General features: G+C 36.5%; 52 protein-coding genes and 1 long non-coding RNA gene across 70 annotated transcripts in view; 29 read left to right on the forward strand and 24 right to left on the reverse strand.

The window, feature by feature from the left end:
• The window catches only part of LOC17890137, a 7,776-nt gene extending 4,197 nt beyond the window's left edge, over positions 1-3,579 (reverse strand). Inside the window, exons 1-2 of the mRNA XM_006294616.2 lie at positions 2,898-3,579; positions 2,191-2,463 (exon numbers count right to left, since the gene is read on the reverse strand). Of these exons, the coding sequence (XP_006294678.2) occupies positions 2,191-2,463; positions 2,898-3,491 (867 nt within the window). The 5' untranslated portion in view covers positions 3,492-3,579. The remainder of the gene's footprint in view (positions 1-2,190; positions 2,464-2,897) is intronic.
• The window catches only part of LOC17889495 (thioredoxin-like protein CXXS2), a 9,646-nt gene extending 5,759 nt beyond the window's left edge, over positions 1-3,887 (reverse strand). Inside the window, exon 1 of the mRNA XM_006293363.2 lies at positions 3,574-3,887. The gene's annotated coding sequence lies outside the window, so the exon portion shown is untranslated. The remainder of the gene's footprint in view (positions 1-3,573) is intronic.
• A 5,050-nt stretch (positions 3,888-8,937) lies between these two features.
• Positions 8,938-11,767, forward strand: LOC17890079 (autophagy-related protein 18c). The gene is made up of 5 exons (XM_006295922.2): positions 8,938-9,085; positions 9,571-10,466; positions 10,776-11,025; positions 11,150-11,273; positions 11,415-11,767. The coding sequence occupies exons 2-5, from the start codon at positions 9,708-9,710 to the stop codon at positions 11,506-11,508; spliced, it is 1,227 nt and encodes a 408-aa protein (XP_006295984.1). The 5' UTR covers positions 8,938-9,085; positions 9,571-9,707; the 3' UTR covers positions 11,509-11,767.
• LOC17890357 lies at positions 11,738-13,242 on the reverse strand. Its single transcript, XM_006295970.2, has 2 exons — positions 12,616-13,242; positions 11,738-12,397 (listed from the first exon to the last, which is right to left on the reverse strand). Exons 1-2 carry the CDS (start codon positions 13,220-13,222, stop codon positions 11,898-11,900), a joined length of 1,107 nt encoding a protein of 368 aa, XP_006296032.2. The 5' UTR covers positions 13,223-13,242; the 3' UTR covers positions 11,738-11,897.
• A 195-nt stretch (positions 13,243-13,437) lies between these two features.
• Positions 13,438-17,317, reverse strand: LOC17888845 (stomatal closure-related actin-binding protein 2). Of its 2 annotated transcripts, none has more exons than XM_006293930.2 (13): positions 17,126-17,317; positions 16,243-16,559; positions 16,008-16,136; positions 15,803-15,895; positions 15,521-15,667; positions 15,367-15,435; positions 15,142-15,225; positions 14,874-15,054; positions 14,594-14,710; positions 14,456-14,514; positions 14,214-14,345; positions 13,956-14,105; positions 13,438-13,808 (listed from the first exon to the last, which is right to left on the reverse strand). In XM_006293930.2, exons 1-13 carry the CDS (start codon positions 17,184-17,186, stop codon positions 13,782-13,784), a joined length of 1,566 nt encoding a protein of 521 aa, XP_006293992.2. In that variant the 5' UTR covers positions 17,187-17,317; the 3' UTR covers positions 13,438-13,781. The 2 variants fall into 2 exon arrangements, with proteins under 2 accessions (XP_006293992.2, XP_006293991.2); XM_006293929.2 differs by lacking the exon at positions 17,126-17,317 and adding an exon at positions 16,966-17,115.
• Positions 17,318-19,602: 2,285 nt separating this feature from the next.
• Positions 19,603-21,935, forward strand: LOC17888736 (probable E3 ubiquitin-protein ligase RHC1A). Of its 2 annotated transcripts, XM_023784467.1 has the most exons (3): positions 19,603-19,787; positions 20,420-20,467; positions 20,587-21,935. In XM_023784467.1, exon 3 carries the CDS (start codon positions 20,704-20,706, stop codon positions 21,685-21,687), a length of 984 nt encoding a protein of 327 aa, XP_023640235.1. In that variant the 5' UTR covers positions 19,603-19,787; positions 20,420-20,467; positions 20,587-20,703; the 3' UTR covers positions 21,688-21,935. The 2 variants fall into 2 exon arrangements, with proteins under 2 accessions (XP_023640235.1, XP_006294585.1); XM_006294523.2 differs by lacking the exon at positions 20,420-20,467 and having other exon boundaries at positions 19,604-19,787.
• Positions 21,936-22,147: 212 nt separating this feature from the next.
• LOC17887931 (4-alpha-glucanotransferase DPE2) lies at positions 22,148-28,105 on the forward strand. 2 transcript variants are annotated; one of them, XM_006293571.2, is made up of 23 exons: positions 22,148-22,255; positions 22,474-22,839; positions 22,987-23,104; positions 23,212-23,267; positions 23,372-23,499; positions 23,587-23,713; positions 23,797-23,993; positions 24,297-24,375; positions 24,463-24,501; positions 24,695-24,814; positions 24,915-25,016; positions 25,125-25,208; positions 25,312-25,554; positions 25,631-25,756; positions 25,878-25,952; positions 26,083-26,154; positions 26,300-26,419; positions 26,548-26,645; positions 26,836-26,995; positions 27,087-27,185; positions 27,299-27,496; positions 27,592-27,685; positions 27,774-28,105. In XM_006293571.2, exons 2-23 carry the CDS (start codon positions 22,477-22,479, stop codon positions 27,941-27,943), a joined length of 2,868 nt encoding a protein of 955 aa, XP_006293633.1. In that variant the 5' UTR covers positions 22,148-22,255; positions 22,474-22,476; the 3' UTR covers positions 27,944-28,105. The 2 variants fall into 2 exon arrangements, with proteins under 2 accessions (XP_006293633.1, XP_023640638.1); XM_023784870.1 differs by lacking the exon at positions 22,148-22,255 and having other exon boundaries at positions 22,315-22,839.
• Positions 28,106-28,205: 100 nt separating this feature from the next.
• LOC17889922 (phosphatidylinositol 4-kinase gamma 1) lies at positions 28,206-30,634 on the forward strand. Its single transcript, XM_006295913.2, has 2 exons — positions 28,206-28,490; positions 28,598-30,634. The coding sequence occupies exon 2, from the start codon at positions 28,798-28,800 to the stop codon at positions 30,460-30,462; it is 1,665 nt and encodes a 554-aa protein (XP_006295975.1). The 5' UTR covers positions 28,206-28,490; positions 28,598-28,797; the 3' UTR covers positions 30,463-30,634.
• Positions 30,635-30,763: 129 nt separating this feature from the next.
• On the reverse strand, positions 30,764-34,393 carry LOC17888120 (protein kinase and PP2C-like domain-containing protein). Its single transcript, XM_023784872.1, has 12 exons — positions 34,165-34,393; positions 33,960-34,077; positions 33,716-33,882; positions 33,515-33,582; positions 33,175-33,398; positions 32,966-33,017; positions 32,158-32,701; positions 31,961-32,027; positions 31,666-31,885; positions 31,461-31,565; positions 31,267-31,362; positions 30,764-31,178 (listed from the first exon to the last, which is right to left on the reverse strand). Exons 1-12 carry the CDS (start codon positions 34,370-34,372, stop codon positions 30,984-30,986), a joined length of 2,064 nt encoding a protein of 687 aa, XP_023640640.1. The 5' UTR covers positions 34,373-34,393; the 3' UTR covers positions 30,764-30,983.
• A 184-nt stretch (positions 34,394-34,577) lies between these two features.
• On the forward strand, positions 34,578-35,297 carry LOC17888836 (cysteine proteinase inhibitor 3). Its single transcript, XM_006295174.2, has 2 exons — positions 34,578-34,826; positions 34,918-35,297. Exons 1-2 carry the CDS (start codon positions 34,632-34,634, stop codon positions 35,098-35,100), a joined length of 378 nt encoding a protein of 125 aa, XP_006295236.1. The 5' UTR covers positions 34,578-34,631; the 3' UTR covers positions 35,101-35,297.
• A 92-nt stretch (positions 35,298-35,389) lies between these two features.
• On the reverse strand, positions 35,390-38,006 carry LOC17887658 (cytochrome P450 98A3). Its single transcript, XM_006293986.2, has 3 exons — positions 37,431-38,006; positions 36,228-36,625; positions 35,390-36,145 (listed from the first exon to the last, which is right to left on the reverse strand). Exons 1-3 carry the CDS (start codon positions 37,912-37,914, stop codon positions 35,501-35,503), a joined length of 1,527 nt encoding a protein of 508 aa, XP_006294048.1. The 5' UTR covers positions 37,915-38,006; the 3' UTR covers positions 35,390-35,500.
• Positions 38,007-41,634: 3,628 nt separating this feature from the next.
• On the reverse strand, positions 41,635-44,252 carry LOC17888547 (WAT1-related protein At2g40900). Its single transcript, XM_006294297.2, has 7 exons — positions 43,885-44,252; positions 43,706-43,768; positions 43,496-43,612; positions 43,078-43,303; positions 42,580-42,738; positions 42,337-42,488; positions 41,635-42,237 (listed from the first exon to the last, which is right to left on the reverse strand). Exons 1-7 carry the CDS (start codon positions 44,070-44,072, stop codon positions 41,961-41,963), a joined length of 1,182 nt encoding a protein of 393 aa, XP_006294359.1. The 5' UTR covers positions 44,073-44,252; the 3' UTR covers positions 41,635-41,960.
• Positions 44,253-49,438: 5,186 nt separating this feature from the next.
• On the reverse strand, positions 49,439-50,906 carry LOC111831201 (F-box/LRR-repeat protein At2g40920-like). Its single transcript, XM_023785043.1, has 2 exons — positions 50,805-50,906; positions 49,439-50,653 (listed from the first exon to the last, which is right to left on the reverse strand). The coding sequence occupies exons 1-2, from the start codon at positions 50,904-50,906 to the stop codon at positions 49,439-49,441; spliced, it is 1,317 nt and encodes a 438-aa protein (XP_023640811.1).
• A 624-nt stretch (positions 50,907-51,530) lies between these two features.
• On the reverse strand, positions 51,531-57,885 carry LOC17890412 (ubiquitin carboxyl-terminal hydrolase 5). Its single transcript, XM_006296248.2, has 14 exons — positions 57,445-57,885; positions 56,800-57,054; positions 56,336-56,480; positions 56,173-56,232; positions 55,967-56,062; positions 55,166-55,555; positions 54,718-54,858; positions 54,470-54,640; positions 53,692-53,949; positions 53,464-53,612; positions 52,654-53,214; positions 52,153-52,426; positions 51,908-52,067; positions 51,531-51,822 (listed from the first exon to the last, which is right to left on the reverse strand). The coding sequence occupies exons 1-13, from the start codon at positions 57,582-57,584 to the stop codon at positions 51,933-51,935; spliced, it is 2,775 nt and encodes a 924-aa protein (XP_006296310.1). The 5' UTR covers positions 57,585-57,885; the 3' UTR covers positions 51,531-51,822; positions 51,908-51,932.
• A 435-nt stretch (positions 57,886-58,320) lies between these two features.
• Positions 58,321-59,898, forward strand: LOC17890034 (protein PLANT CADMIUM RESISTANCE 10). Of its 2 annotated transcripts, XM_023783706.1 has the most exons (4): positions 58,321-58,429; positions 58,641-58,898; positions 59,297-59,523; positions 59,614-59,898. In XM_023783706.1, the coding sequence occupies exons 2-4, from the start codon at positions 58,709-58,711 to the stop codon at positions 59,776-59,778; spliced, it is 582 nt and encodes a 193-aa protein (XP_023639474.1). In that variant the 5' UTR covers positions 58,321-58,429; positions 58,641-58,708; the 3' UTR covers positions 59,779-59,898. The 2 variants fall into 2 exon arrangements, with proteins under 2 accessions (XP_023639474.1, XP_023639475.1); XM_023783707.1 differs by lacking the exon at positions 58,321-58,429 and having other exon boundaries at positions 58,771-58,957.
• A 108-nt stretch (positions 59,899-60,006) lies between these two features.
• On the reverse strand, positions 60,007-62,913 carry LOC17890545 (ethylene response sensor 1). Its single transcript, XM_006295993.2, has 6 exons — positions 62,698-62,913; positions 61,536-62,469; positions 61,069-61,437; positions 60,722-60,988; positions 60,516-60,643; positions 60,007-60,425 (listed from the first exon to the last, which is right to left on the reverse strand). Exons 2-6 carry the CDS (start codon positions 62,439-62,441, stop codon positions 60,254-60,256), a joined length of 1,842 nt encoding a protein of 613 aa, XP_006296055.1. The 5' UTR covers positions 62,442-62,469; positions 62,698-62,913; the 3' UTR covers positions 60,007-60,253.
• A 231-nt stretch (positions 62,914-63,144) lies between these two features.
• LOC111830967 lies at positions 63,145-63,844 on the forward strand. The gene is made up of 2 exons (XR_002834230.1): positions 63,145-63,254; positions 63,445-63,844. It is a non-coding gene; the product is annotated as an uncharacterized LOC111830967 (long non-coding RNA).
• LOC17888312 (bZIP transcription factor 17) lies at positions 63,816-66,724 on the reverse strand. Its single transcript, XM_006293700.2, has 2 exons — positions 64,785-66,724; positions 63,816-64,452 (listed from the first exon to the last, which is right to left on the reverse strand). Exons 1-2 carry the CDS (start codon positions 66,526-66,528, stop codon positions 64,019-64,021), a joined length of 2,178 nt encoding a protein of 725 aa, XP_006293762.1. The 5' UTR covers positions 66,529-66,724; the 3' UTR covers positions 63,816-64,018.
• Positions 66,725-69,252: 2,528 nt separating this feature from the next.
• On the forward strand, positions 69,253-71,386 carry LOC17890245. The gene is made up of 4 exons (XM_006294435.2): positions 69,253-69,581; positions 70,024-70,636; positions 70,732-71,014; positions 71,200-71,386. The coding sequence occupies exons 1-4, from the start codon at positions 69,470-69,472 to the stop codon at positions 71,248-71,250; spliced, it is 1,059 nt and encodes a 352-aa protein (XP_006294497.1). The 5' UTR covers positions 69,253-69,469; the 3' UTR covers positions 71,251-71,386.
• Positions 71,387-71,484: 98 nt separating this feature from the next.
• On the reverse strand, positions 71,485-72,602 carry LOC17888587 (transcription factor MYBC1). Its single transcript, XM_006295677.2, has one exon. The coding sequence runs from the start codon at positions 72,570-72,572 to the stop codon at positions 71,667-71,669; it is 906 nt and encodes a 301-aa protein (XP_006295739.2). The 5' UTR covers positions 72,573-72,602; the 3' UTR covers positions 71,485-71,666.
• An 8,447-nt stretch (positions 72,603-81,049) lies between these two features.
• Positions 81,050-84,183, forward strand: LOC17888513. Its single transcript, XM_006293721.2, has 2 exons — positions 81,050-81,193; positions 81,659-84,183. The coding sequence occupies exons 1-2, from the start codon at positions 81,187-81,189 to the stop codon at positions 83,740-83,742; spliced, it is 2,091 nt and encodes a 696-aa protein (XP_006293783.1). The 5' UTR covers positions 81,050-81,186; the 3' UTR covers positions 83,743-84,183.
• A 183-nt stretch (positions 84,184-84,366) lies between these two features.
• Positions 84,367-86,549, reverse strand: LOC17889849 (probable protein S-acyltransferase 2). Its single transcript, XM_006296197.2, has 5 exons — positions 86,081-86,549; positions 85,712-85,891; positions 85,327-85,632; positions 85,006-85,230; positions 84,367-84,891 (listed from the first exon to the last, which is right to left on the reverse strand). The coding sequence occupies exons 1-5, from the start codon at positions 86,198-86,200 to the stop codon at positions 84,478-84,480; spliced, it is 1,245 nt and encodes a 414-aa protein (XP_006296259.2). The 5' UTR covers positions 86,201-86,549; the 3' UTR covers positions 84,367-84,477.
• Positions 86,550-89,545: 2,996 nt separating this feature from the next.
• LOC17887659 (chaperone protein dnaJ 72) lies at positions 89,546-91,397 on the forward strand. 3 transcript variants are annotated; one of them, XM_023784118.1, is made up of 4 exons: positions 89,546-90,156; positions 90,279-90,348; positions 90,721-90,805; positions 91,147-91,397. In XM_023784118.1, exons 1-3 carry the CDS (start codon positions 89,738-89,740, stop codon positions 90,781-90,783), a joined length of 552 nt encoding a protein of 183 aa, XP_023639886.1. In that variant the 5' UTR covers positions 89,546-89,737; the 3' UTR covers positions 90,784-90,805; positions 91,147-91,397. The 3 variants fall into 3 exon arrangements, with proteins under 3 accessions (XP_023639886.1, XP_023639887.1, XP_023639885.1); XM_023784119.1 differs by having other exon boundaries at positions 91,163-91,397; XM_023784117.1 differs by having other exon boundaries at positions 90,721-91,378.
• An 82-nt stretch (positions 91,398-91,479) lies between these two features.
• On the reverse strand, positions 91,480-92,793 carry LOC17889728 (calmodulin-binding protein 25). Its single transcript, XM_006295607.2, has one exon. It carries the CDS (start codon positions 92,430-92,432, stop codon positions 91,728-91,730), a length of 705 nt encoding a protein of 234 aa, XP_006295669.1. The 5' UTR covers positions 92,433-92,793; the 3' UTR covers positions 91,480-91,727.
• A 2,363-nt stretch (positions 92,794-95,156) lies between these two features.
• On the forward strand, positions 95,157-98,758 carry LOC17887809 (polyglutamine-binding protein 1). Of its 2 annotated transcripts, none has more exons than XM_023784080.1 (12): positions 95,157-95,413; positions 95,517-95,551; positions 95,698-95,779; positions 95,879-95,960; positions 96,039-96,226; positions 96,374-96,448; positions 96,651-96,801; positions 97,127-97,346; positions 97,469-97,561; positions 97,918-98,037; positions 98,224-98,275; positions 98,403-98,758. In XM_023784080.1, the coding sequence occupies exons 1-12, from the start codon at positions 95,270-95,272 to the stop codon at positions 98,556-98,558; spliced, it is 1,398 nt and encodes a 465-aa protein (XP_023639848.1). In that variant the 5' UTR covers positions 95,157-95,269; the 3' UTR covers positions 98,559-98,758. The 2 variants fall into 2 exon arrangements, with proteins under 2 accessions (XP_023639848.1, XP_006294166.1); XM_006294104.2 differs by having other exon boundaries at positions 95,159-95,413; positions 97,921-98,037.
• Positions 98,759-99,050: 292 nt separating this feature from the next.
• Positions 99,051-100,862, forward strand: LOC17890500 (uncharacterized methyltransferase At2g41040, chloroplastic). Of its 2 annotated transcripts, none has more exons than XM_023784401.1 (7): positions 99,051-99,381; positions 99,477-99,589; positions 99,691-99,831; positions 99,916-99,997; positions 100,070-100,378; positions 100,461-100,565; positions 100,643-100,862. In XM_023784401.1, exons 1-7 carry the CDS (start codon positions 99,187-99,189, stop codon positions 100,769-100,771), a joined length of 1,074 nt encoding a protein of 357 aa, XP_023640169.1. In that variant the 5' UTR covers positions 99,051-99,186; the 3' UTR covers positions 100,772-100,862. The 2 variants fall into 2 exon arrangements, with proteins under 2 accessions (XP_023640169.1, XP_006293382.1); XM_006293320.2 differs by having other exon boundaries at positions 99,052-99,381; positions 99,480-99,589.
• An 81-nt stretch (positions 100,863-100,943) lies between these two features.
• Positions 100,944-104,164, reverse strand: LOC17888131. Its single transcript, XM_023784400.1, has 13 exons — positions 103,918-104,164; positions 103,201-103,365; positions 103,043-103,085; positions 102,930-102,956; positions 102,756-102,845; positions 102,509-102,669; positions 102,229-102,391; positions 102,021-102,143; positions 101,776-101,895; positions 101,648-101,668; positions 101,495-101,553; positions 101,311-101,401; positions 100,944-101,227 (listed from the first exon to the last, which is right to left on the reverse strand). The coding sequence occupies exons 2-13, from the start codon at positions 103,359-103,361 to the stop codon at positions 101,144-101,146; spliced, it is 1,143 nt and encodes a 380-aa protein (XP_023640168.1). The 5' UTR covers positions 103,362-103,365; positions 103,918-104,164; the 3' UTR covers positions 100,944-101,143.
• Positions 104,165-104,931: 767 nt separating this feature from the next.
• On the forward strand, positions 104,932-108,385 carry LOC17888877 (UBP1-associated protein 2B). 7 transcript variants are annotated; one of them, XR_002834464.1, is made up of 3 exons: positions 104,932-106,445; positions 107,176-107,614; positions 107,765-108,385. XR_002834464.1 is itself a non-coding variant. In XM_006294155.2 (2 exons), the coding sequence occupies exon 1, from the start codon at positions 105,085-105,087 to the stop codon at positions 106,429-106,431; it is 1,347 nt and encodes a 448-aa protein (XP_006294217.1). In that variant the 5' UTR covers positions 104,932-105,084; the 3' UTR covers positions 106,432-106,445; positions 107,176-108,385. The 7 variants fall into 7 exon arrangements, 3 of the variants coding, with proteins under 3 accessions (XP_006294217.1, XP_023641018.1, XP_023641019.1); XR_002834465.1 differs by having other exon boundaries at positions 107,925-108,385; XR_002834466.1 differs by having other exon boundaries at positions 107,966-108,385.
• A 312-nt stretch (positions 108,386-108,697) lies between these two features.
• On the forward strand, positions 108,698-110,262 carry LOC17888615 (ABSCISIC ACID-INSENSITIVE 5-like protein 3). Its single transcript, XM_006294780.2, has 3 exons — positions 108,698-109,771; positions 109,846-109,917; positions 110,002-110,262. Exons 1-3 carry the CDS (start codon positions 109,151-109,153, stop codon positions 110,080-110,082), a joined length of 774 nt encoding a protein of 257 aa, XP_006294842.1. The 5' UTR covers positions 108,698-109,150; the 3' UTR covers positions 110,083-110,262.
• Positions 110,263-111,535: 1,273 nt separating this feature from the next.
• On the forward strand, positions 111,536-112,752 carry LOC17889506 (calmodulin-A). The gene is made up of 3 exons (XM_006294874.2): positions 111,536-111,680; positions 111,816-112,076; positions 112,314-112,752. The coding sequence occupies exons 1-3, from the start codon at positions 111,605-111,607 to the stop codon at positions 112,583-112,585; spliced, it is 609 nt and encodes a 202-aa protein (XP_006294936.2). The 5' UTR covers positions 111,536-111,604; the 3' UTR covers positions 112,586-112,752.
• Positions 112,753-112,952: 200 nt separating this feature from the next.
• On the forward strand, positions 112,953-116,105 carry LOC17887819 (pentatricopeptide repeat-containing protein At2g41080). Its single transcript, XM_023785248.1, has 2 exons — positions 112,953-115,478; positions 115,694-116,105. Exon 1 carries the CDS (start codon positions 113,035-113,037, stop codon positions 114,985-114,987), a length of 1,953 nt encoding a protein of 650 aa, XP_023641016.1. The 5' UTR covers positions 112,953-113,034; the 3' UTR covers positions 114,988-115,478; positions 115,694-116,105.
• Positions 116,106-116,718: 613 nt separating this feature from the next.
• Positions 116,719-117,866, forward strand: LOC17888455 (calmodulin-5). The gene is made up of 2 exons (XM_023785252.1): positions 116,719-116,861; positions 117,293-117,866. The coding sequence occupies exons 1-2, from the start codon at positions 116,786-116,788 to the stop codon at positions 117,664-117,666; spliced, it is 450 nt and encodes a 149-aa protein (XP_023641020.1). The 5' UTR covers positions 116,719-116,785; the 3' UTR covers positions 117,667-117,866.
• A 37-nt stretch (positions 117,867-117,903) lies between these two features.
• LOC17887919 lies at positions 117,904-119,092 on the reverse strand. Its single transcript, XM_006295589.2, has 3 exons — positions 118,554-119,092; positions 118,320-118,467; positions 117,904-118,230 (listed from the first exon to the last, which is right to left on the reverse strand). The coding sequence occupies exons 1-3, from the start codon at positions 118,941-118,943 to the stop codon at positions 117,983-117,985; spliced, it is 786 nt and encodes a 261-aa protein (XP_006295651.1). The 5' UTR covers positions 118,944-119,092; the 3' UTR covers positions 117,904-117,982.
• Positions 119,093-120,124: 1,032 nt separating this feature from the next.
• Positions 120,125-121,759, forward strand: LOC17889371 (transcription factor bHLH106). The gene is made up of 2 exons (XM_006294789.2): positions 120,125-120,471; positions 121,041-121,759. Exons 1-2 carry the CDS (start codon positions 120,178-120,180, stop codon positions 121,509-121,511), a joined length of 765 nt encoding a protein of 254 aa, XP_006294851.1. The 5' UTR covers positions 120,125-120,177; the 3' UTR covers positions 121,512-121,759.
• A 4,945-nt stretch (positions 121,760-126,704) lies between these two features.
• Positions 126,705-130,583, forward strand: LOC17890057 (CDPK-related kinase 1). The gene is made up of 11 exons (XM_006293839.2): positions 126,705-127,571; positions 128,101-128,231; positions 128,313-128,354; positions 128,440-128,548; positions 128,763-128,841; positions 128,936-129,232; positions 129,338-129,450; positions 129,551-129,658; positions 129,749-129,811; positions 129,895-130,062; positions 130,186-130,583. The coding sequence occupies exons 1-11, from the start codon at positions 127,089-127,091 to the stop codon at positions 130,321-130,323; spliced, it is 1,731 nt and encodes a 576-aa protein (XP_006293901.1). The 5' UTR covers positions 126,705-127,088; the 3' UTR covers positions 130,324-130,583.
• Positions 130,584-130,702: 119 nt separating this feature from the next.
• LOC17887585 lies at positions 130,703-133,438 on the forward strand. Of its 2 annotated transcripts, XM_023785231.1 has the most exons (6): positions 131,231-131,676; positions 131,852-131,944; positions 132,035-132,268; positions 132,397-132,499; positions 132,636-132,865; positions 132,945-133,438. In XM_023785231.1, exons 1-6 carry the CDS (start codon positions 131,351-131,353, stop codon positions 133,171-133,173), a joined length of 1,215 nt encoding a protein of 404 aa, XP_023640999.1. In that variant the 5' UTR covers positions 131,231-131,350; the 3' UTR covers positions 133,174-133,438. The 2 variants fall into 2 exon arrangements, with proteins under 2 accessions (XP_023641000.1, XP_023640999.1); XM_023785232.1 differs by lacking the exon at positions 132,945-133,438 and having other exon boundaries at positions 130,703-131,676; positions 132,622-132,710.
• An 83-nt stretch (positions 133,439-133,521) lies between these two features.
• Positions 133,522-136,241, reverse strand: LOC17889022 (rhomboid-like protein 18). The gene is made up of 8 exons (XM_006294670.2): positions 136,011-136,241; positions 135,806-135,906; positions 135,232-135,372; positions 135,046-135,112; positions 134,518-134,669; positions 134,328-134,429; positions 134,111-134,218; positions 133,522-134,007 (listed from the first exon to the last, which is right to left on the reverse strand). The coding sequence occupies exons 1-8, from the start codon at positions 136,033-136,035 to the stop codon at positions 133,840-133,842; spliced, it is 864 nt and encodes a 287-aa protein (XP_006294732.1). The 5' UTR covers positions 136,036-136,241; the 3' UTR covers positions 133,522-133,839.
• Positions 136,242-137,230: 989 nt separating this feature from the next.
• On the reverse strand, positions 137,231-139,219 carry LOC17888108 (F-box protein At2g41170). Its single transcript, XM_006294378.2, has 5 exons — positions 138,309-139,219; positions 138,117-138,196; positions 137,843-138,015; positions 137,677-137,748; positions 137,231-137,582 (listed from the first exon to the last, which is right to left on the reverse strand). The coding sequence occupies exons 1-5, from the start codon at positions 138,915-138,917 to the stop codon at positions 137,395-137,397; spliced, it is 1,122 nt and encodes a 373-aa protein (XP_006294440.1). The 5' UTR covers positions 138,918-139,219; the 3' UTR covers positions 137,231-137,394.
• Positions 139,220-143,222: 4,003 nt separating this feature from the next.
• Positions 143,223-144,011, forward strand: LOC17889793 (sigma factor binding protein 2, chloroplastic). Its single transcript, XM_006295133.2, has one exon. The coding sequence runs from the start codon at positions 143,354-143,356 to the stop codon at positions 143,783-143,785; it is 432 nt and encodes a 143-aa protein (XP_006295195.1). The 5' UTR covers positions 143,223-143,353; the 3' UTR covers positions 143,786-144,011.
• A 3,264-nt stretch (positions 144,012-147,275) lies between these two features.
• On the reverse strand, positions 147,276-150,362 carry LOC17889587 (amino acid transporter AVT1A). Its single transcript, XM_006293902.2, has 11 exons — positions 149,920-150,362; positions 149,509-149,771; positions 149,215-149,429; positions 149,075-149,098; positions 148,788-148,968; positions 148,479-148,698; positions 148,254-148,389; positions 147,997-148,162; positions 147,843-147,886; positions 147,655-147,717; positions 147,276-147,533 (listed from the first exon to the last, which is right to left on the reverse strand). Exons 1-11 carry the CDS (start codon positions 150,126-150,128, stop codon positions 147,438-147,440), a joined length of 1,617 nt encoding a protein of 538 aa, XP_006293964.1. The 5' UTR covers positions 150,129-150,362; the 3' UTR covers positions 147,276-147,437.
• A 1,120-nt stretch (positions 150,363-151,482) lies between these two features.
• LOC17890023 lies at positions 151,483-153,342 on the forward strand. The gene is made up of 4 exons (XM_023784535.1): positions 151,483-151,544; positions 151,725-151,863; positions 152,172-152,244; positions 152,976-153,342. Exons 1-4 carry the CDS (start codon positions 151,523-151,525, stop codon positions 153,225-153,227), a joined length of 486 nt encoding a protein of 161 aa, XP_023640303.1. The 5' UTR covers positions 151,483-151,522; the 3' UTR covers positions 153,228-153,342.
• A 163-nt stretch (positions 153,343-153,505) lies between these two features.
• On the forward strand, positions 153,506-157,208 carry LOC17889947 (phosphatidylinositol 4-phosphate 5-kinase 5). Its single transcript, XM_006295586.2, has 8 exons — positions 153,506-155,180; positions 155,299-155,466; positions 155,556-155,721; positions 155,827-155,943; positions 156,031-156,224; positions 156,305-156,435; positions 156,525-156,597; positions 156,687-157,208. Exons 1-8 carry the CDS (start codon positions 154,000-154,002, stop codon positions 156,973-156,975), a joined length of 2,319 nt encoding a protein of 772 aa, XP_006295648.1. The 5' UTR covers positions 153,506-153,999; the 3' UTR covers positions 156,976-157,208.
• A 973-nt stretch (positions 157,209-158,181) lies between these two features.
• Positions 158,182-169,332, forward strand: LOC17889161 (ferredoxin-dependent glutamate synthase 2, chloroplastic). 3 transcript variants are annotated; one of them, XM_006293496.2, is made up of 33 exons: positions 158,182-158,783; positions 159,013-159,325; positions 159,449-159,891; positions 159,977-160,108; positions 160,426-160,524; positions 160,598-160,668; positions 160,989-161,085; positions 161,509-161,601; positions 161,697-161,842; positions 162,098-162,257; positions 162,395-162,505; positions 162,600-162,815; positions 163,313-163,470; positions 163,719-163,848; positions 164,039-164,097; positions 164,180-164,285; positions 164,744-164,840; positions 165,131-165,246; positions 165,328-165,525; positions 165,615-165,725; positions 165,882-166,121; positions 166,195-166,293; positions 166,600-166,695; positions 166,824-167,021; positions 167,108-167,182; positions 167,259-167,384; positions 167,484-167,582; positions 167,788-167,930; positions 168,018-168,111; positions 168,189-168,427; positions 168,533-168,611; positions 168,697-168,780; positions 168,868-169,332. In XM_006293496.2, exons 1-33 carry the CDS (start codon positions 158,502-158,504, stop codon positions 169,045-169,047), a joined length of 4,890 nt encoding a protein of 1,629 aa, XP_006293558.1. In that variant the 5' UTR covers positions 158,182-158,501; the 3' UTR covers positions 169,048-169,332. The 3 variants fall into 3 exon arrangements, with proteins under 3 accessions (XP_006293558.1, XP_023640961.1, XP_023640962.1); XM_023785193.1 differs by lacking the exon at positions 158,182-158,783 and having other exon boundaries at positions 159,227-159,325; positions 159,449-159,564; positions 159,630-159,891; XM_023785194.1 differs by lacking the exons at positions 158,182-158,783; positions 159,013-159,325; positions 159,449-159,891; ... (1 more) ...; positions 160,426-160,524; positions 160,598-160,668 and adding an exon at positions 160,679-160,901.
• Positions 169,333-176,433: 7,101 nt separating this feature from the next.
• LOC111831127 (protein ORGAN SIZE RELATED 1) lies at positions 176,434-177,150 on the reverse strand. Its single transcript, XM_023784688.1, has one exon. It carries the CDS (start codon positions 177,041-177,043, stop codon positions 176,771-176,773), a length of 273 nt encoding a protein of 90 aa, XP_023640456.1. The 5' UTR covers positions 177,044-177,150; the 3' UTR covers positions 176,434-176,770.
• Positions 177,151-179,544: 2,394 nt separating this feature from the next.
• On the reverse strand, positions 179,545-180,671 carry LOC17890054 (transcription factor bHLH100). The gene is made up of 2 exons (XM_006294828.2): positions 180,337-180,671; positions 179,545-180,023 (listed from the first exon to the last, which is right to left on the reverse strand). Exons 1-2 carry the CDS (start codon positions 180,616-180,618, stop codon positions 179,577-179,579), a joined length of 729 nt encoding a protein of 242 aa, XP_006294890.1. The 5' UTR covers positions 180,619-180,671; the 3' UTR covers positions 179,545-179,576.
• A 1,356-nt stretch (positions 180,672-182,027) lies between these two features.
• On the reverse strand, positions 182,028-183,775 carry LOC17888538 (haloacid dehalogenase-like hydrolase domain-containing protein 3). The gene is made up of 6 exons (XM_006294613.2): positions 183,462-183,775; positions 183,090-183,196; positions 182,883-182,991; positions 182,628-182,789; positions 182,350-182,523; positions 182,028-182,256 (listed from the first exon to the last, which is right to left on the reverse strand). Exons 1-6 carry the CDS (start codon positions 183,747-183,749, stop codon positions 182,227-182,229), a joined length of 870 nt encoding a protein of 289 aa, XP_006294675.2. The 5' UTR covers positions 183,750-183,775; the 3' UTR covers positions 182,028-182,226.
• A 4,228-nt stretch (positions 183,776-188,003) lies between these two features.
• Positions 188,004-188,872, forward strand: LOC17887718 (late embryogenesis abundant protein M17). The gene is made up of 2 exons (XM_023784650.1): positions 188,004-188,169; positions 188,280-188,872. Exons 1-2 carry the CDS (start codon positions 188,079-188,081, stop codon positions 188,870-188,872), a joined length of 684 nt encoding a protein of 227 aa, XP_023640418.1. The 5' UTR covers positions 188,004-188,078.
• Positions 188,873-189,237: 365 nt separating this feature from the next.
• On the reverse strand, positions 189,238-191,624 carry LOC17890354 (protein STRICTOSIDINE SYNTHASE-LIKE 2). The gene is made up of 3 exons (XM_006294374.2): positions 191,281-191,624; positions 189,997-190,251; positions 189,238-189,886 (listed from the first exon to the last, which is right to left on the reverse strand). The coding sequence occupies exons 1-3, from the start codon at positions 191,556-191,558 to the stop codon at positions 189,292-189,294; spliced, it is 1,128 nt and encodes a 375-aa protein (XP_006294436.1). The 5' UTR covers positions 191,559-191,624; the 3' UTR covers positions 189,238-189,291.
• A 9,496-nt stretch (positions 191,625-201,120) lies between these two features.
• Positions 201,121-202,992, forward strand: LOC17890318 (two-component response regulator ARR8). Its single transcript, XM_006294888.2, has 5 exons — positions 201,121-201,549; positions 201,661-201,761; positions 201,861-201,938; positions 202,203-202,273; positions 202,473-202,992. Exons 1-5 carry the CDS (start codon positions 201,447-201,449, stop codon positions 202,795-202,797), a joined length of 678 nt encoding a protein of 225 aa, XP_006294950.1. The 5' UTR covers positions 201,121-201,446; the 3' UTR covers positions 202,798-202,992.
• A 2,422-nt stretch (positions 202,993-205,414) lies between these two features.
• LOC111831184 lies at positions 205,415-206,205 on the forward strand. The gene has a single exon (XM_023784976.1). It carries the CDS (start codon positions 205,491-205,493, stop codon positions 205,635-205,637), a length of 147 nt encoding a protein of 48 aa, XP_023640744.1. The 5' UTR covers positions 205,415-205,490; the 3' UTR covers positions 205,638-206,205.
• A 1,000-nt stretch (positions 206,206-207,205) lies between these two features.
• LOC17888790 (uncharacterized protein At5g39865) lies at positions 207,206-209,075 on the forward strand. The gene has a single exon (XM_006294226.2). The coding sequence runs from the start codon at positions 207,647-207,649 to the stop codon at positions 208,898-208,900; it is 1,254 nt and encodes a 417-aa protein (XP_006294288.1). The 5' UTR covers positions 207,206-207,646; the 3' UTR covers positions 208,901-209,075.
• Positions 209,076-211,513: 2,438 nt separating this feature from the next.
• Positions 211,514-213,250, forward strand: LOC17888954 (DNA-directed RNA polymerases IV and V subunit 5B). Its single transcript, XM_006295796.2, has 5 exons — positions 211,514-211,765; positions 212,208-212,384; positions 212,491-212,604; positions 212,717-212,838; positions 213,161-213,250. The coding sequence occupies exons 1-5, from the start codon at positions 211,526-211,528 to the stop codon at positions 213,180-213,182; spliced, it is 675 nt and encodes a 224-aa protein (XP_006295858.2). The 5' UTR covers positions 211,514-211,525; the 3' UTR covers positions 213,183-213,250.
• LOC17889616 lies at positions 212,845-213,549 on the reverse strand. Its single transcript, XM_023784745.1, has one exon. The coding sequence runs from the start codon at positions 213,279-213,281 to the stop codon at positions 213,045-213,047; it is 237 nt and encodes a 78-aa protein (XP_023640513.1). The 5' UTR covers positions 213,282-213,549; the 3' UTR covers positions 212,845-213,044.
• Positions 213,550-214,421: the final 872 nt, after the last annotated feature.

The raw sequence follows: 214,421 nt of genomic DNA on the forward strand, positions 1-214,421 counted from the left end.
ATCTCTCTGACTATCATTGTTCCCTTACTCAAATTTCTACTCCCAATTCTTCACCACCAGCAAAAATTTTCACAACTCCCTATCCTATTTCCTCTTACCTTTCTTATTCAAACATAAACCCTACCTACCAAGGTTATATTCTTGCAGTTTCCTTAGAAACAGAACCAAAAACTTTTCACCAAGCTATAGCATCTGTTCAGTGGCAAAAGGCTATGAATGTGGAGTTGGATTCTATGGAATCGAATCGGACTTTTAGTATTGTTTCTTTGCCACCTGGTAAGAATGTAGTAGGATGCAAGTGGGTTTATACTATTAAGTATAATGCTGATGGCACAATAGAAAGATATAAGGCTAGACTAGTTGCAAAAGGTTATACTCAACAAGAAGGGGTAGATTACTTTGAGACATTCTCTCCTGTTGCTAAACTGGCTAGTGTCAAGCTTATTCTAGGTTGTGCAGCTAAGAAGAATTGGAGTCTCTCGCAAATGGATATCACTAGTGCTTTTCTGCACAGTGATCTTGACGAAGAGATTTACATGAGTTTACCTCTTGGATACACCTCAGCTGATGGCAATCTTCCTCCAAATCCGGTGTGCAGACTACATAAGTCAATATATGGACTTAAACAGGCGTCAAGACAGTGGTACAAGTGTTTATCTAAAGCACTACTGGATGATGGTTTTGTTCAATCTTATGCAGACAACACACTCTTCACAAAGCTGAGAGGTACTTCCTTCATTGCATTATTAGTATATGTAGATGATATACTAATAGTGAGCAACAATGATGCTGCTGTTCACTCTGTAAAGACAACACTTGGGAATGTTTTCAAAACAAAAGATTTGGGTACAGCAAAGTTTTTCCTTGTCTTAGAAATAGCAAGAAGTGCAGCTGGTATCTCAGTTTGTCAGAGAAAGTATTGCCTGGACTTGTTAGCTGATACAGGTTTGTTGGGATGTAAACCGAAACCTGTACCAATGGATCCAACAGAACCATTGAATAAGGAAACAGGCACCCTATTACCTGATCTAACTCCTTATCGGGAATTGGTTGGTAGGTTACAGTATCTCTGCATCACTAGGCCTGACATAACATTTGCAGTGAATAGGTTGAGTCAATTCATGTCATGTGCTACTGATGTTCACTTGCATGCAGTTTATAACATTCTCAAGTATCTGAAGAACAGTCCGGGTCAAGGCTTATTCTTCTCTGCAACTTCAGATTTGAGTTTGAATGGGTTCGCAGATGCTGACTGGGGCACATGTAAAGACTCAAGAAGGTCAGTTTCTGGTATGTGCATCTTTCTTGGTTCTTCTTTGATATCATGGAAATCAAAGAAGCAGGATGTGGTCAGCTCAAGTAGTACAGAAGCTGAGTATAGAAGTATGGCACAAACCACAAAGGAGTTGTTATGGTTCAATCAGATGCTGAAGGATCTTTATATCACTCAAGATTCACCAGTCAAGCTTTATTGTGACAACAAGTCAGCTGTATACATTGCCACAAACCCAGTTTTCCATGAAAGAACAAAGCATGTGGAAATTGACTGTCATACGACAAGGGATCAGATCAAGAATGGGTTCTTGAAGCTCTTCCATGTGTCTTCTAGCAATCAACTGGCGGATATACTCACCAAACCATTACAGCCGGGTCCTTTTCATAATCTACTTGGTCGTATGTCGATTTCAAACCTTTATACTCCTAAAGATCGTTCGGTTTGAGGGGGGTATATTAACATATAATGTTTATATTGTATACTTAGAATAGGATAAGGTTTCCTTTAGCTTATTCCTACTCTTAATATACATGTACATATAAATACTCTTGTACAGTCTTATGATTCATTAATGAGAATTCTATTATTTCATATCAAAGTGTTAATAGCGCTACCATCACAGTTTCTAAACCACACATTTTGACAATCTGATACGTAAAAACCTATGAATTTTGCAATTTTTCTTTCCAATTGACACAAATAGAGAGATTCATTAAAACACTCTCCGCTTGCAACCGGATGTTCAACTAACCTTAGATTTTCCACATCCAAAAAAATCTACCAAGAGATCCTTATGAACTGATCCCTCACTAACCGCTATCTTGCCAATTCATAACAGCTCTACATTCAGTCCTAAGCTAGATACAGCGGAGCTATTGAGTTAACGAGGAAGTGTGGAGTTGAGAAAGTGAAACCTGGCCTTTCTTCTTCTTAACTTCAACGCTAACAAGGCCCTTTCTCTCAGAACCCTGAACGGGGAATAGGAGAAAGCAGCGCTTGCTCCTTATTGTCGGCTTAAATTTCTTAAATGTTATGCCACCACCTGACATCACATAAGCTCGTAAATCTGATCCTGACAGAGGAGCACCCATAACTTCTAGAATTTCAGCTGCCGTATTGATCTTCCTCATGGTCATTCTATAAACTTTATCGGGATTAATTGTGAACCTTGAGCGGAGGTATAATCCCTATTATTATAAAGATGCAGATAGCTGTGATCAAGTGATTTATATATGATAGAGAAGAAGGTGAGTATAACAGAAACAAAACCATATCATATAGCAGTTTTTGCACTCTATAAACAATATCATTCTATAAGTCACTAAAATACATCATGCAGAATCACCTGTACTTCTTTAAAGGAACATCAGTTAACAAGCAGAATGTACCTATACTCTAGTCGTGGTGAAATCAAACCAATATAATTGGAAGCTCCAAATCCATTCACTATCAACCAATCAACCCAACAGGGAACTTCCTAAATTTCATTCAATCACAACAACTTCATGGCACTGACGTTGGCAAAACAAATTCAATCACCGTAAAAGCACTAAGAATTGGAGCAACCCATCAAGATTAAAGCACAATTATGCGCGAGAAGCACAGAAAGACCGAAACTTACAGAAAATGCTACAATGGCTGAGGAGAGTGCTAGAAATCCATACTTGGCCATGCCCTCTGAGAGGCCAACAAATGTACTAGCAATTCCAAACATAATCCTCCAAAGGAAAATACATACAAAAACTCCGCCAGCACCAAACACGAAAAGACTATTCTTTTTCCAAAACGCATCAATGTGCAACCCTATAGCCTCACGGTATCTAGCAAAAGTAGAACTAACAGCTTTAACAGGCTTGTCAACGACCTTCCTCGCAAAATTCCCATCAACCTTCCGGAATCCATTGCTCTTAGTGGAGGCCAATCTAAACGCCGATGAAAAACTCAAATTCACACGAGGCAAACCCAAAGCCTGCAGCTTTGGATTGAGCTTAGGAGAGGACAGAATCTGAGATAAACCCACGTTCGTATAAGTGGGTTTCGAGGATAAGCTGTGGAAGCTAAATCTAGGCTGAAGCTGAGAAACACCATTCGAGGGAATAGCTGGAGAAGGTAATGCCGATGGGTTTGAGCGGGTAATGGTGGTGACAGGGTTGACCCGAGAGTAATGCAATCGAATAAACCCCTGAATTACTTTAAAATCCGATGCTTTCACCATCTTATACTACCCTTTTAGATCGAACGTACGAATACAAAACAAATATGCTAACTTGGAGTAATCGCGCCTGATTCAAAATTACCTCCACTCAAAACCACCGATCAAGCAATTCAATGAAAGTAAAAGAATACAAATTGGGATGGAGGAGATCAATCCCTTGAAGAAAGCCAACGTCTTCCCATTTGCCAAAGCTTGCTGAGCTCGTAACAGCGATTTTTGTTTTACTGTTCTTGACGTCAATGACAATGGTGATCGAATTGAAGAAAGATCGGGTCGACCCGCGCTAGATTCGGTTCGGGTCGGGTCGGGTCGAATAGTTATCGGGTCTTTTCTTGAACGAAGGAACAAGCATAACAACACAAACGGGGGCCACAGATGAAGAAGTTCAAAACTCCATGACCACTGTTCTGGTCGGTTCGCAGATGACAGGTTGGCCAATGGGTGAAATTGTCATTTTCTATTTTTTTATTTATTTGTGTTGTGAATTGGTTTTTTACACTCGACAAGAGTGGGGTGACCAAAGGACTAGGAAATAATTCTATCTCAATTGGGACAATCTAAATAGCACACCCACTTATATATATCTTTTGGTTGAACGAAGATAATGATATTTACTCACTCGTGTATCTTATTTTACCTACATGCATGTGTCTAGTTTATATGTGTGTCTCAGTGTGTGTGTATATTGTTTATATCAAAATATATGAAATTTATGCCTATATTTTCTTTAATTCTTATAATGTAGGGCATTAGTGAATTGATTTAGACATTATGTACATGTGTAGAAAAAAGCTAATCTGAAGTGATGGATATGCTTCTTCTTTTTTTTTAATCAAAGGTAGCCAGCAAAAAGCTTGTTTGTAAAGTATCAAACCATACACACTATTTTTCATTTTTGTTTGTTATGGCGTAATAATTAACTTGTGATAGTAAACTGATTCGACCATTAGCTATTACCAATGTAAATATTATGTAAACTGATTTTTTCAATGTAAGAGAAATAATGACTATTGATAATACATTTTGCGATGCCCACAACGTGTAATAATGTTCTAAGGAAAATAGAAAGTTGTTTGAATTTTAAAGTCTCATATTCAAGAAGTATATACTCCCATAATGAAGATGTAAAACATTTGATTCATTATATTCCCCAAAAAAAAATCAATAATTGAACTGCAAATTGCTATGTTCGTTTATCTTTTTTTTCACTCGAGGGAATTATACACAATAATTGATACTTGTGTTCACGAGTTTGAGAGATTCTTGAATGCATAAAGACAATGATACTACTTATTTTTCGGGACCAATTATATTATACCTAATCATCCTCAGTCTCCAATAATATTATTTATAGCTACTACTATGTCATCTCCCATCCACTCGTTAATCTAAGCTTTTTAAAAAAGATAAGAAACAAGTATATATAAATAAAAGACTAAATTAGATAAAAACATTATATATCTAAATTCTCAAGCTCTTCCACCTCTCATAAAATGTGATCCAAAAGAAAAGAAACCTTAAAAAAGCTGGCTGATGAACTTCTTGATAGCTCTCTCCCATCACAAATCAATTCTAATCATCCCCCCAAAAAAAACCCTGAAACACAACACAAAATTACACAAGTCACCATCTCTCTCTCTCTCTCTCTTTCTCTCTCTAATGTATGAAAGATATGGTGAGATATGAAGAAACAGTTAGCTTTCCCTGACTCCCATGAAGACAACGACCCAACATCACCACCATCATCATCATTCATCATTCATCATTCATCATCATAATCGTCATCTCTTTTTGGTTGTCCCTTCTTTGAACCATCCAATTGATAATAGCTAGTCGCTAGTTGCAACATCCACCTACTTCCCATTTTTCTATAAGTTACAGTCTCCACTTATACTTTCAGCGTTTTAGGGTTGAGAAGATTTCAAAAAGAAGAGCTAGCTAGCTAGGGTTTTCAGACAGCTCAGAAATCTGAGTGTGAAACTTCAAGAACCATGTAAGGGTTTAATTTCTCTTGTCTATTATCACATCTACAATCAGTTTTGACTTGCTTGAGATCTAATCTCTCAACCACAATAACAGATAAGATTTCTCAGTTCTCTGATTTTAGGGTTTTTTCTCCTTGTCTTGTGATAATTTCTTATCATTTTGTGGCTTGCTTCATTCAGATCTTAATTAGTTATCTCTCTTTCCCCTGTCCACAAAAAGATTATGCTTTACACATCTCTACTTTTGTAGGGTTTTCCCTCTTGTCTAATTCTGAGGCATGTATATGCAATTTCTCTGATTTTGGGATTCAATCTCTTGCGCAAAACCTCTAGAAACTGAGATCTCATGAAAAAATCCTGAATATCTCTTGGTCCGAAGCTTGTATTGTTTAAGTGATTAGGTTTGTTTAGTCTTTCAATATCTTTTTTGGTTTGTTTAGTCTTTCTACATATCATCTTATTTTATTTTCTCATGATTTGCAATGACTATGGTGGAATCTTTACATACATGATTTGCACCTGTCTGATTAATTTAGGTATGTGTTTACTCAAGTAGCTATTATTAATGTTGTTATTAATATGGGTACTGTTCATCTGCACAGGGGCTTACATCACTCGCAAACCAATTAATTTCAATTTTTTTAAGAAGAAAAAAACATAAATAATGTTTTTATGATTTCAATGTTTTGATGAACAGTTCGTCCTTTGTCTCTCTCTCTTGGTAGCCTCTTCTTGATAAGACCCATCAGTGGTCTTTTACTTCTACAGTAAAGCTTGCTTCTTTATGATAAATCACACTCGGCTTCCAAACCCTTGTAAGTTTTAGTTCGTATATACTAAATATACATATATAGATATATTAATACCTGCTAAATTAGTCGACATTCTAATTCACTACTGATGCATATATATATATAAGTACATGCAATGACATTTCAAAGTAAATGTTCACATAAGTACATAGGAAGTTGTCTTGGTCACATTTGTCTTGTTGTTACGTTGATGGCCCATTATATATAAAAGCAATAAGTGCATGTGTTTGAAACTATATCCCATGCCTATGTAACCTTCTGTAGAATCAACTGAACACAACTTACTTTAAATAAGTGTGGCCCTTCATTGTTTCAAAAGTGTATAATATTATATGAATGGAGATCAAACTAAAACAGATAGATACAGAAGGAGATTCTTTCAGTCCAGTCATGGATAGACAAAGAAGAGGGTAGAAATATCTGCCGACTCATCCATCCAAACACTCGTGGTAGAAAAAAGATAGATTTTAAACCGCAGTGACTGTGTGAATGATGCGGGAGATATTTTTGATCCTTCTTTATCTGTGTTTGGACTGAAGGGAGCTCCTTCTTTTTCTACAATTTTTCTCATCATGATCTCTGTTATTATATATAGATTTGCATCTAGACACGTATTGATTCCAACTGATTTTGGATTTGCTTTTTTTTTCTACGCCGTTGAGACATATATATCTCAAATGAATCCAAAGATCGTATATGAACATATGCTTCAGGACTTGAGCCGTGTCCACGTGCTTGAGATCAGTCTAGCCACTAATCACTAGGGTTGCAGTAAAGGTAAATTTATAGTCATATTTAAAACTTAAAAAGTAAAAGCATTTTTTTGAACGATATGTATATCCACTCTTAGGCAGATCTTAATTGTGTTTAGACAATGAAGTAACATGTCTACAATATACTTTTCCTCCCCATATTATTTGATGGCTTAACTAAGAGGTATAATATATATAGTATCTTAATTTGTATCGTACTATTGTATGCCTCATTCGTATTTTGCAAAATATAAGTATGATTTTTGTACTTGTTAATTGTTATTTTTGTATATTACCGATGTTTGGAAATGGGGCCATGCATGGTTCACCACTTTTACATAGTCCTTAATTTGATTAGAAAACGATATATTTACATTTTGAAATTAATATTTTGTTGTGTGTTTCTTTCAAAGTGTTCACGTTTTGTAATTATATACAGTACTGGACTACAGATTTCTTGAGTTTTTAATTTATCTGAACAGTACGTACGCATAGAACCGATTATGCCAAAATATATTAGAGTAATTATGTGGATATCGGTCGAGTCGTTACATCATATAATATATATATTATTAAATCCGATAGTAGAATATAAAATTTGCAACCATTTGGATTTATATTATTATAACTAAGCAATCATAGAAAAAAAAAAGTATCGACCCGTGCGTGATCTCAAAGGTATATTTTGTGTGGTACATGTATTTGCCTGCAATAATGCAGATATATATGGAAACGTAGCAAGTGGATATATATGGAAAAAATTATTATCATGTGATCAAAGTACTAATTAGTACTATATTAAATAGGAAAAGCATACAATACATTATTTGTTCGAAGTAATAAAAAAATAAACAATATAAATGAACTAGGGTTTATAAATTATCTTAGGTCAGGCCGGTGGTTACCGACAAAATGTTTCATCTTTTTACGTACAATGGTTTTCACTTTCCCTATAAATTTCCTGAAACCCATCACGTTTCTGCATGTAATTTTCCCAAATTCTTGGTGAGTGGTCTCCGAAAAGTACTAGCTAGTTATTATCCTTGTAAGAAGTTTATATATGTTTTTCAGATAATTTATCACAATATAAACTTTACAAACTATATTGCAATATACATATGAAGTTAATATGCGAATTTTGAGAGAAAGTAGAAATAGAAACATAAATAGACAATGAACTAAAACATTAAGTAAAGATTAGGGGGTTCATTAGCGACAATGAAAATAAGAATACAAGACAAATAATTCTAACTGATGATACCATGAAAACACAAGCTGTACTGTACTTGAAAAAGTCGAGGTTTGTCAACAAGTTGCTAATTTAGTAATTAGTAAATTTGCAACTATATAAAAAACATATAACATAAACAATCCAAGAGATAATAGTAGTAATGTACTATATATAGTTACTAAATGAGATCAATTTCAACTTTAATTCAAAACAGAATCAAGTGATAATTGGTCCAATGTCTCCTTCTCTCGGAGACTGTGGTTTTTTATCTTTCTTTAAGTTATGTTGTCCACATTGAACAAAGTGAGCGAGTGTTATTGGGGCTCTCACTAATCTCATAGCCAAATCACTTTTTTCCAAATATGGATCGGTTTGTCTCCAAAGTGAATATTCCATTTTTGGTATTCCTATATTTACCTAGTTACTATTCGAAAAACGGCACGACGCCTTCATCACCCAAATGAAAACGACACGAGTTTTGTTTTTGTAAAATACGGCTGTAGACACGTGAACTTTAGAGGATGGTAAAACTGAAGAAAGCCAATAGCTGGCGGCCCACTTGGACAATAAATTTAGCCCATTATTGTTTTTTTTTGTTGTTGTTTGTTAACCGACTAAATAAATAAATCCCAAAAAAAAAAAACCGGAGAATTGAATTTGGAGAAAGATAAACTTACCGGTATAGAGGAAAAATCAGCTGCAGAGCTCTGGAGCGTGTTCGTCGCTGAGATTGAAGCTTGGAGATTCAATAAGCAAAAATATTTCATCGTAGATCTCGTGTTACTACTCGTCGCGTTGATTCGTTTTGCGATTGGTGAGGATTCGTCTCTCTCTCCTTTTTGCTAATGTTTTGATTCAAGGATCGCGTATGTGTTTTTATTTATCCTACTTTCAGTTTTGCTGTTAATTGTTTGATCTGGATATGAGCTCGTATGCGGTAGTGTTTGTGAATGTTGATGTATTGTGTACGAATTTCGAATTCACTTTTTTTTTTTTTAGGAGTAAGCACTGCAAAATAGAATTTCCAGGTTAATGTGGTGCGATCATGGTGGAATCATCACTTTATAGCTCCTACATGAGCTGCTTTTTGGAGCTCTTATTATGATATAGTTGACTATAGCGAATGTGAACATGGCAGGCTATCAAATTATGTGAAAACAATTTGATGATCCTATTGATTATGTGTTATAAGTATGCCTGAATCTTTCGTTGCTGCATTGTATTTGCTATGGTTTTGGTTTGGATAATTGGAGCTATGTATTAGCGTTACTTAAAAATTTTACATTTACCATCTTTCAGGTCCAGTCGTTCGTTTTCCTGGGATTGATCAGTCTTAAGCTTTTCTGCTGGGTGTATCTTGATCTTGCAGGGGTAACCTCTGCTTAGCTTTCGTGGTTATTGGTTTTGGTATAAAATAGCTCAACTGCTCGGAAAAAATGAGTTCAACTGTTTCAAATTCCCAAGGAATCCTGCAACCAGGTGGTTATGGTAGCCATGACCCTCGCACTAACAGCACTTCTGGCTCTTTTGGGGTTCCAGAATCAGAATCTAATGAAAACGAGGAAGCTGGTTTGGTCTCTGTGTCTTGGAACCAGGATTCCAGTTGTTTTGCTGCTGGAACAAGTCATGGTTTCCGTATATATAACTGTGAACCTTTCAAGGAAACTTTCAGGCGTGAGCTGAAGAATGGGGGGTTTAAAATTGTAGAGATGCTTTTCCGAAGCAATATATTGGCGCTTGTTGGTGGTGGACCTAACTCTCAGTACCCTTCAAACAAAGTTCTAATTTGGGATGATCATCAGAGCCGTTGCATAAGTGAGTTTTCATTTAGGTCTGAAATTCGCTCAGTGAAACTAAGAAGGGATCGGATTGTTGTTGTTCTTGAACATAAGATATATGTTTACAATTTTATGGACCTAAGACTTCTTCATCAGATTGAAACTCAAGCAAATCCAAGAGGATTATGTTGCCTTTCTCATCATTCTAATACATCTGTGCTGGCTTGCCCTGGTCTTCATCGAGGAGAGATTCGAGTTGAACATTTTGGGCTTAACATGGTGCAAATCATAAATGCTCATGATTCCAGTATTGCGTGCATGACCTTGACATTGGATGGTTTGTTGCTCGCAACTGCCAGTACAAAGGGCACACTGATTAGAATCTTCAATACCATGGACGGAACTCGTTTGCAAGAGGTGAGTATGAATACTCATTTCTCCTTTCTGAATGCATTGACTTATATATCATATTGATCACTACATCATTTGTTTTGCAATCTCATAGATCAAGAGAACAGTGTCAAAATCAGATGGTGAACAAATACCTTTTCTGACTTATGAGTTACTGACAAACCTGCTTTATGGCTTTTTTTTGTTTAAAAGTTTGCATAAGTGAAGCCCCATTCCTCTGTTAATGAAACTGGTTAATAGAATTTAATTACAAAGCAGATGTCACTTTGATGCTCGTTACTAATGCATGCACAATCCAATGCTGCTTCTTTACAGGTACGAAGAGGAGTGGACAGAGCAGATATCTATAGTATTGCACTTTCACCAAATGTGCAATGGCTGGCAGTATCAAGCGACAAGGGGACTGTTCACATTTTCTCTCTTAGAGTTAGGGTAGTTGGGGAGGATTCTTATTCCACTGAAAATAATGCTCTCCTGACACAACAAACTTATTCTAATTCTCTGCAAGGCCTTGTTTCTCCAACGACTGGTACCAATCCTGGTTCGTCATTGTCGTTTATGAGAGGTAAGCAAAAATTGAATATCTCTCCCGTTCATATAGAGTTTGGAGGACTAGTTTTTGGACTGCTACTGTAAAACCTTACAATTCATTCCCTCCTTCTTACCTAACATGTAGACTCTTGTTGCAGGTGTTCTGCCAAAGTATTTCAGCTCGGAATGGTCATATGCACAGTTCCATGTATCAGAAGTCACACAATTCTTCGCAGCATTTGGCAGTCACAACACGGTTGCTATTATCGGAATGGATGGAAGGTATAATAACCCATTCTGATGTCTCTGAGAATATATCAAATTTGCTGTTCTCTCACCACCACCAATTCACTAGTTGTGCATACATGAAAATCACCCTCAGATCTCTGCTTAGTGCTCACTCGTGTTTTCATGGGCTCGCAGTTTCTACAGATGCAGCTTTGATCCGGTGAACGGGGGAGAGATGGGACAGCTAGAATACTTCCACTTTCTAAAGACGGATAACCGCACAGAATAAGTCAGATTCATACTCCCGTCACTCCTCTAAGCCTCTGTACATAATCATGTCTATGTAAATAGATTTAGTGAGAGTGCATAATATTGCATTCTTGCATATTGCTATTTCGAGTGAAGGACCTGCATATTGATTGGGACGATGTACATATCTACATAGCAAGATTCATCCGCAACAGTTTGATTCTAAACACTGTTATGTATATTTTCTAATAACATCACACAAAGAGTAATAACAACGGAAAAAAAACAGTTTCATTGAATTCCTGGGAAACCAAAGGCCTCCAAATTTATATGTTTCATGGATCTGAGATCTCATCATATCATATACGAACAATCTACAGTGTTTTAGGTAATCTCACAATGCAGCCATTGAAACAAACAGTTTCTGCATCAAAATGGAGGATCGATGGAAATGGAACCACTTGGGTGAGGTAAGGTCGAAGGTATGTCCAATCCTGACATATACCCGCCCCCATACAAACTTGCACCAGCTCCAACTACTGCACCAGCTCCCAATCCTGCAGCAAACCCTGGCCCAGGCCTTGCATATCCTCTTCCTGCTCCACCTGGTGCACCTCCAGATGATGACGATGATGGTATGTTAGTAACATTCTCTGATTTTGGGATGTATGTTGGCATGTACCCTGAGTTCATTGGTGGTGGTGGCTGCATTGGTGGAGGATAGTAAGGTTGTTGCATTTGTGGGTTGGTGTTGTTCATAGGAGGGTTAGGCATTGATGAGTACTGGCTATATGGTGGATCTGAGAATGGGTTCGAATTGTTTGGCTGGTTCAATGGAGCAAATGGTTGCTGCGATGAACCAGCCATGTAATCTTGTCCTGAAGTGTTGTAATCGGAGTTGTTCGAGAGCATGACTCCTCCAAAATCCCCTGCGCAATAGAACAGAAGAAACATCCATGAGTTCTCTTTTCCAGACAAACCCATCTTGAAACGTTAAGACTTAAGACAGAAAATGGGATCTTCGGGATACCAACTACCAAGTGTCAGGTTCTACAAGAATTTGAGTTACAGCAAACAAAACCAAAGAAGTACAAAACAAAAGCAGATTGATTGATTCCACTACAGTATTATGATTAGGAGACATTACCTGTAAAAACCCCAAAGTCTTCTTGCTCTGCAGATATACGGATGGAAACATCAATAAAACCTTGAGGCTTGCTCGAGTTCTGCTTCCTGAGCTGATAGCTTCCAGTTTCTTCAATTACAGCTTTCGAAGACCCCTGTTGTTGCTTATACTTGGTCAGAAACTCCTTCAGGGAAACAGTAGCAGAGCCATGAAGCCTCTTCCTCAAGAATAAGGGCTCTCTGCTATAAACCTCGACGTGCAAAACCGACTTGGAATCTTGAATCGCGGAGTCATCGAGTAAAGTAGCAAACTTTGTTCTCCAAACAGGATTGTCTGATCTCGAAGCATCGATTGCAGTGCAGTACTTGTCTTCTGGATTAAGCCACCCAACAGCGTACCACTGATGTTTCAGTAGAGAGGATCCGATTCCGATTCCCACACGGAGCCCTCGAGCTGATATCAAACAGATTTCAACGAGCATTTTCCCCATTGATTTTGGATTCGGACTTACGACAGAAACAAAAGTTTGGAACTTTGAATCTTGTTTTGACGATGGACTGAAGTGTGAAACAGAGAGAGCAAAAGAGAAACAAAAAAACTTCGGACAACTATGGTCGGAAATGATCATCTTTCTTCTATATGTTAAAAGTTTGGCTTTGCTTAAAGTATCAATTCTTTTTTTCTAGGACCAAAAAGTATCCATAATTTATGTCCAAAACACCATACAAGTTTCTTTCTATTGACATTTGGATAATTCTGCATCGTCAGATAATGCAAAGTTAAATACATGAGATATCCCAATTTTATTAAAAGAATTTATCCCTCAAGTTTATTAACAGTAAATTAAGAATGAAAAGTAGATTGTAGTACTGAATGAAACACTGTTCTGTTATTACATACAAACAAATCTTGGATTAACAATCTCATCACACTCCAAAAAAAAAAAAAAAAAAAAAAATCTAAGTGGCAAAAAGCTGGGACCAAACAAAACTAAACCAATCAAACAAACAAACCAAAAAAATCAAATCAGAAAGAAAGCCAACCACCACAATCATAGTGATCATGCCAATAACACAAAATTGTGTTTTCTGCCTAAAACTATGCAGCAACACTGTGTTTCTTCTTTCAACCACACGGACGGACACATAGCAGTCGATGTTGACCAAGGTTAATTCTTTCATTTTCCATCAATCATCTGGTCCAACCAGAGTGACCTGCAGGGTGTGAAATTGATTCAAAATGGTTGCCTCACACCAGAACTATCTAATGGAGTAACTTCATTTTAAAAGGGAAACGCAAAACAAGAGAAGACAGAACCGGTAAACGAAAAATGGATTATTATTCTGGGAAGTTTTACTCACATTGCAATCATCTGCGTATTTACGGGCAAGAACAATGGCTACATTACGTTCTTGCTCTGACTCGAAAGTTAGCAAGAAAGTTGAGCCCTTTCTTAGTTGCCAGAACAATGCCTTTGCAGGAGCATTAGCATTGCCTCTCACTCCACAGAGCTGAAATGTTACCAAACCATTTAAACTTGAAAGGAAGAAACTTCAATAAAGCTAACAGGAAGAGCAAAGGGAGTGAATAAAGCAACACTATCACAGGCTCTAGATTACCTGCATGGATGTTGAATATATTTCTCTGGCCTTTGTGATCCATCCTCGGGACAGCTTTATCCTCGCCTTTCCAACAGTAAATACATGGGATCTTGATGCATGGTCTTGTCCATTCATCTGTGATATAACCACCTGAGGAGAAGTTCAAGATGTCTAGATATATTAGAGCAAGAACTAATTAAGAACTGTTTCATGCAATATTATATATTCTTCCATGTAGAAAAGGAAAGTTGTAAACATACAGTGAATTCACTGTTAGATTTGCGCAGGAGTGATTCAACGCGTGACTGCAAGCCAGAAGCTGTAGATATTGTCATTCAATTAGCCATTCGTAATACTTCATTTCTTAATAATAGCAAACTAGTTCTCGTAACACCAACCAGTATTAATTGGACCATCGGTTGTAACTGTGAATTTCTGGCCGTTTGAAAGAATATCTGCTTGTATTACTCGCCCGACATCGAATGGTTCTGGAGCATACACCGACCAATTGGCACCTGAGATTTGAAAAATGTGAACAGTTCAAGCTAAAAGCTATAAGTTACTACAACGGACCCTCATAAATACCAAACTTGATAATACATGATAAGAATTCGCCAAATATGTGAATGAATCTTTAATATTTAACTATTTACATAGCAAAGAGAGAATGCCAAGTACCAGATATAGCTTCTCTTCGACTAGACTCAGATGCTGCACGGTACCACTGGATTGAACATTTGGAAATATCTACACCATTGTCTGGGGAGGCACGGATTCTTAGGCATGAGCCAAGACTTTGTGCACCATCCAGAACATATGGACAAGACTTGGACCCCTCGGCTCTCTTGATTATTGCTATCTATCAACATTTTTTGGTTTTTTTAGAGAAAAACAGGTTTGTTGATAATAAAGAAATAACAAGAAGTATGCAACACACAAAATATACCTCTCTTTGAATTTTCACGGAATATGCAGACTTCTCTCGGATTTGACTCTTTAAATCATAAAGCTCATGTTGCATACCGAGAACCTACATTATAAAGCATTCAGTTTATATCTTAAGATGTCGCCCATCAAAATCATGAAGTAATTTGAACATTTGGATTCTATAGTCAGAAAGATGACTAATAAATAATAGACATTTATTTAGAGCAGAGAAATGGAGTTGAACCTTGGTTGGTTTATGCATCTGTTTGATTCGTCTAGCCTCCTGAACCTCCTCAACCAATTTCTCCACATTCTGTGAGACAGATCATAAGTTTGATTCAGAACCGTTCTCCTTCTATGCCAAAACAGAACATATGTAAAGGATTACTGATACATACCGGTCCCTGATCTCGGGAAGCTTTAGAACAAAGCTCTTGTTCTTGAAATGTTCCTCCAAGTCTCATCACAAGAGCCCGTGCACTATCTATTTCAGCACAAGCAAATGACTTTTCTTGGTTTACTAACTTCTTTGCATCTTCTGAAGCCTGAAAACACAATGCTTACTTTGAGTGTTAAAGGAAGTGACCAAGCTAGAAGAGACTTGAGTCCACAAATGTCTAGCAATATTTTTAGATGTATGTTTATGAAAAGCAAAAAAAGTACAACGCAGTGGAACAGACCTTCTTGAGGAAGCTTGCCAGTTTCTTCACTTCAAACTTATCTTGTATTAACTCACCTTCATTCTGAGTTAACTTTACGGCTAGTGCCTCAACCTGCAAGACACATACAAAATATATTTACACCCTTCACAGTTGATTCAAGTCCCCAAAGAAGTGGATACGGTAGCAAGACAGTGCAAACAAACTGTAGGTAACAGAAGCTAACCATGGAGATAGCTTTTTCCACTTCTTCCCTGTTACGCCCATCCATTCGACCTCTCACGGTTTCTAAAGCATCCCTAAGTTTCTTTAGCATAACATGTCCTTCCAAAGAAGTCACCTCATTCAACTTTGCCTAAACATTCCACCAAAGAAGCAGAATATGTTAATCATCTGGTATTCTGTTTTTTTTTTAGACCATTCATCTAAAGACTAAAAACACAGACACATAGAGTGGACACCTCGTCAACTAATTTAGAAGCTGCAGCTAGATTCTTGTCGAATTTGCAAGCGAGGTCACGAACTGAAAGCTGCTTGTGCTGATCTGACAAATCTCCGGTCTCCTTATCAACTACATCTTTCACAGATGGAGCTTTTTGATCTTCCTCAGGTTCATCAACAATCTGATCGTCAGGTCCTAGCTTGTATGATGGGAAATGATTAGAAGCAAAGCTCACATCTGCTGAAATCGGTTCAACAAATGCTTCTTCTTCAGAGTTCACAACTCTCTTTTCTTCAGTCTTTTTGGGATATAGTTTAGTCATTGTCACGATCTTGTCTGCTTACAAAAAGAACAAAGAACAATTAAACTAACATGTCTTCTTATAATCATCAATTCTGAAAACCAAGCATTCTCGTGACTGCAACTATTGATTTTTTTGTTTTGTCTTTTTATTTCTTATTATTAAAAGAAACGTTCAAGAAATCACTGTTAAACCCAGCAAATGCTTGCAGCCAAGAAAAAAATCTATAAATGGAACTTGCACTAATCTTAAACTAGATGATAACTTAATTTCAGATCAATTTTAGCTCAATGGATTATAAAAAGATGCAAGAACCATGAACAGATGATAGAAAATAATTTGTCATATTAGATTAGAGATGCAAGAATGATCTAACTCATGCAAAATGCAAAACAAGAATCGATACTACAAACATTGTTTCAAAAAAACACTTGTTCTTACATAAGCCAGCCACAGAAACAGAGAGAAAGAAGAAAGAAAAACAGAGAAGTGTCTTTAAGTAGTAAGTCTTGAAAGTTTTGTGAAAAAAGCGTCAAGATAGAAGCAACGCTCCAAAGATGCAGAAGTAAAGAGAGGGGGAGAGAGAGACACAGACACAGACCTCTGGTCTTCTGATTCTTTAGTCTCTCTTCCCAAAAACAGCTAGCTTGACTGATCATCATTTCTCTTCTCTTTTCTCTTTCTTTCTTTCACGCCATCATCATCGTTAAAGAGAAGAAGAAGAAGAAATAAAAAAGAAAAGAAACGTTTTATAATTCGACACAGTCTGGTCCGCCTCTTGTTTGCTGGAAAGTGACGACGCGCGCTCTCTCTCTTTAAAACACTACGCGCCGTGGTTTAATTGTGTTTGTTGGATGTAATTATGATTCTTTAACGACCATTTCGTTTTAGTCCCCACTTTGTATAAAAGGTTTAAGCAAAGAATAATTTTGTTTTCTTTTCGTGTTTATCTAAAACTAATTATCCTCAATCTTTCATAACCCATCTCTTTCATTTTATTTTTTAAAAATACTGATCATGAATTCATGATTCATTATGTCCTTTTTCTCTTGTTTATGACAATAAACCTTTAATCCCACCACTTTTGTCTCTTAATATTATATTTAAGCTAGTGTAATAGCCACCAATTTTGATAGCCGTTTAAGGAAAAGCCTTCCATTTACATTTTGAAGAAAATAATAATGTTATGAATACTGAATAGACATATAAAAATATATTTGCTGATGACAATAAAATTAAGAATAATATATTCAATTATTGAATTATTGACCAAATAATTTACTACGTTGATTTTTATTTTTTTTTGGATATATGATTTACATGATATATATTCGACTATGGTTGGTAAACATAGACAAAATGCTAGATACCAAATATAGTATTATTATTATTTTTGGATTGAAGGTAGCACAATTATTGATAAAGGGAATTGGAATTATAGAACATGCATGTATTGTATTGATTCTATAATTATCATTCTTACATTTTCTTATCCATGGAATCTATCACTTGGTAGGTTGAGAAAAAGAGACTTTAAATAATTGTTTTTATGATAGGAAAAAAGGTAACCCCTTTATGTTTGATTTAAATGGATAGTTGCAACGTACCAAACTTTCTTTTGTAATCTTTATAATCAAAATCAATGTATTGTCCAAGTGTGTGCATAAAGATGATGGGGTCGAAGTAGTTGTTGACTCCAACGGTTCATTTATATTTTGATCATTCCAAAAAATTTGTATAGCAAATGAAATGATTCGTGCCAGTACGTAGGTTACGATGAATACTATATGCATCATATACCAAAATCCACATCATGCATGCAGAATCATATATATATATATATATATATATAGTTTGATCATCAATAAGTTTACAGATGGTACCAAAAAAGGTCTATCAAATTAACTATTGCTTTATATATAAAACTGTCAATCTCAGTTGAAAAGAAAATGAAATCAAATTTGATAAACGACATATTAGTTCTGTCAAGTATGTAATCAAGATATATAATATCAAATCATAATCATATGTATGATAAACGCAGCTGCCATGTTATATATAAAAAATATACTCTTTGAAATTTAAATCCACTGAAGTTAGACTAACAATAGTATAATACATGGTCTCTTATGTGGAACTGGAAGAAAACAAAAACCAATCTGCATATACGTATATACACAACCACAGACGACCAAAATGATAAGCAAAGTCTATTTTATTTAACTTAGTAATATAAACGCACGTAGCCAACTCTGTAAAAGCCATTTTCGTTCGTGCCCTGCTGTTCTCATGACTAGTAAAATTGAAGAAATTTAGGAAAGATGTATGGGTTTGAGAGAGAGTAGCGGAGTCGTGATATATAAATTTGATAATACAGTTGGTGGAATCTTTGTCTTGAAATGCCAACGTCTCAGTTGAAAGGTCAGAACACAACTACATGATGTTTTCACCAAAAAGAGAAACTATCAATCAATGTGATTGTGGTGAACGTGAAGGGGAGTACTTCTTCTACTCTGTAGTTTAAAGTCGTTGTCTGATACAGTTTTACATTAACCGTTCTCCATCTCTCGTTACCTCTCTTTTTTTTTTTTTTTTTTTTTTAATTTTATAGTTTAATACTACGATTTATACAATACGTGTTTATGTATAACTGAAATGAAAATAACGTTTACGAATGAGTCCAATCCATGAGACAAACTGAACAACATGAGCTGTTTCTTTTTGGTTTTTTGTTATATAAAGCCATTTCACCATTACCAATTCTAAACATGTATCTACTTCCTTGATCGTAATCTAATTTGGATTCACGTTGTATGAAATGCTCTTATCCTTTACCAAAAGCCTAAAGTTATCAAGGCCTATCATTGTCCAACATAAGGCAGATCATCTCATGCTTCTACCTCCTAACAGGCCACATCTGAAATGAGTCCTATATTTTGTCCGAAAAAGTTATAATAAGCCCAAGGCCCATAATATTTGTAACTGATAAAAACTGAGCAAGACTTTTGGGTTGACTAAAAAAAAGACTCAAATACATTAGTCGATAACACGTGGCATAGTGCGAGCTCGCAGAGAGAGACTGTGAAAGTAACACGGAGATAGAGAGAGAGAGAGAGAGAGAGAGAGAGAGAGAGAGAGAGAGAGAGATTCTTCTAGAGTCGGAGTAGTAGTGGTTGTTGTTACTCTTGTAGTACGTCTTCTTCCCCCAAATCCTCATCGCTAGGGTTCCTTTCTCCTTTAGATCCATAATTCTTAATGACGAGGTATTCTTCTTTCTTTCAGCTCGACGTTTAACCAAACTTATCCATGTCTTTTAGTCTGCATCTTAGGTTTTGTTTTCCCTGATATTATTATTTTTCTCGTTTATGTGTTGGATCACTACTGCGTTGAATCAATTCTCTTTTTTTGCTTTTAATTATGCCTTCAATTTCGTCTTGCTTAGCTTAGCTCTGCTTTATGAAGCCTTTTGGCCCTTTTCTTTAGTGATTTTCAATATTTGATATTGTCTTTTCGTCTTTAACTTGATAGTTATGATGAGCATCTGAAAATTCCGACTTTATTCTTTCTCTCATTCGAGAAAATAGTCTTAGTTAGAAATTGTAGCTACGACGAGATGACTGAATCATCTAGACTCGCTGACTTCATATTATTTGGTCTTAGCTTTTTTGGGGTTGCCCTATATTGTCTATAAGCATATTCCGTCAAAGTTTATAACTTTGTGTGTTAATTAGCTCCTGGAGTTTTTTAGTGCCTAACCATTAGTGATTAAGTTATATGTATTATAACTACTAGTATAAGCTCTAGCTTTGATGAGAGTTTGAAGATTCAAACCTAGGCTATATATTGTTGAAGCAAACACTTCAATTTCATCTCTGGATTTTGGTATTCTTTACAGGTGGAAGTTGCAACCTATGTTGTAGAGTTTTCTACTCTATTTACTGAAGTATGACCTTTAATTAAATCTTGTAATGTGCATTTAGCGCGATTTTTCCTGTAGTCTTTGGCTTTCCTAATTGGAAAGACTGTAAATAAGTGATTATCAACTTATACTTTCTTTTGCAGGATTATGACTGAGACCTGGCAAATAAGCTAAAGCTTTTTCTAAGGGCTTCAGGAGAGGATTGCATTTTTGTGGTATTGTTTGAGCTCACAGAAGGATAGAAGAGTGAGAAGCTAAGGATGTCAAGCAGTCGAAATACCCACTGGTGTCACAGATGCCAGCGTGCTGTCCGGCTTCATGGCCAAGAGCCTGTATGTTCTTATTGTGGAGGAGGATTTGTTGAAGAACTTGATATGGCTCAAACCAGCCCATTTGATATGTTTAGAGCTCACAGGGATGTTGTAGAACGTGATCCAACTTTTGATCTCATGGATGCGTTTTCTGCCTTTATGAGGAACCGCTTAGCCGAAAGAAACCATGACAGAGAAATCAGAGGAAGAACCATCAGTTCAGGTCCTGAGAACTTTCCTGGCCTGGCTCCTTTATTGATCTTTGGTGGTCAGGTCCCTTATAGACTATCTGGAGACAATGCAGTGGAAGCCCTCTTCAATGGCGGCTCACCTGGCATTGGCATCACACGTGGTAACACTGGTGACTACTTCTTTGGTCCCGGTCTTGAAGAATTGTTCGAGCAGCTTTCAGCTGGCACTACTCGCCGAGGTCCACCACCAGCACCTAGATCATCAATAGATGCATTGCCAACCATCAAGATCGCGCAGAGGCATCTTAGGTCGTCAGACTCAAATTGTCCTGTTTGCAAAGACGAATTTGAATTGGGATCAGAAGCAAAACAGATGCCATGTAACCACATCTATCATTCTGACTGCATCGTCCCGTGGCTGGTTCAGCACAATTCATGCCCGGTCTGTCGCCAAGAGCTACCATCAGCTAGAGGACCTTCAAGCAGTCAAAACAGAACCACCACAAGAAACTACAGAAATAGTAGTAGTAATAGCTCTAGTAGCAGTCGTGAGAACGGCAACGAAAGAAGGAATCCATTCTCTTCCTTGTGGCCATTTCGTTCATCGGGTTCAAGCTCGAGCTCCACTCAAAACCGTGGAGGCACAAGAAACTCGGACACAACCGATGAGAACCATAACTACCATCAACAGCAACATCAACAATCATATATGGGATACAGTGGATGGCCTTTCGATTACTAAAAGTGAGAGCTAAAAACAAATCTTTTGGTCTCACTTTGACCTCTCTCAACTTACACTATGCTTATGTTTCTGCGTCTTCCTTGTGCTTCCCTCTCTCACCCCCTCACTCTCTTTTATCAATATAAATAATGGAAAACTGTAATTGTAGATTTTCAGTGTCTGTAAAACAAATTCATCGTTTTCTATATGCTTTGTTAAATACTGTATGTCACTTTAGTTTGGTTGAAGTAGATTTTTCTTTTAGTAGATCGATAAATAAATGAAGGAAAATGTCTGGACACTCTTGCGCGATCTATCTCGTGATCTTCTTGTTGCCTCTTCTTAGTCACTATTAAAAATAATAAGAAAAAGAGAAGAGGGAGGCTCGTGCTTCGATAAACTAACGGTGCAGAGTGATTGAACGAAAGCAAAAAAATATCTTCCAGAAAAAGACTTTTTTGATTGCGTATAATGAATACACCAAACTGAAATCATTAGTTCCCATATATAGTACAGTACTTTTAGTTTCACCTCACTCTCGACTCTCGAGACTCGTGTGTAGATTCACTTACGGTTTGAACAAGCAAAGGTGATCATCAGTTTCCAATTTCTTTACTTCACTACCTCTCTCTTCCGTGCTTTTCGATTTACTCTAATGGCTTGCGTGCTACTGATTTGTTGATTTTCTACTTTTAATTTGTGCTTCTTGAGTTACTCTCCGTCGGCCAAGTTAGTGGATTATGTGATTGTGATTTGGGTTTTGCTAAAGTTTTGATTTTTCTTCTTCTTTTTGCTGTTGTTGTTTAGAGAATGATGAATCTGGGATCGCTCTCGTTGAGCACTAGCAAGTCGAGTAAACCTATGGTTAGCCTTAGCTTCTCGATACCGTATTTCACTCACTGGGGAGAGAGCCTGCTGGTCTGTGGCTCGGCTCCTGGACTTGGTTCAGGGAATGTGAAGAAAGGTTTGCTGCTAAAGCCATCCCAGCAGGATGATCAGCTCATCTGGAGTGGCTCTGTCTCGGTTCCACCTGGGTTTAGCTGTGACTATTGTTACTACGTGGTGGATGACTCGAAAAATGTGCTAAGGTCGGAGTTTGGGATGAAGAGGAAACTCGTGGTGCCTGAGACATTGACTGGTGGAGAGTCTGTTCAGCTTCGTGACCTCTGGCAGGTTTGGGTTTTATGCCATTTCTCGAGCGGATTATACAAGTTTTGTGATCTGATTTTTAGGGAAATTTGAAAATGCTTTGTTGGCTGTTATGATTGTTTCTTGTTGCTTATCATTTTTCCTTGAGATGTTCTGTTCCTATAATTTCAGACTGGGGATCAAGCTCTTCCATTTAGAAGCGCCTTTAAAGATGTTATATTCCACCACAATTTCGAAGTGAAAGTAGAAAAACCTCTAGGGGTCTTTGAGAATAAGTCGGATCAAGATGGTACTATTTTCTTTTTGAATCTATCACACCATTGTCTCTGAGATTCTCTAGTTTGTGATCGATCTCTTGGCTAACTTTTGGGGTCTTTGACTTTACCATGTATATAGATTCAGTTGTTGTTCAATTCAAAATCTGTTGTCCAGATATTAAAGAGGGAACATTGGTAAGCCTTTCTCGAAGATCTTAAGGTTTTTCTTATTGTCATGTTTGAGTCTGATGTATAGTCTGGTAACCATAATTTTTTGTCCTTGATTGTGGTATGTACAGGTATATGTTCTAGGCACCCCAGCAAAGTTGGGGAAATGGAAAGTTGAAAATGGACTTAGACTCAACTATGTCGATGATTCCATATGGGAAGCAGACTGCTTGATCCCTAAAGCAGACTTTCCTATCAAATATCCTTTCTTTATTCTCTTTCAGATGAATTTGTTGTTCACTTTTGATATACTTTCTTCGTGCTGAGTTCTTAACTGTTATTTCACATATAGATACTGTAAAGTGCAGAAGGAAGGTAACATAGGTTTTGAATCTGGTGGGAATCGGGAGTTGTCTCTTCACTCCATCGGTAGTAAACAGGAATACATTGTCATGTCAGATGGGTTGTTTCGAGTAAGTAACAGAGAGAAGCTATGAACTACCTCCTGACGTGACACAATCAGTGTTGTCTTTAAAGTATTTAATTTTACGTGTAGGCAATGCCATGGAGGGGTGCTGGTGTTGCAGTTCCTATGTTTTCTGTTAGGTCAGAAGATGATGTTGGTGTGGGGGAATTTCTCGATCTGAAGTTGCTGGTTGACTGGGCTGTAGATTCCGGGTTGCATCTAGTACAACTTTTACCAGTAAATGACACATCCGTGCATAAGATGTGGTGGGACTCGTATCCCTACAGGTATGATTACTGCATCTATGTTAGTTTTGCACAAGTTCAATAAAGGGTTGGTGCTGTCACTCACTTATCAGATGGAACAAATATTCCAGAAGTTCTGTTCTTATTCTCTCTTGACTACTGTAGTTATGAATAAAAATGTTCCAGAAGTTCATTTTTTGCTTAATTTGTTTTTTGGGACCTTGTGTTCCCTATATTTGGTTGATCATTAGTGTCTGAGCGTGAGCCTCTGGTGAAGATCAATTTTGAACTGTTTGATTCATTCTTTTTGTTCTTTCATCTTTCGGATTTTTCCTTCTCTTGCAGCTCGTTGTCTGTGTTTGCATTGCATCCATTATATCTTAGAGTACAGGCTCTCTCTGAATTTTTGCCAGAAGGTATCAAGGTAAGTTAGTATACTTAATGTAGCCTGGGCGAACCAGTCTCTTAAGAAATAAATTAGCTGATCTTTTTCGTTTCCTTTCACTTTCAGGAAGAAATTCAGAAGGCAAAGAAGCAACTGGACAAGATGGTAATCAGTCCCTTGTTAGACCTTTCATAGTTTTTCAGTCTTTTTTACTCGAGACTCTTGTATTCTTGAAAAAGATAGCACCAGAGAAAGTGAATATGGTATTTTTAAACAGTTGTGTTTGTATCAGCATTTGTTAGTTTGTCACTGTCAGAGTACGTGTGTAATTTGATCTTTCAAAGATTATTACTTGTAGGATGTTGATTATGAGGCTACCATGGAAACTAAGCTCTCAATTGCCAAGAAGATCTTTGACCTAGAGAAAGACCAGACGTTGAACTCAAGCTCTTTCCAGAAATTCTTCTCGGAGAACGAGGTATGCTTCAGTCTGATTTTGTCTTACGCCTGTATACTTATGCCTTCAAAGGCTCGCTTAAGCTTTTCATTTGGCTTACTGAGTTTTCTACCTTGGAAAGGGATGGTTAAAACCATATGCGGCTTTCTGCTTTCTCCGTGACTTTTTTGAGACGTCAGATCATAGTCAATGGGGGACTTTTTCTGACTACTCAGAAGACAAGGTATTATCTTTTTCAAGTTTAGTGATTGAATTACTTCAAGCTTTCCGATGTATATCATCTAGATAGTTTCAGTAATTTCTCACATCTCCAAATACCATAATGCTACAGCTTGAAAAATTGATATCCAAGGAAAGCTTGCACTATAACACCATATGCTTCCACTACTACATTCAGTACCATTTACACGTACAAGTGAGTGTGTTCTGTATTTCATCAACTTCTATTCCATTTTTGTAAGTGAAGTCGGTTTGTGGATGTTTCATCTAAAAGTGTGTGATTGTTCCATTTTCAAAAGTTGTCAGAAGCAGCAGAGTATGCAAGGAAGAGAGGTGTCGTGCTGAAAGGAGACCTACCTATTGGTGTTGACAGAAACAGTGTTGATACGTGGGTTTACAGGAATCTATTTCGCATGAATACGTCAACTGGAGCACCCCCAGACTATTTTGACAAAAATGGTCAAAACTGGGGGTTTCCTACTTATAACTGGGAGGAAATGTCAAAAGACAACTATGCTTGGTGGCGTGCTCGCCTAACACAGGTTTGCATTAGTGTCATTACCAATTACTGCCTTCTGAAGATCTGGAGGCTAACAATATTTCATACTTGCTTTGCAGATGGGAAAATATTTCACAGCGTATAGGATTGATCATATATTAGGATTCTTCAGAATCTGGGAGCTTCCAGCTCATGCTATGACTGGTTTGGTGGGGAAGTTCCGTCCATCTATTCCGTTAAGTCAGGTACACAAGCCACATGCTTGTTCAAAAAAAACTTGGCTCTGAGATTTACTTTTAAAAAGCTTATGGCTGCAAATGAATGAATTTAAAGCTAAAAGAAATGATAAAACTGCTTCTGGTGCAGGAAGAGTTGGAAAAGGAGGGCATATGGGATTTTGACCGATTAACCAATCCCTATGTGCAGAAGAAGTTTCTTGAGGTTAGTTTTTTATTACACTTGTTATGATCTGCTTTCTACGCAGCTTAGCAAGTTGTAAGTTTTCAAGTTACAGCCATTACCTCATAATATATCCGTACCTTTCTGTTGATTAATGTCATTGGTCCTTCAGGAGAAATTTGGAGATTTTTGGCCTTTTATTGCGTCAAACTTTCTAAATGAAACTCAGAAGGATTTGTATGAGGTCAGTAAATTCCTCATCTGGAGTTCGTTTTCCTTTGGAGAACCACATTATATATTCCATAACCCTTTGGAAAACCAAGTCTTATCTTCCTTCTGTCAAAACGTTTTGGTAACTTTCCTGTTTGTTTCCTTTCGTTCTACTCTAGTTCAAGGAAGACTGCAACACAGAGAAGAAGATTGCAGCAAAGCTGAAGTCATTAGCTGAGAAGTCTTTGTTGCTAGAAAATGAGGACAAAGTTCGTCGTGATGTCTTTGACATTTTACGGGTAAACTTGCATCTTAAGCGCTTCTAGATTTCTTTTCCTTGTTCACCACAAAGTGACTCTGTCCAATATATGCCTTTCTCGAGCCAACTGTTCGCTATTGTTTATTTCTGTTGAATTTGTGTTCCTAGAATGTTGTTCTGATCAAAGATCCAGAAGATGCAAGAAAATTCTATCCTCGCTTTAATCTTGAGGATACTTCAAGCTTCCAGGATTTGGATGATCACAGGTATTTCCAAAACCTTTTGCCAAACATGGTAGTATACTGCCTAAATCAAGAAGTCTCTCTTGTTTCTTTGATTTTATACTGCTCATGAACATTTAGTCATTTACACAGATCCTCTTTTGCTCTTATATCGTGCTGTATTTTTCTACTTTTCATTAATCGGGGAAAATCTGACTAGGGTTTTCTGAAACAGCAAAAATGTTCTGAAGAGACTATACTATGACTACTATTTCCAACGCCAAGAGGATCTATGGAGGAAAAATGCTTTGAAAACCTTGCCTGCTCTGTTAAATTCATCTAACATGCTGGCCTGTGGGGAGGACCTGGGTCTCATTCCATCTTGTGTGCATCCTGTATGTGTGCTCTGTTTTCCTTGCTCTTGGTTCATCTAACTTCTTTTTACAACTTGTGTAGAAGCATACGCTAAAATTAATAGTTACTCAGGTTATGCAAGAACTGGGGTTGGTTGGCCTTCGGATCCAGCGCATGCCGAGTGAGTCCGATGTGAAGTTTGGGATTCCATCTAATTATGGTTATATGACGGTTAGATATATTTTACTCAGAGTCCTGTCTTCACTTATATAGCTTCCTCCCATTCATTGCCTGAAAAATATGTATGGTTAGTGATCCATGGCATTATGTCTTTCATAATTCAGGTGTGTGCCCCATCATGCCATGACTGCTCTACGCTCCGGGCTTGGTGGGAAGAGGACGAAGAGAGAAGACAACATTACTTCAAGGAAGTGATTGGTGTAGATGAAATCCCTCCAAGTCAGTGTGTTCCAGAGATAACTCATTTCGTTCTGAGGCAACATGTTGAAGCTCCATCAATGTGGGCTATTTTCCCTCTTCAGGTAATCATCACCAGTCTGATTTCTCAAATTTATTAGAACTTTTTATCAGGCACAATAACGATTTGTGGTTTTTGTTTTTCCCCTGGCACAATTAGGATATGATGGCTCTGAAAGAGGATTATACTAATCGTCCTGCAACAGAGGAGACGATCAATGATCCAACGAACCCTAAACATTACTGGAGATACCGTAAGTAGTACTAACATAGAAACCCTCCAAACTATTACAGTCCCTTGTAGCTTAAATTGAGATGCGAACTGTTTTGTGGTGCATATAGGCGTACACGTGACGTTGGACTCACTAATGAAGGACACAGACCTGAAATCAACGATTAAGAACCTTGTTTCGAGCAGTGGAAGATCTGTTCCTGCTAATGCTGCTGGTGAAGAAAACAGCAAGAACCAAGGAGAAGTTATAGGCAATGGTTCAACAAAGCCAAACCCATGAAGCACCAATAAGTATTATGAGTTCCTATCTGGTTCCACACCACAAATGTTGTTTATTAGCTATTAATGTTGTTTACAAGCTCTCAACTTTATTGTCCATATGACATCAAACTCTGTATTTGTTGTTCCTGTCCAAAATAAAATCCGTAATTTTCGTTACAAACGCCATAGCTTAGGCCTTAGAACGTAGCGTTTTAAGTTTCTTTTGTTTGTGGATTATTTTTAGCAAATTAGCAAAACTCTTAATTTTGTCCTCAACCGAAAATCGCGGGAAAATCAGAAACGTAGAAGAAAGAAGAGAGACATTTATAGCAAAAATAATACAAATAGATTTAGAGGAAAAGGGTGGGAAGAAAGAGAAAAAAAGGAAACAAGAAAAAGAAAAAAAAAAAGGAAAGGAGAAAGAAGTATCGTTCGAAAGAGGGGAGTCTCAGGAAAAAAAGGACAGAATTTTTTTCCGGTGACAGTGTCGGTGTCTCTCTGACGCTCCTCTCTGTTTTTCAATCTTTCTCCGTCTCTATACCTGAATGCCTTCATCCGTATTCAGGGTTCGTCCGTTTGATTCTTCTGCAAGCTATCTTCTCTTCTTAGATGATTCTTTAATAAATAAAAGACTTCCATGTGAACCATCTTCTTTCTTATTTCTGTTTTGCAGAATTTTGCGGCGATTCATGGTTGGAGGAGCGAATACTTAAAGGGCACAATGGATTCAACCGAAGCAAAGGACACACCATCTTGTGGCTGTATATAGATCCAAGTTGATTTGTAGGTTTTTGAATACAAAAAAAAAAACAAATTTTTTTTATTTAGAGTTTGTGTAAATATAAAATAGGAGTGCCAAAAGTTTGATTTGGCATGAATTGCTTGGCTACGACCATAATCATCACCTGCAAGCCCACATTGATCCCGGATATGGCCGTGGCTATTGATCCTTTCAGTGACCAGTTTCCTTACTTCAACCGATCCTCTCAAAGGTGCAGACTTCAATCCCTAACCAACCTTGACTTCAACTTCCTCGCGCAATCCTTTAATCATTCGGTTGAAGATGACAACATCCATCGGAGTGTTTCCTCTCCTTGCTTCTCTATAGCTGCGTCTGCTAATATGGAGGAAGATCTCAAAGCAACCACGGCTCCACGGATTGAGATTCTTGGTGGACAGAGAGTACCCATGGTTCGTGCCCTTGTGGCTGAGGTGACTATGGCTATGGTTTCTGGAGCTCAGCCTTTGCTTTTACCAAGTGGCATGGGAGGTGCTTATCTCTTGCAAACTGGAAAAGGACATAACATTGCTGTGGCTAAACCGGTTGATGAAGAGCCTTTGGCCTTTAACAATCCTAAAAAGTCTGGAAATTTGATGCTCGGGCAACCGGGAATGAAACATTCAATTCCTGTTGGTGAAACGGGTATCCGAGAATTAGCTGCTTACCTTTTGGATTACCAAGGCTTCTCTGGTGTTCCACCAACAGCTTTGGTTAGTATCTCACATGTCCCATTTCATGTCAGTGACGCCTTCTCTTTCTCCTCCATGCCCTATAAGGTCGCTTCCTTGCAGCGATTTGTGGGTCATGATTATGATGCGGGAGAATTGGGTCCAGGAAGCTTCACGGTTACCTCGGTTCATAGGATTGGAATACTTGATGTAAGAGTCCTGAACCTTGACAGACATGCTGGAAATATGCTAGTGAAGAGATGTGACAAAAAAGAGTGTTATAATCGACTTGGGACCGCTGAGCTTGTGCCTATTGATCATGGTCTCTGCCTCCCTGAATTCCTAGATGATCCTTACTTTGAGTGGCTAAACTGGCCTCAAGCTTTGGTTCCATTTACTGCTGATGAGCTGCAGTACATATCCAATCTAGACCCTTTCAAAGATGCAGAACTTCTAAGAACTGAACTACACTCTTTGCCAGAATCTGCCATAAGGGTCCTTATCGTCTGCACGGTTTTCTTAAAACACGCTGCGGCTGCAGGGCTCTGTCTCGCAGAGATAGGCGAGAAGATGACTAGAGATTTCTCCAGGGGTGAAGAGAGTTTCAGTCTTTTAGAGACCCTCTGCACCAAAGCGAAAGCAAGTGTTCTTGGCAAGACTGGCAAAGTCAGCGACGATAGTTACGAAGGAATTGAAGTGAACACGGAGCTAGAGTGTGGAATGTTTATGTTTGATGGTGGAGATACCCCATGTGAAGCGGAGATTTCAGAGGTATTTCATGTATCTAAACCACCTTTGGTCCCAAGAGGGCCACGTGCAAACACCATTCCTACCAGTGTAACTGCTTCGATGTTGTCTTCACAAAACCAGTGGACTACTCATCATGAGAAAAGTGCAAAAGAAAAGAAGAGAGGAGGCAAGCAAGAAAATTGCAACGTGAGGAGCAAGATCCCACCGATTTGTGCAAACCTTGATGATTCAAAAGGTGTTTCTTTCGTGGATATGACAACAGTTGAATGGGATATGTTCCTGGAGAGCTTCAAAACACTTTTGCAAGACACACTGAGCAAAGGGTCCATGCTAAGATAAAGATCCCCCTGCGGAAGTTGAGGCAATCAATAAATAGAAGACAGGCAAACGACAACCAAAGAGATAAAATCTCATAAGGTTAACTTTCCGGTGTTTATATATAGGTACAAGTGTGCATTACTGCCAAGATGACCATAGTGCAAGCTGTAGGCTAACTATTAATACCTTAGAAAGCATATGGATTATGAGACGAGCAGAGTAAGCCGTCCACTCCAATACTTCTTATTTTTCTTCTTTCTGACCCCCTACTGTATCATGTTATTCTGAAACATTAAGTACCATATATTTTTATACAAAAAAATAATCATTATAATGTAACTGATGTAATCAGGAGTATATACACTCAAGTTAAGTTTCCTTGTAGTTTTACATGTTCTATGTACTTTCTGGTTGAGTGCAAATATAATACTGTGGGGCAATAACATAAGCTTCAGTGCCGAATGTGGAATTTTGTTAACATAGAGGAATTAATTATATGTAAAGAAATTGCATGTTGAATAATGCTATGCAAGAATTGGCTACTAGTAGATCCTTTCAGCTGTAGACACTGGCCGTAGAAAGATTACAATGACTGTGATGTTATCGGCACTACCACGTGCTGCAGCCTCGGTTGCTAGTCTCTTTGAACACATTGAAGGTTCTTTTACAGTATCCCTGATTATACCAATAACTTCCTCATCGTTCAAAACATCCCAGAGCCCGTCGCTCGCCATTACCTAACACATTTAACCTATTATTTTTCTCAACCGTCTAATAGAACAGCCAAAGTTTCACATATATAACACGAAAGTAAGATACAATTACCAAGAACTCATCATCAGCTGATAGAACTGTCTCACTAATCTCTGGTTCTGCTGTTACAGCTGGCTTCAGGTCATCATCTCCTATCGACCGGGTAACCTATTACAAAGCAGAAATAATTGACTTTCAAAAAATAGACCAACATCATGTTCCTCTAAGGTCAGCTATCCTTTAAGGAATTCTAATAACGACCAAACCTGAAGGCCAGCAGGAGCAACTCTCCATGTGTCAACCAACCATTCAATATGCCCACCTTCCCGAATCACACGATTCCTTTCATCAATACAGGTTGCAAGATGTGCCTGAGTACCATTGCAGAAGTTGATTTACGCAGGAGGTGGTAAAGAGGACATTAATAGAATATAAACTTAGCACACTTTCAGTATGGTCGTCTTATCTCACCTTACTCAGAGCAAAAGGGTGGCCCGCGCGGCATAAAATTGCCCTGGAGTCACCAACATTCGCAACAAAAAGCTTATTCTCTACTAGGAGAGAGGCTATAGCAGTACAACCAGGATGCCAGTCTTTCTGACTCACCCTTTTTGATTCCCGATGGGAATCAAGTTCTTGTCTGAAAGCTAAATCTGTCTTAACAAATGCTTGTGACAATGCCTCGCCAGCGCTGAAAATGAGACATACCAATGGATTTAGATAAAACCATGCTGAAGATTAGGGAAAGCTTGAGCTGAGCATTAACCTTGTGGAACATAGGCTTTGAACTAGTCCTGGCAAAACTTGAGCAGAAAATTCAGCAGCTGCGGCACCTGCATGTCGAACAGGATGCTATTTTATATACCATATGATGGATAACTAACGGATCTGGAGTAAAAAGAGAGAGGGCACACAAAAGTTTTGATTTCAATATTTCCTCGGTTAAAATGGCAGTTGGTATACCTCTGTGACCATCAAAGATGGCAAATAAATGGATGTTTTCCTCACTACACATGTGAGGCATGAGGAAGTGTGTATCTTCCATGGATTCTCTTCTTCCACATGTTGCAAAAGCCCCACAAGAAATAATAGGTACATATCTTGAAGGGTCATCTGTTGAACTAGACCATAATTTCACATCAAAGACATGGAAAACAGACGATTTCTTGGATAAACACTCCCCTTGACTAGACCAATTAATGGTCTCTCTGTAATCTCCAGAAGTTTTAGTGGTGTCCCCATCTGTATCACTCTGGGAATTAAAGAAATTCTCACTGAGATGACCTTGCTTTCCTCTCTCTTGTTCCCAAATTGATTCTAGCTCCAAAACCACATTGTCCAAAGAAGGTCGCTTAGAAGGATCCGCTTCCCAACACTTTTGTATCAAAGACAATAAACTCTTTGGGGCGTGCAATCCACTTTCAGCAAGAGCAGGTCGGAGACCAGAAGACACAATGGCAGCTGTAAGTTGCTGTTCTGTGTAATTCATCTCTAAAACAGTGTGAGCCTGCCATCCAGGTTTTCACAGGGTACATTATGTGTTACGAATGAAAAGAACAGGAATGCATTTATATGTCCTTGAAGTATACATCTAAATTTAATTGACTATATGACCCTCAGAATTGCGCTCACCAAGTCTAAGCTATATAGAATAGTAAAATGAATGCAACTCAGGAGCCTGATATACAAAAATAAAGACAGTAGATCGTATATAAAGGGTTCTGGCAGAGATGGTCATGTCAGAATGCAAAATGAGGAAAGACATTTTTACCTGAGCTTCTGCGCGAAGATCAGTATATGGAACAACTCCAGTTAAAAGCTCACTGCAATGTAAGATGGAATAACAATTCATAACCAAAGAAATCTTACAGGAAAGAAAGGCAAACATACTCCAAACAAATTAAAATATACGAAGGAGATATGAATGTAAGAAAAGACTAGGAAGAAACTTGACAATTTCTACACAGAGATCATCCTTACTTGATCAAAATCCCAAAGCTATAAATATCTGATTTCTCAGTATACATCTCTTTCCTTAGTATTTCAGGGGCCATGTAAATAAGTGTTCCGACCATGTTCTTTTTGTGGAATCCACCAGTTGGCTTTCCAGACGATCTCCAGTTCTGCAGATTAACTTCGAGCAAATTCTTCTTGTATTCTGCTAAACCAAAGTCAGCCAGATATGGAGAAAACCTCTCGTCAAGCTGCATCAATAATGCTCAGTTAAGCTTCACACAAAATCTCAGAGAAGAAGTACCTATTCTAATGGAAAAATCACATAAGAAGATAGGTAATCTAGATGATAGAAGAAGAGCATTACAAGAATATTTGCTGGTTTCACATCTCTATGAACAATTCCGTTGTTGTGAAGATATTGCAATGCCTTAGCTGAAAAAGCAGAAACCTCCAGAATCATATAATAAAATTAAGTATCCATTGAAAGATCCATCACAAGAAATCGTCAAAGTCAGACATTAGTGGCCAAAAAGAACGTTCCTTTGAGACAAGTAGAGTCATATACCCAAGTGAAGCGTGATCATTAACACTTGATCAATACTCGGTGACCACTCCTCGACGTGTAACTTGTCAGCTAAGGTCCCTGACTCGTAGAACTCGAAGAAAAACATGTAATTGGGAGGCTTCGCGTGAGCTGCCACTAGCTTAGCCACACCCGGATGATCTAGATTGCTTTACCAAATCCAAAAAATCAACATTTTGCAAATGTATTCAGTTAAGAAATTTAAAATGTAACAAGAGATAGAGACCATAAGAGCTGCAAATTCCTGTGGAACTTGTCGAGGTCATCGGAAGTAGACAATATAGGCTTCTTCGCTGCTACTTTGCGTCCGTCGAGAATCGCTTCGTAAACCACACTCTCTGATCCTGAAGAGTTCTCCAGAGAAATCGAATTCAATCGAAAGAAGTGAACAAGAAAGAGAGAAAAAGTTTGGGGAAGAGACGAAACAGTACCTTTAGCGATGGGGGAGAGAAGAGTGAACGAGGAGGAAGAGAGATGAAGAGGAATAGATGCACTGCTGCAACATCCTCTGATGCACGTGTTTGGCATAACAACTTCCATCGCCATTTTTTCCACCGGAGGAACAGAGAAGCCGATCGAGTGATGCCGACGACGAGATCCCCAATTTCGCAGTTTCAACTTTAACCTCGTAGAATGCATACCGTTTTCATGTGTTTGAAACGCTCTCAAATAAATGTAATCCCCACGTTTCCTGCCGTTTTTAGTTATTTCTCATCTCTTTGACTTTTAACTTTTTCATTTAACGAAGGGAACGCTCAGCCGCTCAAGTTAAGACACGTGTAATTGGTTCCTTGACTTGTCACTTTCATACCTTAAGCGCCAAGACACGTAAAGATACCGACAAGGCCAAAATTTGTGAATCTGAATTGGTAAGAATCATAACAAGTTTCCCTTAAATATGAATTCAAAGGCGTTATGGATCGTTACCCTTCTTCTCTGTGGCACAATTCAATTAGCGATTTGCAGATCAGAAGAGAAAAGAACAGCAGAAACGATGAAGCTAGGTGGTGTTCATGATTTCCGAGGAAATCAGAACAGTGGAGAGATCGAGAGTCTTGCTCGATTTGCCATTCAAGAGCATAATAAACAACAGGTTTTGTTGAATCCTCTGTTTCGATCTGATTATGGATCCTATGAATCTTTGTCTGATTTGTTTTTTGTGTTTTTTTTCCGGACAAGTACAGAACAAGATTCTTGAGTTCAAGAAGATTGTAAAAGCAAGAGAGCAGGTAGTTGCAGGAACGATGTACCACTTAACCCTAGAAGCAAAAGAAGGTGATCAGATGAAGAATTTCGAAGCCAAAGTGTGGGTGAAGCCATGGATGAACTTCAAACAGTTGCAAGAGTTTAAGGAAACCTCTTCTTGAAATTCACTTGTTCAAAGGTAAAAAAAAAAACAAACGACTGATGCATATTATGATTACAAATGCTATGAAAATAATTATAGTCTGAGATAACTTGATTACAAATGTGTGTGTGTGTCTGATATGCTATAGGCAAAACCTGAAGTTAATGTAATCAAGAAACTTGTTCGTATGTCCTACAAATTTCTTTCCTGGTTCTTCCTATATTTCCCATAAAAAAAACATCCAGTCGATTCAAAATTGTAAACCTAGTGAAAGAAGAAGATGGTTTTTTTGCTTATACTTGAAACAATTGACGCAACCAATCTTCACCAAAAGTTTTCGATGGTACACCAGAAAGAAATATGTCTACAAAAACAATCAAGAGCAGCAGCAACAAATTAAAGATAGATCAGAGAGATCTTTACATATAGTAAGGCACGCGTTTGTACAGGTCCGAAGGCAACCGTGGCGTTGCAACCGCTTGAACAGGGGTACGCATGTAAGTAACGAGTCCGGGGTTTTCGGACATATCAATCTCTTCCGGTTTAGTCCCTTGAGGCGGTGTCCAAACAAAATGGTGAAGCAAATGACTCATCATCGAAGTCACCAAGTTGATACCAAGTTGTGCACCGGGACAAACCCGTCGTCCTGCTCCAAACGGAAGCAGCCTAAAGTCATGTCCCTTCATGTCAACATCTTCTTCCAAGAATCTCTCTGGTCTAAACTCCAATGGATCTTTCCATACGGCGGGGTCTCTAGCCACCGCCCAAACATTCACATGGACGTTTGATCCTTTGGGAATGTCGTAGCCTCCGATCTTGACGTCTGCGTTGCTACGGTGAGGGAGCATTAGAGGCGTCGGAGGGTGCAGCCTGAATGACTCTTTCACCACACATTGCAAGTAAGGTAAGCGGGAGAAATCTTGCTCAGTTAAGATCCGATCAAGTCCAACCACTCGGTCAAACTCTTCTTGCACCTTTTGTTGCACTTCCGGATTCTTGATCATTTCAGCCATCCCCCATTCAGCTGTAATCGCTGTCGTGTCCATCCCTGCCGTGATCATATCCTGCGAACACACACCATTTACCAAACGTGAGTCACAAGAAATCCAAGGGTCTAAAATGGTTATTGCGAACACTAAAACGCACCCAAAGAAGGCCAATGATAGTATCATCACTAAGATCATACTGATCTTTCAAAGTAAGCAACGCGTCAACGAAATGCTGTTTCGTTCCGCTAGACTTTTCACGGGCCAAAGTGTGCTCCTCCATGATTGCTCGCGTGAGGCGGTCGCGACGAGCACCATGCTCAGCAAACGACTTCTCATCGGCCGGACACAACCACCGGAGCCACTCGATGTGTTCAGCTATCGACAGTGAAGCACCTATCTTCAGACCGTTGGATACTATGGCCTTGAACTCAAGCCCTTGCTCGTCCACCACACCTTCCGCGTCCATAAAACGCTTCCCAAATGCTAGTCGCGTTATGTTGTTGAACGCAACCGCTCCTAAGTACTTCCTCAGCTGTAAACCTTTTGTTCTGTTTTCTGAGAATAATAAAGTCAGAATTATTAAGTCAAAAACATTATGGTAGTTGGACTATATATATATTTTGTTTTTGTTCACCATTTGGATTAATTAACATAAACTTTTATTGAGTGAGCTAAATAATCATAAATCTTTAAAAAAAAATTGCAAATATTATACACCAAATTTATGCTAATCTCCTAACAAACATGTATTTAAAAATAAGAAAATCATCACACTGTTTTCTTTCTCTAAATAACATGCTCTCAGCCTATTGGTAGTATGGGTATGAATTTTCGTTAAATTCTTTTCTTTAGTTCACTCATTCAATACCCCCACCTAGTTTTAGAATGGGTTATGACTTTGTCGAACAAAAACATTAATTTGACGTTGAAAGAGGACATAAACATGTTTGTCAAATCTTAGTATATGTACTGTGCAATCTACTAGATTAATAAATGTCTGACGCTAAAGAAGAAGAGTAAAGAGTAAAGGCAACGCGTGGCTTGTCTTGCCTTAATTTGAACTAAAAGACAAATCTAGCAGCATCAACCTCTCTCTCTCTTTTTTTCTCTCTTTGATATCAAATCTCGTTGTTTCCAAAGAACAAAAATTACGATTTTGAGTAAAATTTTATTCTTACCGATTTTGAATAAAATCGAATCTTCTTAGCCAGAGCATTTGGACGGACACAAGTCGTATTCAAAATACCCTTCTATTCTTTACCTCTTTTGAGATACTTTTTATGGATAAACTTCTAATGGCAGATAATGTTTTCATGTATATAAAAAAATTGACCTGAAAAAAGAAAAGAACGATACGTACCAGGAAGGTTATAGTCATTGAAGACTGATTCGACCATGGCGGTGACTTCATCTTCACGGATAGGTCTGAGAGACTCGAGTCGTTTAGGTGTGAAGAGCTCAAGAGTGCAAACTTTTCTCACCTTGACGTAGTGAGGACCGTAATCCGCCCATATAAGATCCTGACCGCCGCGGCTGAATGATTCCGTGGATCTGTTCCGGTGCCGGTCGGCGAGTTTCTGGTCTTGCTCTTTCAAGACTTCTTTCGCTAGCTCCGCACTAGATACAACGACGTTTAAAATCGAACCGATCCAGACCGATATGATTGGTCCATATGATTGAGCCCACTCGTAGTAACATCTGAACCGGACCGGTTTTATGTCGTAGAGGTTACCGAAGATCGGCTTGGGGCGTGGACCGGGTGGTAACTTGAATCTCAGCCGTTGGATCAGCTTGTAAGCTACGACGGCGACGATTGCCGCTGCCGCTATCAGAAACCACGACATGGACTTTATATTATTATTATTGTTTTTTCTTATAAAATGATGAACTCGATTATTTTAAGGCAAAACCAAAAAAAAAAAAAAAAGTAATGTAAAAATCGAATTCACTTGTAGAATTCTAGATAGGAGGAGTGGTCGAGACTTTGATTTATATTAGGGAGGGGGTTGGTGAACCAACCTTTTTCCTTTTTTCCTTTTTAAAAAATAATAATATAAGTTATATAACATATATAATTTATACGTATATAGCAAACAATTACTTTTGGATAATATTATTGATGATGAAGTAGGGGGAAGTTGGTGGACAAAGTTATCAAACAATCACTTTGGATTTAACTTTAATTAAAATTGCTAAAACTTAATTACGTGTATAACTAAATTTAATTTGAGGTTTTGACTGATTATAATACACCCTCGAGGAAATTTAAAAATCATTACTTTGTATTTCACTGTGGTTTAGTTACTTTGGCAGTTGAGGTAAAAAAAAAACACATTTACTAGAGCTGGATTTGTTTTCAAAAAGCTTTTCCTTTACATAGATTTAGGTGAATAGTGCATATACAAATATATTGCTGTGTTTTTTAATAAATCTTCCCTAAATTTGATTATAGTTGATTATATATTTCTGTAATTTTCAATTACTCTCTCTTTTTCTATCCTTTTTCATCTTGGTAAATTATTTATTCTTTTTCCCCTATTTTGTTTTTGTTACTCTATTTATATTATAACATTGCACATACCCTGGATTTATTTGTTAGGGTGTTAAACTAAAATAGTCTTATGAGAAGTTGTTTGCTTTTTTTACAAATCCATATACACAATGTGAAAGGTTATAGAGCAGTTTTTTTTCGTTTAATGTTAAGCATTACCAGGGGCGGACCCACAGCCAAGATGGTGGGGGCAGCTGCCACCAGCAAAAAAAAAAAATATTAAAAAATCATTAAATATTATTAGAAAACAAAATCTGTCCCCACCAAAAAAACTACTTTTCATCTTTTTTCTTGGAAAGTCCATTAATCCATGTACCAAAAAATATATATTAATATATAAATTAAAGACTTACTAATCTATACCTAACTTTTTGTTATTTTCTTCTTCTTTAGTCATTTGGTTTTTTTGTGTGACAACAAATCAACAACTATCAATTTGTGAGTTTATTTTCCTGCTCTTTTTACAATCGTTTCTATTATATAGGCATTATTTTTTAGTCAATTAATTTTATTTAATCAGTTCAAACTTATAACTATGTTTCCTGGAAAACATTATATAGGTTTTTATGTTATACATGACTATATTAGTTTTTGCAGTGATAATTGTTTATATGTTTATTCTATGGTTAAGCTTTTATGGAAGTTTGTTACATAATTCAAAAATTTTAAATTAATAAATTTTAAAATATAAGTCTATAAATTCAAAATTTTCTAAATTTTTAATTCATAACATGTTTTTTTGTTTTTAATTATTTGAATCTGTCACAAATGAAAATGTGGTAAAAAGGTTTCAATTGTTAAATGAGCGTCTGAGTGGTTTTGTAATATGTTTTAAAGTTTTTACATGACAATTTTATGTCTTTTATAATTTAGTATTTGATAGTATTTTTACTATATTTTTGCCCCCATTGAACAAATTTTCTAGATCCGCCCGTGAGCATTACTGTATTAGTGTTCAAATTTCAAACTAAGAAACGCTGCTTTTAAGAAAATACGGAATTTGATATATATATATGTTGACAATAACGTAAATTAATTTGCAATTTCACTATTAAAAGTGAAGAGCATTCAAATTATGTTTTGAATTATCACATATCTTCATTTCTTAAACTATATCAAAGACTAGATCACTATTCACATTGTATTAATTATCTCCACCAGTCCACCACTATTAGTTTATTATCTTTCCTATAATCTTCATTTCTTCCATCCGCTACTAATAAAATGCTTATTATATGATAATTATTTGAGTACGTGTTGGAACGATGACTTGCGCCAATTCACAAAACTTTGGTTCGCATGCAGTGAAACCGATAACGTAAAGTAAAAGATAATTATACAAACACATATAAGTTGCAACGTCAAAAATAAAAATGTTATTAATTCTACTTCTTTTTTTTTGAACAAACTGTTAATTCTACTACACTGTACGTATATGCATCCGATCGATGGTAATAACCAATAAATTTTAATTATAGTCTCATGGACTTAATTTGGAGGACATGCATGCTAGCTCAGCACTTGCAGGAGACTCTTTCCAGTTTACGTTCATCAGTAGGGAAGTGCAAATATATACAATGGTTGATGCTCTTGCAAAAAAGGGCTAGAATCAAGAATTGAGAACTTGACTATTTATTTTGGACTTGTTGAAAGGTTGTAGTCTCTATATATATAATGTACTTTATCTTCTTTTTTTCTAATACAAAATTTGGCTGATTAAAATTGTTGGTCTCAAACGTTACGAGAGAGCGAGTGGAGAAGGTGTGGGAGGGTATAGTTTTGGGGTTGGTGAGAGAAACACGTCACCCTTTTTCATCGGCTACCACATGAAATAGAGAAGATGGTTGGTGCCGTAAGTGTGTGGTCGGAGACCACGTACACATTGCTGCTTCGTGCGATATAGATGATTTTTAAAAATTTTATTTGAGACTCGCTTATTAATAGAAGTGACTTCAATTTAAGACTTTTTAGTAACTAAGACAAATATTTACGTATTAAGGAATTTTTAGTTCAATATGTATCATGTCGGTTTGAGATAATATAATAGACTATTAAAGAATCATTCAGTTGTTAAGAAAAGAAAGAAAAAAAATAGTTAAGAGTCTTGTAAAGAGATAGGAGATGAAGAGAGTTGGTATTGTATTGTAATTTGTATGTTATAGGGTTAGTGGGACCAAACGGGTTGGTGGGTGTGTTTGGTGAGATGTAAATTTTTATTCAATTTATGTGATTTTATTTATGTGTTATAGGTGAGAGAGTTCAATGATTCAGTATTTGGTTCAATAAAAGATGTATGTAGGTGTTATTATTTCTAACTAAGGTAGATGAATTATACTGTAAATCTTCTTTTTTGTTCCTATTTTCTTTGGGTTATAAATGGCCGGCCAAACCTCTCCCAATTTAATAGTTTATATATAAGTAAACTGAAAATGTATGTTTTTGTTTTGAGCAGAATGGAATTTTTTTACATATTCGGAACCCCCAAGCTTACTAATTTTACTATTAAAGGTTGGTACCAAATATATATGATGGAAAGACGAGGAAGTTTATTAAGACTTTTCTATCTCTCATTACATTCAACGAAGATGAAGAACGAGAGAGTTCTTAATTCTACTCGATCTTAGTTAGACCAAGACATCAAACCAAGATGCTACTTTGCAGAATCTAACTTAACCTGCATAGTCTACCGGTAGCACACATATCATACATTTGAAAACTCCATTTATACGTCTTGATGAACCTTTATTCTCAACTAGTTATATTTCTTCAATATGACGGATACTGGATAGAGGCTCAATTAGTGGGCTCTGGGCCAAGAATAGTTTTTAAGCAGTATAGTAGGCCTTACCTCGTTGTAGAATCACCCATCGGTAGAAGTTGAACTGTTTTGTTACGATATCTATTATTTATCTACACTGTGTCTATGTTACTTACAGACTTAGCAGTGCGTAGTGAGTGGTTGTTTATTCGACCCATTATTATATAAAATAGAAATACTATTACTCATGTGAAAAAGAAACACTATCTGTATAACAAAAAAAAAGAAAAAACAGAGAATGTGCATTCCCCATTGTCTTTTGTATGTAAGAAGAAGCTGTGGTGTTTTCACACGGGGTTAATACACATAATAGCTTAGTCAACGATCAAAATCGATGTTACAGTGAATCCTTGGTTACAGTATAAGAAACCCAAAACTATTAGATAAAAAAAAAAAAAAAAGTATAGAAAACTATTGAAGCAGGGGATATGAATTCAAACTTACTAGTATAAAAAAAAAACAAGTTACTCTTTCTTTCTCCCCCTATTTTTGCCTCTAAAAAAAAAAAAAAACCCATCTAATCAGGTCGTGAAACGTTTATCCACATTTTCACTACAAAAAACCAACACGACCACTCCGGGAACCGGCTCCGCCGCAACTTTTCCGGTTTCTACATCCTCCTCATCAGCTTCGTCTATTTTCGGCATTATCGTTAGACCATTATTGCCACTACAACACTTGACGGCTTCTAAGACATTATGATCTTCCTGATGGTGTGTTTCTTCGCCGTCATCATCGACATGTTTGCCCCATAACACGGCGTATACTCCCACCGTCAAAACAACCACTCCAATAATCCTGAATAAAAAAATACCGGTTTAGTTAATGAACAAAACATGACAAAAGCCAAGACTAAACCGAGTATGTATCATAATAAACCGGTTGTTGTTAACGTACCCTCCAAGGTAAATTCCTTGGCCGAGAACGAAGAAGCTCATGATGGAGACAATGACGACGACGAGAGGGTTAAAAGCAGTGACAAATACCGGTCCTTTTCGCTGCATCATAAGTCCTTGAACGTAGTAAGCTATGCTCGACGACATTATTCCCTGTAATCGTTACCAAATCACCCTATAAGTATCAGTATTTTGTAATATAATCTGTGTTGTATGCAAAAGTGGCATGAAATTAAGGACGGACCGCATAGGCTGAAGCGAGAAGGTTCATGTCAAAACCGATGTTCAAAGCAGAAGGATTGTGTTCCATTATGAAGGTCAAGGCTAAAGACTGTAACGTTCCCATGAAACACACCATTGTTGATAACGAGAGATGGGCTGAGTATTGCTTCAAAGTCGCAGCCTAACATAAATATAACGTCAGTCTAATTCGTTAGATCAAAATTTTTAGCTATGAAAAAAAAAAGTCACACAAAAAGTGAATTTTTCGAATCATGTTCAGTTTTACTGTTAAGCATATTTTTATAACTATTAACTATTTCAGATACAGTTAACCTAATCAATTAAATATATATATATATAACATGAAAATTTAAAATCCTTTTATACCTACAATAATTTAAAACGTTTTTATTTTTAATACTTGGGCGTTTATAATAATACATCTATAATCTAATGCATGCACAATAAAATTTTATTTTAAGACTGGATCAGTAATTGGTATATATTAATATATATATACCTGAAGAACGAAGAACGAAGCCCATGAGAGGGAGGCGATTAGTAGGAAGACGGCGGCCTTAAGATAGTCAGTCGTGGGCGGCGAAGAGACGGTGGTGAGGTGAGATCGGAAGATATTGATGAAAGGACCTTTGTAGAATATCATCAATATGGATCCAACGACTGTCACTAAAGTACCCATCACTTTTACTAGGCATCTTACTTTCCTCATCTCCACTTTCTCCATTCTTTAAAATAAAATATGTACATTCAAAACATATATCAGTATCTCATAAATTTTATGACATCGTCATGCACTAATTGCACTATACATTACTTTTGATTTGGTGCATATCCACGTACCAAAATATAATATTATAAACATTTGTTTAATTTCTTTGGTTAAACTTAAATAATAAAAACGTTGCTTTTGTATGTACCTGAAGATAGTGGCAAGGATGATGGTAAGCGCAGGCACGATGTTGCTCACGGCGGAGGAAAACGTAGGTGAAGTGAGTTTCAGACCGATGTAGTATAAGTTTTGATCAATCACTGGCCTGTTAGAATCAAACCCTTCTATGTTAGCTAGCCTTGAATATAATTGAAACAAAATCTCTAGATGTCATCAATGGTCCAACTAAACTACTAACCCGAGAAGAGCAAGAAGAAATATTCGCATGAATATTGGAAACGTCATTTTTGACCTCACTTTCCTGCAAAAATCGCCAATTCATAGTGTATATATTACTAAAACGCTAAAAATAATAATGAAAAAAATTATTGTTTTAGAGAATCGATATCTCTAGGAAAAAAAATTGCATGTATGTACCTTTCGGAGAGAAGAGCAAAGGGTGCGATAGCGGCAGTGGCAAAAGCGTTGCGGTATGCAACAAGAACGTAATGGCTCATACCACGGTCAAGGACGGCTTTAGTTACTAAGTTCATACCTGCGTATCCGAACTGAAGGCAGACCATTGCAAAGTAAGGTTTAGCTGATTCTGACATCCTTAGTCCCATCTCAAATATTTTTTTGTTTTTGTTTTTGATTTTGGGACAAACAAAAAAAAAATCAAAAGTTTTGGAGTTATTGTAGGTTTTGATGATTAGAAAAGAATTGTGAAATTAGTGTTTGTATATGTATAAGAGAAATGTGTTAGGAATAGAGAGGAGAGAAACACTTAAGAGAATGTGCTTTTTCCTAAGAACCAAGTGGTGAGAGGTTCTTTGTATTTATAGCATATTATTCGGATTTGTTCAGTGTTTTTTGCTTTCTTCCTTTGTATTTCTTTTTTTTCTTTTCTTTTTTTTTCCTAAATTTTTAAAGTGACGTTAGCGTTAATTATTCAGGTTTGATTCGGCATAACAATTGGTTGTCATGAATTCATTATCTTAAAGTAAGTGGATAAAACATTCTACATGTATATTATATTCGGTTTATATGACATCGTGAAACCAATCATATTAGGTTAAATAAAACTTGTGGCTACTAAAAAAACTTGATGAAAAGTGTGATTAAGTAGGTAACTAATTTCACCTCATTTCCTAGCAATGAAAACGATCAAAACTAGCTTCTTGTTGTAATCTATGAATGGGAGAAATAGGGAATAATGTTATGGAATTTGTACTGAACTATAAAAAGTTTGTAGAACATTTAATCTCTATCCAGTTTTATTAGGTCGGATCTGGAAAAACTAGAGTCATATCGAATTTGTCGTTTTTTAATATGTGACCAAACCCATCAGAGTCAGAAAAAAAATTCCGTTTGTTTTCTTGTATCTTAACGGCGGACTTGTCTATAAACCCACAAAGAGTGAACTAGCCTATTGCAACACACACTCAATCATGAAAGGAGTTAGGAAGTTTTTTTTTTTTTTTTGGGTTAGAAATTAATTAAGAGAAGTCTGGAAACTACAAGAAGATATTTACGATTCTGAGTCTATATGGGTAGGTTGTGATATACATATGTGGTCTACGTCTCATGACTCTCCTCATCATCATAGTAGCATATTTTTTTGGTTAATGTATAGTAGAAATTTGACAACTCGACCGACCAACCACTGAAAAAGAAAAAAAAAAGGATTTAACTCATGGTCATGGCAATGAGAAAATGGGGTTATATACGTATGGAATGTGACGCATGTCCACTTCTAATCCTAATAATTCCTACTCAGCTTAAGACTCATGGTCACAAATCATCCAGATCTTAAATCAATGAAAGAAACATAAGTGGACAGATTGAGTCCCACGTCCTCGCAGCAACAGTTAAACAATTTGGGTTCAATCCTACGTACCTTGGGACCCCATATCTCAAAAACTAACATTATAAGTTGAAATATTCAAGGTGGACAAATTGACAAAAAAAAAAAAAAAAAAAAAAATATCAAGGTGGACAAAATATGTGTTACATGTCTTGTCTATTATCGATTTCAATCTCCACCAAAAAAAAAAAAAAAACAGATATTTAGACCTACTTAACAAATATAGAGTTATATATATATATATGTGGTTAAAGTGAATCAGAAATTTACCATGGAAAAAAAAAATGAACCAGAACATGTATATTAGAACTAGAAAATCTTGGAATTTCTGTTTTGGGCGCTTCATATACCTTTCAATTGTTCTATCCAAAAAACTTAGACCAACATTATAGGGGTATCTTAGAATTTTGCAAAGAAAAGATTTAATATAAGATCTTTCTTTTGTAAAATTGTGGTATCTTAGCATTTTAAGATACCACCAATGGTGCCCTTACTATGTTACACAAGAAAATTCATAATATAAAAGAAAAATGTCTTCTAACAGAGAAGAAATTATGTTGATTTATGAAAAACAATGTAGTGGTTAAAATTTTCAAATGTCTTCTTCACTGTCTCTTTTTTGTTTCGATAAAGTTTTCGAAGAATTGTGACACTCTCTCTTTGTTATATGTATCTTTCAGATATATCTCTAGCGGGAATAATTGAATATTAAAAGTTCCAAATAAATCATCTAAAAATCATTTTCTCCGTTTGAAGTCGGCTCATTTTACAAACAATAACTCGTTATAATCGGAAAAGGACATGCAATGCTACATATATATAAAGAGAGTTACGTGTATATAATCTAGTTTCTAGCAATTATTTCTCTTATTTCAATGACAATGAATAAATAAATACAATAAAATCAAATGTGCACGATTAACACAGACACAGTTTCGATGGTTTGTCTTTGTGTGACTGTGTCATCAAATGCGTTACGGATTAATTAAGTTTGAGAATTCGTGTGATTTGCGTACTACTGATTAAACAAATTAAATCACAAAATTAGATGGTTTTGTCTCATCATTAGTTTATGTCACTGTTATACATGTACGTATATTAATTAAAACGTTTTGGAAATTTAAGTAGTTATTATTGTGTCCTTATAAGAAAAGTAATTATACGATATAACATATACTTATTCCTTTTTAATTGATTAAATTTACCAACTCTTACTAAAAAAAAAATGTAGTCCAACAAAGTCAGAGTGCATGTTGTATATATGTCTTGCACATAAATCTAGCTATACATATTTGCGTAGATGTCAATCTGCATATAATTGCTTATCCGAAATGTAAACCACATAATATACTAAAATAAAATGGGTGAAGAAAAGCTCACCACATAACTCATTGGATTCTTTTGTTTGATTAATAAAACCCTAGATATTGCATCCTTTATGTCTCAAAATGCTTCACTTATGTTTTTTATAATATATAGTTGGGCATCCATTATCTTTTGTAGAATATGCATTAATGTCACTTTAAGAGACAATAGTGGCTACTTTACCTAGTTGGGGAAGGTTTGTGTAGAAATTCGTATCTTAAAAGTTTTAATTTGATGAATTAGATAGATAGATTCATTTGTATTTTATTAGGTCGCATGTCTTTATTGATATGCATGGTTAGAGCATAGAGCAATTATATGCAATTATTCATGTTAAACTAATCAGAAAAGGTTTAATGATTCTATCGGTAACACATATATCTCACAATATTTATTGTTTTTATTTGAAGTTTCTACTATACTATCCATCATGCTACTAGTTAAAAATTCGATACACTTATCCAAATAGAGGAGATGTCTCACTTGTATTCCATAATCTTTAGTGTGTATTTTTTTTGGTCAACTTTGTTTTAATAAGAATAATATGCAGAATTCTAATTCGTGTTACGTTGACAAGAAAAAATAATTTGAGATGTAAAAGAAAGAATTCTAATTTACTAAATCTTAACAGTACTAATGGAATGCTTTTGAAAAAAAAAAGAAGATTAAAATAGCATTACAAATTCTTACACTTTCATGTAGAATTTTTAGTTAATTTTTATCACCAATAACTTTTTTTTTTTTTTTACCAATACTTATTTATGCCAGACTATGATCGATCTTTTTTGTTTTTCACCAGTTAATTAGTGATGTTTACATACACCTGCATACTAATATTATAGTTATGTGGCTAAAAAAAATTAGCATATCCTTTCGTGTAAAACTTTAAAGTTAAATAAAAATCAAAATAGATGAAAAAAGGTGCACTTTGTGTGTGTCATGGTGAGTATGGATGTGTGGATTCCACGTAAATCATAGTCCTAGTGTCAGAGACGTACAGGTGTCAACACATTACGATAGAGTTACCGAATCGAATATTTTACGTCTCTGCGCGCGATTGGGAAATATATGCTTACACAAAAATCCTTCTGACAAAATCTGGCATATGTATCTCACTTTTCATTATTTGCGTAAAAAAATTACAACATTCGTAAATCTAATTAAATCACTTTTAAGTTTTCAATATTATTCACACATTTCTACCAAACTAGAATCGATGCGACGAGGTGAACCATGCACCGTGTCGGACGTCTTATCTCCACATACATTTCTATCTAAAATTCTTATACTGTAACCAATTTTTTTTTTTTTGGACAGCAATTCTTATAACCAGTTTACCATAGCGTTTTCCTTTTGATCTTGACTCAGTGCTCGTTTAAATTACTACATTACTAGCTCATGCTCATATATATACTCAAATAATAGGATATGTACGTACGTAGGATTTCTTATACTATTATAATTGTACATGATACATATATAGCTCGATTGTAGATTTCGGGACTCAATTGATTTGTGTATTAGTATAAGAGATATTTTTTAAAAAAAGTAAAGTATAAGAGATATCTAGTTTAATTTATAATTTAAAATGTTTGGACTAGAAATATGAATACAAAACTTGTGTGTCTATATATGTACAGACATTATAAGTAGCCGACATATATGAATTAAACTCGAAGATTATAAATGTTTGAGGGGGTGCTCGTTTTTTTATATATAAAAAAGAAAAATATATGAAAGCAACGCATGATTGTGATTAGAGAAAAAAATAGAGAAAGTGGGTGAGGGTCAAAAGTGTGGGTGCGTATTTGGGTACCAAAGAGTAATGGGGAAAAAAAGAGGGCAACAAATCAAAATGGTCATCTAATCACCCTCCAGCAATTTCATTTCCACACACAAACTTTTTGGGTCATCCCCAAAGTTCATGTCTTTCTTTCATCTTTTTTCATTTTGTTATCTTTTCATGAAAATGGCATTTGAGCAATTTGCTATCATCTCAACTTTTTAATTTCTTTCCTATTATATAGCTTTAACAAGAATGCTGCTGCATATTATTATTATTATTATTATTATTATTTTAAAAGCATATAGATGTACAAAATAGCCCAAAGGTACTAGTTTTCTATATATATTTTTGCTAAATTGCAAATATCATATAGATGAAGAGTTGGTTTTACAACCTATTACATTGAATTCTTGGCAAAAAAAAAAAAAAGGGGAAACAAGAAGACAATAGAGCAGCTAAGATAAACAGAGCTAGTTCAACCACATACTCATAAGCCTTTTGAAACGCTTCTTGAGTTGTCTTGCAGTGATGGAGTTCTTTATCTCCCGGTCTATGGTTTTGAAGAATGAAGATCACTGAGGGGAGAAGACTGATTTGGTTATTCATTAGGTTATTTCTCGTATCCTATATTCCTACGTGTCTTTAACTAGCTAAATGAGTTCTGAAGTGAGTATGGATATGTTAGTTTAGGGGACGGAGCACGTTGGGCTGTTAATGAAAGAGAATGTATATAACGTTTAATTTTTTTTTTGCTAATTCCAAACTTCTACACACAAAAAAAAAGACTATCCTCTCCAATATGCGACTGCTTGAAACAAAGCATTTAAGTAGGAGACCAATAATATCAAGAGCATGTTATATAGTTTATTTTAAAGTAATTAGAAATATCAATAAAGTACTTAATTGTATTCTTAATAAGCTAGACAAACAAAACACACAAAAAAATTAAAAAAAAAAATTCAAAAGAGTCTTGGTCAAGTTTCCAAGTAAATGAAGCCCTCACTATCACCCATATAATTCAAGTCAAGATAGCATTCTTCTCTATCAAGCCACATGCGTGGTACTCCTTTGATTTCAACCTTTCTCAAGTCATTGCTTTCCAAGTCGTAATACAGAATGTAGAATCGGGAATGCATCTTCCACGGTGCCAAGATTACCTTGCCGTCTTGAGTTGTACCCCTTACGATCAATCCAATGTCTTCGACTAAATGCCTTTGACATGGCTGCAAAACCATAGTCTTCTTCGACCATTCATTCTTCCCAACGTCTTCCAAAACCCATAAATCCGATGAACCCTCGTCTTTAAGGTAAGTGTGATGGAAAATTGCTATCTTCCCACCATACTCTATAAGATCAGCCCTCATCGTAACTGCAGACACAGCCTCATCATCGGCCATCTCCCTAGGTACTGGGATGATAGTAAACTTTTCAGACCTAATGTCGAAACTCACAACCACACAATGATAATTATCAGGCCAAGCCATATAACGTACTACTGATCCACTGGTAGACCGTCCTAGCGGGGAAGGGGCATGATGACGATAGTTTTCCAGTGTAACAACCTTTCTCCACGAACTTCCAGATTCTAGTGCGAAGACCCAGTGCTCTGACTTCAGATTACCCAAACATGGCTTTCGCGCGCATACCCCAACAGTGCAGACTAGTTTGTACTGACCACTAACAGGGTCGTGTCCTATATAATACTGGGTATGACGCTTCTTTTGACCTTGTTCAGCTACAATGTCTGATTTTACCTTGGGTAATGTCAAGAGTTGTTTGGTGCTGGGGTTATAGATACACACCTTGTCACCACGGGAGAAACACATCAAGCCATGAACTACGTTCAAGAATAAGCCTCCCATCCCTGGGATGCTCAACTCTTGCTCGACAACCACAAAACAAGCTGTGTTGTCTGGAATTGGTGATGATGTTGATAGAAGTACACGGTCCTCGCTTGCGCCATCCACTAAGCACATGTACAGGCGTGGTTGTCTTCGTCTGACCGTAGTAAACAAACGTTTGCAAAAATATCGACAAAATATGAGGGATGACCACTGCTTTGAGACGCACTTGAACCTCATCAGGAACTTTGTTGGCAATTTCATAAGAATCTCGATCACGAGATCAATGTTGTCACGAATTTCGGCTGGAAACAATGCTAATGAGTTCACTCCTTCTCCATCCTTTATCTTCAACAGAGAAGTTAAAAATTCAAACTCAAAAACAAGTACATACAAGTATACAATACAAACTAAACCGACCCATATATTGAGACAAAAAAAAGACCAAAGCTACGATTTGCATAAATTAAACGTGCGTATTAAGGAAGCGTATTCATACCTGAATCTGATCGAAATCTCTGAGAGAGACGACCTGGGGAATGATCTGACACTCCTCCTGCTCTGACTTCGCTTGTTTTAGATCCACCCTTCTTCTCTGCATCTCTTTTAGCTCTTCTGCACAAATTTCCAAAAATAAAACTAACTTTTAACTCCAAAAATCGATATTAGGGCTTTGAAGGAGAAACCTAATTTTGATATATATATATATCAACTCTTGAGTCTTAAATTAAAAAATGAGATACAAAATAAAAGTAAAAAAAGGAAAAGGAAATAATAATAATACTCCGTATTAACTATTAACACAATCCGATATATACGGGACGCTGCATCCCCTGCTGCATATCATACCTATCGACATTTGCAAAACATTATGATCATAATAATCATATATATGGTCCATATAAAAAAAAAAAAAAAGGAAAAAAAAAGACCAGCGGTTTTGCGTGTTAATCTTCCTTGGACCACTAGTTGGAACACAAAGACCAGTTTTTGTGTTCTTCCTTGCCCAAATACTCTGACCTTAGGATGAATATACCTACGGTGTGAATGGAAATTGGAGTCGTGATGATGACAACAGCGACTGATGGAGGGGTTAAGAAGAATTCAAATCGTTATTGCCATCCATTTACAATTACTGATGCAACAACGTTTACTTAGCCGCATTCAGTTTTTTATTTGTCGAACCTGTTGTTATAAATCTGTAGCTAGATTTTATAATACAAGATTAGGGGCAACAAAATCTGTCTTAATTTAAAAGCATGTCAGTGTGACAATAATACACCGAGTCTGATGAGTAAGTATCAGTGACAATAACAGAACTGGTTTATGCCAAATACATCTATACAGAAACCGAGAGAAAGAGAGAGAGAGAGAGAGACAAGAAGAGACAAGATTCATCCCTGTTAATTAAACTACTCAGTACCCAACTTCCACCAATTTACAATAGATCTAACCCTAATTGTCACTCTTTATGGGTTCCAAGTTGCCGACACCTGCCTAGAGATTACTATTGGAACCTGCAAGTCCACACAAAGTTTCAGAGATCTAACTAAAGTTGTTTTTTTCAGAGATAAAACAAAACAAAAAACTGATATTTGTTACCTCGGTGATTGTTGTTTTCTGTAGACTATTTCATTTTGCCGCCTGCATCAGACTTCCTCCTGTAAAAGAGCACATAAGCAGCACCTGACTTCACATCATCTTCGTTTATATGTGATATATGGCTGTCATCGAAGTTATACCACCTATTGTCGTCCAAAAGCTGCAGACCATATTCAATCATTTAACAAGAAGTAAGAAACTCATAAGTGGAAACAGATTGATAAAGTTAAGTTGTTTGAACTGACCTTGATATGTGCAGTGTAGTGTCCGCTGCCCATACCACCATAATGGTTGGTCAAGGCATAGAGCTCATACAGTTGTGGTTGAGATAGGTTTTTGTTGGCTACATACTTTGTTAAATCTAAGTCATGAATCGGAAAGTTAACAAATGTTTCCAACTTGTGCTTCATGGATCTGCTGTATGAGAATCTCTTCAGATGTATGACTAAAACCTCAGGAAGCCTCCACAGATCAAGCTTTTTGCTTGCCTGCCTTCTTTCATTGCATTGTGGACAGAACCTACATAAGAAGAATAAAGAAAATGATACCATTCATTGATTTAGCAACTAACTATAAGATAGAGGCTAAAATCTAACTGCAGGAATACAGTGTGTCCAACTTCGATCTGAAGTAACACTAGCAATTTCTTCATTCATCATCTTTCAGTAGTGCGTAGTCCAACATTAACCACAAACCAGTAAAAATGAATCTACCACAAAAAAGGATAAGGAGAAAATACTGCTTACCACATTTCGTCAGGCACTAAAGGCTCTTCGCGTAGAAACGCTTCCAAACATGCGTATAAAGAAAGAGGTTCTGAACGAGCCTTCTTCGTAGCAGGTCCATATCTGAGTACTTCGGGCAAACTCTCCAGGCAAGTTATATCATACATATTAGAGAGTTCTGGTGTCCAATCTAAATATATAGTTACCGTAGCTGATGAGGTTAATTTAATTGCATCTGCTTCATCGTCTGGCAGATTTATTGTTTTACTGTTTTCATCAATGAGTTGCAGGGATAATTTAGAAGCACCCAATTCGGAGGAGTTGCTTTTCTTAGCTTTTTTCAGTCCACCAACTTTATCATCTTCCTCAGAATTATTAAATCGAGCAGACCTTCTCTCAGGGATGCTAGAATCAGAATTTCCTTTTTTGCCTACAGATTCTTCCCTCCGAAAAGGTGAAAGCATATTCTGGACGATGCACAAGATTTTTCCTTTGGTGAGCGAATCTCCTCGTGAAGCTGATGAGAGAAGAGGCGTTCCACAGGGTTTCAACTGTACTGTACTTTCACGTTCCCCAGCTTTCCTGAAACATGGTAGAATAAGATGATAAAGAAGAGAGCAAACAGATGATAAAATATGATCTTTCCTCAGCTCAGAATTCATCAAGCATTCAAAAATTGGTCAGAGATCAAAGGATAAAGAAGTAAGGCCACAAGAAAGTTAGAAGTTGTCAGAAAGGACGTCCAAAGATATCGAGTACAGAAGAGGAACTTGTAATCTCAAAGTAATCCCCAGAATTAGTTCATACAATATAGACTGAGATATAACTTACAGATCTCTACGGCGGAGTACTAATCTAAGCAAAGTTGTATTTTCTGAAGATTTCAAGACTTTGTATGCAGCAAGGTGATCATCGTCTTTGATAGTGGACAATGGAATTAAAGGGTCTTCAAACAATCTATGGATAAAATTATTCCGAATCTGCCAAAAACATATAAAACTTAGTTAAGCTAAAGCCAAAATCCTGAATCTTACTAAAAAGGCACTTGAAACCACAAACCTCTGCAAGCTTCAGCTCTTCATTTTGCTTAAAGGAACAAGCACTTGTTATTGCCTGAGTCAAGTCTCTGCAACGTCCCTGCTTTGAAACATTGACAGTGACTGTGGAAGGTAAGAGAGTTTTATCACAAGAAAAAACTGTGACTGTTATTGCTCGTGTTGTGTTGAACTGAAGCGGCAAAGACAGGTACATGAAGGGATCAAATGTTACAGAAACTTTGTTGCAGATTGGACAAACCAATGTTGACTTATATTGCCCCTGTAAGGTGAGACACAAAATAGAAGAATTGAGTTTCGCACATTACTTAAAAACTGAAACTAAACCAAAAATAACAATATACCCTGGGTCTAAATACAAGCTAAATATCAATTACAAATCGAGTGAATGCCATAGAAAAGCTGATATATGATGGATGGTATTATTACTCACAACCGAGATTAGCATAAAATCTCAACAGTAAATTCAATATGCACAGAGAGACAATTGATGTACCCATTTAAACACAGCGTCTCTGTGAGAAGTATTTTTTACTAGGACAACCTAACTCTTTTGATATAAATTACTTTCTACAGAGCCACTAAAAAGCAGAAGGGACTGGAATTTGAGTGACTCATAGTGTCTATTATTGGAGTGATATAAATCAGATTCCAAGACGTTATAGAGTCAAACTAAATGCAAGCCTAATCCATAATACTATGATCAATTTTAATGCACAATATCATAGAGATGCGTTTATACACAGAAAAGCGTTAGATTTTCTAAAAGATGTACATCTGACCTGGCAAACATCAACGATTATTGAGTCATTACGAGCAATATGATTAGCCCAAAACTCATCAGCAACTTCTTCATCACGGCGCCCATCTGCGTCTCGAGAATTTATATATGGTTTATGCTTAACACGATTTAGATCCTCATGGAGACCATCTAGCAGAAACGCTAAAAGCTCCTGTAAGATGAAACCCCTAATTCATTGAGCTGCAATGCAATACAGCGAATATAAAATATCTGGTTAGTATGACAAACCTGTGAATCATGTTGATTGTACCCACTAAATTGAGGAGCAAAGCGAGCAAGTTTTGCTTTGAATGGACGGGGTGCAATTGGTGTGCGCCCAGGTGCCCATAACTTCCTGAGTAAGTCACCAAATGCTAGTGCTAATTCTCCCTGTGCATAATGATTCAAATACAGTCAAGTATTGATCTGAAATCAACAACTCATAATTTTAGAGAGAAACAAAGCTTTTGATCTAAGTGTGACATAAAATATCTTATATAGTCTTAACATTATTTCACGTGTATGCAAGATTAAGCTTATCAACAATGTTTGGGACTAAAGCACACTCCAAGCATGCAGTACAGCAAAAGATGCAATAGGAAACACAAAATGAACAAATCATGTAAGCATACACTATGTACTTAAACCTACGCACACACTTATGGATCCATCAATTTATGAGTAGCAAGGAACTTACAACCATGCCAAGAGGATTTTGCCAATTTATTTCTTGATGATAATCTTCTTGAAAATAACTAGCAAACTCAGGTGTATGAACCAGACACTGTATGGCACTATTCATGAAACAAGTATTGCCGAGATTTAGCAGCCCTGTCAAGCCAGCTGTGGATCCCCTTGTGGTGACACCAGTGCCACTGTATGTGCTATCAAAAGATTGTGAAACTTCTACACTACCACTTCTGAATGCATTCCTGCTTGAAGAGAACCCTCCTGCAGCTGCCAAGCTTGATTTAGAAGGCTCAGTGAGAATAGAAGTAGAGTCTTCATCCACCAATCCATTCTCTTGAGCAGATTGAATGTGAGCACTTGATAATGTACCATTGATGTCAAGCACCTCCACCAAAATCTGTTGTTAAACGACATATACAAATTAAGTGGGAGACTAGATGAGTCCTTTAGGATACCAAAATAGATAAACGTTAAGAGAGATATAAAACCTCAAGCTTAAGCTAGCTAAACAATCGGACTGAAGCACTAACTTTTCATTATCAAATGTTGCCCTCATGGTCAAAAAAATTCAAAAGCCAAAACCTAATAGCAATTTCAGAACTCCAGCTAACTTAGTATTGGAGAAAGAGAACTATGATGCATCATCCATTCTGTCCTCACAGCAATTGGCCATAAAGATATACAACAAACTTGGCATACCCAGAAACAATGTCAGAAAGACAGAAAATTATGACAGAAGTTCAAGTAGCATACTACTAGTTCCCAGCTGATAACATTTAAATGGAAATTAAAAAAGAACTGAACTCACTTCCTGATCCATTTGCAGGTTAGCATCGTCCAGTGTCTTATCTAAGTCATTCATCAAAGAATATTTTTGGTGGCCGTAGTAATCCCAAATGCGTACCTAAATGATGGAAAATGCTCATGTAAGAAAGAGAAAGGGAAAGAAAAGAATACAGAAAGTATCATTGAAATGGATGATGGGTTGATAACATAGGGATTTCAGATCTTTACATGCTCTGCATTGAGGTCAAAAATTTCACAGGCTCTTCGATGAAGCTCTCTGATTGTTTCCTGCACAACAAAGTTTTAATAGTACAACGAAATAGCAGACTAAATGAGTTCGGAACTTTAAAGTAATGGACCATGAAGAAAAAGAACTAAAAAATGGACGAACCTTTTTGCTTATTCTTATGGCACTGCGGTCATTTTTCGGCATCAGAAGTAGCTGAAGACGTAAAGGGTAAACCTCCACAGCCAACTCTGTTTGAGAGAGACCTGAGCTAATGACTCTCCGCGCCAAAGTTGGACCACCTCCGTACCTTGTAAAACAGAAGCAGCAATCCATATGAATTATATCATCACTTAAGGTGAAAAAAAAGCCATATTGTAGTAAATAAGAAAACCAAGGAACTGGTTGTAGGTTTCATATTAAGCAAAACAAAACTAAATAACACCAGATGCATACAAAATAAGCTTGGTAGAGCTACAGACACTTGCGGTACGTAATATCAACTTGAACCAACAATAACATAGGTAAGTCACCAAGAAAGTCGAACGCACTTGAATAGACATCGAAATCATGTAGCCCAAACAAGAATAGTTTCATATATGTTCCATTATGCTACCCTTAAAACTCACCATGAACGCAATTGATTCCACACTTCTTGAGGGAGCAAAACATAGTCGCGGCCTTCCTGAAGTGTTTCAATGATCTCACTAGTATTACTTGGGTCCTCCAGGGAAGAGTCATAGATCAAATCAGAGTTATCGATCCTAGAAGGCTTCTTTAGAGTGCTCGAGCCAGCAGAGTCACAATGCTCTGACAGTGAAGACCCATCATTTGTGTTGCATGGTTGGTCTTGGTTCACGTATTCGATCCATTCTTGCCACCATCTAGACAGAAAGAGTAACAACAGAGAAACTGTTCTCAAAGATGGCATTGAGCAAAATTACAAGAACCATAAGAGAAAAATCAAACCCTTACTAACTTTATGGCTGCAATCTATACAATACACATAAATATGAGTCAGCATGAGCAGTAAGTATCAGATCTAAGCTCACTGCTTTATGTAACCATAAAAGACGGTTCTTAGGAAAACGTTCTGAAAACGCTCAAAACTAGTCTCGGGAACTGATAAAAATAACCCAATCCCTAAACCCTAACTAAGAAAAGCAAAGTCAAAAAATGGCGAAGAGATAAATATAACTCTTGGGAATATGATGAAGTGGTAAACAACAAAGGTACAAGTGAGCAGAGCGAGCTAAATTAAAGATTTTGCACACCTCTGAGTGATGAGATAAAATGTATCGCCTTCTTTGCTGTTAGCCTCAGCAGCAATAGCAATGTCTCTGATGAAAACTCGCTCTTCCTCGGGAGACAGATCCGTGCTGCTACCGCTGCTTCCCATGGACACCTCCGCCATATCTCGTAAATTAGGATTAAATTCTATTCAGCTAAGTAAGCTTTCGCGAATTCTGGCTATGCGGGGACGAAATCTGAGCTGATAAAACGCTGTATCGAAGAATCGTGCTTCGCCGTGGGCCTCCGGCGAGAGCAAGGCGGTGGCTAAGATAAACCCTAACGGCTTTTTTGTTGGGGTGGGGGGACAAAGTAGAGTGAGCCGCTCGCTAACATAAGTCGGAGGAATCTTCTCTCTCTCTCTTTTCTCTAAAAAGTAAAAACAGATCCTTGCTGGCTTCGCTCCTCGATAGTATTTTCGAATTATGTTCCACAAATTCCACCAAGTTTTATGAATAAATGGAAAAAAAAAAAAAAAAAAAACAATAATTTAAATTTGAAATACATAACATAAAAATTCACATGACCAAAATTTGGACTGTAATAAGACAAAACTGTTGAAATTTACAATATAAGGTTGAATCTAAAATATAAAACAAAACTGTTGAAATTTTTATTTAATAACTTTGTACTTTTCTAAGTCACACAAAAGAACTTTTTACTTTTCTCTTATTAATCTAAAATCTAGAACATGGTGGATAACTTTAAACAATTAGTTGGACTACATACAATAATTAACTTACAGTATAGTCTAAATTAAGTGATTGGCACAAATTGACTAGAAACATCTATTTAATAAATTTCTTTTTTTGTATATTTAAAAATTAAAATTAATTGAACACTTTTATTGATTATATGTAGGTGGCCTCTGGTCAATTTTACTCCATCAAACATAATAAAAGCGAAGCTCTTTCTCGCGAATCTGAGTTTCTTCTTTATGCGGATCCAATCTTTCTCCGTCGAGCTCAAGTAAGGCTTCTCTTTTTTGGGTTTCCTTTACACTCTCTCTTAAATCTGCTTTCTTCTCCTTTCCTATCATCTTGTCTCTGCTTCTTGCGCTAGTCTTTTGTTCTCCCTTTCACTACCACCATTTCGCTTGCAAATTTTGTAGATGTGTTCATTATCATGCTACTCAAAGTATTAATTTGTTATGTCTGTATTTCCTGGTCTCTAATTCTAGGCTTTGAGGTAGTGTACGATCGTTCTTGAAATTGGATTCAAGAAAGTGTGACACGTTTCAGAATTAGGATGAAAGAGAAAGGTCATTACGTGCCACCACCTTATGTTCCATTAAGACAGTCAGATGCTGGTGCTGATGAGGATGCTGAAGAAAAGACCACTACTCCAAATCTGGAAATTGCTGTTTCTCAACGCTCAAATGATGATCCGAGACAATGGTCATCTGGTATATGCGCGTGCTTCGACGATATGCAGAGCTGTATGCTACTCTCTGTCCTCCAAACCTTCATTTTACTTCAGCAACCAATTTTTTTAAAGGTGCCTTTTTTGAATTGGCCTGTGAGATATGACTCTGTGTTTGTGTTCAGATATATTCCTTAAGATAAGTTTGGTTCTGGTTAATAGTTCTTGCTGAGGTTTTTTTTTTGTTTTTCTTTTTGATTAGAAGCATAACCATTTTCGTTTCTTGAATAGGTTGGGAAAGAAACTTAAGTTTAGCTTTTGGTGCAGAAAATTTTGGCACAATATATTTGCTTGAGCTTCCTTGAGCTACTTCTCTTGGACATGATTATGTTTTCTTGTGTTTGGTGTAGATCATCTAGATTACTGATATGAGCGCAACGTTTGAACTTACTGCGGTTTGTTTTGGATGCACAGGTTGTATAGGTTTGTTCTGTCCATGTTATATCTTTGGCAAAAACGCAGAGTCTCTGGGGTCTGGAACATTTGCAGGACCCTGTTTAACTCATTGCATTTCATGGGCTTTGGTCAACACCATTTGCTGCTTTGCAACAAACGGTGTGTTACTCGGTCTGCCAGGATGCTTTGTATCGTGTTATGCTTGCGGATACCGCAGGTCACTAAGAACCAAGTATAATTTACAGGTACGAATTACTCAATGGACACATGTTATGTGTGTTGTATTCCATTGGTCTGTGTGGCTTTGCTGACTGATGTAACAATCTTTGATGCAGGAGGCTCCATGTGGGGATTTTGTAACACACTTCTTCTGTCACTTGTGTGCCATTTGCCAAGAATTCAGAGAGATACAAGAGCGTAGAAGCGGCTCATATCCTCCCGACATGAAAATGGCTATCACCAATGCCCCCTTGGCTCAAACCATGGAACCAGCTAACTGATCACTTTTGTCCCCTTGAGTTTTCAGTTTCTATTGTGGAACACATTTTTCTTGTCATTGACTTTTGCAATGTATTTGAGTCTTGAGAAGTTTAATGAGTAAAACAAAACTTTCTAACAGAGTCCCAAGTTCTTGTCGATAAGAAAGTTGATGAAACCAACCATGAGGAATATCAAGCTAAGCAAACTGATGAAAGCTTAGTTTGAAGATTTTGACATTGATTGTGCTCTTGATATCCAACAATGTTGGTGATTCTTAACATTTAAATCAATGATTTGTCTGTGTTAAAAGTAAGATAAGATAAAGGTCCCTCTCCCTCGTATATAGTATTTTTATTTTACATTTTCCATCCAACAAAATCCAATCAATTAGATCAGACCGTGCGGTCATGTTTCTTCTCTCTCTCGCTGCGGTGTAATTAGAGTCCCTAGTCTCTCCTCGATACAAGTCACAACATGTCTTTCCAACGTAATTTATCACCAGTTCCACGATCTAGTTTGTGATTTTGCTGCAAGATGTAGCGCCATTGAACCACTACTACTGCTTGGACCTTTGAAGACACCAAGCCTGATGATGAATGAAGCTGTGCACCCTTTCTCTAAGCCTTCGCTTTCTATCCACATGTATCCTCCCATTAGCCCCACGAACCTGACCAGAGACACCCATCAACAAAAACTTTACCCTTTAGCTATTTCTGACACCAAATGCTCAATAACTTATATATACTTTGGGTCTCACCGTTTGCAGAGAGCTAGCCCGAGTCCTCCACCGGAATGGTTCCTCTGAGTTCCAGTCCGAGGCTGTACAAATTTTGTGAAGAGCAAAGGAATGTCTTGTGTGTGAATTCCACACCCTGTGTCCTTCACCTGCTCCAAGATTGTAACATTTAGGACACAGAAAGAAGCTTGACTTACTTGTTTTGTAATATGTAGATTAGGACTAACCTGCACGCATAGGTAGAAATGATTATCACTGAGAACTGGAAAGAATTCTGGAGATGGTAATTCTTGTAAGGACTCGGGTTTCATGATAGAGGCTATTATGGAGATGTAGCCTTCCTTGGTGAATTTCACAGCGTTCCCCATGATGTTGAGAATAGTTTGCATCAGACGTTTCTCATCACCAATAGCATAAGTTGGTAAGTCTGCAGATAGAATTAGATTTGTTGATAGTTTCTTCACCGATGCGATTGGCTTTATCAGAGAGATGACCTGCAGATTCAAACCGCCCATGTTATTTTATGAAAGACATAAAATGGACTTTACTGGTCAATCTGGGGGATTTAAGATACCTCTTCGAATATCGCTTGGAGACTAAATGGTTCATTTTCCAAGAGTAAACTCCCATCTTCCAACCTCGAAAGATCCAGGACGTCACTGATGAGCGTAGCCACAAGATTGCTGCTTTTCAGTATTGTCTCGATCATAACTCTCTGTTCTGGAGACAGCTCAGTTTCAAGGAGGAGAGAAGACAGAGAGATGATGGCATGCATCGGTGTCCTCATCTCATGGTTCATGACAGCTAGGAAATCATTTCGAGCATGTACTGCCATCTCTGCCTCTTGACGAGCCTTGTCTAAAGCAAAATTTTGCTCCATAAGCTGGTCTCGGGCGTGCATGGATTCTTCCAAAATTGCAGCGTGTGAGAGAGCCACAGCCACCTAAATGAATTGAGAGTCAGGGGACAAAACGAAAAAATTAAACGCTGGTAATGCAACATGGCACACAACCAAACATATGTACAAGTGAAGAGATGGACCTGATCCGCCACATTTTCTACAAGTTCTAACTCATGGTCTCTCCATTTTCTTGCACCATCAGTTGGGAGAATCAGGACCATGATAGCGTAACCTTTGCCAGAGAGATCGGACCAGTCACTGCCTTGGAAATTTGAGAGATGTAAAAGAGGTACACGGACAGAAACAACCTCAGGAGGCGAATACCTCCCAACTGGAGGCCCAATTTTAGCCAAAGGACATGTATGAGGTATGTGCATTGCTTGAGCGCTATTGAAGAGTTCATTAATAATGGGGAGATTTATAGGGACACTGCTTCCAACTTGTATTTTGTGGCTCAAAGTATGAGAAAGCTGCAGATAGAGACCACTTTGAGAAGGCATCCACAAGGCGCATTCCTCGAGGCAAAGAGTTTTACCGAGCTCAACGAGAGTGGTTCTTAGAATAGTATGTCTGTCAAGCGTTCTTCTGATTCCATGAGTAAGCATCCTAACATGCCTACCAGTCTCCTCTTGTGTTAGAATAAGACCCATTTCTCTGTCTAGCTCATCAGCTTTCTTCTTGAGAAACAATTCCCGGTTCTTGACACTGAGAAGATCAGGAATAATATGAACCAACATCAATGCAGTCGCACAGGAGACAACTGCGCATGAGACTTTGGCAATAGTCATGACAATGGCCACAGCTTTGGAGTGCATAAAGAACATCCATAGGTTTATAAAATGGGTTGCTCCACAGAGGATGATGAAGGCTCCAAACTGCATAAGCACCCATTTGTAAGGGAAGAAGGCAGACTTCTGCACGAAATATATAAGCTCGAGTGGGATAGAGAAGTATGCAAGAGCGATCAACGCATCGGAGATGTATTGGTACTTGACTAATAGATCATCTTGATTCACATGCGTCTCAAAACAATCACATGACTCCATTTTTGGAGCTCAGACCACTTTTGTTGATCTGGTCAAAATATACAAAGAAACTTTAAAGACTAGATTTAGACTCTGAGTCCAAGTCTAAAGATACAAATTTCGATGGAGCTACGGAATCAAATACTAAGTCGATCTAGAAAAACTGAATCTAGAATAAATTTGATTATTCAACACAGACCACAGATCGATGAGATGAAATGCTAAAGCAATGAAATCAAACCTCCATAGATCCGATCAGAGGGAGACGGGGACGTACCTGGCAGAGAGAAAAGAGTTCATGGCGGCGGAGTTATGGGTGGAGTGAGCCTCATAGCTTAGGGAATGATGATAAAAAATTTGACGAGTAAAAAAATAGAAAGCTCTCAAGTTCGTCGTCCTCCCAAGTCGCCCCGACGGATCCGGAGCGTTATGAAGAACTTGAGGAACTGGTGGGCATGGAAGCGTGTACACTGTGATAAAAGAAGAAACCAAATTTTTGATGATTTTTTTTTGTTTAGCAATGGGGGAAGTTCACGTGTTATAGGCCTACTTGTTACATTTAAATAATCATATGATCACTTCTTTTTCCTTCTGACAATTAATAAAATAAATTAAAAAGTGAGCTCAGGTTCATGAACCTGAGTTAGAAAAGCTAATCCACAACCACAATCTCTCTCCGTCAAACTAATTAAAGGTAAAGAGTTTTCTCCTTTTTTTTTTTTACTAGGATTTACTGCCACCACCTTACATTCCAATAAGATAAGGTGCCTCTCTTTGAATTGACCTGTGTTGGTGTGTGTACAAATATTACTGGAGGTTAGTTTGGTTCTTCAGGTAAATAGTTCTTGCTAAGGTTTCCTTTTTGCTTAGAAGCATAATGAAGTCGATTTCTTGAATGGACGAAATTTAGATTAGGTTGCGTGCACAAGTTTCTAGGGTCGGGAACATTTGCTACTTTGCAACAAATAGCGTGTGACTCGGTCAACCAGGATGCTGTGTCATGTTATACTTGTGGATATTGCAGGTCATTAAGAACCAAGTACAACTTACAGGTAACAAATACTCAAATGACGCATGTGTGGGTAAATCCATCTGGTCTATGTGGCGTTTCTAATTTGATGTAACGATCTTTGATGCTGGAGGCTCCACGTTGGGATTTTGTAACTCACTTCTTCTGTCACTTATGTGCCATTTTCCAAGAATACAGAGAGATTCAAGAACATAGCAGCGGGTCATATCCTTCCGACATGGAGATGGCTATCACTAATGGCCCCTTTGCTCAAACCATGGAATAAGCTAATTGATCACTTCTTGTCTCAGAGTTTTTCAGTTTCTTTTGTAGAAGACATTTTTCTTGTCACCGACTTTTGCAATGTATTAGAGAGCTTTGATGAGTAAAGTAAAACTTTCTAAGGTTATAAGTTTATCAAAGGTAAAAAAGTTACAGCATTCGGATTCTACATCTGGAAACAAAAACCGGACAACGGTAATAGCTACGGATATTACTTAAATACCAAAGAGCAGGCATTTATTCTTTTACATACAAAGCCTAGAGGAGAGAAGACCTGCTGAAATATGTTTCAATCCTCGAAAGTCTTTTAAGTGGTCACAAGATGAGGAGCTCCTGATCGAGGTAGGACACAAGAGTATGTTACATACTTTGCACTGTCCAGAAGCACGACTACAAAAACTCGGGACAGTGATTTTGGTCCTCCAATCATTCCATCTATATCTCCATCACCCCCTTCTCTAGGATCAACGAGCACAGATACCACCATGGAGGAGGCGGGCTTGATTTCTTTACTACTGCTGTTTCTTTGGTGTTCTTTGGTGAGATTAAAATCTGATCCCGGGAGTGGAATGGGAAGACCACGGAGGATTCTTCTGTTCTTTCTCTTACGTGTGTCTGTGGTGTTCTTACTGTGTTCAGCAGAGACGTTGGTTGCTGGAGACGCAGGAATGATGGCTCCAGAGGTTGAGGAGACATCAAACTGAAACACTTCAGTACACATCCCCGAACTAAACATGGGCCCTACAATATAGTCGTTTAACCAAAAAATAAAGTTATATAGTGAACAAGAATCAGCAAGACTCAAAAAACTACTATTGTGCGTCAAGCTTTTGCAGAGAAAGTCGAAGAGAAATAAACACTTGATTTACTCTTTCAATCTATATGAGTAACAATTTCACATGTTCCTCGTTAATATCTAATCTAGATTGTGTGATCCATCTACTCATGACCATAGATTTTCTGAGGGTTCAGCCTCATTAAAGTGTTCTTGTGTCAAAAATCAAGATATGGTAAGGACTCTACGCCTAATCAAGTCAAGAGGACAGAATGTAACATTATAACTCCATGATTACCTGCAACACCTTCACGAAACCATTGCTGCATTTCACCGTTGGCTGCTTTTGTTTTGAATTGATCTTTCAGAGAATCAGCAGAGCCAGAGGATAGAGCTTTCTGTTTTTCAGTCTTAGATCTATAAAGATGCTTAGCCATTTCCTCAGTCCTTCCCACGTCAGGTAGAGGTAGTGCAGGGGAATAATCTTTCGGAATCACCAAGTCAGCCTTCCTCTCATTGGATTCAGAAGCCTTTCGAGAAGCCACGGCTTTCTCACTCGCCAAAATAGAATTAATAATCAAATTCCCATCTATCTTCACAAGCTTGTCATTCCTAGGAACAAAGAGTGATGCAACTAGAGGCTCACTACCATTTCCAGGAGGTACAGAGCTCTCTGTTGCAGATATGTTATTTCTTGTTCCTCGATCAGAATCTCTCCCGCAATCCATCCCATTACTATTAGAAACCCCAGTACCAGCACCACTACGAGATGTATCCAAAACTCTATCCCTATGCTGACTGTAAATCTGGTCAGTAATATAATTAGGCCTATAGTTCCCATAAAAGGCACCACTAATTCCTCCATAATTAACGTTCACAATTGGAGCCAATGCACCAAACAAAAATAGACAAAACAGAAGACCCAGAAAACTAATACTAGCAACCTTCTTGGTCTTAGCTTCACTCTTCTTACTCTCCGACTTCTTTGCCTTGGATGTTCCAAGGGGATTCTGTGGTTTCAACCTAGGAATGGGAATCAACGGCACTTGAGATCCTTGTTGCTTCACCATATAAGGTGGACAAGGCATCCATGGATAAGGCATTGGAGCCATAGGTGGATACATTCCCATGGGAGGAGGTGGATGATGCGGCGGGCACATTCCATTGCCGCCCAATTGCTGCCTAAGAGTAGCATTCTCAGCCATGAAATACGATATCTTACCATTCAAATCCGTTATGGTAGAATGCATGTTCCTAACTTTCTCTTCAAGCTCCTCCACGTAATGTTTCTTCCTCTGCCTGGAAAGCTGCGCACTTTCACGGTTTCTCATCAGTCTAGCTTTCTTTTTCTCATCTTCTTCGCCGGTTACAGCACTTGCGTCTATATCCTCCTCCCCAGATCTCCTGTACTTACTGCTCCTAGACTCTCCACTCAAATCCTCTTCGATCTCCTTCTTCCTCTTGGTAATAGAGGTCGTAGTAGCAGCTTCTTCCACCTTAACCTTCTGGTCGACGACGACGTTTCTTGATTTAGGCGACGATTCATTAGTAGCTTCCGAGACATCAGAAGCGCAATTACCCGAACCCTGAGACGACAACGGAGTCGGTAGATCTAAGCTAGGGTCAGCACCAGAGCATCGATCATCAGAATCCCTAGGCGATTCCCGGTTAGAGCAACCGGAAGTTGTAATATTCTTAAAGACATCTTTGGGATCACCGGAAATTCCAGAGCCTTCAGAATCCGGCGTAAAATCTCCGAACTGCTCTTGGCTAGACGTGTTAACAGGGATGAGAAACGACTCGTTCTCAGCGGGGAAGTAAAGATCGTCCATACCGTCGAAAGTGAGCTCGAATTCACCATCAGGGAAACCCAGATCGGACATGAGTTCACCAATCGGAGTCTGATCGGAGCCGGGATGGTAGAATTGGTCATCGAACGGAGGGATCGAGATGGAATCAAAATCGGAAGGAGGAATAGGAGGGTGGGTAGAATTAGGGTCGGGAGCAGGTGGAGGAGGCTGCTCCATGATTGGTTCAGCCATTGGTTGTTTATCTGAGTTTTAGGGTTAAAGAGTTGGGGAAGAAGATGATCGAAGAAGGAGAGAGAGAGAGGGATTAAAAAGAAGAAAGAGGGGTTATGGAGTGATGCGGGAGAAAGACGACGAGGGGTTTAAAGACAAAGTGAAGAAGAGGAAGCTCCCCCCCTGCTTGTGTGTGTGATTGCTTCCGTCTTCGTCTACGGCGCGTGATGATAATGGAACCTAAATACATCTCTCTCCATAATTAATTACTAAACAAACAACAAATCTAGAAATAATATTATGACAAAAAAAAAAAAAAATATTAGGCAAATTAATTTGAATAACTTTATTACTAATAATAGCTAGTGTTTTACTTGTATGATTTGTTTTCTAATTTTGCTCTTTTTAATTCACTTTTACTTTATTTTCTAAAATCTAATAAAGAAAAAAAATTATGTTAATTTCAGATGATTTAATTTAATATTTGATTTGATTTGTGGGGTAAAACAGATTTTATTTATTGTTTTTATATAGTCTAATTATAGTTTAGATTTATTGAGTTTTAGGTCATCATTCAATGCAAATACTATTGTTATTGTACTATTTTCATCACCTGTTTTTTTTTATAACTTTTGTAATCATTTCATACGTCAAACACAAGATAAAAAAAATAAGAGTATATACAAAATTCCGAATTATAGATTATTATTATTTTGGAGACTGGCAAAAAAGGTCTGAAATCCACCCCATTACATAATTACATGCATATGATCTGTACAATTGTCCTTTTAATTTGTACTAAATTAATGAAGTGTTTGGCACTTGAGAGTTGAGATGGGGGCTAGAAGAGCATATAGCAAAGCATATCATGACGTTATAGATTATAGTAATACCTTAATTTGGTAGTGAATAGTTTGTGGTGTTGACTTTTAGGGAATCGTATTTTCAAACAAGACACCACTAGAGGAATAGTTTTTTGTATCCAATTTTTTAGGAGTCTAGATTCTAGAATATAGTTAGGTAGGTCCATCGTACATTATCTGATTTCTAGATCTTAAATATTTTTGGTATAATTAGTTATATTAGACCATTTTCAGTGGGATTGTTTATAGGAGTACTAATTATTTTTGTGGATCAGGAATTAAACCAAAAACCTCAAAAAATAGGCCATAAAGTAAAGAATCGTTTTTTTATAGGTACAACACAAGCAAACGATTAAGACAGTCATATAGTTTTAGTTATATTATAGTTTAATCATAAGCAATTTTTAAGAATTTCTTTAGTGGAATTGGTCTTAGGTAATAGGTATTATGTAAGGTTTCGATTATAAAAAAAAAAAGTATTATGTAAGGTAGGAATATAGTTTTTTCCCTTTATAATAAAATTAAATAGCATAGTGCTCTCTTTACCTGCATCGATCTATAAAATGAATTTATAATGTTTTAAGTGTTAATACTTGTAAATTGCTTTCGATACATTTGTAGGGGAAAAGGTAAAACGGAGAGTGTAAAAGAAAGCACGACGAGAGGGGGGAGGGATTTTGAGTAATGGGTAATCCATCCATCCACGTGATAAAAAAGCACGTTGACTGCATTGTGTTGTTGGTGTTGGAGTGAAGGAAGGGTTTTCGTTACATTACATGTGTATGCTCTCTCTCTCTCTCTCTCCAGAAACTTCTCTCTTCTTAATTAAACAAAAGAGAATGCTATCTTTATGGCTTCACTTTCCAAGTGTGTGTCGTTTTTGAGTCTCTTTCCCGTCACGCATGTCTCCTCTCCCCCCCCTCTGCATTACTCATCATTTCTTAATTCTCCCTCTCATCACTCTCACCTCTTATGCTCATCACACTATTCATTATTATTAGCTTGACTATTAGTATTTTACCGATACAACTTTCTGTTATAAGCTAATAAACGATTCATCAAATGCATTGTTTTTTCCCTTTCTTTCTACTTACCAAACATTTAGTACTTTTTAAGTTCTCAGAGTACAATTTATGAACTTTTTAGTACGTTCTTAATTCTTCACTTAGAATTATCTATTCTTTAGCTAGTTAGTTTGAATTTTTTTAACTTTTTTGGGACTGCAATCATATAAATAAAACATGAGATTTGCGGTTCAGGTTCAAACAAGAAGTTGGATACCCGCTTGGAAGCTAGCTAGAAAAAGGTATCACTCCTAATTAAGTTCTAACCACATAGACGACGTCCTTTCTTTTGGATTCTATTTAAGTCATCAAATTTCACATTGTTCACATGGGAGATGATGACTCATGCACCAAATCACGAAAGACCTACGTACATACTTACTCTTCACAAAAGGACACCGCCAAAACAAAAGATCAGCAAAGAGAGAATCATTCTAAAAGAAAAAGCAAACCGTATGATATGATCTCACACCTTTCTCGGGAGGTGCTTGCAAAGAGAGAGAGAGAGAGAGAGAGAGCTGGTGCCTGGTGGGTGCACAATGCAATCTAAACCCTCTTCCTCTGACTGACCACCGTTTGCAGAATTGTAGATGATGATGATAGACGACCACTTTTGTAAAAACTAGAAATAAGCATGTGTTAAAAATACTAGGCCCACTAGACAACTAGTTTAAAGAGCTCTTACAAGGCCACTCGGCCCACTAGGCCATTACCATATGTACTATTTCATAATATACACACAAAAAAAAAAAAACATGAGCTATATAAATCTTTTTCTTTTTCTTTTGGGTCACAAAATTATATAAAATCAACAATAAAATAGTTATCTTCCCTCTCTCGTTCGGTTTATGAGAGAGATAAGATTTGCATCTAAAGCGAAGCTTTGCTCTTCTTCTCTCTCGTCCTCAATGCTTACATTTCAATCATCCTCTTCCTCTTGATTGACTTCGTCTCTTCGCTGCGAGAGATAGACAAGAATCAACCTTTAGAGGAAGCAAGGACTTACCCACAAGTTTCTCTATCCATCCATCTCTCATGGACACTGCCTTCCCCTCAGAAACTGGTTGTGCCCTTTTGCCCGAGAAGGGATTCACAGTGGATCCTTTTTTGGTCGAGGCTCTTCAGAATCCTCGACATCGTCTGACGAGTAAGCTTCCTCTTTTTTTTTCCCAGTTTGATTTTGTCTCCGATTCCTGCCTGATATGCCCTAGTTTCCTTTTTTGTTGACCTGCTTATCTTAATTGAGCTTAGAATCGCGGTTAGGGATTTTGGGGAGAACGATTGCTATGAGGATTGTTTATTTTCTGCCTATCTGGATAGGCCTAGCTTGATTTCTAGGAAACTTTGGCTGATTTAGATCTTTTGGCTAGTGTTATTGATGTTGAAGCTTACTAGCTGAAGATACAAGGCAAACCCCTTAACTAGGGTACTGATTTTTCAATGGCAATGTTTCTAATTTGGTGTTCTGAGTTTAAGATGTGATATCGTTTAGAGTTAAAGAGTTATTTCTCCTTGATGGGTACATATGCTTTGTTCTTTATCATCTTTTCTTATCGTTTTCTAAGAGATTATTGGTCTTGTTATGTCAGTTTTGCGGATGGAACTTGATGTTCAGATGTTCTTAAAGGACCCTGATCAGCAGCAATTCGAGTTCCAGCATTTCCCGACATCATATCTCCGTCTTGCAGCCCATCGCGTTGCTAACCACTATGGACTAGTTACCTCAGTTCGAGATGGTAACGTGAGCAGGATTCTCGTGACTAAATCAACTGAGAGTAGATTTCCTGCTGTTCGACTATCTGAAATCCCGGCTAAACAATCAGAAACTGGCAAGTTTGAGCACATGAAAATTGCTATTAAGCCCCGGCCTTCGAAAGGATCTGGAATGGAATCTGGTGATCTTGAAAAGAAAGCTGGTCATCTGAGAAGTGTTGAAGAAAGGAAAGAAGATTACGACAGGGCACGAGAACGTATATTTAACGGTCTAGCGAGCCTTAATTGTAACGATTCTCCATCTGAAACTAATCCTTGGAGGGTGAATTGTAATCCTCTCAGAGATGAAAATCAAGTGTTGAAGAATGGTAACATCGAGGCAGAGAAAAATCATTTCCCCAGGGAGAGCATTCCTGCATCTCGTATTGCAATTCTCAGGGACAGAGAAAAAGACCGGTATGACCCGGACTATGACCGCAGCTATCAAAGGTATGTAAAGCATCCATAACCCATGATAACTGCTTGTGACTAACAAAGAACGTCAAAGCTTTATTTTGTATACTGAAAACCATGTACGCTTACAGGTACATTAGGAACCTCCCAATCAACCAAAATATCTGCTTGCCACACTTCAACATTCATGACATAGGGACACCATTCTATGATATGGGATTTAACGGGTATTGTCAAAACCCAAGTGTTCCTACAGCTCTTAACTTCGGTCAACATACTGTCATGAGCCCCTATGTCACCACGGGTTCAAACCAGCCTTCGGTGGATGCTACTGCTATGTACATGCAATGGCCAAATGCAGCAGCGGTGATGTATACTCATTCCTATGAGCACTTCAGAAACTCCCCTTTTCAGGTAAACAAGTGTTTTGCCTCTTTTTGTCACTCCTTTATTGAGCCTTTTTTTGGTTTGTAAATGTTGTTGACCTTCCTAGACCTCAATGAAACACTTGTTAGGAAAAGTAGATTCTATAACACATCTGTATAGATACTTAGATTAGTGATTAGATTAGTGTTTAATAACGACTGTTGTTTCTGCAGGGCCAGTTCTACCCGCAACCCCTTAGCTTTGATTACATGCAGCACCGGTGATTGCTTTTTTTCGTCATGGCTTGAGGATTTGTGTAATCCAAATTTTGAAACTATTTATATGTCGAAAATAGTACAAACAGAACCTTTTGAATATTGCCTTGTCTTCTTATTATTATTAAAACTGTGTTATGCTTCAGCCTTTGGGATTCGACATAACTTTATCAAGTTACAATGTACGATATGATTTTTAACTCGGCTAGTATATAGAAGGACGAAGATAATAAACACAAGTGCTTGAGAAGTGAATACAAATATGATAATTCATCGTACAAAAGTTAAATTGTTGGTGTAGACGAAAAAGAATATACACTAACAATACATTATTAAGTTTGACGAAAAATGCAAATTACACAAGATAATCCACATATACCTTTTAACATTATTACTTCCATAAAAATGAAGTGAAGAATATTTCATTAATTTCCCGCAGGGAAGAGCTTAAGAATCTTCCTACCACCACCATCTCCATTACCATATTCGGAATCTTCATACTTGAGATGACGAACCATTTGGTTTTGCTGAGTGATGACATGCTTCCCCATATACGGATGCTCTAATGGCGGCATCAAGTACTCATGAGAGGTCAAGAAATGCGCCGGAACCGGGGAGCTGGCGAACAAACGGTCGGTTGCTGAATCGGAGACGATGACATGTCCACCGGAGATGCCGTTACTGTTCCCGCCTTGCATTCTCCTAAGGTAGAGACGATATTTCTGAAGATGACTCGCGACGTTCTCTCTAGTCAACCCTTCGACGCTCATTAGCTGCATTATCGTCTTTGGAACTGCGTTCTTGATCCCTAAATGTCCAACAGCGTCTACGAAACGTTTGTGTAGCTGAGGCGTCCACACTAAACGCGGCCGTTTTAACGTTCTTGCTGGCTCTCCTCCTATCGATCCTGAACCAAGATCCGTCGAATCGCCACCGCCGAAGTCAGAATTCATCACCATCATTGGTTGAGGAGGAGGAGGAGTTGGAGTTGGAGTTGTTGGAGTGGTGGGTGGTTGAAGCTTCTGGTGGTGGTAGACAACGGTGGCTCTCTTCGGTCCGAGATGATGGTTAGGGCTTCCGATTTGGAAAGCGAGAGCTAGATGAGGAGTGATCAAGGTTTGAGAAATAGGGATAAGTTCTTCAGGTGAAGGAAGCTCCTCTTCCCATCTGAGGAACCAGTTTGGATTATCTTCTCTCATTTTTAGCTGATTGTGAGACGGAGGAGAGAGGATCGAGGTGGATCTTGAGGGTGAGGAAAAGAACAAAGTAACTATTTGTAGATAGATAGGTAGATATATATGGAGGAAATGAGAGTGATTGGCTGATTCCATTTTTCTCGAATAATGTGTTAATGGGGTTATGGAAACGGAATAAATCGATGATTCTTTATTAAAAAAAGATACAAAAGTAAGAATGAGAAACAGTTTTATATACTTGTGAGAGAGAGAGAGAGAGAGCATATGAACTGTCAATGTCATAGGCGGTTCGGTTCATGGCGTCCAAATTGCCAGTTCTGTGTGTTCCATGCGAAATGTGACCAATTTGCAATTATTCTTAGGTAAACAAAAGAAAGCAATAATGGATCGTGCGTGTTGTGGATATTTCAATTTTTATTACGAAAACAATACTATATAAGAAGTGATCGCATATAGTTGAGCCGACATGATTTGAATAACCCATTTAGAAAAGTACTAGTTTATATGATTAGAAGATAACCAAAGGCAGAGAACCTTGGACACGACAGAAAGAAGAAATCTCAAAATCTTATACAATAGTGGTAGTTGTAGTATTATTAAAACAAGATTTGTGTTAAGTCCTCGATAAGACGAAAACTATTAAAATCCCGAATCTTTCTGTAAAATTTAAAGGGGCTGCGATCTGTGATTTATTAAATAAGGATATCAAAAAACCATCAAAGGATAACATTTACTAATTTCTTAAAAGTGAAGTGTGATTGGAAAAAAAAAAAAAAAAAAAAAAAGGAAAGAGGACAGAAACAGTTAAAGTTGATAATTGAAGGGATTGGAGATAAACTTTTTGTATGTTTGGATCTGTCACTGTCTGTCTTATGTGTTTCGGAGTTTTTTTAATTTATTTGGTCCAAATGCCCTCAGAAAGATTCTTAGCTCTCCACGTGGCGCGTGTCTTCACACGCGATTCATGTTGCAGCTGGTACTTTACAGGGAACAGAACTCCTTTCGTACAATTGGTCTGAAGTACGCATGAGATTCCACGCGCAGACATGGTGGATTAGGTTAGCTAACTCTTTATTATACTTTTTAATTAACCTTCATTTAGTGGGTTTAGTTGTCTGTAAACCATGCGTGTAATATAATAATACACTACATCTTTGTATCCACAACTTAATTTAAGCATTTTATATAAACTTTGTTACATATTATTTCAGTCTAAATACCACAAAGATTCAAAATAATTTAAACTTAGAGACTTTTTTATAAAAAAAAATTGTTTGTTAAAATTTGTTTAGAAAATTATGTTGTTTTTTTCTAAATGCATGTGAAAATACCTATAAGGTAAATTACAATGAAATAAATGAAAATTTAATTGTATTGGTATCATCTAGTTATACAAATAAAATATTAGTATACACAAACTGTACATATTATAATACAAAGCATGGGTTGATAGTGGGACTTGTGCTGCTGCATTAACAAATATAATTAGAGAGCTTTTTAGGTTATGCAGTAGAGTGGTGTAAAATGATTTATATTCTAATTTTAGGTTTGGCGTGTGATGTTTAAATAAGGAAGCTAAATCTGATAGATTTTAACTTATATGATATATTCGGAATGAAAAAGTCCTTTTGTCTCTTTATTCCGTTAAATTGATGTTTGTACATATATCTAGGTGCGCGCACATATACATCATCTTGATTAGGATTCTCATAACTTTAATTTCTCCCACATGATGAAATGCATATACCATAATTTATACATAATTTGCAGAGAAAGTTAAACTTTAGAACCAAAGATCGAACAGGATGATAGAATGGTCGCTGATCAGTGGCGAGTCACTATTCAACAAGCCAACTATAGTAACTCGTCGACATAGTAACTAATTGACCTAATAATATATGTTTAGAAACAAACTGGTTTTATGACCTAACAAAAATATTAAGACTTAATTAAAGGTGTCTCTAGCGGCCAACCTCTCAGCACCATCTTTGTATAATTATAGAAAATACGCAAAAAAATGAGATAAGGAATCTTCTTCCGAAGTCACCAAGAAGACAAGAAGTGAAACCGGACAAGCACTGTCCCCCTTAGATTTCTTTTGCACCAAAATATTTATTTCAAAAAAAAAAAAATATATATATATATATATTTATTTATTTCTGGATTTAATTTTTAAAAGCGAACCTTGCTTAAGGCCAGGAAAGCACAAAAGAAGGTTTGTTTAATGCAATATCCTTTTTGGAACAATAATGTTAGCTTTTGAAAAACAATCACTTAAAACCTTTTTAAAATTCTGGAAACTAAACTACAATGCGAAAAGCAGAATGATTTAAATGTTACGGAAAGGATGTTTTCCTATTGTTTAGTTAGTGAATATTCTATACTTGTGTATCAAGTCTAATGTAACTATATATACTTTGTACCTATCAATAATAAACACAACACATTCTCTGAGATTTACATGGTATCAGAGCAAAACCCTAAAAATCTCTAAAAAAAAAAAACCTAATTTTTCCTACTCTCGTGCCTCTCTTCTTTACGCAGAACACAAATATTTTTTCTACCTTTTTTTTCTATTCTACAACTCTGCTTACTTTCTAAACTATGACTGGAGCCATAGAATCCAGTGTTTCTACTAAGGAGTCGATCACGTCTTCTCCCTACTATCTCTCTTCTAATGATCAGCCGCATCATGTTCTTACTCCTTTTCTTCTCAATGGTGAAAATTATGAGAAGTGGGCTAAAATTGCTCGTAACAATCTCGCAGCCAAGCATAAACTTGGACTTGTCGATGGCTCCCTTCTCAAACCTCCTAGTGATTCTCCAGACTATCAACGATGGATACAAGTAAACTCGATGTTGTGTGGGTGGCTTTATGCGAGTTTAGATCCTAACATCCAGAAGGCGATCTCGTTTGTTGACAATGCAAAAGTTTTATGGGATAACTTGCGAGTTCGTTATTCTATCGGGAACGCCTCTCGTGTTCATCAAATCAAGTCTTCTATTGTTGGTTGTGCTCAAGACGGACAAACTATTGCGGATTACTTCGGTAAGCTCAAGGTTATGTGGGATGATCTTGATGATTTTGAGCCCTTTATTGATTGTTGTTGCAGCTCTCCGACTTGTCCACAACGTCTTAAGCAACAATCACGTCGCGATCGTGAACGTATCCATCAGTTTCTCATGGGTCTAGATGCTTCTCGTTTTGGTACTACACGTACGAATATTCTTAGTCGTCTCAACCGTGATACTGATCTGACTCTTGATCAAATCTACTCTGAGGTTATTGCTGAAGAACGACATCTTATCGTTGCTCGATCCAAAGAAGAACGTATTGATGCTATCGGTTGTGCCGTAAAATCTGGTGTTAATGCTATTGCATCTGTTACACGTCTTAATCAAGGACCATGTACTCATTGTGGGCGAACTAATCACTCGGTGGATACATGTTTTGAGCTTCATGGGTTACCAGATTGGTGGATCGAGAAGCATGGTGATTCCAGAGGTAGTTCACGTAACGATTCTACTCGGGGTAGAGGTCGTGGTTCCTCTAGGGGACGAGGCCGTGGTCGCTCTTCTCCTTCTTCTTCTTACCGTGCTAACAACGCTCAAGCTCAAGCTGTTCATGGTGATGAGGTTTCAGAACTACCAGGTGTGAGTAAAGAGACGTTGTCTGCAATTATGAACTTGTTAAAATCGGATCAAGCTACTGGCCATGACAAACTCTCTGGTAAGCCTTCTTGTGTTGAGTTTTTACTTGATTCTGGCGCGTCCCATCATATGACCGGAGATGATGATCTTCTCGTGGACATTCATGATATTCCTCGAAGTATTATTGTTCTACCCAACGGGAAGCACACCTTTGCTACTAAAGAGGGAACAATGATTCTTGGAGATCATGTTCAACTTAACCGTGTTCTTTATGTTCCCGATCTCTCTTGCACTCTCATCTCTTTGGCACGACTTTTACGAGAAATGTCTTGTTATGCTATGTTCACTGATAAACTTTGTGTTATACAGGACCGCACTTCGAAGATGCTGATTGGCGCCGGTGAAGAGAGAGACGGGGTTTATCATTTTCGTGGAGCAGTTTCCTCGGCTAGTGCTCATAGTGTTCGAAAGTCTTCACCTACTCTTTGGCATAAGCGTTTGGGGCATCCATCTGCGAAGATTCTATCTAGTTTTTTATCTACTTTAAAGGATTTTGATCATCATAATAATGATAGTGTTGGTTTTTGCGAAGTTTGTATTCAAGCTAAACAAACAAGATCGGTTTTTCCCGATAGCTCTAATAAAGCGGACGCATGTTTTTCTTTGATCCATTGTGATGTTTGGGGTCCTTATAAAATGGCTTCTACATGCGGAGCACACTATTTTCTTACTATTGTGGATGATCACTCTCGGGCTGTGTGGACCTATCTTCTTCTCGCCAAAAGTGAGGTCGCTATTCACCTTAAACAGTTTGTGGCGATGGCTCTTCAACAATTTGGTAAAAAGGTTAAAATTGTTCGTAGTGACAATGGAAGTGAGTTTCTTGTTCTTCGTTCATTCTTCAAGGATCACGGCATTCACCACCAAACCTCTTGTGTCTACACTCCTCAGCAAAATGGCAGAGTTGAGCGCAAACATCGTCATATTCTTAACATGGCGCGTTCTCTCCTCTTCCAATCTGCTTTACCAATTAAATTTTGGGGAGAAAGTGTACTCACCGCTGCGTACTTAATCAACCGTACTCCTACTCCATTACTCCAAGGCAAAACTCCGTATGAGGTTCTTCATTCTACTCCTCCGACGTATGATCATATTCGTGTTTTTGGTTGCTTATGTTTTGCTCAACGACACTCCTCTAGACATGATAAATTTCAAGAGAAAGGAAGGAAGTGTATTTTCTTGGGCTATCCTCATAATCAAAAAGGTTGGCGTGTATATGATATTGAGACTCACGATTTTTTTGTCTCTCGCGATGTCATCTTTAATGAAGACATTTTTCCTCATTCCGACTCTCATCAGCAACCGTTGCCTCCTCCACCTTTGATCGCCCCTACGACGTTTGCTTCTGATGATGACTCACATGAGGACACCACTCTCCCAACTCTTATAGACAGGGGGAGTTCCTCTCCAGTGCCTCCTTTGTCTTCCTCATCAGATTCCTCACCACCTGCTAATGAGTTCGCTGTTTTGCCTAATGATTCCGCTGCACCTAGTGATGATTCTGATACTCCTCTTGTTGATCTCTCGAGTGATGATTCTGATGATTTTGATCTCGGTACTGAACCACTTGGTCGTGGTCTTCGAACAAAGACGAGATCTACACGTCTCGCTCCTTATGTTACATACTCCACACGACTTGCTGAAACCCTCGTCTCTCTCAAGCCCGAGCCGTCTTCCGCATCTTCAGGTACCTGTTTCTATCCTATAACACACTATGTATCATGTGACAAGTTTAGTTCGTCGCATCAAAAGTTTCTTGCAGCTGTAACTATGGTCGACGAACCCGTCTCTTATAAACAAGCTGTTCAGATTCTTGAGTGGCGTGATGCTATGCGTAAGGAGATTGATGCTTTGGAACTTAATGAAACTTGGACTCTTGAGCGTCTTCCTCCCGGTGTCAAAGCTCTTGGCTCTAAATGGGTGTATCGCCTTAAATTTAACTCTGATGGTACTCTTGAACGGTATAAGGCGCGTTTAGTGGCACTTGGCAATCATCAAAAAGAAGGAGTTGATTTTTCCGATACTTTTGCTCCTGTTGCTAAACTTCAAACTGTTCGTACTCTTCTTGGGGTTGCGGCTGTTAAAAATTGGGAACTTCATCAAATGGATGTTCATAATGCTTTCTTACATGGCGATCTTGAAGAAGACATTTACATGAAACCACCTCCTGGATTTCTTCCTAGTGATTCGTCTCTTGTTTGTAAGTTGAAGAAGTCAATTTATGGTCTCCGTCAAGCTCCACGCTGTTGGTTCTCAAAGCTATCTACTGCTCTGCTTGATTATGGGTTTGTTCGTTCTCACAAAGACAACTCTCTTTTTGCCTATCGGCGTGGATCTGTTGTGCTTCATGTTCTCGTTTATGTTGATGATCTCATCGTATGTGGCAATGATTCTACACTTCTCAGCTCGTTCAAGTCATACTTAAGTCGTTGTTTCAAGATGAAAGATCTTGGCTTGTTGAAGTATTTTCTTGGTATTGAAGTAGCTCGTGGCCCTGATGGTATTTTTTTATCTCAACGGAAGTACTGTCTTGATATTATTGAGGAATGTGGTCTCTCGGGTTCGCGTCCGGTTGAGACACCTTTGGAACAAAATCATAAACTGTTATCTTCTACTAGTGATCCGTTCCCGACACCTGATCAATATCGCCGTCTCGTGGGGCGTCTCGTGTACCTTACTAATACCCGGCCTGATCTAACCTATGCTGTGAACATTCTTGCTCAGTTTATGCAAACTCCGCTTCTTGCTCACTGGGAAGCTGCTCACCGTTTGGTTCATTACTTAAAGTCTTCTCCCGGCCAAGGTATTGTTCTTTCTTCCACGGCTTCACTTCAAGTCAACGCATATTGTGATTCAGACTATAATACTTGTCCTAAAACTCGCCGCTCTCTTACTGGTTATATGGTCATGCTTGGTGATTCTCCTCTTCAGTGGAAAACAAAGAAACAACAACGTGTATCTCTCTCATCGGCTGAAGCTGAATATCGTGCTATGGCTATGACATGCACCGAACTTTTGTGGCTCAAGGAAATTCTTTTGTTTCTTGGTGTTGACCATTCTCAGCCTATGCGTCTATTTTGTGATAGTCAAGCCGCTCTCCATATTGCAGCCAATTCGGTTTTTCATGAGCGCACAAAACACATTGAAAGTGATTGTCACTTCATTCGTGATGAGATCGTCTCTGGCAATATCTCTACTGCTTATGTTAACACGCGTGAACAACCAGCTGATATCTTTACTAAAGCTCTTGGACGTGATCAGTTTGAGTATTTACGGTCCAAGTTGGGCGTTCATGACTTACACGCTCCACCTTGAGGGGGAGTGTTACGGAAAGGATGTTTTCCTATTGTTTAGTTAGTGAATATTCTATACTTGTGTATCAAGTCTAATGTAACTATATATACTTTGTACCTATCAATAATAAACACAACACATTCTCTGAGATTTACATTAAAGCGGGGAATCTTGTATCTTTTATTATTATTGTTGAGGGAAAGAATAAGATAATTCATGAACCATGTGATGCCCATGTTTTTATTCATGAACCTTCTTTATATTAACACTAGTATATGCCATCGTCGAGTATTTTATTTTATATGTAATATGCATTGATCAATACTTAGCTTTTTAATTACATAGGATAATAACAACACGGACGTAAGGTTGAAAATTTCATACAGTATTTGGGTTATTGTTAAGTTGAGAAGAACCTACAATAATGTATTTGGTTGTAGTCTAGACTCGACGTCGCCATTGTAATCCAAAGACTATTTTCCTTGGTCACCTTCTTAAATAATCATTCCACGAAACACACAACACTAAAACATTGAAAAAAATATAAAAAATTCGGATGACCCAAAAACGGAGACTTAAAAACAAGTTTCCAAGCTAATCCATGCACGCATGCACTATTGAAAACCATGTGAGAGGGCCAAAAACATGGGCTCATGATTTCTTTAAAAAAAAATTTTGTTGAGGGCCCAATCTCGAGTGTATAATACATTTTGTTCTAGATCAGTGGCAATATTTTTTTCTTTTACTGCCTCATAAAATATACTATTAACTACAGTATAGTTTTTTTTTTGGTATGAATGTTAAGTTATATACTTTAACTATAGTTGTTTTTTTTAATGAATTGTTGTTTGTTCCATGAAGAATCATCTTTGATATGAATCCAAACAAACCTTTAAATGCTATCAGTCATCTATATTCACCCCCAATAAATATGACACCGAAATTGATCATAATCAATCATCTCTGATTCCTTTTGTGGGACAAGACAAGTAAGTAAGTAAAAGAGAAGCTGCACAATACGTGTGATTTGATTCCACAAAATTTGAAAACACTGTGGACATAAGGTGGGCCGTCATTGGGTAAGAGCTGGGCCCATAATGTACGCAAACCTGTCTGAAATCTAACTAGTAACTACTACTACTACTACTACTGTCTACAGGTATCTCAAAATTTTGATTCTCATTTAATATTTAGCATTTATTTCAGTGTTTTGTTTTGTTTAATCATCTTATGATTTCTTAGTTTGTTAAGTTTATACTTTGAGAGTGTCTAGTACTAGTAGTAATAGTGTGTCACGTTTCCAATATTTCCTTTATTTTCTAAACGCCGTCGTTTCAAATACTGCTTGTAGATGAAAGCCATATTTAATGGCTAATTTCATTAGTATACAATAATAATAAATTTGGAGAATATAAATTTGGAAGACAATACAGTAAGACCGCAGTCTTTTCTTCGTTCCCTACTAATTTTAATTAGTTAAATAAATAAATGGTTAGTTTTTTCGTACTTTTGACCTGTCTTGTAATTAAAATTAAAATTAAAAAAAAATATAACAAATAAAAATAGGAAAAAGGTAAGAACGCAGGTCAGCGAGTTGGACTCATCAGAGGCTTTAGAGAGAATCATAGAAGAAAACGCGAAGACGAAGTTATTTTTGCTGAGCCACAGAGGGAGAGAGAGCTGAAGAAGAAGAAGAAGAAGAAGAAGAATCCTTGAATATTGGGATTTTTTTTCATTTCCTTTAATGGAAGGTTCGTGCCTTTTGTTCTATCATTTTTAGCTCTTTTCAGTTTTTTTTCTTTCTTCCCCCTCGTCTGAGGAAAAAACCCTAGATTTTCCCAGACTTGAATTTGCTTCTCTAGAATTGGATTTCACACTAATTTAATAAAATCCACACTTGTAGATCGTGTTCTTCGAATCAGCATTATCGTCGCGAGATTGTCTCTGCCCTAAATCTGAATTCTACGGTTGATAATTACACAGTTTATGAGAGACTCGAATTAGGGATTATATGTTTCTTATTGGCAATGAAATGAATTTATACGACATTGAGAGTACTTGGTGTGTGTGTACTGTCCACTTATTTCAGTTTGAAATCTTAGATTGTTCATTCTCATTCTCTGCTTTTAGATTGAATCTGACTTCTCTAGAAAAAACCAATATAGCAACGTTTGTGCAAACATATTCTCAAGTGTTTTGTTTTGTCTTTGTTACAGGTAAATCTCCAGACCTGGAATCTATCGGGTCTGGTACAACTACAAAGCGTTCTAGTGTTTCTAGTCGATCTCGTACCCGCAGAGACTTCCTTGCCAGATTTACCGATTGTGACCATTTCACGGAAAAGCTTCAAGATTGGTTTGCTTTGACCTTGGAAAACTCTGGGGGCAATGGTCCGGTCTTTGAGGTTCCTTTTGAGCTTGTTGAGCTTCAAAAGTTTGATTATGCATTGGAAGGGATTTCTTTTCAGCAGCTTACCCGAATGCCTAACGCGGTCTACGCTTCTACATCTACCGCTGTGGAGGCAAAGGCGTATCTAGCCATAGAGGATTTCTTACACGCGACTGTCAAGAGCTTGTGGGAGGCATTTTGGAGTCAGGACGAGCCTGTTCCTTTCTCTGTTGGCTGTCTATACAACCAGAATCTCAAGTTTTATCAGGCTGAGAGAGCTCTAGCTATTGGGAAGCTTGAAGGTCTTTCTGGTACAGGTATTTTGCTGAAAAATCCTCGACATCTTCACGGGAAATGGGATCACATCCTTGAACTTGCTCTTCTGAGGCCTGACATAGGAAGCTTTGCACAGGACAGTGATCGTCCGCCTTCCTTACCTGTCTTGGGCGAGGCTCTTTTCTATGCTCTCCGCATACTCATCGCAAGGAGTGTGAGCCGTTTAGATTTTTCTCCAAGCTCAAACTGTGTCTTCATTCTTCTCGTTGATTCGCAATATGGGGGTGTTGTTAAAGTCGAAGGGGACGTAAATAAATTGGATTTCGACTTGAACAATGTTTATGAGTGCGCAGCAGACTGGATAAAGAAGCATTCCAAGATAGCAGTGTCACCAGTTGACAGAATATGGAACAAGCTGGGAAATGCCAACTGGGGAGACATCGGTGCTTTACAAGTAGTCTTTGCCACTTACCACAGTATAATGCAGTACTTTGGTCCCCCCAGGCATTCTATTGAAGACTTAGCCGCTGACCATAGTTCTCGCCTTCACTCAAGACGTCAGGAAAGGCAGTTGGGGGATACTAGTCTCAATGACAATGGTACGTTCAGGTTCCAGCAAAGTACCATGTCTCCTGAAATTGTCGAAGTCCAAGAAGAATCAACCAAAATTGAGCCTGAACCATCAATGAAACTGGAAGTTGGATCGGTTCTGTGGTTGGAGGATTCAAACTTTCAAAAAGGCTATCAGATTAACGAAATATTGACTAATGGTACGCTCCCTTATCATATCGCATCACCAGTGGACGATGCAGGGAAGTCTGTGTTCCTGTATGTTGGTTCCCCTCCTTCACAGCTTGAGCCAGCTTGGGAAGACATGAACTTGTGGTATCAGGTCCAAAGACAAACTAAGATATTAAGTATTATGAAACAGAGAGGACTGTCTAGCAAATACTTGCCGCAGCTCCATGGGTCTGGTCGGATCCTTCACCCAGGCCAATGTCAAAAACCAAGTTCAGGTGGACGATGCGATCATCCTTGGTGTGGAACTCCCATTCTTGTGACCACTCCGGTTGGTGAGACAGTAGCTGACTTGGTAAATGAGGGCCGGTTTGGTCCAGAAGAAGCTATTCGATGTTGCCATGATTGCTTATCTGCACTTTCTTCCTCCTCTTCAGTTGGGATTCGCCACGGTGATATCCGCCCAGAGAATGTAGTTTATGTCACTTCGGGTGTAAGACATCCTTACTTTGTACTTATTGGTTGGGGTCACGCAGTGCTTGAGGATAGAGATCGACCCGCAATGAATCTTCATTTCTCCTCGACTTACGCACTCCAGGAAGGGAAACTATGTGCGGCCTCGGATGCAGAGAGCTTGATTTACATGCTTTATTTCTGTTCTGGAGACTTCCCTGAATTGGATTCTGTTGAAGGAGCTCTCCAATGGAGAGAGACCTCGTGGTCAAAAAGATTGATTCAGCAGAAGCTCGGCGATGTCTCAACCATTTTAAAAGCGTTTTCTGACTACGTTGACAGTTTATGTGGGACACCATATCCATTAGATTACGACATCTGGTTAAGAAGATTGAAGAGGAATCTTTCAGAAGATCATGGGAAAGAAATTGAAACTTCAGGCTAAGCTCGTATCCAAGTAAAAATGGGGATTTTCTCCATCAATCTAGCCGCCATACCAAATAATAAAGGTCCTTATATATAAGCATTCGATTCCTTTTGAACATTCTTTCAGGTGCTCTCTCTGCTTAACCTGTCCGAGACTGGAAGCCTCAAGAAGAGACGTATCCTTCGGTTTTGCCAAGTCCGAAAAGTTTGGGACCTTGTTCTGTTCTTGTTCTTGTACATGATCTTTGGAATGGATTAGATTATGCGTCTCTCCCTTCTCTGTTAATGTTCTGTTCCTTTTCTTCATTATTATTATTATTATGATCTTGAGAGTGATTCTCTATTTATTTATTGTAAAGGTGAGAGCTTTTGTTCCCATTTTGACTTGTGTTTTTACGGGGTTTCCCCCTCCATTTTCTGTGATTTCTTAACCTGAATCCAACAATGATTCTGTCTCGTCTCCGTTATATTATTTTCGCCTAGTCAAGAAATCAAGAATAAAGTGAAGGGACAAACAAGAAAGAGAAAGAGACTGTTTTGAATAGCCCTGTGATGATGCAAGAAACTCACGCCGCAATGTACTGCTCTTGATTCTTCTACCACCCTTTTTTTTACTCAGAGTCGAAAAAGTTTACTCGTTGTAGACAAAAAGCGTATGGGTTTAGAAATAAAGAGAGTATTGTTTACACAAGTAATCAAGCATTTTTCACAGGCGCAAAGATTCTGAAAAAGATCTATGTGTTTTGTTGTTGTCCTACCTCGATCTCACATCAACACTCGAGTTTCTTGTTATATACGAAGGTTCTTGAATCCCAGGGATGCAAAACGTCTCTGTGGTTCCTTCACCAAAACCTTTCTTCTTGACAGTTTCTTCGATGTTGCTGTTGTCATACTCCAGTGTCTGGAGCCGCAAACCACCCTTGCTGTTTCTGCAACCGCCGATTTCCATTTCCATATCATATTTGTCTCCTCGGGGTCCAAATGTTCGGTCTAGCTCAGATGCAATGGATCCAACCTCTACGTCAGCTTCATCTGGAGCCCAGTCTCTGAAGTTGATCATAGGAGGTGGAATTCTGGCAAAGAACAACTCATATAGGTTCTTGAAGAGACCCTTTCCGTAAGGGTTCTCTTTCTTGTCATACCGGTACCGGAAATTCTCATAAGTTGTCTGCAAAACAGTAATAGAAGAGTCAAAATTACATGGGAACTAAACAAACGAATTTGCAAAGACATAACACCAAACAGAGCAGCAAGATTCAAATAGAAAGGTTAAGGATCTTGCCTGATTGGTGCAGATGAGGTAGAGGTGGAATACAGTAAGCCCGCCCACAAACCAGACAACGACGAAGCAGTAGAGGATGAGAACAACAAATACGAAGTCGTTTGTGATGACCATCAGCAGCATCTTGCCGTGTACCTCAAGCATACTGACCCATGAGAAGACAAAAACGTACAAGCAGAGGAATGTTGAAGTTGATATGAAACAGATGAAGTATGGATAGTTTCGCTGCAAAGACCGCCGTTTATAAATCAGAGATCCTACTTACACTTTTTGTTTTAGGAGATTCAAAAGAAAAGTTTTTTTTTTTTTTGGAAGACTTACTAAAGCGATGCATTGGCCAACCCAAGGACAGTGGTGATCAAATCTTTGGACACAGTTGTTACAGATGGAACAGTGAGAGGCGCGAGGAGGACGGTAAAGCAAACATGTATCACAAAATTTAACTTTGACAGTGTAGCCATTCACCAGTATATCTTTGGTTCGAGGTATCTTTGTATTACCAAGTTTGTTGTTTACCCATTCTGAGGATTGAGTGACCATGTCATACCCTTCTGCTTCGGGTGCTTCTTTGTTTCTAGGGATAATCCCGGGGTCTCTCGACGATGTTAAGAAGAGAAATGTGAAATCCTGCAAAGAAGATGCATGAATATGCAGAAAGGGCAACATATATAGCTCAAAAATAAAGAAGCGTTTTATATGGTTTTACCAAGACTGTTAGCAACAGTGCACCCAACAATACAAGAGAGTGGAACAACGGATAACGTTTCCCGATCATAAAAGCCATTCGGATGCAGAAAGTGAGAGCAGGACCTCCAATCATAGCAGTACTCAGAAGGAGCGAAGATGCATCTGGACCAAAGACTAGTCTCCCTCCGCAATAAAATTTCTGACCATAAAACAAAGAAACAGGACAAGTCATCAAGGTGGTTCAGACATTAACAGATCAGGGGTTTAGTATCAAATCTCTTCATAACATGATATGTTGTGTCAGGATATTACAAAAACCCTTGTGTTTGTCAAATACAAAAACAACACAAATTGTTTATTATAGTGAGAAAGAAAGAAAAAGACTTACATTGTTACCAGGCCAGAGTTGGTAGATCCTCTTGGGTTTATGATGATCGTGAGAAAACATAGTTTCATCGTCGGAAGGAGCACTATGAACATGACAACTTTTCTTCCTCCCCATCACCATTCACCAATATCTTCTTCTTCTTCTTCTTCTTATTCTGGTTCCTCAAGCCTTAAGCCTCAGAATCAACGACGAGACGACCAAAACTTAATCTCCATGGTCTGCTTATCGTGTCGTCGTTGTTGCGGCCAGCGAAGGAAACCGGAGATTTCAAATCGCTGCCGCCGGGCTTTTGGCTTCTTTTTCCCTCCTCGTCGGAAAACTCTCTATCTCTATGGCCTCTTCCGCTCTCTTTCTTGCTAATTAAGGTTTTGTGTCAAAGAGTTGTTTCTCTCTCTTCCCCTTAAAGCTTTCTCCTCCGCAATTGGAAGTTCGTCAACACCATCTTCTCTGGAACATCCTTAACATAGCAAATCTTGCCATCACAGCAATTTTTCTCCTTATTTTTCTCGCTACCTTTCCAAGAACCCTAATTATCATTACTTCTCCCGCACGCGCCATTTTCTGTTTCAACCATCAATCAACCCCTAACTTCACAACGTGCGCTTACGTGTCTTTAAAACTATGGATGTTCTATGGTCTCTTTTTTTTTTTTCACTTTGTAATTTTGTATTGACTTGTGTGCAAACATTGTGACAGTTCATATACTTGGCACCCAACTTTTTTAACAATCGTCATATCCTAACCTAGTTTAATATTTGATAGAGTGGATTCACATATTAATATAAATATACAAAGAGGGTGCAAACATATGAAAAGCGCAACGAGAAAAATAAAGCAGCTTTCTCATTATATAGATTTCAAAAAATTAACTAAACATGGGTAAAACAAATCATAAAATTAACTATATACTATCCCACCAATTACGTTAAAACATAATTACTAATTAGGTACAAAGATGCCTATTCTATGTTATAACAAGATCATATATCTTACTTGCCACAACTAATATGATCCTATATACGTATATCTATAATAACTACAGCATATAAAGACGAATTCTTAATAATATCAATCAATATTAATCACTGAGATTTTGTCTAATACACATATGCAAGTAATTAATTGAATAGATACATCCTTGATCTTCTTTGGCGTGTGACTGTGTGTATATATATATAATCATTAGTCCACACAAAGAAGAAGAACAAAGTGAAGAGATTATTAGAAAAAATGGCTATCACCTCGAAAAGTTTAATTTCATTTGTTTTCACTGTCATCCTCATCGTATCTTATGTTAATTGTCGTATGACAACTGCTGCTAGTAACCCTGCTGGTACGTATATAGGTTTATTCTTATATTTTAATTTTTTAATTGTGAACAAAAAGTTGTTATGTTTCAGTGAAAGTATATATTATATTTGTATTGGGTTAATTATGATTTTTTAAAAATTAACAAAACGTTATTAATGTATAGGTTATAGAATAAAGCAGCAGAATAGACAATGCTTCGCGGCAGAAGGGTATTTATGTCGTCGTGGAGATGGCGGATGTAATACCTTTTGTCTAGATCATGGTTATGATTATGGCTTTTGTGTTTACGTGCATGGAACTAGTTGTTGTTGTCGGACATTCCAAAGTAACTTAATGTAATCAAATGTCTTTGTATTTGCTTCAACAAATAACATCGTTTATTATTTTTAAATGTTTGACTTATTTTGTTTATACATAAAATTCTAGGATAAAATAAATTAAATTCACTAAATCTAAATTTATTTGATTAAACTTGAGCAATAGCTTCTGCAATTTGAAAAAATAAACAAATTCTAAAGCAAAGTCAAAATACAACTTATAATGAAATGTAAAATAAACAGGAGTTTTTTCCAACACGTTTTAAAATTGTATATAACAAAAAATAACAGTAATATCACCTAATGTTTGAACGTAACTCACAAAAAAACTTTTTTTTTTTGTCAACATGAGTTTACAATAGAAAGGTTATGTTCTTTATCAAATTTTGACCAGGAAAAATATACCTTTTTATGGTAAAAAAAAAACTTATTTCTTCACATTACCTGACCAAATTTATTTAGTGGTTTCTTTATTCGGATTTATTTAGAATTTTATTGGACTTATTGGTAATGTTGTTGAAGAATTGACCGAGAGAAAAATCCTGACTTCAAATTTCTTTCATTTTATGAGGTTTTTATAAATTGCAAACAAGATGAAGAAGAATCATGTAAACAAAATAGTATATAAAAATAAACGACATGGGACAGATCTATGAAGTGTCTAATTAATAGTATATAAAAAAAATATTCAAAGAATCATTATCTTTTATTAATGTACACAAACATTTGGACAAATAAACAAATATTTGGACCGAATGGAAACAATGTACTGGTTGAAGCAGATTAAGCTGATTAGATAGATCGATCAAACATAACAAAAAACATATCATATATAATATAAGCAAACTACAATATAAGCATATCAAGTAGATCTGAGGGTATAAATACAAATGAAGCAGTTCATATGCAGTCTTGGGCGATCAATCAGTTTCTGTTTTCGAAGGTTCTACCACAATCTCGATCACATCTAATAGGAAGCAAATGAATTGTTTTAGTTATAATCTATATATATAAAGTTAGCTTTTCTCTCTTCTCATGCTGCCACCTAAGCATCCACATAAGCCACATTTTTGTTTTTACATTAAATAAATTTAAAACATTCACTTTGTGCATATTTATGTTACTTATTTAATTATTAGAAAGTTTATAAATAAAAATAAATTATGTAAATAAATGAAATGTGAAAATAAGAAAAAAATATTTTAATTTTTTTATTAGTGGTAATAATATAATAAAACAACATTTATGTAATTTTATATATAAAGTTTAAAAGAGGAAAACTAAAACTGAAAGTGAAATATTAGTTTATAACATGATCAAAAAGAAAAAAAGAATGACATTTCATAAATTGAATCAAATTTTTTAAATCCAAATTTGAGTATTGAAAGGTAATAATTAAACAGAAAATAATTATAATATATTTAAAAATCAATTAAAAAGACAATAAAATATCACAATATAAATGAAAAATTAACAAAAAAAAATTATAAACTTCCCGCGCGTAGCGCGGGTCAACTACTAGTAATTCATATACTTAAATAAGTTGAAAGATGATATTGTTTTGTTTTCAAAATTTGACCAGGAAAAATAGTACTTTTAGGTATGAATATAAAAAAAAATCGAGTGCAGTGAATTTTGACAATTACTTTGATTAAATTAGAGAAATAGCTATTGCAATTTGAACCAAATCTAAAAATCAAATTGAAAATACAGCTAATTGTTTATTACGAGAATATATTATTGGGCCTTGGCCCAGCTCAATACATTTAATATTAGCAAGTAAAAAATATAATATTTTTTTTAATCGGTGTGAAAGGAAGAGGCCATTGCAGCGCCACGAAGTCTCTTTCTTCATTCTATAGAAAACCGAGAGCTGATTCTTTACGATATCATTTTCATCTTCAATGTTACCCGGACGAGCTCAGATTCATACACACCACTCTCTCTATATGCGTATCTCTATACACAGGAGCACTCGCGGATCTCAATTTCAGGTGTTTGCGATTCCGATTTAGGTTCGATAGGTTCGATGGTGGATCATTACCAAGTTCTAGGCCTTGCGAGAAACGCGACGAAGAAAGAGGTTAAGGATGCGTTTCGGAGATTGGCGATAAAGTATCATCCTGATAAGCACGCGCAGTCTCCGGAGCACGTTCGGAGAAACGCCACCGTGCGATTTAAGCTTGTATCGGAGGCGTACGAAGTTTTGAACGACGATCTGAAACGCGCTTCTTATAACGCTGTTAGCGACTCCGATTGCTTTCGCCGCGGTTCGTATAGTAGTAATCCGTATGGGAATCGTAGTGGTAGAGCGTATGGCTCTGGCTATGGTTACGGTTATGGTTACTCTGCGAAGAATCGCCAGTCCTCTAGTTTCAGCAGCGGATTTGATATGACCTTTCGGTACTTGACTACACGCGCGTTTCTACTTAATCTCGCATTAGCTGGGTATGTGATAACTTCGTACTTCTGTCTTTTGGTTGATTGGTATCTGAATATTTGCTGTAATTGGCAAATTCCTTGCTCAATGTTGTATCCTTACTCAAGTGGTCTCTTGTGTTTGTTTCCAGTGGTTTGTACTTTGCATTTACTGCAATCGATACAAGCGGAGAAACACTATGGAAAATGCGTAACTCAGGGGTGAGTACCATATTATCCATCAATTCTCTCGCCTTTTAAGCTATTGGCTGTTTTTGTAATCTTGCATTCTTGCCTCTCTTTTTTCTTTTGTCATGTGATACACAAGCATTAGTGTCTATGCAAAATTCAACTGGGATTTTTTTCTTTGCCTGTTGCTGGATGGATCTTAGTGTATGTATACTCATATTTATAATAAGATTGAAGTTCTTGTGAACTAAATGTGCTTGATGATCATTTCTGTGCATCTAGTCTTGTGGTCATAGCTGTAACTAGTATAAACTAGTGTAGCAACTAGTGTTGTTTGGGTATTTGTTTTTCTTATCTGTCTTTTTAACAGAGCGAATAAATGACAATACTTTTGCATATTTTCAGAAATCATTCGAAGAAGCAATGGAATCAATCGAGAAATCAAAGGCACATAAGGATGAAGGGTGAAAGAGAGGAAGAGGACTCGAAGGTACTACTTTGACTTTGACTTTTAAGCTCTTTTGTGAGCTGCTTGATGAGTTGATGGGTTTGTGTGGGGCATTGCTAGCGACTCTTCTAGATTTCATTTTCGTAGGAAGAAGATGTGTCATTGTGCACATACGTATAGTTCAAAGTAAATAATATAGAAAAATAGCAAACTTGATTTTTTATAAATGAACCTATTAGAAGTTGAAACCCCCACCTTTTTTTTAATTTACCTTTCCTACCAAAGGATTGATCATTTATTTTTCTTGTTGGTATGCAAATCTCTTAACTTGGGCATAAAGAGACATATCTATAGTGTTATGTTAATTTATTTTCTCGTCACAGTTATTTATCTCTCCAGATATCTAAATATTATGAGAAAGTCCTGCTACAAGCAATTGTTTTTGAGTCTTTTGAGTTTCACAATGGCAAAGCAAAGATGGGGGATGTCCTGATATAAAAAATATATGTATTTATTGGGCTTGGAGACATTGTTGTATTAGTGGTCGTAACGTATTTGATTGTCTTATAGTATAAAAGATGCTGAGAAGATATTTTACCTTGCTCAGTTGAAATATCGAATGGATTATTATATATAGTTTTCTATATTTTCAACGGTGAGAATACTCCGACACAATGCGCATAATGAACTTTAGCTTCCGTTTTTATACCACCAACTAACCCACACAACTCAAGGACTTTGTCATATATTCAAATTTACTTTTAAGACATCAAGCTTGGCTGAATAATTTTTAAAATAGATAGATTTGTTGTGACTTATCCGCTAAACAGTTTAAAAGTCAATAGAACATAGATTCGATCCATTACATCGATAAACAAAAAAAACTATGAACAAGATTTGATTATTCATAAAGGTTGTTGATGCATAGAAAAAATCTATATATAAAAAAAAAAGTTATAACGAGTCACATAACTTTCCAAGATTCAAGCGTCGGAAAAGTTGAGTTAGTAGTATCAAACTCCACGGCCGCTGCAATAGACTTGGCTGATGATGGCAATCCTACGCCGCTGGTACCGGAATAGGTGTTCCCAACTGCGAGATTTTCCTGGTGATGGTTAGACAAAAATGCAGATGTATCAAGCATAGGAACCGCCGTGGATCGATCCGATGGGAGTTTGTCGACGATCCTAAGCGGCTCCGGCCTGACGATCGGAGCGAAAATCCCGTAAGAAGAAGAGTCGTGGGTGTAGTTGGCGCCGGTCACTTGCTGAACCATCTGGCGAAAGTTAGACGGATCCGCAGTTATGAAAGTAGTCTGAGATTTCTTGGAAGCGCGAGACTTGCGCTTGGTTGCTCTTCTACCTTCCCCAAGAAGGCAGTTACGTTTCCGTTTAGCTACTCCGCCGATGATATCTGGATCGGATCCACAGGCGGAGACGTTAGAGGAGAGAGTGTGAGTGGAAGAAGGGTGGGAGACGGCGGCGGAATCGAAGAAAGAGGAGGGAAGGAGTGGTGTGGCTGTCGATGATGATGTGACGGTGGTGTGAAGAGCTCTGGCGAGCAAATCGTCATCGTGAGAGAAAGAATCAGAAAGCAACCATGAATCGACGTTGAAACCTTGTCTATACAACCAAGAGTCGAGGTTCGTTAATTCGTCGGAAGTCACCATGTATAACCCACAGCTGAAGAAGAGTGATGAAGTAGTGGAAGAAAGAGAAGAAGAAGATGGGCTCAAAAGGTTTCTAGAGAGAGAGAGAGAGAGGTAAGAAATGAGAAATGGGGCCGAGGGAGGTGAAGGTTTTATAAGGACGGCGTCCGTCAAGACAAGAAGCGATGAGATGGAAACCGCGTTGAGCGGAGATAGATAGGTACACGTGTCTCAGTTTACTCGTACGGACACTTTTTTTGTTCTTGTGTTCAACGAGTGAGAGTTTTTGTCAGGTTGGATTCATAAAAACGTTGACTGGATGTATTAATATTTTTCCCACTATTAAATTTTATCTGTTTATTTTGTTATAAAATGGTTTCGTTTTTTTTTTTTGTGTGGTTAATGAAAAAATTCAGATATCAAAAAAAATAACTCGGACAAGAAGATACTGTACTTGCAATAATGATCCAATAGGAATATGTACATTCAAATTAGATGCAATCAATCAATCCAAATATATATTTATCCCCAATAATCGACGCGTAGAGATAAAGGTAGACATGCAAAATAACCAAAAATACAAAAAGAAGGTCAATTTCCAACGGCTGATTCATTCTAATGCCTCGAATTAAAATGCTTTGTTGTTGCTCAATAGCATTGCACACCAAAGAAGAAAGAGAATTTTTAAAAAAATACTACTTCAATAGAAGAATGAATGTCTCGTTTTCAGCTTATTCGGCCTTTCTTTTGTTTACCCTGACCTGAACGTCCCTTTTGTGGCTTTAATTAAGCCTTTTCACAAAGTGATTTTACCTTTTTGATTATAAAAAAAGAAAATACTTAATCTAAGTTTTTACTACTACATACTTGGTGGTTACTAAGCGTCAACATAATTTTGAGGTCTATGACATGTTTTTCTTTCTTCTTCCATGTGACTTAAAACAGTTTATTTCGTTTTTACTTTCATAGGAAAAATATATACATGAAAGTACGTATTTCGTACCACTTGTGTTATGTAAAATTGTGTTGACCCGTTTTAGATTAACCTTCTTTTTCTATTATTTCTTTTGGCGTCGCCATCGTCATTACTCATACTCACTATCTTCCTTTATTCAACTCGGAAATATAAATAAAATTCGCAATATACAACTCTGTCCGACAAAGTCTTCTTCATGTAAATTGGTTGTAGTATCAGTCTATTAGATAGTTGCTGTTTCTGTGATATATATTCAAAATTCCATGTAATCCCAAATAACTATACTGTGTACTTTATATGATTAGTTTTCAACGCGTTAAAAATGATTATGCGTTTGAAATAGTGAAGATGAAATCCATTCAAAGCAGGCCATATATATATTTATTTTCGTTTTGTGTATGATTTATAACTAAAAATGTTGAAAATCGTTTTTTTTATAGAGATTGTTTCACCTCTCAACTTCATATATATAATCAACTTTATCAATTGTAGTAGATCGTTCCACTAATTAATCCACTATATCGCTTTATTGAAATTTGTAACCACAAAAGTACTATATCACCAAATTATTTTGTACATGTCATCGACTTTTATCCTACTAATTAATTGAATAATCCACCCCCTATATATATATTCAGTAGATGAAAACTCGATCGATTGAACACCTCTGTACTAAAAGATATATTGGTTGATTAATATTTAACCTGTCATATAAAAACAATTTTGTAAAGGTTTACAAACACACAGTGACACAGATACACTACACATATATACCACTCAGCACACAGGATATAAGATAGTCAACTATTGACTCACACCGCTGGATTAGTAGTAGATTACCACTTGTACGAGTCGGCGACGTCTCGTCCTTGTTTATAACATGAAGAAGAAAAACACACACACATATACACCAATACTTACAATTTCTTTCTTTCTTACGTTGTAGTGTTTACGTGATATCAACTTTTAGCACATTAATTATACATTGACGAGACGACTCACCTCAGCTATGCTGGTTCATCATTAGTTTGGTATACTATAGTAGTATTACATAAGCATAAGCATAAGCAAATGTTAATATTCTCGGTTGGAAATTTCTATAAAAATAGTATTTCTCAAAGACTAGTCCAAAAGAAGAAGAAAAAACGTATTAATTCTTATTATTAATCAAATAGAAGAAGAACAAAGTCAATAGACGCCAGCTGTGACGTGAGCTACTTATTATACGATGTAATCATGATGGTCTAATGACGAGACCGGAGAAGCTTAAGCTAAAGCGGTCGTCGTGTCTCGTGTGTGTCCTTTTTTTTCTTTTTTCACCACCGAAAGCTTTTCTCATTATTTTAGTTCCCAAGTGTACAACTAACTGACTGACACTCCTGTCTTGTCAGCCTCCCATGTTTCTTCCTACGGGTCGGCTTCGACTCCATTATCATAGATTCCTTCGTTTTTCCACCAACTTGAGAGTTTTCTTACCGATTCATTATTTCAGACTTCCCAAAATAATAATAGTCTTATTAATTAATCCCCAGTTGATTATAGTAAGCTTATATACACTAGGAAAGGAAAAACCAAACCCATTGTATAGTTATTGATTTTAGATTTGCATTGTGTCAATAATTTCTTAATAATATTACTCGTTTTACGTATATAACTGAGGACCGTTATCTAAAATATGGGCCTTTTAAATATGGTCCTTATTATATGGGCCTAATTACTTAAAGATGGGCTTAAATGAAGCTAGGGCTCGGATCCCCCTCTCTGCGACTCTCGCAATTTCTCTCGTACTGGGTTTGTTGAATTTGATCGGTGGTAATCGGAAAGTAAATTACGTTGAAGCTCTCAGTGTAGAGGATTCGGGAGGTTAACGTTGAACTGAATAATGGAAGGGGAAGAGCTGCAACGTCATCAGAATGGTTCTTCTGTTCATAACCAGACAATTAGTTATGGTTATGGAAGCTCGCTTTCCTACGATCAATCTCAAGACATTGAATCTGCCGCAAGCAATGCTCTTCTCCGAGAACAAGTATGTATCATATTTTGATTTATGCGATTAAGTTTCTATTTTTTTTTTGTTCCAGGACGTGGCTGAAGGTAACCAAGTTGATTCGTTGTTGTGAATTTTTCAGGAAATTGAAACGCAGAAGATTATACAAGGTCAAAGGTTCTGTCTTTCTTCTTGGTTTGTTCTTTGTATCCATCTATTATATACATATATCTGAGCATCCTGCTCTTCTTATCCATGGGCAATTCAAAATTTCGTGTCTTTAGTCGGTTTGTGTTTTAATTGGAAATTTTCCCCTATTTCAGAGAAGCTGGGTCTTCAGTAGCTGGTGACTCTGAGCATAACACTGATATTCTTCGATATCGTACTGACCCCAATGCTCTGAAGGTGTCTCATTTACTATTTTATTTAATCCTCAAGTGGCTAATAGCTTAATTAGTCTATAGCATTCATCACATAAAGTTTTACACAAATTCGTTTATGCAGGAACATTTGCTAAAGTTCACTGCAAATCATAGAGCAGAAACAGCTGCAAAGCGTGGTGGGAGTGTGAGTACATGCGGAGAAGGTTAGTTATAGTTCATGAGCTCGGGCATTTAGGAAAATTCACTAAACCTGTCCAATTAACGACTTTTATCCATACTAGGTAATGTGGATGTTGGAAACGGTTATGGTATTCCGGGTGGAGTTGCCTACGCGGGTCACTCCGAGCTCAGTGGGAAGCCTGAACCTATTAATGCTTCAAACAATTTGCCTGAATATCTCAAACAAAAATTGAAGGCCAGGGGAATTCTTAGAGATGGTACAGGGGCGGCTACATCCAACACACAAGATGTAAATATCCATCTCTCTCACTGTAATCGTTGGCAGCATATATCTGTTATCACTTGACCATGTTTCAACCCTTTTGTTTCAATCTTTGTTATTCTTGTTGTTGACATTTTGACGTATTTGTTTGCTTGTGATTCTTCTCTTTTCCAGACATCAGCGGTTAGTTGGAATAGACAGGCAAATTTACCTTTTCCGACAAATGCAAGCACCTTACCATTAGGATGGGTATGAATGAGTAAACTTAACATCTTATCTTCTTTGCTTCACTATAAACTGCTGCATACTGGGAAATTGTGTTGATTATTTGAAATTCTTCACATGCGTGTGATATTATATCTTATTGCTTAAATATGGCCGCTTATGGTTCTGATGATGTGTGTATTAGTGTTAACTGTTTGGACACCTAAACTTGTTCTGTTTTTATCAGGTAGATGCGAAAGATCCTGCTAGTGGTGCTACATATTACTATAACCAACATACCGGAACATGCCAGTGGGAAAGGCCTCTTGAGCTATCTTCCACCACACCATCTTTGCCTCCTAAAGAAGATTGGATTGAAACACTTGATGAAACCTCTGGTATGCTATTCACACATTTAGTCATCCTTATGACTATCTCTTGTCTAAAATATGCATATCCACGATTATAAAAGGTTAATATGATTCTCCTTTTAAATGAATTTTATAACGATCTTTATCACAGTGGAAAGAACCTACATCATCACATGTTAGAAAATAGGAATGAGGAATCCATATTTTTAATGCTGGAAATTTGTGCTCTCTTATTGACCAGCGTCTTATGATTTCTTTTGTACTGTACATTGTACTTGCAATGCTTGCTTAGTCTTTGGATCCGTTTTGGTTGCATCCCTGAACTTTAAACCTTTTGATTCCTAATGCACAGGCCGTAAGTATTACTACAATACTAGGACACATATGTCGCAGTGGGAACTTCCAAGTTCTTTTCAGAAGCCCGCTTCCACAAACTCTAACAACGCTGTCACGAAAAGTACTGCTACTGGGAACGGCGAGCATCCTCCAGATCAGCTGCCTAGATGCTATGGATGTGGAGGCTGGGGAGTAGGCCTTGTACAAAACTGGGGTTATTGTGTTCACTGTACCAGGTAGGAATCCTTCCATTTTCTCGCTATGTCTTTTGAGTAAGATTGATGCATAGTGACTGCTCGATTTGAGGCTTATGCCTCTCTGCCTTTGCTTAAGGGGACTCATAATATATTGAATGCAGAGTTCTCAATCTCCCAGAACGTCAATACTTGCCAGCAAGTTTAAACAACCTCAAAAAAGCTGGAGATTCTGTCCAAAAGGATCCAAATCAGAGGTAATCTCTCTTAATTTTAGTACTAGGATAAAGATCCTTTCTGGTCTGTCATCTTTCTTAGAAACCGAGTGTGTCAATGTGTCATTAGAGAACGATCATTGACTCTTGTTCATTAGAGAACGATTGTTTGACTCTTGTCCTCTTATCTAGACAACTCATTTGGATATAAATGTTCTCTCAGTCCCTCTTTTCGGAAAGTCAGAATCTCTGTTAGAAAGTGTACCAATTATCAACATAAAGTAAGGATGGAACACATTACATGTAGTAGTGAACCAGGAGGTTTCCATGTGCTAGGTTTACATTTTACTTTTGTAATATACAACTTACACTTGACGCAAAAATGAAAATGGTTGAAGCAGGTCCAGTTCAAAACCTCCCATAAAAAAGGGATTAGGCAAAAAACGTGCTCATGCCGAGGACGATGAGTTGGATCCAATGGACCCAAGCTCTTACTCAGATGCTCCACGGGGTGGCTGGTAATGTCCATAACACCCATTTTAACCACTTTAAATCGCCATGACTTATATTCTGTTGTTTATCTTTCTATCTCTGCTACTTCATCTGAACTGAGGAGAAATACATACCAAATGTCAAACTAAGCGAATTATACACCATAGGAATCACATAACATCAGGTTAATCTGATTCCTTCGCATCTTGCAGGGTTGTTGGACTGAAAGGAGTACAACCAAGAGCCGCTGATACAACTGCCACGGTAATGCCCGTTGACTTTTGAGACTGTGGTTCTACATGAATTCCAAATAACTTGGTTATACTGACCTCACTAACTTCATGATGACAAAATTTAATTCCTAACTTAGTGAGATGGATCTGTGTTGCAGGGTCCTCTGTTTCAACAGAGACCATATCCATCACCTGGAGCTGTTCTGAGGAGAAACGCAGAGGTGGCATCATCGCAGAAGAAGAAACCAAACTCTCAATTTACGGAAATCACAAAGAGAGGCGATGGAAGTGATGGTCTTGGGGATGCAGATTGAGAGCACGACTCATTGTTTAAGATGGATTTTACCTGTCTTCTTCTGCTTTGTCTCTATCTTTCTCCAGATATGATGTGGAGAGTAGGCTGTTTACTAGTTAATGAACACGAGCGGTAATCAATGTGAATTTAAGCACAGGGTTCAGTGTTATATGTATACATATAATCACCATCAATTACTTCAGTATCTTCCATCTTCAACACACTCCAAAACCAGGCTTTTGCAATCAAAAATGTTAAAAACGTTTCTCCTGATTCTCAAAGAGCAAACATGTTTTAGTAGTTAATTACTTTAATGCTATGAACAAACGTATTGGTTTTAGTTTGTCTAAGGATCGAAAGATAGAAATGTTGTGACTTGTGAGTAAAGAAGCCATTCGATCATGTGGATCCAGTTCAACCAAGTGATAAGAAAGTATGAATGGTGAAAACGAGAAGTGTGCGTGCGTCTTTTATTTCGGCTTAAAAACATAACTTAAAATTCGGACAACACACATTTATTGCTTCAGATTTTGTTACAGGAAAAGTAGAACTGTCTGAGAACAAAAAGTTGATTCCGTATAAATTGAGCCGAATCATCTCTCTCTCTCGTTCTGCTCGTTGATTCGAAGCTCCACTTCTCTGCTCTAATGGCGATGGCCGCACTAACAGCTTCTTCTTCTTCTTCTTCGTCTGCTATAACTCTCCTCAACAAGCCTTTCTTACCTAACCGCTCTTCTTTCTTCTCCTCTAATCCACACTCTCCGATTCTCCGATTCTCTGCTTCTGCCTCTGTTCGTCCCCGTTTCACATCTGCCGCCATAAGCTCCGTTGCTCCCGAATCGGTGCGTTCTGCTTCTTGTCCTTTTTCTTTTCTTTAGCTGATTTGGTTTTGCAAGTTTGTAGCTCAATCGATATAATCCTGCTTCAATGGTATTAGCAGGACTTGAATAAAAGTGAAACTCCAAAGATTGAAATAGAGGAGACTCAAGTATTCGCGTGTCCTGTTTGCTATGAACCACTTATGAGGAAAGGACCTTCAGGTATTAACCTGTAAGTTCTTTTTCTTTTCCTCTTCACATTCTTAATAATTATATAGTTTGCTTCTTTCTTTTATCTATGTTTCTCTAAAGCTTCTTTTTGTGAATCTGCAGACAAGCAATCTACAGGTCTGGATTCAAGTGTGGACAGTGTAACAAGACATACTCTAGCAAAGATGAATACTTGGATTTAACTGTCACCGCTGATTTGGATGATTATAATGAAGTCAAACCCATTACTACCGAGCTCTTTAGGTACATCTTTTTTTTTATTTACCTCCACTAACCATCTCTCCTGGTTCTGTTAGTCTTATGTGAGCCTTTTTTGTATGTGAGTAGGAGTCCATTGGTATCATTTTTGTATGAAAGAGGTTGGCGGCAAAACTTTCAGCGAAGTGGTTTTCCCGGTCCAGATGAAGAGGTATCTGTATCTTTGGTCTTTATTTTGTTGATCTTGTTCTTTCCTCATGGTCTTAATACTTTGAAAATGCAGTTTAGAATGGCTGAGGAATACTTCAAAGAGGCAGAAGGTGGGGTTCTTGTGGATGTTAGTTGTGGAAGCGGTTTGTTTTCGCGGAAATTTGCAAAGTCTGGGAAATACTCTGGCGTGATTGCTCTCGACTATTCTGAAAACATGCTTCGTCAGTGCAAAGAATTCATCAAAAACGATAATACTTTTGACAACTCAACTAACATAGCGGTTGTGAGAGCAGACGTTGCTCGCCTCCCTTTCCCTTCGGGTTCTGTCGATGCTGTTCATGCTGGTGCAGCCTTGCATTGTTGGCCTTCTCCTACAAATGCTGTAAGTTCTTGAATTCTCCACAGCTTGATAACCTTTTGCAAATGACAGACACTTGTTAAATTTTGTTCTGGTTGTTTTCAAGATTGCTGAGATCTGTCGTGTTCTAAGAAGCGGAGGTGTCTTTGTCGGGACAACTTTTCTGAGATACAGTCCTTCGACTCCTTGGATCATTCGTCCTTTCCAATCGGTAAAGAGAATTGTAATGATCTATAATGGCTATTCTATGCATAGATTTTGATCGTTATGAATTTTGCATTTTTGCAGAGAATTCTGCAGAGCTACAATTACTTGATGCAGGATGAGATCAAGGATGTGTGCACATCATGTGGTCTCACAGATTACGAAGAGTATATTAAGGATTCTTTTATTATGTTTACTGCTCGCAAGCCATAGAGAGACATCTCTTCATGTAACTGCATTTATATACACTGTAACAATTCAAAATTACAGTAATAAGCAAGTTGATGCGAGTGATTATTGTTCTTGTGACAATTGTTGAACAAGTAGATTAGACAGAGTGAGAAAAATCTGAGTTAGGTGAAATCATTTCTTAGAAGAAAACAAAAATGGAGATAGTCTTTCATATCTGAGTAGAAACAACTTTATATTATTAAAACTCACAAATCCAAGAGTAGTTTCATCAGCACAAAATTTTTAAACTAGACCCCGTTAAAGAAAGAAGACAAATAAATTGAGATTGAATCTTGCTGGTCAGATCAGATCAAAACTGTATCTGTTGGAAGCCTTGTGGGTGATAGTCACGCCTTAGACAGCTTCTGCGGTTTCATGGTTCTTCTTGTCAGCATCTTTGTTTTTGCGACAGCTGAAGTAGAAAAACTGAAGCAGTATCTGAAACAAAGAATAAAGCAAGTTAGAGCTCAGTGAAAAGAAAGGAAACAAAGATCAAGAAGTTGATGAGAGAGATTGTATACAAGAAAATCAAGCACAACACATCCTCCGGCATCAACAAGCCAAGGTAGATTAGGTGCAATTTTTAACCATTCCACACTGTTCACAAGAATGCTGCAGCCAAAACAGAAAAAGGAGTTATAAGGTTTTAGGAGTTCAACCAGAGATTCTTTAGAGAGTTAAAGTATTAAGATTGTTAATCTTCACCTTGCAACATAAGTCGTATTGCCAACTAATGCAAAGAAGAACATCAATGGATTCAATCCCTGCAATTTCAAAAGAAGAGCATCAAATGGATTCTTCAGATACAACATTTTTACTTGACTGTAGCCTTGCACCGTATTCATTATACTTGCTTACCTCCACATGTCCTCTCCTCATCTGCAAAAAAAAAAGATATCGGAAAGGAACTTTTGATTTAGCTAAAACTGTTATAAACAATAGCTCAGATGAATAAATTTGTTATAGACGATTCAAAAGCCTTTTACATTGAGACAGATTTGGGGAAGCCTTCCACCCATGTAAATGGCTGCCATTGCCCACCCCAAAAACATTCCAATTCTGCTGCTTTCTCCACCACCATGTTCTACTACATTGCCACCAGTGACCTGAAATAGAGCCAATAATATCTACATTAAGTTTTCTAGTTTAAGAAAGGGTAACCAGAAATTCCTTCGATATAAAAGATGGTATACACGAAATGCATAAATTATAATGCACCACTTATGAGTACCTGCAAAAGCTTTCTTGCTGCCTGAACTACAAACACTCTATCTCTCTCTCCCAAAGCCATAGTTCTTGATTCACTTAGCAAATTGGGAAGGTTGAATGTTCCGAGAAACATGAACGCAGAGACCTGTAAGAGAATAATCGAATGATATTCAACAAAGAAATCGCTAAGAATTGGTAAATCAACACCAGGCATTGTGAATAAGGCTAACCACGCATAGCATTGATTTGGTGGAAGGAGGCAGTGAAGGAGGTGTGGCATCCCCAGGAAGCAAGGGCTCTTCAAGAGTTGGTTCACTGTGACCACGAGCCATTCTCTGAGCTAAGACAGATCCAGCTGGTGGTGTATGACTACTCGACAAAGATCTTGCCGACCTGTCAGAATTAAAACGTGAAAAAGTCTTGCAACCTTTTAACAAATCTTTTGCTTAAATAAATATATTTCATCATAATGCAGAGTGGCCCGAGTAAAGAATCAAATGGCATCATTACGTGTAAAATAGTTCTCTTCCGGTAAAACTATTTCTATGACTCCCAGGAATCATAGTGATAGGTGTAGTATGACCGCCACAAGGAGCAGTATCAGAGCTATTTCTCCACCGGCCTGGAATTTTGGCATCACTGATTATGTTTGATATACGTTCTGCTTCAGCCTACACCAAGCATTCATACCCAAGCTGTTTTAGCATCTAAATAAAAAGGCCTCAAAACGAAAAAGTACACTGATCAAATAGCATACCATCTGATTTCTTCTGTTTTTCAACCGTGGATAGATATGACCGTAGTATATAGATTGAACAAAGAGAACTGATGTAGTAACTGTATACAACTGCAAATAAATCACCCGTATCAAGCAAAGATACAAAAAAAAAAATAGTAACCGTACAGCTGCTTCTAGTCTTTTGTAATATACCAGTGCCATGTAGAATTGTGTTGGAAGCTGCAAAAAAAGAAGTTTAAAAATTCAGAATTAACTAAACTACTCAAAGTGAGATAACAAGATTGAGAAGACTTGGATTCACTCACAGTAGCTGGTTCCATCAAGCAGCCAAGAAGATTGAAGATATCTCTACACCAAATTCAAAATTTTGCCAATTCCATTAAACCAAGGGATTGACATATCACTCAATGAACAAGCAGAAAGCAAAATCATTTGACATAGTTAGATAATAATCTCTTCTTACCCAATGATCCACGTCGTTAAGAAGGCAATAGAGAGACCTTCAGTGGATTTTTCACTGTAATTAGTCATAATCTGAGGTATCTCGGCAACACCCCAACTCACAACACTGATGACACCAAGGGAAAGTGACAATCCATCTCTAAAACTGCTGTGGAGAAACATCCTTCTTCACAGCCAAAAAAAAAAAACCAAACAAGTCCCTTATTAGTGAGCAAAAGATAACGTATTTTTTTATTGTGTAAAACACTAGAAAGAAACCTAGTGTTAGAAGACGAAAAGGAAAGGACTTTACACTAGAATGTCCACATTTTTAAGAAGGAAGAATAGGAAACATATTTCAAACAGTAGAAAACGAATCCTAGAGAATTAAAAAGTGTGGTCAAATAATTCACAAGCTAGGCTATTAGATTCAGAAACAAAAAGACCCCACAAACTGAATATTCCCCTAAAAAACCCAAATCATCCCAGGAATCAAGAGTCCTCCATTTAAAGCTAACAAAATCGGAAACGTTACACACACACAATCTGGTTTCGACATCCACATAATTAATGCACACCATTGTTAACATGTAAATATCCGGTTTCATGAAAAAAAAAGAAGAAAGGGACGACATCGATTCATTGATGCATTAACATAAGGAGAAACAAAAAAGATTGGTATTTCGTTTACAATCATCTATCTATCTATAAACACATGAATGGAAACCAAAGTTATTACCTTTTTCCAGAAGAAAAGGAGAAACCTGTGAAAATGAAATGATTCGATTCGACGGGTTTAGCTTCAAAGATTTATCCGCGAGATTTTTTGTTGTTTTTAAAAAAAAATAAAGGAGAGGCCTTTAAGCGTTTAAGATGTAGCTTTGGGTGGACTGCTTTTGTTTCTTATGGTGGCGATACCTCATGTCTTCCTTCTGGAATTCATCCTTCAATAGAGAGAGTTTTCTTTATTTCTTCTTCAAACTCCAAATATTGAAAACAAATATACTATTATTACATTTTCCTTTTCCGGGTTCTTATTTTAATTTTAGTTTTCTATATACATGAATATTTTTGCATTATTTTCTGGCTATAAAGAAGAGTATTATAGTGGATTTGGTTTCGATTTTAGTCTGATTCTGTTTGTTTTTGGAAATTATTGGCGATAATCTGAACGACAAAATAAAAGATACTCATCCTCCTTATACGAGCGGAAAACAATTTGGAAAATTTATTAGGAAGTGAATACAGACTTTTTGTAAATTTGGATTTAGGGACCAATTGAATTTATGCGGCAGGCTTTTTACCATAAAAACTTTGGTTTCAGTACAATCAATATTCGTGTAAGAGAAACACTCTATGTTCTCCAAACCATTTCAATTATACAAGTAAGTAAGTTTAGTAATATTATAACAAATAAATATAAATAAAAGTATATAATAAAGTTTTGAGTGGAAGAGAAAAGTTGACAACCAAACCAATTAGGAATTGCCCACCCAGTAGGCCACTCTCTCTCCCAGGAATCATTGCCAATATTGCCGGTTCAGTGAATCGTTCCGGTTCAGTTTATCCGCTCGATTGGAGAAATTAATCGATTTCAGATGAACCAAAAGTCACGGCGCGCTATATTATATGGGCCTCAAAAGTCCATCTATGTGACCTGATGATTTTAAGGCCCAATGAGCGTCTTATTATATTGTTTTCATTAAGACAAGAATAAATGCTTAACTGTCTTGTCTTCTTCTTCACACGGCCGCGAATCTATTCAAGCAGATTTGTATAGAAGGAGGAGATTGGAAAAACGAAAACAAAAACACAATCCAATTTTTTTTCTTGAGAAGAAGATCCAGGGATTACAAAACCCTAGAGGAATCTCTTCAAATCAACCTTAAAAACCACCTATTCGGCAATGACAAAGAAGAGAAAGCTCGAATCTGAACCCAATGAGTCGTCAGAGGCGATACAGAAGGCATGTGAAAAGGAGGAACCAGGAATCAGAAATGATGATAATCAAAGGGACGACGACGAAAAAGTAGAACAAGCCACACTAAAGGAAGAGGGAGCTCAAGATGCTGATATTACAGAAGCGGGGACGTTGTCAGGATCTAGGAATTCGATTAATGAGGATGATGAAGAAGGAGAGCCCATCGAGGATCTATTAGAGCCCTTCTCAAAGGATCAACTTTTGGTTCTTCTCAAGGAAGCTGCAGAGAGACATCGTGATGTAGCTGATCGAATCCGGATTGTAGCTGATGAGGATCCTGTTCATCGTAAGATCTTCGTTCACGGGTTAGGATGGGATACTAAAGCCGACGCACTTATCGAAGCTTTTAAACAGTACGGAGAGATCGAAGACTGCAAATGCGTGGTTGATAAGGTATCTGGGCAATCTAAAGGTTATGGCTTTATCCTCTTTAAGTCAAGGTCTGGTGCTCGTAACGCCCTTAAGCAGCCTCAGAAGAAGATTGGCACTCGTATGACTGCGTGTCAGCTGGCCTATTTAGGGCCTGTACAGGGGAACCCTGTTGCGACCCCTGCTCAGCATTTCAACCTTGAGAATGTTCAGAGGAAGATTTATGTTAGTAATGTTAGTGCAGACCTTGACCCGCACAAGTTGCTGGAGTTTTTCTCAAGATTTGGGGAGATAGAAGAAGGTCCTCTGGGGCTTGATAAAGCTACAGGGAAACCCAAAGGTTTCACTTTGTTTGTCTACAGATCCGCAGAAAGTGCCAAGAAGGCCTTGGAGGAGCCACATAAGACCTTTGAAGGCCATGTCTTGCATTGCCATAAAGCAAACGATGGGCCAAAACAGGGTAAGCAACATCAACAACATCATCATCATCACTATAATTCTCACAATCAAAATACTCGCTACCAAAGGAACGAAAACACTGGTTATGGTGCACCTGGTGGCCATGGACATTTCATAGCTGCTCATAACCAAGCTGCACAGGCGTTAAACCCTGCCATTGGTCATGCCCTTACAGCTTTGCTGGCATCTCAGGGTGCTGGATTGGGTTTGAACCAAGCATTTGGGCAGGCTTTGTTGGGGACATTAGGCACAGCTAGCCCAGGAGCTGCAGTCGAAATGCCAAGTGGCTATGGTACTCAGTCAAATATCGCACCTGGGGTCTATCCTGGGTATGGTGCCCAAGTCGGCTTTCAGGGCGGTTATCAGACTCAGCAACCTGGTCAGGGTGGTACTGGAAGAGGGCAGCATGGTGTTGGGTATGGTGGTCCTTACATGGGTCATTAGATGTAGCCGTTCAGGTATATATTTCATCTGTTTCATTCATCTTCGTTTGGTTCCGTTATGATATGACTCTTATATATCTTAAGACATGGCATTGCTGTCTTGTGACCATGGTTAACTCCATTATGTTAAGCTTTTTGCATTACAACATCATCGTTTTCAAAATTACTGTGACTTCTGTTTTGTTTCAGAAAGTGTTCGGTTTTGCACCCGTTTTGTAAAGGTCGTCTCTTATTTTCTCAATCCATTGTGCAGATATTCAAAAACAGTTCTTTTAATATTGGCATGGTGAATCTTCTGAAGTTATTAAGGAGCTGATGCAAATGGAGTTGTTTAGTTTTTGGATGAAATGTTACTCTTTTCGTGTCTTCAAAGGCCATGACTCTTCAAACCTTTCAAGAAGTTTTTGTTTTCCCCTACTTATTTTCCCAACTCATTTTATGATATCCCAAATACACTGCTCTATTTTACTAATATCGTCTCTATTTTGAGTATTTTGTTAACGTTTTCAATTGTAAAGCTTAATCACTCTGTTTGAATTCGTATTTTCCATTTTCTTTGTTCCCTCTTATGTTTGCGGTTTTGTGAGTTTTTTTCGCTGCACGTAATTCCTTTTGATATTTTGGTTTTGTTCTGTTACTCTGGAACCGTGTGAGAATATGTTTACACTTTCACTATAAATTTGTACATGATGTCTTATCTTGATTTCCACATATAATATTTGCTTAATCCTTATTCCTCTCGCAGGTAATTGCAGACTGAACCCAACCCTAACGTCCCTACAAAATTCTATGGGGTACCTGATATTTGAATGCTACTCATCTCTGCTTTATCCTTTACTGACAAGAGATGTTGTGAATGAATGAATTAGTGGTTTATAACTAAAAGATGTAGGCAATAGTTGTTTACTTGTTTAGGCTTCAGTAGGCATCTGGCTGAACCAAAAAAGCTCAACTTGTTTTGGCTCTGTGCTAAAACAGTTGAACAAGTCTATTTTTTCTAGCTTTTCCTGGTCGTGAAGTAGCATTTTGAATCTGTAGGTATGAATGTCCATCTTAGTTGACCACATCTCAACATATGTCCACTAATGTGTTTTAGTTAAATTTCGATCTGAGTTTAGTAACACAGCTGGAATTGGTGTTTTCTGTCGTATCGTGGAGCTCTGAACTGTCTTCCCAATAAACAGGTAAGTAAAACCGTTTAGCATTGTGAAGATTTGTATATAATCTTAGAACCATTGTCGAGGAAAGAAGCGTGTGGGTTCTATGATGATGTGAATTCTTACACAGAATTTGAGCTGTCTTTTTTTTGTTGTGTGTGTTGTATTGAATCATAGCTTCACGGGGGATAGGACCAGAATAAACTACTTGTCATTGACTAAAGCTAAAGTGCAGAGTTTCTCCCTAGTTGCCCACAAAATTAGTATTTCCTGAACGTAATTCTTTGGTTTGTTGCATTGAACTGATGAAACTTTTACAACACTTGATTCTTATGAGACCTGAGTTGCTACTGCAAAAAAAGAGTCTCTCTGTGACAGGATCAAAGGGCCACACGTGAATATGATTCGAGGGGATATCCCCTAAACAGTGGAGGAGAAAACTACAAAGGTAGAAGGAGAGTCATATGACATTTGATGTGTTGCATGATAAGAAGAAGAGAAGAGAAGAGAAGAGAGTAGTAAAGAAAGAGAAAAGGGGAAACAGAAACACGTGGGAGAACATCCCAAAGAGGAAGCACACGCGGATCTTCATGCAAAGCCCGATTCTCCCATGTGGTCCCTTCCTCCCTTTGTCCCCCCCTCCCCCTTTCTCCTTTCTTTTTCATTTTTACTCTGTTTTTACCATTACAACGAATCTTTTCCCTTTTTATCAAATTTGGTTTTATTTTTTAGTTTAACAAAACTTTCTTGGTTGCTTCCCACCTCTCTCTTTTCATATAACAAGCGCATTTTGGGAAACTTATGTTCGAGAAAGACAAGTCTTTTTAGAGAAAGTGATTTTTAACAAAGCTAAAGTGATTATATATAATAATATAAATAAAAACTACACAATGTCTTGAATATTTTGTTAGATACGAATATTTGTTCGCGAATAAACTTCCGTTTTAAAGTGTTTGTTCACAAGATAATAATAATACTTTCATATCTGATCATAAGTACGGAGACTACTGTTTTTTGTTTGTTTCTTTGTGATTATTATACTTCAAGAAAAGTAGCTTTTAATTGAAAAAGAAAATCCTCAAAGGCACAGTTTAAAGTTCGAGTGTAACAGTTTCAAAGGCAAAAGAAAAAAGTTCTTCTTACTCTTTCTCTTTCTACTATTTCTCTCCTGTGGAGAAACAAAGGCGAGAGATAGAGAGAAGAGAATGTATGTTTGGTTTTATAAACTCTCTGCTTTTACCACAGATTTGTCTCAGACCCACCACTTGGACACAGTTGGGTTCCTTTCTTTCTTTTCTCGATCTCCTCCTTCTTAATCTCCTTTTGTTTTTGAAACTTGAAGCCAGTTTCAACATCATTCTTAAATTCTCTTCACAGTCTCCAACCTCCTCTCCTTTCTCTAGTTTAGTTGTTATCTACAATTTTTAGCACTTTGTACACTGCATGCAAACTTCCCTGATTGTTTTGTTGGCTGTGATTATTGGAAATTCTCAGCTTCTAGGTGGTTAGTTCGAACCAAGGTTTACCTAGACACTGTTTTGTTTCTGTGTAACGGTTGTAAAAATGGGTTCTATTAGAGGAAACATTGAAGAGCCAATCTCTCAGTCATTAACTAGGCAGAACTCTCTCTATAGCTTAAAGCTCCATGAGGTTCAAACCCATTTAGGCAGTTCCGGAAAACCACTAGGAAGCATGAACCTTGATGAACTTCTCAAGACTGTCTTGTCACCAGCAGAGGAAGGGCTTGTTCGTCAGGGAAGCTTGACTTTGCCTAGAGATCTCAGTAAAAAGACAGTTGATGAGGTTTGGAGAGATATCCAACAAGACAAGAATGGAAACACTACTACTCATAAGCAGGCTACGCTGGGTGAAATCACACTTGAGGATTTGCTGTTGAAAGCTGGTGTAGTGACTGAGACTATAGTTCCTCAAGAAAATGTTGTGAACATAGCTTCGCATGGGCAATGGGTCGAGTATCATCAGCCTGGACAACAACAAGGGTTTATGTCATATCCGGTTTGTGAGATGCAAGAAATGGTGATGATGGGTGGATTGTCGGATACGCCACAAGCGCCTGGGAGGAAAAGAGTGGCTGGAGAGATTGTGGAGAAGACTGTTGAGAGGAGACAGAAGAGGATGATCAAGAACAGAGAATCTGCAGCACGTTCACGAGCTAGGAAACAGGTTGAGAACTTAAGTTTGTCTTTTAGTTAATGCTTGTTTGTTAGATGGTCTAGTAATCACATTGAAACTTGCAGGCTTATACTCATGAATTAGAGATCAAGGTTTCAAGGTTAGAAGAAGAGAATGAAAAACTTCGGAGGCTAAAGGTAAAAAGACCGTCTCTTGTTTCATCTAGTTTCGTTTATTGATTTAGTGTTTTTTTTTAATAGAAAATTTGGCTGTAATGGCAGGAAGCGGAGAGGATCCTCCCAAGTGAACCACCGCCGGATCCTAAGTGGAAGCTCCGGCGAACAAACTCTGCTTCTCTCTGATCTTAAAAGACTCTTTCTTTCTTTCTTTCTTTCTTTTCTTCTCCTTCTTCTTTGTGTTGGTTTATATCAGACAGCTCTGTTCTTTGTATATTCTGTAGACTTTATTGACGTTGAACAGTATGTCTTTAAATACATTTCTCAAGTGTAATTCCTTTTGCAGCTGGTTCAAACTTTTGAGTAGCCCTGGGACTTCGGTTATGTAGGGTTTTCGGTTTTTTTGAGTTTCGAAAATCTTGCCGAAATGTCGGTTTTAAATTTTCAAAACAAGGGTAAGATTTGAAATCAGATTAAAGTATCCAATGACTCTGTGCTTCTGAACCTTTTTGGAAGACTGGATGGGGGAAGCCATTTGGGACACTAGCATTGAGCAACAAGGGTAAATTTGTATACTCTTTTGGCTCTTACTTTTGAGCTATGGACACTGGTTTGAAGTCACAGGACTCAAGTGCCGATATTAGCTCTGTCTCTGTGGTACTGTACGTTGAGATTGTCCCTGGTCATGTTGTTCTTAAGCTGCCACATTGTGCTTGTCTTCAAGTTATGTTCTCCATCTAGTTTAACTATCTGAAATGTCACTAGACTTGTTTCTTCTAGACAATCATTATGCATCAGATCTTCCACAGGCGCTTCATTCCACATGAAAGGTGGTGAAACAGGATAGAATTCTCTGTTCTTTCCAACATTGCATCGAGAAAGTACAACACGCTTGTGAATCCCTCAAATCATTTTCCGCAAGCAATTTAGTTAGCTTTGATAACGTAAAACCAAAACCTCTAAAAGAAACAGAGTAGTTAATTTGTTTTTATTGAACAAAGGCCAAACACAAAACGTTGGCGTTTTAACAAAGAAGAAAACGGGCCAAGCGAATAACAAAACAAAGCCCAACAAGCTCATATGGGTCCCACGGTCATCTGCTTCAACGGCTAACCTTGTTTCAGGACAAAAGCAGAGGAAAGGAGAAGGAAGTTGTTCATGAAGCAGTCAGCAAGCTGCCAAATGAATAAAAGAATCATCAAGCTGTCAAATTAGAGACAGATTCCGTAATCATCTTTCACACGATAGATCAAGGGCTGCAAAACGGTTTGAAAGCTTGATGACATTTATTAAAAATGTAGGGATTGGTCCACTTATCCATCTAAAATTCCAAATGAAACCAACACTTCACACTTCACAGTTGATAATTCATAATTCCATTCTTTTGTAAAAAGAAAAAAAACAGTCGTTATTATGCCATTTAATAGTAACGAAACAAAACCATCCCAACCAACGAAAAATCAAACCGGGGATTAAGAGGGGAGGGACTCACTGGATAGAAAGAGTTGACCTAGCAGGTCAACCTGGCGCTAAAATTTAAAACTCAAATTGATAACATTCTCGTGATTACATCCCCAAACCGAGGATATAACCGACTTTTCATAATAATCCGGGTCAGTATAAAATGCCTCAAGTCCGCGCACAAATTGACTCACACACTCTTCATCTTTCCATTTTTCTTTTCTCTCATCACAGGAAAAAAAAAACAATGGGGGCTCAGACTACGTACGATCAGGTCACCGAGCTTTGCGAAGCCTTCAGTGCATTCGACGTGGATGGTGATGGTATGGTTTATCATCCCTTTCCTTTCCCTCTTATCGTAGATGTTTGGGTCCGTCTTAGATTTGCATATATATAGTTGTCATCTTCAAAAGCACTGATATGACTAACACACCAATCTTTGATTACTTTTTTTGTAGGTTGCATTACTGCGAAAGAGCTCGGAACCGTGATGCGTTCCCTGGGTCAAAACCCTACAAAAGCTGAGCTACAAGACTTGGTCAACGAAATGGATGCAGATGGTAACGGCACCATCGACTTCCTTGAGTTCTTATGCGCAATGATTGACACAGACTCTAAGGAAAAATTCATCAAAGCGATCAGCGTTGTGAGTCAGCTCACTGACGAGCAGCTCTCCGAGTTTAAGGAAACCTTCAGTGCATTCGACAAGGATGGTGATGGTAGGGTTCATCCATCCCTTTCCCTATTATCGTAGATGTTGGATCTTGATCAGTATCCCATTTGGTTTCTGCTTTATTTTTATGGCTTTAATTTTGATCAGTATCTATTATGGTGGTGACGGATCTATTTTTCCTAGTCTCCCTTTGACTCAGTTGTTCTAATCCTAGATTTGCATAGTGACTATCTTCAAAGCGCTGATATGAGTGACGACACCAATCCTTGATTACTTTTTGTAGGTTGCATTACCGCAAAAGAGTTCGTTACCATGCTGCGTTCCTTGGGTGAAGACAACACAGAAGCTGAGGTTCAGGACATGATCAACGAAGTGGATTTAGACGGTAACGGAACCATTGATTTCTTTGAGTTCTTGAGCATAATGGCTAGAAGCGTTGTGAATCAAGGTCAAGTGACTCGTAAAAGAGACAGAACTGTTTCCATCTTGAAGACCATAGGGAACTCCCTTAGCACCTTCAGTATCGTTGTCGACATCATTCAACTTTTGTTTTGAAATGGCACGTACGTCAGTAAAGTTATGCCATTAAGGCAATTCGATAAAGTTACTGTGTGTTACCATCTTCAGTTGTATTGAAAATGATTTGCATCCAAACTTCGTATCTCGTAATATGGTTTCATGAGTATGGAATATAATTGGTGTACCGCGTGTATCAATGTATGTTTTTGAAACACACACGTCTTCAGTATTCGATAACCCCAAGTGTTTGAGCAAAACAAAGAAACGCTCTTTGACCTAATTTGGACTACAGTGCACCCAAAACGTAATTGGGCTTTTCTCCGAATAATTTATTGGGCTTTTTAATACTGCCCAACTTAATTGTCCGCGTTTAATTTCGATTCGTTTCCTTCTTCTTCTTCTTCTTCTTCTTCTTCATCGACCTACATAGAGGAACCTTCCCTGAGAATCCATTTTGGAAGGAATCTCCAGTCTTTCAATAGTAAATGCATTGCTCAGTTTCCTCTGTTTTTCGTCCATTATCTTCAGATCCTGCAACAGCCATAGCCACTTTGTGCTCAAAAGGGAACCTCCGAGAAGCTTTCCAGAGATTCCGACTCAACATCTTCACAAACACTTCTCTCTTCACGCCTTTTATTCAATCATGCACCACAAGTCAATCTCTTCCGTCTGGAAAGCAGCTTCATGGCCTCCTCGTCGTCTCCGGATTCTCTTCCGACAAGTTCATATGCAATCACCTCATGAGCATGTACTCAAAGATTGGGGATTTTCCTTCAGCTGTCGCATTGTATGGCCGTATGCCTAAGAAGAATTACATGTCATCTAATATACTCATCTATGGGTATGTACGTGCTGGGGATTTGCCAAGTGCCCGGAAGGTGTTTGATGAAATGCCTGATAGAAAGCTCACTACTTGGAATGCCATGATCGCTGGATTGATCCATTCTGAGTATAACGAAGAGGGTTTAAGTTTATTTAGAGAAATGCACGGATTGGGGTTTTGTCCCGACGAATACACTCTTGGTAGTGTTTTTAGCGGATCTGCTGGGTTGCGGTCAGTGTCCATAGGGCAGCAGATTCATGGTTACACTATCAAATATGGGCTTGAGTTGGATTTAGTCGTTAATAGTTCTTTGGCTCATATGTATATGAGAAATGGGAAATTGCAAGATGGCGAAATTGTCATTAGATCAATGCCTGTTCGTAATTTGGTTGCATGGAATACACTCATCATGGGGAACGCTCAAAACGGATGTCCTGAAACCGTGCTTTATCTGTATAAGATTATGAAAATCTCAGGTTGTAGGCCTAACAAGATCACATTTGTAACTGTGCTCAGTTCTTGTTCTGACTTGGCGATTAGAGGTCAGGGTCAGCAGATTCATGCGGAAGCTATTAAGATCGGGGCTAGCTCTGTAGTAGCTGTGGTTAGTTCATTGATCAGTATGTATTCTAAATGTGGGTGTCTTGAAGATGCAGCTAAAGCTTTCTCAGAACGTATTGATGAAGATGAAGTGATGTGGAGCTCAATGATTTCTGCTTATGGGTTTCATGGACATGGCGATGAGGCAATCAAATTGTTTAATACAATGGTAGAGCAAACCGAGATGGAGATCAATGAGGTCGCGTTTCTAAACTTGCTTTATGCGTGTAGCCATTCTGGTTTAAGAGACAAAGGGCTTGAGTTGTTTGACATGATGGTGGAAAAATACGGGTTCAAGCCCGGTTTAAAACACTACACTTGTGTAGTGGATTTGCTCGGTCGTGCAGGCAGTTTGGATCAGGCCGAGGCAAAAATAAGGTCTATGCCAATAAAACCAGACACCATTATATGGAAAACACTATTATCTGCGTGTAACATACACAAAAACACAGAAATGGCACAGAGAGTCTTTCAAGAAATTCTTCAGATTGATCCTAATGACTCTGCTTGTTACGTCCTTCTTGCAAATGTTCACGCCTCAGCTAAGAGATGGCGCGATGTCTCTGAGGTAAGAAAATCAATGAGAGATAAGAATGTGAAGAAAGAAGCGGGAATAAGCTGGTTTGAACACAAAGGTGAAGTGCATCGGTTTAAGATGGGAGATCGTTCTCAACCTAAATCAAAAGAGATATACTCATACCTGAAAGAGCTGACTCTCGAGATGAAGTTGAAGGGATACAAGCCTGATACAGCTTCAGTGTTGCATGATATGGATGAGGAGGAGAAAGAATCAGACTTGGTGCAACACAGCGAGAAACTAGCAGTTGCATATGCGCTCATGATATTACCTGAAGGTGTACCTATTAGAATAATCAAAAACTTGCGGGTTTGCAGCGATTGCCATGTTGCTTTCAGATATATATCAGTGATCAAGAACCGAGAGATCACATTAAGAGATGGGAGTAGATTCCATCATTTCAGAAATGGAAAGTGTTCTTGCGCTGATTATTGGTAGATGGGCATGATGTGATGAAACCAGTTTAAGTATGCAATATGTGCTTCTGGACCTTTTTGGAGTGTCTAAGCACTCGGATTGGATCAAGAAGCCATTTGGGACGAAAGCAATTAGCAACAAGGGTAAATTTGTATACCTTTTGGCCCTTTCGAGCTATGGACACTGATTCAAAGACACAGGACTCAGGTTCTTTAGCATGTATTCTTTTCCTTTAAATCACAAGTGAAAGGAGCAACACATGGTGCTAATCAATGGTCATTAACATGTATTCTCATTGATTCATTGCGGGATACGTTAATAAGAGATCTTATGTAAGTAAGTTATTGCTTTGTCATGTATTACGTAAATAAAAGATCTTACATTGTACCTTGAGGTTGTCCCTAGCTATGATGTTCTTTAAATGGGCACAGGAAATCGTTCGCCTGCAACTTCACTTGCAAAGGACATGTGTTTTCATTTCATTTGAGTGAGCAGAGAGCTTATTTTTAAAGGTAGAAGAAACTTCTGTAATGTTTGAAAGTGTTATTCTTTTGTGCAACTGATTAGGATTTCCCACTGTCTTGCAATTAGCAGAGTGCAGTTTAGCTGCCACATTGTGCTTGTCCTCAACCTCTGTTGTTTATCTGGTTTAACTATCTGAAATGTCACTAGACTAGTTTCTTCTAGACAATCTTTATGCATCCTTTTTTTATTTATTCTGCAACAGGGAAGATTCTGAGAAGATGGGCAATAACAGTTTAGTCACAGTAGAGTTGGAAACATTCAAAGACACGGATTTCCTAAGAAACTGTTGAGTTTGGCTGATTCAGTGCTTCAAGACCTTCCACACGCGATTCCTTCCGTAGCAAAGATGGGAAAACATGATAGACTTCTCTGCTCTTTTCCAACCTTGCATTGAACACAGCTTGTGAATCCGTCAGATCAGATTCCGAAAGTAATGTCAGTTAGCTTCAACAACACTGCTTGTACTGTGTTCTAAACGTTTCTTTGAATTGCATAATTTTCCTTTTAATCACAAGTGAAGGGAGCAACATATGTGCTGATCACTGTCATAACTCATAAGCAATGTGTTCAAATTGATTCATTAGTAAATCTTGCGTAAGTAAGTTATGCTTTGTAATGTGTTGAGTTTTGCAGAGACAAGGGCGTTCGAGGCACTTCTCAGAATATCTCAAGTGAAGGAATTGTAGTAGTAGGCCTCTACAAAAAAAACCGTTTAGAATTGAGATACCAATAGTCCAATAGTATATAGTTAGACAAATCACAAATGTGCGATAGCTCCACTTACGGGCCTTACCCATATAAGTAAAGGTTCATTATTGATAAATTCCAACTACGTATAAAGTAGTATAAATAAATGTTTAATTAGGAAAAAAAAAGGAATAAAAACGAAAAAGACAGCATTTATTAGTAGTAATGAGGAAAAAATAGCGAAATTGAAGAACCAAACCAAGCAAGGAAAAACAAAATTAATCAAACGAGGCGACTCACTGTAAAGGAAGGACCCAGCGAAAAAGCTGACATGGCAGTCAACGATACGCGTAGAAACCGCGTGAACGTGTGATCCATCTCTTCTCTTGTCAACCTGGCGCTTAAATTTTAAACTTAAATTGATGGCATTCTCGTAATTAAATCCCCAAACCGAGGGTGTAATGCAAATTTCCATACAATTCGGGTAAATAAAACGTCTCAAGTCCGCGTTCGTAGCACAAATTGTCTCACAAACTCTTCGTCTTTTCTTTTTTTTTTTTGTTTCCTCTCGTCACAGAAAAAAAAAAAAAGAAAAAAGAAAAAAACAATGGCGGATCAGCTCACTGACGATCAGATCTCCGAGTTCAAGGAAGCCTTCAGCTTATTCGACAAGGATGGTGATGGTATGTTTATCCTCTTCATTCCCCTTTATAAGTTTCCTGTAAATTGTAATCGTAGATGTTGGATCTTTATCGATTTAGTTTCTACTCGATTCGGTGTCTTTTTTTTTATCTGTGTCTTGGTGATGGATCCATTTTTTCGTTTTTTCGCATTGAATCTCTAAGTTTTCCGAATCTTAATCAAATTTGTATGTAAGATGCAAGGATCCATGGACTTCGTCGTTTCTATCAGCGATTCCAGATTCTTCATCTTGTCGTAATGAATTAGTTGCTAGGCCGGAGAGTCTGGATCGGTTCTGTTTTGTTATTGATGATTCCTGTTTTTCAATTTGTAAATTTCAATTGAATTGTTATGATTTTGTAGTAGATTCGCATAGTAGACATCATCAAAGCACTGGAAATGACTGATACTAATTCTCGATTATATGTTGCAGGTTGCATTACCACAAAGGAGCTCGGCACTGTGATGCGTTCCCTCGGTCAAAACCCGACCGAAGCTGAGCTTCAGGACATGATCAACGAAGTTGATGCTGATGGTAACGGCACCATCGATTTCCCTGAGTTCTTGAACCTAATGGCTAGGAAAATGAAGGACACTGACTCTGAGGAAGAACTCAAGGAAGCATTCAGAGTCTTTGACAAAGATCAGAACGGTTTCATCTCAGCTGCTGAGTTGAGACATGTCATGACTAACCTCGGCGAGAAGCTAACTGATGAAGAAGTCGATGAGATGATTAAGGAAGCTGATGTTGATGGTGATGGTCAGATCAACTACGAGGAGTTCGTTAAGGTTATGATGGCCAAGTGAGGATGATACAACTTCAGCCTTCTCCCTTTTTTACTACCTCTTTATGTAATTCTTAAGAATGTTTCCTTCTCGATTGTTCTAAATTTCATTCATGGCTGGTTTTTTGGTGGTTAAAAAGACAGGAATGTTATTATCCCTTATGTGTTTTCTCTTTTTTGTCTGAACGGCTCATTTACTTTAACTGTTGTTCTATGTTGTTATGGATAGGTTCAGAACTTGATTCTTGAATGAAAGAAACAGAGTAATGAGATCTTCTTCTATTACCTTCGAATTGTTGAATGCAGCATATCAGATACTATATTATGATCGATTCTTTTTAGAATCTCTTGTCGTCTGTAAGATCAATAAGATGCTTATCGGTAGCGGTTAGTGTAGGGAGCTTAACCCGTGTTGGCTCAGATGAGGAACTTGAAGGAGAGAAGAGTATGGAAGTTGTTTCAGACATCCCATTGTTAAAATCAACCAAAGTCTCTAAGCTGTATATACTCTGTCCAGCTGCATAACCTCCCAAGAGTTGATAAGACCTGTCTGATTGATCCATCGTCACACACATATCTTCTGAACCTATCAAAAAATCATGATCAAATCAATTTCCATTTCTTGAGTATCCCAAATGCATATACACATTGGTTGCAAAAAAGACCAAAACTTACAAGCAGCGAGTTCGAGCTGAGTTTGATAAACGAATTCAAGAACAGCAGAAACATCTCGCTCGAATTCATGAAACGGTCCATCTTGGAAATTCATCTTCCTCAGCTTACAGACTCCTTCTCCTAACTCCATCATCGCTCCTTTATGGTTCTTGAATGAATTCAAGAAAGATCTCATATTAATTAACTCAAACGTGAATGAAAACGAACGATAGAGATAGAGAAAGGGAGGCTCACGCTGTTGAAAAGATGGTGAAAACCAACAGCACACTGAAGAATCCCATGGAATAAGGTTCGAGTTGGCTCCTCAGCTTGAATCCAAAGAGCCTCGAGCGCGTCGTGACTTTTGTAATAATCTCTCTTGTTGAAGAGCGCTACTGCTTCCTCAAAGCTCCAATCTTCTTCCTTCTCTTCGTCACTAAAGTCTTCATCTTCTCCGGCGTAATCGTTGTATCTGACGATTGATCGTCGGCTGAAACGAACGCGTATACAGCCAAATTTTGTGGAGAATGGACTCGTTGAAGCAGTTACAGAGAGTGGAGACGATTTAATCGTGGATATGAAGAAAGAAGATGGAGGAAGCCTGAAAGCTGAAGGAACCTGGAAGTGTTTCGGAGAAACTGCCATTATCAAAGTCAAAAGGTCGAGGAGCTCTGTTGCATGGTTCTGCTTGCGCCAGTTTTGTGGACACCGTTTTACCAATACTTTGGATCTGGGCCACAATTTGGGTCCTTCTGTTTATAATTAGGCCCATATTTTCTTGTGTTGCTTGCTATTTATGGTTGGTCATTTATCGCATTAAATTGTTTTGTGTTGCGTGCTTATGTATACTTAAGTTTTTTTCGACATTGATTTGCCAATTTCTTTTTTTGCTAATTTCTTACGATGGGAAATATTCACCGCATCGACATGATCCAAGAGGTGACACAACGATACCGCTAACACAAATCCTTACATCCTACCAAAAAAAAAAAACACAAATCATTACAAATTTACAATACATGTTTTGATCTAAGAGCAACTCCAATGCAAGTTTTTTTAGCAAATTTCTAAGAATTAAAAAGAGAAAAAATAAATTAAAAACATGTAATAAGCTAAGAAATAATTCTTGCTAAGAATTTTTGAAATTGTTTCTTAGATACATGTGTCCACTTATGATTGAGTGGAGGAAAAAAAGAAAAAAAGAAACAAATTTCCTGATTATTTAAATTATAGTGTTTAGTAACTTATTAAAAACTTTACCATTGGAAGGATAAATTTTATATAAATTTTTAGTTTCAATTTTTGTACTTTTTGTAATTAGAATATTACCAACATACTTGTTAAAAGATTTACCATTGGAGTTGGTCTAACTTTAATATCTTAGACATGACTAGTGGTAAAACATCATAATTATTAGTTGATAAAGATACAAATATGTTCAAATAGATTTAAGATTTTGTCTTTTGAATTTTCGAAATGCATCCCAAAAATTCCGTTAGATTTAAGATTTTGTCTTTTGAATTTTCGAAATGCATCCCAAAAATTCCGTTTGTATCTTCAGTTCAGTTGTATATAGATCATAGAACTATTGAGAATGATGATGGTGTCTAGAGACCAAGACAATGACCTAATTAAGGACCCTTCCCAAAAATCTCGAACTCATAGTTACTTTTTCCCCACCAAAGACATGAAAACAAAAAAATATATATATTTAACATATGTACATCTAATAATAAAAAGAAAATATTAATTTGCACTATGTAGCCCTCTCGTTTCACGTATATATAATCCATCTTTTAGGACAGAACCCACCGAAAGCTCCACAAACCCCATTAACTAACAAAAAAACAAAAACAAGGCGGCGCAACACATTAGAAAAATGCAACCAGAGACCTCAGATCAGATGCTCTATTCGTTTCTCGCCGGTAACGAAATGGGCGGCGGTGGGTACTGCGTCTCCGGCGACTACATGACCACTATGCAGAGCTTATGCGGGTCTTCCTCGTCGACTTCATCGTATTACCCACTTGCGATCTCCGGCATCGGAGAAACCATGGCTCAAGACAGAGCTATTGCTGCTTTGAGGAACCACAAAGAAGCTGAGAGAAGAAGAAGAGAGAGGATCAATTCCCACCTCAACAAGCTCCGTAACGTACTCTCTTGTAATTCTAAGGTAATATAACCTTTTATTACATATTTTATATATATATGAATTACTCTCTTTCATATGGCGTATATATATATATATATCCCTCATACATATACGTATATCATATCAATTTTAAGAGAAGAGTTTAAAATGGCTATTAGGGTTTTGCTTATCTTCTCCATCCTAAAGTTTACATATATCTTTAGATTTTTTCTTATGTTCCATTCGAATACAAGACCACTTTTCATGTTAGTTTGTTAATTATAACTATTTAGTTGACACTCTTTTGTCTAAGTATTCTTACTAATTAAACACATGATCAAAGGTGATCCCTGCATATATAATTCCACGACAAGATTGATGTTCATTTTATTTAAATATTCAAAAATTGCAAGTATTAAGAACATATAATAGATGAGGAAAAAGAAAAGCTTCATGAAATTACTTTTTGGGAAAGTTTTCAAGCTTTTTCTGTTGATTTGATTTGATATGAACATAAAATTTTCAACTCCTTGATCCGAAACTTAAAAAGGCTATTCTAAAGATCCAAACATTTAATTATATCAATTCTAATTTTATGTTTCTATTTTCAGACCGATAAAGCCACACTGCTAGCCAAAGTGGTTCAACGAGTCAAAGAACTTAAACAGCAAACCCTAGAGATCTCCGACTCCGATCAAACACTATTACCATCAGAGACCGACGAGATTAGCGTTCTACATTTTGGAGACTATTCAAACGACGGTCATATAATCTTCAAAGCCTCTCTATGTTGCGACGATAGGTCTGATCTCTTGCCGGACCTCATGGAGATACTTAAATCTCTTAACATGAAGACTCTCCGAGCCGAGATGGTAACTCTTGGTGGTCGGACAAGGAGTGTTCTTGTCGTAGCTGCAGACAAAGAGATGCACGGCGTCGAGTCCGTGCATTTCCTGCAAAACGCTCTTAAGTCGCTGCTTGAGCGGTCAAGCAAGTCGTTGATGGAACGTAGTTCAGGTGGTGGTGGTGGAGGAGAACGGTCCAAACGGCGTCGTGCGCTGGATCACATCATAATGGTGTGAAATGATGAGATTTGAGTACACTAAAAAGTCTATAATTGATTAATATATATATAGGGTATGATCATAATTAACTTGGTTATAATTACCAAAACCTTTTTTTATTCCTCTTTATATATATATGTTGTTTTGTTTTAGTTACTAAGTCGTGGGAGTGTAAGCAAATGTTGTAAGTAGGTTTGGTGTGTTCTTTTTCTTTTCTTTTTCAAGAAAAAGAAAAGGATATATATATAGATAATATTTTCATGTTACATATATTGTCTCTATATATTTTATATATTGTTTTGGTTGTTAGTGTGAGGACTAGGGCTTTGAGATTGTGGGAATATTTGTCGACGCAGAAGAATCTAAGTTACAGATGTGATTGGTGAAGTCGAAAAGAAACTAGACTTTGATATATACACACACTATATATGTGAATGTATATGGTAAAGAGAGGTCTATGTTTGTACGCTGTGAGTTTCAAAGCGACCCTTATGTCACCTTTGTCCCCAAATGAATCCAATCTCTCCCCTCTCTTTCTTTCTTCATGTCTTTCTAAATGTGTATATTTGACCACATTTTCTACACCAAAGAATATAATATAAGCAGTGCGTGTTTTTTTTCTCTAACTTATATTGATATGTAAAACTTGCTTATTTTAATTAAATCCATGTGATTGTGACGAACTGTTTTACTTTTAGTTGAGATTTATTAAGTACATTAGCGAAATGTCTAGTGGACGACTTTTCTCGGATCATAAAAAAGGAAAAAGCGTGCATGTATATATAAATGCTTAACACACAAACAAATTAAATCCTTATAACGTATATTCGAATAAACAAGTACTCCCCAAAAATTACATTGTTTAAGTAGTGTATTTATAGAAACAATACGTATGAGAATAGTGGGACTCAATAAATGGTATATAAACGTTAACATGAAAATTTATATTGTTTATTACCATCTTAACGAGGTGGAGACATTAGCTAGATGGCATGTCAAATAAAGTAGAAATAACAGCATGATCAAATTTTTATACTCATTAGCAGCATGATCAACTAAGGGAGTGAAATCACTAAAAAGATTATAAGTGGCATTTTAACCACTAAAACGAGGAACGATTGGGGATGAACACTTAACCTCAATAATGCATACATATGTACGCTAGAAATTTAAACTATCGAAAATTCGTACATGAGTTTGTAGAAGCTATCGTAACAAAGAAAAAAACATGATATGATATGCGAGATTCATCGATGATGCTGACGTGACACAAAGAGTAAAGGTTAAATTTAGGTCGACACACTTCATAATATATATTCGAGAGATTGCAGCTATATATATATATAAAGAAGATAAAGAGTTTGATGATATATGATTAGCTACAAATATTCTGAAATTCTTTAGTTATTTACTTATTGGAATGTGTAAAAGTTTTATACTGGGAATTGAATTTTCATTCTCAAAGCTTTTTGTACCTAAGAAATATGTTAGGGTACTAGTATTAATAATGAAATCTGTTATATATTGTCTCGAGTCATTTTGATTGAGAGAAGTTTGTAACTATCACTTATACTCATAATAATGGAAGTACTTTGAAATGTAGTATATGTATATATGCATGTGCTATCAATGTATCTCTCTGCTATTTATTCCATATGTAATCCGTTTTTGTTTATAGAAAAACTCAAGAATAGTTTAACCAAAATAGTGAAAATAGAATGTATCAATATGAACTATGGAGTAGGAGGAGAATGAATGTGGGATAAAAGGGGAAGAGGAAGCGTGAGAAAAGGAGACTGACAAAAGGAAGTAAAATTGATGGGCCATTGGCTCTATGAGACAAAAAGGACCGACTCTTCTCATCACTCTCCTTTTGCCCCTTTCTCTCTTTTTTTTTTTCTTTCTTTTCTAATAATTGTTTCTCTATAAACTTTGGCCAATGTAATAAAAATAACCAACGTTGAAGAAAACTAAGAGAAGAAAAGAAAAGGTGGAGAAAGTTTGTCCATGGAGCGTGATGGTTTCGGGGCAGCTGGTGTCCCCTCTATACTCAACCCTCTCGACCATAAAGTATATCTTATACAAATATTTTTAGCTTTTTGCACTATTTCTTAATAATTAAAGTTATGGAGTATGTTTTTTGTATTCATCTCAAAATGTTCCTAAATAGTTTTAATTAAAAATTCGTTTTGAAGTTTATGGGTAGTGTGGCAAAAGCAATCATTAACATCACACGTTAGTGTCTCATCGTGTGAACATGTGAGTCCCCCTCTTTCTTATCTCACCACACAATTTTGACCATCCTATTTCCTTTTTGAATTCATATGATCAACTCTATGTATATGTTTTTTTTTTCCTTTGTGTTTACTTTGCATTTTCACAAACAAAGCAAAGAGAAGTTAAAATATGTTTTTGTGTTTTCGTGTGTTCTTCTTGGTCAAGTGTTCTTGTTTACCTACACAGACAAAATGCAGGAGGAACCTTTTCACTTACTTCGGTGTTTTACCGGAAATTTAGAAAACCTAAAATACCACCGAGGCAGCAACTTCGATATGTTAGTTTATTAATTTTACTCCCGGTTTACTCTATACTATAGCTTTGCTATTAACAAATACTATATAGTATATTTTACTCATTTTTATTAAATCAGTGTCTTCATGTCCATTGTCAGAAGAACTTACATTCATTTTAACACCGTTTCTATTGATCTAACGTAGTAGTTGAACCATCTTTTATATTTTAAGTCAATAGTCTCAGCCTATTCAAACTACGAATTTATATAATAAAAAATGATTAATGATACTAACTATAACATCTATTAAAAAAAGTCACAATATTTCAGATATTTATTTGCTACCCACATTTATGCGACTTGCATACGATTTCTGACTAGTTTATCTTGAATCCACATTTGTCTTTATGTAAGTCTCCAAAATTTTTGTTAACTTAGATATATAGAGATATTTTTTTAATGTGCACAAATAAATAAGACGATTAAAAACTGTTTTTGTTCCCAATTAGTAAAACTCTTTAGATGGATGGGTTAAGAAACATACTGAAATAACAACAGCACCAAAAAAAAAAAAAATTGAAGAAGAAGAGAAGGATTGAGGATCACAGGCCCATCAAAGGACAAGGAAGAGTCGAGGGGTCCAAATAGAGATTGGAACCAAGTTGGTTTAGGGTTTCAGAGAGAGGCCCAAATTAGATTTGAGTAGATCAGTCCATAGTAGTGACAGTGACTCCGACAAGACAACACATGAGTTACACAAGATCACCACGTCTCTACTCTAAGTCTATGCCGTACGTCAACGGCACCAACTCCTAAGTCCTAAATCACATATATTCAATCATTTCATTCAAAACTCCAAACAATTCACCGGAGCATGAGTTTTGAATTGGATTGGACCAATACTGTATCCAAACTAAAAGAATTTGTGAAAATCGGAATTTGTAGATGCAACCGAATTAACAAAGTAAATAGTAATACAAGTATACACGTACGATTACATGTGATTTTTGTGAAATTTTGGGTTATAAAAATAGAATGTACATACTATATAAAATTCTCTAAGTGTATTATTGTAACTTTTTTTTTATATAACATGAATTACGATATAGAAAAAGTTTAGAAATATAAAAGAGGTCGCAAAAGAAAAAGAAGTGGAATATAATTGATGCCAAGAATATATATATTCTTTTTATTCTTAACCCATACTTTTTCCCCATTATTGTGTTATAATATAGGTTTTGTATTTTTTTTGGTCAACCATTGTAATTTAGGTTTCTGCTACCAAAATAACACACAACCCAAAAAGCCCACCAAGGATGATGGTTGTTAGGCTTTTGTCTGTTTTATACTTTCCTTGGGCTATATCACACCTAATATGGATTCCTTTGTAATCCTTTTTCGTTTTTATTAATGAAAATGCTTTACCAAAAAATCTTACCTAATATTTCTCTTGGTAACTTGTTTAGTTGGTTATTCAGTTTCGACTTTCGAAATATATATTTTTGGTTATGTCACAACTTACACGTACGAGTACGATTCGTTTTATAGTATTTACAATCTTTGAATTGTACATGTCTCCCGACGTATTGAATTGACTCGTCTACGTATTTTGAAAAATAATAAATAAGAACTAGTAACTAGAAGACTTGCACAATTTTTAATAAGTGATTCTCAACTCAAAGTTGCCAACAATGAACGCAATTATTAATATTCGTCTAATCTTTTGATTCTATACTATAAAAAAAAGGGTACTCGAGGAACTCGTTACAAAAGAAAGAATCAATCAAATCATTGCCTTCCAACTACGGATATTGAGTTTGTTCACTCATTATATAGCACGTGAGATCGTCACTATCTCACGCATTTCTTTTCTTCTTTGAGTGGTAAACTCACTATCTCACGTATTACACAAAAATATATGGGTAGGAAATGCATGAACTATGAAGATTGGCTGAATCGGAAGATGTGTAGTCCAAGAAATATTGTACTAATCAAAATATTGATAGCCTTGTGATGCTCTATAAATCTGACATATGTTAGACGAAACTACTAGTATTTGAGGGGTCATTAAGGTGGGTCGTCCATAAGTGATTTGGCAAACTTTGTAAAACAATAGGCTAACATAAAATAAACTAATTAGGCCTTTGGGTAGCTAACCTGTAACAAGTGCCAACTTCGAGGTTACAATTCTCTCTTTTTTTTTTTAAATATATTTTGGCATGACTCTAGGACTCTTTTGGATCCTTCGATTAATATTTTTAGACGTAGCAAAAATGGCAGTACAAAGATAAGGTTGCTGTGTAAAGTCTTGATAGAATTTGGCAATATAGAGAGACATCGTCGTCTCGTCTTATTCTTTCTCCGGACTTTATCTCTTTCTAAGTTAGATTGATAGGGTTTGATATCAACAAGACGTTACAATATTCCTAAACCATTACTTACATAAACAACATATCTAGTACTATTATATTAGCCATGAGTTGAGTTAGCAAGATGGTGAAAGAAGATGACTCTTCCTTGGCAGCCAAACATCACATTAATCCCATTTAACAACAAAAAGAGAGAGAGAGATCAAAATAAGTAGAAAAAAAAAAAAAAGAAAAAAAGAAATCAATCAACAAGGCTCTTTGCTTTTCTCTTTTTGATTCTCTTCCACTTTTATGCTCTCTCATCTCTTGGTCTTTTTTCTTGTTGCTACTGCTAAAAAAGCATCTTCTTCTTCCTTTTTCCTTTTTTTCCATTCTTAACACTTTGCTTTTGCTTATTCAAGTTTCTTTTTTACTTATTTAGCTTTTGCTTCTGATTGTAACCAAACTCGCTTCTCTCCTTCTCCTTCTTACTCTTTGCGTGTGGTTTATCTTCCTCTATAGTAATCTCTCGCATTAATCCTATCTCATTTCTCAAACTTTTTGCTTAATTCAATCTCCTCCTCCTTCTCTGCTTTCTGGGTTTATTCGAGTCTCGAGTTCTGTGATTACTTGTTCTCTTTCCCGGGAAAATTATCACCCACATGAATCTGCTTCATTAACTAAACTTATAATCTTCACAAAGTTTCAAGCTTTCGTTTTGAAAATTCACAATTCATGGGGATCTGTCATGGTAAACCCATCGAGCAACAATCAAAAAGCCTCCCAGTTTCCGGCGAAACTGATGAAGCTCCGACGAATTCTCAGCCGGCGGCGAAATCCTCTGGCTTTCCGTTTTACAGCCCTAGCCCTGTTCCTAGCTTATTCAAATCCTCACCTTCCATATCATCAAGCGTGAGCTCAACGCCTCTTCGTATCTTCAAGAGACCTTTCCCTCCTCCTTCTCCTGCTAAGCACATACGAGCTTTTCTCGCGCGTCGTTACGGCTCTATCAAGCCTAACGAGGCCTCGATTCCTGAAGGTAAAGAATGTGAGATCGGTCTCGATAAGAGATTTGGGTTTTCGAAACAGTTTGCTTCACACTATGAGATTGATGGCGAGGTGGGTCGTGGACATTTTGGGTATACTTGCTCTGCTAAGGGTAAAAAAGGCAGCTTGAAAGGTCAAGAAGTTGCTGTTAAAGTTATTCCTAAATCTAAGGTTCGCTCTTTGAAACTCTCTGATAAGGTTTCACTTGCGTTGTTTCTGTTTTTGAAAATTCGTTTTAAGTATATATGACCATGATTCGAATTCTATTTTCATTGCCATATGTTTAAAATTATGCACTTTTTAAAATATATTTTGGTCAAATTATTGTCAGAGAAATATGATGAAGGACTCTGTTCTGGTTTGTCTATGTTAAACTGTGTGGAACTGCTTTAAAGGTTGGCGAATCATATATGATTAAGAGAACATGGTTAAGATCGAACGAAATTGATTCTCTTTTAGATTTACGCTATCTAAGTTGAGTCCATCAAATGGGATCCTGCCAATGGCCATTGTGTTTGAATTTTGAATGCTATCTGTCTAGATTATAATTGCAAAGGAATTGAGTCTTGATATTGTTTGTGTATCTGGTAGGAGCGTGAATAAAAATAAGTGTTTACAGATGATTTCAATAAGCCAACTATCTCCCTGAACTTGTGATTCGATTGTTTCATTGCTTAGTGTTAGATGTTCTTGACTGCAGATGACAACTGCAATTGCAATTGAGGATGTTAGTAGAGAAGTGAAGATATTGCGGGCGTTGACTGGTCACAAGAACCTAGTCCAGTTCTATGATGCGTTTGAAGATGATGAAAATGTTTACATTGTCATGGAGTAAGTGTAAATTTCTCAGTGAGATTTCCTAAGCTCATTTGATCATTTTCCAATACAAATACTTTAATCTCCTTTGACCAGATTATGCAAAGGTGGTGAGCTTTTGGACAAAATCCTTCAAAGGTTATTGCTAAAAACACATATCTCTGTATTTGAATGATTGTATCTACTGAATCGTGCTTTGACTGATTGAGCTTGGTGCAATTAGGGGTGGAAAATACTCAGAAGATGATGCTAAAAAAGTTATGGTTCAGATTCTCAGTGTTGTGGCTTACTGTCATCTGCAAGGTGTGGTTCACCGTGACCTTAAACCCGAGGTACTTTATATAATCCATGGTGGTGTTTTAATTTCCAGATTGCTCTCTCATTGTTTTTGTTTTTGTAAATTTTATTGGCTTTAGGTGACACTTCACTTTCTAGGCCCCATCACATCATCAGCAGTCTTTGTACACATAGAATGAGTTCCACTAACTTATGCAGAGTGATGCTGACAGTTATGTTTCTTTCTGTTTGTTTGTTTTCCTTGCACAGAACTTTCTGTTCACTACGAAAGATGAGACGTCTCCTCTAAAAGCAATTGATTTTGGTCTTTCTGATTACGTCAAGCCAGGTCAGAGATGTTAATCTTGACCCGCGATTTCTCCTATCGAACTCTTCTTGATGTTAAATGGAAAATTTGATGTTTTGTTTTTGCAATTCTGCAGACGAGAGGTTGAATGATATTGTAGGAAGTGCCTACTATGTGGCCCCGGAAGTTTTACACCGTACATATGGGACAGAAGCTGACATGTGGAGTATTGGAGTGATTGCTTATATTCTTCTCTGCGGCAGTCGGCCCTTTTGGGCCCGTACTGAATCCGGAATCTTTCGAGCCGTCCTAAAGGCAGAACCCAATTTTGAAGAAGCTCCTTGGCCGTCTTTATCACCTGACGCTGTAGATTTTGTGAAAAGATTGCTAAACAAAGATTACCGTAAAAGACTAACTGCGGCCCAGGCTTTGTGTAAGTATAATCATCTTGATCTCTATAACGGGTTAACAAAAAATTATCATGTTCTAAACTTCAGATATTATGAACATCTGAACAATCAACTGTCTTATTCCTCAGGTCACCCCTGGCTGGTTGGCTCGCATGAACTAAATATTCCATCTGATATGATCATATACAAGCTTGTAAAAGTGTACATTATGTCAACTTCCTTGAGAAAGTCAGCTTTAGCGGTGAGTTAAATTCCGCAGAAGCTGTTACACATTGATATTACTTACTTGGAAAATGTGATCGTTGTGGATCATTTTAATGGGTTTTCTTTCACGGTTTTAGGCTCTTGCCAAGACATTAACTGTACCGCAGTTAGCTTATCTGCGGGAGCAATTTACATTGTTGGGGCCAAGCAAGAATGGATATATCTCGATGCAGAATTACAAAACAGTGAGTTCTATTTCTATGATTCATCATCTACCACTTCCCTTCTCAATTAGGATTATCTGTGATTCTTGACTTTTTTCATACAAATCTCAGGCAATCCTGAAGAGCGCAACAGATGCTACGAAGGATTCACGAGTCTTAGATTTTGTTCATATGGTAAGAAACGAGGCTAATGATATGGTATACTGCTTTATCAATAAGTTTGGTGGTTTAACGTTCTAATCTCTTTTGGGATGCAGATAAGTTGTCTTCAATACAAGAAACTAGACTTTGAAGAGTTTTGTGCTTCAGCATTAAGCGTTTATCAGCTCGAAGCAATGGAAACATGGGAGCAACACGCAAGGCGTGCTTACGAGTTGTTTGAGAAGGACGGGAATAGACCCATCATGATTGAAGAACTTGCATCGGTATAAACTTTATCTTTTTTTTACTCTCACCTAGAGGCTAAAGAATTGTGATTAGAGAAATACTCATGAAGAGAAACTTGGGTATATACTAATTCATCTTGAACATATGTGTTTTAATCGCAGGAACTCGGACTTGGGCCATCAGTACCGGTGCATGTTGTTCTTCAGGATTGGATAAGACATTCGGATGGCAAACTTAGCTTCTTGGGCTTTGTCAGATTACTACATGGCGTGTCTTCTCGGACATTACAGAAAGCTTAGAGCAAAACCACATTGTTAGTTGAGAAAAGATGCAACTAGGTGTATTCTGGCTTCTTCTTTCTTCCATTTCTTGATAGTGTTTTTAGCTTCTTTTTTTTCTTGTTTCTCTAATCATGGGTAAGCATTTGAGTCAAAGATTCGATATTTGTGTCTGTGAGTGTCTCTGTGTGTGGTGGGAAGAAAAAAAAAGTCTACGAAAAAAAGGAATGTACAGAATCAGACATATCCATATTATCTCCTTAAATTCATTGATGTCTACCTCGGCTTCTCCTTCTACTATGCACGAACATAAATTCGATTGGAGTGATTGTTCCACAATAATCTTACCGAACGGTTCCTTCAGTTTATCTCGGTCAACGAAATCCCCGAGGAATGAGGTCAAGGTTCTCTAAGGAGGGGAGATTTGTTATAGGAAATATGAGGAGCTAAGTGACGTGGAAGTTTAATAGGATCTGATTGGTGGAGGTGTGAGTTGTGAGCTGGCAACTAATGATTGGTTGGAAATGAAGAGCTGAAGCTAAATAGAACTCAAGGTCGATTATGGAGAATAACCAGAAAATATCAATTTGTGTAATCTTCTTCTTCTTCGATTCTCTCTGTAAATTCTGGGTTTGATATTTCATTGTTGTTAGAGCTGTTTCTTCTTCTAAGCTCTATCACATGAGATTTGGATTCTCGTTTCATGAACGACGATTCAATTAATCGATTCAATTGTTCTTATCTGAGAAATTGTAGTTTCTCTGTAACAAAATATGAATTTGTGTATGTGTCTTGTAATGTGGATCTGTGCCGCTACACTTTACGTGTGGCGCAATCTTCTAATGGCCGCCGGAACAACAATTCGTCTTCGCCATGTATGGATCAAACCAATGATACGCCACGTGACTGTGTCTCACAGTGGAGGAGACACCCACGTGACCTTAACGTTGACCTTTAGATCTCTGATCTAATCTTAATCTCTACCTAACCGTCGCAAAGATTCTTTCTTACTTCTTCCTCTAATCTAACTGAAACAGTTTTAACTATAATGGCAACAATGAGCAAAACCCATAGGTCAAAAGCCACTCTGGGATCAAATAGACTTGTTCTGCTATGCATTGTCGCCGTCGCATTGCTCCTCCTTCTTTCTTCCCTGCTCTCCACTGGCGGATTGGTTTTACCATATCGGAAAAGCCTAATTGGTTATTTCTTGAGGTCTTCACGAAGCAAGAGACAGCACAGTTTGTCGGATAAGTACTTGTACTGGGGAAACAGAATCGACTGTCCTGGTAAGAACTGCGAGACCTGTGCCGGTTTGGGTCACCAAGAATCTAGTCTTAGATGTGCCCTTGAAGAAGCCATGTTTCTTAACAGGTAACTATGATTTCCTCCCATATTTTTTTAAATTTCTGAGTTTTCTGATGGAGTTCTTGAATTGACAACTAGTCTTCTTGGTCATGAGATGTTTAGTTGAGTAAAATTTGGGGTTTTGAAGGAACGCTGGGGCTGTTGAGATATGGTATCTGTAATTGTCAGCTTCTTATTGCAGAACTTTTGTAATGCCATCTCGGATGTGCATCAATCCAAGACATAACAAGAAAGGTCTACTTAATCGATCAGACAATGAAACTACAGAGGAAAGGTGATAAATTCTTTAGACTACTTTTAAACTTAATTTTTGTTTTGCTTCCCACTTTAACAAATGAGGTCCCTCTGTTTTGTATGTTATTAGTTGGGAAGTGAGCTCTTGTGCAATGGAATCATTGTATGATATTGACCTCATCTCTGAGAAGATACCAGTGATCTTGGAGGACTCGGAAACGTGGCACATTGTGCTATCGACCAGTATGAAATTGGGAGAACGAGGGGTTGCGCATGTGTATGGAGCCAATAGGCATGAGCTAAATGACTCTAGCCAGTTTACAAATCTTTTGCTCATCAACCGAACCGCAAGTCCCTTGGCATGGTAAGCACATTGCTGAGTATCCAGTTGATTAGCAAGTTTCTTTTCACAAGCATCATTTTCTTATATTGTTTGTGGTAGTCATCATCATACTCTAGCTTGATCAGATCATATATCTATCTTCATTGTAGGTTTGTTGAGTGCAAGGATCGAGGTAACCGTAGCGACGTCATGCTACCTTATACATTTCTCCCGAATATGGCAGCATCAAGATTGAGAGATGCTGCAGAAAAGGTGAATGAATTTTACATAACTTAGCAATCTTGATTTTAAATTGAAAGGGAGTTTTGCTCTCTTGTCCCAAAAAAAAAGATGGCTAGGTTCTGTTGAATCCTTATAGCTTGTTCATAAACCAGTTTTGGTTGAACAGATAAAAGTACAACTTGGTGATTACGATGCAATCCATGTCCGTCGGGGTGACAAACTGAAAACACGAAAAGATAGGTTTCGCGTTGAAAGAACTCAGTTTCCACACTTAGACAGAGACACACGCCCAGAGTTTATCCTTGGCAGAATACAGAAGCAGATCCCAGCAGGGCGGACTCTTTTTATCGGTTCTAATGAGAGAACCGCTGGATTCTTTTCGCCTCTCGCTATCAGGTAATATTTCAAGGTCCACATTCAAGTTTATAGGTTTATAATAGATGTCCTTGTAAGATGCTTTTTTGATACACTGCAGGTACAAAGTGGCTTATTCATCGAATTTCAGCGAGATTTTGGATCCGATAGTCAAGAACAACTATCAGTTATTCATGGTGGAGAGGCTGATAATGATGGGTGCAAAGACATTCTTCAAAACATTTAGAGAGTACGAAACGGATCTCACTTTAACAGATGATCCGAAAAAGAACAAGAACTGGGAAATACCAGTTTACAGTATGGAAGGAAGCAAAGCAGTAGCAAGCTAAACCATCTATTGTCTCACTAGCAAAGACTAGACAACGATTCAGAGAAAAGTCTCATCATTTTCCAATTAATTGTCTTGTCTGAAGATGATTCTATTGCGGTACTAAGAAAAGATCTGTATCTGGAACCAGAGACTAAACAGTTACTAGAGCATTTTTCTTGCTACTTGGTTGTTTCATTTTTGTGTATATCAATGTGTTTATTTTTTCATTTGCATCCAAATTAGACTTTTGAGTTGCACAGTATGGTCAACCGTCTTTTAAGCAAGTCTTCTGCTTAAACTATATCACACAATCCAGTGTAAGTGTAATTTCTTTTTTTTTTTTTCTAAGTAGAATAGGTTTGTGAAAGGTTAAATGGATCAGTAGATGTTAATCCCTAAAGGTTTAGTCAGATAAGAATCAAGCTCCATGTTTTTTTCTTTGAAGTCTGCACTTACATAATAAACATTGCCTACGCACTTTGTTCTAAAACTACCACGGTAACTAAAAGAGGCAAAAAGTAAACCTAGAAGAAAGAAAAAGAGGATGTAAATCAGATCATCCGCTGGACATATTAGCTAAGGCAAGGTCATTCCTGTTTTTAGATCGCAGCAGAAAAATACCTCTTGTCTTGTGCAATGTCTTCATCCAAATCAACAATGTTTCTGACACTTCCTAGTAAAGGGTTTAGTGGGAATGCGCTTCAAGAAGGATGTTGGTGGCAGCATTGACATCATTTCTGGAGTGTACAAGAGCCTGTCTCGCTGCATTCTGGTCAAATCCCATAGATACCAAAGTTGCTATGGCTTCCTCAGATGGCTCTGTAGTTGCAGGCATTGGAGCTCGATAAGCTCTCTGAAAAACGGAAACATCACATGTCAGTAAATGAAGATGGGTTATTTAAATTGTAATACGAGTTTGGCTAAGGTTGCAACGAAAAGATGCTGCAATGACTTGCCACTGCTTGGCGACCTAAGTTGGGTGATGTCCTTCTTGGTGGTTGAGAATGGCTGCTCAAGGAGGGCAAAGAAAACCGGAAAAATAACGAAGCCATGAACTGGGGGAACTGTCATGTATTTTAGACAAAAAGTAGTGTTACTACAGCAGACAAAAACCCACATTTGAGGAGATGAATGATGTTATTTTTTAACGCAAAAGGTTTGGAAGATTATAACCTTTGCCTTGCGAATACCAAAGATGTTCAACCGATACAAGCAACCAGCAACTATTCCGCAAATTCCAGTAAACATGGATCTTTTCCAAGATGATAGAAAAAGCTACAATTATTGAAACCAAGCAATTTATCAATTAAAGAAAAAGGAATCTAAAGTACAACAAAATTCATAAACATAGGGTATAGTTTACCTGGACACCTGCAAGATATATGAATGATTTATCAGAGAAGTGGACGCCAAATACACCAAACCTCTTTGTTACTGGAATGTCCAAGAAGAAGGGTACAAAAGAAGCAAAGATGACGGCGTATGGTCCAGATGTCAGTAGGTTTGCAGTAGGATCTACAAAAGAAACAACAGTTTGTTACATAAATATACCCACGACCAATAAATGTAAAATGTGTGTTACAGAAATCATAAAAGGTCATATCACAAACGCTGATTAAGATTGCACAAAAACCATTTCTTGATAATTTAAATGATGGACCAAGGGAAATCTTTGTAAGATCTATCAACATCATGAGTGAAGAAAAATTCATCACAATATCCTAATCTTCACTGTACAGGTTTTCTTAGTGTTTGGTGAGACTAGTAGGAAGGTTAATTTAAGCCAACTAATAACTATGATCCCTTATGGTTTTCTGCATCAGCGCTGCCCCAATTTCATATCCTAAAGGGCGAGTACTGACGAAAACAATGTAGATTTTGATGAGATTACCTTTAAACAGTGATAACAAAATGGTCTCTAGTATTAGCGATACAGCCCCAGAGAATAAGATGAAAACCTGCAGAAAGTGCACAAGTTAACCCATGGAATTCAATCTTAAAGGCTTTTATCTTTCTAGTTACCAGGATAATGGACAGAAAAGAGATGAAGACAAAGTTGAGCTGGACTATCCCTTACCGAATACTTATTTGAACCAATCTGTCTCTCAAAGACTCGGAAGAAGTAGAGCAAATACAGGCCGGAAAACAACTCTGGTGAGGAAGAGAAGGCAAAGTTCGATATGATTAATTTCCTAATCCGAAACTTCTCAAATATATCCTGCAATGAGATTGAGAGAAGCTTATAAAGATACGATTGAGTGCATTTGAGGCATCGGAACTTTTTACTAATTCTACGAAATACATAAACAAAAAGACTTTGAAACAATCAAATATATTTCCAGGAGCAAGGCTACTCTACTATTAAACATCTCGAGCCTAAAATTCTGCTTAACCAATCCATGACGAATCTAAGTAAAAACTGGATCAATAGTGCTGCTTATGCTTAGTGTAGCTACAGTAAGAACCTAAGCATAATCCGGTAGTATTTTCTAGTGCCAATGGTGGCAATCAGAGCACAATAAGACAAAAGCAAAAACAATAGGTAACAAAAGCCTAAAACTTGTGAAATAAGAGCCAGAATCCGATATCATAGTTATTCTGTAAAACCCACAAGTGCTTCAAATCGAATGAAGAGATGAAAGACACAGTACCTGGTAAGACAAGCCGAGCTTGGAAGAACCGCTCCTGATCCCGAAGAACACAGTGAAAAGGGCGCTCGCAATAACGAAGGCTTTCGTGACCGGAGCATTATCTGCAAGTTCCGTAATTTCAAACATTAATCGAAAACCCAGAAATGAGAGAAGCAAAACAAATCGACAGAAGCTGATCGAGCGAAAGATAAATGGGTAAACGTACTGAAACCAGAGGGACCTCCGTTCATCTTTTAATCGGATGAACGCGAAAAAGTGACAAAAATCAATCAATCTGGGATTGTGAGATCGGAGAGGTGACGGGAGCTTCAGTTTCTCCTCAAGTCGTCTCCGATGAAATTTCTACAAAGGATGTTTCCTAGAATTTTCAGTACCTCTCGAATTCAAACAAACTACTCTAAAAGAAAAAAAAAAGAAAAATCAGCAAAAACAGAACAATCCAGAATCTTTCATTATTAGCATATGCTTTAAATAAATAAACTAAAGATTTTTGCAAATAAAGATCACATATTTTCATTTTCTTACTGTACTACCCCTTAATTTCAAGTCTAACACTATAAACCAAAATTTTCTTCTATTCCCAAGTCCTACTAACATTATGGCCTCGATTGGTAACCATGATTTAGGAAAAAAATGAAAAGGAATGTGACATTCCTCTTCATTCCTCAATTTTTTTACCATTTACAAGGAATCATTTTTCCACATCATTCCTCTACATTCCTCACAAAATGAGGAACAATAGAACAAAAATGTTCCTCCCCAAAATTGATGAGGAACAAATGGAACAAAAAAAGAACAAATATTAAAATTCGTTTTTATTTTAAAATAAATAAAAAATTATTTATTAATAATATTTTAATCTCATAATATAATATTTTCATATTTTTATCATGTATTGACATTAAAAAATATTTTTGATATGAATTTCATGTTAAAAAATCTTACTATACATTGTTTAAAATTTGTATGGATAGTAAAACATATTTAAGAGATGTTTATATCATAAATAACAAATAAAAATTACTATAATCTATAATAGGTTAATATAAATTATTAATTTTTAACATTAAATATTTAAATTCATTCAAAAATATATTTTAAAATTAGTGTCAAATTCATTATATATAAATTATATCTAGTATTATTATTAAAGTTGATTTATTTAATCAAATATATTATAAAAGATAGTGTTATTGTTTGGTTACCATTTATTATTTTGTTCTTCTCTACATGTTTTCCTTTCATTCCTCTAAAGTTGTTTATTCCGTTGCGTATTGTTTTTTTTGTTCTTTTTCCTTTTGTTCCTCAAATGGTTACCAGTAGAAACCTATAACATACGCATCAATGCGTCATATTATTCGCAATTTCGCATGTAGATCCCTTAAGCAAGAAACTGCATCAGTGTCTTGTGAAACAAATTTGCTATTTACACAAATAAGTCAATCGTATTCCTTTTTTTTGGTATTGTTTACATTTTACAGTCAACGACAGAAGAAATAGAAAATCATATCATCCCCTCACCTACACTAATCAATGAGTTGTTTTGCTAAGTTTGAAGCAAAATTCTCACAAAAATAATAAACATGAGACTATTCCAAGGCTTGTGATGGCCACATTCGCTTCCACGTAGAAACCTCTTCCTCCGTACCCAATTTCTTCACTCCGCCGTAGAAACCATTGTCTTCGTTTCCCGTCTCACGGTGGTCCTTTCTATTTATCACCGTCCTACTCCACGGCGACTCCGGTCTGAATTGTCTGAACTCCATCACCACATTCTCTGCCAAAACACACACACGCAAATTAATTTCCTTTTGTTCTTCTTCAATAGTTTACAAAATCGAAAAGACAGATCAAAGTTGTTTATTATTTACCGGCTGTATGGCAACGGCAATTCTCTTCTCCGTCGCAGTTTTGCAGATGACCTACGATTCCAAACCACCAACCTACGCCGGAAAATTGGAGTAAACCACCAAAAAAAATCAGACGAAATTGATATGATTTTAGAACCAAATTGAACAATTTGTTGGGGAAACAAACCATAAGGGAACTCTTTGGTTCTTCGCCATTGGATCTCGAAATGGTCACCGGGTCGAAGTCCGTGCAAACAATCCGACACGTGGAGTTCACGTGACTTTGTGTCCACTTGAGACGGTCTCAGCCTCTGCCACGTCACCTTTTCCTCCGCCGCACGCCGGCCATGCGCCGAGTATCTGAGCATAGAGAGATCAATACACTAAACTTAGTTAAAAAAAACCTCAGAAAAATCACATTTTGCGAGAATCTCAGGGATGCTGTTGATAAAAATCCTTACTTTGCTTGAAATGTATCAGTCTTGAAATCGTATCTGATCTTCGCATCGTAACAAGACATCATGAATCCAACATGTCCGTGCTGCAACCAAACAAAAGCAAAGATCAATACACCCGTAATCGATTTCCAAATTTAGCAATCAAAAGAAGCAATTTTTCTCCGATTCAGTGAAATGGGTAACACTATATATTACCTCGCGATTGTAGACCTGAGCAGGGAACCAAAACTTGCCATTCTCAAGATTCGAGTACCAATACATTACAGAATCAATAGGTGCGAAATATGATGATGCTGAACCTCTCTTGTCAAAGCCGTGGTTTGAACTTAACCATGAAAAAGGTCTAAGACTCGCTACAAACCTCGAACTCCAATTTGGTTTACTACTGCTTTGGTTCGAACTTCTGAGACACCTCATTATCGTTGCGACATGAGATTTCCACTCTTGTGTCGCTGCATCACCCATCAATCTTCCCCATTTTGTTTCCATATGCTTCTGCCATAGATGATCGCTGACACATTTGTCTCTGAGCTCCGAGCAAACACAAGTCATAGCACAGAGCTCAGATGGAGAGAGCTTCTCTAAGATGCAGTCTAAAGTTAAGGCAGGCAAATCAAGAAGAGACATTTTGTTTTCATCTTCTGGATTCTTCTTCTTCTTCTTCGTTTCTCTTCTCCATAGTAATGTTCTTAACCAGTTACGGTCGATAATGCTTCTTGCAAGCCAAGAGACTATGAGTAAGAGTAGCACACAAATCGTGTTGGAGAAACAAAACGAAAAGAAAGTGAGGTTCTTTGTCTCCATTGAGAGCAATAAACGAGGGAGAATCTATGAGAACAGAGAGAGAACAGAGTGAGATTAGAAGCTAGAGAAAGAGAGTTTACTGTTTACGACAAAACAAAAGAAGTTTTTGCCTGCCACTCACACACGCAATTCAAGAGGAGTTGTCGCATGTAGTAGTCATGCTTTGTGTGTTTGTCCGTGTATATATTTTCCAAGTAGTAGTATTAAGGCAACGGAAGCTTGAAGTTGTGGCCACTATTAGCAGAGAGACATTTAAAAAAAGAAAACACTATAGAGACATCGAGTTGTGAACAATAATGAGTTGAAGGGTTTGTAAAGATTCGTTGTGAGGCTATTAAATTTCAAGAAGTGCAACATTAAATTGGGTGAGCAATAAATACAGTTATGGGTAGGTGGAGCAGAACCAATGCTATTTTGTTAGATCAATAAGCCTTCGGAGACAATACCATGAGAAGATTATAGTGATAGTGACCTTGTAGAGTTTAGTGTCGTGCGTGACAGCTGGCTCCCGCTGCACCGATTTTTATAGGTCGACCCAATTCCAATCTTAAAGTTACTCAAAACCAACAAAAACTAATTTCCCTTTTGAGGCCAATATGTGTTGAAACAGTAAACACCTTCCCAACTACTTTTTATTTGCTTTGTCCGTAGCCTAACTCAACCAAACTTTCCAACTACTTTGTACTAACATTTTAAAGATTATGGGAACAATTAGTTGGTTTATGGATCTATCTACATAAACATAATCTTAAAAAGTCTTAAAAGCCGAAATCTCACGAAACCAATAGTCCAACACCGACTTGGTCAACTCCTTTTTGGTAACTCAACTAAAGCGACGTGGACTATACATATTACATACAACAGTTGTAGTTGATAAGGTTTGGAGTAAAATCACTCAAGTCTTCTAATACCCAAAACATTCGATGCCGTGAAATTATTTAATTAGGAACTCTTACAATTTAAACTCAGTTACTAACTAACTAGCTGATGTGTCATTGTTGATGAACTCCTTTCTTTGCTTCCCCTACAAACAGCTTATTAAACAGCATCATGGAAGGAACATTGCTTTGACCCAGGAAAAGTAATTAAAAAAAAAAAAAAAAAAATTGGCTATATTCAAGCACTGGACATCGCTTTTGGAGTTGGATCCAGTGGGCTTCTCTTATTTGTCTTTTAAAAAATATAAGACTTGGAGAATCGTTTATGAAGAAAGTTGTCTAGTCTAAAACAATTGTAAGTGTTGCTTTTAGAATTTAGAATATGGTCCAATGGGCTTATTTTTTTATGTGAGAATATAAAATTCAATCAGCAAGCATATAAATTGGATGTAATGTTTTTAGATTTATAAATTAGGTAATGAAAGAAAACAATATAAAAATTAGTTAATAAAGCCAATTAAATTAGTTAGAAAAAAATCATATTATTAAATTGAAAATGAATGACATTTTCGTAAGTGTCGGAAAAATATATTTTTGTATTTCAAATAACTTTATCTTTTTTTTTCTTTTTCTTGAATCTCTCTGTAACCTTTTTTTTTTTTTAACTTCACATATATATGTATAAGAAATGTATAAATACTACTATAACAAAGAAAAAAAAGGTATTGATACTTAATATTTGTGAAATCATGATATAACATCCAGATATATATTCAAGTACGTATCGTGTGCTCAACGAGAAATAACAAAGAAAACACATGAAGTGGTTGGAGGATATGTGTAATGAATATATCTTCGTGGACAAAATATTACTTTGATAGATTGTCTCGGAAGAAGTCGTTTGGATCCGTTTACTTTCAAAGTCAACACACGTACGTACGTGCTTTCCGGATAATGCAACCACGGTCCACGAATTACGTTTTTTTTTTCTTTTTGGTGTCCAACAAGGTTTATTTTTGGTCGTTAGTGTCCAAACTTTTTTAAAAATCACCAATTTCTTCGGTTATGGAATTATTGCAGTTTCTGTAGTTAAGGCCAAAACTAATTAATTCATCGCCCATCAACTTAATCGGTCATTAGCCACAACTCATCATCAGCTACAGAGATGGATGGGTAAGGAAGGTATGGCCGACAAATTTCAAAACATCTAGGTTCAACTTCTAATCTTCTATTATGGTTATGGAGAAAATATGACACGTAAATATAAGATGTGATAGTTCTAAAATTCTAATAGAAAATATAGTTTTTGCATTTGTGAAAATAGTGTTTTGAATTTCCTCTAAAATTATAATATGCCTCTTTTTTTTCCTTTCTCTTAATGAAATGGGACCGAAGAATTCGATGCAGACTCGTACGTCTCTATTGGAAGGATGATATTTTATATTTGTTAATTGGGAAAAAATGATAACCTCACGCAATATACGAGATTTTTTTCTTTCAACTTTGATCATGAAGATCGAGAGCCAAGTGGCCCAAGTCGTACGTACACCTGGAACTATATTAACGTATTTGAATTTGTCATGAAAATTTTGAAAAGACTCTCTATCTACGTACACGTGACTTGACTTATTTGAAGACCTAATAACATATATTATATATATGGTTAAAGTCAGAAAAAAATACTTAAAATTATGTCGGAGCTTATGATAACTTTCTTTTGATTAGTTAGACATAATCCACTGTAAAATACGAGAACTAATTAAACCTCTGAACTCTTTGGAAATGAAGTGTAGGTAGTATTGATCAAAACGAAAGTAAAATTGGGAGGGGGCAATTAGAGAGGTCCCTCACTAAAATAATAATGCATAGAAGCGATTTCAAGAGACCTTTGTAATTAGGACAGACCACAGCACATACCGCTGTGTTTGCTCTTGATACCCCCTCTCCCCCTTCCCACTTGTCCTCATGGACCCCTTTTGCCTTCATTCCTATCAATTATTTTCCAATTATTAGTTCTTTTTTCTTTCTTTCTTTTTTAAGTTTTCTACTCATACAATACATTACTTTTCGGGATCAATATTGACATTATGTTGTTTTTTAAAAAAAAAATGTTTAAATAGTAGTAAATATATGCTAATAAATTTCAACCAAATAACACCTTTTTGTTTGTTGGAGTCGACGAAGATAATGTTCGCCACAAAATGTAACTAAAATCGGTATAATAAGGGTGTTTAAAAAGATGATATTAACTTAAAAAAATTTCACCTAGAGATATCCAACACCTATTTTGATTTTCCTTTGAAGCTAAAAATCACCAGTTAGGTCTATATTGCGTGCTCAACAAATGAGTTGACTCTTTAAACATGGAAACAAACAAATGAGTTGACTCTAATTGAACGACCAGACCTTTTCATACGCATATATGACATACTCTGTATTATTTACGGTATGGCTAGTTTTTTCGTTGTTGTGGACAAAGTAAGTGCTTGTTTTGGCTAATTTAATTGTTTGGGATCAAATTTGTGTTAATAATTCAATATGGTTACGTATCAAATTCTAATGGATCCTTCAATGGCTCCCGCGAAGGTTAGTTAAAATTTGTTTTTTTTGCTTTTGCTTTTTTTTTTTTTTTTTGTCATACAGTTATAAGGTGGTGAGAACATTATCGTCGGGACAAAGTGACGTCATGGCGTCTATACGTCTGCCTCAGCGATCTTGACGTGGCCTTCTCTCAGATCCCCTGATGGCCTTTTATTTAGCCGACGGCGGCTTTCACTTTAACTTATTCTCTCCTTCATTTCCCTCGTCCCTCACCCATTGTTTTTTGGCGCGTGACAATCACGTCCGTGACTCCTTCAGAAGAACAACTTTAGCTGAATCATTTCCATCTGAAACAAACAATATTGGTCTATAAAACATTTTATAATGTCCAAAAATTCGTTGCATACTAACTTACTATGTTAATTTTAACTGTTTTAAACCATTTAGAAGGTCCAAAATATTGAGTGATTAAAAGTTGATTACCATTGAAACGTCCTAATAACAGTTTATAAATTTAGACATATAGCATAAGGGTATTTAATTACATCTTAACATACGATATACTTAAGACGAAAAATTGATCACTACGTCAGTCTCCGGACTACATATTTTACTTTTTCTTTGGTCCAAATTAGTCCAACAAAATTCAATCAAAAAGGTAAAAATTACTCTCTTTGTATTATTATATATTTTCGTAAGACATATATAAAATCACACTTGTTAAGTTTATGGAGAAACCATAGGGTGAAGAAAAGATGAGCAAGTAATATGTAACACGCACACACGCGCCGTCGGCTATGATAGCAGATGAGGACTCAATGACCATTTAATTTGTTTTTGTTTGCTTCTCTTCTCTCTTCCCCTACCTTCGCTGTAATTTCCACTCTCCTTCCTTCCTCTATAGTAAAAAAAAAATAACAAAGTTTTATTGTATATATATTTTAAAACTGGGGCTTAAACAAAGACAGACCTCATCACACACCTCTAAAACTATATTGTTTCTCTCTTACAAAGAAGATGGATCAGTCATCATCGACGTTGCTCATAAACCAGAGAAAGTCATCATCGTCGAAGCAAAAGAGGAAGTCAACGACGACCACGACTACGAACAAACACATCAAAGTCCGTTACATATCGAATCCTATGAGAGTCGAGACTTGCCCTTCTAAGTTCAGAGAGCTCGTCCAAGAACTCACCGGTCAAGACGCCGCTGATCTACCACCGGAGTCCCCCGCCACTTTCCCCGCCGCAGATCTCCACCGTCCTTGTGAGTCCTCGGGGATGAACTCTGAGCCGTTGGATGATGGAGGGATCCGCGAGTACTATTCACCCATGGATGATGAAGTGTTTAATGCTCCTCATCAGATGTCGTCGTCGGCAAGTCTTTCTGGATTTTTCTCGTCTGGTTTTTACAATGTGAATGCTTTAGAAAGCATTGGTTCTCTCTGATTCCAAATTACAATTCTTATTATATATCTAAGTTTCCACACTGAAGAAGCAAATCATCTATACCTAGTTTTAGGGTTTTCATCGAAACATATATATATATACCGCTAGCTTGGTGAATTATTTGCGTTTGTGAGTAGATATGTATAGCAAACCGTGGTCAGTCCAAGCGAGAAATATTTTATTTGTTTGTTTTTTTTAAATATATATAATCAAACCTTATGAGAAATCTTTTATTTGTTTGTTTCTACTTTCTATATATATCTAATCAAACTTTATGCGAGGTTTGGTGGTAATAATTTTTGTGATCTGATGATCTCCAAATGTATAGATCACATATGGAAACAAATAATAAAACTGTATAGAGAGCTTTTATGTTATCACGGACTTTAGTAGAACATTTGGATAGATGTATGATGTTATCCCTTTTGAATTTTTTTCGATGACCCCATTCTCTGTATAATAGAGCTACGCAATAATACATTTATTTTCTGTATTTTTCTTAGAATGATTTAAGAGTTTTGTTATTTTCTTAATATTTAATAAATCACATTATTATACGGAACTACGAACTTATCTACTACTTCATAAGTTTCAAAAGTTCAAACCAAAAGAAATTTTTATTTTTTAAGTTGATTAATATTTGTTTCTATTATATTTCGTATACCAAAAAAAAAAAAAACAGCGAGCATTTGTATTTTGGTTGTAATTAAATGTGAACCTTAGACAAAAATACATCATATCATCATGATTGATTGTGTAAAACACTAAATATTTACATTTACATATTGAGTATTATACCTTAAGAGTTTATATATTAATTAATATAGCATTTGTAAATAGTAAATATAATTACACAAAGGCAAAGATTATATTTTATCACTATGCATGTTTTGTATTTCGCATTTGCCCATCTACAAACAATATTTGATGGGAAACTAATACGATCATCTGATACGCACAACATTAAATCGAAACAACACCTTGAGTTTTAACTACGTAGGGATTTTAATGGTAGTTGACTATTGTGATCATGCCCTTAAATTGCAAAATTATATTCAATGTACGTTCCACAAGTTTTACGAGTTTCTCTAGATATATATGATTTGTGTGGCTATGGTTCGATATAAAGACAGAAAAATCCCAACGATTTATGAGATAGATATCTACTTTGCATTCAAAATAATACTTCTAAATCTAATCAAAAATGATTTAACATCAGCTTGTAACAATCTTATCGTTTGAGTTTTTGACCAAAAATATGACCTATGTTTTGACGCTTGTTTCGCACGGCCAATAGACCGATTTCAAAATTGTCAACCAGAACTGACACATATTAGTATTATAATTTATTTTCTGTATGTTTACTTGTCACCGTCGATCTATATGTCATATTAATTGATGGTTAAGAAATCTAATTTTGTAATCGAATTGATATGTACCTTATAGTCAATAAAGGTATATGGACCAACCAATTCCATATCGAAAACTAACATGAATCTAACGTTTTCCAAATTCTTGTTCTACATGTCTCATTACAGTAGTTCGTAAAGGAGATCATCCACATACCTCTATACATACTTGTTTTCTGTCAAATAATCTTAAATATTGAATAGTTAGTCTGGTGTCAATATGTTTTTTTTATTGTCAATAAATATTACAGATTAGTTCAAATAAGTCAATTACGAAGAACATTGGTGAATATTGATTCTTTATTTTTTTTAATGACACATGAAAGACATTTGAATCTCCAATGTCATCCTTCCCTAATTCTTTTTTCATTAAGGCTATCCAATCCTAAATGAAATATTTGTAAACACATTCTAATTTCTGTGCAAACACTTATAGGAAGATTATTTTCAAAGTGTTATCATTTGATTGCAAATTATTTCTTAATACTGTTTGTCTCTTATAAGTTATAAGAGAAGAAAAAAGAAGGTGACCAAAGAGAAGAAAAAAGAAAAAACCAATATTTTTGTTTACTCTCTAGAAAGCTAAATGATTTGTGACAAATTAAGTGAGCATTAAAACACTTTTAGCAGGACCGACAAACCTTAAGTCACGTAACTTCCCCTTCCACTTTGTCGTGTCGGTGATGACGAGACGGGGGATATTTGGGTATAGCCTAAATCAAATCACTAAATAATACTACAATATGCATAGTTCAATAGGGTTTGCTTCTGTTTTTGATAGTTTTAATTCATTTTCACCGACTTTTTTTCTTTTCATCAGATCTTTATTTTCTTCATGTTTAACAACTACGAAATTGTATTTTCTTTCTAAGTGATGTCATAATTATGATTTACCAATAGTTATCAAAAAAAAAAAAAGAGAGCAATGGTCACCCTGTAGCATTTTATCGCAAAAGACATTTCCGTTTACTTTCATCAAGATAGTCATGAGTACTCATGAACAGCAATAATAAGAAAGATGACTATATCGTCTTGATAGGTTAGAGAAAAGATAAGTTATGACTTATGAATCTTATGATAATGTGGAACAAATTACCATTAAGTTCATAAATAAATAGTTTAATATTACAGAATATTAGTTTAATATTACAGAATATTCGACATATTATTATTAACTATATTTACTTTTTTTAACGCTTTGAGATTTTATTAATCAAATAAAAACGATTACAAAGAAAATAAAAGCAGAAACATGAAGAAAGAAGAAAAATAAGAGTAAAAATAAGAACTATATTTACTTTATATAAATAATATATTTAAAAATATTAAATTACTTGAAAATGAGACGGACCACAAATTATAATAAACCTTTGTATCTCTGTTTTTGTGGATTGACCGTAAGAAGTGTTAGAGACAAAACAACATAGTTTAAAAACTTTGTTTATATAAGGAGAATTTGATGTGAAGGTGAGATTAGGGAACAGCTAGGAAAACTTTGGTTTAAGATTATAAGTATATGTTTGATATCTTGTGGTACCACAAACCGGTGATGAAACGACTCAGAGAAACGGAGAAGTACTGTATATTCTTTGTCTCTTTAATTTTGTTTCAAATAATTGTGAATTAATTATCGCCATATATGTAAAACTCACTGATCTGATGGCCATATATGTAGCTATGCTTCTTCCGGAGTTAACTAGAAATATTAAACAGACAGTTACATCAGAAGGCAAGAACAACCTAACGTACGTTTCCTTTTCTTTTTTTTTCTTTTTTTTTTATGAAGGAAATTTTGGCAATCTTCAGAAAAGGAAATAACCTAAATTTCCTTTTTTGTTTTGTTTGAGAATTTCCTTTCTTTTATCATATAAAACAAACTAACGTAAACTTTCCTTTTTGTTTTTGTTGGCAACCTTTGCTTATATTATTATGCATGTCTGATAATAACATCTCTTTGAATAGTAACATCTCTTTCTGTATGTTATTATTCTGCATGTCTTTAAATAGGCGTGATCATTTCATTATAACCAAATCTAAACATTAGAAGGAGCTGCTCAGATAACTGAAGAGATGCACAAAAATACAAAAGCAAACGTAACAACTCATGAGAAAGCAAACTAGTTTTTATTAACTTTTAAGTCCAAATTAATCTTAACCAGAGACTTATTAGCTTCAACAAAAAAAAAAAAAGTAAACTCAAAGAAAAGGATAGAAAATCTATGGGGATATTTCACGGAGTTTCTTCATTGATAGTTCCTAATGATCTTTGCAACCGAAGAGTACGTCCCCAAGGTTCCACTGACCACCCCAATGGCCACAATTGTTGAACTCAGAATCATCTGTATTACACAACTCAGTATGTTAATCTTTAAGAATCCATACACAAAAACCTCATTGTCCCTATTTTATTTCAACAAGCTGGGAAGAAGAGGGACACCAAAAATGGTGAAATTTATATACCTGTGTTCTTGTAGCTTTGTTCCCCATTATCTTCATGAAGCAAAGAGCTGGCATTACTATTGCCTGAATCATACAGACATCATGTAAAAGACTTTTTAGTTTTGATCCATGAATGTGTGTGACTTGACAGGAATGATGATCTTTGGTTATTAATAACTAGGGAGAGGGTAGAGATGATGAAAACTAACCACGAGTATACTGAGAAGAGATCCTATAAGAGCCATCACAAGACCTGTGTGGAAAATCAACCAATTGCAAAAAGAAAACAAAAATGAGCCTTGAGACCATTAAGGGGGAAAAAAGACATTCGAGTTCTCGACCTTTCTAGCTTGATGTTCTTACCAAAAAATGGGATAAGGAAAGCAGAACAAACAGAGGAAGCAACTAGTGCTGTTCTTAGAAGAAGAAAGCACCATATGTTCTCCGACATGCTTGGGGGTAATAGTTCTTCTATACTCCTTGCAAGTGGATTCATCAAGAGAGCGTACTTTGTAAAAGGACTGACAACCTGAAAAAGGATACAACAGAAGCAAGATGGAGTTTAGATTAAAATGGAACTTCCAAAGATTATGGAAAGAAACAAAGTTTTGTTTTCTAACCGTTGTCCACTGTGCCACTTTTGAGAAAAACTGGTTCTGTGGCATGTTTAGTGTAATCTGAGACAAGGTGGCTTCACCAAACATAAGATATCCCATGACTGCAACTCCTCCATATAACAAAACACATAAAATGAAACTGCAACATAGCCAAAACAAAAATCATTGGTTTTAGAATTGGATTGAAAACATCGAAAGCTAAAATAAGAGTGAAGTTCTTGGTTTTACACTGTGATCACTGCTTTGTTGAATTTGGTTTTATCAGCCATGGATTGGTATATATTTGGGAACACAGAATGGCCCGAATAGCAAAATCCGTAAATACCAATAGCAAACGGTATCCCTTTCAATTTCACAGCCTGCCCGGTGTGATGAAACCCAATTCCCCCCGTTGTACCGAGTAAAAACACGCTTACTGCTATTAGAACGGTTGCAATAACTCCACCAGCTATGTGATCAAAGAAAAACAAGTGAGCTGATTCAAGATTCTTGACTAAAGGAATCAATTATATGAAGAAAAATAGTAACTGAGTGTACCTGAGAGGTAGGAAATGATGCGGAGATCTTTCAACCAAACAGTTGGCAGAACAACGAGAGCAGTAAAGATTCCAAATAAATGTTTAGAGTCAATATGGATCCCAAGCCAATCCAAGGATGTACCAGGGAAAAGCCCTGTAAGGTTATCCCCTTCCAAAATGATGAATTCAACACAATATGACTACAAAAAAAGTAGACAAAGATTCTAGTAAGTTCAAATTTTCCAGAGCAGAAACAAGCTTTAGAACCATGAGTTTAACGTTGGCAACAAGAAGATGTTCACTTACATATAGTTCTGTGTACAATAGCACCTGCAAAACAAAACACAAAACATTGCAGAGACCATAAGGAACAGTGGGATTCTATAGCTGCAGCAGCTAATGAAAAGCAGAACAACTGATCCAAATCCCTAAAACTAACCACTTACACAGATAAGAATACGACCATAAATCCCAAAAGCTGCCTCTCCAATATCAGGATAAGTGATAATGCCAGTTTTGTTCTCGAAACATTCTTTCATTAAAGTAGCAGTGTAACAACAGATAACAGCAAATAAGAGAAGAATCACCATACTTGCCCAACCAGCTTCTTTCACTGTATAAGGTGTTGAGAGAAGTCCAACTCCAGCCATTACGTTAATAGCTGCAACCAACACAGAGTTACACATATTTGCTGATAAGCCTAAGGATCATTCATAAAATCATAATCATATTGCAGTTACCATTGAAAATGGTCTGAGTGAAGCTGCATCCATAGCCACCAATGGGTAACTCTTCAGCAAATGAGCCTTTATGAGACCAAACTGATTGTGTAGCTGAGGCTTTGTCAGATTCTTCATTCCTCTCAGGGAGCAAAGGGGCTTTTGATTCAACATCTAAATGACTTCCTCCTAAATTACTTCTGCTCGCTCTATAGAAACTGGGATTACTCCTCAGAGACCCGAAGATCGGTGATGCAGCAATCGTATATGAATCAGTCGTTTCCCTGAAAACAGAACCAATCAAGATTGCAGAATCACAAAAAGAGTTTCTCTGTTCATCATTACATGATCTCCCTTAATGTAATAAACCCAGAAGATGAACAGATGGGTATGAAAGATTCGAACTTTACGAAGAGAATGGTAGAAAATTACCGAAAGCTCTGAGGCCATTGAACCTGAGAAATGAAAGGTTCATCGTTGTCGTCGTCACGATCAGCATCGCCAGGAAGATCTCCGAGATCGCTCTGATCAGTTTCACTGTCGTTCTCGTACTTACTGCTCCCTTCTAGATCTTCGTTATCTTCATCGTCTTCGAACGTAAACACGGATTTTTTCTCCTTATCCTTGTTATTCTCTTCCATTTTCTTGAAACGAACCTCCCCACCGAGTAATCGATCTAGCGAGAGTAGTATCAAGAACCCAAGAGGATATAAATCTCACAGAAAAGGGGAAAAAAAATATAATATATTTGATTGAAGTTTTTGGAAACAGAGTGAGTGGGTTCGAGAAGTCTGCAGAGAGGTGGCGAAAGAGACCAATAACGAAGGCTGAGTTTTCGAGACGTCTGAGCACAATTGTCCGTTTTTTTCTTTTTAAGGATAATACTTTTATGATTTGATATTTGCTGTCTCGTTCGCGAGTTGATTGCCTTGTTATAAGGGCGGGAAGTGCTGACGTGGTGGTGATGATGATAGAGAGATCTTTATTAGAGAAGCAACGTTTTGATCGGTGACAAGTGTTGGCGTTTAAGACGGTTCGGTCTCTTTGTTCGGTCCGGATGGATGTGTTACCGTGTTTTAATCCTTTTTTCTTTTGTCATCAATGTGTTTTAAATTTAACCTATTGGCAAATTAAAAAAAAATATACATTATACGTTACCTTTACCATTATGGTAATTACTTTTTTGGTTTTTACTTTCTTTGACGAATGATTAACTATTTATGAATGTTGATGGATTGTTAGGCTTAGTACTTTGCTTAAAACTCATTCGTTGTTGTAAATCTAAATGTCCCGCAAGAGTCCAAAGAAGAAGATGCGAGTGACTCAAAGTCGACGAGGGAATGGGGTGTAAATGTCGTCGTGTCAGTTAACATTGAAATACATTATCTCCCTGTGCTCGGGCATGTGGATATTCTCCAAGTGTCTAGCTTTCATATGCGCATTTCCAATCTTATAATATATCCTTTTTGACACAATTATATATCTTTATTTTTTGGTCAATCATCTCCAATGTGGTTTTAAACGTAGTAGACATGTATATTAAAGATTATTTTGCAACACAGGAGAAATTATAAAACTTCTAAAGAGTTTAAAAACAAGCGCAGAACTATAGAAAAAAAAATGTGTAAATACCCTACCACATTTTGGCTTTCAAAAAAAGTATATATTGTGACCATATGTTATTTATCAAAAGAGTTATCGGGTTCCTATATCTCAGAATACAGTTAACAGTTGATCTTGAGATATAACTTACAACTAAGATTGAATTGCCAACAAAAAATGTTTTTTTTTTTTTTTGTATAATATATGAAATGAATGGATTCACACTTTTTGTACTTCTCCAGATCCTTATGTTAAACTGTCACGCTTCCGGTACGTGGCTTATAGATCAGGAAAGGCCAAGATACTGAGCCCACCTCACAAGTCACAAGGTCACATCTCCAGCATTTGTTTCTCAATATTATCCTTCGTACATTTGTTACAATATGCAAAACAATCAAAAGAAAGAAGAGAGTTATATTACACACACAACAATATGGGTCAAGCTCTCGATACCGGTTCGTCCTTTCTCTTTCTCCCACAAAATCACGCATTCTATTGATGTTCATTTATAAATTACACATCTTTTTTTTTTTTTTTTTGTTTCTTTTTGGATAGAGATTGAATACATTGTATATTTCGACTAAAAATATGTTTTTTTTTTTTTGTTGGGGTGCTAACTAAATTATGGAACGCAGCAAAAGGGAAAGGAGAGGTAGACGGGAAAGACTTGGAAGCTATGGTTGAAAATTGTTACCGCAAATGCTTTGAAGAACAAAATGACGATCAAGAATGGTCTTTCGCCGACTTCTACCGCATTGTCGCCGAAGCTGTCGAGTAATTTCTTTATTTATTCTTCTTACTGTCTTTAATTTTTTCAGAAATTTATATAAGCACGATATAAATCTACAACAATTAGTTAGATTTGGGTTAATATAATTAACGATTTTGGACACTACAACTTATTTAGCTTTGGGCCGGGAGATTTGTAAGTCAATGCTATATATAAAAAAAAAGATCATTACCACAAAAAAAAAAAAAAAAAAATGATAATGAGTATAGCCAAATAAGTCGGCATCAGTGTATTTTGATTATGGTATAATGATAATTACATGTGCACCTATTTTTTATTTGTGATGCGACAGAGAAATCAATAGAAGACTCGGTGGTACGCAAATTAAGGTGCCAAGTGTAGATCAATTACAAGACGCTTATAAGGTAAAAGTCGTCTAATCTCGATTTCTTTCTAGAGTTTTATTATTGTAATTATTTTTCTAAACGGCAAATATCATAAAATGAAAGAGTTTGGTTTATGCAAGCAAGTATGCAACCATTATAAAATTGGATTCTTGGCAAAAAAAAAGTTTAAAACAAGAATACAATAGGAAAACCTAGAAGGTAAAAGCATATCATTGAAGCCAAATCTTCATCAAATTTTGGAACTGCTTTTTGTTGTGCCTGCCCGAAATCATGTTCCTAATTGTGTTCCGAAAGCATACAGTTATTATCGTAAATTAATGGTATATGTTTTTGGATTTGGTAAAACTGGATTTAGAAATTTGTAAAAATTTACGTACGTACTCTCTTAATGTTTTCTAAATAAAACTCACTAACACAAAAAGAATATCCATTTATGTTAATGTATAACAGAAGAAACATGCATGGTAATTATAATTATGCAATCATACACATTAAAACTTGGTCATGGATTCTAATTTCTACAACTTGAATGCTTTTCCCAATTATGTTGAGTTGAGCTCAAGAACAAGAAGAAATAGAAATTGCGGTTCTCTTACCAAACTCTCTGCTACACTCAGAGTCTTAGACTTGGTTTACTCTAAAGTCTAAACCGAAATAAGATTACAATTGAATCTTAATGTTTTAAACCAATTGGTTTAATTGCTCTGATAAAAGTGTAATGATCTCCGTGTACACTTGAAATCGAGCAGATACACAATCTCGGGGAGGGGAAGAAGCTATCAAAGGATGAGTTTCAGAAGCTTCTTCAGGAGGTTTTGATCGGAGCTGGGTTCACCGGCGTTGGAGGAATCAAAGAGTTTCTTCTGTTCATCTTCGGAGTTCCTGTGCTCGCTGTCTTCCTCAAGAACCGTATAGCTCCGACGTCCATTACCAACGACGTTTTCATCCCAGCCGTCACCTCCGCCACCGTATTCCTCCTCGCCAAGCTCAACAAGATATGACTCTAATCGCTTGATCTTTTCGAGCTTTGCTTTGTTTGTTTTTTTTAAAAAAAAATTTGTACTGGGGATTGATTATGCGTGGTTGTGAAATACATGGAAAAGCTTAAAGTTTTAATCTTTGAGTTGATTTGCTAGAATGATTAAAGAGAAAGAAATGAACTTATGTTGTTCGACAGAATGCCTCACTGAGTTTAAGTTAACTAATTTAGATTGGGGAACTTTTTACTCGTATAAACTGGTCCAATTTAAAAATACGTTTCAATTTATTTTGTAAATAATAAATATATGTCTTTGTAATGGAGGGAAGCAAGGAGAAGCTAAATATAGAGAATTTGGGGGTCCTGCTTGTTTCTCTTAACTTTCAAGGCTTTCATTGGTTTGAGGACATGAACGAGTCCTTTCTTCGAATGTCAAAATTAGTTTTCAAAACTGATAAGAAAAGATGAAATCTCGGATACATTTCTTCCCTTTTAACTATTTTTTGGCCTTTGGCTTTTCTCTGTTTTTCTTTCTTTGGTTTGAAACATGGTCCAGAGAATCAATCATTCAATCCCATAATGCTGCATTTTGAATAAGCTCTTTTCCTTCTACTCAGTTACATTGAGATCACAGAAACTTGCAGAGGCAAAAGAAAATGACCAATGGGACATATGTTGTTGATTTCTTGGGTATTTGTACATCTTCAGGATTGTTATCGGGACATATCTTATGAGGGCATTCTAGGTACCGCTAGCATACAGGTTATTAGATAGAAGTTTCCTTTGTTAAAAAGATGAGCAAGGACCAGAGCTATGTTCTGAAAGCATGGGAGGTGACCGTGCGAAAGACCCAGCAAGCTAAGAAGCGGGCAAATAGCGTTTTTGGAACAGTATCGGTAGCACCACAAACGGATAACGATACTACAACTGATGAGAATGACGATGAGACCACCACTAATAGGAGCAGCATTGAGGAGTTCTACCATGCCGAGAGAGTGCTTCCCAATGGGGACTACTACACAGGACAATGGTATGATAATTTTCCTCATGGCCATGGAAAATACCTCTGGACAGATGGCTGCATGTACATTGGTGAGTGGTACAATGGGAAAACCATGGGGAGTGGAAAGTTCGGGTGGCCATCTGGTGCGACATACGAAGGAGAGTTTAAAAGTGGTTACATGGATGGTATTGGCACATACACAGGTCCGAGTGGAGACGCTTATAAAGGTCAATGGGTGATGAACCTGAAGCATGGTCATGGTGTCAAGAGTTTTGCAAATGGAGATGCCTATGATGGTGAATGGAGGAGAGGTTTGCAAGAAGGTCAAGGAAAGTACCAATGGAGTGATGGGAGCTATTACGTTGGCGAATGGAAGAATGGTACGATATGTGGCAAAGGGAGTTTTGTTTGGACAAATGGAAATAGATACGATGGGGTTTGGGATGAAGGGTTCCCCCGAGGGAATGGGACGTATAAATGGGACGATGGGAGTTTCTATGTTGGTCATTGGTCTAAGGATCCAGAGGAAATGAATGGTACTTATTACCCGTCAGGAAATGAAGGGAATCTTGATTGGGATCCTAAAGATTTGTTTAATAATTTGAGTGAGTACAGTATCTGCAGCGGAGAAAGGGTTCCAACTTTGCCTTCACAGAAGAAGCTATCTGTTTGGAATTCTTCCAAGCGTATAGAGAAGCCTAGGAGAATGTCTGTTGATGGAAGGGTAAGTGTTGGTGTAGATAGAGCGTTTGAGAAGATGAATATGTGGGGGAACGAAATCGGTGAGGGAGGTACTGATATGAGGAAGGAATTGGATGCAGAGTTGATGAGATTGGACGCTGAAGGCATTCAAAGCCTGAAGTCAAGCCCTGTGCCTATGAAACTTCCAAAAGCAGGAAGGAAGCAAGGGGAGACGATATCTAAAGGCCATCGCAATTACGACCTTATGCTTAATCTGCAGTTAGGAATCAGGTAAATTTGAGAGAGACTATGTGTCCTGAGTTTTAGAATTTGATCTTTGTTGGTATATATACACGTGGAGCAATGCTTTGTGGTTTTGGTGCCATTTTAGTGATTTTCTTTTCTGTAGGCATTCTGTTGGAAGACAAGCTCCAGCGGCATCTCTTGATCTGAAGCCTTCAGCTTTCGATCCAAAAGATAAGATATGGAGGAGGTTTCCACGTGAAGGAACCAAGTACACACCTCCACATCAATCTACTGAATTCAAATGGAAAGATTATTGCCCACTAGTTTTCAGGTCAGACCCAAAAATCCCTTTACCTAGTTCACCTTTATACAAATTTTGTCATATGCGTTAACATGTTTAGCTTATGATTTAATTTCCAGGAGCTTGAGGAAGCTATTCAAAGTAGACCCAGCTGATTACATGTTATCGATATGTGGGAATGATGCTCTTCGAGAACTATCATCCCCTGGTAAAAGTGGGAGCTTTTTTTATTTAACAAACGATGATCGTTACATGATAAAAACAATGAAGAAGTCGGAAACAAAAGTGAGTTCTTTTCAAATTACCGATTAGAAAGTGTTGGCTTGCTATTACCAAGATTTCAGACTGCATTTTACTGAAAGCATTTTCATTTTTGTTTTCTGAATGTAGGTGCTTCTGAGGATGCTTGCAGCATATTATAATCATGTTCGAGCATTTGAGAACTCTTTGGTAATCAGATTCTTTGGTCTACACTGTGTGAAATTGAATGGACCAACCCAAAAGAAGGTAGACTCAAACAGTTAACACTTCATGTGGCATGGCTTTGAAAAAAGTTGATTTGGATTCATATCTCTTGGTCTACATATAATGCAGGTGCGATTCGTTATTATGGGTAATCTGTTTTGTTCTAAGTACTCTGTTCACAGACGCTTTGATCTGAAAGGATCTTCTCTTGGTCGTACAACTGACAAACCCGAATCAGAAATTGATTCAAACACGATCTTAAAAGACCTCGACTTGAATTTCATCTTCAGATTGCAGAAAGTATGGTACCAAGAATTCATCAGGTCAAAAACCATTACACTCTACTCTTCAAAACTTTGTTTGCAGTTGCCCCATTTCTCATGGCTCATCTCTCACATTACAGGCAAATCGATAAAGACTGTGAGTTTCTAGAACAGGAGAGAATAATGGATTACAGTCTTCTAGTTGGTATTCATTTCAGAGAAGCTTCTGTCGCTGGAGAGCTGATTCCTTCTGGAGCTCGAACGCCTATTGGTTCGCATTTGTCAAATAATTTTTTTTTTTTTCATCAGCAAAACATTGAATAATAACTAGAGACAGAATGATTGTTTCCTAATCTACAGGTGAATCGGAAGAAGAATCAGGCCCTCGTCTTTCTAGAGCAGAGGTTGATCAGCTTCTTTCAGATCCTTCAAGGTAACACAACACAAGAGATCAATACCAACACATTCAAATCAAAACAGAAACACATAAACATGAATGTTGATATGTTTGTGTTGTTGCAGGTGGGCAAGTATTAGATTGGGGACCAACATGCCAGCGCGTGCAGAGAGAACAATGAGAAAAAACGACTGTGAGCTTCAGCTTGTGGGAGAACCTACAGGAGAGTTCTACGAAGTGGTGATGATATTTGGCATTATTGACATTCTTCAGGATTATGATATCAGCAAGAAGCTTGAACATGCGTACAAGAGCATACAGTATGACCCTTCTTCTATATCTGCAGTTGATCCAAGACAATACTCGAGGCGTTTCCGTGACTTTATCTTCAAGGTCTTCACAGATGACAATTGAGAAAGGTTCTATTGTCTCCTTGGTCTTTGGCTTTCTTGTGTCCCAAGAAAGAGGGATAGATATAATTTACATACAAAAAACTTTGGCAAGGGCTCTGCAAACCGACGACCTTGCAAGTATGAAGTATGACTCCCATTTTGTTTGTTTATTTCAATTAGTAGATCTTTGTGATTTTTGTATTAAACTTTGTAATCAGTTAAAAGCCATAGCAATGAATATTCTTATTCTTTTCATTCGGTGTAACCTTAAAAAAAAAAAAACATTCATAATAAAACAAACAAATTTAAGTTTTTGTCTGGTTTGATTTTCTTACTTATATCTTTGAAAGTTATTGCATCAGTATTATTTTGTTATTTTTTTTTTAGTTTTTTTTTTCTTTTTTCATTAATATGTTTCATAATTTCTACTTATATATATAACAGCTGAAAAAGAATTAAATTGGAGTTTTAAGATAATTTTTGTTTTATTTGATATTATTACAGAAAAAGTTGAAGTGGTGGTATTATAAAGTTTAGAATTCCAAATGTGATTAGATTATCCTAAAATGGTAACTAAGTATCTTTGATGCACCAACCAAAAGATTCGTTCGAAAACAAAAAAGATTCTGGAAAGAAATTATAGTTTTTTGCTCTCTCAAAAATTGAAACTTTCTTGGTCTGGTAATAGGATGCTGAACAAGAAGACATCCCAACTATCCAAGCAAAAAATTTATAAAAAGAAAGATACACAAATTAGGGCAATGTAGTTACGTAGGTGATGATGATATCTTTTGTTTTCTTCAATAAAGAAATACATATAAGACTAGTATAAAAGATTCCAATAATTGTTCCCAAGTCTCTAACTATTGCTGTTGTTGTTGTTGTCGTTTTCTGTGGTGAAATTAAGAGAAGAATCTCTTGTTTTCTTCTCCCCATTTGTCTACCCACATTAAACTATATAGTATACAATTAAAAAAACTACATAGTATACAATTAAATTTGCGACTGTTTAAACTCTAAATAATAAAAGTTTTACAACCCAATAATAAGTGATTACTTTACGAATTAGACCAAGCACTTGCCATTACTTTTATTCATTCGTTTAATCGTTTCTAGTAGTATCTGTAAAGACACACACATGCGTCACCAAACGCACCGCTAAATCTTAAAGACGCGATCGCGGTTGAAGACAGAAGCGAGCAAATAAAAACACTCCCATCATCACCTTTACAACAACAACAACAGCAACCAAAAACAGCGACGGCGATTCGAGTCCTTCGTAGTCGTCGTGCTCACTGATCGATCATCACTTAGCTCGTGCCGTGATCTGTAACAACACCACCCTTTTCGGTTTTTTCCTTTCTCAGCGATTCCGGTGCACCGTACACTTCACCGCACCGGATAAATCTTTGCTTCCATTTTGACTTTTTTTTTGAAACATAACGGCAACAGTCGCACTGAGAGTAGTAAGTTCGAAATCCGATCGATCGCGTTCTCTCTCTCTCTCTCGGCGTTTTTGTTTCGTCTTCTTAGTAGGAGCTTCAACCCATGGCGCTACAGTCTCCCGGCGCCGCCGGAGCTTCGTCTTCTGTTTCCCGGCTTCTCTCCTCCTCGAAATTAAGTTCTACTAAGACTCTCTTCTCTGTTGACTTCGTCGGATCCTACTACGTTTCTAAAGGGACTAAACGGCGCAACGAACTCTCCGGGTTCCGCGGCTACAGTCCACTTCTGAAGTCCTCGCTGAGGTCTCCGTTGTCGGCAAAGGCGATCCTTAATTCTGACCGGGCCGCTGGTGATGCATCGGCTTCCTTTTCTCATCTGAAACCTGAGGTAATCGTGTTTCTCTGCGATCCTTGTTAAGTTGGAAGGTAGATAAAGCTTGCATATTCACCTGCTGTTAATCTAGGTTTTGGTTTTGACTTTTTGCACTTTGAGTTCTGGTGTATATTGGATATACTGGGAAAAAATTTTAGTCTAGTTTCACTCGCAATAGGTTTGGTTATGGACGGTTCATTTGATTTTTTTCTGGGATTTAATTGTTTGAATTGCATCGTCGCAGGTGGCCTACTTGGAAGATATAATTTCAGAAAGGGGAGCATGTGGTGTTGGGTTTATCGCCAACCTGGACAATAAGGCTACACATAATGTTGTAAATGATGCTCTGATAGCACTTGGTTGTATGGAACACAGGGGAGGTTGTGGTTCTGATAATACTTCTGGTGATGGTTCTGGATTGATGACTTCCATTCCCTGGGATCTGTTTAACGAATGGGCTGAGAAGCAAGGAATGGCTTCTTTCGATGAGATGCATACGGGTGTTGGAATGCTGTTCCTACCAAGAGATGACAACATTAGGAAAGAAGCCAAGAAAGGTGAACATAGAATAGTTGTATGCATATTGTTTGTAACTCTGGTATCCTCTCCAATCTATGATTTTTCCTATGTATAACATGTAATATCTTACGTGCTAAATTATGTTTCATACTTCTTTCCAGTAATTACAAATATTTTTGAGAAAGAGGGCCTGGAGGTGCTTGGATGGAGAAATGTTCCTGTAGAACCATCCATCGTCGGTCATAATGCAAAGCAGACGATGCCAAACACCGAACAGGTCTTTGTTAGAATTGTCAAAGACGATAAAGTAGACGACGTTGAACGAGAACTTTACCTTTGCAGGAAGCTGATCGAAAGAGCAGTTGCTTCTGAAAGTTGGGCCTCTGAGCTCTACTTTAGCTCGTTGTCCAATCAGACCATTGTTTACAAGGGAATGCTTCGTTCAGAAGTTCTTGGGCTATTTTACCCCGACCTTCAAAATGATCTATATAAGTCTGCTTTTGCCATCTACCATCGAAGATTTAGCACAAATACTAGTCCCAGATGGCATCTTGCTCAACCCATGAGGTTTCTTGGACACAATGGAGAGATCAATACCATACAGGTTATGCTTCTCTTCTGGTCAATTGTTTTGTTGGATGTAAGACTTAAGCTAAGTCCTCTTCACTGAAACCGATCAAGTTTTGCAGGGGAACCTAAACTGGATGACGTCACGAGAAGCATCTCTAAGATCACCTGTCTGGCATGGACGTGAAAATGATATTCGTCCAATTAGCAACCCAAAGGCTTCGGACTCAGCTAACCTTGACAGTGCAGCGGAGGTATGAGTCATCGAACTTCCCAACTTCTGTTTGTCTGTTGTGATTCTATTTGTGACATCCCCTTCTGGAGGAAAAAAGAAGAAGCGTAAAAGTGTTTCTTCTGTTTGGAACTAAGTAATAGTCCTATTCTGCATACATAGAAGTATAGAATTTGTCTAACTGTTGACCAAAAAAATAAAGTTCTGTGACATTTAATAAGGATTTCATTAAAACGAGCACTCATCTTGCCAGTGTATCCTCAAGGCCTAGGTTATAGACTTTTTTATTTATATATTGCTGCAAGAATTCCATGTATTTATATTGTTGAGGTTGTGCAGCTATTAATAAGAAGTGGCCGGACTCCAGAGGAATCACTTATGATTCTTGTCCCAGAGGCGTATAAAAACCACCCGACTTTAATGATTAAATACCCTGAGGTATTGATTTGAATTTACTCTTTGTTTGGATAGTTGCAACTGCAATTGCTTCTTATCTGCTTTTAAACTGCAGGCTGTAGACTTTTATGATTATTACAAGGGCCAGATGGAGCCCTGGGATGGACCTGCTTTGGTGTTGTTCAGGTAAGTTGCATGGAGATTTCTTGCGCTTGAAAATTTTGTCATGCATAAGATTTAAGCTTTTAGCTGCCCTTATTCCTCAATCCTTAAACTAAGAATAATGAGTACTTACAACTGTTCTAGAAAGCTTGTAAGTATTGATCACTCAGATCTTTCCTGCTCCTTTACTGGTGGTATCCACAATTATGGAGTACTGGAGAGCAAATGACCTTGAAGTTAATTTTTCGCTCAAAGTGGTAGCTAGTCTAGCTAGAAAGTCTGACGCATTTTTTTCTTCTGCTTTCACATTCCAAAAATTATTCATCTTGACTTGTTTGGTGCAGTGATGGAAAGACTGTTGGAGCTTGCCTTGATCGTAATGGACTTCGACCTGCTAGATATTGGCGGACAAGTGATAATGTTGTCTATGTAGCCTCTGAGGTGCGTTTTGTCTTTTACTCTATGTATGTGCTCTTTATCATCTAAGTGTGGTGGTAATGGTTGCTAGCAGATGATTGGGCTTATGCTTGAATCTTAAAGCTTTGATCCTGACAGGTCAGAAAACCAATTTTCTTAATCACTTTGGGAGTCTTTTCGTTTCTCTTGTTTTGGAATAGTTATTTCTACTGACTTTTGAGATACAGTGGCCAGTATAAGATAGTTTCTTAGTGATCATTTAGAGTGACATCTAGGAGTGCTTAAAATCCCCTCAAGGAAACCAAATATTTTCTTTGTATACAGCTTTCTAGGAAACCGAGTTAATATTTTGCTTAAAACAGAGAACCTGTTTGGTAAACAGGGGTTCTGTCACCAATTTTTTACATCCCGGCTGCAGACTAGTTGCTAAGTCATGCCTTTTTACAGGTCGGAGTTCTTCCGATGGATGAATCGAAAGTTACCATGAAGGGTCGTCTAGGCCCTGGCATGATGATATCTGTTGACTTAGAGAGTGGACAGGTTGGTGGACCAGATCATGGGTTATTGTTCTCATTTTTTGCTAACACTCATACTTTTTGTTTATTCTGCTTCCCACTTTTAATATGTGAGTTCAGGTATATGAAAACACAGAAGTAAAGAAGCGGGTTGCATCATATAACCCATATGGAAAGTGGGTTAGTGAAAATCTACGAAACCTGAAGCCTTCTAATTTTCTTTCATCAGCAATCATGGAGACTGACGAGACCTTAAGACACCAACAGTAAGCCTTTCTGTTTCTTCTGTTCTATGCACCCACCATCTGCTGTGGTGATTTATTAAAATCAAAACACTTGTCTTTTCTTAACACTTATTGTCTCTTGTATACTTAACATGCATCTGTTGTGAAGTTGATTTTTTCTTTTCGAAGTACAAAGTTCATCAGTGGTTACCACCAACAGAATTCAATGCTTTTTCATTTTGATGATCAAGACACTAATTTTGGCTATTCATAAAATATCTGGCTTTGAGGGATTAGGGCGTTTGGCTACTCGAGTGAAGATGTTCAAATGGTAATTGAGTCGATGGCTGCACAAGGAAAAGAACCGACGTTTTGCATGGGGGATGATACTCCAGTGGCAGTATTGTCTCAAAAGCCGCATATGCTTTATGATTATTTCAAGCAGCGGTTTGCTCAGGTTTGTACATCTCATTAGAAGGGTATTTGAACTGGTTGTTTCGTCTGATCTAGGTTAACTGAATACATGATTTGTCTTGGTAAATTGTTGTCCTTGAAATGGTCCCCTTTGTGGATCTTCCCATGGTGTACTTACAGGTTACAAATCCAGCCATTGATCCTCTTCGGGAAGGATTGGTCATGTCACTTGAAGTTAATATCGGAAAGCGTGGAAATATATTGGAAGTTGGTCCCCAGAATGTTTCACAGGTCAGTGTGCCTAAATTTTGGATTTGTACTGGATTAGAAATATTTAACTTTTGCAAGATTTCATATTTATCAAGACTTATGTGTTCATGAGCAGGTTGTTTTGTCTGGTCCTATACTAAATGAACGGGAGCTTGAGGGTTTGCTCAGCGATCCACAGTTAAAATCTCAAGTCTTGCCCACATTTTTTGACATTCATAGAGGAATTGAAGGATCTTTGAAGAAGGGTCTTCTAAAACTTTGTGAAGCTGCAGATGAAGCTGTTCGCAATGGTTCCCAAGTGCTTGTCCTCTCAGACAGATCTGATAATCCGGTACGTACAAGTTTCCACGTGTATGCGTTCAAGTGTGATGTTAGATGTATGATTATCACCTTTTACAGTGTCCTCCTTTTACATTTAAGTTTTGGTCTACTAACAGCTATGCTCTAGGGTAGGCTCTCATTCTGGAGTGGCAACATTTTTGTCTTTGCTCATGCGAAAATTGGAACTGTTGAGGGAAAGAAAGTTAAAATGTGAACATACAATTTCCATATTTCTGGTTGCATAGATGATTTCTTTTTAGTGAACTGCTGTTGCTGGCATCCTTACAATGGTTTTCTATCATGTATTCTCGCTGTTAGGCTTTTTATGCTCCGCTGCTATCCAGTTTCCTTCTGTTATCACAACTTTTCCCTTAAATTAAAGCTTATTTTCTTGAGCTTTTTTTTTTTATCAGGGTCGTACTTGGGTGCTATTTTCTTTTCTAGCTATCTTTACATATTTATAACTTTACTGTCTATTCCTAATTCAGCAGCATGTCCCTTTTTCAGGAACCAACTCGACCTGCAATTCCAATGCTGTTGGCTGTGGGTGCTGTTCACCAACATCTGATTCAGAACGGTCTTAGGATGTCAGCTTCGATAATTGCAGATACAGCTCAGTGCTTTAGTACTCATCACTTTGCCTGTTTGATTGGATATGGAGCAAGGTTTCTACCTTTCATTTTCATTGAATCTTTCGCCTTATTATCCCCTTTAGTTTTGTACAAGAGCAAGTAACGTGGAGGTTTTTCGTTGTTTATTTTCTCTTTCAGTCCTTTATGCCAAATGCTAGCACTATCTATAATAGAACCATGTTTATTCTTTTAAGTTGACTTATAATTTGAGAGTGCTTTCCTTAACTGTTAGATATCACATCTATCGAAAATGATATGGATCTGTCTATAACCAATTTCAGTGCTATATGCCCGTACCTAGCACTGGAGACATGTAGACAGTGGCGTCTGAGCAACAAGACCGTGAACATGATGAGAAACGGAAAAATGCCTACTGTAACTATGGAACAGGCTCAAAAGAATTATCGTAAGGTCAGACATCTTAATACTTCTAAACTTTGACAAAAAAAAAAGTCGGGTGGTGATAAGCCATTTGATCTCTTTCTTGCATGCGTATATATGTTTCCAAATTGATTGTAATCGTTCCCTGTTGTAATACTGCTACAGTCTTTATAAGTATTGGAAGAAAGTTATCCTAAAATTCTTTGAATATCTACCGCAGGCTGTTAACACTGGTCTTCTCAAGGTTCTCTCTAAGATGGGCATCTCGTTATTCTCTAGGTTCAGTTTCTGAACCATCTATTTAGTTTTTTGACCATATCACTGTATCTGTTTATTTGACTCCTGGGCTCTTTCTTTTCAGTTATTGTGGAGCACAAATATTTGAGATTTATGGACTGGGAAATGAGGTTGTTGAATTTTCGTTCCGTGGTAGTGCATCTCAAATTGGTGGATTGACTTTGGATGAGGTCAGAACCCCAAACCTTTCATATTAAGATATTCCATGAGTTGCCTGGTTTGAGTACAAATATGTTATTAAAGCAAAATATTCAGATATCATGTTATATCCCTAAAGCAGCATATACAAATATATGCACACATTTTTGGCTTTTTTCTTGATTGTTGCTTTAGTTTTAAATCAGCGACTAGTTTTTAGAGATGAGTAGCTCAACTGTTGCTGATAAATATAATTGTCAGAGCAAGAGTGGAAAACTCTTAAGACAGTAACTGTACTCTTCTCCCTAAATTGGTTGTGAATACCTTATAAATATTGAGTTTATACATGCCGAAGGTTCTGATAAAATACTGAAATCTCGTATACTGTTAAATGTTTCTCATATTATATTTCTTCCAATTTATTATAATAGTTTCCATTACAAAGAGATGCCATGGAACTCTTATTCCTAATTCCTCCTATATTTTGCAGCTGGCTAGGGAGACGTTAACTTTCTGGGTGAGGGCATTTTCTGAGGATACAGCCAAACGGCTAGAGAATTTTGGTTTCATTCAATTTAGGCCTGGAGGTACTTTTCTGGACTGGAAATGTTTTTGGTGATAGAGCTTGCATGTCTCCGCACAAATGCATATCCTATACGCATATTCTGCTGCCTTTGTTTGTACGCACAACTATGTCAAGTTAGATAGAGCTTTTGAAATGTATGTTAATTACAAAATAAAGTTGCTTATGCACAGACACAACTCTCTCTTTAGTTTTACTATTTTACTGTCCCTCTAGTGGAGTAAATTGCTACCATTTGTTATCCATGAGGCTTTCTGGTATTAATTTTGATTTAGTATATTTTGTTTTTCAAAGGCGAATATCATGGAAACAACCCAGAAATGTCTAAATTACTTCATAAAGCTGTCCGCGAAAAGAGTGAGACAGCCTATGCAGTCTATCAGCAGCATTTATCCAACCGTCCTATTACGGTGAGTGCAATAATCTCATCTTCATATCTGATTGTCTGTTTTCTGGAACAAGTGAATAGTATTTTTGTGTATTCTTTGTAGGTTTTCCGCGATCTTCTTGAGTTCAAAAGTGACCGTAAGCCTATTCCGGTTGGTAAGGTTGAGCCTGCTTCCAGTATTGTGGAACGGTTTTGTACAGGTGGCATGTCTCTTGGAGCAATCTCAAGAGAAACTCATGAGACAATTGCTATTGCAATGAACAGATTAGGGGGAAAATCTAATTCAGGGGAAGGAGGCGAGGTAGTTCTCATTGTCTAGTTCAGCTGTTGTTCAACTTCAACCAAGGTTTACATCCATAATGCTGAATTTTCATTGTCTTATCTATCTAGGATCCGATCCGCTGGAAGCCACTTACAGATGTTGTTGATGGGTATTCTTCAACACTCCCACATCTTAAAGGTCTTCGAAATGGGGATACGGCAACAAGTGCTATTAAGCAGGTTTTGGAAGTCAACTAGACTAGTGGACATTTCATATTTTACATGTTTACATCCCGCTCATTATTAGGAAGTTATTGGGAATTCTTTTGTTTCCTCCATGGACATTCATAATCTAATGTTTCCCAAACATCAAAATGACCTTTTATATTCTCATAGGTTGCTTCAGGACGTTTTGGTGTCACTCCTACGTTTTTGGTTAATGCGGACCAGTTGGAGATCAAAGTTGCTCAAGGAGCGAAGCCAGGTGAAGGTGGCCAACTTCCTGGGAAAAAAGTTAGTGCGTATATTGCTAGACTCAGAAATTCTAAACCAGGAGTTCCGCTTATCTCTCCACCCCCACATCATGATATTTACTCCATAGAGGATCTGGCACAATTGATCTTTGATCTTCATCAGGTACTTTCCTTTGACTGTATGTATTTTACCAACTTTATAATCAGGGCTCTCTCTAAACAAAATTAATAATCAGGTCAACCCCAAGGCAAAAGTGTCAGTCAAGCTTGTATCAGAAGCTGGAATAGGAACAGTTGCATCAGGAGTAGCTAAGGCTAATGCTGATATCATACAGGTTACATCTCTCAGAGTTTGTGAGACATTTGAAAGTAGAGAATTGTATATATTTTTTCCGATTATGCGTTGCTTTAATCAACATGTTAGCTAATAAGACATGCAATATGCCATCAGTTTGCTTTTAGTATATACTCTCTAAGGAAATTCTATGGCAAGATATATAATCAATATAAGCTTCGGTTCAAGGATCACTCTTATGCCTCTTCTAGTTTGTCTATTGACTGTCCTTATTAATTGCGTCTTTGAGTTACAGAAACATAGTTATACAACTATGGATTTTTGAATGATGCTTCTTTGTTTACAGATATCAGGGTATGATGGAGGAACTGGAGCTAGCCCTATAAGTTCCATAAAGCATGCTGGTGGCCCGTGGGAACTTGGACTAGCTGAAACCCAGAAGGTATATACATTCGTCCTGAGAATTTGGTTTTCATTTTGGTTTGCCCTGCTTATCAGCTTCATTTTTCTTGTGTAGCCGCTTATTAACTCCTTGATGTGTATTGATAGCTAAGATTCAATCTTTTGTAGACTCTCATTGGAAATGGGCTCAGGGAAAGAGTTATTATCAGGGTTGATGGTGGGTTCAAGAGTGGTGTTGATGTGTTGATAGCTGCAGCTATGGGCGCTGATGAGTATGGGTTTGGTACTCTGGCAATGATTGCCACAGGATGTATTATGGCTCGCATTTGCCACACTAATAACTGCCCCGTTGGTGTTGCTAGTCAGGTAATTTGGACTTTCTTTTTGGTTATGATTGTATCTTTTTTCAATGCATAACCAATTTCTGCTAAGATTTCTAACTTCGCTTACAGAGAGAGGAACTGCGTGCACGTTTCCCTGGTCTTCCCGGTGATCTTGTCAACTTCTTCTTGTATATTGCAGAGGAGGTAATCTTCGAGGAAATTTCACGTCTACAAAATTTTCACTGGTTTTAGCACCTAAAATTTCATCCTTATTTTGTAGGTGAGGGGCATACTAGCTCAATTGGGATATGAGAAATTGGATGATATAATTGGGCGAACAGATTTGCTAAAGCCTAGGGATATCTCTCTCGTGAAAACTCATCTTGACCTCAGTTATCTCTTATCTGTAAGTAGTTAAGAACTCTGTTTATTGTTTTTTTATTGTGCATACACCTACCCGCAAAATTCTATTGGTGTATATCTGATTTCTTCTTTAAAATTTCAGTCTGTTGGGCTGCCAAAACGAAGCAGTACTTCCATCAGGAAACAGGAGGTTCACTCAAATGGTCCTGTTCTTGATGATATTCTACTTCAGGATCCAGAGGTAACGCATAATGTAGCTTATGCACAAATCTGAAAGCAACCTTATTCAGTTGTTTATGAGTGGCAAAACCCTTTTACTTTAGAAAAGCCCAGACTTTAAAAGAAAGGTGTTTTGCTTTATTTATAGTCATTGAGAGAAGAGTACTCTTCTACTGTTCTATATGTGCAAAAATACTCTTAATACTTAGTTTTGGGTTGCTTCTCAGATAATGGATGCAATTGTGAATGAAAAAACAGTTCACAAAACCTTGAGTATATACAATGTGGACCGTGCTGTTTGCGGTCGGATTGCTGGGGTGATTGCGAAGAAATACGGAGACACTGGTTTTGCTGGACAACTGAACATAACGTAAGAAAATGCTATCCAACTTTTGAATAGATATATAATGAGGTATACATGTTTTAAACTTATATAATCAACTATGTACCCCTATAGGTTCACGGGAAGTGCTGGCCAGTCTTTTGCATGTTTCCTAACTCCTGGAATGAATATACGTCTTGTGGGTGAAGCCAACGACTATGTGGGAAAGGTGCGTCTCAAATTCAATATTTTCTTTCGACAGTATTGGGATTAATGGGATCGTAATAAACACTTTTACCTCAAAAGGGAATGGCCGGAGGTGAAGTTGTGATATTACCAGTGGAATCGACTGGCTTTCGTCCTGAAGACGCAACTATTGTAGGCAACACTTGTCTATATGGTGCAACTGGTGGTTTCTTATTTGTCAGAGGCAAAGCAGGAGAGAGATTTGCGGTTAGAAACTCTCTAGCTCAAGCTGTAGTTGAAGGCACTGGAGACCATTGCTGTGAATATATGACTGGTGGTTGTGTCGTTGTACTTGGGAAGTAAGTAGCACTCCTTTTTCACAGTCTTGAGCCCGAAACCAGAGCATAGAGCTTGAGAGAATATTAAACGCTACAGTTCTTAATCGTTTCTCTCTGAAACTGCAGAGTCGGCAGAAATGTCGCCGCCGGGATGACAGGTGGATTGGCATACATTCTAGACGAGGACAACACACTCCTCCCTAAGGTTTAACATAACAAAGTCTTCTAATAAATCTTGGATAATTTTTTCTCTAAAGTTTGTGAAACATTGAATAAACGCAATGAAACAGATGAACAAAGAGATAGTGAAAATCCAAAGAGTGACTTCACCAGTGGGAGAAACACAGCTTAAGAGTCTGATCCAAGCTCATGTGGTAAACTAACTAACTAATTCTCTCTTTCTCCTGTCTCTTCACGGATACAAACCATCTGAAATCTCATGAGTTGGTCTATTATCATAGGAGAAAACGGGAAGCAGCAAAGGAGCAATGATTGTGGAGGAATGGGACAAGTATCTAGGAATGTTCTGGCAACTTGTACCGCCGAGTGAAGAAGACACACCTGAGGCTAACTCCGACCACATCCTGAAAACAGCCACTGGAGATGAAGAACAGGTATCAAACACATTGGCAGAGAAGTAAAGCATTTGATCGTGGTGTCTTCATCTTTGTACAGTCAAAGTCCTGGTGGAGATAAGTCTCTCAGTTTATGAGTTAATAATCTACATGACAAGCTCTCCATTTGATTTTGACAAGGATTGGTTTTTCACTTTAGTTTGCTCGGTCGTTAATAATAAAAGGGAATCCAGCATGTTTGTACTTTGTATGCCATGGAATGATTGGAATACAGTAGCCTGACGATACCCGATTATTAAGAGGGTTTTCGATATTTCTTCGACTGTGCTTAGGATTACTCAATTTGGTATTTTCATGGTGTAATTTTATTTAAATTATCGATATAGAAAAAGTTAGTCGTTAAACTAAAAATAAATAAAAATAATGGTAGATGAGTTTAGTATGTTTAGGTTAAATTCAATTATGGTTGTTTTAACTCAATAGACAAGGATTGAATATTTGGTTTGAATATTTTCGGACCACTTATTTTGATTGGTCCAAATAAGTTGGAGTTTTCTCTGGGTCAAATTATGATGATCGCCTGTTATTTGGACTAGAAATTTGTGTGTATTCAAAGATTTGTAGTATATTGAAAGTATCTTGATTTCAACAAAAACGAAAAAGGGGGTCGTTGAGATATTCTAGCAAATGCATGTACGTTGAAAATTTAAAAAGATTTTAAAAGACAGTTTGTATAAACCGATGTTTGTCCCCAAATAGGTAATGAATGGGTCACGAGAAAGGTACGTATGTGTGTGTGTTCGTTGACAAAAACTCCCATTAAGTTTTTTAATATCCTCTGTTGTCTCAGCTCTCTCTCTCTCGCGTGGTTAACAGAAACAGGGATATAGCTGACACGTGTGAACGCCCGTGTCTTAACGTCAGTATTTATTTTCCAATGTTCTTAAAACAAACCCAAAAAAAATCGAAAGTTGTTTAAAGCACCAAAAATTGGAAATTGACACGTTCATTGCATACTCACCGAAAGGCAGAGGTAGATGTCAGCATTTTACTAAATTTTAACAACAACAACAACAAAAATGGCAAAGAGATTGTGTTAAGTTCACTGCATTTGCGATATAATTCGTTACGTCTTCTCTTCTCTTCTCTTCTCTTCTCCAAAAACCAACAGTATACATTGTACTTGTCTATAAAACTTGTGATTTTATTATCTGATCTCTGCCGTTAATTTTGACTGTTTGTTTGTTTTTGTTACGAAATCAACCTCATTATGTCGACACAAGAAAAAGAAAAAACGAAATTTTCAAGAAAATAAAGGAATCATTTAAATGTTCAGTCGGTAATCAGCAATTAATGATGCTTACAAAGTTTTATCGACGTTCGTTTCGCTGGTCCACTAATTAAACCATCCCAATTTAAAGCGACCTTACCAATAAAACATATCTCTAATACTAAGAATTGAAATAACTAACGGCCGTGGAGAAAGAAAAAACTGATTTCTTGCATGATCGACATTTGATACATCAACGACCTCTGCTTTGAGAAGAACCCTAATGCAGATTAGACCTGGTCGTCGATACAAGCAGTCCAGACTCATGCTTGCGATTGCAGACTTGCAGTTCAAATATACCTAATAACCTAAACTAAACTTTTTTTTTTTTGTATTTTTGTAAAAGTTTCGATAACTTTGGTTGGCTATATTTAGGGCTGGCTCTTGATGCAGCACCTGATAAATAATCCTGATGCAAACAGATGTTCTGGATATCTCTTATTGAAGGTATCACAATGTCTTTTTGGGACTAGGATCAAAATATGTTAAATATCCTATTATTATCTAAATTTACTTAAATATTTTATTTTCATCAGGAGTAGAGTATCTTTTTAATATTTCTAGCATGCATTACCATTATTTAGGATTTTAGATTGATAAATAGAGATTTAGAATAGTTTATTTTTTCTTCTTAAGTTTCACATTCATCACAAATCTAATAAACAAGGCGAAAAAGACTTTCGAGCCAACATGTGATGACGATTGACGAGATAGATCAGAATTATTTCCTTGGATTATGTGGTTTCACTGGAAGAGTGATAAACGAGAAACCTTTTTTATAGAATAAATCGGAAATAACCATAAATGCTTTTTTATATTATACTACTTTTTTTTTTTTTGGGGCAAAATAATATTATACTTATAAGAGTTTTCTATAGTGTGAATCGGGAACAACCATATATAGTCAATTACACTAAACGTACGTACGTGAAAGTATAGCATGTAAGGATCGGAGATACATAAATAAGAAATTATTCGCTCGTTATAATCAACAACGGTGATAACGCTATTTAGTGGGGAGCTAAGCTAGATGTAAAGCATACTCTTTCGAGAGTGGTAATGCATACCAAAACTTCTCAAGACAGATTGTTCCGAGTTGATCCACACTCTTCTTGTGTTCAGCTTTTTTTGTAACTCCTTTCCCCATATGTATTTTATTTTAATTGTAACGTTGAAATAAATAAATGAAACGGTTTCACTTTCATTAACTAGCGTCCCCCTCCGTCAAATCCAAAGCGATTTAAGAACGTGAGTGAGTGAAAGAACTGATTCCTTAACAACGAGTGACGGACGTACGTTATATAATATAACACATAAAAAGTAAATCAAATAAATAAATAAAAACAATCGAAATTCACATATTGCATGCATAATGCAAAACTTCAGTGTGAAATGTAGAAACTCGAATCCACAATCAATTGAGTGTTCTAAAATAATATATGGTCTGATGATAAACATACATCTCTAGTACGTATTCTTGAATCAATTGAAGTTGGTTTGATTATAATTAGAAAAATTAGAGATTACACTACAGATATTAACATTGACTCTTACCAGAAGATCCCATTTGAATCCCCTAATTAGAAAGAAGAAGAAACAAAGAAAAAGGTCTAAATTCGAATCAAATGGGAAACTGCATGGATTCACAGTTCAAATGAAACAAGAAACCAAAATCCATCAAAACGAAGACGCAATTACATATCTGCGGCGTTGTGTTCATCTGGATTGAATAGGCACATTTGTCTCTCACTACCACCGTCACATTACACGACTAGGGGTAGTGTCAAAGGAAGAAGAAGAGAGAAGATGAGGTGGATAACTAATGGCTAAGTAAACCAGCATTAGCATCAGCACCACCGGGATCCCCATCAATATCATCGGAGGCGGCGGAAGCGGTGGCAGAACGGCCGGAAGAACCGCCAATAGCACCATCACCACTCCGATCATGAACATTCCCTATGCTCCTTTAGTATAATTATATAAATCTTCTGTTCTTTCTATGTTCTTGCACATATATGTGTGTGCATATATATAGTCGCATATAAGGTTTTTGATAGAAGAAAAAAAAAGTCCGTAAATTGTATGTTTTGTTCGTTTTCCTTTTCTATGTGTGTGAGAGAGAAAGACGTTATATCTTACAGGTGAAGCTCATGCACTGAGCAACACTATTTGCTTATTCGCCCAATGGCTTAGGCAAAACCACCCTTTACCATTATTTTTATTTTATTTTTATTTTTAACCGGTTTAAATATATATATATATATATATCCTCTTCTCTAATTTTTCGTTAAAATATAATATATATTATAAATGACATTTATCTCCACACATTGTTAAAGAATAATAATAATAATTCCATACTATGTAATAATCAATTACCTTTCTCTTCTTTATAAATTTTATATATAGTGAAATCGGAATTTTGATAAAAGTAATAAAATTTTAAGAAAATGGAATCTAACGTTATATTGACAACGTAGGAAAATATATAACTTATATCTAAAGGTTGTTGCAAAAAATAAAAATAAAAATAAATAATAAATAAGAAACTAAACAAAATGTGGAGGAACGTAACGTTTGACATGGGTAGGCTAGAAACGTATTAACGTGGCGGCTTTAATTAATTTCCATAAATGTGATTTTAGATGACTGAAACCGTAAAGGAGGGTTGGTGAATTTAGAGGAGAGAGTTTTTGTGTTTGATGCTCTGAATCTGATTACCAATTCGTTTTTTCTTTTAAGTGTGTATTTATTTCAATCTTATTCCATATACATTTAACCCTATTTATTGCGATTGTTCATTTTTAGTTTTTTCTCAACGGCTAATCAAAATTCTATGTTTATTTATTTTCTCCTTTTAAGAGATGTGAAGTGTGATCTTTTTTTTTTCTTCAAACATAAAAGTTTTTTTTTGTTGGATCCTTTGCTGTTATTATAATGTAAGTATTAGAGGCTTGTATAGAGATGTAACAATATGATACAGTATATATTAAAGTAAAACTTGAAGAGTTTTGCTGGACTATAACAAAAAAATGTGGCTGGCAAAAAATAAAAATGATGAGTATTGAGTAGGAAGTTGAATTACATGATTCCTTAGATGAGGGAGAGGTCAGACTCAGAGGATGGAAAAGATTAAGACATTTCAGAGCTAGAAAACGAAACGATAATTATATAAGTCGTGGTACATATATTCAAAGAGAAGAATCAAGGTCGGTTTGATTCGGGCCTTAGAGGATAGCGAGACGAGCCATCAATAGAATATTTGATCATCCATATTTTGTACTCTTTGCAATACTTTTTTGTTTTTGTAAATAATTATAGTTTTTTTATAATTAAATAAATTTAGTTATTTCTTTAGTAAATACATTTACTATTTGATTATTGATAAATTTACAATATAATGCCCATATAAGAAAAGCTAAAAATTAGATAACGCATATTTTTGGCTGTAAAGAAGAAAAAGAAAAGACACTAATAAATACAAAAAAAAAAAGGAAAAGAACTCAAACGAAGAACAAAAGACGACACAGTATTTTTTAAAAAAATAAATATGTAAATGTAACACTTGGTACCCATAAGAGTTCCAGACGTTATAGAAGATACAACTTTCTATGCGAATTATAAGAGTTCCAAACATTTGACTTTCCATAATTCTATTAATAACATTTGAATTTTGTAAAACAAAAGCATATTACATTCCGTGTCTACTGTCTGGGGATTATATGATGAGTCACGTAATCATCACTTAACGTCGTTTCACAATCTAATTCCATCCCCAACCTTTTGTTTTCCTTTATTTTTCTCCAAATGTATCCCTAAGTTTATGATTTTGAGTCAATGGGAAAAGCCCTTAATCTCGTGACCAAGAAAATAAAGAGCAGAATTTGAAGACGTATGCGTTAGTTCTCATATGTATGTATAGGTGCAGTGGATCTGATTTTTGTGGACAAATTAAATGCCTTCTCGTATGCTTTTTGTTTTGTCGATAGATAGTGACTCTATATAATATAAAGCAAAGCGGTCACACTATTTTTCTTTAATCATTTAAGTATATATATAATTATTATTTTGTTCTATTTCTTACTTGAATTTGGTCAAATCTCCTTTTTTTTGTTTTGTACATTGTCTCGAATCTTACGCACACTATTTTCGCGGATAAATGATCGCATATATATTACATTACCTCACCGGACAAAAATTAGGATTATGGATCTTTTTTACTTGGAACAGTTGTCAGATCTAAATTTTGAGTGGTTAACACAACAACATCAATACAAAAATGTAGTCATTGAATTAATAATGATCAGAACCAACAATTTCGTGATTAAATTTGAAACTGATTTCCTTTTTGACATCCACTTGTTGGAAAATTGGAACGTAGTGTATGAATAGATGCATGCATGATATTTATGAAGTCAATACATCTTTCTTTTCGCAGAATTTACACAGTTCTTTGAGTTATATCATTAGACCGACGAACGATAATGCTCATCCCCAACCTATTTTTATATTTACGTCACAGAATCATAAGTTAGTGACTCTTTTTTCACCCGCCAGCCGTCGTGCCTACGTACAAGTCAAATCTATAAATCTATATATATTGTTTTTTCATTTCCTTTGCCCCAAAGAGAAAAAAAAAAGTTCTTCGTTCCAAAAACCATTGGCACAAAGACAAAATTAGGATTCAACGCAATTTGTACATGTTGTGGATCTTTTTGCGTGATGGATAGTAGTATATTGAAAGCTAAGGATAAACATTTACCTATTGATTGGCTTTACAAAGTGATACAGTTCACCCTAGCTGTATATATGTAGCTTAGAGTATAGACCACATAGTCAGTAGTACGTATGTATTATTATTGAGTGTATAGTTGAAAAATGGGACTATTTGGTCAGCACACTGATACACGTATAGAGAATGAGCGTGTTTCTTGGTTTTCTGGTTTTAGACTATTCATTTAAACAGTCGACGTTCAACTATCCAAATATATGACCTAAGTAAGAGATAGTAACAAAACAATCATACGTTTTGAAGAAACTTGGGAAAAAGGAAACGAAGGAGAGAATAGACTTAAGAAAGAAAAAAAAAGATGATAAAATCAGAAATGACTTTTTGACCATATTAAAAGAATCTAAGCTGTGTGTCGTCGATGGCTTGTGACCAGATGGCGCATCCACTTATAGTCTGTCTCTCGGACATCAAAGGACGATTCCCTTATTGTTTCCAATGTGTGTGGTCCACACCAGACCCAATGATAAATCTAGTTGTACAAACCAAAATTATTAATTAAACAAGTGATAGATGTAAGTAGTAAGATGATATAAAGTGTCCTTATTACATAATACATATTGTGGTGTTGCACCAGACTAGCTACTTGCAGTTATCTTAAGTTTATGGGTCATACTGTTAAATATTTCACATTACCTGTTCTATAAGAGGTTTTGGCTAAACCATGAGTATATTAAAATATATTTTTTTCTAAACAACAATTCTAATTTTTTTTTTAAATTTGAAAGAGTCTTTGAGATCTCCTTTTTGTCGAGAAGCCATTTTGGCATCTTGACCAGAACAGTCTGCCACTTCGTTACATTGGCGGGGAACCGGTTTGAAATGAATGCAATACATGCAAAGCGTTACGCCAAACGACATATGTCCTCAATCAAATTTGAAAACTGTGTTTGCTTTGGGACTAAAAGGTTTGTGAGCTCTTAGCATTCCATTTGTCCATCAGGATTAGAATTTGCGACACCATACACAATTGTATCGCATGAAAAAGATTCCAATCTTCCGCTTTCAAAATTGATGCAACGTCCTGTTATCATTTTGAGCTTCTAGATAGTTGTATATAGCTTAACAGGTATTATCCTTGCCGTTTATAATTTCAAGATTAGTTGAAGATGTATAGAATTTTTTTGGCTAAATACTTTGTATCCGAAATGATAAATAAAACACAAACTAGACATCGGATTACATACTTTTCATTATTTGTTGCTTGGTAAACTAATTTCAGTATTTAATTTCCTGAGAAAAAAAAAGTTCGGATTACAAAAATGAAAACTAGAGAGTCAAAAGGCAATATTATTCTACAAATTAAATACGTACGTATATTATCAAGAAGAGATAAACATAAACGTACGTACGTACGTATATTAATTATCAAAGAAGGTTTCTACAAATAAAACAAAATTCTTCTACAAATTAAAAAAGAAAAGAAAAAACGAATAGAAAAGCAAAAGAAAATCTAATAGCTCATAGAAAGTAATTAAAAACAATAAATATACACGAAATCCTTGAAAAATAAAACTCGGAGGAGATCTATCATCACATGACATGATCTTACTTGCACGAAACTTAAAGCCTTTGAGACACATACACATATCCACTAGCTTATACAACAGTTGCGTAATGCATATATGTATGTACATACGTACGTACGTACGGTGCGGGAGTCGCGGACTTCAGGCGGCTTCGAGAGATTCCACGGCGAGGCTGGGCTCGTTAGATGGAGAAAAGGCCAAGAAGACAAGGAGAACCATGAGGAGGAGAGGGAGGAGGAGGAGTGTCACCGGAGGCGGTGGGAGAGGCGGAAGGAACGGCGGAAGGATCAGAAGAAGGAGAGAGAGAAAGAGAAGAACTGCGACGGATCTTGCCGTGACCAAAGAACTTCCTCCGGACAAACCCATCGGTTTGGGTGTGACATCAAATCTAAGCCGTTGATCATGAACCCTCATTTTCCATTAGTATTTAAGTTTACCAACTAATATATTTTTTTAATGAAGAATATATAGAAATGTCTTAGATCCTTCTCTGCCTTTTGTGTCTGGCTCTGGTTTATATATAGTGGCAATTGGGAAAGTTGAAATGTCTATCTCTAAATATATGTAGAGGTGTATGTATTTATATCTTGTTCTACATATTTTGACATCCCAACAAGATTTTAATTTTTCTTAGATATTTCTTTTTTGTTTGAGCAAATTATTTTTCTTAGATAAAGGAAGTAAATACAAAATTTAATGAAAATACAAGTATGTATATTTTTTAAAATTATGTGGTTTTTAATTTTTTAATACTAGTAATTTGTTTTTATTTTCTCAAATATGTATCTAATGATTTATGACTATGTTGACAAAACATATAATATATTTTTTTAGTGGTTTGATTAGTGGTAATAGTATTACTGTTTTAACTTTTTTTTTTTTGTCGAAGAATGTGTATAAACACCCTATTATTGACCCTGTCCAAAGTAACAAAAGGGTCAAGTTAGAATAAACAAACAATAAAACCCCACTTGAGAAGAGTTAAAAAGACTAAATGAATAAAATCGGGAGTTAGATTTTGCAATTAGAAGTAGGAGGGATACAAGACAACAAATACATGTCAGGAAATGTGCAAAAAAGGGTAAAATTCCAAAGTGCCGGTTTCAGGTCACAGCTGTGAAACTGATATTATGTCTTGATTCAAGTAATCAAATAAACTAATCTCACACTACTCCTGAGTCCTGAGTCCTTTGCCTTTGTTTTCACTGATCTCTTTCGTCCTTTGCTTTGCTTCAACCATAATTGTTACCTCTTCTGTCTATAATGATTACTGTTTTGGCCTCTCTCTCTCTCTATTTTTCTTCGTTCATATTTAATCGAGTTAAATCATTATTATTATTACTAGTTGTACTGACTGAAACTTCTGGAAGAAGAATAAAAAAGCTTAAGAAAATAAGTATTTTACTGCAAGCAACGAGAGAAAAAGGGTAGATGCATGAACATGAACATCCCCCAAAGCTACTATTTTAGATGTTATAGGTAAGTTGACGGAGACCGGAGGCTGATGTACTTTTCTGTACATTGTTTTTGGAGTTCCCAATGAGGTCCTTTGTCTTAAATTCTCCCTCTTCAGATAATAATAATAATAATAATAATCACAATTAGACTTATTATTAAAATAAAACAGTGACTTATAGTATTTAAAATTAAAAATTCATACTAGTATTTAACTAAAATATATTGTAAAATAGAAGAAATTATAATGATAGGTAGTACTGTAGCAGGAACAACTGATTCGAATTAAATGGACAGGAAAAAAATACATATAGAGGGAATAAAAACTATATAACTAATTTTATTTAAGTGATAATATTTTAATATAATTTTACAACTAGCCAATTTTAATTCCCTTCAAAAAAAATTATGTATCGCACTACAAAGTTGATGATGGTTTAATAATGGTTTTAAATCTTCAGTGTGGCAATATAAAAAAAGATGATAAATATTAATGAAAAAAAAATAGAGCATTTGCTGAATTTAATGAGATAGTAAAGCAAGTTGGTGGTGCCAGCAACCAAAAAAAAAAAAAAAAAATCTAGAAATTATAATTCATCATACAAGTTTGAAATATGGAGGATGCATTGCACCTAACAGCACTGGTTTATATGCTTTCCCGTGGATTTGGCATTTCTTTGGTATTATTATTTGACAATTTGGTTGTTTTACAATATTTTTTTCTATTTTAAGTAGTTTCCTTTTTTATTTGGTCTGCTCGTTCTCAACTTGGTGGTTGTAAGGCTTTACAGCTTCGTTGATGCAGTCTACCCAGAGAAAAATTAAAAGTTATTATTCCCTTTTGCATGCCATTTTTGGTTATTAAAAAGACAAGTAAGGGTAAGATTAAGATGATTAAGATTAAGATTAAGATTAAGATTAAGAAAAAAGAAAAAGAAGACAAATATTTAATACTTAGTAAAACTGGGCCAAAATTATCTATCCAATTAAGGCCCAAAATCGATCATTCGCCTAATTTAAGATCAGGTTCTGAACTATTCTAATATCGTTGGGATGTGTATTTAAACAGTGAGTTTCATTCTACCAAAAAAAAAAAAACAGTGAGTTTCATCATCAATAAGTTGTGTGAATCAAAAGGTAACAAAAATGACTTCAGATCATTCCTTTGTTATAAAATTAAGATAATTAGTGTCCATATGTGTGATCTGTACACGCATATGCTCATAGAACATACATAGATAAATTCATAAATAGATGTTGCACACAACACATTTACTAGATGTACAAAAACTATCGCCATGGTTTCTCCATACGTGAATTTGTAGCCATTTTCTCTCCCTTGAAGGTTGTTAAATCTTCTGGCTTCAAGTCAAAGACTTGTATGCTTACTAAACCTTCTTGCGTATGCAGAATGTTCATATACTATTTATAAAGAACTTCGAGTTTTAAAGGGAGACAAGGAAAACGAACAAATGGCATCATTTATTATTGATCATTTACATGAATTGTCACATTTCTCGTACAAGAAACACAGCCTATCACTTAGCTCTTCGGAATTTAGCTTGCAACTATCCATCCGAAGATGCAAGGTATAAAAGAGTCGCTCTCCTTGAGACCTTGAAGAAGAAGCATCCACAATAACCAACCCATCTTCCTCTACACCGCTCAACACATTCCCAAACGAAAAATTGCCAGTCTCTAACGATGATATTTGAACCATCACTTCGGTCTCACCGAGCCTAGTCGCAGAAACTGCTGATCTATAACTTGTGACCCCTTTCTCTGGCTTACCATTTTGCTCGGTGTGAACGAGATCTCTTTGACCCGAGATTTGATACGACAGCTCTTCCTTCATCTTTATGAGCTTCTTAACTTGCTCTTGCAGCTCTGGTATGTACTTCAGTGCCTGTGAAACTGTTGCGGAAACACTTAACTTCTTCTGCAAGAAATTCACACAGAACATACATCGTTCAGTTTTCTTATATTAATATAGATAGGCCGATTTTGTGTATTTTTTTTTTTTCGTTTGCTTTAGAGAAACATAACAAATATAACTACTCTGATCAACATCGAAATAGCAAAAAGAACATGCATATATATAAGAAGCTGGTTTAAGAATTTGCACTAAAACATTTGATATTTTGAGTTATTTCAATGTTTAACGAGTAAATATTTATACGTTTCTTGTTTTTCTACAGAAGTTTATAAAAGAAGTAGAAAAATAATAAATCTGAAAACTAGCTAGTGGTTACCGATTGATTGCTAGGCGGAAGACGAGAACGAAGAGACGAGAACATTGAGTTGATCTTCTTGCGACGATCACGCTCGCTGGCGTTGTGATTAAGCTTCCTCATCACCACGGGATTGTCTAGTAATGTTCTATTTTTCTCCGGCAACACATTCTGATGAGCCACCGTCAAGTCCGGCAATGGAAAATCAAGAAACGCGTTCGTTAGGTCGTCGTTTTCGTAGAAGCTATGATCTCCGCAAGGCCAGCCGAAACTGGGAAATAATGAAGGGATAAGTGCACACATTTTTTAGAGTTTTAGATTAGAGTTAAAAGGCTCTCTATAAGCTGTTTCAGTTAGGATTATGCTGGTGAGGTAGTTGGATTATTTATGTCCCAATTTATATGTATACACACACACACGGATACAAGAAAAAATAAAATAAAGAAATATAACTCTGTGTTGTATAATATAAATGTATGTATTTATGTGTTGTAAATTAAAAAAATACATGAGGTCGAGAGTGGACGTGCGTTGACACGTGGTTGAACACTTTTTCCCCAAGCAGGAGCATGTCCCAACAATCACCTGTTGACCTACGGATTCATGCAATTTATAATTTATACCATAGTGTAGAGATATCACAATCTCTATTGTTTTCGTTTTTTTTGGGGGTGGGGGGGGGGGGGGGGGGGCGGAAGCTTAATGTTTTCATTGAAACGTAATAGTTCACATCAGTGTAACTGTTTGAGTGAAAATGTGAACTTAGTAAGTTATAAACCAGGAAATCTAAATATCTGTTTTCTGATGTGATTAAATATAGATTCGATATGATAAGCAAACTATTTAGCTAACAACGGTAACAGTTAAAGAAGAAAAAATATTATTTTTATAAATAGAGATACAGAGTTGGGGTATCCGTAAATTTCATACAATAACATTTTTTGACATATATAGAGAATGTATTATGATGTTTGTCTCAAAAAAAAATATATATATTATGATGATGCAGCTGGAAGAGAAAGAGACAGACACTGAGAGGTACACATGGAGACACGGGTTTGGTGGACGGGAACTACTCAGAAGCTCGTGCGGATCACGTGGAATAGTGACCCAGTAATCATATTTACAAACGCAGTGCGTGTATTGTTGTAATCTGTCTAATATATAACATTAATGACTTATTTAAGTATATTAACTAGAGTTTATATTGTGTATTGTTGTAATGGCTATCGTCGCTAAAGCTATTTTCTTATTAGGTCAACTCCGGTCATCTCGGTCAGGTCAAAAGCCTTAGATTCTATTCTATCCATGGACGGGATAAAATAGAGATGCTACTACTTGTGATTGTTTCTTTAGTTTTCTAGTTAGGTGGCCCTAGTTTATGTATACCAAATAACTAAATGGGCTTTTTTAAAGGATGTAATGTAAGATAATGGGCTGCATTCTTTTTGTTTTTAATGTTTGTGCGGTAGGACAATGACGACACCAAAATAAATGACTCAAAATTTACTCGCTTTTAATTTCGAATGTAAGTATGTATTTGTATCTCTAGAATGTGAACGATTTGTCAACAATTTGGAGCATACTGTTGATAGTTAGATTGATTAGGTTTCTCTATATTGTATTTGTCCACTGATTTTTCTTTTTCCTATGTATTTGTCTACTGATAGTTTGCAACTTTTGGTATTTTGTTCGTACTGTACAAAGACTTCTGTTCGGGTCAACAGTGATCACGAAGCTTTATTGATCACAGAAAACATCATTTTCTGTTTTTTTTTTTAAACACAAGCAACAACATAATACATACACATACTACAAAAGAGAAATCAAATATACAAAACTGCTCAGGAAACACAAAAGCTAAAACTGAAGCCTGAACATGTCTGAACCATTTCTCTCATATGCTTTACTTCAGACCTTCACTCCTATCCGTTGAGCAACCTGCAGTACCAACAAAAAAACACATTCCGCTTCAATTAACAATAATAAGTTTCAACTCTTTCTTGAGTAGAGGAAATCAGAGAGATTCGTTACCTGTTTAAAGGAAGTAACTTCACTTCCCCATAGCCAAGCGTCACAGCCCGCATCTCTAGCACCCCATACATCATTCCTACGGTCATCTCCTACATGAACCGCATCCTCAGGGTTCACTCCTAATAACTCACAAGCTTTTAAGAAGATAGTCGGGTTTGGTTTCTCTGCTTCAACCTGCAAAACAATTAACCAAAAACCTTTAGTACTGTATATACAAACTCACTCACAAAACATTTCAGATCATCAACAAAAAAACATAAGAAAAGAAATTTTATTACTTCTGCTGAAACAGCTACAGCATCAAACCAGTCTTCACATCTCAGTGCTCGTAGTAGGGGTCTTAAACGAGTATCAAAGTTGGACACAATGGCAACTTTTACACCGGCTCCTTTAATAGCCTTGAACACTTTCTCTGCATCTGGATCACATAACTTCCACGCCTGATAAAACAAATAGGATAAATAGATATCAAGAGATAGTTACAAACTTCAACGCGTTCATCAAGTATAATAGCTGTAAAACAGAGATCAAACATGTTCTGTAGTAAAATAGCTGTAAAGCTCTTCAAAGTACTGAGAATCCGAACAGCCTGTTGATGCAGTCACTATATACTGCCAGAAAGGTCTCGCATCATTTACATATCTGTAAACAAAGAATCAATGATCAAGAACACCACACATTTATTTAATCCCACAGATACTCAACCCTTTAGCTTCGGATAGTTGATAATTGATTGATACCTAAGGTGAGATCCGCCCCATGGCTTCTGATAAGCTCTTCTGTATCTAGTAAGTATCTCAGCCTCCGAGAACTCAACTCCATACTTCTCTCCAATATTCTTGTATATCTACAGATTCAAAAATCTCTAACACAAATCAGAATTCACACATTGAAACTTCCATTCTAATAATTATAGGAACAAGCAGAGATCATATAGTAAGCATCTCACATTTCCAACATGACAAAACTCAAAACAATAAGCATCAATCGCTTTCAAATTGATCAAACCGTACTCAGAACCAAACATCAATTCCACTAAATATATTCACATTATAGTAAAACCGTAAGCATTTGTGTAATGATTGAGTCAAGCAGAGATATATCAGACAGACCTGAGCAGTAGGTTGAGCGGGAACAAGGAGAGTACCAACAGCATCAACAAGCAAAGCCTTGTGCGTGATCTCACCATAGAGAGATCTCCTATAATCTTCGTACTCCTTCAAAACACTCCCCAATCCGTAAACCCCACCGGAATCATCCTCCGCCACGACAGCTGAAGATGATGAAGCAGAGGAGATCCAACGGCTGAGCAATGCTCCGGTTCTCGCCATCCGATTCGCACCCTGAGTGATCCCACCGGAGAAGAGAAGTGTCGTCGCCTTCCTGATTCGTAACGCCATCGTAGCTCTATGATGATTTTGCTCCCGTTGTCGTCTCGGGATTATAAACGCGATTAAAAGCAGAAGAAAGGCGTGTGCGGAGAGAATCTTTTACCCAAGAAAGATAATGTTATTACAATTATACCCTTTCGTATCATTATTATCCGCTTCGAGTTGTTTTTTCTTCTAATCCGTTAATCAGAGGAACTAATGATGTGGCATATTATTAGTGGCTACATCATTACAAGTTTTTATAACAACAAATAAAAGCCATGTTACTGTCTCTATCCCACATCAAATGATAGGGTTTGGAACGTTGGTTTTCAAAGTTCAGATCCAGATTAAAGTTATGTTCTTGACCAATCATAAAAAAAAAGTAGCCTTATTTTATCCTATAATATAATGTATGATTATACACAATTATTCATCCTTAAACAATACAGACTTCTACTTGTCTGATTGATGATATATTAATCTCTTTGAAACTTCAAAATTAGCCAATACAAGGAATTGACGCATACGATGATTATTATTCACATTTTTTAGTTTATGTTTGGGTATGTCGTCAGGTAGTCTTAGTGTTATATAACGACACAGACAATTATTATGTGGGAAAACGTTTAAGCTTTCATTTTGGATAAAAGTTAAATCATTCATAAGAGAAAAAGTAAGAAAATTGCTGTCCTGACCAATTATGTGCCATGCAAATTAATATAAGGATACAAATGACGAAACGGTCAATTTAGAGGGACCTCATAGACAAAATACGTGGCTTAGAAATTAACAAAACGGGCCTACATGTTTGACAAATATGGGCCACACGATTAAAGTGTATAATTTTAGGCCCCATTTAATGGATCATTTTGATTGACCATATTACTGACAAAGACCCAACTTATAGATAATGTATGTTCTCTGCTTTTTTCTTGTGGTTAATTTTCGTATAGAAGAAGAAGAACACACAAAGTCAGATTTGGGTTTAGTGTTTCTTTGAATTTTGAGGATATATCGGATCCTTTAAGGACCTTTAGACGTACTCTTATCTTCAATTGCTGACACAAGACCGTTTTCTACATATTTTTAGGGTTAGAAGACACTAGTTATTAGGGAGGCCGTTCATAGATTTTTATATATGTATGAAGCTTCGGAATTAACATTACTTGTTTGTTGATGATGATTTTGTGAAAGAAACCAAACAAGATTAAGATTTCAAATTGAGTTGATTTTCTTTTCTTTTTTCATAATAATACTATACGTACTTCTCAATAATTCTCGTTAGTTTCGGATATACAAATACGACATTGACATAGATGATAATTTTTATGATGTTTAAGATCTCATCATGATATATCAAAAGAAGATTAGAAAAGTCTGATGATGATAAGGAAAACATAATTGGACCCATTGTGGAGAAGGAGAATTTTGAGTGCCATTATATTGCACCAAATTTTGAGTGTCATTATATTGCACCAATGCTCAAAAAAGACGTAACGTCGTTCGTTTGATAAGTAATTACAAATCTAATAGTATTCGATATTTCTCAACTTTGTTTTCTTATGTTAAATGAAACCGGGTGCTTTCTGCTTTTACTAGCTTTTTATTTTTATTTTTATTTTTCTAATCAAGAAGTTCTACTTTAATTACCGGATCAATAACTTATGAATTAAGATTATCCGATTTCCTCTAAACTCTACAGCATAACTCTAGATTCGACCCGATTGAGCTAACTAACGACTCTACATTTGTTATTGTTTTTGACATATGATTAATTCTCCCATTACAGAATTCAACAGGGTCTGCAGTTTACAAAAGTTTTCTTTAGGAAACTTAAACGCTTATGTTTATGTGTTATTACGACTTGTTACAACTATATTGGTCTGCAATTTTAGTGGTGATGTGACCAGATGATAGATTACTAAATTTTGTTTAACTCATGCGAATATGCATGCAATGAATTAGAATTAAAAATAAAAGTAAAGATCTTGTGATGGAGCAAGTGTAGGTAGATCTGTCGGTCGTTGTTGTCCAATGTCTTCCGAAATATTGTGAATGCTTTCCAAAATCTTCAGTGTTGCTATTATAACAAATTTGTTAGTTGTTACACGTACGTAAGAATAATGGATAGATGCGTGATCACTGATCATAGTCAACAACTCCACATGATATGACTTCATCAAAATATCATAATGCGGAGGAGGGGGTCACGTCCGATTTTTTTTTTTTTTTTTGTAATTGTTTTAATTGATAAAAATTTCTCCGTAAAACAGTTCAGTCAATATTCTTTTACCACGAGAGACAACTATTTTGTAATTTTAATCACGCATCTAGAATACGGTCCACTCAAACGTATTGAAATGCTAGGATGATTGTGTTTTCTTTCCAGTCAAGTTTGTTTTTTTATTTAACCCTTTTCTAGTAGAAGGTAATTACAACAACATATCAATAGTTTTTGGAGCATAATTCATTTCAATTACTGTATATTGTATCAATCTTTTAAAGAAAATAACAATAAAAGGAAGATCAAGATCAGGGGTTCATCAAGGAAGGAAAAGTTAATGTAGTAACGTTTTATACCCACAAAAAAAAAGGATTAAAAAGAAAAGAAAAAAATATAGTAACGTTTTGTAATGAATATGGTGGCTTCGATGTGCTTAGATAATAATGGTCTGGTCCGGTTACTTCATCAGGCGAATTAATGTTGAATTTGGTCTAAGTAGTGGCATTTCAAGTTCCATCGTCTATACCATACCATACCAGTCCGGTCATATGTTTTCCTTCATTTAGATCAGTTTTAGTGATATTTCCAAAATAAGGAAGAGTTTGAATTGGGATTGTGCCATTGTTTTTGGAATGTATAGAAGCTAAACATTATCATTTCGAACGGTGAGTTTGAAGTCCAAGAGTAGGAACTTTGTGACTACTGTTGGACACGTGTAAGCACCATAGATTATGTAGAGAGCATGGCATTTACACATGGAATCACAGAGAAGAGTTTAGTGTTGAACCTTTCGATGCTTGAAATGGTTTTCAACGTTCAACTCTTTCGTTATGGGTCTTTGAATTGTTATTATTATTTTTTTTAATTAAGCAGTAACCGAGAAACAAAATTTATGTTAATGTATAGTGTTAATTTGAGTTTGATCCCAGACTATCTCAAGTCTTTTCTAGCCGATTAAACTAAACATATGATTATCTCTTTTTTGTTATCATTAACCTGTCAATATTTAAATATATTAAATTTAACAATTTCTTTTTGAAAATGAAATATTTTACTATTCAGTATACATTAATAGCGAATAAACAGAATCAGATTGTATAATTTGTATGTATAAATTTAAGAAGTTAGATAAGAAATTAATTATTAACTCTTTGTGTAGTATTTCTATGTGTTTACTTAAATTATAAAGATATACTATTAGCAGTGTGGAACATATATGTCCAATATAGCTGACAAAACAGCATCACTATCCGTTGAAGTTGTGAGTTTTATTTTATTTGTTGACTAGTGAGTAGTGACCAAAAAATCAATTATTCTTTTGTTGTGTTATTTATATTCGTGACATCGATTATATAAAAGTAAAACAATTTTATCCGTTTATGGTATTCAAATCTGATCTGACTATTTGCAAAATATGACAACTTAAGTTTTTTTTTTTTGTTTCCGAGCTACAGTGTCTGTTGTCCACAATGAAGAAACATATTTACCTTTAAGAAATGGAGACGGTGCAATTTTGCTAACATAAAACGTGAGTCGCGACACTATGATATATTTCCGATGTTAATTGGAAATGCTTGCAAGTATGCAATAAATATACTTGTTTTTTTCGTTTTTTCATCATCACATTTTACGGTGTTATATATTTCGAATTGCAAAATGCTTTCACAATTAGTAAAAAAGAGTAGTATTCGATATAATATAAATTGACAAAAGAGCTATAGATGTTAACATTATGAATTTTGAATAGAAAATATCCATCCTCCCGAAGCTTAACTAGACGAGAAAACTTGAAACATTTCATATAGCATCAAAGCTTCTATATAATCTTACTCGATCAGTTCATTAGACTCTACTTTCGCAAAACCAAAAAACCAAAGTTTAATTTAGACTCTACTCCATCATAATATATGATATATTTATTAATTTTTCTATAAAACGTTTAAAAAATCCATAAATATGTCATTTATCTTCCCCCACACAACATAATTGACTGGTTTCTTGTCACCAAGTTTTGCTGGCCAACTATAAATAGATGTGCTATGCTCATACAGTCTTCACTAAAAAAAAAGTCATATCCTCAACAAACCGAACAAGCTAGCTAAGTGTTCTATTCTGTGTAACTAAAACAAAACATGAGAACCTTCAAGTCTCTCGCTCTCTTGGCTTTGCTCTTTTGTCTCTCCCTCGCTGTTTTTGCGGATACATCAACCGATGCCACACATGGTAATATGTTTATGTACAAATATATATCTTATACCATTGTACGTACTCTTTCGCATAATAATGACCGAATATATAATCCATGGTGTATAAACTGTATATCACAGGTGTAGCTACGGATGAAGTGAAGCGAAGTGCTGAAGCAACCGATGTCATAGACCCCCAGCAAGGCAGGCGTGGGGGTGGGGGTGGTGGTGGTTATTGTCAGTACGGGTGTTGCGGTGGGTGGTGGAATGGACGGTGCAGATACTGTTGCAGACGATCCCAAGCTGTGGAGCCCGAGGCTTTCGAGCCCGAGGCTGTTGAGGCCAACGTTGTTGACCCTCAACAGGGTTTCGGTGGCGGCGGCAGGCGTGGGGGTGGGGGTGGTGGTGGTGGTTATTGTCAGTACGGATGTTGCGGTGGGTGGTGGAATGGACGGTGCAGATACTGTTGCAGACGACCCCAAGCTGTGGAGCCCGAGGCCGAGGCTGTTGAGGCCAACGTTGTTGACCCTCAACAGGGTTTCGGTGGCGGCGGCCGGCGTGGTGGTGGTGGTGGTGGGCGACGTGGTGGTGGTTGTTGGTATGGATGCTGCGGGTGGTGGCATGGACGGTGCAGCTACTGTTGCAGAAGTCAAGCTGAGGCCAACGAAGTTATGGAAACTGTTGAGTCCCAGCCGATGGCCACGGAAGGAGAGAATAAGAAGGAAGAATCTAAGCCATGATTTGGCGTGTAACACAAACTCTATGTTTGTATGCATGCAATGCATGGTTAATCACTATAACTACGTATGTCAAAATAAAAGAGAAAATAGTGCCTAATCTCTAAGAAGGTACCTTGAGCTCAATAAATAAAAACCGCATCTAGGTTCGTATAATATGTATTTTGTTATGTAGTTGTTTTCTCGTGGATGTTATAAATAATATCAACTGTTCTAATATCAATAATGGATATTATAAGTACTTCCTTTTGCGTTAATTATGATCAAGCATGTAGCTAGAGCTCAATTTGAAACTATGTCGACTTAGAAATATAGAATCCTAAAATTTTACGAAATAATAACAAGTGCTTGTACTATAAAATCATGAGTTAAATTAAAGGGCATAACTTGTGACTATGTATGAATTATTATTATGATGCTAGTCAAATTTTATACATGCCAGCGAAAGGAGTATTTACCGATCCAACCCAAAGAGTTGCATCTTTTTCCTCCACCTCACTGATAGACATCCACTTATTCCCATTTTTACCCTCGAAAACTTCTGAAATTACGCCACTACCCTCGCTCAACCTCACGGCCATGCCGTTCCCTTTGTACTTGACCCAGTATGAATGGACCTTCATCCAGTCCACAGGCAGGCCCAAAGCGGCGCGTCCTAACCACGCGTTCGACATGGCGAACTTTGTCAGCTTCGAGTGTTTTGTGTTCAAACCTACCCAGTATCCGCCACGTGGACTCCTCTTAATGTTGTCGGGAAACCCAGGGAGCCTCTCCGCGAAAAACTCGTAGTTACCGCGCGATTCAGGAGTCGTCGTGGAAGACGTGTCGTTGAGCCAGTAACGTAGGATCCGACATGTGGCTGTCTCGACGACGAGAATGTAATCACCGTTTTGGCTTAGAACGACGCCGTTGGCAAACGCTAGGTTGCTTAAGAGAGTGGTCACTTGTTTCGTATTTGGGTCGTACTTCATTAGTCTACCGGTTTTGTCTCCACTCATCATCGCCCCTATATAATTCCTGATATATTTTAAAATCAACAGAAAACGCTCTTAATAAGTATTTCTAATAATTTAAGATGATGATCAACTTTAGCAGAAAAAAAAAAACTTTATCAGAAAATAATATACCTCCGTTGATAAACCGAACTACTGTCGGTAAAGTAGACAACTCCGGTACGTGGATCGATATCCAAACTGTTGGTAAATCGGAGAGGCTCATCCAGCTCGCGTGTGGCTAGACCTCCTTCTGGGCCAACTTTTAGAAGGCCCATATAAGCATCAGCGATATAGAGGTCACCAGTCGATTTGTCAAAGGCAAGGCCCAAAGGTCGTCCGCACACGTGCTCAGTTCGTTGGTGCTCGTGCGGTCCCTCGCAACCTTCTCTGCATGCATTGAAGAATCAAAGTCATAAATTGCCAATGAAGTGTTTGTTATCCTCATCACCATTAGAAACGATCTCGGCTATTAAAATTAGTTCAGACCTTGAGGTTAAATGACAGCTTTATCTGTCATATATAATGTAATTTTTCAAACAACATTTCTAATTTATCTTTTACTCGAAGCTAATCATTTTTAAACTTATTCAAGTCACATCACCATATTAATTTGGTGTTAACTATATATATATAGACATATTTGTATTTATTTTAAAATATATTTTAACCTATGTGAAATGTGTCAGAATTGTATTTGCTAGCAAATTTGGACCACCAAATTGTCAAAAACACATTGCTTATTTTCTGTAACAAAAAAGAAAAGAAAAAAGAGAGGTAGTTTACTCATTAGTAAACGATGCATTATGATTATATTATTTTGTCACTATTTCTTTACCTGTCAGCATTTAATTTACATTTCTTGGAAACAAACTAGAACGTTTCACCAATACGCATGGAAGATATATTCATAGAAAAGAGAAAACCAAAGAGTTACATCTATATATAAAAGCACATGCAATGGAGTTTTAGAATCCCCCAAAATGGGAACTTCACATGCATGCCCAAATTACAAGATTGTGAATGAGAAAGAAGTTTTTGTCTGCAGATTTATAAACAATAACCAAGTTGACCACGTGAAAGTTGAAGTACATAAGCAGAAACAAAAGAAGTACCATTCATCATTCATCATTGGTCGGGAATGATAACTAACTGTAATAAATTAATTTTAAGTAAATTCCTTCATTGTTAGAAATACAAAAGAGCGAAGAAGGTACGCAAATCTTATCATTTTACACAAAAGGAGGTAACTATTTTGTACTTCTGATAATCAAACAAGTCAATAATTTTGATGGGACAGAAGAAGTTGGTGGATACAATTGAAGGAGTTAAAACCACACAATATAAACGACGAAACAAAAAATATCCAAATGATATGTAACAAACAAAAAAGAGAGAGAAAGAGAGAGTTAGTCGTACCTTGTTGAGGTGGTGACGGCGAAATCGATCCAACGGCTGTCATTAGCTAGCCACTTAACAATTCGACCGTCAGATAAACCGGTGTAAGGACCATCGCCGGAGATATCGAAAACAAAACTCTCCGGTCCGGAAGCTCCAGTGGTCGGGATAAGACGGAAATCAGGCAAATGGACAGACATCATAGACTCTCCATGTTTTGGACTCTCGCCTGAAAAATCGGTGAGGCTAAAGAGAAGAACGAATGATATCGCCACCAACAAGAAGAGGAGCTTCACCATTCTTATGTTTTCGTTTTATGTCTTTCTTTGTTGTGTGGTAAAGAGTTAATTCTTATATATATATATATATCTATATAAGGTGTCAGAAATAATAAATAGAATTTCCAATACATGTCGAATTCGTGTCAATGTGCACTCCTTTGGGATTTGTGGATCTGTAATTCTTTTTTTCTTTTTTCATGTTTATTTTTTTCTCTGTTGAAAGATATCATTCTTAATATAATTAACTCTTCTAACTAGGTGCAACGAAACATTTCATTAGGCATGTTTTACATGTAAATAGTATGATTTGCTTGCAAACGGCGGAAATTGAGGGAACACTTCATTGTTTTGGGACTATATCTTCTCGACACTCTGTTTTTATTTATTTCCCAAAATCAGTTTTACAAATTTAGGTAAAGTGTAATTGTTATTCAACCACATAATTTATGGAAAAGTATATTTTGCTTTGCAGAAAAAAAAAATCGAAAGTTTTGTTATGAGAATTGAGAAAACGTAAAAATTTAGAATTTTTTTAAACAAGACTATAATATAAATGGTTTTGTTTGAATTGCGATAGAAAAAATAAATAAATGTTTTTGTTTGATTATACATTAAAAATTTGACATGTAGCAAATAATAAAATTAAGTTTTTGGTTTGAATGTATAGAGAGTACATATGTATAAAGGATGAAACATTTACATTTTTAACCACAAAAATAACAGACAAAAGAAGTTAGAGGAAATGAATTGACAGGAGAAGAGGGCAGTGGGCAGCAGAAGCAACTGCGTGAGCCCCACTCGGCAACCTATTCGTTCTTTTGCCTTCTGACCATTTTTTTTTTTGATAATTTTAGGAATTTTCTGTGAAATGCCTCCAAAAACATCAGAACCAATTACAGGAAGAAATCTAAAAAAGAAGTGTGAACTCCTGTTTACAAATATCCCACTCTAATTCTACCTTAAGTACCATTCATGTTTGGTGCATGCTTGGTGGACTGCGCAGGCCGGTCAGTAGACAGTAGACTCACCAATTCCGAATTTCTTGTAAAGTTTCTTATTATTATTATTTTTTTAAGAAAGTGACATTCATATATATAAGTTCTGTTTGAGGTATTTTTTAAAAAGCATATCTAACCGGATACAGCAAATACTTCAAAATTAAAATGTTTAATTATCATCAAACCACACACATACAGAAAGTGTTATTATAAGAGAAAGATCCACTAATTACGCCACAAACTGATAAACTTAAATATTGTAATTTTGCTGGTTTATATCATTGACGGTCCAGAACCCAAACCGAAGGAAGAAACACAGACCCAAACCAGAGCCTACCCATCTTTTTCTTGAACCTTGCTTTATAAACTTCATATTCTTCCCTTCACTATCCTCAAGAATCTCCATATAATCAGCGACAGCGTGAGGCTTTCCTCCTTCGAAAAGAAAAACCAACAGCTCCATCTTTAACGTCTTCACGAAGAGTTTTGGATCATGGAAAACCTAGAAAATGGATTTTTCTTGGAATACAAGGCAACCTAGAAATCCCCTGTCTCAGTTCTTCTAATGTTATCAGCATAGCCAGGGAGCTTCACGAATAATGTCACGCGCGGCTCCCTGATTTTAGCCCCTTACCCATAACCCAATATCGATGCACAAGTTGCGTTGGAACCTCACATGAAAGCACGAACGAACCATCTTTGCTTAAGGCAAGACCATTCGGGAAATGAAGACGGGACCGTCCATTGCAACTTTGGCCTCTTTCAAGTTTCATCCTATTGTCGTATCGAACCGCTTGCCCGTCTTTTCCCACATATTAAAGTAACAGTTTCGGTATATTCCCACATTTTTGGTTATTATTGTTTATATTTTTCAAATAAACCACAATCTTAAGTGCAATTCAACCATTTTTCAAATTATCTCTGTTTTTTTTTATTTCCTTTTCTTTTTATAATTGTGAGAATCTCACTTTGCTAAAAGCAAAAAAGTTAATCTCACTTCGGAAAATACAAAAACAGGACTTGTATTTTTATTTTGTTAGACGGTTTTTGTTTTAAAATTTATTATGCGGATACTACATTGTTTTCACTTTATAACGTGTCTCTCTCTGTCTTATGTTTCTTTTTAGAACTGATTCTGTTTGAGGTGGAAAGAAAAATAGTCTGCTTCATCTTTCGGAAGGCAAATTCCAATATGTCGTACGTTTCTTTTCTTACCGGTTAAAACAACCATTAGAAAGATCAAAGATGTTGTCTTGAAAACCTATTTACAACAACCCACAAGATTATAAGTTTGCGATAAGTAGTTAACCATACCCATGTTTCACTGACTAATGCATCAAACTCCTCACACATAACTTGTCTTTCAATCCAGATCCTTCGTCACTAGAAAAACTATCATTGGTTCGCTAAAGGTAGATTCTGAGAAGGATGCAGTGAGTGAGAGCTCGGTTTAGAAATTATATTTTTGGCTCGTGTTTGCATTGGTGGGTGTTAACTGTAATGTTGGTGACGGTGGGATTACGTGGTCTAGGGGGTGATGGTGCAGTTTCAGGTAATAAAGTTTAGAAGACTATATATAGTTTCGAAATTTCTAGGACTAGAGATAGTCTAAGCTTTATTTGCTGTTCAATCAAGAAATTAATAACACCAAAAAGGAAAATAGAAGATGAATCCGTATCTTTTATATGTGAATCCAATTTAGCCCAATAACATGTAAAGATCGGTCCAACAATCACGCTTAATATTTTTAAATTGCGTATATACCATATATTATCCCAGTGTCCATTACAAGTTTTAGTTACGATTAAAAAACATAATTTTATGAATATCATGTCAACGATTATTAGTATTTATTAAGTAATCAGTTTGTTAAGTGTCGTATTTGCATTATTTTCAGCATATATTCCTTGTTAATATATTTTTATATAATATACTTATATGCAGTTTTGAATTTAAAAAATGTTACAAAAATTGTCGTCACATAGTGTACTTGTTTATTTGTTTGTTATACATGCGTCACAGAAATTGGATAGTTCGGCAAGATAGGATTTATATTGCTGCTCCTTCGAGAGATTTGGTACTAGACCCATAATAATAAAACAATTCTAAACCACCAAAAATACATATATAATATAATTAATTGTGGCGTTAGAAAGGAGTATAATGCGAGCGCTTTAATCAAATGGAGATCTTTTTGTTGGTAGAGTTACACGAACATAATCATATAATCTTTATTTATTATATTATATGAGACATAACATAAAATATAAAGATTTGGTGTGTAATATCGCCTTTTCGTTGGCCTTGTGTTCTATCGGAGGGGCACTGGCCATTTACCATGCATGTATATTATGACCTAACATCGATTGTAAGGGCGTTTCAAAATTCCGTTTCGTATTTTCTATTTACGGAATAAAGACTAATGATGAAATAATCTTGGGGACATGTAAAATAAGAACATTGGTTACATTTTCAACTTAATAAAATGAACTTTTGTTCCCATATTTACACATCAAAGAGTTAAGTATATAAACATATAACTAACCGTTCATCGCTATTGTCAAATGCACAAAAATTAATGACAAAACTATTACTTGATTGTACATCATAAGTAAATATGTAGTCGTTTTTGTGTTTATTTATTTTAAGGAAACACAAACTATCACTCAAATTTTTTAAAAAATATAAAGAGAACTATCACCCACCCTTGTTTTATACAAACTGCTAATACAAACTATACGTCAAATACTTAATAAATCCATGTGCAATAATAGTATCTATCCATCAACAAGTCATCTACATAAGTCGAGAGAGCCAAAACTGAAATTGCAAGGTTGTAATGTATGCTGGAGGAGGCAAATCAATGTATGTCCGATGAAGAGACAACTCAATCCTTTCTTTCGATAAGATTGAATCGTAACTTCTACTCCACTGGCTATTGCGATTGCGTCCGCTTGGCTTTGAAATTGTATGATTATTTTTCCCAAACATACACACAAAATTTATCTAGTTTGCTTCATACTGTTGATTCTTTATGAGTGAAAATATCTGCAAGAATCAATACGAATTATGATTTCTAGAAAATTGTGTGTGTGTGTGTGTTTTTTTTATTACTATACTACAAATAGATTTTGCGCGATTGATCAATTAAGGATCGTCTCATTCTTATGATATATTCTTGAGATGATATTAAGCAGTAAGCAGTACTCGTTAACATAGGGAACCGAGCATCTTAGTTTACGAAAAAACTAATGGTAATTAGAGCATAGGCTTTTCCACAAAATGCCATTTTTCTAATATATGGAAAACCAGAAAAAGAAGGTTAAAATAAATATTGATCCCAAGAATCAGTAGAAACTCTTGAAATAGCCCCCCTCCCCCCCCCCCCCTTTTGGTCCTTAAAGCAGTACAAATTTAGAATATTTTCCTTTTATTAAGTTTCATGTTTAAATAATAGTTATCGACTACGCCATTAACATTCATAGCCATTGGGCGTTAGGAAACTTTATATTGTAGTTTGTATATCAATGGTTTAAGTTTTTGTTACTTTTAAAAATGTTGTATGGTGTCCGGCAAAATATTGTCTAGGAATAAGTATTAAAATCGTAACTCCTAATCTTGATATATAATCTTTACAGATATATTGCGTAATTTCTTTAATGCTATAAGACTAGAAGCTGACAACGTTTCTACTCTTGCATGGTATAATTAACTATTAGGAAAACGTTCGTGATCGCACAAGCAATGGAAGTTATCGGAATATGCAAAAGTTATACAAGTCTGAGTTGTTTCTTATTATTTTTGTCGACAAGTCGAGCTGTTAATATTCTCAAAATAGATCTCAACGTACGGTCGTATCTTTAAAAAATAATGGCTGAGGTTTGGTTCACCGTATTAAGACCATAATGAAGCTCCCTTTTTAAAAAAAACAATGTATATAATCTAGTTATTGTTAAATGATATCACCGTGAGCTAACGTGATTCGATACTAATTTATACACACGAAAACAAATAAACACATATACTAATAATAATGTGAGCTAATCGATACACATGAAAAATTTAACATATTTTGTCAATTATAAGACTGATTGGGTACAACCACTCGTAACACGCACCCATTCTCATTTGTTTTATTAATTGAGTAACATATTTTTAGCCATAACGTTAACATATCACACAATTAAAGTCTAAAGTCTAGACTCGTAATACGTACCCTACCCAACCGATCGATCTGGACGCACACTTCATTTGCGATTGCTTCTTTATTCTTTGGTTTTTTTTTTTTTTTTTTGGTGTGCGTAATATTGTTTTTGGTAAGAAATCGTCACTGCTCGTAACATGTTTTTAATTTGTTTAGTATTAGCCAGGAAATAAAAAGAGAGTTTGAAATATATAACATAAAGCAAAGATGGAGGCCACCAGATACGATCCACCGTATCTTCTCTCATGTCACATGCCAACGTCTCTCTAATAATATTCGTGACATTGACTTTTGCATTTATATCAATCTTAAATCATATATTATTATGCACATGGATTTATATATATTTTTGTTCTTAATCTCAAATAATATCAAAATTACAAGTCAAATACTATATATTCGCCGAATAAGATACACAATATATAGGTTTCTTTCAACCAGTCAAATCACTAGAGTAGGAAAAATTCAAAGTAAAGATCGTATGTACATATTATTTTATATGTGTAGATACAAGTCAAATAATTACTTTTGTTAGGTTAAATAATTAGATGGATTCAATAAGAATTGTGATAATAAATAATCTGAAAACGTTTTAATCGTCGTCAATAATTAGTGATATCAGAATACGACTCGTGACAATTTGATAGGGACACAAAGATTCCACCAACTCGTTAATTTCTTTTTCAAAATAAAATTTAGGCAATTTTTTGTTTGTTTGTATTTTACCTGTTGAAGAAGAAAAACATTGAGAAGGCCAAAACAGCCCAAAGACAGGGGAAGATACTGGTCACCGGTCACCGTCACTCATATATAGTAAAAGTTACGAACCATATCGTAGATGAACTTCAAAAACTTAGACAAAGCTTATACTAACGTTGACTTACACATTTGTTACGATTAAAGTTATAGCTAATGGTGTGTGTGGTCCGATATATATATATATATATATATATATATATATATATATCCACTTAATGTTTTTTTTTTTTTTGTTAAAATATCCACTTAATGTTATTCATTTAGTTACTCCCACTAATTCAAAGACGTCTTCTTCTTCAAATTTGTCCATTTTGTAAAACTGTAGGGTCAAAAGTTGTGATGATGAAGTTATGAATATGTTGAAGAGAAGAGGAGGAGGGGTCCTCTATCATCAAAGAGCCATGGACGTTTCTGCTGAAGTTTCATGAGACAAGATCTCGTTTGGAGATCTATTTGACTATTTCTTTTATTTTCTTTTTAGGGTTTTTGAAATTGAGAGCATGCATGTCTTCCCGACACATCGTGCATTACAGTTTCATGATATAACTCCATTAATTCTTAGAATCGCTTTTCTAGTCAACACCACGATCCCCTCTGACCTTTGCTTCCTCATCTCTTTCATTGTATATCTTTGAATTCTTTTTTTTTTTTAAATAAATTAATTTTTAGTGTGGCGGTAAAAATATGTTTGGTAGTACAGTGGCTAGGCATGTCAATCGGGCTAGCCCGGCCCGGCCCGGCCCGAAACCCGTAAAGCCCTCATATATGTAAGCCCGGCCCGGCCCGGCCCGAAAAATTTCCGAGCCTATATTTCAAAGCCCGGCCCGGCCCTAACAGGGCTACAGGGCTTTTCGGGCTTTTTCGAGCTTTATTTACCGATAAAAAAATCAATTTCTAAGTTTATAATAGTTTTTTAAAAACTATATTTAAAGGTCTACTATTAAAATAATGCATCAAATTTTAAATAACTTATCAATATTCAATAAAACTAACTTAATTTAAGAGAAAAAAAAATAAAAGCCAAATAAATTATTTACACTTTAACCCAATAAAACATGGAACTAAAATACTTTAAAGTATAACATAGAGTCAAAATTTAATAGATATTTTGATGATTTCAAAATCATGATACTTATATATATTTAGTTTTAGCTTTGTATAAATATTTTAAAAGTAATAAGTAAGACTAGTAAGTAAATATGAAAACTATAACATTAATCAAATCTTTTAATCAAACTAAAATATTCAAAAAATTCAAAATATATTTGTATAAGGGCTTTTCAGGTCGGCCCGAGCCCGACCGGGCTAAGCCCAAAAAACCCTTTAGTCCGAATGGGCTTAGCCCAAAAGGCCCGGTTTTTTCTGGACATATATATTTAAGCCCGAGCCCGATGTTTTTCAGGGCCGGGCCAAACTAGCCCGCGGGCTTTAGCCCTAATTGACATGCCTAACAGTGGCTAACTTTGTCACTCAAGTCATCTCTCGTGGCGGTTATGTAAGAGTAAGTTTTGTTTTACATCTTTTATTATATTGTAAATAAAATATCTTTTTAATTCTCAAAAGAGTTGCTAGTAAGCCTAGTATGCGTTTTTGATATGATATTTGATATTTTATGTTTTACGTAAATATGATTGTTCGAATATTGTGGAAGTTAAATGATTACTGGTCAATTATAGTTAGAGAGAGACTGTTCTGACCTATGAATTCATATTTCAAATATGATTGTATTTAACATATAAAAAATATTTAAACTATTGAGAGGTATATATTAAAAAAAAAATCTCATTCAATCAACTAAAAAATGGAAAATTTGTTTATGTTGACATTTGATTTAGAGATATAATCTTCTATATATAATACTAATTGTATAACTATTTGTAAAATCACATAATTAATCTTAATTAAGTCAACAATGCAACAAATTTTATTCGATATGTATAAATATATGAGTGAAAGGTGCATTAATCTTAATTAGGTCAACATCGCACCAATGTTTTATTACAAACATATAAATATATGTGAGTGAAACGAGCAATATAATGAAACTGACATAGCCAATAATTTGTTAACAAACAAGATAAAAAGCCATAGTCTTACATTGTCATTTTGTTGCGGAAAAACGAATAAACAACAAAAACAAATGGACAATATAATAAGAAAATTAGGAAAAAAAAAAGAAAAAAAAAAAGAGAGAAATTGAAATGTGGAAAGTGAGAAAGACAATATGGAACCCACTAGACCAATAAGAGAGTATGGTAATTGGAGGGACTTTTTATGTGTCTACTACCATACTTTGGATACGTGTCGTCCACATAAAGATGATGAACGATATGATAGTGGCGATGATGGGCATGGCCATGGGAGGCAAATCTTTCGCAGAGAATCAAGTGAACATTGCCATGTCGTTGCCACTACTACCACACTACCTAACCTTACTGTTTTGTAAAAAAAATTCTTAATACTTTTGCCAACGAATCTAACTGTTAAGTATAGATAGTACTGTACTACTCATACCATCGCCAACACCACCATTTCACCTTTAGCTTACATTGTTCAGGTTTTAACTGTTGATGGAAATTAAGTCTTTTTTAAGATTTGTTTATTTCTACTGTTATAATATACTCTATACTTCTAATATTCATCTTTTACAATATTTATCTCTAGTTACAAATAACTTTTGACTGATTTTGTGTTACCACTTACCAATCCTATATCTAATATTCTTTTTTCTATCAAATATATAGTTTACTGATTGAGTATTTTATAGGGATCGTAGAGTAACCACATTTGTACTGTGGTTATATCATGCAGATGATATCCAAAAAAAACTGAGACAAAACAACATAAAAATTACATCCAATAAGTAAAAGATACGCAGCACAACACGTCACATCGACTCGCATGAATCCACAAACCCCACAACCTAAAATGCAAAAATTGAAATAGGGACGATGATATTTAAATTTTCGTGGTCCGACGACAAATCTTTTACGCTAGAGATCACCCTTTCATTTCAGGACCATTTCAAATTATTTCCAAGTTTTGTAATTATATATTTAAAATGTAATAACATTGTATAAAAATACATTTAAAAAAATTTAACTCTGAGGTAAGTTCAAAACAGTTAAAAACTTCCTTTAAATAAATTTTAAAGTTGGAACTTGCATTCCGAATGACATATATATATATGCATATTTTGATATCTTTGGTGCATTTTTTTTTTTAATGAAGATTATTTTAATGACGGAAACTCAGTTTTTTAAAGATTCAACTATAAAACTCTATAAAAATCTTTCTTACAGTTTTTTGTTTTTGTTTTGTCAAACTCTATAAATTTAAACATCTTGATGAACAGTCAAAATTTATGAACGTTTTTTTTAAAAAAAAATAATAACCTTTAAGACATATATTATTTGGTTGATAAAAACAACCAATTGCAATGCATGTGGCTGTAGGAGTATATGCATATTTAAATCCCTCATCCTCTTATCTTAAAGAGAAAAAAAAAGTCTATGGTGAAGTAAACAAATCCATTAAAATCTTCGTATAGATTTCTTTTCATTATTTTTATCCATTACCAAAGTTTCTTTAATCTCTTTCTTTCTCTCGTTGTCTCCTTTGCAAATTACTTTGATCCCTTAAAACTTGCTTACTTGGTCTAAACCAAAGCTAGATCCCAATTTTTAGTTTTATTTTCCCTTTTTTGGCCTCTCTTCTCTCTCTGACTCTCTCCGAGATTTGGGGTGAAAAATACAAAGACCCCTTTTATTTTCTCCTCCTCTCTCATAAGCTCATTCTCATAAGAAGTCTCAACATTTCCGGGGGGAAAAAAACGGAATTTTTATTTTTGGATTTGGAACACAAGAAAAGTTGAAAACTTTGCATCTGGGCTCTGTAGATTGTAGATTCAGATCTTGAAAGGTTTCGATTTCATATATATCAGCAATGGGTATGGAAACAGAGTCACAGTTCCATGTTTTAGCTGTTGATGATAGTCTCTTTGATCGGAAAATGATTGAGAGGTTGCTTCAAAAGTCTTCATGTCAAGGTAAATTATATAGACAATGAAAAAGCCAAAGTCTTTAAGCTATATGTTTTGGGGAAAGATACTAAAAACAAGCTTTTTTTCTTTTCTGGTTCTTGTTTGTATGTTCTGCAGTGACAACAGTTGATTCAGGCTCTAAAGCTCTCGAATTTCTTGGGTTGAGAGTAGATGATGAAGACCCAAATGTGCTCTCTACATCACCCCATATTCATCAGGTTCAGTTTCTTAACATGATTCGAGTTTTGGTTACTTTCGAAATTTACAAATGAATTGGATATTGAAATTTGCTTGTTGATTTTGGTGGCTTTGAACAGGAGGTTGAAATTAATCTTATAATTACAGATTACTGTATGCCTGGGATGACTGGTTATGATTTGCTCAAGAAAGTTAAGGTATTATTTCTCGGCTCTGTTTCCTTTTTTTTTTTTTTTTTCTCAATTGGGTTACTGTCTTTTCCATCTCTGGCTAAATTCGTTTTCTAGAAAAAGAAATAAAGTTTTCATCTTTTGGATTTATACAAAATGAAATGTCATTGGAGAAAATCTCACTGGAATATTATTTTCCCACTCACAAAAAAAAAAACTTTCTTTTATGCCATTGTTGTGTATGATAAGAACAATTTTATTTGCTTCTGAGAAGTTTACATGATTGTGTAGGAATCAGCGGCATTTAAAAGCATTCCTGTAGTGATAATGTCTTCTGAGAACGTTCCTGCAAGAATCTCCAGGTAATGGTCTCTGTTTCTTTAAGATTAAATCTGAGTCTTATTGGGTTTTGGTTTGGAATTAGTCAAGTGGGTATTATTTGATTCTTTGGTCTGAACATCAAAGTCTTTTTTAACTTAAACTATGTAGAGAAAGTTGTGGCTTCTTATGCACTGGATGTGGGAATTTAGTTTTGATGTAAATAGTGGTTTCTTCCAACAGATGTCTAGAAGAAGGAGCTGAAGAGTTTTTCTTGAAACCAGTAAAGTTGGCTGATCTTACCAAGTTGAAACCACATATGATGAAAACCAAATTGAAGAAAGAAAGTGAAAAACCAGCTAAAGAAGAGGAGAGTGAAGTTTCTAAACCGGAGATAAAAGAAGAAGAAGATCCATCAGTCATTGAGATATTGCCTCTCCATCAAGAACTTGAATCCGAAAAACTTGAACCACTGATGAGTGGTGGTAATAAGAGGAAAGCAATGGAAGAAGTGATATCCACGGATCGATCACGTCCTAAATACAATGATATCACAACCTCGGTCTGACCCTTTCTGTCTTTCTTTCTCAGTTGTCTGCACAATTTCAGTGTTTGTTTTTATAGGTTCTTTTTAGGAATGCTTCTTCCGGTAAATACAGGGTTTGCTATAGAGAATGAAGATAATATGTAGATGATGATGGTACTAGTTGTCACTTGTTATTGTTTCATTATATGAAAATCAGCAAATTCCCATTTTTGTTTATGTTTCTTCTTTTATATGTCGGAAAGTAAATACAATTTTCAAAGTTCTTCTTATGCTTCCTTTTTATTTTGTTTGAGTTCTTGATATGTCTATATATCTGGTTGAGTCTACAAGCATGATGTAACTATTTCAAGCACCAAAAGATGATGATATATGAAACCAAGTTGCGTCAAAAATGCAGAATCGAACTTTTTATCTAACCTTTTTCTCCATAAGAAAAACAAAAGACCAACACAAAAATGTCATCTATTTATCATTTTTCCAAATAAATTTAACGATTATTGATTGGAGCATTTGTATCAACGCATGGCTTATACTCTTTTACATTAAAGATTTTCTATGAATCACTCTTCTTCTTTTTTTCTCTCTCTCCATGGATTACTATCCTGCATTTTCAACAGTTGCACCAGAACCTCCAACCTACTTTTCCCAGTGGCCTGTCTATATATGATTTTGGAGACTATAATGAAAACAACGGCCCAGCTTTCGAGCTCATGGATCCTTCATTAGCCAAACGACTAACACAACCCGAGTACCCGCTACAATATCCATCTGGACAATACCAACCGCAATTTCAGCAGCAACACAGCTTCTCTCTAGAAGAGCTGCAATATGGAGGAAACAACAACGAGCAGCAAGCAGTAGTACTGCACCAGAAGCAGCAGCATCTTCAGGTACAAGAGCCAATCCATGAAAAAAGAGAAGGACAGAATCGAATACATGAATCTGCACCTTCAAAAAATTCCAATAGTGGTAAGTAGCAAAACCTTTTTCCAACACTATAAATTCTTGTTTGTATTATATATCTATATACCTTACTTATGTTTCTTGGTTGTTTTTCTCTTTCACTAAGGTGATAGCACACTAACAAGGGCTCAGAACCAGCATGATCCTCCGAAGGCAACATCAACGAAGAAGTCTCTGAAAGATAAGAGAAGAGCTAAGAGAAGAGCAACCTCGGCGTGAGATGACTAAAGAAATTTGCAAACAGTAGTGGATTTCTTTTTTTGGTGAATTTACTGGTTCCCTAGATTAACTTTCTTGGTTTTTTCTTTTACAAACTTACAAGTTTTCTTTGGAAGTTTCTTGCTACATTCTTCATTAGCTTAAGAATCCAAAACTAGCAAAGATTGACTCAATATTGAATCTTATCAAAACTAACAACTATATAGTCTTGCCACATGACACTAGCTCAAGAACCATAAAACAACAAAATTGAAGATACTCTCTCATCTCATACTCCGATCCCCAAGAATCTGTTAACGAGAAAGTTCATATAGCTGATAACCACAACGATCAGTATATGACGAGAACCCAAAACTTGGAAGTGAGTGATCGAAAGTTCTGGCCTTTGATACGAACTGCATGAAGACGCTTAGTAAGTGATTGCTATTTGTCCCACATCGGAGAAACAGATTTTTTTGTTGTTATATATAATAGTGAAGTTAACAAGAATTGAACGTCGAGCTCAGCAACGCGGGCTTGTGATCCAAGTGGAGACAATAAGGTGATGGGACGTTGGATCGATCTCACTGGGCCGGGTTCGGAGTGGGCTAAATTCTGGCTTGCCCATTCCAAGTTGGGAGTTGAGGCATGGGGTTTGAGCGAAGGCTTGGATCTCTTGTCTCCTAGAGTGGGGGAGACCGAGTGAGGCTGGTTTCACAGAGCAGCGTCCACCTCCCGCTCTTGACGGTGGAAGGATCACGAGCCATTGCTTTCCGATCCCACTATGACCCAATAAGCCGACTCCGATTGGACCATCATCTTTTTTGCTCTCTTTATTTTTTTTTTTGTCGTCACTTCAAACAATCTTCATGAAGATAGAGAGAGAGTTGCAAGTGGTTTAAATAGCATGAAAACTAAATATTTGGATAGATTTGAAAACATAAGAGACCTATCTACTAAAATTGAAATAAATAAATGATTTATAACCGATAATGATACAAGGAAACTTCTATGTTGCCGCTGCACCAAATTATTTCTTGGATTTATTATCTTCAATTACTATACTCAATAAATTAATAACCATTATTGTATTTGTGCCTCCTCCTTTTCTTTTCTATGTAGTACTTGTGTTGTTTTGTGAAGTATTATTTAGAAAATTATAGGGAAATTACAACAGTTCAATTATAAATATTAATTAAAAATGGCCAATTATATAAAAGAAGAGTATATAACAGTTAGAATAAATATACCAACTACCGGGTCAGGTTGGTAGAGTCCGGGTCGGATCTTCTCTTCTTATTGGTCGAGCAGTGACGTGTCCCCTAAACACTGTCCAGAAAGAGACGCGGCTGGTGAACATAATCAATACGTGGCGAGGTCTTATTGCTTGAAAGATCCTCGCGTGTCCCACGTGCCGACTTACTTATTCTTTCATATTTCATCACCGTTGAAGCTTCCAACCACAAGTAAAGAGGGAGCTTCCAGTGGTTTCTCTTCTGCCAAATGAGTTGAGCTCTCAATACTGACATAGCTAGAGAGAGAAAGAGAGTAAAATGGCGATGCCTTTGGAAATGGCCATGCTTCTGACGAAAACGGTGTGGTTTGCTCTGAGCGGCTGGATCTTAACATGTTTGTCCATCGCAGACGAGATCGCCGGTTCTCTCAGAAACAGAGAGATTGGTCATTCACATTTTGGATGATCAGTTGTTTATACATTTTTCACCTCCTCCTTCTTCCTTTCCTTACGGATTTTCAACTTTTTTTTGGTTTTCTCCGGTGAGAATGGTCCCAAATTATTGAAGGGTTTGGGTTTATAGAGGATTATATTTTATTTGTATAGGTCGTTTGTTTGCTCGTTGATATATATATATATATATATATACTACACGTCTCAGTTTATGTGTTTTTGATGCCTTGAGAGAACGCTTGTGTGTTGTTATGAGGTTATTGTTTCCAACTTTCATTTCATTAGTGTGATCAAATAATGATATGTGAATTTCGACTTTATTCATCCATTTGAAAAATCATCATTCAAGTAGCTCATCAAAGACTAAATTGATCATCATCTATGGTGATGATGTTCATAGATAGATAGCTTATAGTGTGGATAACTGTTCCAAGTTGGCTTATGTAGAAATCACTTTTTTTTTTTTTTTTGGGGTAAAAGCAAAGAAGTTACATCTTGAAATATTCTGAACTAATTTTAACGCCTTGGGCGTCTTTCTTTACGGATAAGTTACCAAGATTTCCTTCTTTTTATACGTGAAAGAAGAAACAAAAAAAAAAAAAAAAAATACATGAAAGAAGAAATTAAAAATATCTTCTTTTGCCCATCTTGCTTTTTGTTTATGCTGATAATAATTTTTTTTTTCAGTTATTTTATATAAGAAAATATATAGTTTTGCTTCTCTTTCTAAAAGGCAAAGTATTAAAGGATTCTTCAATGAGTGTTCCTTGTGCAATTCAATTTCTTGTTTATATTCTCATATAACAGAATACCAATGCACACTACACAGCTCATTTTTATTAGACAATAGTAAACTGAATTCCAACTTTTTACTTTGTATGATGTGCTGGAATCTGAGATGTTAATTGTTTTTTTAGTCTACAAATGTAATAAATTACTTACTTTTGTATGGGATAACCCAAGAAATCTCGTTCTTTACATTTTTGTACTATTTTCAGCTCAAAGATCAACACAATTCAAAACATCTCAAGTAATTTTATTAGTCTTCTTCTTAAATCAGTGTTTAAATTTTTAAATTTATAAACATTTGTAATGCTGTTTTCCTGTTACGTAATCTAAATTATAAATAAGCAACTTAGGGGGTGTTATTGGATGGAGAATTTTAAGGGATTTTAATTACAGGTGGATTTTAAAGTTCAATAGCCTTTAAATACAATTAAGATGGATTTGGTATGAAAGAGATGAAATCCTTTGAAAAGTGTTAGGATTGTGTTTGTACGTGTTTTAGATGTAAAATACATTAAAATCTTAAAGAAAACAAAATCCATTGAAAATTGAATAACGCTTGTTTTAAAATATTTTAAAATACATCCAACAAATGTTAAATCCAATAACAGCAGATTTTATTGTGGTTTTTAAAATACATCGTTAAATAACGCTAGATTTTGAAATACATCCAAATCAATTAAAATACAAGGTTGAATAACACCCCCTTAGCAAAGTATCGCTGTCTTTTATCCAAAAAAAGAAAAAAAAAGAAAAGAAAAGAAAGTATCACTCTCTTCTATTAGTAATTTTGCTCTGTTTTTTTAATTTCCCTAAAAAGAATATATATATATTAGTGGAAGTCTTTGGCTACTTCACATTTCGGAAGTTAAGCAATTTTTCAGGATCTTGACAGTTTACATTTTGTTTGGTTCAGTTATTATTAATTTCCGAATTTACGCTCTAAAAGTTAGGATCAAATTGGATACTTTCCTTAATTATCAAATAAAATCAAATGCGATCTTGACGAATCAACATCGCCATCGTCTTCTTTAGTGTTTTCACCATCTTCCACCTCTAACTTACTCAGACAGCTCCTTTCCACCTGTTTCTTCTCTCTTTCTCTATCTCTCTCTCTCTCTCTCTCTCGCTTTCTCTTTCTCTTTTATATTCTCCGACAAAAGGAAAAGTACAAGAAACACATAAAAGAGTTCACAAACTACATTTGTTCTTCTTCTCTGTTCTGCTTCGATAATCATGGGTTCCTCTGCTTCTAAAACAGCTTCTTCTGCTTCTTCTTCTTCAAACTCGGCTTTAAATACATCTCCGGAGACGAAATTCAACTCCAAAGTCTCCTCTTCGTCGGTTCCTAAAGCTTTCACGTTTCCGATGCCGTCGATTCATCATCCACCGGCTAAAAAAGGCGATACGCATCACTTCGTCTCCCTTACATCCTCCACTTACGGTTCTCTTCTCCTCGACGGAGCTTCCGACAGACAAACATTGCCTCATCTCTCCATTTCCGGGAAGAGTAGTAACAAGAAGACGCCTGAAACAGAGGAGGCACGCGACTCGCTGTCTCCTGACTCAGTGATCAACACGTGGGAGCTCATGAACGGCCTTGACGAAGAATTCGATTTGGCTGATTCCGATACAAGTAAGCGTAGTTCCGCCGTAAAGTCTGATTCTTTTTCTAAACACATCGTGAATCGAGACGTGTGTATTAATGGATCTGCGTTGAAACTGGACGAGTCTTACGAATTCGTAAGAATCGAAGAAGATGATGAAGATTGGAGATTATTGCCTTCTAAGCCTAAGCAACCTCTGTGGAAACATATGTCTGAAGAATCATTTCTCTCTGATTTGGATCCTAATATCATCTCCTCTTACAAGAAAGCATTGTCTTCTAAGCAGCTAGGCAAAAACAGTAGCACGAAATCCCTCTCTTGCAGCCACTCTAATCAATCGACTCTACCAGAATCTGTATCTTCGAGTCCACTGAGTTCTCAGACTGTGGAAGACCTGCAGAAACCAAGATTGCTTGAGGCAGAAGATAACAAGAACAAGATAGTATTGTACTTCACTAGCCTCAGAGGAATCCGAAAGACTTATGAGGATTGCTGTTGCGTTAGAACGATATTGAGAGGGTTTCAGATTGCGGTAGAAGAACGTGACATCTCAATGGACTCCAAATACAGGAAAGAGCTTCAGATAGCACTCGGGGAAGATAAACCGGTTTGTTTACCTCAGGTGTTCATAAGAGGTATCCGCATTGGTGGAATTGAGGAAATCAAGAAACTCAACGATGGAGGCGAATTAGGAGAGATGTTAAAAGGCTTTCCAGCTTGTGAAACCGTGGGAGCTTGTGATATCTGCGGAGATGCAAGGTTTGTGCCGTGTACAAATTGTGGCGGTAGTACTAAAGTGTTTGAGGAACAAGAAGATGGGTTTAAGAGATGCGAGGGATGCAATGAGAATGGATTGGTACGTTGTAACAAGTGTTGTCTTTAGTAAATTGGATTCGTTTGATTGATGTTGTTGTGAAATGTGAAGAGAAGAAAATATATGACTTTTGACTTAAGATATGTTTGGGTTGGTTGTCTTCTTTGAATTATAAAGTTTGTTTTCTTGTACAGTATATAGAGTTATTGAAATTGAAGTGGCTTAAGCCTCGATTCTTTCTTCACGTTGACGTTTCTAGATTACATTAAAAGAAAAAAACAAGTATTTAGTTTATATAAGATATTCTCTTTGCAAAATCTTAGCTTAAGAAACTGCAATTGAAGATGATCTAAACATTTTGGCATATAGATAAGCAAAGTGAATAGTAAAGTGCACTAAACTATACAAAATATATATTATATAATATTAAAAAATGAATGCATCATATTTTTTCCAAAAAAATAAAAAAAGAGAAATTCTATGGATAGCACAAAGTTTTTTTTTCAAAAACATACCACAATTAGTTTTTTATTCCAAAAGTGCCATAAAAAGTTTATTTTCAAAAATAGCGTAAACATAAAAATTTGATTCTTGAAGGTGTATATTTTTTTATATATATTTGGATTGACTATTTATATTAAGGGTATAGTTTTTAGGGCTATGATTTAGTATTTAAGATTTATAAATTAGTTTTAAATGTTAAAAGGTTAATTTAAGTTTTGTGGTATATTTTTAAAAAATATTATAATGATATTTTGGAAAATAAAACTCATAACTGTATTTTTTTTTAAATATCCATTTTAATGGTATTTAAGAATGTTTCCAAAACAGGAAACAAAATGAAACGTATATATTTTTACCGAGAAAGTTTCCACCCTAGCTATATCTACTCTTACATTTTGGTGTTTTGCGATTTACTTACCTTTTACCATTGAGACAAAACTTAATTTGACTTTGACTTTAATTACTCTTTTTCTAAAATAGATCGCCCCTTCTAGGGTGGAATGAAACCCTAGCTGTTAAGAGCCCTATATTTATATTAGCTTGTAAACTCTTAATTTATTCAGCAGCAACTTTGTAAGAGACGTATCTCTCAAAGCCCTACTACTATATATTAGTGTATTACACACGTTCCTTGGCCATGGCCCCTCCGGCTCAGAAGGCCGATGCGCATACACTCAAGCGAGATATTCACCAGTGTGCAACGGCGGTGCAAGCTCTCGCCATCCAGGAGGAGGATTACATCAATGTCCAGCCACATGAAGAATGCAATAATGAATACAACCCCTTTTCAGAAGAGCATCGGTTCAAGTTTGAACTTCCGGAATATCATGGCGGACAACCACCGGAAGAGTTTCTCGATTGGATCTTCACGGTCGAGGAGACTCTTGAGTTCAACCACGTACCTATGGAGCAACGTGTTCCCATGGTTGTGATGCGATTCCGCGGAAGAGCCGCAGCTTGGTGGACGCAACTAAAGGCACAGCGCGCACAGTCGGGTAAACCTAAAAACATGTCGTGGGACAAGCTGAAGAAGAAGATGCGTAAGATGTTCGTACCATTCAACTATGATCAAGTGATGTTCCAACACTTGAACATGTTGCAACAAGGAGAGGGTTCAGTTGAAAAATATTCCACCCAATTCTTTTCGCTTTTGGCGCGTGTTGACCTGCAAGATTCGGACCAGCAAATAGTGGCTCGTTTCGTTGGTGGCTTGCGGAAAAATATCCGAGACCATCTTAACTTGCTGTGCCCTCTCACTGTTGCGGAGGCTCGTCAACAGGCCCTCGCCATGGAAGCTCAAACAACTAAGAAAGACGACCACGGCTTTTGGCCAAAAACTTTTGAAGAAACAGTTGCATGGTGTGCCGTCGCTGCCTTGTTCGCTATGTTTGGCTGTCGGGCGTATGAAATTTATCATTAACTCACTTTGGACTAGTACTGAAGTTATGAGATATATATCATAATATATTTGTGTATTGGAGTGTTTTGGTATCTCCTTACGTATGTTGAACCCCATATTATTATATCATCAAGGTTATATGCGGCAAGATATATCATGTCGAAGCTAGGGTCAATATATATATATTCCCGTTTAAAACGCGCTTATACAATTAATAAACCTAAGAAAGAACGACAAACTCTGCATGTTCGTAGATAGTAAAACTTGATTCATGGTCTTAATTTATTAAGAAGTCAGAAATTGCATAATGTTTCAAGTTTGAGGTGAGATTTCAATAGGTTTTGACTTTTGAATCCTTTATAAACTAATGTTACAATACGTATCCTTGTCTAATAAAGGCACATATTAATCTGCGTAGCAAAAAAAAAAAAAAGGCACATAGTAATATATCCATTTTATAAGCACGAGGTGAATTGATGAAAAAAAAAAAGAAAAAAAAAAAAACGAGGTGAAAGCTACGAGGATAGCAGAATCAAGGTCGAGAACTTGGACGATAAGCCCAAAAATATTCATAAGCTTCGAATACAGCTTAATCACCTTTGACTACATCACCTGCTTGCTCATTGGCTACCATCCAAGTCTGTTGCAAACTTCATTCGCTGTCATAGTAGGAACGTCACGGGCAAATTGATTATTTTTAAAAAACGACAACGGGTCTTGTCATCTTCAATCCACTTCACTCTACTCAGGGCTCAAAGCTTTGCCTTCCTCCACCGAGACCGAGAGAGACGATGGAGGGGAAAGGGAAAGAGATAGCTGTTAGACCGTCCATTAACAAATCAAGTGTAGAGTGTCACAAATACTACTTGGCGCGTCGAACCACCATGGAGATGCTCCGAGACAGAGGATACGATGTCTCTGACGAAGACATTAACCTCTCCCTCCAACAGTTCCGAACGCTCTATGGCGAAATTCCTGACATAAATCGACTCCGTATCTCCGCCGAACATCGTTTAGATTCAACTAAAAAGGTCTTCTAAAATCGATGCTGAATTAATGTGATTTCGATATTTGCATGTGCCTAGCTTTAAAAAAAATTCCAACTGTTTTCCTGTAATTTGATATAATTGGATTCAGTATACACTTGGTCTGACAAAAGCTCTGCTTTTCAGATTGGTTCCGAGTTAGGTTTGATTTCATCTAAATTCCTCTGTCTTTGAAACAGAGTTTTGTCTTTTTGACTAAAAAAAAAAAAATCAAAGATCTCTGACTAGAATGTTGGATATGCATTAATCAGTTAGTTAATTGATGAAGAGTTACTCGTAAGATCAAGAGTTATAAGAAAACATTTCATGTTTGTCATGCTTTTTTAACTTAGCTTCTCTGTTTCCTTCAAAAGTCTCTTTTTATTTTTTTATTATTGTTGTCACTAAATTGACAAGCACAGAGTGATTCTTATGATTTGAATTTTAGATTGCGGTCATGTTTTGTGGAACTGGTATGGTTAAAGTCAATGAGATGCGAGGCATTGCAGCGGATGTTCTTAACCGAGAAAGTATAAGCGGATTGATACTGGTTCTGCAAGGTCACATAACAAATCAAGCTCTAAAAGCCGTTGATCTTTTCACGTTTAAGGTCGAGTTATTCGAGGTATATATCTTTATATCGAGTACCGTATCACGTAATAATATGTTGGTTCGACTTGATTCACATAGTTGGTCCGTAACATCTTGGTTGCTGCTTGTTGTGTTGCTAGATAACCGAATTGCTGGTTAACGTAACCAAACATGTCTTAAGGCCAAAACATCAGGTTCTGAATGATCAAGAGAAGGAATCACTTCTCAAGAAGTTCAGTATCGAGGAAAAACAAGTAATCAAGCTTTTTTGTACATGGATCATTCATTCTAGCCTTCTAGGAACTATATATGAACCAGGATTTTGTATGAGTTAAAAACGTTTTTTTGTTATCTCCCTTTTGTTAGCTTCCTCGGTTGTCGACTAAAGACCCGATTGCGCGATACTATGGACTAGAGACAGGGAAAGTCATGAAGGTCACATACAAAGACGAGCTCAGTGAGTCGCATGTTACATACCGATGCGTCGGGTAATCTCGTTTTGTTTACATTTCTAGCTCTCTCTGTGTGTAGAAAGTAATCTGTGCCACGTTTTGATATCATAATCTGTGAACTTTTGTGTTTCCTTGTGGTCCCTAATAATTATAATATATGGTTCATTTAGATGATCACAACTCTAGATAAGATTTTTGTTACAATTTACAAGAATATAGTAAAGCTTGGTCAACTATGGACGTTAGTCGAATCTGGCTGATTGTTGTTTGACCCGTTTGTTGAATTTCTCGGCTTCACGGGCAAGTCTCTTCTCCTCGAGTCTGGCCATCTTAAGCTGATGCTCTTGCTCCTTCACAGAGAAGGTGCTTGCGTCCGATAAAAGATTGTTGTCGCCGGTTTGCCACCTCTGGTCACTAGTGTTTCCCGTCGTACTTCTGGTGGTATCTGGTTTGGCAGAACAGCACAAATATGAACCCATTTGGATCAAACTAAAATCTTCGATGAAGTCAAATAACAAAATTGTGCTGAAGATGGAAAATTCAAGAACAAATGATAGAGAGAGACAGAGGGGGTTGGTTTATTGTTGGACCAGAAAATGTGTATTTGTTGAAATAATTAGTGGTTTGAAAACTTTGGCTCCATACTAATATATATATATATCTGGAGTGTGACATTAATAAACAAGAATTTTTTTATTACTGTTGTATATGTAATTTTTAAAGAGTTGTTATTGATATGTGATTTATATAGTGTTTTTATATGACTTTAAATTTTATGCAAAATCTATTGTTATTCCATCAAGATTTTATTGTTTTATATGTAATCCTTAACATGTTATTGATTTGTGATTTATATAGTATTTTAATGATTTTAAATGTTACGTAGAATCTATTGTTATTCCATAAGATTTTATTAACTTTTCTTTTTTAACACTGATGGATTATATTATTAGCCAAAGAGTGCACATAACAGTACAAATAATAAACCAAAATAGATTAAAATGAAATCGAATATGAAACACGAGTTGCAGTTAAGCGCCAAGTCTTTTGTCTCTATCAATCTGATCATGCAGCCATGCCGGACCACCTAAAGCCAAGTAAGACGTTGGTGTTATTAGTTATTGGTTTGTAAAAAGTCATTTAAAATCTACATAGATATGGGGTTATTGAATATTTTTTATATAAAATCATAAAAAAGTTTGTGTTATTCAACTAAAACAACTAAAACAAAAGAATTTATGATTGTTAATTAATGAATTAAATTATTGGTTGATGATTTTAAACACCTTCCTTTACAATAAAGTCATAAAAAGTATGATAAAAGTATATACATTTTTTTTGTAAACCAAATATAAATTAAAACTCAAACTCCCAAAGGGGAGAAGCTAGAACAAGACAGTAAAAGAGATTTTGCTAGGAGATCATAAAAATATATAAATTTATAAATTATTTGACATATTTTATGAGACTATAGAACAACTAATCAACAAGATCAAAGAGAGTTTATAATATTTTATTTATATATAATTTATTATTTTATTAAAGTTATCTAATTTTTTTTTATAAATTAGAATCCAATAATACTTTCCTAGAAGATTAGAAAACAAGACACACAAATC

The sequence above is a fragment of the Capsella rubella genome, unplaced genomic scaffold (assembly GCF_000375325.1).
Source record: "Capsella rubella cultivar Monte Gargano unplaced genomic scaffold, Caprub1_0 scaffold_4, whole genome shotgun sequence".
Taxonomy (NCBI): domain Eukaryota; kingdom Viridiplantae; phylum Streptophyta; class Magnoliopsida; order Brassicales; family Brassicaceae; genus Capsella; species Capsella rubella.

Bases quoted from the DNA above. Each gene is read 5' to 3' on its own strand.
- LOC17888954 (XM_006295796.2), top strand. From the start codon at position 211,526: ATGGAGGGGAAAGGGAAAGAGATAGCTGTTAGACCGTCCATTAACAAA. The intron at 212,385-212,490 runs GTATATATCTTT...TTGTGTTGCTAG, and splicing joins TTAAGGTCGAGTTATTCGAG to ATAACCGAATTGCTGGTTAA. The intron at 212,839-213,160 runs GTAATCTCGTTT...GCTCCTTCACAG, and splicing joins GTTACATACCGATGCGTCGG to AGAAGGTGCTTGCGTCCGAT.
- LOC17890354 (XM_006294374.2), bottom strand. From the start codon at position 191,558: ATGGTGAAGCTCCTCTTCTTGTTGGTGGCGATATCATTCGTTCTTCTC. The intron at 190,252-191,280 runs GTACGACTAACT...CAATGCATGCAG, and splicing joins GCCGTCACCACCTCAACAAG to AGAAGGTTGCGAGGGACCGC. The intron at 189,887-189,996 runs GTATATTATTTT...AAAATATATCAG, and splicing joins AGTTCGGTTTATCAACGGAG to GAATTATATAGGGGCGATGA.
- LOC17889793 (XM_006295133.2), top strand. From the start codon at position 143,354: ATGGATCAGTCATCATCGACGTTGCTCATAAACCAGAGAAAGTCATCA.
- LOC17888845 (XM_006293930.2), bottom strand. From the start codon at position 17,186: ATGATGATCAGTCAAGCTAGCTGTTTTTGGGAAGAGAGACTAAAGAAT. The intron at 14,711-14,873 runs GTACTTGGCATT...TTCAAATCTCAG, and splicing joins TCGAAGAGAAGCTATATCTG to GTGCCAATTGGTCGGTGTAT. The intron at 13,809-13,955 runs GTGAGTAAAACT...CACACCCTGCAG, and splicing joins AATACGCAGATGATTGCAAT to GTCACTCTGGTTGGACCAGA.
- LOC17888836 (XM_006295174.2), top strand. From the start codon at position 34,632: ATGAATTCAAAGGCGTTATGGATCGTTACCCTTCTTCTCTGTGGCACA. The intron at 34,827-34,917 runs GTTTTGTTGAAT...GGACAAGTACAG, and splicing joins AAGAGCATAATAAACAACAG to AACAAGATTCTTGAGTTCAA.
- LOC17889922 (XM_006295913.2), top strand. From the start codon at position 28,798: ATGAATTGCTTGGCTACGACCATAATCATCACCTGCAAGCCCACATTG.
- LOC17888455 (XM_023785252.1), top strand. From the start codon at position 116,786: ATGGCGGATCAGCTCACTGACGATCAGATCTCCGAGTTCAAGGAAGCC. The intron at 116,862-117,292 runs GTATGTTTATCC...TATATGTTGCAG, and splicing joins ATTCGACAAGGATGGTGATG to GTTGCATTACCACAAAGGAG.
- LOC17888587 (XM_006295677.2), bottom strand. From the start codon at position 72,572: ATGGAATCAGCCAATCACTCTCATTTCCTCCATATATATCTACCTATC.
- LOC17890318 (XM_006294888.2), top strand. From the start codon at position 201,447: ATGGGTATGGAAACAGAGTCACAGTTCCATGTTTTAGCTGTTGATGAT. The intron at 201,550-201,660 runs GTAAATTATATA...TATGTTCTGCAG, and splicing joins TCAAAAGTCTTCATGTCAAG to TGACAACAGTTGATTCAGGC. The intron at 202,274-202,472 runs GTAATGGTCTCT...TTCTTCCAACAG, and splicing joins GTTCCTGCAAGAATCTCCAG to ATGTCTAGAAGAAGGAGCTG.
- LOC111831201 (XM_023785043.1), bottom strand. From the start codon at position 50,906: ATGCAGAGAAGAAGGGTGGATCTAAAACAAGCGAAGTCAGAGCAGGAG. The intron at 50,654-50,804 runs GTATGAATACGC...TCTCTGTTGAAG, and splicing joins GAGATTTCGATCAGATTCAG to ATAAAGGATGGAGAAGGAGT.
- LOC17888538 (XM_006294613.2), bottom strand. From the start codon at position 183,749: ATGGCGTTACGAATCAGGAAGGCGACGACACTTCTCTTCTCCGGTGGG. The intron at 182,992-183,089 runs GTATCAATCAAT...CTTTGTTTACAG, and splicing joins TGGGGCGGATCTCACCTTAG to ATATGTAAATGATGCGAGAC. The intron at 182,257-182,349 runs GTAACGAATCTC...TTGGTACTGCAG, and splicing joins AAGTTACTTCCTTTAAACAG to GTTGCTCAACGGATAGGAGT.
- LOC17888120 (XM_023784872.1), bottom strand. From the start codon at position 34,372: ATGCATTCTACGAGGTTAAAGTTGAAACTGCGAAATTGGGGATCTCGT. The intron at 33,883-33,959 runs GTCTCTATCTCT...GATTTGGTAAAG, and splicing joins AGGAATTTGCAGCTCTTATG to CAATCTAGATCATCCGGGTG. The intron at 33,018-33,174 runs GTAAGGATGATC...CTTACATTGCAG, and splicing joins AGCTTTGGGATTTTGATCAA to TGAGCTTTTAACTGGAGTTG.
- LOC17887819 (XM_023785248.1), top strand. From the start codon at position 113,035: ATGCATTGCTCAGTTTCCTCTGTTTTTCGTCCATTATCTTCAGATCCT.
- LOC17890357 (XM_006295970.2), bottom strand. From the start codon at position 13,222: ATGATCATTTCCGACCATAGTTGTCCGAAGTTTTTTTGTTTCTCTTTT. The intron at 12,398-12,615 runs GTAATGTCTCCT...TCTATTGCGCAG, and splicing joins AGACTTTGGGGTTTTTACAG to GGGATTTTGGAGGAGTCATG.
- LOC17890023 (XM_023784535.1), top strand. From the start codon at position 151,523: ATGGGTCAAGCTCTCGATACCG. The intron at 151,545-151,724 runs GTTCGTCCTTTC...TATGGAACGCAG, and splicing joins GGGTCAAGCTCTCGATACCG to CAAAAGGGAAAGGAGAGGTA. The intron at 151,864-152,171 runs GTAATTTCTTTA...GTGATGCGACAG, and splicing joins ATTGTCGCCGAAGCTGTCGA to AGAAATCAATAGAAGACTCG.
- LOC17890545 (XM_006295993.2), bottom strand. From the start codon at position 62,441: ATGGAGTCATGTGATTGTTTTGAGACGCATGTGAATCAAGATGATCTA. The intron at 60,989-61,068 runs GTATCTTAAATC...TTGAATCTGCAG, and splicing joins TCCAAGCGATATTCGAAGAG to GTCATCTCTCTGATAAAGCC. The intron at 60,426-60,515 runs GTGAGACCCAAA...GTCTCTGGTCAG, and splicing joins GGGCTAGCTCTCTGCAAACG to GTTCGTGGGGCTAATGGGAG.
- LOC17890079 (XM_006295922.2), top strand. From the start codon at position 9,708: ATGAGTTCAACTGTTTCAAATTCCCAAGGAATCCTGCAACCAGGTGGT. The intron at 10,467-10,775 runs GTGAGTATGAAT...GCTTCTTTACAG, and splicing joins ACGGAACTCGTTTGCAAGAG to GTACGAAGAGGAGTGGACAG. The intron at 11,026-11,149 runs GTAAGCAAAAAT...CTCTTGTTGCAG, and splicing joins GTCATTGTCGTTTATGAGAG to GTGTTCTGCCAAAGTATTTC.
- LOC17887931 (XM_006293571.2), top strand. From the start codon at position 22,477: ATGATGAATCTGGGATCGCTCTCGTTGAGCACTAGCAAGTCGAGTAAA. The intron at 23,105-23,211 runs GTACTATTTTCT...CCATGTATATAG, and splicing joins GAATAAGTCGGATCAAGATG to ATTCAGTTGTTGTTCAATTC. The intron at 23,500-23,586 runs ATATCCTTTCTT...CTGTTATTTCAC, and splicing joins AAAGCAGACTTTCCTATCAA to ATATAGATACTGTAAAGTGC.
- LOC17888547 (XM_006294297.2), bottom strand. From the start codon at position 44,072: ATGGGACTAAGGATGTCAGAATCAGCTAAACCTTACTTTGCAATGGTC. The intron at 43,769-43,884 runs GTACATACATGC...CGATTTTTGCAG, and splicing joins TTTGCTCTTCTCTCCGAAAG to GAAAGTGAGGTCAAAAATGA. The intron at 42,739-43,077 runs GTATATATATAT...TATTTATGTTAG, and splicing joins CTTCGTTCTTCGTTCTTCAG to GCTGCGACTTTGAAGCAATA.
- LOC17888736 (XM_023784467.1), top strand. From the start codon at position 20,704: ATGTCAAGCAGTCGAAATACCCACTGGTGTCACAGATGCCAGCGTGCT.
- LOC17889616 (XM_023784745.1), bottom strand. From the start codon at position 213,281: ATGGGTTCATATTTGTGCTGTTCTGCCAAACCAGATACCACCAGAAGT.
- LOC17888131 (XM_023784400.1), bottom strand. From the start codon at position 103,361: ATGTTTCTCCACAGCAGTTTTAGAGATGGATTGTCACTTTCCCTTGGT. The intron at 103,086-103,200 runs GTAAGAAGAGAT...AATTTGGTGTAG, and splicing joins TTAACGACGTGGATCATTGG to AGATATCTTCAATCTTCTTG. The intron at 102,144-102,228 runs GTTAGCCTTATT...ATTCTCTTACAG, and splicing joins CCAAATCAATGCTATGCGTG to GTCTCTGCGTTCATGTTTCT.
- LOC17889587 (XM_006293902.2), bottom strand. From the start codon at position 150,128: ATGGAAGAGAATAACAAGGATAAGGAGAAAAAATCCGTGTTTACGTTC. The intron at 148,699-148,787 runs GTACACTCAGTT...TTGATCACATAG, and splicing joins CATCATTTCCTACCTCTCAG to CTGGTGGAGTTATTGCAACC. The intron at 148,163-148,253 runs GTTAGAAAACAA...ATCCTTTTTCAG, and splicing joins AAGTGGCACAGTGGACAACG to GTTGTCAGTCCTTTTACAAA.
- LOC17890245 (XM_006294435.2), top strand. From the start codon at position 69,470: ATGGACACTGCCTTCCCCTCAGAAACTGGTTGTGCCCTTTTGCCCGAG. The intron at 70,637-70,731 runs GTATGTAAAGCA...GTACGCTTACAG, and splicing joins TATGACCGCAGCTATCAAAG to GTACATTAGGAACCTCCCAA. The intron at 71,015-71,199 runs GTAAACAAGTGT...TTGTTTCTGCAG, and splicing joins TCAGAAACTCCCCTTTTCAG to GGCCAGTTCTACCCGCAACC.
- LOC17888108 (XM_006294378.2), bottom strand. From the start codon at position 138,917: ATGGAGACAAAGAACCTCACTTTCTTTTCGTTTTGTTTCTCCAACACG. The intron at 137,749-137,842 runs GTTTGTTTCCCC...TTTCCGGCGTAG, and splicing joins AACCAAAGAGTTCCCTTATG to GTTGGTGGTTTGGAATCGTA. The intron at 137,583-137,676 runs GTAAATAATAAA...GTGTTTTGGCAG, and splicing joins TTGCCGTTGCCATACAGCCG to AGAATGTGGTGATGGAGTTC.
- LOC17888615 (XM_006294780.2), top strand. From the start codon at position 109,151: ATGGGTTCTATTAGAGGAAACATTGAAGAGCCAATCTCTCAGTCATTA. The intron at 109,772-109,845 runs GTTGAGAACTTA...TGAAACTTGCAG, and splicing joins GTTCACGAGCTAGGAAACAG to GCTTATACTCATGAATTAGA. The intron at 109,918-110,001 runs GTAAAAAGACCG...CTGTAATGGCAG, and splicing joins AAAAACTTCGGAGGCTAAAG to GAAGCGGAGAGGATCCTCCC.
- LOC17888790 (XM_006294226.2), top strand. From the start codon at position 207,647: ATGGGTTCCTCTGCTTCTAAAACAGCTTCTTCTGCTTCTTCTTCTTCA.
- LOC17890500 (XM_023784401.1), top strand. From the start codon at position 99,187: ATGGCGATGGCCGCACTAACAGCTTCTTCTTCTTCTTCTTCGTCTGCT. The intron at 99,590-99,690 runs GTAAGTTCTTTT...GTGAATCTGCAG, and splicing joins GGACCTTCAGGTATTAACCT to ACAAGCAATCTACAGGTCTG. The intron at 100,379-100,460 runs GTAAGTTCTTGA...GTTGTTTTCAAG, and splicing joins GGCCTTCTCCTACAAATGCT to ATTGCTGAGATCTGTCGTGT.
- LOC17889161 (XM_006293496.2), top strand. From the start codon at position 158,502: ATGGCGCTACAGTCTCCCGGCGCCGCCGGAGCTTCGTCTTCTGTTTCC. The intron at 166,696-166,823 runs GTATATACATTC...AATCTTTTGTAG, and splicing joins GACTAGCTGAAACCCAGAAG to ACTCTCATTGGAAATGGGCT. The intron at 168,428-168,532 runs GTAAGTAGCACT...CTGAAACTGCAG, and splicing joins TGTGTCGTTGTACTTGGGAA to AGTCGGCAGAAATGTCGCCG.
- LOC111831127 (XM_023784688.1), bottom strand. From the start codon at position 177,043: ATGAGGGTTCATGATCAACGGCTTAGATTTGATGTCACACCCAAACCG.
- LOC17889849 (XM_006296197.2), bottom strand. From the start codon at position 86,200: ATGGTGATGGGGAGGAAGAAAAGTTGTCATGTTCATAGTGCTCCTTCC. The intron at 85,231-85,326 runs GTAAGTCTTCCA...CGGTCTTTGCAG, and splicing joins TTGGCCAATGCATCGCTTTA to CGAAACTATCCATACTTCAT. The intron at 84,892-85,005 runs GCAAGATCCTTA...ACTGTTTTGCAG, and splicing joins ACCTCATCTGCACCAATCAG to ACAACTTATGAGAATTTCCG.
- LOC17887659 (XM_023784118.1), top strand. From the start codon at position 89,738: ATGGTGGATCATTACCAAGTTCTAGGCCTTGCGAGAAACGCGACGAAG. The intron at 90,157-90,278 runs GTATGTGATAAC...GTTTGTTTCCAG, and splicing joins CTTAATCTCGCATTAGCTGG to TGGTTTGTACTTTGCATTTA. The intron at 90,349-90,720 runs GTGAGTACCATA...GCATATTTTCAG, and splicing joins GGAAAATGCGTAACTCAGGG to AAATCATTCGAAGAAGCAAT.
- LOC17887658 (XM_006293986.2), bottom strand. From the start codon at position 37,914: ATGTCGTGGTTTCTGATAGCGGCAGCGGCAATCGTCGCCGTCGTAGCT. The intron at 36,626-37,430 runs GTACGTATCGTT...TATTATTCTCAG, and splicing joins CAATGACTATAACCTTCCTG to AAAACAGAACAAAAGGTTTA. The intron at 36,146-36,227 runs GTGCGTTTTAGT...GTGTGTTCGCAG, and splicing joins CTATCATTGGCCTTCTTTGG to GATATGATCACGGCAGGGAT.
- LOC17889022 (XM_006294670.2), bottom strand. From the start codon at position 136,035: ATGAACGGAGGTCCCTCTGGTTTCA. The intron at 135,373-135,805 runs GTACTGTGTCTT...ATCTCATTGCAG, and splicing joins AGCTCGGCTTGTCTTACCAG to GATATATTTGAGAAGTTTCG. The intron at 134,670-135,045 runs GTAATCTCATCA...TTTCTTTTGTAG, and splicing joins TTTGTTATCACTGTTTAAAG to ATCCTACTGCAAACCTACTG.
- LOC17887585 (XM_023785231.1), top strand. From the start codon at position 131,351: ATGGCAACAATGAGCAAAACCCATAGGTCAAAAGCCACTCTGGGATCA. The intron at 131,677-131,851 runs GTAACTATGATT...TTCTTATTGCAG, and splicing joins GAAGCCATGTTTCTTAACAG to AACTTTTGTAATGCCATCTC. The intron at 132,866-132,944 runs GTAATATTTCAA...GATACACTGCAG, and splicing joins TTTTCGCCTCTCGCTATCAG to GTACAAAGTGGCTTATTCAT.
- LOC17890054 (XM_006294828.2), bottom strand. From the start codon at position 180,618: ATGTGTGCACTTATCCCTTCATTATTTCCCAGTTTCGGCTGGCCTTGC. The intron at 180,024-180,336 runs GTAACCACTAGC...AATTTCTTGCAG, and splicing joins TTCCGCCTAGCAATCAATCG to AAGAAGTTAAGTGTTTCCGC.
- LOC17888877 (XM_006294155.2), top strand. From the start codon at position 105,085: ATGACAAAGAAGAGAAAGCTCGAATCTGAACCCAATGAGTCGTCAGAG.
- LOC17887809 (XM_023784080.1), top strand. From the start codon at position 95,270: ATGGAAGGGGAAGAGCTGCAACGTCATCAGAATGGTTCTTCTGTTCAT. The intron at 95,961-96,038 runs GTTAGTTATAGT...TATCCATACTAG, and splicing joins TGTGAGTACATGCGGAGAAG to GTAATGTGGATGTTGGAAAC. The intron at 98,276-98,402 runs GTAATGCCCGTT...TCTGTGTTGCAG, and splicing joins CCGCTGATACAACTGCCACG to GGTCCTCTGTTTCAACAGAG.
- LOC17889371 (XM_006294789.2), top strand. From the start codon at position 120,178: ATGCAACCAGAGACCTCAGATCAGATGCTCTATTCGTTTCTCGCCGGT. The intron at 120,472-121,040 runs GTAATATAACCT...TTCTATTTTCAG, and splicing joins TACTCTCTTGTAATTCTAAG to ACCGATAAAGCCACACTGCT.
- LOC17887919 (XM_006295589.2), bottom strand. From the start codon at position 118,943: ATGGCAGTTTCTCCGAAACACTTCCAGGTTCCTTCAGCTTTCAGGCTT. The intron at 118,468-118,553 runs GTGAGCCTCCCT...AATTCATTCAAG, and splicing joins TTCACCATCTTTTCAACAGC to AACCATAAAGGAGCGATGAT. The intron at 118,231-118,319 runs GTAAGTTTTGGT...ATTTTTTGATAG, and splicing joins TCAGCTCGAACTCGCTGCTT to GTTCAGAAGATATGTGTGTG.
- LOC17890034 (XM_023783706.1), top strand. From the start codon at position 58,709: ATGAAAGAGAAAGGTCATTACGTGCCACCACCTTATGTTCCATTAAGA. The intron at 58,899-59,296 runs GTATGCTACTCT...TTGGATGCACAG, and splicing joins CTTCGACGATATGCAGAGCT to GTTGTATAGGTTTGTTCTGT. The intron at 59,524-59,613 runs GTACGAATTACT...TCTTTGATGCAG, and splicing joins GAACCAAGTATAATTTACAG to GAGGCTCCATGTGGGGATTT.
- LOC111831184 (XM_023784976.1), top strand. From the start codon at position 205,491: ATGGCGATGCCTTTGGAAATGGCCATGCTTCTGACGAAAACGGTGTGG.
- LOC17888312 (XM_006293700.2), bottom strand. From the start codon at position 66,528: ATGGCTGAACCAATCATGGAGCAGCCTCCTCCACCTGCTCCCGACCCT. The intron at 64,453-64,784 runs GTAATCATGGAG...ACTATATTGTAG, and splicing joins GTTTCGTGAAGGTGTTGCAG to GGCCCATGTTTAGTTCGGGG.
- LOC17890412 (XM_006296248.2), bottom strand. From the start codon at position 57,584: ATGGCGGAGGTGTCCATGGGAAGCAGCGGTAGCAGCACGGATCTGTCT. The intron at 55,556-55,966 runs GTGAGTTCAGTT...GTTTAACAACAG, and splicing joins ACCTGCAAATGGATCAGGAA to ATTTTGGTGGAGGTGCTTGA. The intron at 52,068-52,152 runs GTCAGTTCAAAC...TATGGTCTGCAG, and splicing joins ACTACACTGCACATATCAAG to CTTTTGGACGACAATAGGTG.
- LOC17890057 (XM_006293839.2), top strand. From the start codon at position 127,089: ATGGGGATCTGTCATGGTAAACCCATCGAGCAACAATCAAAAAGCCTC. The intron at 128,232-128,312 runs GTAAGTGTAAAT...TCCTTTGACCAG, and splicing joins AATGTTTACATTGTCATGGA to ATTATGCAAAGGTGGTGAGC. The intron at 129,659-129,748 runs GTGAGTTCTATT...TACAAATCTCAG, and splicing joins CGATGCAGAATTACAAAACA to GCAATCCTGAAGAGCGCAAC.
- LOC17889728 (XM_006295607.2), bottom strand. From the start codon at position 92,432: ATGGTGACTTCCGACGAATTAACGAACCTCGACTCTTGGTTGTATAGA.
- LOC17889947 (XM_006295586.2), top strand. From the start codon at position 154,000: ATGAGCAAGGACCAGAGCTATGTTCTGAAAGCATGGGAGGTGACCGTG. The intron at 155,944-156,030 runs GTAGACTCAAAC...CATATAATGCAG, and splicing joins ATGGACCAACCCAAAAGAAG to GTGCGATTCGTTATTATGGG. The intron at 156,436-156,524 runs GTTCGCATTTGT...CCTAATCTACAG, and splicing joins TGGAGCTCGAACGCCTATTG to GTGAATCGGAAGAAGAATCA.
- LOC17889506 (XM_006294874.2), top strand. From the start codon at position 111,605: ATGGGGGCTCAGACTACGTACGATCAGGTCACCGAGCTTTGCGAAGCC. The intron at 111,681-111,815 runs GTATGGTTTATC...CTTTTTTTGTAG, and splicing joins ATTCGACGTGGATGGTGATG to GTTGCATTACTGCGAAAGAG. The intron at 112,077-112,313 runs GTAGGGTTCATC...TACTTTTTGTAG, and splicing joins ATTCGACAAGGATGGTGATG to GTTGCATTACCGCAAAAGAG.
- LOC17887718 (XM_023784650.1), top strand. From the start codon at position 188,079: ATGAGAACCTTCAAGTCTCTCGCTCTCTTGGCTTTGCTCTTTTGTCTC. The intron at 188,170-188,279 runs GTAATATGTTTA...TCACAGGTGTAG, and splicing joins ATCAACCGATGCCACACATG to CTACGGATGAAGTGAAGCGA.